The sequence below is a fragment of the Stegodyphus dumicola genome, chromosome 1 (assembly GCF_044657685.1).
Source record: "Stegodyphus dumicola isolate Sdum_Otavi_A_Nest chromosome 1, ASM4465768v1".
Taxonomy (NCBI): domain Eukaryota; kingdom Metazoa; phylum Arthropoda; class Arachnida; order Araneae; family Eresidae; genus Stegodyphus; species Stegodyphus dumicola.
The window spans coordinates 213,711,507-213,954,299 of NC_140768.1; the positions used below are offsets into that span (position 1 = coordinate 213,711,507).

Consider the following 242,793-nt stretch of genomic DNA (forward strand, 5'->3'; position numbering starts at 1 on the left):
TAGATCATTTTTCAAAATGGACAGAAATTGTTCCACTTAAACGCGCGTCAGCCAAAACAGTCGCAGATGCATTCTTACACAGATACATTTTAAAATACGGTGCACCGATAAAAGTCATTAGCGATAACGGTAAACAATTCGTTAGCCAAATATTTGAAAATATTTGCACTGGACTTGGCATACGCCATATCAATATGGTTCCGTATAGACCACAAGCAAACATCGCAGAAAGAGTTAATAAAAATATTGTAAAAATAATTCGAAGTTATGTTAGCATACATCACAAGCGCTGGGATGGCTACATAATGAGTTAGCTTATGCTTTAAGAACAGCAAATCACGATACTACGGGAAAATCTCCAGCAGAATTATTTTTAGGACGGAAGTTAATTACGCCATTAGATAAATTATTCTTTGTGCAACAAAGAGAGCAAGAATTTAAACAAAAAGATGTGCAAAAACTTATTGACCAGGCGGTTAAAAGCTCGGATACGGCAAGAAATAGACAAAAATTATACTATGATAGAAAACGCCGTGAAGCAGATTTTAAAGTTGGGGATAAAGTGTTGAAGCGGAAATTTTCTTTATCAAGTGCCCCAGACAATTTTACTGCAAAGTTAGCTCCAAAATTTGAAGGCCCCTATGTAATTCAGGAAAGAAAGGGAGTCGTATTGTACCTTAAGAACGAGGGAGAGGAAATTTGTAAAGCAACAACCGACCAAGTGAAAAAATATTATAATCAAAATGATTTTGAATTCCTTAAAAGTTTCTTTCAGGACTCAAGCGTAAAAGAAGTAGAAGGTCCAGAAGTAAGGTCACCCGTTCCACTACCCAAGAAGCAGAGAACTGAAGAGAAACCTAGCCCTTCTACAAGCCATGCGACGGTACCGAAGAGAAGAAACGAAAACGTTCAGACTCCAGCATTTAAGAAATACAAGAAAGCAAAGCCACCGCGTAAAGAAACCTTGGTAAAGAGGAAAACACCACCTACAACTTATCGCAGTAGAAATTATACATCAAGGAGAACGCTCCCAGGGCCAGAGAGTCAGGTGCAAACAAGGCCGCCGTTCTGGAAAATAAAAAGACAGCAGGAGGAACGAAAAGACCAGCAACAACAGAAGAAATTCAAGGACTCCAGACCGGAGGACGTCAAGACCAGCCGTCCAGGGAGAAAACGAAAAAGACAGCAACCCGATGACTACTACTCCAAGAGGCCAGCATGCAGAGGACAAAAAAGAAAAACTAATGTGGACGACACTCGGAGGTCATTAAGGAGAAGATTGACGTCCATGAAACCTATAACGTGGGAACAGTTCTGCCAGAAAAGAATTACGGAGTTCCAATCATCGAAAACTCAAAGATAAGTTAAAATCTTCTATAAATTTTTTTTTCTTTTGTTCCGAAATGTTATGCGTAAATACGAAGTTCTATGTTTTGACGGAAGTCAATGTGTCTCGGTTGAGACTTAGGTTTTGTTTTACTTTATTTAGCTAAGGCAAAAGTATTAATTCCTTTAAGTACAAAATCTAAGAACAAGCAGTTTCTGTTGGTCAAAAGACTAATTCTGTTATGTTAAAGCCAAAATTTGGCCGAAGATAAAAATAACTTCGTATTCTTGTATTAATAAGAATTTTAGTTTCAGTGCCGCCAGCTTGGAGAAGAATGAGTAAAGTAAAAATTTATTTTTCTCTTATTCATTTTATGGTAAATTGTAAAAATCATATGTATTAGAATTTTGTAAATATACGTAAATACTTGAAAGTTATGTAAAAGTAGAATTTAGTCTAGAAGCATAAAATTTTAGATGCTAAAAGTAAATGCTCAAAAGAAATGAATTCAAATTTAAGTATTAAACTGTAGATAAAATCATGCTTTAGAGCGAAAGCCTGCATGTCTAAAGATGAATGAGGGGGAAGTTAGAATGAATGTGTTTGTAGGATTCTCCACCTACACTTGAATTTTAAGAATGTTAATCCTAGCTCATCGAGTTTTAGAATGTCAAGTAAGGTGTCTCTATTTGGTCGTTGAATTCTAACAAATCATTGTGGTTAGGGGAAGTGTTGCAATACTAAAACACGAATATTCCTGTTTGACACCACACGTGGTGGAGAGCGAGGGTAAAGTTAAATTCATGTTTGAATACCTGAATGAATGTGAATTAAGCAGTAACTAAGGAAAATAAATCGTTCAAAAACAAAAACTTATTCAGTGTCAAGAAAGTGTAAATTATAATGTATTTAGAAAGATACTGATACTTATTCCTTCCGGATGCTGGAAGGAAGAGAACAGATTGATTGCTGAAGTCCAGGTAAGGTTGCTGTAAGAAGAGAGAGTTAAATAAGTATCTACAGAAATTTATTCTACCTTTTGTGAGGAAACAGTTTTTTTATGTAAACGAGGCTCTTAAATTTTACTTCAGAATTGTGGAAACTTTTCAACAGGTCGTTTCTAGGACCTGCTTCCAAGTTTACCAAATTCTGGCAGCGGCAAATGTAGGGTTTATATTTATTTTAACTAACATTTAACATTTAAGTTTAAACTATCTTTCCTGTCAAGCCTTACTTTCCCCTGGAATTGCCAATGCCAGAGTATGTAAATTTTAGTAGAACGCGCAAGGATTCAAATTGTCAGCGGAAGTAATCTGAGTTAAATAGAAGGGAAACGAGTTCGAAAGTGTGCTTTCTTGCTTCACGAGCGTGAAGGTGGCTAGTTAGAAATTGAAGAACCACGCGTTTCGGCCTGTGTGCTTGCCTCGGCAGACTGTTAAATCTTGCAACGTAATATTCAGAAGTTTGCTGAATTGTCAGTGGTATCTTAGAACGCGGTTAGGTTAGTTACGTTTAGAGAGCCTCGTTGTTAGTCACTTGTTGTTATTCTTTTTTTTAGTTTCTTATTTTTATTTTACCGCCGGTTCGGCGTAGTTTGTGAGCGTCAAGAGCACGCATCTGTAATTTCTAAAGTTGAATAAAAAGGGATTTAAACCCTTTTCAAGACTTTGTGTATTTTCCAGTATTTAGCAGTTACCACTTTTGTTGGGGGCAGGTTGGCAGCGCGCAACATTACAATGTAAATGATACATTTGTTAAATATAAAACATATTTATCATAAATTTCATAAAGAAAACTATTTGAACATACAATTTTTGTAGAAAATATGTATGGTAAAGTTTCCTTTTAGAAAACTTTTTGGTACACTAAACTACTCGAATACATGATTTTTGTACGTGTTTTAAGTTTAAATATGTAAATGTAGTTCAGCAGGACATTCATGGGCCCCCTAAGCTTTCGGTCCCCTATGCGACTGCATTCCTTGCATACCCTAATTTACGCCATTGCTTGTGATTGGACATACATTCATATGACATCATTTTATCTTTGGCATAATGACTTTTATGTGGGATTCTTAAGGTTTCCTTTTCTTTGAATGACGCGCATGAGTGACACGGAAGAGTGAAAATTACAGTTTGTTTTTTTGAAACGGAAAAGTTTGCCTGCGGCGTTTTGCAGATAGCTTCCTGTTTCATGGAATAATAAAATTATAAAATCTTTCAAAGATGCTGTTAATATTAGAAGAATCTTAAGCGCTTAGACTATATAAATAGTTGAGTTCGTGAATTTAGTATAAAAACCAAAACACGACGATCTTGACCCAACTCTAAAGGCATTGTCTCCTAGATGTATATTATTAATAATATTGTAATTTTTTGCATTCTGTTTATTTCACATTGCAGAAAATATTTCCTTTGCAAATATTATGTTATTTACATGTTAATGTCCATGCCATTCTAATATTCTAAATGAAAGAAAAAAGTGCATTTAGTACTGTCACTAAATTTAATACACATGTATAAGAAAAGACACTTCCTTCTCTGACAAACACTATTTTTATGCAAAGGTACGAAAGACGTTTCACATTAAAAAATGGGCAATATTCATAAAGTAATATTATTCAATTTAAAATACATATCTCTGTTTCTCTGTCCCAAATCTATATTAGTCAAACTTCAAAAATAAATGTCACTTTTTCAAACTGATTATAAATATTGTGAATTTATTGTGTACTATGTTAGCTCCCAACATCGTCTTTGCTCTTTTCGGAAATTGATCTGTCTCATGCTTTCGCAGATTGCATCAGCAGAGAACGGATATATATAATGAATTAATAATCCCAGCACCTTTAATATGAACCGTTTTCAATTAAAAACACATTTATTAAAAATTCCTGAGCACCTTTACGAAGTTAACCCAAGAAGAAATGATACCTTTTCTCTCAAGGAAAAAAATCACTACCTTTTTTAGTGTTGGTGAAGTGTAATCCCATAGCAAAAAAACATACAACGCACGTAATAATCTTTAAGTCAAGGCGTTCTAAGGCGTAGAAGAAAGATGTCATCGGAACCCATATCCAATCAGGAAAAAGGATTTTTTCCCTATGTGTGTGGCGCGGTACAGAATGCTTATATGCCATCCGGCGGGTGACCACACAAAAGATCACAAGGCAGACGAAGGTCACGACCGAAGACCATTTGTGACGGGGAATAGCCGGTAGTCTCGTGGACAGCACTGCGGTAATCCAGTAAAAGCAGCGGTAATTTCGTGTCCCAGTCTTCTTGGTTTCTGAAAACCACTAATGAAATGTTATTAAGAATGGTTCGATTGAACCTCTCTACCATGCCATTCGACTGGGTTTTGCGTCGTTTGGGTTTTGTCAATGCCGAGTAGTTTGCAGATTTCTTTGATTACTGCTGAGGTAGTGCTGTATCATCACCTCAGCTATTGTGACAGCCTCTTGATCAGGAATACGATACACTTCAGGCTACTTGGTGAAGTAATCAATGACAAAGAGTATGTATTTGTTGCCATCAGCAGTTCGTGGCAGAGGTCCCTCGATGTCAAAGGCGATACGTTCAAAAGACGCTCCTACGTTGTAAAGTTGCAGCTCGCCTCGGCTGCGTCTCTTCGGTCCTTTCCGCCCTGCACAAGCATCGCAAGATCGGCACCAATTTTGCACGTCATCCTTTGCATTATTCCAGTAAAAGCGCTCACAAACTCTTTGCAAAGTCTTCATTATTCCAAAATGAGTAGGGCTGCTATGTAGTTCTTTAAGAACATCAGAAATCCGAGATCTTGGAAGTATCAGTTGCCATCGGAAAGTCTTCACATCATCCAAATCGAATTTCCTGTATAAGACGCCGTTTCGAATATGAAGTGAATCCCAAAGAGCCCAGTACTTTTTCGTCGTCCAACTACAAATCGAAATGTCCTGCCAGGTAGGTCTTCTGCTTGAGGACTCCATTAAATTAATTATGGGTTTTATATCGACATCTCCCAGCTGGTCTTTCCTGACATCTTTGTCACTCCACGGATTTTGATCAGCCGATGTTGATGTAATTTGTTTTCGACCGGGCTCAGCAGCTCGTATTTTGCTTCGACTCTGGAACAATATCGGCAGCTTTCTGGGCAAGGTCTTCTAGACAGGGCGTCGGCGTTTCCGTGTGATGATCCCTTCCGATGACAGATAGTGATGTCCTATTCCAGCAGTCTCTGTATCCACCTGGCTATTTGACCCTCAGGATTCTTGAAATTTAAAAGCCAGGCCAATGATGCATGATCTGTGCGGAGCAGGAATTTTCTGCCGTATAGATAATGATAGAAATGTTCTACGACTCTGACTATGGCAAGCAACTCTTTCCTGGTGACACAGTAATTCCTCTCCGGTTTAGACAGGCACTTGCTCCAGTAACACGTTCTTGGCCGTCTATTTCTTGGGACAAAATAGAACCGACACTTTTATTGCTCGCGTCCGTGCTGAGAATAAATGGTCTGTCGAGCTGAGGATACATCAGGATTGGAGCAAATGTTAAAGTTTACTTTAAGTTGTTAAATGCATCCCCGCATTTTTTTGTCCACAGGAACTTTTGCTTGCTCTCTGTCAGCTTGTGAAGGGGTATTGCGGTGGAAGAAAAGTCCTTCACGAATCTCCTATAGTAGGTGCAAAGCCCTAGAAAGCTTCTCAGATGGACATTTTCGTGGCGTTTCCAGGATTTGACTGCTAACACCTTTTCAGGATCCGTGCACACACGTTCTGCAGAGATTACATGTCCGAGGAAAGTCACTTCCTGTCTGAATAATTTGCATTTAGCGGGACTTAACTTTAAATCGGCTTCTTTCAGTTTCTGAAGCACCTTTCTATGGATTTTCTAGATGTCCTTCAAAGGTCTTTTCGACGATGTTGATAACATTCAGGTATATCAGACAGGTCTCGTAGGAAAGACCTTTCAAAACAGTCTCCATTAGGTGTTCGAATGTAGCCGGCGCATTGACGAATCCAAACGGCATCACCTTGAACTGCCAAAGTCCTTGTCCCGTAGTAAATGCAGTCTTTTCGCGGTCATCAGGATGTATTTCTACTTGCCAATACCCACTCTTTAAATCAAGTGTTAAGAACCACTTTCTTCCAGGAAGTCTTCAATTCTAGGAAGAGGGATTCTAACTGTTTTTCTTCATAACCTCATTCAACCGGCGATAGTCAACGCAAAATCTTGTTGAGCCGTCTTTCTTTCTGACTAAAACGATGGGAGACTTGCTGAAGGCTTGATGACATCGCCTTCTTCCATATCCTTTAAAAGTGTTTGTATATGTCTTCCTGTTTAGCAATCGGTAAACGTCTTGGATGTTGCTTGATTGGTGGATGATCACCGGTATCGATTCTATGCCACGTCAAATTGGTTCGATCCACGTCAGAAGACGAGCGGGAGAAAACATCTTGAAGATTTTTAATGACACGATCGGCAGCATTCCTCTATTCATCGTTTAATTGCGCATTTTGCAATAACTCCGATGTAATGCTCTCTAAAGACACGGATTCTGGGATGTTACTCTTTCTTGCAACGGTGGTTACTGGAGTACATGCTGCAATTACTTCATCTTTCTTAATAACTCTCGCCTTCTCAGTTACATTGGCAACTCTCACCGGGATAACGATACTCGAAAGGTCTATGAGTGCTGATGCTACTAGTACTCTTTTCGGGTTATTACAATTCTTGGAATATTCTATGATGCCGCAGCGGAAATTTGTTTTCGGCTATGGATCCAGGAAGTAAAATTTCTGTTCTTGCCGGTATTGTGATATTGTCTTGTGCTATGTTCCAGCACTTGGGTTTCTTGTCACTCCTTTTTCGTCTCATGGCATTTAACTGTCTGTTTAAATAGTCTGCCTTTTTCTCCGTGCTCTGCAATGCCGTCGTATGTGGCCTTCAGTACCCCATTTCAAACACTTTAGAGCCCATTTGTTCTCAATCCTATTCCTTATCAAAGCACTAACTTGTCTGAATAAATCATCTAAACGAGCCATCAATTGATCCACTGCCTCGTGAGCTCTGACAGAGCGGAATTCTCTATGCACTTCTTGCTGGGCTGCCTCGAATTTCATAGCGTACACTAGAGCGCTTTTTACGTCCTTGACATTCGCCATTTGCTGTGCTTTCTGTATTTCAGGATCTCGGATGCCGTCAATAAAATATTGCAGCGACAGGATTTCTCTTATTTCTGTCGGGCACTCCGAAAAGGCGAGATAGGACGGCCTTTTAACATCTGTGGCGAGCTCCTGGAGTATTTCCTCGGTCTTCTGTTAACGGTATTTTAAACGAAGCCTGAATTTAGTCTTTCAAACGTTGTTCTCCAAAGCGCAGCTCCAATGCGCCAGATAGAGATTCGAAATTTAGTCTTTAGTTTTCTGAAAGAGTTTGAAGGATATTCGCTGCGTCTGCTCTCAAAGAAGCGGCGAGATGACAGGCCTTAGCTTGGGAATCCCATCCATTCGCATCCGACACTATAGAAAACTGTGTCTTATACACTTGACAGGATATCTTCCCATCATATATGGATAGCTTCAGAGGGGGACGAGCAGGCATCGGAAAAAATTTAAAACCGTCAGAATTGCTTCCTACTGTCGCTATGTATTTATTTAGCGTGTCAACTTTGGCAATGGCAGCAGAAACTCTGTCTTCAACTTCAACTCAACTGCTCTCAAAGAAGCGGCGAGATGACAGGCCTTAGCTTGGGAATCCCATCCATTCGCATCCGACACTATAGAAAACTGTGTCTTATACACTTGACAGGATATCTTCCCATCATATATGGATAGCTTCAGAGGGGGACGAGCAGGCATCGGAAAAAATTTAAAACCGTCAGAATTGCTTCCTACTGTCGCTATGTATTTATTTAGCGTGTCAACTTTGGCAATGGCAGCAGAAACTCTGTCTTCAACTTGTCGTTCAATATGTCCTTAGACAGCAGAAACTCTTTCTTCAATTTGTTATTAGACGGCCAATACTCTTCCTTCGATTCATTGCTCCACAGTCGACACATTCTCTTCTATTTGATCTTTGACAGAGAAACGTTTTCTCCAATTTGTCCGACTTTATTTTCGACAGCGTCTGTTCCATCTTCCATAGCCTCGACTTTATTTTCTATTACGCAGGTAATTTCTCTCAACCTGCTTCAATCTTTTTTTAACGGATTCTTCCATCTTTTCCTGACGGGATTTCATCTCTGCTTTAAGAACCTTTCATGTCTTCTTTAAATGATGCTTGGCCAGCTTCCATCGCTCTAGTAATCGGCCTTCAAATCCCACTTCTGACACCAAAAAGTGTTGCGTGCGTACGGGCTTCTAATAAATTGAATGCACAAGTCCGATGAAAAGTAAATAAAATTTATTATTATCACAACAAATAAAACAAAATGCTTAAATTTTCTCAGATATTCGTTCAATATTGCAATATCTCTTAGTAGTTATCTTTTAAACTACCAAAACGTTCAATAGAACTAATTGAAAACAGTTCACCGCGAATTCGCTACAGTAAACAACAGCTGTTTTCTAAACAAAACTCCGAATTGAGAGGTTTTGATCCCGCTTTTATAAGCTTTTTAATCAGCACGAGCATAGTCTGGTATTTTCTCGATTTTTACCGAAAAGCAAAAGCGTACGTTACGAGATATCTATTTATTAAATGTGCGTGCTCTTGTATTTTTAATTTTTTCTGCATAGCTTTCTCTTCAAATAAGTCGCGTGCAGCATTGCACGGGGAAAAGAATTTCTAATTTAATTATTACAATTCTATTAAAAACAGCAAACTAAATAAATGAATACAAAAACCGTAACAATACAATATATTTGCAGCTCTAATAGATGGACAAAATCCTTGTGTGTTATTTACTTCGTATTTTTCCCTTCAGAGACTTTTAAAGATCATTTACAAATCTTAACAACTTTGATATTGAGATTCAATAATTATTCAACAGTTATTAATGGAGAAATGAATTGTAAACATTCATTATAAACTAAACTCAGTGGGGCAACAGCCCTAGTGGGCAATGGCCTACAGTGCCCTTTTTCTGCTTTCTTGACCTTAGGACCCCAGAGTGCATCAGTATATGTCCTGGGCAAGTGGTCAGCTTGTCACAGGACCCCCGGGTGTTTAGTCCCAAAGAGAACTTGGTACTCATTTTATCAACCCACTGAAGGGCTGATTCAACTTTTCCCAGCACAGGAATCGAACCCCGGACCAAACATTCCCTATGGGGGACAAGAAAGAAGGACAGCAAAGGAGAAATATTAACAGTTTTTCTCTTTACGATAGACTTTTGATGAATAAGTATGATCTTCTGATATTTAGCTCCACTTTGGGGAGTTCTTGGACTGATATAACAGCCTCGAGGGCTATAGGAAACTTAAAAATTTCAAATTGGAAAGTTCTTGAAGATATAAATTGTAGAAATCATAAATAAGATAATTTGGGAAACTTATATTGACAGAAAAGAAAAATTATTCCCCATAACGGAACATAGACTTGAGTATCAAAAGAAAGCAAGTTCGGGCACTTAGGAACAAAATTTCAAAGTTCTCAGGAATGTTACAGGGTAGAGAATACAGTTAATTATAAAAACTTCCCTACAATGGGAAAAATAAACACCAAGCTAAAGAAAATTATTAGAAAAGTATATGGGACAATATAACGATTCATAGTCCCTTTGACACTCATTTTAAAACTGCAAATGACAAACATATCAATATTGCACTTTTTTTAGAAATAAAAAAGAATGATAGTATAATGTCCGATAGCATCAGAGAAGCAATGAAACCAATCAAGGACTTTCATTTAAGATAGATGAAAAAGAAAATGAAATTCATAACAAAACTCAAAAATTGGCAAGTGAAATTCTAAAATGGGAAAAAGATATTCCTTTGGAGTTCCAGGAAATTCTCCACGTTTTTGAGAATATGAGAAGAAATAAGGCTCTAAGACTCAATGGAATTCCTTTGGAATTGTTTCAAAAACTTTGGTTTGTGAAGGAAAATTTGACTACTAACCTGCTTAATAGATGTTTAGGAGAGGATTTTTTTTTTCGAATGCTTGGAAAAACGCTCGTTTAATTCTATTTTCAAAACCAGCCAAAAATCCAACTAATATTTCGGCATTATAGACCTATATGTTTATTGTGCACTTTTGGGAAAGTTCTGAACAAGTTGATTAATGATAGATTATGCTTTCATTTGAAAAATAATAAATTATTGAATGAAACCAATATGGATTTACTTCCGGAAAAGATGAAAATGTAAAAATAATTGTGGGAAAAAATAAAAAGAATAATTTACATATCACATTGATATTAACAGATATTATAAATGCATTTAACAAACTTTGGTGGTCTAGTGAAAAGGGGAATCTACTTAGATTAGTTCTGGATCCTACTCTATGGAATCTGATTGCAGATACAGCCTTGAAACTAAAATTTGGTGAGAGAAATAAAGTTACAATCTTATGCTAATGACTTTGTGTTATTTATTTCAGGAGGAAGCAGATTAGTAACAGAAGACAGGGCGAGAAAGGCTTTGAATATTTTCTCTTAAATGGAGTGATGAAAATAAGTTGGAAACCAGTGATAAAATATCTATATCTTTTCCTAAAACGTTGACTTTAGCCTGTCCACTTATAGTACCAGGGAAAAATAGGATTATTATTAGTAGAGAGATGATTAAATATTTGAGAATACTATGGATACAAACCTTAGTTGGATTCTACACCTGACAAATGACAAATTAAACATATATAAAATCAATACATTAAATAGATTGATAAATGAAGACAATTATAGAAATAAATGTGTACTTAAAGAATTGTATAAAAGAGGAATAAAAAGAATCATTCTACATGGTGCTCCCATGTGGTGGAATGGGAAAGAAAAGACAAGTGTTAAACTGTTACAAATTCGAAAAGTGGCCTTACTATCTATTACTGAATGCTACAAGACAGTATCAACAATAAGTGGGAGTTAATCCCCTTGACTTAAAGGCAGACTTAGAAGTTCAAGCTTACTTGGCACAATGTATGGAAAGAGATATAATTTATGGTGGTTTAATTGTAAATCAAGCAAATATTGATATAAAAGAAGATAAATATAATTGTCATCCCACAAAAATAAAGAAAAATAGGAAAGAAATATTCCACAATGATGTTGCTTAAATTTTTATTGATGGATTGGTGTTAGATGAGAAAGCAGGAGCTACTTTCGTAGCTTACTATAATGAATAGAAATGTGAGGACAAAGGTTTTTAGATTAAATAGAAAAAGTAAAGTTTTGGAGGCTGAATTATCAGCCTTCAAAGACACTTTAGAATAGACCTGGATAGAAAAAAGGGATTTGGCAAACTGTGTTTCAACCTATACTGATCCCCAGAGTGTGCTGAAAACATTAAACTTCACATAATGTCTGACTAGAAAGATAATTGAAGTAAGAAACAAAACTGGAGATATTTTAGAAAAATATAACTTGAGAGTAAACTGGGTAAAAGGTCGCACAGGTACATTGGGAAATGAGGCAGCCAACAATACTGCAAAAGAAGCAACAAAGAAGGACATTACAGATATTTTCTCCACAATCTCAACAGATTACATAAAAATGTTATCAAAGTATTCGTCGTGTGATTCGTCAAAGTGATTCGTCGGACTCTGGGTTTCAAATTCTAAATGATGGTGAATTTATTAAAAGTGTGAGAGAAGAAAGTGTTGAAGAAGATGACCTTAATGTCGAAGTTGAAGCAGACACGGGACCATCAGCTAGTGAAGCATTTGCCTGCCTTGAAACAGCATTAAAGTGGATGGAGCTTCAGCCCGAGTGTGACCACATGGCACTTCTCATTGTCAAACAGATGGGGATCCTGGCTGCCTGAAAATGGATGAGAGAGTCAAAAAGCTTAATTTCCCTGAGACGTCCAGCAAGCAATGACTTTCAGCACTTGTAAGTACTGTATAGTATGCAATATAACTAAAAAAAATTAAATGTACAGGTGATTTGAAATATTATATAATGTTTTGAAATATATATATATATATATATATATAAAGTGATACTTAAATATGTAAAATTTCCATTTGTGAAAATTGTCAAAGAAAATTATTTTGCTGTTATTACTATATATTATAATATAATTATGTTGTATTTATTCAGAATAAAGGTCGAGATGATCCTGCTGGCGACACCAGGGAAACTTCCTTGGAGGACGAGTTTACAGGAAGTTGCTCAGTATTTTAATTTAGTTAGGTTTCTTTTTTGTTTCATAGGTATGATTTGTTTGTTGATTAGGTTATTTTAGGTTCCCCTTTGGATCATATTCCTTTCATTAGGAAGGGGAATACTATTCTACCTCTTCATTCTTTTTAATTAATCTTTTGTCAATATTTTTTTTCAATAAAATAAACTGCAGCTTTTATCATTAGTTTATTACAGCATTACATAATTTTATAAAAATTTTAAGTTATCTAGTAAAGTTTTGTACATAAGTACACAAATATAGATTTTAAAGATACGCATGGCAAATTTGAAAGAAGCATCACATGCCTACTTTAGCCATTTACTTCATAAAATTTTAAAATTATAAATCTCTAACAATATACTTAAATCAGTGAAGAGTTAAGTATATATTTGAAAAGTAGCACCTGTGTTTTCAAATTACACTGGCAATAAGGTATGATGTATTTTTAAACAGAAATTTAGTAGTGCAAAATTGACTTATATGAAATTAAAACTTCAGAAAATATGAAAAGAGATTATGACATAATATTAAAAAAATTGCAGAAAAATATAAAGTGAGATTACAGCATAATATACAAGGGGGGGGACCTGAAAGGTTTCAGATTTTAAATTACGTCCAAAGGGGCACTTTAAAAAAAAAATGTTTTTTAAACATTTGTGTTGCCTTTACTTATTAAATATCATGCTCTTCACACTTAAACCATAAAATTCAGTTCAAAAGAGCAATATTGCCAAATAATTTAAAATTGAGCATATCTTTAGAATTTCCGATACAGTCTCCCGCGCTGGAGATAAAAATGTTTTTTCGGTACTACATTGCCATTTCTCGCTTTGAAATCCTTAAGTTTGTTAATAAAAAATTCGTTAAGTTTTACAAAATATGAAATCGATAATAAAACAAATTCCAAATTTGAGCTATCATATATGCCCACATTTGCAGTAGGATTATGTTATTCAAAATTTGATGGATCTAAGTATTGTTTTATCACAATGCGAGAAACATACATACATTTATGCAGATTCTTCATTATTCAATTTCTTCAAATATGATACAGGGTGATAATATTTGGTGGCAATAGTTTGAAAAGTGATACAGCCATTTATGGTGTTTAATCGCAAAATGAAAACAACAGTCCCTCGGGAACAAAGCCCCTTTGGACTTAAAATTGTGCCCAAATATAAAAGAAAATTATTTTATTAAAAACATAAAATATCACAGTAATGACTAAAATATTTATAAGAGTAAAAATATTTCTCTCAATGTCTTAGTTCACGCATTTCAGTCGTGTGATTTCTGTTTCTAGTTCTTTCACTTTTGCCTTCAATTGTTCAATCTCTTTATCTTTCTTTGCGAATTCTTCCACTTTTACTTTCAGTTGTTCTAGTTCTTTCACTTTTGCCTTCAACTGTTCAATCTCTTCATCTTTCTTTGCCAATTCTTCCACTTTTACCTTCAGTTGTTCTATCTCTTCATCCTTCTTAATTAGTGTATCTTTCAACTGTAAATCCTTCTTCTGAAATACAAATAATCCATAAACTGGACATAAGTAAAATACAACAAAATTCTGATTATCCACAAATGACTAATCTGCATTCAATTTTGAATATAGGTAAATAAAATTTCACAAAATTGAGCTTGGCAAATTTAATGCCAATTTTTTACAAGTATATGAAAATACAAAATAAACTATATTTATAAATAATATCACTATATTTATAAATAAACTATATTATTTACATAGAAGAAGCAAATTAATTTTATTATTGAAGTTACTTTGCATTTCCTGCACCTTTGGAAGCAAGTTCTACTGTCTCATAACATTTTAAGTTTGAAATTATTAGACTAATTTAAAAATTCTATGGCATATGTCAAGGACCAACTTTTCAAACATTGCATTCAAATGGAACAATTTCAGATATTTCAGCACTAGCTTGTTTGTTCACATTCCACACAAACATTGATGGCAAGTTATGTTACCATTGCTGAAAACAGTACTTTTCTTGTCATACAATGAATTGAGGAATTTTGTCATATAATGCCAAATTTTTTGTAACCATTAATAAAAATATACATGCATGGAAAGCAGAGGTTGAATTCAACTAGGAATTAAATTTAGGGATACTATTCCTGATAATAGTATAATTTCCCCCATCGTTTAAAAGCATAAAAATTACTTTGAAAGTAATCTGTTTGGTAGACATATAATGTTTTTACATAAAATTCTTCAATCCACTTTTACCTCCTCCAAAATGTGTTCTTACCACTCCATTACATTTACTCCATTTTTATTTAATGTGTAATTAATTATATCAAAATCCATATTAATTTTGTCTTCAATGAATCCTGTTTAAATAATTTATCAGTATGTTTTGGTTAATTTATATGCAAATAATACAGGTATAATCTAAAAATTAGGAAGGGGAAAATGCAAATGAAAATCATAATCCAAAAAACTTATTGGTCACAGCTTCTGGATCCAAGGCATGCGGATTATCTGAATTCCACTGTATTTAGAAACTACTGCGTTAATATACAATACTGCGTTAGCATACTGCAGTCATGAAATATGTAAGAAAAATACTGCTGTTTGAATTTAACTATTGTAGATCAAAGTTAGAATGACTATTACTAAGTTTATAACTATTCCAAGATTATAACAATTAGCAGCTCTATTAAGATACAAATGCATTGCTATTGTTAAAGAGATTACAGAGCTCAGATTGTAAAACTGAGTTTTGGGTGTAATTGCTGTTGTATGAACTTAAATTACATAAAAAAATTGAACAGAATATCTTTGTTAGTGACAGGCTGGTTCCTAGAATTCCTTAAAAATTTTAAAACCCATTATGAAAATTAGGTAACATCATTAACTAATATATAATTTCAATTGCACACTTTACTTAGAATACTATAAAATTTCATTACAAATTAATACCTTTTCCAATGATTTTCACGAAATTTAAAGCAGATGTTTAAGATGGTTAATGCAGTACATTATGACCAAATAAAATTTTCCAGTTTTTTTAGTCTAATGTTTCCTCAAAATTTTGAACTTTAAATCAAAATTATTTACAATATTAAGCAGAAAGATTTGAAGAGAAAAATATGAATTGTAGTTATATTTCCAAAAAAAATCATTAACTTATTACTCGAATTAAACCAAGAGAATGAAAACTAGTATAAAAACCTTAAATGTATGAAAACAGTACTGAAAACTTCAATTTTTTAATTTTGAGAACAAAGTTTTATTTTTAAAATATCCATATTTTGGAAATTTACTTTTTTTAAAATGCTAGAAAATAAGTTTAGCAGTGTCTTTCCAATTTAAAAAAACTTTTTTTTTTTTTTTACTTTTACTTTATAGTATTATGCCATTTATCATTCAAGAGACCTGGCAAGTATTGTCACGGCCAAAAATTTCAGATCTTTCACTTTCCATGTGGTATTTCTGAAGTGTTACCAAATGATATATTTATTTTTTCAATTTGAAAATATTTATAAATTGAGAAATTTAATGGAAGTAAATATAGTTCTTAATAATTTAGATTTTTTTAAATACACTATTCAATATAATTTAAAATTCATTTAGTTTATAATTTATTCAAATGATAATTATGAAGATTTGAAGCATTGTTGCAATTACTATTAACAAGTTACTTATCAGGATTCCCACTGAAATTCACCTTTTGATTTCACACGGTTTCCAAATGTAATAAAAACTCATTAAATTAAGTATGAGTTATTAAATAATTTTACATTTTTAATGCAAAATACAATGCAGCAAGTTAAGAAGAGTATGAAAATTTATCTTACATATTACTGCAAAGGTAATAAAAGGAATTTATAAAGAAAATACCCATATTAACCATTGGAGGGGGGAAGGAAAAAAGAGACATGCTTATTGAAAGAAATGACAAATTTGTTCATTTTGAAAAGAAACTTATAACAGCACACTTTTCATATACAAACAGATACTCTTTCGGAGTTTATGGAATTAATTTGACTGAAGTGAAAAATGTGGTTAATGTAGTTAATAATTGTAATGTATAATAATTCAGTGCAATGCCACCCAGATGTTATAGTGGTTAAGAGAGCATAACCACTAACCTACTACAGTACTGAAGGGACCTGTTTCAAATCATGAAGAATGTATGCATATTTGTAAATGTACAGTGTCTTTGCATCTTGCACGTGCACTCTAAATATACAACAACACAATGTAATGTCTTCTAAACTACTATTTACTTTTTATGAGTAATACTTCTGAAGACAGTGAATAATTATGTTTAGAGAGAGAAGAGATGAACAATTCACAGAATTACATAATAATAAAATTATATAATATAGGTGGTTAAATAGTTTCTGAAATCAAACAGAGGTTATATAATCATTCTTCATTCACTTTTTTTTTGTGAGAAGCAATTTTTTTATTGCATATTATTTAAAATGTGATTAGTTGAAGGAACCAAAATGCACATGTTTTAATTTCCATGCCTTTAAATAAAATGTCCTGATTTTCCACAACTTCCTAAGCGAATGAATAGGAATGCTGTTAATATCCATATTATATATTTGGTAATAAAACCATCAGCTTTATTCTCTCACCAATAGTTATTTCAGGCTTATTTACATACCGATTAATAAAATTTTGTCTCATTATTTATCATAATTTTAAATTTATAAATAAATATCTAACATACCCCTTTATGTTCAAGAAACACAGAATGCTCCAAAATTTCTGTAGCAGACATACGATTCTCTGGTTTTCTTTGTACCATATTCTGTACCAATTGAGACTGCAATAAATTTTAACCAAAATTACAAGAATGTAAAGTTAAAAAAATCAAGATCATAAAACTATCAAATAAAGATTTTAATTATTATACTATAAATCAATATATACATATAATATTCCAGCCAAAGCTGATGCCAACTGCTTTGGAGCATGTTTATTAGATAGCATCTCAAGTCACTTTCCGAACATCAATTATACAGTGGATTTACTTAGAAAAACAGTCAAATGTTGAAATGCATAGTGTGATAGGATTTTCAAATCTAGCTATCACCAGGTAAAATTTATTAACGATCCTTGCTAATGTTATGACATGAAAGAAGGCATTTTGGTGCATCTCAATAGATACTAGTAGGGCAGCCATGCTAGGATAGTAATGATCTAAATTGGATTGAAAATGATTAAAAGAATCTATGCCTTTGACTTTGAGGTACTGCAAATTACTAATTGAATGGAAACAGTTCATAAGCAGCTTGTATATGAAAGCATGTAAAACAGAACTCATACATGATTACAAAGCTATTAATTTGATGCAGTACCATGAAGAAGATGTGCAATTTCTGCAGTATAACTATTTGAGAAATAATTTAATTTCAAGATCCGGAAACACGGATGCATTGGTGGAACATTATAGATCCATGACATAGAAATAAATGTGTTTTCTTAGACCTTCCCAAAATAACTCCATCAGGAAAGAAGAGCTTTTTTTATTATTATTATTTTATTTTATTATAAGGACATGCTTTTTATAACTTTTCTAACCAAGAGACAGACAATGAATTCTGGCCTTTACTGGGACATACTGCTATATATATATATATATCGCATTATATTACTACATAACACTAGGCCATATTTGACCAATAGCTTGTATGTATTGTTATGGTGAGAGAGAATGTCTTTTTATACAGCCTTTGAACTGGTCCCCAGAGATTTTCATGTATTTGGACATCTACTGCAGCAACAAAAACATTTCAGAATAGATTATTTACAATTATCACATCAAACAAAACCTAGCAACAAAAACTAGATATTTACTAATCATGAATAATACATGGTCACTCATCATTTTTACTTCATAGCTGACTATGATATTTAGCTTTGAAATTTTCATAGTTCTTCTTCAAATGTAAAAGACATAAATATGTAGCAAAAAAAGGTAAACAAGCTTTTATATCATTAGAAACATAATATTTCTTTTGATATAAATTTGATTCATATAAATGCCTCATTTTCCATGGTTAAACAAAAAAGAAATTTTCAAGGCACTTTGGCAATTAAAGTTCATCCCATTTAAATTTAGAATAAACTTTATGTTAAATTATCTTCTATATATCACTAATTAAATAATTTCATATTTAAAAAAAAGGCAATTAAATGTATCTTACAAGTCCTGGCCATTTTTCTGACATTTCTGATGGTAATTCCCCTTTAAGAACTTTTTCAATGACTCTTTGATGTTCCATTTTAGTTTTAAGCACAAGAAGTAATTCAATTAAGATGATTCCCAAGCTATATATGTCAACCTGAGAATGAATTTAAAATAAGCAACTTTGTACATTAGAAAATAGATAATATGTACTGTAAAAATTCTTTTCTACATTTATCTTTAAGTAAACTTATGCACTACATAAAATATTTCTTAAAATAACAATCAGATATATATATATATATATATATAGACAGAAACTTAATATTCATTCCATTAAATTAAGATACATGCAGTTTCTATAAATATCAGTCCTGTAATTAACAAGTTCCTATTTCAATCTAGTTTCTATTATATGATACTTTATTTTAAACAGAAAATACATAACATTGTTATCACAAATGAATTACATTAAAACTTTTTTGGAAGTTCCAAGAAAGATTCTCAGGAAGATATTCTCAGAAAGAAATAATTCACAATTTATATAACTATCAAGTATTTCAAAGGATTAAAAGTCACAGAATCTGCACATTGTAATAAGACAACAAAGCTTCCAGAGGCAAAAATAACTAACTAAATAAAAAGTTTTGTTCACATCAAAATGTTAATAATGAAATGTTTGAAGAAGCGAAGCTATACTGGAAAAAAGAGGTTATATGAGGCATGTCCGTTTAACAGAGATATTCCAATTCAATTTTGTTACTGAATTTGGCAAGAAATCACCAAAAGTCACCAAACTTGGTGATTATTTTGCAACATTTGGGTTAGGTCCCTACATAACTGTAACTGATACTGAAGTTGAATAGCTATAATCCATTCCTAAAAGTAGCTGTAGCTATACCTGAGCCATATATGTAATTTTAATTATATATGCCTCTATACACTACCTGACATCGAAAATGCAACACTAAGAACGAGTGGCCTAAAAATTTTGCAAATTTCAGGGTAGATGCAAGTCACTCAGTTATGTGAATGATGTGCAGCTCTCCAGCACATGTTTAAAAAGATATAAGGGAAGGAACATGCAGAATGTTCAATTTTCATGCCGTTATTTCTGCTAGGGAAATCCTCATAGAAAATTTGTTCTTGTCTCAGAGGTCGCATGTGATAGCAGAGAAAGCCAGGCCATTGTCAATGGCGGCAGTTCAAGTAGGCAGACGATTTTACAAGGGGTATGGTGATAGAACTGAGAAGGACAGGTTAGTCCATACGGCAAATCTCAGCTGGCACACACCTGAACACGTGCCCACTGCATCAGTTACAGAATCGATGCATCCTCCGACAAGCGTTATGCGCACCCACAATCTACTTCTACTTCCATTCTGCAGCATGTTCAAGACACCCTGGATGTTCCCACATTGACTAGAACCATTTTACGTCAATTGCTGGCTAATGGTCTTCACTTGTAGCATCCATTAAGAAGACTGCCACTGACTCTACATCATAGACGGCAATGCCTGCAATGGTATCGGCCTTCAGCGACATGGACAACGGAATGCCACAGGATCGTGTTCTCAGATGAGTCATGTTTCTGTTTCTCCAATGATAGCTGCTGCGTTAGAACGTGGTGTCGATGTGGAGACAGGTTCAATCCAGCAATCGTGGAATGTCCCACCGCATGACAATGTGGCATCCTGGTTTGGAGCATGATTGCGTATGATTCCAGGTCACCTGTATTTCGTATTCAAAGCACTATGATGGCCCAATGATGTGTGGATGATGTGCTATGGCTGGTGGCACTCCCCTACCTTCAGGGGGTGCCCAATACCCTTTATCAGCAGGATAATGCCCGACCACACACTCCTTGCATCAGCCAATATGCTCTGCAAGGTTAACAGATGCTTCTCTGGCCACTGTTCTTTCCCTGTCTTTCACACCTCAAACACATTTGGAAGGCGATTGGATGGCATTTGCAGACCGTGCCATTGTTACATTCATAAGATGAACTGAGGCAAATGGTTGAGAGGAAATGGTGAGTCACACCTCAGGACACCACCTGTAGCCTCACTGACTCTGTACCTAGACATGCTGCTTTATATATCGCCGTCCAGTATGGTCCTATGCTTGTTTACCTCTGTTAAACATCAGGCACCCCTGTTCTCTATCACCAACCAACCAACTTACTGAACTGATGCTGTTCTTGCATATCAAGCTCTTGTATATCTATGCATATCATTTCAAAATAAAGATCACTTACTGTTCATTGCTCTCTCTCTCTCTCTGTTTGTCAAGTTTCATCACTTTCTGGACACTCCTGCTTGGTGTTGCATTTTCAATGTCAGGTAGTGTAAGACTGGAAACAGCATCACTTCTCAGGTTTTAGTTCAGAAAGTACCGAGATCTCCATGACAGCCTGTGATTTCATAGTTTCTTTCTTTCTTTTTCTCTTCCTTCTTAGGGCAAATTTTGTGCTTCAAAAAACTGAAAAACTGCATGCAATACTTTAGAGAACAGTCATACTGCTGAAAATAAAGTTTGCTATTTATTTTGACAAAATGTGCTTTTTTTTCTTCCCCCCTTTGGGTTATTTATTCAGTTAACTGCTCAAAGCAAATAAAGCTAGCTTTGAGACAGGACAGAGGGGAAAACTTTTAAGATGAAATAAATGCCATTACAATAATTAAAAAATTAAAATCTCATTATGTTACTGACTTTAGAATTATATCTGCTTTGTTTCTGTTGTTCGGGTGCTGCATATGGAGCAGTACCAAGGTTTGCACTATATTTGGTAGAAGAAACACCACTTGTTTCATCTGATGAGCATTCAGCAAGAGTTGCTAGTCCAAAATCGCCAATTTTCATACTATTACTTTTTTTTGAGAAGAATATATTTTGAGGCTGGAAAAGAAAATTACATATAAGTGAAAATATGATTCATTTCTTAGAATGGATACAGATTATTTAACAATAGCTAATCCATATATTATTTCTCAATATATCATTAGAAATATAATTACTAAAATTTTTTAATTCTGTACTACCTGAAATGAGTAAATTAAATTAATACTTTCAGACTTGAAAGGCGGGGGAAACATAATTTTCATTCTTTCTTGGTCGGATTTCAAATTTAAGTTACAGCTTTCATTATCAGTATAGGTATGTATTATTTACATATTTTATCAAAATCACAAAAATGAACAATTAAGAATATTAAACCCATCTAAAGGAAATAATCTGTAAACAAAGGGAAGTTACACTAAACACAGACTGGAAGGGGGGGATTTAAATTATAAATTTGATTGAGACAAAGAACTTTCAATTACAAAACATTTAATTCCTCAGTTATGTAAAAATCAGATATCTTTTAAACTGCTTAGATTATGAATTATTGATTGTAATATGCAATATAGTAAAAAAATACAGCAATTACAAACTAACACTAAAGTATTAAAAAAGCATACTTTTAAGTCTCTGTGAATAATAGATTTGGAATGAATATGGGCAACTCCATTTAAAATATCTTTAAAAATATCTATAACATCTTTCTGGAAGGGTAGTTCTTGACCTATAAAGTATAGAGATTTGAAATATAAGAACTGACTGAGAAAAACAAAGTAAAAAACATGCATTTCAACTGTATTATTAAGGTAGTACAGGCAAAACATATGAGATGACAAAAATTATATGAAAAAACTGTTAACAGAGGAAAATATTTAGGATTCATGCCAAAAATTAGACAATCTTTAGGAATTTAGGATATCTGCAACTTTTCATGCAGCAGATATTCTTAGCTCAAAACAGTTGAGGCGAGAGTCATGAAGAGAAATAAAATATCTTTCAAGCATGTTCAACATGGGCTCGATCAAGTCAGATGATCATACTCTGCACTTCATTTGTAATTCTAAGTACTGGCACCAGAGTAAGTGTGCGTCATTGGGGGGGGGGGGAATCAAGAACTATGGTTGTAAAAAAAAAAGGCAAAACACACTGAGCAAAAATGTGACCATACAAGAATGTGAATACTGAGCAAGAATGTGAGAGCGTTCTGGGTGTGGATATTACTACCAGAGTTCCGGATGTTTTGCATACCCAAAACCATTGATGATCAGTCTGCAGACTGCACTATGAATCCCTGGTAAAGAACAAAACACTCCATTGTTGTTGAATCCAGCTGAGGGAATCTTGAGACTAATTTAAATATGTCACTTGTGTGAATCAATAGAATGAAAAACACTAATTACCTTGCATATAGCCACTGCCACTTATAAAGAGTTAACATAGGTATAGCTCTCCTTGCCAATGTTAGAAGGTTAGAAACAAGTTAATATGCCGTGACTGACCTGTGATACCATGATTGCAGATGCCAAAAGCAGTCATCCTGAGAAGGTGCGATTCTTGGACATTTAGTCTTCATGATATATCTGCTTTACTTTGTTACTGATTCTACAGGTGCACACGATAGAATAAGTGACATATAAAGCTTGGATTAGACTTCACTTTTTCACTAATCCTTGTAAGATATCTTGTTATCTTTCATATTCTCACACCACTCAGGTGACATAATCTACCCATTTTTCAAAATTTGGGTATTTAAAATATCCAATTGAAGTCTAAAAGGCAAGGCTTTGCACAAGACAATTCTCCCGCTCCCCTTTCCTCTGCAAGCTAGTTTTCATACGTATGCAAATTTTATGACTACATGCTATTTCGTTCATAGAATATGCAAGTTTTCTATTTGTTGCTTAAACTCTGGACATCAGGGAACCTTGGAGGATAATAGATTGTTTCTCTGAGCAACACTTGTTATAACTTAATTTGAAATTTCAAGAATTCGTTTTTTGGATTAATAGAACAAATGCAGGAAAATGTAGTAACCTCAAACAAAAGTTCAGGCAGCATAATAATCTGACTTGGGAAAGGGCTTATAATTAAAAGAATAGTTCCTAAATTCGAAATCCTCCTAAAAAAATTGTATGTGGGTGGGGGTGGAAGAGAAATCTTAAATAAATGTGGACAATAATTTAGGTTTCTAAATAGTAATTTAATAAATTAAATGAGTTTCTGAATACTCTACTGTTACATTTAACACATAAAATAAATTTCTAAATATTCTACTGCCACATAAGTACATAAATGACAAGATTAAACAAAACTCATTTGTGCCACACCATGCTGAAATTTTTATACATCATATTTTTTACACAGACTAATAAATATGTGAACACCAAGTTCATTCTTTTCACATGCCTGATTCTAGCTATATTTCATTGATAAAACCATCAGGGATATTTAGAACCAATCTAAGAAGGACCAGAGCATGGTTACTGAATTCCTAGCAGTACAAGGACATAGACCAATTGTCCTTCATACAGTATGCAGGTAAACTTTGATGACACATTTACAGGAAAGTCAACAGTGGGAGTGAATATTTCAGAAAGCATGGAAGAATTTCTGCAGCTGGGCCAGAACTAAGTGGCTGTGACAGGCAACTGTTTACTGCGATCACAGTAAGAATATGCATTAGATTATCCTGAAGTTTTAGCCAGTCAATAGAGGAATATGTTATGTCTTCTGGAAAATTTCAGCTGACTGTTACATGGAAACTGAAAAGCAAGTTCATAAAGGAGTCTCACAAATGCTTATAATGACCAATCAATATATAGAAGAATATATGGCTGATTCATTACTGTGTGATGAAGCAGAGGGCACAATAATTCTGTTATACATGGTGGCAGGCAACAAAACAGTTTTATTTTCAGCCATTTGTAAAACAAGAAAGAAATTAAAATATTTTAATTCAACAAAATCCCCAAAATTCAAGTCATAAGTTGGAGCTGATAAAATTATGCTCATTGCATTTTTTTACCATTAAGAGCTTTTGTTGGCCGAATTTAAAAAGGCTAAACTGAATACCAGTACTAAGTGTTACAACACCACACAGAAAAGCAACATTTTGCCAACCAGAATAACTGACCTATCATGCATTCATGTAACATAATAATGGTTATTTATATGTTATGAATACTATGCAGAATGTGTTAACACAGAAAAATGGGAGGTTCAGTTTAATTCAGCCTATATCCTCAATTTGTCAGCATGGGAGTTTCATTTGTTAAATGATTCAAGAAGCTATTAAAATTCTTCATGGATGATATCTGCCATCTCCCTAATCTGTGAAACTCAAAACTGAATGCTTAAGGCAATTTCTAGTGATTCATGCACATTCTTGCCTCCTCCTACAGGGTAATACAAAGCTTCCTGACATATTTCAAACAATTATAGGTAATATATAAAAATTGAAAAAAAGAAAAAAGAAAAAAAAAAAAAAAAAAAGAAAAAAAAGGGGGGGGAAGAAAAAAAAGGGGGTCCATTAATGTACTGTTAAAGAATTTCTGGAAACACTGTACATGAACCTCTGCAGTCTTCATCAACAGTCTTAACCCTTTCCACTCCTTAACGTTTTTTTTTCTTACTAATCAACAACTCTTTAATTCATTTAAAAAATAGATAAAAAAAGAGGGTCTTAATAAAAGGTTGTATTGCAACAGCACAGAGTGTGTAACATACACTTTTTTAATTATATTAAATAGTAGGATAGTAAATAAATATAAATTTATATATTTAACCAATTTATTTACCTTAATTATTTATGATTTTTCAAAGTATGACATTTTTTAAAACATTCTTCTGGATAAAGACTGGGTTTTCTATCACAAGTATCACAATAGAATGTTTTCTTTTCTCCCTCCTTTGACCTTTTGGTTGGAACACACCATACAGTCATTGTGTTTTTTATGAGAAAAAATGAAATGTGTCTTCCCATCTGAACATTAGATAGTATCTATCATCTGTGGATAATCGGTCGGGTTTTTTTTTTTTTTTTTTTTTTTTTTTGTGTGTGTGTAGGAGCACAAAAGTCTTTGATTAGACTCATCAATAAATTTTCTCTATAATCTGATAGCCGGTTTGTTTACTTCTTTTTCACTAGCATTTTCAGTCGTCTTTAATCTTTTTCTTGCAGGTTGTGAAACAGAAGATTGTTTTGTACTAAACACTGTGACCACTCTTTTGTCATGCCATGTTACTAACGTTTTCCCTTTTCTATGAGCGATTTTATGTCCAACAGCTAATTTTTTTTTTTTTTTTTTTTTTTTTTGTTTTGTTCTGGCAATCCTTTCATAATTGTTCCAGTAAGAATGCAATTGGGGTTTAGAAGTTCTGCACCTAAAGAGGGGTTTGTACAGTCAAAACTCTTTAATCCGGACGTCCATAATCCAGAATGATCTATAATCCAGACCTCAAAGCTACAAACTTCCTGCGCATGCGTAAACGCATAATACCTTTACGCATGCGCATATGTGTTTATGCATGCGCGTTTACTGTATAACGGACGGTATAAGCTAAGCTAAAATTATCTATTTCAGTTAATGTTGCAGATTGTGTTGTTCCTTAATCTTCTAATTGGATGCGGCTTATTATTTTTTGCAGACTGTTAGAGCAGTTTTATAAAAGTAAGCTGGAACTTTCGATTATGTCAAAAAAAATTTCCGATTCTGAAGCTGCCGAAGGATATACAAAGCGAAAGCATATTTCCATGTCCATCAAATAAAAAGTGGAATTGCAGCAAAAAATGGATAAAGGCATGAAGAAAGTGACAGAGGTGATTTGTTTCTCTAACAATTCCAAAATCTGTTTATCAATTTCACGCTGCTGTGCGGAGGGGGGGGGGACGTCGCCGCACGCAATGAACTGGAAGTTGATCTGTCAGCACTATCCTTATCTTCAGGGCAGATAATTTTATTTTATTCGGCTTATAATTCCTTACTGAATGTAGTATTTCATCTCATTGTACTCCGTCTTTGATATGATTTAAATCAAATTCCTTGTCATTATAAATATCACGAATACACATCAAATAATTTTCTGGTTGCAATTTTTTAATTTTGACTATGCGTAATGTATGCTTTATGCATGCACGCATTAAAAGAAATGTTTAATAAAGTAAACAAATAAATATTAAGCTTTTTTTTTTTTTTTTTTTTTGTAAATTTTGATACCTTTTAGATCATAATTGCTCTTTTACTTCATAAATTACGGTTTCATATTTTTAATTTTATAATTTCTGCACGCCATCTTACCAGATTTAAACTGATGATCTATAATCCGAAAAAACCGATAACCCAAAATCACCGAAGTCCCGACGAGTCCGGATTAAAGACTTTTGACTGTATAAAATCTGTCAATATAAATATGATAGCCTTTACCTTCAGGAATCGAATTTTGTAAATTTTGATAGAGTTGCACAATTCTGCTAGTGAAATTAAGATCTGGTCTAATTAACCCATCTGTTGTAATTTTACCATAATGTATATAAATAACTTGTCTTAGAATCTGCTAAAACATAAACTCAAAGTTCTCATTTTGTTGGTTTTTTAGGGTTAGAGATCAGAAAGATTATTTTCCCCTTGAACTAGATTGTAGAATCGTTAACTGCCAAATTTTCATGAGGTATATAATTTTCCATAATTTTTTTGTTTAGGCAATCCAGAAAATTGCTCACTCTTTCTATCCTTGTCCTCGTCTTTTGAGTGTTTGGTGAAATTGTTTCCAAATGTAGTGACCAAAATATTAGGAAACAACGTTTGTGGGAAAAAATGTTTCTAAAAAATGACATCTTCAAACGAAATGTTTGAGAACAGTATGATTATAAAGCTGGCGAACAACAAGGCCCATATTTAAGACGACACTAATAAAGACTCTCATTTCACTCAGTTACATCTTTCCAATTTTACCAAATGGAATATTTGCTCGGTGTTTCTGACATTATTTTTGCTGCGCATGCATTAGTTTTACTAACTATTTCATAGTAGAGTAGGAGCCAAAAACAACTAAAACAATTCTAGAGCTGATGTGCAGCCGGATGGAACTTCTGACCCAACAACATTTTCACCAACTTAGAAATTTATGTTAGGATGATAATTGTCTTTTTCAGTGACATGACCATAATGTTTCATCATTTCCAACAAACTGACTATTATATGTAGAAATAGATGGTTGCTCATTGCTATCCTCATTTACCGCTTATAAGTCGTCATCTTCTTACAATAATTTCTTCGTCAGAATCGGTTTTGGTTTGAAAAGGAACCGAAAACAATAGCTCAGACACTTTTCATATCTGCCAACCTCTAAAGATAAAAATTCAGAAGATTTCTCCCCCAAATTCAGAAGATTTCTCCAAAATTCAGAAGAACACGAAGAATTAATATCATGCTTTGATATTAAAAACATAACAACTTATACAAATAGAAAAAAGAAAATTGTACTTACATTAGTAAATCTCAATTAAGTAGTAACTAAAAAATTTATTAGGAAACATAAAACAAGAACTTAATGTTACACAAAAACATTATTGCAATGAATTTAGAGTGCATTTTTTGGCTTTAGCCAAAAATTCTTTGGAAAATTTCCTGTCATAAAAATTAATTTCCTCATAACATTTAGCAATTAAAATGTTTTCTAGAGTTTTTGGTGAAATTGAAGAACGAAACAGTTTTGTTTTTCTTCACAACACTGAAGACTCTCTCGCACTCAGCATTACTGTGTGGAATTACGAGAATAGCAGATAAAACTCTTGCTAGTCTATCATATTTTGGTATTCCATCAGCTCTTTTTATTCTTTTTAAGGTACCAACGAGGACACCAAGTCTATCTTCTCCAGAACTGGCAAAGTCTTCAAACTGTGCAGCAGAAAATTGGTTCTGTAGTTCATCTAAAGCATCATTATGGCATTCATTTTCTTTAATTGTTAACAAAAATGGAAATTTATCAATAAAAAACGAATCTTTTCAAAAGATGAATTTTCAATTTGTTTCAAATTTGCCACTTCAGCATTTAAAAGAACTTCATTTTGCAAAGGAAACTTCCTTACAATGTAATCACAGGCTGAGGAAAAGTACTTTCTAACACATTGAAAAAATTCTTTTTTCTCACGATCTTTCAAAGAATTTACAAGTTCCCACAAACTTGTAAATTCTTGCGCCCACAAAGAAAAGAGTGGGAGAAACAAGTTTAGCGCATTGGATTGGCTGGTTGAGCGGCGAGTTGGGAGAAACCGCAGGTTACTGGATTCGAAGTAGTCAGCAGTTGGCGGTAAAACACAATGCAATTGGCAAAAATCGCTGAATTGGCAAAAAATTCTAAAATTTTGACAAAAATCACTAAAAACACTTGAAAAAGAAAAAAAATCATAAAAAATGGATTACGATCGTAAAATCGTAAAGACAAACGCATTTTCGTAAAAATTATGAAAAATTCGTAAAAGTTGGCAGGTATGACTTTTGTAAAATTTATATCATCTTATAATAATTTAAGTTCATTATCTATTTGAATCATACATTCGTCATCACTACTTTCATATTCATTGGTGAATGCTTGTTTTCTCTTGATTCGAGGCATTTATATTTTTATACTTATATGCACATAAAATAAATATAACAGTTCAATTATTATTATTTTAATTAAAACATATGTTTTTATGTAAACAAAATATCAAAGATGACAAAAATATGATTTTTCTGTAAAGCGTCAGGAACTTGCTTTCCTGAAGACAGCACTACTGTGACAAGGTCACGCAGATGTTTGTTATCTTGCCCTCCAAGGATATAGTTCTCAGACAAAGGGACTCTTACACGGGGCTTGGAATGTGATTTGGAGACTGCAACTATACCTGTTTCTTACCCAAGGGGATATTCTCCCTATGATTCAGTATATGACAAGCGATGGGAAGTTGAGGTTTGGACATTGTGAAGGGAGGTTGTTTCAAGACAGCGTAGCCGAATACCCGAGTGAGTGTGTATGGGAGTTTAAAATTATCGTCTGTACGTTCAACGAGCTGACATTTCCAAGGTAGAAGACTGTATGTTCACCGCGAATATTGGAAGTAGCATTGTTCTGCTTGGAGTATTTTGTCGTGCTAGGAAATTTAGCATGGACTAATCTTTCCGAATATGTTGTTGTTTTAGCACAGAACATTTGTAACTGTTTAGAAGTACTATTGGATTAAGTGCTATTCACATACCAGATTGATGTAATCTTAACTTCTTACATTTATATTTTTATTAAAATTCTCGCTATTTTTTATAACTTGAGTTTGGACTTATTTCAACCCTGAAATACAACAGAGGCTTTGGGTAACATGTTCAACCACTACCCCACACTAAAAATGACTCTTTTGATCCTAATGTTAAAATAATACTAAAAAGAATAAAAAATAATATAAATTGGTCAAATATGATAAATTTAGTCTTTATTTACATAGTACAAAAAATTTTAAGGAGGGGGGGGGAGGAATCAGTTTTAAACATTTTCAATATTTTTAGAAATTACCATGTATAAGGTCGAGTCTAGCTCAACAAAGGAGTTGGTGTAAGAAACATGATGTCAAGCCACATTCGACATAGGAGTTCTAAGGGTTAACTTTTATCAGTAATAGATTAAGTGTTTGAATAGTCACAATTTACCTCTACAGTACATGGTCTTTCAGGAACCCCTCCCCCCACATACAAAAGAAAAATCTGTACACTAAGGCTGTACTGCACTTCTGCCTCAGATTTAGTTTTTGCAGTAATTAGAAGCACCAGGATGTAAGTGCTATACACTCCAGTGCCAAGTTGTTCGGATAAATGAAATAGCATCCTCTCCTCTACTGTTCCACATTTTATCAGCCATGATAAAATGTGCAATATTTAAATTTGAAATATACCAATTGCCTCTGTCACTTAGTATAATTTTTTGCTCAATTGTGTCACATTTGCTGATGTACCTTCTAATGCACTTTGAACCTTGATGAAGACAGTCAACTGGGTTTCATTTGGCCAAATTTTAAAATTCTTTTACATATTACCTACTTTCCTGAGATCTTCATACTGATGTAAGTATATAACCGTATTTTTAGAGTATACTTGCAAGGCTATTTTAATTAATAAAATTTAGTTATTTTTGTCTTTGAAATAGCAATTAAAATGTATTTTCTTGTTTTAATTCTTCATAGTGCTTATGAGAGATTCTTCTCCCCCCCCCCAGAAAAATAGTCTTACCTTAAAAATCTCATCATTTAATAATAATGCTTTTTTTTTGTTATTTTTGTAAAACTGAAATAACAAATACTGTATTAGACTTTGATAAAGTCTAGCATACACATTTAAACTTTTAACTACATCTAAGATCATAAACAAAGTGGCCTGTTTTAACATTCACATTTAAATTCCATATAAACTTACCTTCTGCCCTGTATTCTAACCAAAGCCTAAGATCACAATCACAATATTCCATCTGTATACACAACATCACTTTTACTTTCTATGTAAAAGAAAAATTGGAGAAAAACGAAGATTTGAAAAATTATATAAAATATTGTATAGTAAAAATCATCTAATATAAATGGGACTGAATGGGGATTGGATACCACAGAACTACCAAAGTTTGCTTTTTAAAATAAATCATCTGACCAAACACATATTATTACAAATATGAATAAAACAAAAAGATACAGTACGAAGTCTGTAATCCGGACGTCCATTATACGGAATGATCTATAATCCGGACGTCCATTACCCGGAATGATCTATAATCCGGACGTCCATTACCCGGAATGATCTATAATCCGGACCTCACAGCCACAAACTTTATGCATGCGTGGAGAAAATGTGCATACATTACGGATGCGCGCAATGTATGCTTTATGCATGGGCGCGTTGAAAGGTTTAATAAAGTAAACAAATAAATATTAAGCTTATTGTTGGTCCGAAAATCACACTTTCAATTTTTCTGCTGCCAAAATTATTCAAAAAACATCTTCCATTGGAGAACTGGATTTTCTAGAGGCATTTCACATTCATAAAAATCTTTCTGTTTTAGTTAACGATCCTAATTCCAATCCAAATTTGCCTTCGGCTTTTAGAGAAATTATGTTTTAGTTCTGGTTTCGCCAACAGATGGCGCCACTTGCTTATTCTTGTCCAGGCTTTCTTATCTTATCTAAACATTATTTCCTATCTTGTTCATTTGCGGTTTTGCAGCTGAAGATGATGGTTCGGTAAAACCATCGAAACTAGTCCTGTGAAAATTTTGTGAATTAACGCTGATTTTTGTTGTTTGACTTCTGAATCAAATTCAGGTATTTCAATTTCGTGATGGTATGTCATCATACTGCTAGAATTAATGTCAGGATTATACAGAGAAACTTTCCTGAAATTTGAAGGTTTTATTTACTAATAAATAATCAATAAATTTAGAGAGAAGAAGCAACATTAAATGACATAAATAAGATTAAAATAAAGATAATTATTTAAAAATTGAATTGGAATAATCAACGATATTTTGGCAAATATAGTTACATTAAATGGTTAGCCTAGGTGACTTATTTTTTATTTTACTGCAAAATGACAAATAAGGCATTTATTAAAAAAAAAAGGGGAGGGTTAAAAAGATTTTGCGGTAAAATCCTAGTATACGCTGCGGCCTTGGCATGATTTTGAAAATTGTCGCCAACACCAATATGACCCGTTTACTGCTCATCATAATATCCCCAAATCCCGTGTATACGGTACATGGAGGCTATTCTAACCTCCATGTTGCCCTATACTAGGATTAAACCAGTTTTATTTTATACGAGAATACGTATTTTCCTCAATTCAACATGCACTGCATATGCGCATGGGAGTCTCTCGATACTAGAGGTTACTGGAAACCAAAAGTTGCTGGCCTTTCTTTCAAGACAATCTGATTGGAGCAGCGAAAATTTGGCTCTATGCCAGCTGACTGAATGATGCTTATGCGATACACAATTCGCCTAGAAAGTGATCTGTTCCAACATCGGCGCAAAACTCACTTTTTTCCGGGGAATATCCGTATGAAATTCCCTGACTTTTTTGGTCAATTTTCAAATTCCCTGACTTTTTATGGTTTTCCAGGTAGCATGGCAATCCTGCCTTTAAATCATAATTGCTCTATTTCATTAATTACGGTTTCATATTTTTAATTGTATAATTTCTGCATGCCATCTTACCAGATTTAAATTGATGATCTAGAATCCGGAAAAATCCCTAATCCGGAATTGCCGAAGTCCAGACGAGTCCGGATTACAGACTTTTTACTCTATACAATTACAATAAAATTATTTTATTAGAAAACAAAGTTTACTGTAATATAAAGTAGAAGACCAAAAACTTATGCAAAATGAGATCTGAAGTTAAGCAGATTTTAGTCATAAAAGAAAATATTATTAGATTTAGACTAAAGAAAGAACAAAATTAAAAGAAGCATATAAAAGTTATCACTTTTTCATCTTTTTTACAGCATATATAAATTATGATTTAATAAATACTTATTATATTTTTATACATAAAATGAAAATGGGTAAAAAGCTTATGAAATTAATTTAGCATTTTTCAAACATCTTTAACATTAGTTTAATTTAAAACAGTATGTTTTAGTCTGAGTCCTCTTTTCATCAAATTACACTTACCTGTTGCTTTCTGATTTTGTTGATCTAATTTTTATTCTTCACTCATTCTCACAGGAAAACAAAAGGCAATAATCTAGCCATTATAAAATTAAAAATTTCTAATAATTTTGACCCAAGCATTGTAAATATTGGTAAGCATAAATGTAGCCTGAAATAGAAACTCCAACTACTCAAAAATTTCATCACGGTATCTGAATACTTTTAATATGTATAATTCCTTTTCCGGAAAGAATTTAATGACTGTTCATTTTTCATAGCCAAACTCTAAAATCTCTCTTGATTTCTTCATCAGTAAAATGCATCTAGATCAAAACATGTGGTGTCACAACCTTTAACAATTCATGGTCTAGCATGCAGTTGTCACATTTTGCTACTGTTGCATTAATCGAATATTATCAAAACTGAATACTGCAATCTTTCTTGAATGAAAGACTGAATCCTCAGTTATAAGCAAAATCTATAAAATTGATTACTGATAGAATACAGTAGCTTGCTTTAATACTGTAAGCATGATTGACACTAATAATACACAAATGTCTCCTAAAATCTTGCCTTCAAACTAAAAAGAGCTAAAAAGCAACAGTGAAATCCATCTGCCTTTCATTGTTGATATTTGAAAAGCTGTGTGGATTTCAGGTATTTGCAAACTGTAGGTCTTCTATGGGTCTTAAAGAAAGAGATATTTAGTATTCTGTAAAAACAAATTTACTGAATTTAATTTATTCTCCTTAAAAATATGCTTTGCTTTCTAGCAATATTCCACTTCGGTTTGGCTAGATCTCACCAATAATGAAGCAAGAAGACACCATTGATTGTTACAGTCTTTTTCTGAAAATAAGACATCCTCTGAAAATAAGCCCTATCATGATTTTCGGAACTTTTTGTAAAATAAGACATCCTCCGAAAATAAGCCCTATCGTGATTTTCGGAACTTTTTGTAAAACAAGACATCCCCAGAAAATAATGTCTAGTTAAAATAATGCAACAAAAAGAATTCGTTAAAAAATGCTGTTGATTTATTTAGTTTTCCTAATACCCGTATTTCAGAGAAATGTTTAAAACAAAATATTCCGAGAAATTAATTGTTTACCTCTACAGTTCGTTTCAAATTAATTCTTGGAATTTATCTTAACCAGTTCAGCGTTTGCCCCCGAGAGATACGTTCACAGGAAAGGCATCATCATCCGTTAGCATCGGCAGACTCTCGTCGGGGTGAAATTTGCGCTGAACCGTAACCCCCTAGACACATATTTTCTTGCTGAGAGGAAGATTGATCAAATAATGGTTCCGGCAGGAATGACTGGTTACCTCCAGACACTTGACATTGCAATAAACAAGCCATTCAAGGATCATTGGCGAATGGAAATCAATGAATATATTGAAAACAGAATGGTGAGAAATCATCGAGGTAATTTTGTAAAACTAGGCTTACATGAAGTTGTGAATTGGGTAAAAAATTCATTTGACAAAATAACGGATAGTGATGTTTCCAATGCACTACGAACAGGCTACTTATACAGGAAGTATTCATTTAAAGATAGCTATATTGCAAGACATGAGAGATTCGGACCAATGATTCAACAGGAAATGTATTTGGAAGAAAATCAGAATATAATTGAGAATTTTATTTATCATGATGTTCCAGAAGAAGATGACATGATTGTAATTGAATAAATTTAAATTTCTGTATTCTGTGTAAAATAAATATTAAATATACTTTTATTTTTGCCCTCCGAAAATAAGCCCTAGCGCGTATTTTGGATAAAAAAAGAAAGTAAGACAGTGTCTTATTTTCGGAAAAAGACGGGACTTTGATTTGCTGTTTCATGTATGTTATTTTGCTGTGGTTTAACTATAATGTGTAAGAACTGCTGTTTTAAGAATTATGGCTTACTTACAAGGGAGATCTATCATCCTTGAACTGTATGACCAAATATTAGTGTCTAAATGCTATAGATTAGCCAAAGAATTACGTAAATTATAATATTAAGTAATCTTAAAGAATTCTAAAATGCTATTTTATAATAGTAAGTAATCTTAAAGAATTCTAAAATGCTATTTTATAATAGTAAGTAATCTTAAAGAATTCTAAAATGCTATTTTCTAAGTTCTAAAATAATAAATTATTGGAGTGAAAATACATAATACATGAATAGATATGATCAGAATTTTGATTTGCATGCATTTATTTCTTCGTGTATGTGTTTTATTCATTTATATTTTACTTATACAGTACAAAGTCCGAAATCCGGACATCCAATATCCAGAATGATCTAAAATCCGGACCTCAAAATCACCAACAATGTTTTTCTCGTAGGCTTTACACATGCACATTTGATTCCCCCCTCTGTGTATAATAAAACATCTGGAGAGTCTCTAGTCCCTATTCTTAATTTCACTTTGACACTAAATAAAATACCTTGTTATTGAAGAAACAATCATTTTAGCATAAATTTGTACGATGAGTAATTTGGCTCCATTACTGCGTATCTGCTTGGCACACATCTCAAACCCAAACATTCCACATATATACATCATTGATCTGATGCCAACCTGGCAAATCATTATTTATTATACTTTCCTTTCATCACCGCATGCTTATCAACACATGACAACTTGAGTAATGACTCATGTAGCGATGCCTAAACGATTTTTTTATGTTAGTAATTGAATAATAAATGAATATGGTAACCTTTTATGTTGACATTATGCTTGGCAATGCTTACAGATTTAAGTTAAATGCACTAAAAAATGTTGACGAGCAAAAATTTAACAAAAATTTGTTTCCATATGCTAAAAATAAATTTTGTTGATGATACTCATAGATCCAAAGATTACATTTAGGGCTATTTGGATTAAGAATAACTCATTTATTATTCACATAAATCCAGAACCAGCATCAAGGCTCATATGGCCGCACCACAGAGACTGCATCAGGCGGTAAGATATCTAGTGCGGGCCCTCAGTGAGGCTAAAGTATATGTGGGAATTTACTTATTCAGAACTCTGATAAGCCTTAAGCATGTGCAAGAAGTATAATGAATAACTAAACTGATACAATTCAGGCTTAATTGTCTCAGTGCACGATAGAAGAAAGATAAAATTTAACAGAACAACTTGTCGTTAGTCGCCAAGCACATGATGTATTGCCAAATATGTATAGTGAATGATAGCTAAATTTGATGATGATAGCCGCGAATTTTAAAGGTTTGGATATTGTAAAATAAAGGTGAAATTTTCCAATTAACGGATTTTCTAAAGCGGTAATAAATGAAGATGATATAAAAGAAGTTTTTCATTGTGAAGACAATGCTTCTCAATCATGAATCAATTAATGAATGGCAAAATCTGTAGTATGGTTCTTGATCCAGAAAACACCAGTACTGATAGTGAAGAAAGTGACAGAGAAGTTACTGAAATAAAAAAATTTCGATTGACAATAGTCGGAATTTTCGACACGCCAATTACAGGACTTGAACAGTAGAACTTTGAACAAGAGATTATGTTTGTCTACAGAATTAAAGAGAAAGTATTAGCACAAAAAACGAAGCAACTTAAACAACTTACATTGAAAGAAATGTTTAATACGGTAAACAAATAAATATTAAGCTCTTTTTTTGTAAATTTTGATACTCTTTAGATCATAAATACTTCATCATTTCATAAATCACGATTTCATATTTTTAGTTTTATAATTTCTACATGCCATCTTACTAGATTTAAACTGATGATCTAATATCCGGAAAAATCCCAAATCCAGAGTCGGCGACGTCCCGACGAGTCTGGGTTTTGGACTTTGTACTGTATTAGTTATGGGTGGAAATAGAATGCTGCATGCCTATGGGATCATAATGGATTCTAAATCCACACAGAACCGATGGCAGCTTGAATACAATTTACTTCTACAAAAGAAACACTTTACAGTTCTAGACCTTTTCACATAAGTATTCGTACACCTCTTCTCAGTAAGGCAAGGCACAATCAGTTACCACTTTAAATTACTAAGAACATTAAACAAAAAGCAAAGCTCATGTAAAGAGCACACATGGAGATTCAACTCAGAACTAAAAACTACTAACTGATTCTCTCTCTGGGCTTATATAGTTTTCTCCCAGCTGCCAAAAATTTTCTAGTACTTTCCATTCCTTAAAATTACTGGAAGGCATATACCGTTAATGTTTTTTTTTAATAAAATGTACAAGTTACATATAAGGGATGGACACAGTTAAATTATATACAAGGATCAATTATAGTTATTCCAGTAAAGCTTTGCTCTTTTCAGACTTTTCATGTTTCATTATGAAGACACTACAATTTCATATATAATTTCACTAAAATCATTTACATTATGTACAAAATTCATAACAATATTTATTTTCAGACAGCACTTTTTCCCATTTTTGCAACAGTTCACACAAAAAAGATTCATGTCCCAGTCATCAATGTGAACTAAATTAATAAGATTAAAAAGCAATGAAGTTTAAAATTTAAAAATGTGACCAGAATTCAGCATTCTTTAAAGTTCTGAAAAATCATTGTTTTATACAAAGATGTTTTTTAGCTGCAGGTTTGTGCAATGCTCACAATTTGTTTCACATGATAATCACCAGGCAGATTACAAATTAAATGGACAGTACGAGAACTGTGAAGAAAAGGTCAAACCTATACAGTCAAAAGTCGTTAATTCGGACACCCATAATCTGGAATGATCTATAATCCGGACCTCAAAGCTACAAACTTTCTGCGCATGCATCTCGCGTAGGACCTTTACGGCTGCGAATTTGCGTGTGCACGTGCGCATACGTTTATGAATGCGCGTTTAATATATAACGGACGGGATAAGCTAAGCTAAAATTATCTAATTATCTATTTCAGTTAATGTTGCAGATTGCGTTGTTCCTTAATCTTCGAATTGGATCCGGCTTATTATTTTTTGCGGACTGTTAGAGCAATTTTATAAAAGTAAGCTTGAACTTTCGATTATGTCAAAAAGAATTTCTGATATACTATCAAAAGTCGTTAATTCGGACACCCATAATCCGGAATGATCTATAATCCAGACCTCAAAGCTACAAACTTTCTGCGCAAGCGTCGCGCAAGACCTTTACAGCTGCGAATATGCTTGTGCGCGTGCGCAAAATACGTTTACGAGTGCGCGTTTCATGTATAACGGACGGCATAAGCTAAGCTAAAATTACCTAATTATCTATTTCAGTTAATGTTGCAGAATGCGTTGTTCCTTAATCTTCGAATTGGATCCGGCTTATTATTTTTTGCAGACTGTTAGAGCAATTTTATAAAAGTAAGCTTGAACTTTCAATTATGTCAAATAGAATTTCTGATATATATTTATTAATATGTAAAGGATCTACAAAGCGAAAGTATGTTTCAAAGTTCATTAAACAAAAACTGGAATTGCTGCAAAAAATGGATAAAGGCATATACTTTGTTTATCTAAACTTTAGCGTTTGTTTACCTAAACTTTGTTTATCTTTAACCCCACGGCGCGCAATGAATTGGAAGTTGATCTGTCAGCACTATCCTTATCATCAGGGCAGATGTTTTTATTTTATTTCACTTATAATTCCTTACTAAATGTAGTATTTCATCTCGATGTACTCCATCTTTGATATGATTTAAATCAAATTCCTCGCCATTATAATTCGCTTCCGATAGCGAAGAAATTGACAGAGGTTATTGAAAACGAAAAAATTTTGATTGACAAATTAGTCGGTAGACACAGCATTTATAGGACTTGAACAGCGGAACTTTGTAACTGAACAAGAAATTATGTCTTTTTATAGAATTAAAGAGAATGTATTATCACATTAAAAACGAAGCAACTTTTAAACAACTTACATTGAAAGAAATGTTTAATAAAGTAAACAAATAAATATTAAACTTTTTTTTTGTAAATTTTGATACCCTTTAGATCATAATTGTTCTTTATTTCATAAATTACGGTTTCATATTTTTAATTTTATTATTTCTGCATGCCATCTTACCAGATTTAAACTGATGATCTATAATCCGGAAAAATCGATAATCTGGAATCGCCGAAGTCCCGACGAGTCCGGATTAATGACTTTTGACTGTATATTTACTATTATGTAAATGATCTATAAAGCGAAAGTATGTTTTGAAATCCGAAATCTGTTTATCAATTTCACGCTGCTCTGCGGCAGTGGGGGGGGGGAGAAATGCCAACGCTGGAAGTTGATCTGTCAGCACTATCTTTATCTTCAGGGCAGATGTTTTTATTTTATTTGGCTTATTCTCGACACAACAATTATAGGACTTGAACAGTGGAACTTTGTAACTAAACAAGAAATTATGTCTGTTTAATAGAATTAAAGAGAAAGTATTATCACATGAAACAAAGCAACTTAAACAACTTACATTGAAAGAAATGTTTAATAAAGTAAACAAATAAATATTAAGCTTTTTCTTTTTGTAAATTTTGATACCCTTTAGATCATAATTGTTCTTTATTTCATAAATTACGGTTTCATATTTTTAATTTTGTAATTTCTGCATGCGATCTTAGCAGATTTAAACTGATGATCTATAATCCGGAAAAATCGATAATCCGGAATCGCCGAAGTCCCGACGAATCTGGATTAATGACTTTTGACTGTAATATATTTTACAAGTTACACATACAAAAATGTATTTGACTGAGATTTGTAAAGAAAACAATAATTTGGTAGCAAAGGCAAATTAATACCAGCTACTGTTTGTTTTCATCTAAACATATATAACTAATTTTGGCTTGGTTAAGTTTATTCATTTATGGCACAGCACCTCAAGGGCTATCTGTCTAAGGGTAGGGATTCTTTTGTGAAGAGCGTTTTAGGGAAAACTGGCTCGTATACACATTACATATGAGGAAAACCACAAAAATGCCCATGTGGCCAGCCTGTTTGCTGCGATTCAAAGCCCGGATCAAAATAGCAGTGAATTTTTCGCTCAGCTGTGTAATTAATAAGAAATCATCAACATTTTTCTCTAACTATTAGTATTTAAGCAAATCTAAGTAAAGCATAAATAATGTGATGATTTTAAAGTGAAAATTAGAAATTTGGTAAAACATTTGAGAAAAGGATTTTGAAAAAGCAATGAAATTATTTATACCACATACAATAGTATATGTTGAATTAAAAGATAAGCAATATATAAAAAAATGAAAATGCTTTTGTTCATATAAAGTGTTTAAAAATAGTGTTAAAAATAGCAACTGTAATTTGCTACATTTATACATTTATACATTTGACTATTGAAAATATGACCATGTAACTGTATTTGATAATGCAGAGCAGCTTTGGTGATTCAAAATTCAATATTGCTGACAAATCTTGTCAGAAAGTTTGCCTTTGCAGATCAGAAATTTCCTTCATATTCAATAATTTTTTTGGTTTATCTACACTCATTTAGCAGCTAATTTTAACATAATACTTTTGTTTATATATTATATTACATATGCTATTTAGCAACTAATTTTAACATATGTTGTATGATCTTAAAATTCACTTAGTTCGAAAACAAGTTATTCTAATTCACTCTTTTTAGATACTTCTATTAAAATTAATATTAGGAGATAATATAATCAATATTTCTTCAATATATATATTATTTGACAGAAAATTATTAATAAAAAATTAATATTGATAATAATTATTGCAGATCAAAGGAAATTGGTTAATTGCCTCTTAAGGGAGGCATTAACTCACTCACTTTCATTTTCTGATACAATAATTAAGTAGCTCTGATTAAGCATTTCTGTTTTTCCTTGCCTACTCAACAGTAATTAAACTACAATCATTCATTAAGATTTAAAAATTAAACTACCTCCCAAATAAACTAGAATAATAATTAACTGGCACTCAAAACATTTCTAAGATAATAATTGATAATCAATAAGAATAAAAAGTGTTTGTACTGATGTTATTTATTTACAGGAAAATAGTGTTAAAGAAAGTTACAGGAAGAAATTATTTTACTTACTAATTAATACTTTAACTGAAAATAAAGTTCCCCCAAAATTTATTAATTCTTTCTTAAAAAAGCTGGCATTAACTACGAAACTTAATCTTTGTTCCAAGTATAAAATGATCACATTATTCCAAATTGCAAGATGAGTAGAGCAGGAAGAATTAATTAAGAGTGGAGATTTTCAAATGCGATTATGTCTAATAAATTAATGTAAAGAATTTTCTGGCATGCATTCTTTGGCTTACAGACCAATTTAACTTTCTGCAGTCACTATAGAAGCCAATATAATGTGAAGATTACTGCTATCTTTCACTTTTCTGTTTCTTAGTCTTTTACTAGACATTATATGAAGTTGAAGCCATTTTGTACCACTTTCTTCTAAGACAGCCCTCTTACAAGAATTTTCTTAGAGCAATACTTGGCAGTTTGTAGAAACCACCATGTTAGACAACAGCGTTACTGAAGCACGTAACATTGAATTCTTTGTTTCAAAAACCAATCAGCAGTATTCTTCAGGAAAATAATTTTTGTGATAAAAATAGCCAATAAGTACTTTCTTAACCAACCTTAGTCTTTAAACAAGCAGAAAAATATTCTTATTTGATTGCCAATTTCACCTAAAATTAAACTAGTAGACATTTAGTTGAGGTTTTTTAGCCATGGATGGCAGCTCAGCTTTATAACACAACTAAACAGCACAGTAAGGATACATTTTTACCTTAAATTTACTACACTTTTTTCTTTGAAAAAGTAATTTTTAACAAAAAAGATGACATTTAACCCTTTAAAAGGGCACCAGTATATAAAGTGCTAATTTTTCTACACCAAAAGCTGTAATCGTAAGTTTCTAGTGTTTCCTTTCCTTTTGATTCTAAATGACAGTACTCAATATTTTACAGTTATGAAATTAATATACTTCGTTCCAAGGTATCATGTTTCAGGATTCATAAATTCTATTGGAGGGAAAGAAAAAATTCAAAATCTGCGAATATATGACGCACACATGCTCAATCTTAATACATTTACTGCATTTCAGTCAGAACTGATAATTGAAAGAAGATTATTTATATGAATTTAAGACTGGTATATAAAACATACCGACAACCATACTGAGGGTACCAAGCCAATAGATGGCAGCACCAGGCTTCTCCTTCTCTACTCTGTGAAATGATAGAATTTCTTTGTATTATAATTGTTTATGATGTAATAATTTGTTTATGATTAATTTACATGTTGTAATAATTTGTTTATGATTAATTTACAAGTTGTTTAGGATTAAATATTATGTTCATGGGAGGGATGAGTTTACTGACCCTGTACTGAGAATGAATAAAATAATTTTAGTTTCTTTTTATTCTTTGCTTCCTCTACACTTCACCCTTTCCCCGCATGAAGACCCACCGATTTCAAAATTGTTGTCTAGCATCAAACATTACACAACTGTAGGGGTAAAATGTGGCCCGTCAGCCCCGAAAAACACCCGTCGTTTCGTATTTTCCAAAATCCTAGAATGCAGCGAAAACGATAAGAGGTGATTGACAGCTAATTTTTAATGTGATCTTTACCAAGAGGCTGTGATAAGATCAGACAAAAGGAAAGCTTTACAAACACGGGAAACAGAAATGCAATTTAGGTCCATCTCTTACTGGGATGATAAAACTGCTGATTTGAAAGCATACTTTTATGCTTTACAGCAAGGATGTCAAACTCGCGGCCCACAACAAATATTTTTGCAGCCCGGCCAATATATCGGCAAATAATAATATATAATAATAAAATAACATATCGACGAAGAAAAAAATGAAATGTTTACTGCTAAGTAATTAACGATAATTTATTCAGTGTTGTTAGATTACTCACAGCGAGCTGACACACACACTACTTAAATTACAAATGCGTGTGAGTAGCTTGGGTTCAGCTACCTTCAGCTTTTGGTTGACACGTTCACTCAGAACTTGTACGCATCCCCCGATAGCCGAATGTGGCCGAACTCATGGTCTCAGTTTTCCAATCATAGTTTTGTACGATATATTGGAGCATGAACTTTGCTTTATTATTAATTATTACTTAATTCATACTGTTACAAATTTCATAGTTATTTATTTATTTAGTTTTTTTTATTTAGAATTGTAATTAGATTTGCTTCATGTTGCCTTAGCAACGCAGACGATTTTTGAAAAGACAGCTGCGTTGAAAGGTTAAAAATAGAACAGCGCGTGCATTTAAAACCTAATAAATAAATATCTTGTAATTGCTGTTGCCATCCACAAAAATCCAGATATTTATAGATGTTTCCAGTATATTCGAGAAATTAATTATAAAGCTTATAAAAGCCGAGAACAAACAACTCATCTCAGTAATAGCTGTAATTCTAGCGAACTGTTTGTTTACTTAATGCTATGATTGATTTGTAGCGATTTCGCTGTGAGATAGAATTAGTTTCTCTGTTTTGAATTGGTTTTTGCTAAATGTTTGACATTTCGTGACATTGTTAGAATATTTTTGAAGAAATATTTCAGCATTTTGATTTATCTCTTGTGGAAAGAATAAATTTTTGTTAACTTTTTAATGTTAACCGTGTTTTTTCCAGCCCTTTCTTTGTATTCAGTATGTCTATATCAAAACCAAGTGGTAGTAAAATTAAACGAAAAATCGCTGACGAACATAGAATATTCCAAGTAAAATTGGAATTAAAATATTTTTGCTGTGAAATAAAAGATAAAATAATCTGCTTGACATGTAATAATACTATTAATGTACCAAAGTTATATAATATTAAACGTCACTACGAACAACACAAATCGAAATATAACAATTACGAAGGATTAATGAGAGAAGAAAAGTTGAAAGAGCTCAAGTTAGGAGTGAAAAAGCAACAGTCCATGTTTAGTAAAGTATTACAAAAAAGTGAAGCGGCGGTACATGCAAGCTACGTCTTGTCCGAGTTGATAGCTACACATTCGAAGCCTTTTACTGACGGTGATTTCATCAAGGAATGCCTAATGAAAGCTGGAGAAATTGTCCTGGAAATGTAAAGGCTTTTCAATCAATTTCATTGCCTCGAAATACAGTTGCGGAAAGAGTTACTGATTTAGCTGCAAATTTAAGTGATCAGATCAAAGCAAAATCATCTATTTTCAAAAGTTTCTCCATTGCCTGTGACGAAAGCACGGACATTAGTGGCAAAGCTCAATTAGCAGTGTTTCTTCGTTCTTGTGACAAGAATTTTAACATTTTTGAGGAATTACTGAAACTAATACCGATGCCTGGTACTACCACAGGAGAAGATATATTTACTTGTGTTTTTTGGACTTCTGCAGAAATACAATCTACCTTTGGCAAAATTAAATTCTGTAGCTACAGATGACGCTCCATCAATGACCAGGAAAAACAAGAGCTTCATAGCATTACTAAGAAAAAAACTTGGTGAAATTCACGGTTCAAACATTCATCATATGCATTGTATTATACATCAAGAAGTCCTATGCGGCCCCCTAAATTTAAACCTTGTTTGTTTGGCCCAAGTGTACCTATGAGTTTGACATCCCTGCTTTAGAGTATCATCTTTGTTAATTTCAGATGAGAAACTAGGAAGCATAAGAGACATTTTATCCCTGGGACATGATACAAATATGTGATTTTCGAAATAAGTCTTCACAGTTGGTGAGAGCAGAGAAAATATTTAAAAGGCCAGTTTTAGATGCAAAACATTTATCTTCGGAAGAAGGGGGGAAAAAAAGGAGGCAAATATTTTAGTTTTTTTTAAAGTTTTGATCGAAATAAGGGCTTTGCAGTATCAAATAATAAGATCGTTTAACAGCTTTTTTTCCAGAACAAAATGATACATTTCAAACTATATTTACAAAAAATTAAGGGCCCAATAATCGAAAGTGTTTGGGGGACAATTCTTGCTATCATAACATGAAGTATGCTCTTTTTATATATTATCTAAAGCATATAATATAATAACTTCAAAAATACAAAATAATTTTTCAGCTGAGTTGTAGTGTTTCATTTTTAAATTTTTTATTTTTTGCCCGAGTTATGTCTCCTTATAACATTATACTAGTTCAATTACAGCATGGCATGGTTTACACAAGGAATGTTATATTTGATAAATTTTTTAATAAAATAATAATATTGAATTTAAATCACTTTCAAAAGCACTTTTTACCCATATTTTACATAAGTATGTTCAGCTGGGTGGCATCATTAAACTGCATAACGATATAAATTTATTTTTAAAATTTTAAATTTCTAATGAAATTTAAAAAGGTTTTGATCATAACTATATTGAAGCCCCTATCTCTATAAATGCACATCAAAAGTATGCAAAAATTGATGAAAAAAATAAAAATTAACAATTGGCAGATACCTGGAGAAACACTGTCTTAGAGGAGCACTGGTATCATACCAGCCCTCAAAATTCAGGATTTCACTCTAGATTTTTTTTAAAATCTAAATTTTGTGTTCTTAGGTTCCATAAGTTACAATTCATGCAAAATTTTACCACAATTTAAATTATTTTATATACTACCCCTCATAGGGTTACACTACATTATTAAGAGCAGAAGATATTGTTCTAGTAAGTAAAAAATAAATAAATAAAAATCCGTCTTAGATTTGTAATTATTTTTTTGGATAAGACATAATTTTTTTCCATCTTTATTTTTAATCCTACTCATTAAAAACTGATTAGTAATTTACATTATTTTTTTGTAAACATGTTTCAACTCTTATAGGGAGCACAGGGGTGTTACTCTTGTTTACTCAAGAGATAGTTTATTTTTTTATTTACGTCTCAATTAATGACTGCAGTTTAATTACTCTCAAGTAGCCTGAAAGGACAGAAACACTTAATCAGAGTTCCCTAATTAATGTATGAGGAAATGAAAGTTAATACCCCAGAAGAACCAATTTTATTTATCATTAATATTTATTATCTTATAAAATTATTAATTTTTTGTTAGTAATTTTCTAGTTAAATTTAAAAACGTTTTAGGTTTGTCCCTTGCCTTACTACAGGTTTTTCACACTGATCTTTAGATTTTATTTTTATAAATTAAATTAAAATAGCTGTGCTAGTGCTAGAGTTTAGCTTTAAAAAACCAATTTTACACATTATTTGCATATTATAGTTCTTAAATGTGTGTACATAATTGACTGTAGCCTTCCCAAACCAATCTGAAGTTCAAGGCTAGCAGACCGCACCTGACCGCATTACACACGTCTTAAGTAAAATGTACAGTACAATAAACGAAAATAGTAATTTGTAGCATAAATTAAGTTTTACGTCATCCCAGATAAAACAGAATGTTATAATTAGGATTAATGTACTTGAATAATCCAATTTTTTCAGTTTTTATATTTATGATTTATTAAATGCGATTCCATTTAGTAAAAATGTGACATTGATTTTGATCACACAACACAACCATATAACACAGTAACGAGTAACTACACATAAACTACTATATACATAAAGGATGACATTAAAATGATAAGTACATAAAACTGCATATTACATTACAAAGTTAGAAAACCAATATGTAAGTATATATTTACCATCTCAAAAGAGGATTGGGATTGTAACTGGTGAACTGTCTTCTCGTTAAAATTATACGAATTATCTTTGCTCTCACTGATAGATTGTATGAAACTATCTTCATGGGAAGAACATGCTTTGTCAATGATTAGCTGAGGATTATTTACATGAAATTCAGAGTCTGTTGAACTTAAACCATTCCTAATGTAAGCTTTATTTACATTATTCTTGAAATTTGAACTGCAAAGAACGAAAGCAATTTTAATTGTTAACTTTAAAGTTTAATTCAAAATAAATATTTCTATTATCAACCATATGTTGAGAGAAATATGTAATTTAAATAGCCTTGTCAGGGTTCTTACCAAAATTCCATTTTTAATTTTTCATGACTAAATGGCGCAATTTCTCTGACCAAACATAATGAACTAGTTATCATATTACACATAAATAACAATATTTTCATGCATTTACTTCAACAGAATACAACAAAATAACTAAAAATATTGTTAAAATTTTAATTTACCTTATTTGTGAAATAAATGAAAGAAAATTAGAAGATGTGCACCTAAACCATTCAAAAATATTTTTGGAAAGAAATAGCAAGCTTTAGGGAGAAAAATATTTTACACAAGACATTTATAGGAGTAATTTTATTCAGTAAATATGACTCCTGTGATATTTTAAAACAACACCGAGAAGCTAAGAATTAGGCTGGATTGAAAAAATACTATTATAAAGTATAACAGTACGTCTAAGTTGTACTACTCATTTTTGAAGAGCAATTACATCTCAAAAGAAAAGAGGGATAGAATATGTATATTTTTAAAGCAAAGAATGAACAACAGCTTACTAAGAGGCAAATAAAAGAACTATGGATGATAAAACTGCTTCAAATAGGGACTGGGGAAAATATTATGTGCAAGAAAAACAAAGATTGCATATGCTTTTTTTTAATTTATGCAATTTTCATTATTATTTAAAACAGAGCTTCTAAAATTGTAAGTCGGAAAGCAAAATGTTGAGGGTCACAAAAATTTGATTTAAATACACAAATTTAAAGAAATATAAGTCACAGTCTCTCCAGTATCTTTAATATATTACATTATGTATAGCACAATTATAAAATCCAAATTAGGCTGTAAATTATATTCACATACTGAAAAGTATCACTACATGGTTCATAATATCGAAGTTGCACTGAAATTTTGACACATATGTTATTTCAGAATCAAAATATGCCGCAAACGCTTAGTACATAAAGCCCTGCAGCATACTTAAATGCCCAGAATAAGACTGTCACTAAAACCTTCTCCAGTATAGCCAATTCTTTCTGTTTCAATGCAGTAAGTTTTTATATTGCAATAATAACACAATATTACTGTTCATTTGATATTTATTTAAAAGATTATTAAGATAGATGTTGTTTTACTTATATTTTAGGTTAGAAATACTTTTTACTCATTTATAAATGGTTAAATGTGGATAATGATGGTAATGACACAGAATGGCAGTGCTGCAAACTCTCTTCAGAACTATTAATCAAAAAGAAGTACCTTAAATGTGAAAAAAAATATGATGAGACATTTCTCCAATCTGGCTTTACTTTCAACAACTATGATAGTAATGAACAACTTCTTTGTTTAATTTGTAATAATATTCTGACTATGAGTATGAAACCACTAAAATTAAAGAAGCATCTTGAATTCAAACATCTCTCGTGCATTAATAAACCAAGAGAACATTTTGAATATTAAAAATCTTCATATAAAGAAACTCGATATTTTGAGAAATTTATGACTGAGCAAAAAAATATTTACTCGCATTATATGAAGTTTTACATTCCAGTTGCTAAAACTTAAACCATTGAAGATCTTTTATTACTTGCAGCTATTAAAATGATATCAGGAGTACAAATAAGTCTCCACAATTTTTTTAATCGAAAATTGGCCATTTATTGTGAATGAATGATACACTATGTTTTTTTCAATGAACTGTCCATCGTTAGCCACTACTTTTCCCCATCGTTCTGGCAGCATATGAATACTGCATTGGAAGAACACTTAACTTTTCGAGGTTATCCAGAAATCAATCCAATTTTTGTTATCTTCATATGATGTGAAAAACTGCTCAGACACACCATGCATTATCAATCAAATCAAGTAATAATCAGAAGGAGCAATGTCTGGTGAATACAGCTGAAGAGAAGGAAAATTCTCATATGAATGTTTCCGAGTAGGTTTTGACCAGCGCCACAACATGTGGATTAATATTTTCATGCAGGTGAATAATTTTGTCATTCCTGAAGTAGTAACAGGGGCTTTGAATGCTTCGTCAATTGTGTTTGGTAGAGAATCCCAGTAATGGTTTTCATTTATCATGTTTTGATCCCACCATACATGCAACAGGATTTTTCTCCATGAATATTCAGCTTGGCTGTCAATGTTGAATTATGTCCAGGTGGTCTCCATGATTTCTTCTCCTTTGAGGTATTGTAGTAGATCCATTTTTTCATCACCAATGACTATACGATGCAAAATCCCTTTCGTTTATGCCGGGCAAGCAGTATTTCCCATGTAAAAAATTGCCGTTCAATGTTTCTCAGCTTCAGTTCACATGGGACCCAATTTCTTTGCTTTAAATCATTCCCAATGATTTTAAACAATGTGATTTTGCTTGTTGAGGCACTTGTAATATAACTGAATGTTCTACTTGCATTTGGCATGAATCTTCATTCAATAATGCTTCCAATTCTGCATCTTTGTACACTTTCATTTGTCCACTCTGTTCTTTGTTTTCAATGTCAAAGTCACTGTTCATAAACTTTTGAAACCACTTAAGACAACTTCTCTCCCTTAAGGCAGCCTCACTATATGCTTCTACAAGCAATCGATGGGCCTCAGCTGCAGATTTCTTCAAATTAAAATTAATCAAATGTTCCCATAAATAACGCTCATTTGGCTCAAAACTTGAGATTTTTGTACCAAAAAATATATGATACTGATATAAAATTGGTAAAATTTCAATGGTATGTTGTTAGCAGATGTCCAACCTTACACAATATGATACTTTACATTAGACAATGGTAACCATAGCTTACTGGTGGTGCCATTTCTTTCAAACGGTAGAGATTTATTTGTACTCTCAATACATATACTGATAAAATTCTGAAAATTTCTTTGTCAAATGACTCCATCGCCAACAGAATTTGAGATTAGACCTCTTTAAGAAAAAAAAAAAAAAAACCACTTACACATACTAGCATAGAAAACATCAATTAATAATTGTTCTTTAACTTCCTTCAGAAGGACATTCATAGAACATTCGGACGGACATATATAGTAAAGCACAAATTTTTTACAATTGAAGATTTAGTATGGGAAAACTGCACTGGAGTATGCACAGAAAGTGCAAAAGTCATGACAAACAGAAACACTAATTTCAAATCATTTGTTAAAGCCACTGGCTATGATCATCTATTTTTTACAAACTGCCTAATCTATTATGAGACCCTTACAGAAGAGAAGGGGGCCATCAGAATTGAGCAATTTATGCTTCAGGATGTTGCCAAAATTATGAACTTTATTAAAAGCCATACCCTTAACAGCTGTTTATTTTGAATTTTTTTTAAAAAAACTGGATTTTGAATACAAAAACTTATCATTGCATGCCTAAGTGAGAAGGATGTCAAGAAGGTGAAGTTTAAGGTTATTGTTATTAAACAAAATCACCATTTTTTAGACTTAACAAAAATCAGATCCTGCTGCTCTTTTACAAAATGGTTTACGCCTATCAATGCTGTCCTATTTGTCAGATATTTTTGAGAAACTGTATGATCTAAACTTGTCTCTTCAATATATTTGCTTCGAATGATAAAATGAAAATTTACGGGTGCCATCCAAATAGGCTGGAATTATTCATTCAAAATGTTTGATCAGCAAATTTATAATAAATAATTGCAAAATTACAGATCACTTAAAAATCCTAGAAACAGTTTCACAAATATTTTAGATTGAATTCTGATATAAAAAAGCTATCTAGGAGTAAAACTATTTTTGACTGATGTTAACAAGATTAATCGCCTACCATATACAGCCCAAGAGAAATTTGTTGAGTGACTTAAATTTCCACAAGAAACCTTAACTGAATTCTGTATCAGAGTGATAAATTTCATACAATTTATGAACTAGTATTATTCTTCAGCCACATATTTAAGCACCACATATTAAGTGAAATGACTTTTTCAGCTTTAATGCTCATTAAATCCAAATACCACTGGAATAACACTGGAAATAACACTGGAAAGCACTGAAGATGCTTTATATTTAGCAATGATAAATAGTGCACCAAGACTTGTTGGTCTGCTCTGCAGGAGAAGGGGAGAAAAAAAGATCATCCATCTCATCACAATGCGACTTTTTCTCCATTAATTTCTTCAAACTTGATACAAAGTCTAAAACTACTACTTTTCATGTGTATATTGCCTAAGGAAGAAATGAACTATTTATGAGAGAACATTTATTTTTTTATATCTTATTTACATTTAATATCTGAGGTTGTAAAAAGTTTTCGATGTTGAAAAAGAGTCATGAATGAAAAAACTTTAAGAAGCATTCATTTAAAACATAAGATTTTCTAGTACCTGAAGAAAACCAATCCTCACCTTTAAAAAATAAATAAATAAATAAATAAATTTAAAAAAAAACACACCTCAACTGTTCTATACAAAGTTTATATTTCCACAGACAATCCTCGATTTTTTTTACACTATTCTTACTTAAACAGTAAGTAGAAAACCTGTTTATATTGAATTATTTTATGCTGAAAGGGTATTAACTGACCCATGAGCCATTACAAGGAATTTATTAAAGAAAAATTGAAATTCCATACTTGAAATTACCACACTCTAAAACAGAATTCAGAGCATCCAAGTTGGAGATTCCTTCTGAAGCTGAATCAGATCCTTCAGATGAATCAGAACTGTTGCTTTCTGAACTTGATTCCGGTTCTTGGGCAGAGTCTAAAATCAAAATGACTAGTTTATTAGTGTATCCTCTGAGACATCTGAAGAATACCAAGTAAAAAAATATATACCACTTATGTAACAATCATAAAAAAAGTAAATATATAAATGCAGTTAATCTTGATTATCCTCTGGCATCTTATAATGTTGTGTGGGTGATGAAACAAATGGAAAATGAGTTTATGAGATCATAACAAACTAACAGTTACGACCTATAGTTGTACACGCTAGTATTTACTAGACCAGAAGTAGGCAATTGTTTTGGCTCTGTGAAAGCAGAGGGCTGCAGCTTTTAAAATGACTGCATTCATTAGTTAACTTTGCATTTCAGAAAAGGTGTAAACTGTACCATAAAATCAGTAAATATAAATTAAATAAAATAGTGGCAATTTTATTCAATCTATTTACTGTGCTAATTTCATATTATCTATAGCTGCATGCACATTTAATTTTAGAATCAGTTTAAAATGAGACAAATATACCCTCTCACACTTTTCTACAATTTTTTTGAAATCAGGAGTGAGACTGCTTGCTCAGATTCTCAGCACTGCAAGTTAATGTCTGTCAGAGAGCATCTATATTTACTCCTGTTAATTTTCAAGCAAGAAAAACATAGCTCACAAATATATGTAGACCCATATATATAGAATATATTCTTAGTAAATTTCTTCATACATGGAAATGTTTCAGCAGACAAAGATTTATAAAAGTCAACTAATGTCACAGCATTAAACGTCTCTTTTACTGTGTTATCTAACTGAATGCTAATAAATTCAAGCGGCAGCTACTCAGGTGCTGTATCAATATCAGCAGTGATAGGATAAGACAGCAAATTGAATTTAGACTCAACATTCTGCAGATGATGCTTAATCGTATCAGAAACACTTTCAGACATTTTCTGTTTTCATAATAAAGAGAAATGATAAAAACTGCCTTCATTTGCTTGCACTGTAAATACACTTAGTTTTGGTTTGAATGATTTTACATGCTTCCACATGAAATGAATTGCTTTGAAATTTGCTTTGTCGTGAAGATGTGTGACCAAGGTCACATATTGAAGGATTGTTATTAATGCATCAAAAACTTGGGCAGTTGCCCCTGTTTATGCTGAAATGTTTGCTAATATAAAGGAATACATTGATTTATTATTACTTTTTAAAACTATACCATTCACTTATAAACACACTGCACATTCAAATATGTTTCTCACATCAGGACACAATATGCTGGCACATTCTACTATACAGTGCTTTATAAACCTGTCATCTGAAAAAGGTTTGTAGTGTTTAGCAAGTTGTATGCTACCATGAAACTTGCATCTGTAGTGCTATTTTGAAGGATTGATTGTTTTGTAAATAATGTTTGTTGCTTCTTCAGCTTTTTCACATACTGCACAGCTTTTATTCTGTGTTCTTCCTTGGAAAGCTTGCAAAAAAATTCACTATGTTTTGTTTTGTGGTGTTTCAGACTGCAGGCATATCGTTTCATGACCAAATGAATACACAAGTTTATTCCCCGTATTACCAAGGAAATTGAATGAAAAATATTGAACAAAAAATTGAACTGATTGATAAATATTGAAAATCATTCAATCAAAAGAAACCACAATTGAGTGCAATGAAGAAATATCTTTAAATTTATTGACTACACGTTTTAGAATTTCTTACAGTGTAAATATAGTTAGAAAGTAAACGAGAAAATCCAGACATAAACTATTTGTCTAAAGGATATGATGCTGTCCTTAACTTAGAAACCACAGGTCGAAAAGGAATTCCAATTTTTTGGACACTTGGGACAGCATAAAACCTACCACAGTTAGTAACAGGTGGAATGAGTAAATTTCTAAATTGAGTTGAGAGTATATGAGACGATTTAACACCTGTTTTAACTTTCGTGAGGTTTGAAATTGAGGGTTCCTTTGTGGAAGAGCAGTATGGCCCTTCATTCATCAGTTTAGTGAATGTGCATGTATGTTTGTCCACTCTGTTTCATAAAATAAATATTATTAATAAAGCTGTCACACCAGATCAACTTTGGCAATGTGTGGAAGCTGCTTGGTCTGCTGTACCCCAAGAACACATCCAAAGTCTCTTAGAATCAATGCTGAGGCATGTGGCAGCAGTGATCTCCAACAATGGCGGCTACTCTGGCTACTGATTCTGGAAGAAACCACACTTCACAGAAATCTATAAATTTAATCATTTGATACTTGGTCAACATGTTATCTACTAAATAAATGTTGTTGTGATATCTCTTATCTTTCTTGGTGTTGCAATTTGGGTGGACAGCAGTGCATTTTTCTTATTTCATTGAAATAGGGTTTCTCTATTTTAAATTTTTGAAATCAAAATTGTTAAATACCAGGGTCAAAAACTTAGCTGTTGGCAATACCCACTGAACAGATGCCCAATGAAGACTACATCCCTTTTTCTGGTCTGGAATACATTAATGTTACAGTGATTTTCTCTGGAAGCATGAAAGAGGATCTAGGGTTACATAATTTTCTGGTTTCCCTAAATATGCTGAAAATGGAATACTTTCCAATTGGTTACCAAATGACTATTACATATACTAACAGATTTTTAAACATAAATTCAGATATCAAATTCTGTTCTTAAGCTTCCTTTTCTGTTCATTTTCTTTTTATAATCAATATTCAGATTTCATTATATAAATTCCAGAATACCACTATTAAAAAATAGAGGTGGGGAAATTTGTTCTTTATGGAAATAGATCAAAGTTGTTTATTTACAGAACTGAGAAAGTTCTTTTTTTTTAAAACAACTCACCACTCACTAACTGTAACTTTGATGAATATGATAAGGAAAAAGGGATGAAGTAAGAGCGGTGTGCAAGAATGGAGCAATAAGTGAAAAGAAATGAACGGGAAGTGGGACTGGAAGTACTAACTAAATCAAAAAAACTAATTCTCTGGATTGGTTTCTTTCAATTGTAGTTTCAAGATTCATAAAACTTCCTTTCTACACAGAGCTAATAATAAAATTCTGGAATAAAAAATGCTCAAAATTAGAAAATTATAAAAATTAAAATCTAAAATTTCCATTTTGGAGGATAAACATTCCTTTCTTCAGAAAATAAGAATTAAACTCTCCTGGTATGTTTCCAACAAGAGAACATGCAAGAGATATAATTCCTTTATGTGAGATTACCACTCACTTACTCTTAAGAAACTAAATCTATTCTCTTTCAGTTCACAAGCAGATCATACATCCCTACTAAAAACAATGGAATTATATTTGTTCACAGATGATACACTACAGTTTTTTTTCAGCCACTAGAAATAGCATTTTTGTGTTGAAATAACAAAATATTAAGCCAAACTAGTAAAAATAAATAAATAAAAAATTAAAATAATAGAAAATTCGGAGAAATATATTGTAAATCAGGTTGGTAAGAGTGTTATCAAAGATTGGTAGTCTCCTGCTTAAATCAGAACAATTGGAAAGTCTGACAATGTGAATAAAGAAGATTAGAGACCTCTTCTTCATCACTCTGGATTTCTAAATACATACATGCATAACATATCTTCTTTCACCCAGCCATTTAGTAATTATAATTAAGGATTTCACTCACAGATGAAGCATGACTAAATATATCTTTCAAATTATAGCCACTGTTCTATTTCCTTCTACAATGTTTTCAGTTTCAAAAACCATATGGTTCACTGGCTGTCCCTCAATCGTCGTCATTAAGAATTTGTTGCATGATCACTAATTCTTATAATTTACATTTTTAAAGGTAATGATGATCACAATTTCAATAAATATAATATATATAAACGATTACTAGAACAGTAAATGCACATTAAGCGATCTTAATCATAAATGATTTTTGGGGATGAAGTTATGTGGAATGTTAATGAATTCAATGTCTTAGGTGCCAAACCCTGAAATATGAAAAACTAGGTTTTTTTTGCAACACAGCGAATCAACTATCAACAAAATAATTCTGGGATCTGATAAATTTGGCCTATATATTTATAATACACAAGTTATTAAACTAATAATATTAATTTAATATTTATGATTTATAATTTAAGTTACTTTTATGGCTAATCACATTTCCTTATGTAATTTTCTTAAAAATTTTTTACTGTGAAAATTCTGTACGGAGAAAAAACACATTTATCAAAAAGCATGATGAAAAATGTGAGAATAAAAGCAATTAATGTGCATATATTACATATCAAGAAATTTGGTAATGTATTACTTAAAAAATTTAAATTAAATACAAATATGTACCTAGCAGTAAATGCTAACAGAAAAGCTAATTATAAATATTCTACAAGTCTCTACATTGGATTACGACAGTTCATGTCAATTAATCAGAAAAATTATGCTGAAAATTAAACAAAATATGAAAAAATTGAGTTTCATTAAAATATTACAACGTGATTATTAATAATTTTTTCAATATTTTGACATTAAAATATTTTCCTGGCATTCCCCCCCCTCTTCAAAACTTAGAAATGAACAATTCTTCCAGAACTAAATTTTGAAAGAGATAATCTAAATATAGATAACTTTTTTTATCCATTTTATTTAGCCATTTAATTTAGAAATTTGCTAGAAGACCAGAAGATATAATGAAAATTTTAGGAGTCTCATGGTTTTATCAGGTGACTGGCAGCTCTGAAATATGAATAGAATAGTCTAACAATTACAACACATGTTTATATAATTTTTGTCATATACACATTCAATAATTAAGGCAATGATTTAATCATGCAGAAATTGAAAAACACTATATCAAAGATATATGACCCCCCTAAAAAAAAAAAGAATACTTACCAGATGGTGGTAAACATTCTACCCAAGCATTATTATAACTCACTACATTTGGATGACTAAGAGTGGCTATACTTTTAGCTTCTCTAATCATCTATAAAACAGATGAGAAATAATTTGATAGTTTAAAAAATATTATGAAATATAAAAGTTACCTAACATATCTAATTGATAATAATAACTGTATTTGTGATAAAATATTCAATTAAAATTTAATTTCAGAGAATTCCTTGATTTTTCAAATGAAAATAAAGATTTATAAGATTAACAGGTCTCAATCTTTTTATAACTGAAAACATATGTACACTGCATGAAAAAAAGGGGGTGGACAGTTCTATACCTCCCGTTCTACTCGCCAATTGACAAAATTCAAATTGACCTTTTTATGTCTCGAAAGCGCAACTCAGGAGATATATTAGATTTATACATAGCATTGTTCTAATATAGGTATTTCTACACAAAATCGGACTTCTGAAACAACATGTGAATTCTTTTTCCACATTTCGATTCTACGAATCAAATTATGCCAGACTGCAAACTGCAAAAATTAGGTTTTACACTGAAATTGCCATGAACTATCATGGATCCAACAAGCTACACTATGAAGTTCAGAAAGTGCATTTTTTGATGCTTCAGTTCAAAGAAATCAATCCCTGAGTTTGCTGCTACATTCATAAACAAACAAAAATTTCATCTTTCTATAACTTGGTGAACTTATCTATTTCATAGACTCATTCCATCTGATCTGCCTATCATCTCCTCCTCCCACGATTTTGGTATAAAACTCCATTACTTCAAAAACTCATATTTGATTTTTTTTTGTAATATTCACGTTTTCCATTTAATGATAATTAGAACACATAGCCAACCACTTTAAGAGTCAAGCCACTAAAGCACAAATCATTTCTTTTTTTCATACAAAAATATTTCGCTAACAACTTTTGCGAGTTGGTAAACTAGGTGATTGTTTGCATAAAACAAGTAGACTTGTAAAGTGACAATCATATACATGCACCATACTTTTATCTTGAATTAATGCTATCGAATTTCCACACGACTCTTTCACCAAGAATTTCTCCAACTTTTCCTTTTTCTTTCCCGAAGTGATTGTTTATGTCATACATGTATCCTATTTCTCAGTCGCTTGAATTTGGTCACCGACAGATTAAAAAATATTTTCTCTTATACAACCTTTGAAGGTCTCTTTGAAACATAAAACAGCTTTACCAACAATGTAGTATGTCAAGCTTATGTTTTTGATTTTATGGGTAAGCAAAACATTGCTTCGACATTATTTTTTTGCTTCTATCTTGTAAAATTGAATTTTTTGTTGTCAGACGAAGGGCTTAACAGCTAGCATACCATAAATTTTAACACCTTAATGTAGAACATGGCAAGTGAGCATGAAAAAAAAAAAGCATGATCTCCACAGAATCTGTTAAATGAACTACCACTGGCATTCTTTTGAAGTTGCTTATTCATACATCGAAATATCCAGATCAAAGGACTTCTAAGAAATGTTTTGGAAAATATGTCAAACTCATTTTTGGAACATTTGAGATCAAATTATAAAACAGACAGTATATCAGCTGGACTGTCCATGTGAGGCTGAAGAGTTGCATTTGCACAGAACTGCAAAATAGTATTTAAAACTACATTCTCTGATGAATTTCCACCTGATGATTGCATTTCTCAAATTATAGGCAATCCCTAGTTTTCGGCAAAAGCATCAATCTCAGTGTATCTCTGTCTCATCTGAATCTGACAAAGGCCACACTAAATGTTCATAGCCAGGATTAGCCATCATCATTGCTGCAGGAGCTCTGCTTTTCTTCTGCAAGTGCATGACAAGCTGTTTCCAAAGCCTGTAGAAGCATTCTAAAACCAAAAAAAATAGTAGATAAGGGCAAAAAATCATATGCATGCTCATTGAAAACTAAATACACTGATGTAACCATGCTGACAATACTGTTGTGTGCGTATGGGTTCGCAATAGATACAGGTAATGCACACAGAACTGATCATACCTTGATATAGTTTACTTTACCAAAAGAAACACCTCACAGTTCTGGAAATTTTCACAAAAATATTATCAAGAGTTTGGGAGCAGCTTTTTAAACACTGGATCAGTTCACAGAAAACCTGGTCGAAGGTGACCAAGAGCAACAACTGCATCAGAAGACCGTTTTCTAGCTCTGTTGACTTGAAGAAACTGTGAAGCGACTACAAGGTATTTGTTTTTAGACCTTCAAGACTTTAATTAGCCATTCTACTGCTGCACGAAGACTTAATGAGGTTGGACTGTATGCGAGAAAACCAATGGTTTGTGTCCCACTCACTCCAGCTTCCAGAGGGGCTCATTTAAAGCAGGCCCTGTGATTCTAGACATGTTTCGACCTGGAGAGAGGAAGATACAAGCACATTACCTTCCCTTGTCTGTGAAATATCAGTTTTTGCAAGCATGGTTTAATGGTCTGAGGAGGAATTATGGGAACTGGCCTCACTGAGCTGGATATCTTTCAAGAAGGTTCTGTGACCGCTCACGCTCAAAGATATGCGGACGAGGTATTGGAATCTCAAGATAGACTGTTTAGGGGTTCTACTGACCCACAGTTTTTTCTATTAGATTACAATGATTGGCCTAATCAAGTATATGTGGTATCAGAATACTTGCAAACAGAAGATATCATTTGAATGGATTGGCCATATTACTCACTCAAGTTGAACCCAATTCAGCATGTTTAGGATGCCTTTGGGTGCCAAATTTCAGCATGCCAAATTCCTGCTCAGACCCCCCAGGAGCTGAAAAGTGCACTTTTAGAAAGTGGCATACAATTCTACAAGACTTGATTAAAATTTTGGTAAAGTCTGTGAAATCAAGATGTGAGGTATGCATATCTGTCCAAGGTGACCGTAAACCACATCAAAAAAAATTTTTTTTACATAAGAGGTGACTTAATTTTTCCATCATTTTGGCTTTAATCCAAATATTTAATAATGTGCGAATATTCAGGTGCCAAACATTGTAATTTATGTTAACTAAGGCTTTTGTAGAAATTTCTATTAATAATTTTAGGTACCAGTTACATTTTATTTCATCATTATCCTTTAATTTTGATGAGCAGTGTATTATAGGTTACAAATGACTTTAATAATAACGAACATAAAAAGTAATTACGAAAATCAGTAATGAGATAAAATGGCTTAGAAAGACAAAAATTGAATTTTATTTACCCTATTGTACTCGGGATCACTTTTGTACTTGAATATAATTTTTTTAACAGCATAAATATTTCCATCAACTTTGTGCTGGGCCTGAAACACATTGAAATTCATCTTTAATAAATTTTAAAAAGGAACAAAATGCTAATAAATTTAACAGAAAATATTCAGTCTCCAAAATTTGATAGGTTTTTTTAAAAAAAAAAAAAATAGAAGAAGAAGAAAATACATCAAAAGAATTTTTTTATGCTACTGAAATACACTGCCCTCCAAAAGTTAAGGAACAGCATATTTTTCAAAGCTCACTATAATAAAAATGTCAGTAACGTTTAAATTCACAGTTCACATGCATGACAGTAACAAAGTTAAAAAAAATATATGCAAAAACAATAGCTAGCACTTTTATTTTATAGAAATGAATACTTATAAAGAGAGAAAGAAATGGAGTTGGAGAAAAAATGCAAAAATTATAATTTTTGTTCATGAGTTTTGATCTTCAGTTGTTATTACAGTTTCATGAACAACATTCAGGAGAGTCTATCAATGTCCATGAGAAGTCGTGTCCATGAGAAGTCGTTTGACCGATTCATTGAGGTGGTGGGTGATCGGATGGATGGACATGAGGATGTCACAAGCTGATGCTGCTAGATGTCTCAGTGTCTCTCATGGTGTGGTCCACCAACTATGGAATCAGTTTGAATCCAAGGATTCTGTGTCTAGAAGACATGTTCCAAGCAGACCTAGAGTTACAAAACCTGTGGGAGACCATTATTTAGCTCTTTCGACCCTAAGAAGGAGTAACATGACTGTGCCTCAGCCTCATTAAACGATCTGAAATCATTTAATGGCAACAGGAACAAAAATCTCAGCTCAGTGCACAGATGCCTGCACAATACAGGTCTGTATGCAAGACATAACAACTGTATGCAAGACATGCAGTTGTTTGTGTCCTCTTGAACCAAGGACACAGAGGTGCCCGTTTTTGTTGGGCAAGAGAATACATCATCATGGGCCAGTCAACAAGGACACATAAACAACAGAAACATAAACAACACTCTGTTCTCTTCACAGATGAATCCAGGTTCACACTAGAGAGTGATTCAGTCATCAGCTGATCTAGAAGGAACAATGCACCAGATACAACCAATTCCACATTGTTGAAAGACACAGTTACAGAGGTGGTGGAATAATGGTTTGGGCTGGAATCTCTCTATGTGACACTAACTGACCTGCATGTGTTCCATGGAGGAACTTTGATTGGTTTGAGATACCGAGATGAGATTCCTGATCAATATGTCCACTCATATGCCACTGCTATTGGTCCTGGATTTCTTCTGATGGACAACAATGTGCGATCGCACCGAGCTTGGGTTGCCGAAGAATATCTTGAAGATCATGGTATGGAGTGGATGGAATGACCAGCTCAATCCCATGACCTGAGTCTTATAGTGTATCATTGGGACTACCTTGGGAGACAAGTTGCTGCTTTAAGTCCACCTTCAAGATCGTTAGATGAGCTTGAACAAGGATAAATCTGCGCCTGATCATTGTTTCCCATTTCACTGACTGACAACTTAATTGACAGCAAGGAACATCGCTGCCGCCACTGTAGGGGCAGACACATTCCTTATTAGATCTCATTTTTGTAATGTTACCACCCCATTTTTCTTCAAAAAACTGTGTGTATACTGCTTCTCCAAGACTGGATTTCTGTGCCAAGAGTGCAATTTTTTGTTGTAATTTGTGCCTGTTTTGAAATTTAGAAACATTTCATGTCATATTCATTAAAGAACTGTTTAGTGAACATGTCATATAAATTTCTTGTTTCTATGTTACTTCATGCTAGAATTAGACAAAAAAAAAAAAAAAAAAAAATTATGCTTTTCCTTAACTTTGGAGGGCAGTGTATTTCAGTTTGTTACATGCATATTACTTTGAGTATAATTAAGTATTTTTCCTCTTTAATAGTTTAAGAAATATTTAATAACTGCTACTTAAACACAGTCTAATTCCATTAACTGCTATTTCAATACTAACCATCAAGAAATTACCGGAAAACTTATTCCAAAATCTAGAATTAATAAAAATTACGATTCAAATTACATTAAAAAATTCCTTCTCTTAAGCTCTAGGTGAATTTCAGAAAAACTCCAAAACTAAATGCAAATGTCTTTCTTTCAAGCATTGTATCATTAAAAATTCCTCAAAATATAAATTTTCCTTCAAAAAATCAAAGTAATTAGTTTCTAAGATAAATTCAAGTATGTTCCCATATCCATTGATTCATTATTAAAACATATGATATATGAAATACAGATGTAGTGTTTTATTTTATTTTTAAATTAATTACTTTTCATTTATTTTTAAATTAATTACTTTTTATTTATTTTTTCAGATTAGGATAAAATGAATAAATTTGGATAAAACTTATTTTAATGCATACAAAAAAATTACACACAATGCACAGTATGCTTTTATAATTTAATTTCAATAATAGTTTACAGACATAATTTATCAATTAAATATTGTTATATTTATAGAGGATGTACGAGTATTGTGTTGCATACATTACTCAATTATTTACAGCTTCACAAAATTAAGGTAGGTCTCAGACCAGAACATTATCTGACATAATGCAGGCATTACCGTGCTTAATTTCAGAGCAGAAGGTCTTGTTATATTTCTTTTAAATACTGCTATATAAATTCTTCACATATTTTTCCTTTATAAATATATATCAAAGTAAGAGGTATTTATTAAAAAAATTCCATACTTTGCACACAGTTCCAAATCCACCTTTAGCTATCACCTCAAGCTCATCAAAATTTTTCTCATATTTATTATCCAACTGAAGATTTGTTGAGAAATCACCACCATTTAAAACTGAACTGAAATGGATGTAAAAGAAACAATCCTTTATTACATTTAAAAAAAATTAAATATCAAAAGTACAAATGGAAATAATATTCAAAATGTAAAATCAATATAAGAAGCTCTTTGAACAAATATATATTAAAAATTTTTGACCAATTATAACAATATGCTTGCAGATTTTGATATTTCTAAAACAATCATATATCATGCATTTAGTCTTTTAAATATACAGTCAACTTTAATAATAAAAATATTATTTATCAAACAACCAATTACATATGTTGTATTGATTGGGCACAAATGATTTTGAATTTTTCAAGGAAAGGATTCAGTTATGGTGCAAAACACATTAGTTCTCAACCTATCATATATTCTTCATTATTATTTACAAACTGCTACTTTTTATTAGATAATTTTTTCATTTTTCTCTTCTCTTGTGGAAGAAACTTTGCAGCCCACGATGAAGATTCTCCATATTTCCATATTACTGTTCTTGGAGAAAAGTGTAGAATGAAATAAAAGAGATAAAATTCTGTTGGGGGAAAAAAACCAATGAATATAGGAGATATGGTATGAACTGCCAACCAAACACCTACAGCTACCTTAGAGTCTGAACAGATGTATGGAATCTTGTGTTGTGATAAAATCTACTGTCAGAGAATTTACCAGCGATAAATGCTTTTCTGTGAAGGTAATCTAAATACTAAATGGAAAGGCAATATACTTCTAAATATTTAATGGAAAATAGTTTATAAATGTTAATATAAATAGAATGTTAATAGAAATGCAGAACTCATTTAGTCTTTAGTTCATTTTCAGAAACTTCTAACAGATCACTCCTGTGAAATCTTGCTAGACACTCAGAACGTTTTCTGGATGTCCTTATTTTGCAACTGATCCTGGAGATTTGTCTGGTCTACAAACAGCATGATGTCATTTAACTTTCTTACACAGAACCCATTCTTCATAACCAGTTACCCTTTGACAAAAATCTGAATGCATTTAACTGGACAAAGTTTGAAATAACTCACTCACCTCTGTCTGTCTGATAAATCAAAAAGTATCCAATTTTATCATATCTAGCCAGTAAGGCACTCATTTAAGGTAATCCTATGAAATCCTACACTTCTCCACCAATTCTTCAACACTACAATGTCTAAAACTGTAATTATCCAGACTGCTTATCCTTTCTAGGCCAACTAAAATTAAGCTTGAAGTTAATTTATGCATTTCCATTTTTCTTTCTTTAAATTATAACAACAAATAACAGAACACATTTTCTAAAATTGACTTTTTTTTTCTTTTTTAATTTAATTATGGCAAAGCACTTGAAGGCTATCTGACTAAGGGAAGGGATACCTTAGTGACAGATTTTCTAAGGGAAACTGGCTTGTCTACATGTTACAGATGAGGAAAACCATGAAAATAGTCATGCTGCTAGCCCATTTGCTGGAATTCAAACCCCAGACTGAACTACTAGTGTCTGGCGACATTAATGCTCTGCTGCTGGTGAGCCTATTATTGTCTAAAAGGTTATTCATCTAATTCATATATATATATATACAAAAAGCAGCTTAGTCTACAAAATTTGATAAATATATAACTTGTTAAACAATATTAGTGTAAAAGCAATTATACCTTTTATAAGTTTACTGTCTTTTATTTACTGTGCAAGTCACTGCTTACATATAACAAATGCTTTGTCAGTATTTCTTTTAATTAAACAATTTTTGTATTATGTGACTCATTTTCATTAGCTTCTAAACAGGAGCTTGTCTTTCAATTTCTAAGCTCTTCCTGCCCTAATTACCACAGCATTACTGAAAAATTAAAATGTTCAGCACCACATCAACCATTTGTGGCTGACACTAGACTTTCCGTTCAGGCTGCCATTCTCCAACAATCTCCTCCTCCTCGTCAGAAGATGATAAAAATACATCCACTCAGGGCCGTTTTCTAGCAAGAATAATTTCACTGCTGCTATTGCTTTCACACTCTTGGACTGACATTTTGATGCTCAGGGCTAAAGAAAGTTTTTGTCTGCATGGGGCCAAGAACTGCAATGCACTTGGTTTGTTGTAAAGGGAACACCGACCATGAATCCATTTCAATAAAATCTTATCTAGTTAGCCAAACAGTAAAGAAAGCAAAACAGACTTGGCGCGTGACATGTTGAATGAATGCCTATAGGAATTATGTCCCAAATGTAAACTATCTTATACTGTGATAAGAATCACTGGTCCTACAATAGCAGCGCTTTTAAGTGGCGCGCATGACCTGAACGGGATTGCCTAAAAAATACGTGTGCCGCTCAACATGTTAAAACCAATACTAGCATGTGCAATTTCATGCAGCATTGTTATTGTGCATAACAGATAACATTCAGTGTACTTCTGTCAAACTGTGGCTTACATAATGCTCTTACAAAATACCTGATATGCATTGTGTAGCATAATTTTTTTGTTCTCTCTAGCTTATTTAGAAGCAGTGTGCAATGCTCAAACCAGTGCCTTTTTCCTAGACAGAATGCCAGAGAATCTTATGCTGATCTGTCAGCAGCTAATGAGCACAGGAATTTTTTTTTTCAAAATAAAAAGGCTACCAAAAAAAAAAAAAAAAAAAAAAAGAGAGAGAGAGAGAGAGAGGTAAAAATTTTGCACATAACTCAATATTCTCATTGATCACTGATTGAATATTCTCATATCTCTCTGGATTTCTCAAAATTGGTCCTTAAGAACAATTAAAAAGTTTTAGCTTGCATAACTAAAATAATACGTTAATATTAAAATCAGATATTTACAGCAAATAAGCTAATTAGAATTATTTTAAAAACTGACAAATGTTTTAGCCTCATAATTTAAAATACTCTCTTTAGATATAATTACTCATTGAAAAACACAGCAACTAACTTTGTTGGATGCATATTTAATATTTGCATTCCTTTTTTTTCTTTGTATATTTTATTTCCTCACTGCTTAATTTTATGTTATGATTTTTTGCAATAATCTTGTTACTGGCAACGTGCTTTATTTACTATTAAGTTTGTGTGAGTGGCAACAGTTGTTCATGTTTATGTTTCAGTAGAATAGCGTTCTTAGCCGCACTGCGCTGCAGGCAATTTTTCTCTTAAATATTTCATCTTTTAGAATAGCAATAAAGTTATTATACAAAGCTGATGCTTTTTAGTTCAAGGCAACTATTTGGTTCCCCAGGTGAGGCATTTAATGCTATTTAATGTGTTATTATTATATGCTTTAGAACTGTGTTTAACGAACTTTTAAGTACTGGTACTGCGAATCGTCCGCGTGACGTCAGAAAGATAAGCGGAAATATTTTTGCTGCTTAAGTATCTTGTTGAAGTTATTTGTGATTATTAATCATTATTCATGGTAATAACGACAGAATTAAGTGAATCTGATCTTAAAAGATTAAGAGGACGAATGAAATCTACCCTAACGCGGCTTCACAATAGTTTCAGTAATCAGTTAAGTTTAACGGAATTAAAAGCACGATTAGAAAGAATTGAACAAATATTTAAAGAATTTGATCACTATGATGCTGCTTTACCCGAAGAAGCTTCTGAAATTGCTGAATTCGAAGCTAAATATTTTGAAATGAAAGTAATGTATCAATCCGCCATTGAATCCGTAACGGCCAGAAATGTTTTGATTTCAAATCCCACTGCAGTTGAGGCTAGCTTTAAACTTCCGCATTTAAACATTCCGAGTTTCAATGGTAAATATACTGATTGGCTTAATTTTAAAGATCTGTACATGGCGACAGTTCATACCAATCAGTCATTAGCGAAAATTCAGAAATTCCAATATTTGATAGGACTTTTAAAAGACGAACCAGCTGCTATTATTAAGCACATTCCGATTTCCGAAACTACATACGATGAGGCTTGGGACAAATTGATGAATCGTTATGATAGAAAAAATCAAATTGTAATGTCGCTTGTCAGAACATTTCTTGAGCAACCCAAAATTACTAGCGCTGATTCTGTTAATCTAAGAAAACTATCTGATACATCTGATGAAGTTATCCGTGGATTAAAATCTCTTGGTGAAAAGGCTTCGTCTAGAGATGTTTGGCTAATTTATTTTTTGTTAGAAAAAGTCAATCCGGAAACGCGCCATTTATGGTCACAAAAAAATGGTGAAGAAGAATTTCCTACCTTAGAATGTTTTTTGGAATTCTTAAACTCAAGATGTGTTTCACTTGAAATGTTAAACACTCATAATAACGAAAAGCGAGTATCGCATAAAAATCAGTGCTCTGTTTCGAAGAATGTTTCACATAATAATAAAAATTCTGTTCTAAAATGTCAGCATTGCAATGGTTCTCATTTTTTATCAAAGTGTTATAAATTTAAAGGTGCAGATATTACGACTAGGAAAAATATAATTCTCAAGAATTTATTATGCTTCAATTGTTTCGGAAATCATCAATTAAAATTTTGTTCATCGCAGAATGTGTGTTCTATTTGCAAAGCAAAACACCATACTTTACTGCATGAAGATATTAAAAGTAATAACGTAGTTGTGTCAAATTCATCTCCATCTGATGAACAAATTTCTAATTCAGACGAACAAAATAATATTTCGAGTTTTTCTATTCAGGGTCAGAGTACTTCATTTTTACCAACGGTGGCAGTAATAATTTACGACTCTGCTGGTCAAGGTCATGAATGTATCATTCTTTTTGACAGTGGAAGTGAAGCTTCTTTCATCAGTGAATCATTTATTCGACAATTAAATATACGCAGACAAAATGCCCGTATTTGCGTAAAGGGACTTGGTAATTCTGAAGCAGCTTTGACTTGTGGTTATGTAAATGTAAAATTGTTTCCGAAATCTGAGTTGAAAAAAAATGGTGTTTTAATACAAGCATATATTCTTAAAAAATTAACTTCGCATTTGCCTTCAGTAAAGATTGATAGCAAGGACCTTGATTATTTGAATTCAATTAATCTTGCAGATCCGAATTTCAAATAGACATGATAATTGGAGCTGACTATTTCTTTTCTCTGCTTCAGCCAGGGCAGACTGTTGGCTATAAAAATGTAATTGCGCAAAATACTATTTTTGGTTGGGTTGTATCAGGCAGAATTAAAACAGAAGGCAATACTCCGCATCCCATTAGTGTTAATCGCATTAGTTTATATATTGAGGATAACGTCGATGCAACACTTAAGCGTTTTTGGGAGTTGGAAGAATTAACGTTCCAAAATCAGAAGTCAACGATTGAAGAAGAGTTTTGTGAGAATCATTTTAAAGAAAATTATCGAGTAGACGGAAATGGCAGATTTGTTGTCCGACTGCCCATTTTCAGTAATGCTGAAGAGTTAGGCGACTCCAAACCTTTGGCTATTTCTCGTCTTCTATCCATGGAAAGAAAATTTGATTTAGATAAAGAACTTTGTAGGCAATACAAGGAGTTCATGCAAGAATACGAAACTTTAAATCATATGGTTCCAGTTGTTAAGAATGAAGAAAATAAGCAAGTATATTATCTACCGCATCATGCTGTTGTTAAACCGACTAGCTCTACCACTAAACTTCGTGTAGTATTTGACGGTTCATGTAAACCTAAAAATTCAGTTTCTTTGAACTCTGTTTTAGGGGTAGGTGCAACACTACAACGAGATATATTTTCAATATTGCTCAACTTTCGTATACATAAAATAGCTTTTTCTGCTGACATAGAAAAAATGTACCGCCAGATTTTAGTAGATACTGAGGATCAACATTTACAAAGACTTGTTTGGAGAGAATCTGTTAATTCAAAAATGCAGACATATAAATTATGTACAGTTACATATGGCACTGCATCTGCACCATTTTTAGCAACACGCTGTTTGTGGCAAATTGCTTTGGATGCAGAACAGGATCATCCTCATGTATCCTCCGTTCTCAAAAATTATTTCTATGTAGATGATTGTTTATCTGGAGCAAACAGTTTAGAGGAAGCAGTTGACCTATATTCTAAGCTTTCACAGCTATTACAGAAACGTGGATTTAATTTAAGGAAATGGAGATCAAACTGCTCAAAGCTTCTCGAAAATTTATCCATTGATAATCATGAAGAAGGTGACCTGGAAGTTCACTCAGATGAATGTGCCAAGACTTTAGGGCTGTTTTGGAACTCTACAGAAGACGTATTTTTATTTAACATTTCTATGGATTTGGGGACTGAAATTACTAAAAGAAGGTTCATTTCTCAATTTTCTAAAATCTTTGATCCTCTTGGCTTGCTATCACCATGTACAGTCAAGTTGAAAATGTTTTATCAGCAATTGTGGTTTTTAAAACTTGACTGGGATGCCCCACTGCCTAAAGAATGGGAAGAGAAGTTACAGCGACTTCAAAAAGATCTTAAGGCTCTAAAAAATGTTAAAATTTCGAGGTGGCTTCAAACTACGTCTAACCACATCTATCTGCATGGTTTTTGTGACGCGTCAGAATCTGCTTACGCTGCTGTTATCTACTGTGTTCAACCAACATCTCACGACAGAAATGAAGTCAATTTGGTGGTTGCTAAAACCAAAGTTGCTCCCATTAAACAAGTGTCCATACCTAGACTGGAACTCCTAGGTGCATTGCTCCTTGCCAGATTAATCAAAGCTGTCCGTAAAGCCTTCTCTAGTACTGAAATTTCCTTTCACGCTTGGACTGACTCTAAGGTTGTTCTCTGTTGGTTAGCAGCTCATCCTCGAAAATGGAAGCCTTTTGTGGCAAACAGGACTTCAGAAATATTAGATGCTATTCCCTATCAACAGTGGAGCTATATTTCGTCGAAACAGAATCCTGCCGATCTTCCTTCTAGAGTAATCGATCCTAAAGTTCTACCGAACATATCCCTATGGTGGCATGGGCCATCATTCTTAGCGTTCGACAGTTCAAAGTGGCCTCTACAATGTTCTGTCAGTAATGAGACTAACAGTGATGCAACTGTCTTAACTGAACAAAGGACAAAATCAATTTTTTGTACAACGGCTTATTTGACTAATGACACTCTGGACAATTTATTTCAGAACTGTTCTTCTTTATCTAAAATAGTTAATGTAATTTCTTTTTGTTTAAGATTTATTTCTAGGTGCAAAGAACGGGTCTTTGGTTCGGAAGATAATAGGTTAAAAAGTCCTGCAGCCTTCATCTAATGAAAGGCAAGCAGCTATGAAGTTGATCATTAAATGGATCCAGTTTGTGCACTTCCATAAAGATATAAAGGATCTCAAAAATAATTCATCTTTAAGTCCTAAAAGTGTTTTAAGCTCACTTTTTCCTTTTCTAGATGATGATGGTGTTTTACGGGTGAGAGGTAGGCTGCAAAATTCTGACTTGTCATTCAATGCTAAGCATCCCATAATTATACCAGGTCAACACAGGATTGCTTTGTTGCTTGTTAAACAATATCATGTAACTTATATGCATGCAGGGCCCAGTTTACTAGCTAACATTTTAAAGCAAAGCTATTGGATTGTAAATGGTAAGAAACTTATTCAGTCTTTTATCCATAAATGTATTGTTTGTCACAGATATAAATTGTCATCTAATAATCAGTTAATGGGAAACTTGCCAAAACAAAGAGTAACACTTGAGAGACCATTTTTTAGCACAGGTATTGATTATGCCGGTCCTGTAATTTTGAAATGTTACAAAGGTCGTTGCTTTAAGACCACTAAAGGTTATATAGCTTTGTATGTCTAGCTACCAAAGCTTACCATATTGAGGTAGTTAGCGACTTAACTGCAGATTCTTTCATTGCTGCTCTTAGGCGATTTGTATCGAGGCGTGGTACACCTCGATACTTATTTTCGGATAATGGTACGAACTTTGTTGGCGCAAAAAGAAAATTGTCCGAATTGCAAACTCTGCTACTTTCACTTAACAGCAATGAATTGATTTTAAATTATTTGGCTGAAATAACTATGGAATGGAAAATGATTCCACCTGCTTCTCCCCACTTTGGTGGTTTGTGGGAATCAGGGATCAAGTCCATAAAATTTCATTTGAAAAGAATGATAGGAGAGACAAAGTTAACATTTGAAGAATTAACTACTTTACTAACTCAAATTGAAGCTGTGTTAAATTCACGCCCCTTATCTAAAACTAATCACAATGATGTAGGTAATTTAGATGCTTTGACTCCATCACATTTTTTAACTGGGGATGTTATTACTAGCATCCCAGAACAGGATTTTTCTAATATTCCCAAACCCACTTTATTAAAACGATGGGAATTATTACAACAAATGAAACAAGGCTTTTGGAAGAGATATTATAAGGAGTATTTAAATTCCTTACAACAAAGATACAAATGGAAGCAACAACTTCCAAATTTGTCTGTAGGTGATATTGTATTAATTAAGGAGGACAACATGCCTCCTGGTGTTTGGCCTTTAGGTCGCATTGTTGAAATCCATCCAGGAAAGGACGGCAATGTTAGAGGTGTTACAGTAAAAACTGTTAATGGTTATTTTAAAAGACCTATAGTAAAACTTTTACCATTGCCATTGCATCGGGAATGATCTATTGTTAATGCAATGGCAAGGGTGGGAGTTAATGTTGGATGCATATTTAATATTTGCATTCCTTTTTTTTTCTTTGTATATTTTATTTCCTCACTGCTTAATTTTATGTTATGATTTTTGCAATAATCTTGTTACTGGCAACGTGCTTTATTTACTATTAAGTTTGTGTGAGTGGCAACAGTTGTTCATGTTTATGTTTCAGTAGAATAGCGATCTTAGCCGCACTTCGCTGCAGGCAATTTTTCTCTTAAATATTTCATCTTTTAGAATAGCAATAAAGTTATTATACAAAGCTGATGCTTTTTAGTTCAAGGCAACTAAACTTATTTTCAAAACGGATATCTTTCTACATAGTTTACAAAACTATATGTTAAATACTTCTTTTAAATGAAATGGGGTTGGAGAGAAACATATAACAAAAATCTGCTCTCAAAAAAGTTAAAAGCTGAAGGAAGTTTATTGCCTTGAAACAAATCTGTTGACATGAACCTGGATTGCAGAACATGATATGTCAGCCGCCACATAAGCGTACCATCTCTGTAGGCTACCTAGCTATTGCCTACAAAGATTGTTACTCTGACATTGACCTCAATAAAGAAGGCACTAGCATGTATTTTATGTATGCAAATGGCAAACATGAATCCCATAGAATTTCTGATGCAGAAATTGCCTTAAATTACACCTGCAAACTGCAAACTGGTAGCTACCAAGGGTGCTTTGGATATTTTTCACTCCAAAGCAATTCAGAATTCCAGTGGCATCATAATTTATCAGATTCTAAATCTGTGCTCCAGGCGATCCCGAGGGGAAATTCTCAACTTGCTCAGAACATCGTTGTACTCATATGCTTATGAATACAATAAAGCTATCCAAAAGCCTGCACTCTACAGTGAATTCCAGCACACATCAATATTTCTGGTATTGAGCAGGCCGACTACCTCGCCAAAGAAGCCTGAAATGGCACTCAACATTACAGCAGTTTAACCTGGTACACAATTTTCTCTAATACACATCTTTAACTGTTCTACTATACAAGCCAGGCTCTTCAGAATTGTTTCCCCTCCCTCAAGTGTCTGCTCCTATATTCTTAGAGGATAGTCGACGTTGCTTGGGCTGTTTTAGATACTTTTAGCCCTATTTAATCTTTCTGAATTAACTTCTGGACAACAACAGAAGAAGATTTTAAAAATTATGCATGTCAAAATAAAATTGCAGTTTAGTACCTTAACTGCACTTAACTTTTTAATGAATGGTCTTTCCTTCTAACAATGGCTTAATGCGAAATCAATTAGAATCATTCCATTACAAAATTTCCTCATAAAAGTCACACCTTATACTGAGATTACTGCATTTCTTACGTTCAGACCCCCTAATAATCTGCACTGTTTGTTCTTTCAAAGCGAAGCAAAATTAAGCTTGACATGAATTTATTCATAATTTTAAATATTTTTCTTTGTTAAAATCAGAAGGACATATACTGTAGTTCATAACTATTAAATAAATTTAAATGATTGAATATAACATGCAGATTGGTCCACAAAGTTTTACAAATACACTCATGGACAAAAAAATTAGAGCACCAAGAAGGAGTCGTCAAAATGAAACAAAATTTTGCATTTGTAATGACTACTTTGATATAAGTAAATGATAAGAAAATCAAGGGAAAAGGATAATTTACTTCAGAGAAAAAGGCAAAAGAATACTCCGTTGGACCCCCTCTAGCGCGAATGCACAATGCGATACGATCGGGAATTTAGTCATAAAAGTTCTGTATGATGTCTTGAGACATTTCATTCCATATTTGCTGTAAACTTGCCTCTAGTTCGTTCAAACTCGTGGGATGCCCAACTCGTCGTCCCAAATGATTCCAGATATGCTCGATTAGAGACATATCTGGGGATCGGGCAGGCCAAGGAAGGGTAGTAACAGTGTGGAGACAGTCTTTTGACAACCTTGCCGTATGAGGCCGAGCATTATCTTGTTGAAAAATGGCTCCTGGGAGCCATTGCTTGAGTGGCAATACATGTGGTTGCAGGATTTCATGAACATACCGCTGGGCTGTCATGGTGCCACGGAACAATACTAGGGTGACCGTGTATTGTAGGCAATGGCACCCCATACCATCACACCAGCTGTGGGAGCGATGTGTCGCTGTACAGCAAAGGCAGAATTGAGGCGTTCACCGCGGACTCTCCACACACGAACACGATTGTCATCACTGCCGAGATTGAATCTGGATTCGTCGCTAAAGACGACATGGTTCCATTCCGCTGCAGTCCAGTTTCCTCGTGCTCGACACCACTCCAAACGGAGGCAACGAAGGGTGGGCATCAAAGACAGCACACATAATGAGCGCCACGATGCCAACTGTCCTTCAGCCAGGTGCCTTTGTATGGTTCGAGAAGACACAGGGGCCCCAGTGAAGGTGCTACCTGTGCCTGGATGGCGGCTGATGAAGCAGTTGGCTGTACGCGTGCATTTCTTAAGATTTGGTGGTGGTCTTAACGACTGGTCTGTCGAAGGCATCCTGAGTCTGGTCTTCGTGTACATGAATGACATCTCTCGGGTCCACTAATCCCAACACCTCTTTACAACACATTTAGAGCGGCCTAATTGACGAGCTACTTGCCTAGATGACCACCCAGCTTCCATCATCCCGATGATTCTCCCCCTCTCAAACTTCAACAACTGCTCATATTGTCTTCGAACACGGCGTAATGGCATGTCTACCTCAGCTCTTCCTTTGTAAATAATTCAGCACACTCAAACAAGCTTTGGTTATCTGTTTTATACTCCACAGAGTACGATGTTCAACGCCCTCTATCGGCTATATGTAATGCACAATCATGCTGCATTTCTAATCATTTGCATATCTGCCCAACATGTACCTTCACTGCAAGTTTCGTTACGATCCCGCATTTATTTCTTGGTGTTCTAATTTTTTTGTCCATGAGTGTATTTTGTTTAGAAACATTAATGCAAAAGATATTACACCTTTTACATGTTTACTGTCCTTATTTACTACATACTCCACTGCTCAGAGATAACAAATATTGTGAATATTTCTTCGATTCAAAGAGTTTCCACCTTACATTGCATGACATAATTACAGTAGGTTTTTCTATTAGTCCTTCCATATACATAATTTTTTTGGTTTGTTTGTTTCAGTATTTTTACTTTTTATTGTTGAGAATAAAATGTCAATCTTAATTGAAATATAAAGTAATATATTTTAAAAATGAAATCTTTTTTGAAAAATAAAATACAATAATATACAAAACAAGCACACACACACACACACACAAAAAAAAAAAAAAAAAAAAAAAAACTACATGAATTCCAGTTAGTCCAGATATTTGAACTGTTAGGCTCATATCACATATGCACTTGTTTCATACGAACAACTGTTACAGATAATTTTTCTGCCTGGTTCACTATTGAAAGAAAAACGCGCAATTTTTTCCTTCCTTTCAAAAAAAATTGCAAATTGTTCGTTTTTAACAAATCAGCTTGTTTGTAATGGAGAATGGTGATTGGCTGTTGTGACAGAGCAGAAAAATTGCTCCAAACAGTTGTTTTTCCGAAATAAACGGATGTGTGATAGCAGTCTTATAATCATCACAAGCTCTACTGAAAAACTAACTTAATAAAAATTTAACACTATATACTTATTTACAGGCTGTTTTGTCATTACACAAAGTTAAAAATGAGACTGAACCCCAATATAAATAAGCAAGATAATGAATGCTACTTACTCAACTGAAACTGTATTTTTAGAAGCATTTGGCACAACTTCTGAATGAATCTGGAAAAATATATATATAACTAATTTATTTCCAAAAATGAATTTTAGAAATCCAAATAAAGTCCTAAACTAGTAAGAATTACAGTAACAGATGTAAAAGAAGGATACCAACTTTAAGCGATCTATATAATAAAAAAGAGCTATATATTTCTAGAACATATGCTGTCAATCTTTTTCCATGAAGGTAAATTTGGCAGCTATTCTGCCAGCTCCTCAATGAGTTTAGAATAAAAAGAGGCACTGTACAGCAAAGTGAACTCAAAGCTACAATACTACTCTTATCATTGCTTGTCGAGAGTAGTTATCTTTATTACATTAATACAAAAATTTAATACTATTTTGCATTGTAACTTAAGTTATTACTTAAAAATCCACTAAAACTATATAACTGTAATAAGTAAATTTCAGCTGTTGTCTAGCAATAACATGTTACCCATGCAGTTTAACTCTTTCGTTGGTGTGAGATTACGGAAGTCTGTCTCCCCAAATATACATGAGAGCTGTCAGTCATAAATTTGTAATGCAAGCTGGTTCATTTGCGCTCCCCGTATGTAACTGGAATGTGAGTTGAGCTTCTATTAAAAGGTTAATAATAAGCAAATAGAGTTCAACTTAATAACTGGCATATATAAGAGAGAATTTATTGCTGACTGCAGTTTCAATGGACCACAGTCCAGTTTTACTAAAACATTGCTGTTACAGCAATGAACACAGTAAAAACTATAGTGCTTGATAGCAGAAACTGAAGTGTTTGGGCAAAAGAAAGATGAGGCTTAGAACAGCAGGATCTCAACAAAAATTGCATTATTCAAGAGACTATCCAGCAGGAAAATTTTGGAAGCTGGTAAAAAAATTCAACCTGGGATATGAATTAATGCAAGCAATAATTCAACATTCACTTACATATACATCTTCTTATATTTTCCTTACCTTAAAGTAGAAAATATAATCTCACACCATTTATTGAAGAAAATGGAAATAATAATAATTACACAAAATAAGAACTGGAAATGAAATCATTGATGACCTACAAAAAATTAATTCATCATTTAAACTTTCTAAATAATTTTAGCTGAAGGTCACTACAACTATTAATAGCAATTTATTTTCTTCTGATACAAGATTCATAGGCTTTAATAAGCAAAATTTTAAACCATCTGACTTAAGTATGTTAAATCACTCAGATAATGGATGCTGTTAATTTCTTAATAACTCAGATTTTAGACATGATTTTATGCAAATGAATCATTACATATAAAATAAGAATAAAAACTAATTATTAATAAATAACACTCAATCAAAGTAATCACTTACATACTGAGTGCAAATAATTTTAACAAAAGATATTTTATACATAATTAAATGTTTCTGATAAAAAACTTACTTCTCTAACAAAGTTAAAAAATCTTTCAGCTGTATTTCTTCTAAGTGGAATAAAATTTTCGCTATCAAGGACAGACTCATTTAAAACCTATGAAAACAAATAATAACTTTAAAAATAACAAATTAATTTTCTTATTTCTAACTTCCAACATATTAACATTATACATGCTTAAATTCAAATTTATGGATAGCCTATTTCACAAAATATTCAACTGTAAAATGAAAAAAAAAAAAAAAAAAAATTGAATAATATATAAAAAAAGTATGATAAAAATAACACAGTAATAAAAAAATACCAAATACCACATTATTACAAAATTTCAGACAGTTTACTATTACTAAATTAACCTGCTATAAAATAAAAGGTGGTTTTTTTTTTTTTTTTTTCTTTTCTTTTCTTTTGGGGTAATCTTTGAAATGCTACTTTCATTTAAATATCAAACAGCAAAACACTATTTGTAAGATAACAAATGAATGTTTAAAAAAAAAAAATTATAAAACAATCTATAAAAATTTTAAAATATTTAATTATCAATTGCATTAACATTTACAAACTATATGATAAAAATTTTTTAGGGTTTGTTTAACCTTTTCGCTGCATATCCCACAATTTCCACGGGCAACAGAGAAATAGCAAAATTTGCGCAACCGACGATTCCCGCAGGCATTTTTTATGTCTTTTTAACTGTGCAACACTCTTTTCCCGTTCATGGTTTTATTTCGGTTTTTCTGTGGTGTTTAATTGTTTATTCAGATCTGGGTTAACAGTGTTAGTTGTCCATATTTTTGTGAAATATACAAGAATATTTTACACCATTTTATATGCTCTTTTCAAAGTTCAAGGATGTCTACCAGAAAGTGTTTCGCGAATGACATAACCTACATTCCTGACAATATTTTTGACACTAATAGCAGTTTTGATTCTTATTTCAAGTATATTGAAGATAGTTATAGTGAAACTGATGAGAATTTCTCGGATTCCTCTGTGGATAGTGATAAAACTGAAGCTCCATTTTCTATTCAAAATGTTTGACAGTGATGCAAAAATGATATGCAAAGTATTTTACCAGCTTTTCTGTGAAATGCTTACATCATTTATGAAAAGGATAACCCATTGCAAAATATAATTTTCACCTTTTATTACAGTTCCATTTGCAAATTATTCAGCTAAGCATTCAAAAGGAAATTCCAGTGTTTACCCTGGCAGTTGAAGTTCAATTCTCAATCCCATGAGAACAATTTGCAAAGAAATGCGAATTTGGTGAAAGATTGCAAAGTAGGACTCTGCCTCGAACCTCATTTAGAAATTTATCATACTAAACTTCATTTCTAATAAATATTTTGCATATTTTCATTAGTATATATGTTTTACCACTGTATTTCAAAAATAAATCATAATTTAACCAAGATTAATTTTCAAAATTTTGCTTTTATATGACTATTCTTCAATTTCAATCATAATAAGCTTTTTTGCCATTCCAAATCAAAAGAAAAGGGAAGATGTTAAGCCTGATGCTATATGAAAAATAAAACTTTAATACTCTGAAACCTGAAACTAGTGTGCTTTCACATACACGTTCCATTGCTGCTGGAAATAAAAAAATAAATTGAGAATCATATGATTGTTAATTGACTTGGGCAGCAAAAGAAATTTCATCACCGACAAATTAGCGCAAAATTTAAAATTGCAAGTCATTAGAAAAGAATGTTTAACAAAATATGTTTGAAAATCAATATGATGACTCAGAAGAATTTGACGTATACAGTCTAAAAGTAAAAACAAAGATCACTGCCTTGTTGAGGAAGTGATTGCAACAGAATTGATTTTACCTATTGCCGTTTGAGGACTCATCCGGTATCAAAAAGAATTTATGACTAGAAGGGGTTTGGAAGTTTCAGATTCTCCAGTTAATGAGACGAACATTTCTGGCATCTGCATAATATTTCAATGATAGTTTATTTATAGTACCAATGATATTTGGATACACTGTGATGGGTAAAGTAGAAAATAATTATACCCGAATTAATACATTGTTTTTATCTACTGGCAAAGGAAGCACATTTGACTTGCAGTCATTTTGGAAAATAAAAATACAACATTTTCAGAAAATGATTTAAATACTATTAATCATTTCAATGACAGTTTGAAATTTTATAATGGTCTATACAACCAAAACTTTCTCAGAAGGAAAAAAAATTACAACTCATTGATAATTTTTTTGTTGCTAAACAAAAATTTCTCAGACTAAAAAAAAAAAGGAAGGGAAATGATTACTTGTATAATGAATATGATAATATAATTAAAGAACAAACAGAAAAAGGAATTATTGAATGATATAAGTTTGTTGAAAATGAACGTAACTTATTATATGTCTCACAGGCTCGTCATACAAGAAGGAAAGGTGACGTCAAGGGTGAGAATAGTTTATGATAACCTCCTAAAGGTCAGAAGGCAATAAATCGTTAAATGAGTGTTTAATATCGGGCCCAAATTTAAATCCTAATCTGTTGGATATAATTTTAAAATTTCACATAAACAAAGTTGCATTTTGCAGACATACAGAAGGCTTTTCACCAAATTAAAATTGAAGACAGGAATTTTTTAAGGTTCTTGTGCTTTGATAATTCTTCTGACAATAGTTTAGGCTTTAAGGTATTTGGGTATTATGAAAAGAAAGATAGTAAAGTTGTTGACATGCTAAGTAAGTCTTTTTATGTTGACGATCTCATCCATGCAGCAGACTCCGTAGACAAAACTTTCTCATTAACAACTGATGAAGTTAAAATTTTTCAAGATGCTTGTATGAACTTAACAAAATTTAAATCAAATTCTGTATATCTTTAAAAAAATAATTGGCATAATTAGTAAGAAAAATAGCTTGAAAAAGAAAATATTAAATGTGCTGGGAATAATTTGGGATTCTGGTGAGGATACATTTAAATTAGATGTACAACTGCTTTTAAAACCAACTGATTGGAAACACGCTACAAAACAAGTTATTTACAGATTGCGGGTAAAATTTATGACCTAGTTGGATTCATTGCACACTTTGTTAGAATAAAATTCCTATTGCAAGAGTTATGGGAATCGCGTATTGATTGGGACACAATGTTTAATTGTGTTGCCATCTACATATCAAGGTTGGAAACTTTTCAGACAGCTCTTGTATAATAAGTCCCAATACTTGATTGGCTTTCATATGTTGCTAGTAATAAAATAAATTAAAGATTTAAAATATCAAAAATATAATTCTTTTTTCCCCACAAATTCTGGCTATTTTCACTCCAACATATATATATATATACTCCAACATATTTAAAACTTAATAAATATTTTCTTTCAATATTAAAATACCAAACAAGTTTATTATGCAATTCTAGTATACTTTTCATCAACTTCATTTGCTACAATTTAAAATGTTCAAACAAATTATGTAAGGTCACTAATTTTTAATTTCTAAATGAAATCAAGAATGGTTACAGGTTAAAAATAATAAAGTGTTAAAAACAAGTATACTTACATTGGACTGACTTAAACGGTTACAAACCTCTAAGAAAAAGAATAAAAAAGTTACAATTATTCTTCAGCCATTTTAAATCAAAATTCAGCTCATATAAGAAGATACTACAGAACTGTTTATTTACAATACACAACAAGTAAAATTTAAATTATATCATAAGCAGAAGTAATGCAAATGTTCAAAAGAAAAAAAAAAAAAAATATGGATAGCAAAGCTTTAAATGGGGCAGAATTTTCATATAAAATAAATAACTTAAAAAATTTGTAGACTGCCATATTAAAATAACATACTTTTATCTTTGTTAGCAAAGTACAGTTCTGCTTAACATAACCAATGCAATCCATAAAAAGACAGCATTTTGTGATATAAATTATTCATTATACAGGTCTCTTTTCTCATGCAATTATTTAATCCACTCCCAAGGCAATCCAAAATTATGAAACAATGCATAAAAAAATCCATAGATTATTAAAAATGCTATAAAGGAAATACTAAGAAATTTACTTAATTATAGAAAATATTCAGGTACACCATATGCAATATCTTACAGCTTTCCATTCCAGCTTATAGTGATATAATCCAAGTTTTTCGATTGAAAGTTAAAGACTAAGCTGTCTTCAACGTTCTTGCATCCCGACATTTAATTTTTAGATATACTATTTCCTTTTACAGTTCTTCTATCATTCTTTTTTTAGATGAAATATATGCATGTGTATCATATTATTAATAAGTTCACACTACTTCAGTTACACATAATCTTATATACTTGTCATTGATTTGAAATCATTAACTCCACCACTGGTAAAGATGCTATATTATATGATCTTCTCAATACTTCATTTTACTCATATTCCTTTTCCAGTTTTCCCTATTTCCTTTCCAATTCTTCATACTCAATATTCCTTTTAATTTAAGCACTCCTTTATACTAGATAAATATTTAGACCTCAACATTTCTCACTTTTAGTCAACTATCATATCTCGACACATATAATTGAAAAATTTATTTCTGATATATTTATCGTTTTTTGTAATAAAATCTTCAATGCCTGAAAGAGGGACTGATTTCTTTTTACATTTATGATTCAATTACAGCTAAGCAACATTAACCACAGTTATATATCCAATGCATCATTTACATATGAAATATATCATGCAATGATTATTTGCTATTTTTATACTATAAACATACATCCAGAATCATAAGATTATTCTGAGCATTATATCATTTCGATATTTAATTTTAAGATTAAAGAAAAAGAACAGCTCACCTTTAAATAAGAGTTGTCTGTATCTGGTGTCATGTTCAAAAACACCACAAATAGTTTCCAATAAAACAGGAACAAGAAAAGGATGAGGTTTACTTTTTTTAATTGAATCAGTTACATCTTCAACTGAAAAATCAAAATTTGTTTAAACCATAATTTTAATTTAAATACTAAATAATGAATGGATTTTCCATATATTTACCATTTGATTCAATAATGAAATAAATATAGTTTCTGAGAAATTTAAATATGTACTTATCAAACAGGAAATTTATATTAATTCGATGTTATTAATATTAACAAATGACTACATGATAACCTTTTACACCAAAGGAATAATAAATGATCCACTGATTAAAGTAATAACTTACATTTTTAAAACCTAAAATGCAAAAAATTACCAAATGCTTTATACTTAATAATAACGTCTTGTCTCAATTATATTTCATTTCAAATTAAAAAGTTCAAAACATGACTATACTTACCATATTATCCACATCAAAGACATTTACTTGCTATAATTAATAATTCACAAATTATATAAGGAAATGGTAAGCAACTGGAGAGCTAAGGCCATATTAACAATATTTATTATTATGGAATGAATTTCTATGAATTTGAACACCTTTTTATATTTCTAACCTTTTCAGAAGCAGCTTCAAATATTACCTAATATTAATACTGCTAGAAATTTAAACTCAAGTTTTTTTTTTTTTTTTTTATATATATAATTCTAAACATTCAACACATATATACAAAATAACATAAAGAGTAAAATAACATCAATGGTTCTGAAACATAGGTTTTCAAGGTACAAATTTTGGTTTTTCACTCTATTTGCATAAAGCAGCTTTTTATTTTAAGACGTCTTGAAGATTTCTGTTTTATACTGGAATTTTACAAAAATAAATACAAACATATTACAAATTGAGAAAACAACAGCTATCTTCACAATTTTATAGAAAAACTTACCAAGAAAATCCTTAAGCAAACTTTCACGGTTATTTCTCAAAAAGTAAAGTTGTTACAAATGCAAGATTCTAATAAATGAAAATTTATTAGAACATTCCCATTACCCAATCACTTCATACACATAAAAACTTATAACAATCCCAATTTCAAGAGATTTGGTTATAAACTTGCCATTACCCTAGTCTAAACCATCTACAAATTGTTACCATCAGACAAATTGGTTATTGCCAACACAGATACTTCAGGTATATATATTGTCCCAATCAGCAATAAAGATACAAACACAAATACTCAAAGATTATATATTATCATTCATTCTAAAAAAACTGACAACATACTTCTTCAAAAATTCTAATAGATATGAATAAGTTTTGAACTCAAAGGTTTGTTCATTCATACACTCAAAGGTTTATGAATGAACAAACCTTTGAGTTATATATATATATATATATTCCCAAATTCCATAAAACACCATTAAAATTTAGATTTATAGCTAATGGAACTAATAATTACAAGAAAAATATAGACTATTATTTTTCAATTCAACTTAATAAAATCTGTAAATTTATTTTCAATGATTGTAACACTAATCATAACTATTGCTGGATCATTCATAATAACACTCCTGTCATTAATACCATTCATACCATTAACATCCAAAACATTAACTGCTATGATTTTGAAAACTTATATACCTCACTTCCTCTAGAAGAAATCTATACCAGTCTACTTGATCTACCAAAACTTTTCCCTAATATACTCAATATCATGACTCTTAACAAATGGAAAACCTACCTAAAATTCACACTTTTTCATAACTACATCAAGTTTCAAAATCAACTTTTTAAACAAGTCAGAGGATTGCCAATGGGCTTACATTCCAGCACCTCGATCTGTAATATCTTTTTATTTGTCAAAGAATTTAACTTCCAAAAAAATCTACAACCACAAGAGTTAAATTACTACAAACACACCTACAGATTTATTGATGACCTTATTACAATTAATAATTTTGGTAAAATTGAAAACTCCGACATTTATCCGAATTGTCTTAAACTTAATAAAACTAATAATTCACAAAATAGCATAGACTTTCTAGATCTTCAAATCATTAACTACAAAAAAATTTTACTTTTTGACAAAAGAAGAAACTTCAATTTCAATACTAACAAATTAATAAATTGGAACTCCAACATATCCAAAAAAGTAATTAACAATACTATAATTAATCAAATACAACGAATTAAAACTATATGCACAGATACAATAGATTTACAACGCGAAATTTTGATCCTTATCAAAATTCTCAAAAATAATCTAATTCCCTTTCAATTTATCAACCATTGCCTTAAAAGAGCAGGCGTTAAATACTCACTCTAAATCATTTAACTGATAGGGATATGATAATTTATTCCTAAACCTGAGAAGGCGGTATAAGTTGGATGACTGTCAGTTGAAAGATTTGTATATAGTGTAATTACTCAATTGTATATATTGTAAAAAGCTAATTGTCTTCAGACATATACTGTTACTAAAAAAATGGGCCTATTTCCTGCCTTTAGACTGTCTACTAGCTCTTGGATAGCGAAAATGCCTTTTTCCTTTCTTAAATTCTTAATCATTGCGACACGACAATTAGCCAGAAATTAATTAATTTCCATTCACTAGTATTTTTAAAAAAATCTTAACAGACGGTCTCTCTCAGATAAGAACTCCACAAAATACATCCCTCAAGAATTCAAAGTCCCACCCACTACCATAAATTTCTTCAACCAAGTCTTACCGACTGATATAATTCAAAGCCCCTACTGCCGCTAAGAATTTTCGGACACCCTACACTTCTGACTCAGACACGAAGAGAACACACTGCCAACTCCCCCACTAGAAAGAATGTAAGTTACTTAATACCTTTCTGGCCTTTATATCTTCATGTACATTCACTGATCTTATTTATATTATTTTCTATTTTATTTTTATATTATTTTTATGTTCTCTTTGATTTGTTTTTGCAAAGTTTGCATTATTTATCTTTTTTATAATCTTCTATGTTTATTTCAACTTTACTTTGATTTCGATTTCATAATGACAATTTCCAATGTTTAATTTCTACAAATAATATAGTACTCAAATACATAAAGATGATAGTGTCGGGGACGATTACTCGAGTTTTACAAGATTTCTCTACAGTAATTGATTTTTACTCCAAATTGAATTGACTAAAATGCTTCATGAGAATCAGTTCTTTGAGTAACAACTATTCGCGGAAATATTTGGCCTGACTAGAATTGCCGGTTTGGCTTTAACTTATAACTCGAGTAAAGACGAAACACTTTCATATTTACGTATTTTTATCAATTATTGATCATTAAACGGGAGTTGGTTTGTTCCCCTTGAAAAGTCAACTAATTTCCGATCAATGACAATAATTACATGTTTTAATTTTTACTTTTACAATTGTAATATTATTCCTCGTGATGATTTAACTCCAGTCCCCGTTAAAACATTATTAACATTTTGCTTTCAAATTACTTCAAAACATCTTTCAAAATATAACTTACCAGTATGGATGCACACTTTTAAAATAATTCTACTTTAATTAAACTTAGGAGATAATATAATCAATTAATCAATACTGTTTAGGAAATAAATTATTATTAACTAACTTTGCAGCAATTGCGCAAGTAATAATAACTTGTATTCGCACTAAATGGATTTAAGTTCATACAACATTTTATATATATATATATATATATAAACTTTTGAATAAGTGAAATGAATATGATATATATGAATTGCATGTGGAATCGGAACCCCTAAGTTGTTCGAGTCATGTTTCTTATGACTTTACTTTACTTACATAACATAACTACGATGCTTTTGCTCATGGCGTAGTTTTAGATCATATTTACCTTTATTTTCCTAGACCTCGAAACTGATTATGCATATATAAAAGCACACAAATAGATATACGGATATCAAACCCGCATATATATTGCTATAAAACTTGAACATCTGAGTATTTACATAATCAGGAAACCATGCATCATATCTTCATTCCTTTACCTTCCGCGAACATAATGACTCTCAAAATTAACTCCTGTGACGGTAAATTAAATAAGGAAAAGTAAAGCTTTGATTTAAATTAACTTGGACATGAAGATAGCGACACATTTATGCATGAAAGAAAACTAGTAATATGTAGAGAGTAGAAAACAATAATTTATTTATTGTGACGTAAATTACCTTATGGCGTCACATTTGGCCATTAGTCAATTAATGTTTAAGGCTAAAAACAAGCAAAAACTAAATTAATGAGATATTTTAAGGTTTCGAGATTGATGACCTTCCATTGATTCAACATCTAGAAAACTATGAGTATGAATTGTCAAGCACAAAAGATACCTCTACACCCTCTGCCAAACAGTTCATAAACAAATTGCACATCTTTGGTTAAATAATCCTCCGAATATCCACACTAAATAACTGAATGGAGCAAGGACAAATCATCATCAAACTCTAACACAAATTACTAAAACACCATGTTGCAACACACTTCCCTTCCACACATCTGGACACTGAGTTTAAATATGGAAAAACCTGCAAAAAGCAACGAAAGATGATAAACTTGATCAAACCATCCATTTCATCTGCAGTTGATGAAGCAGACAGCTCACCTGTGAAAGCTTTTACTATGTCTAAACGTAGTTTCAGTGAGTAAACCTAGAATATTTTCTTGTTTTTAACCTCAGTTTTTGATAATACAAAAAGCAAATTGATTTTTATCAGCTAATCAGATACATAAATATGCATAAGCATACTTTATTTTACATTCTTAACTTTCTGCATGGCAAAATTCCTCCCTGTTTTTATTATACTAGTGCAAAGGCCAAAATACAGATATCCGAGCCTCCCAAAAATCTTCCTTTTCGAGAACTTTCTTTTTGCTCACACAGTATAGAAACAAAAAATATAATGCTTAAAAAAAGAAAAAAAGACACTCCCCTCCCCCCCCAAAAAACAGTATCAAATTAGATTTCTTTGGCTGAGAAACATAATTTTCCATGTTAATAATAAATCATCCCACATGTTGTTTCACCTTTAAATATCTGTCAGCAAGTAAGCATTTTCATATTTGGTCCTTAAGTAACTGTGGGAAAGGGCAGAATTTTTTATCTTATCTGCCTTTGTATATTAGAGAAGCCTAATGACCACTGTTTGTAGTTTATGCTGTAGACTGTAGACATTTTTTTTTTTTTTTTTTTTTTTTTGTCAACATAGAAAAGAATCTGATTATGGTAAAGAACACTAGGGCAATCAGTTTAAAAAAAGGGATGCCTTCGTGGAAGACTTTCTAAGAGAGTAGAAGAAGAGAAAATATGCTTGTACAGTAGAAGTCCAGAAATCTGCAAAGCTTGGGACCAGAGGTTGTACAGATTTTAGGATTTTAGGACAGAAAAGATAAAGCAATTATTAAAGATAAAGCATAAATTATTATATACATTATTGTAATAATTTATTATATGCATTAAATTATTATTACATATATCAATTTATTATATTATATGTACACAGCATCGAGATTTGCCGATTTTGCCTCATGCAAAGATTTCCGGTTTCGGATTCCAGTGTTAGAATCACTGTTGCTGTAAAATTTCAACAGCTTTTCTTTATTTTTCCGTACATCATACACAATCATGTCACAATTCCATACGATCCTGCTATAAACCAAGGAGTAGCACCTGCCTTAATCTTTTGCAGAATTTGACTTTTTGCATTACCATCAATGTTAGGTCAGTGTTTACATTTTTCAACATTGCAAGCAGTAAAATCATGAGTGCGTTTCTTATCCGTCATATTAAAAAGGGCTGAAATTTAAAATATTCTTAATTTATCCACAAAATGTCCCAATAATAAAAAAATTTAAAAAAAAAAAATCTGAAATGTTTCAGATTTTAAATTACGTCCAAAGGGGCGTTTTTTAACATTTTGTGTGTTACCTTTCTTTATTAAATATCATGTTCCTCGCACTTAAACCACAAGATCCAGTGCAACAGCAATATCGCAAAATAGTTTTAAAACAAGCATATCTTTAGAATTTCCGATACAGAGACTCAAGCGCTGGAGATAAAAATGTTTTTTCTGCACAACGTTGCCATTGCTCGCTTTGAAATCCTCGAGTTTGTTAATCAAAAATTCGTCAAAGTTTTAAAAAATAGGAAATCGATCATAAAACAAATTTCAAATTTGGTCTTCCACATGCTCATATTCGTTGGAGGATTACGTTATTCAAAATTCGATGACTCTATGTACCATTGTTTTATCACAATACGAGAAATATACATACGTTTATGCAGATTTTTCATTATTTAATTTCTTCAAATATAATGCAGGACTCTAACATTTTGTGGCAACAGTTTGAAAAGTGAACCGACATTTATGAGTCCGACGCAAAATGCCAAAACGAAACTAATAGTCCTTCGGGATTCAAATCCCTTTGGACTAAAAAGGCAGCACTAAACAATCTCATGAAATAACAAAGCTCAGAAAATACAACAACGTGAATAGTGAACTTGAAAGAAGAGTTGAGTAAATAGTCTGCTTTTTCACCTTGATGCAGATTAGAGAGAAAAAAACTTTTATCATGATGTCAATAATTAGGTATTTCCATTACGGCACATAACTATTCGGTAATTATGATGTCATTTTTTCTTCGATATTTCGTACTCAATGTTGCGGTTTCCGGAATCTATAAACTGAATGTTTATATTTTGAGAGGCAATGCAAATTTCAGAAGTTGGCGGATTTTCGGAATTTGACTGTATTTACATTACAAATGGGGAAAAACAACCATGCAACCCCTCTGTCCACCAGGAGTTGAACAACTAGTGTTCAGTGACTTTACCACTCAGCTACTGGTAGGCCCACAGCATAGCAGGGAAGAAGGCAAAAAGAACGTTAATGTGAATTGTGATAACTGTGAATTGCACCCTTGCTTAACTTTATGACTTGATCCAACTTATTATTGTGGTCACCCTATAATTATTATTGTTAACTTATCCAAATTAAAGTTTAGTAAAAGATAACATCTCTGTTTTACTCTGTTCTCAAAACTGTACATTCATCAATAAGCCAACGGATATAAGAATAGACTAGAAGAAGACTAGAGAATTTTGAGCACAATGAAATACAAATATAAAGTTGTTTTTAAAATCAATGCAACAGCAAAAGCATCCCAGAATTCTTGAATTTTTGCACACTGCAAGGTTATGGCAGGTTAAATCTGCAGATTTTGGCAAAATCTAAACTGAATAATCATATAAAAGAAAAATTTTGAAAATTAATCTTGGTTAAATTATGATTTATTTTAAAAAATATAATGGTATATGTATATACTAATGAAAATATGAAAAATATTTACAAAACATTTACAGTCAAAAGTCGTTAATTCGGACACCCATAATCCGGAATGATCTATAATCCCGACCTCAAAGCTACAAACTTTCTGTGCATGCGCCGCATTGACGCATGCGCGTAAGACCTTTACGGCTGCGAATTTGCGTGTGCGCCTGCGCAAAATACGTTTACGAATGCGTGTTTAATGTATGACGGACGGGATAAGCTAAGCTAAAATTATCTAATTATCTATTTCAGTTAATGTTGCAGATTGCGTTGTTCCTTAATCTTCGAATTGGATCCGGCTTATCATCTTTTGAAGACTGTTAGAGCAATTTTATAAAAGTAAGCTTGAAATTTCGATTATTTCAAATAGAATTTCTGATATATATTTACTAATATGTAAAGGATATACAAAGCAAAAGTATCTTTCGGAGTCCATTAAACAAAAAGTAGAATTGCTGCAAAAAATGGATAAAGGCATATCCTTTGTTTATCTAAACTTTAACGTTTGTTTATCTTTAACGCCCGGGAGCGCGTAATGAATTGGAAGTTGATCTGTCAACACTATCCTTATCTTAAGGGCAGATGTTTTTATTTTATTTGGCTTATAATTGCTTACTAAATGTGGTATTTCCTCTCGATGTACTCTGATATGATTTAAATCAAATGCCTCCTCATTATAATTCGCTTCTGATAGCAAAGAAAGTGACAGAGGTTATTGAAAACGAAAAAATTTCGATTGACAAATTAGTCAGTATTCTCGACACAGCAATTATAGGACTCGAACAGTGGAACTTTGTAACTGAACAAGAAATTATGTCTGTTTATGGAATTAAAGAGAATGTATTATCACATAAAAAATGAAGCAACTTAAACAACTTACATTGAAAGAAATGTTTAATAAAGTAAACAAATAAATATTAAGCTGCTTTTTTTTTTTTTTTTTTTTTTTGTAAATTTTGATACCTTATAGATCATAATTGTTCTTTATTTCGTAAATTACGGTTTCATATTTTTAATTTTATAATTTCTGCATGCCATTTTACCAGATTTAAATTGATGATCTATAATCCGGAATCGCCCAAGTCCCGACGAGTCCGGATTAACGACTTTTGACTGTATTAGAAATGAAGTGTAACATGAAAAACTTTGAAACAAGGCTCGAGGTATTATCCTACCATGCCATCTTTTCGAATTTTTTTTGTCAGTTTCAATTTTTTTTTTTTTTTTTTTTTTAGAAAAAACAGCACAATGTTTCAGAGTTACTTTGATAAGAGCGCACAAAATGGTGCAAAACCTGTTTGTATATTTCAAAGAAATATGGACAACTAATGCCATCTCTTAACCCAGGTCTGAATAAATATTTAAACATTACAGAAAAGTCGAAATGAAACCCTGAATGCGAAAAGAGCGGGTTACACAGGTAAATAAACATAAAAATGCATCCCCACAAATTTTGCTACTTCTACCTTGGCCGTGGAAATCGTGGGATATGGAGCGAGAAGGTTAACAGCATCCAGAAACTTTCCTCAAACCATATTCCCTTTCTAATGAAACACTTTATGTGGTGAGCATTTGAACCTTTCTTGCGACAAACCCACTCAAAGCCATCTGAACGATCTTTACATTAGACCCATAACCATTTCCTTTGTACAAAAAGGACACTTATAATTCCATTGAATTACATCCAACAAAGTTCCTTTCCTCAACCACTTCAAAAAAAAAAAAAAAAAAAAAAAAAAAGAAAAGAAAAGAAAAAAAGGAACACCTTTCACTCTCTCATTCTATACCATCAAACACCCCCTTTTTACCACCAGCAGACATTTTACGATGCACAGCACACAATACGCGACGTACTTATCCAACAAATATTTTCCCATCAGTCAAATTCTCTGCAATCATGCAACCAATCATGTCATAATAGGGTTTAGTTGATCTTTACATTATGGTAACTTGGCGTTTTTTTGGCGAAAATTTGGCAACCAACTCTCCTACAGCAAACCTCTATTTTTTTTTTCCCGCCGCCATTTTGTCTTCACGAAGTAAAGACATGTTTCTTTTCTTTTTATCTTCTGAACACTTCTTCCAACAATCTACTAGCCGAATTACACTTATGCTAGAAATTTTATCTAACAAAACTGCTTAATCATGACAAATATTCACTGCAAAATTGGGAAAAAGTGCACAATACCATACTCCTTACGCGTTTTTCAAAATAACACATACACATAAACCATGTACACGCTGACTTATTTTTACTTAAAAAAACATCCCAGAATTGCACAAAAATGGCATTGCGCACACTCTTCACTATATCCATGTACACTGCTTTTTTCTCATAAATTAGAAAAATGTCACGAAAATACATGACAATTTTCTCAATCTTTAAACCCGGTAAAAAGAACATATATGAAATTACCTGATCACGAAAAAGTATTTACCCTTTCCAAATATGAACATTTCCACATATAAAATAAATAAAATATCCAAAAACTTTTACCTCTAAATCATCTATTACATTATACACGTCACCAACGAATTCATACCACAAGCATTACAAATACTTAGTATCAAATATTTAAATTATTTCCATGCACGTTTACTTCAACTTAAACGTATACCAAATTCCTACAAACATAAAATTCACAAAATAACTATCATTTAATTAAAATATCACTAAACCATGTACACGCCGTCTTATTTTTACTTAAAAAAACATCCCAGAATTGCACAAAAATGGCATTGCGCACACTCTTCACTATATCCATGTACACTGCTTTTTTAAATTAGAAAAATTTCACGAAAATACATGACAATTTTCTCAATCTTTAAACCCGGTAAAAAGAACATATATGAAATTACCTGATCGCGAAAAAGTAATGAACATTTCCACATATAAAATAAATAAAATATCCAAAAACTTTTACCTCTAAATCATCTATTACATTATACACGTCACCAACGAATTCATACCGCAACCATTACAAATACTTAGTTTCAGATATTTAAATTATTTCCATGCACGTTTACTTCAACTAAAACGTATACCAAATTCCTACAAACATAAAATTCACAAAATAACTATCATTTAATTAAAATATAATTAAATTCAAAAACACTACTTAAAATATAAATGAGTACATACATAAATACCCATTTCGAATTCACTTTAGTTACGGCCATGGGATCCAAAAATTCACGAACACTGTTTCACACAACACAGAATAAAGCCAAATACAAAATTTCCAGATTTTTTCCAGATTTCCCCCCTTTTCCGATTAAAGAACCGTAATTCATCCATTAATATCACATGACATATCCCATGATGTCTCATTTCCCTCACACAAAATAATGCGTAATCGGAACTGAGTACTGCTCACATTATTACCAAAGTCCCAGGTAGTAACCTTTATCGCCTCCAAAATGTCGCCAAACTACCAGTTACCATATTCTAAAGATCAACCTAGGGTTTTCATAACATTTTACGGCTAATCTTAAATGTACAGTACCTCTTGGTTTTTGTCTGAAAACAATCGCCAAGCAGTATTGGTTGTTTGCGAAATCTGGAAGCGTACTATGCTTTTTTGTAATAGTAACTCTTTCATATGAACCAGGGTTTTTGGTTCTTACTATTCTTTTCAATTGCTGTGTTTGCTTGCACGTGCATGATATGGTCTTGGATTCTGAACTTGCTATTATGTTGCTGTGGGTATCACCATTTCAGTATGTCCGAGGTGAGTAAGGGGATGAATGTTGATTAACAGCGGATGAGCCGAAAATCCGAAAAATTTAATTGAATTGCTCACGTGAAGGATGGAGGAGATAGTGGTGGGAAGCCTGAATGTATGCACTTGAAAACAAGGTATGTTAAAAAATTGACGTTTCATTTATTTATTATTCTCTGTGTGTTAATTTTTATTAAAAGATTTGTTGCTTAATGTTTTTATGTTAGGAAACATGTATATTTTGGTTATTTGTTAGTGTCCATGTGTTAAGACAGCAGCGAACTTTTTCTGGTTAACATGATAGTTTTAACTTTGTTTTAGCTTCCTGATTTTGTTCAAGTGAAAATAGATCGATGCGTACACGGACAAATTTAAGGCAGTGCGCAATGCCTAGTTTGTGCAATTCTCTGATGGTGAAAATAGGTCTATGTGTAACATGGACACCAAGTTTGTGTAAATCTTTGACTTCTTATTTTGGTTTGATGTAGCGGCCATCTTGAAATTGCCACCAATCTTGGCATCAAAAGAGAAACGATTCACCAAGGGGTATGTACTGTAGAATAAATTTTTGCCACATTTTACTACTCAGGTTACCATTAATAAGACAACTTGGCGATAATCCAAGTTGGCATCCTTAAATATACGTTAACCAAAAATAAAATAAATTTTATATTTTAAACTAAGAAATCAAAATGCCATTTTTTCCAATGAAAGAACCTAAATATTCTGCAGCATATTTAAATTTCCTACCAAAATACAAAAACGAGGTATTTTCAAAGTCAGTTTCTACAATATGAACTTTGAAAAACTAGGAGGTTCTTGCATGAAATCAGGACTTTCTGTGATTCAGCAGTGTGCAATGATGTCAATTCAAAAGAACTTTAAACTAACTTAAATTCACCTTAAAATGCATGATTCACTTAACTAAACTATTTACGACATTGTTCTGAGGTAAAATTTATCAATATTTAATTAGACATTCTAAACTTCACATTCTTTGAATAATTTCATTATGAAATTTTCATATACAGTCAAAAGTCGTTAATCCGGACTTGTCGGGACTTCAGCGATTCCGGATTATAGATCATCAGTTTAAATCTGATAAAATGGCATGCAGAAATTATAAAATTAAAAATATGAAACCATAATTTAGGAAATAAAGAAAAATAATGATCTAAAGTGTATCAAAATTTACAAAAAAAAAAAAAAAAAAAAAAAGCTTAATATTTATTTGTTTATTTTATTAAACATTTCTTTCAATGTAAGTTGTTTAAGTTGCTTCATTTTTTATGTGATAATACATTCTCTTTAATTCTATAACCAGACATAATTTCTTGTTCAGTTACAAAGTTCCGCTGTTCAAGTCCTACAATTGCTGTGTCGAGAATACCGACTAATTTGTCAATCAAAACTTTTACGTTTTCAATAACCTCTGTGTCACTTTCTTTGCTATTGGAAGCGAATTATAATGAGGAGGAATTTGATTTAAATCATATCAAAGACGGAGTATCTCGAGATGAAATACTACATTTAGTAAGTAATTATAAGCCATAAAAACATCTGCCCTGAAGATAAGGATAGTGCTGACAGATCAACTTCCAATTCATTGCGTGCCGTGGCGTTAAAGATAAACAAAGTTTAGATAAACAATGGATATTCCTTTATCCATTTTTTGCAGTAATTCCACTTTTTGTTTAATAGACTCCAAAACATACTTTCGCTTTGTAGATCCTTTACATATTAGTAAATATATATCGGAAATTCTGTTTGACATAATCGAAAGTTCAAGCTTACTTTTATTAAATTGCTCTAACAGTCTTAAAAAAATAATAAGTCGGATCCAACTCAAACATTAAAGAACAACACAATCTATAACATTAACTGAAATAGATAATTAGATAATTTTAGCTTAGCTTATACCGTCCGTTATACATTAAACGTGCATTCGTAAACGTATTTTGCGCACACGCATACGCAAATTTGCAGCCGTAAAGGTCTTATGCGCATGCGTCGATGTGAGGCATGCGCAGAAAGTTTGTAGCTTTTAGGTCCGGATTATATTGCACCTCGCAGAGTTCCCCACATGCCGCAGAGCAGCATGAAATTGATAAACAGATTTCGGAATGGTTAGAGAAATGAAGGATATGCCTTTATCCATTTTTTGCAGCAATTCCACTTTTTGTTTAATGGACTTCGAAACTTACTTTTATAAAATTGCTCTAACAGTCTGCAAAAAATAATAAGCCGGATCCAATTCGAAGATTAAGGAACAATGCAATCTGCAACATTAACTGAATTAGATAATTTTAGCTTAGCTTATACCATCCGTTATCCATTAAACGCGCATGCGTATATGTATTATGCGCACACGCATATTTGCAGCCATAAAGGTCTTACGCGCATGTGTCAACGCGACGCATGTAGGTTTGAGGTCCGGATTATAGGTATCCGAATAACCGACTTTTGACTGTATATAAAACAAAATTAAATTCATATATCAACTCATTAAATATTACTTAAATCTAATTAAAACAATTTATACAAAATAAAATTTAATAAAAAATTATGCTGAAATTCACTTGAGGTGGAGAAGAAGGATTTGGAAAATTTAATTTGCATTAAGAAATTTAAATTATTGTTGGGAAGCATTTAACTAGGAGATTCTGTGATCTACTGCGAAATGTGATAAAAACTGAAAATCTCCAACCCTTTATTTGGAAATTTTAATATTTTTTTTTTTTTTTTACAATCTATGATACATAGTTAGAATCCATGTATTACATATTTAAAAAATACAACTTTAAATTTAACAAATAACAATAACCTGTGACACTGTTATCAAATCGAGTCAAAGTGCTAACTAAACGTTCTTTGTCTGCTTGAAATGGGTACTTAGCCATATCTCTGGAAAAAAAAAGAAAATAATCATTATTAGTTTATATAAATATTCAGATTAAATATATTTCAGCAAAAAAATGGTAGCATGCATATTTTTTTATACATGCAAGGATAAAATTTATTCTACAATTTTCCACAAATTGATTTAATTTATACATGCTATTTAATAACTTATAATTAAACTCTTATACATATAGAGATTACATTGATTAGGTTTACATACTACTTGTTACTGTGCTCATAAATTTATTTAACTCATTAACTTATAAATAATGCTTATATAACACTAATTGCTTTCACACGTATCTTTTCTTTAGTGAGAAGCGCAAATAAGTATACATATTTCTGCCATGCAGAAATTTATTTAGCTTACCCCAGGGATGTGCAAACTTTTTCGGTCGCGGGCCAAAATAAATTTTTCTGAAATCTTAAAAACAATATACAAGTAATTTTAATATGTTAATGAGATGAATGAATTTATGATTTCATTTTTGAAATATCCTTATATTGAGGTTCAAAATGAGATGTACTGCTTCTAAGAAATGAGGCTAAATGCTCATCTGTCAGTCTACTTCTGAAATAATTCTTTCTAAGGTTAGTTGAAAACACTTATTCACATATATAAGATGAAGCAAATATAGCACTGATTTTCTGGGCGTGAGATATTAAATTTGGGAAACTTGCTTTCGATAACGATTAGTAAAGCTTTCAATTTGGCATATTTAGAAACAACTGCTTGAAATGATTGATAGATTGTAACTCAGTTAAATCAGGCTGATAATCTGACCTCACTGCCTCACAATTTACATTGAAAGGCATGGTAAAAATATCCAATTCATTTTGAAATTTGCTCTGAAATCTTGAAATCTGCGTTCGAACTCAAAATGCAGTTTTTTCAATCTATCTTCATAATTCTTAAGCTTCTCTTCATTTACTGAAGGTATTGAATTTAACCTCAGGAAATGAGACAAGTCACTTTTAATCTAGCTGCCCAGCAAACAGATTAAGTCTTAGTTTCAAAGATTTGAGATGGGCCCACATATCTTCAATAAATTGATTTTTCCATTGCATCTTGGTATTCAAGTTGCTCATATGACAAAAGATTTGTGAAAAATGCAAAGTTCGAAAGCCATTCTGTATCTTTTAACATTTTGCACTCTGCAGCACACTATTGAATCTCATGGAAGAACAACACAATATTGTCTTTCAACTGCCAGACTTGCTTGAAAACACATCCTGCACCAAACCACCTTTCATGTAATACAGTACATTAGAGTATTCAGATTGCAAGGAGTGAAGAAAATCTTGAAATTATCTGTGAGTAAGCCCACGAGATCGAATAAATAAATCACAAGCTTCACAACCGCATCAAGCACGGGTTTCATATTCAATTGCAGATTTACACAGAGCATCTTTATGTTTAACACAGTGTAGAAAAACAACATTGTTCCCGGGAACGTTTTGATTAAAGAGTCCAAGAAATCCAGATTTTTTGCTGTCATATTTTGTGCTCCGTCAGCCATAATATTACATATATTTGTTACAGGCGCTTTCAAAGTTAAAAACGCTTCCTGAAATTCACGAAAAATATCACATCCCATTCTAGTCGTAGAACGCATGCACGTCAGCTCCTCGGTAATTTCAAAGTTCTCATACTACTAATTGAGTAGTATCATTGGTACAACTCTGATAAACGCCCTACTTTCACCAAATGTGGCGATATGTGTTTTGCGCTGGTTTTGGCGCGATTGCGTGTTGTATGGCAACCATGTCGATGTTGAAAAGTCTTTTGGTGGAGTAGTTTAAATTGCTAGTTGGTTCGTGTCGCGTGTGTTTTTGAAATGGCCTATGTTGCGATGAAAGATGTGGTGGGAAGGTTTCAGCCGCATATTTTAGATTGTGTGCAAAGTAAATTTAGTATGGAAAGGTACAATGTTGGAGCTGTTAACGAGTGTTTTGTTCACGGATGTATTTATGGGGATCGTAGTGTATTTTTGAAATTTCTGTGGGAGTCGGGACTTTTAAAACAGAGTTTGACGTGTCCGAAATGCGGAGCTGATATGAGAACTCGAACGAAAAAGGTGTTTCTGATAGACTTGTGTGGGTTTGCAGTAAAATTGTTGCTAATAAAATATGTGAGTGTCAGCGGAGTTTAAGGTTTGGATCTTGGTTTTCGTGTAGCAAGTTAACGTTGGAGGAAGTTTTTATTGTTACTTTCGAAATTTTGAATCATAGGAAGGCATGCGATATAGCAAAATCGTGGAAGTTTTCTTCACAGACGTTGTGTGACTGGCGAAATTTTATTAACGAATGTATTTTGGACTTTGTATGCTCTGTATCTGAGAAGATAGGGGAGAAAGATATTTCTGCTTTTAAAAGAAGCTTTCGTTATGGTAAGTGCATTTTATTTTATTGTTTTTATTTTGTAGAATGTTATATTCATTGTTTTCTGTATGAATTTCCGTTTTTATTGTTGTTTTTTGAATTGTCTGAAATTTTAGTTTATTTTCTTGATTTGTTTTTAGTGTAGATTGTGCAATTTGTAGATATTTTTTAAAGTTGAAACAGAACGCTGTGTACATGGTATTCTTTGAAATTTATTGTTGTTAATTTATTAAAGTGAGGTGTGCGTAGTTCGTAGATTCGTTCATTGCCCACAGTGTGCCATTCGTAGATGTTTTTTTAAGTTAAAACATGTCACTGTGTACATGGATTCTTGTCAAATATTTTTGGTTAGAAACTTTACGTTTTTGCTATCTAAATTTTTTGTTTTTGTTTCGAATTTTTAGCTTAAATCGTGTGTTCAAAACGTAGTTTTTGCATATGCAAAAACCGTGTTTTTGGAGACATTTTAGGCTTAAAGTTCAAAATGTAGACAAAAAATTTAGATAGTAATATGGTAGCGTGAAGTTTCTCGCCAAAAATATTTGGCAAGAAATTTGGCGACTTGAGGGCGCATATCAGAGTAGTTCCGTATCATTTATTATAAGTGCCTTCATCCATAGCTATACAGAAAAATTTAAATCGGCCAATCTTTCACTCTAATTGTGATGTCAAATTTTTATCGATGTCTTCGATTCTAGAAGTCACTGTTTTTCCAGATAAGCTTACAGTCTCAAAGTTATTTTTCTTGCATGAACATAAAACATCACAAACTTGGAGAATACATTGTTTAAAGAACTTCATATCACTGAGAGCTTTATTATTTTTAGCAATACTGTACGCAACAATGCATAGACTCCAACCTTCAGCAAACCTTGTCAGTAGTCAACGCGCGAACGACATTTTTACAACTTTGAAAATGTGCGCGTAGCGTATGTTGTAATTAACCATTCATTAATTTTAAATTAATAATTAATTGTAATCAATTTTATTACATTTAAAATCCATATACATATAAAACTGAATAATTAAAAATATACCTTGTAAATTATATGCACATTTAATTAGAAATTTTCTTTTAACTCCTCAAGCATTCACTAATAAAAAGTACTTCAAATCACTACTAATCATAGAAAAAATCAGAAGCTATAAATCATATCTTTATTCTGGATATGATTTCTACAGGGAAATAAAATTTAAATAACCAAGAATGATACATATAAGTATTAAACAAAATACGCATAATTTATGAATGCAAAGATTTATATGTAGCATGCTTAGGAAGCTTAAGTTCTGATTTTGAGAATGTTTTTTTATAACACAGTTCTTCATTTGCCTGCATATTTATTTTTTCAATCAAAACTGCTTCAAGAGTTTTAAGACCTAAATTTGGTTGAAATTCCATCTGATTTTTTTTAACAATAGAAAAAATTCTTTCGCAAGCTGCATTTGAATGAGGTATTATTAAGACAGCAAGCATTACAGAAGGCAATACTTTGTATTTAATACACCCATTCATATTTTTTAATTTGGCAATTTCTCCCCATGCTATATCAATACGCAAATCTACAATTTCTTTCAAATCATCTACTTGATACATGGAAAATTCAATTTCTACTTGATTAGGACATTTTTCATCAATAATGGATGGAAAAGTATTCATCAAGTAAAGAACAGATGAAAATGAGACTTCAGTTCTCAAGTTGATGTCAGCAACTTCAGCATGTTTCAGAAATGGATCACTCAGTGGAAATTTATCAATTATATATGAACATGCAGTTACAAAAAAAGCTCGCACAGAATTGAAAAATGATTTCACTTCACTTTCATTCAACTTGGCATTTTTTAAATATAGTCTTGTTTCCGCACCAATCACTAAATTTTTATTTTCTTTTTGTTTACTATACTTCTGAAATGGAATAGACGTTAGAGTAACATCTTCATTTTCTTTAGAAATTACTGATGGTTTTACGAATCTAACAAATAAATTCATTAAAAGTGCAAAAAGTTCTCTTCTCAATTTATGTATATAAGGAGCTTGTTGTTGCAAATTAATATTTACTGTTATAAACAAAGGCAAAGTATTTTTCAAAAATAACAAGTACAATTTGGTGGTCTGTGACTGTAAAATTTTTTTAATGTTTTGCAATCTCTTTCCTTCATTCTCACTGTTATCTGGTTTATCTCCAAAAAAATTTATCACAGCATCCCACTGTTCCAAAATCCTTGTTATAGATTCTAAAAGAGACAACCATCTCGTACTGCAATATTTCAAAATTTTATGAGATTTTGCATTCTGTCCCAAAATTTGTTGAGCAACTTTGAAGCTATGCTTCTGTTTCGAACTTTTCTCCAAGTAAAAATCAACATTTCTATATCTATTATCAACATTTCAATTTCTGAGCCAATTAATTTTTCAGTAGCTTTTTTTGCAGCTATATGCAAGAGGTGGCACGGACAACCTCGGGTGATTATACTTGGTTGATGCATTTTGATAAATGATGCTACACCTTTAAACTTTCCAATCATATTACTAGCATTATCTGAAGAAAATGATAAGCAATTTTTCCATTCTAAACCTTTGTTTTTAAAGTTTTCATTTATACAATTAAAAATACCTTCTCCTGTATTATTCGTGCATTCTAAAATAGAAATCTATGAAGTAATTATCACTCCCTTTTCTTTACTGTAGTATGTTATAACCAATGGGTACAGTTTGTTATCATTGTTATCATTACTTCCATCAGTACTTAGAGAAAATGATGTACTGCACACTGATTTTATAATATCAGCAATAGTATTTTCTGCAAGTGTTTTCACAATAGCAGCAGTTTTGGTATGACCGCAGCTAAATTTTTTTGCTATGGCAGAAACCGGAAACATTGCTTTGAAAAGCTCTTTGGAATGATCCGAAACAGAAAGCGGTAGATTATGTTCAATTAAAAAATGAACAAAATAGCATTCGGCTTTTATAGGATCTGTTTCATCATCTTTTATTAAGAAATTTGTTATTTCTTTAAATTTTACGGTGCCAAGTTCTATATGCTTTTGAGAAAACACATGCCGTTTACAGTCATCTTTTCCGCCATGAGCAACTGAGAAGTCTTTGTTGCATACACTGCAGTGTGCGTGATTCACAGAAATTTCGGACGCTTTAATGCATGGAAATTCTGAAGAATATGAATCTTTAAACTTCTGCTTTGATAATTTTGGCTTCTTCGTTCGAGGCAGCATTATGATTAAAAATCTTTCACCTGATTCACAGTTCACAAGACACACGCTAAGCTCTCGCCGTAAACTACACAATGCAGCCGAATGCAGCCTAAACACGCATCAGCGAGGAACCTGGGAGACGGACAATTGGGTGGAACTATTGATAAATCGTTAACGGTTGGAGTTACTGATCTACGATTGGCTAATTCTTCAAAACTAGGAACGCACTCAACACGTGATATATGATAACACGAGTATTCAGCCAATCATCGGATGAATTAGTTGGTTCCGTTTTGCGTACTGGTTCTCCTGCTCTTGTTTCTGTAAAATCTGTAGTTTTTTCCATACTTTTTGTAGCTCGTAGTTTTTCATGAATTTCCCTAGAAACTACGGAGAATCCGTAGTAGTTGGAGTCTATGAACAATGTAACTTGCATGTGTAGCTGCCTCTTGGATACTGTTTACCCTCTTGCAAAAATTTTGTTGGCCTGATAGTTTATTACAAAGACCTTCTGCATTTTCTTTTCTTTCATATTCGGACATTGCTTCTTAATTGGAATTCTTATGCTTAGATTTCAAATGATGGGAAATGTTATATTCTTTGAAGTTTGGTACAGCTTCATTGAAGATGAGACACACTGGTTTATTTTTTACAACGGTAAAAAAATATTTCCAGGTCCATTCATGAGTAAAAGCACGGCACTCTGAATCAACTTTATGTTTTTTAATAGCCATTTTGGTGTTGAAATATTTTACAAATAACCCAAACAAACGCTAGCTGCGCTATATGTTTAATAATTCCATCACTATTCACAATGATGCTATATGTCCACAATGTTTCCATACGCAATCAATAATATTAGAACTCGTGCCAAAAGATAAAGTCGCTAGCTGGAGCTTAAAATGCTCAGTCTGCCATTTCCAAATGTCTGCTCCCCGAGAAAGAGATAATCCTTGTTGGCGCCAATCTACAGCTATAATTAAAAAAAGAGCTTCCGCTTTTAACACTTTACCGATTGAAAGCTGTCTCTGCTTGCTATTTCCATCGATTTAAGTTTTGTAGAACAAAAATAGAGAAAGTAAAAAAAAATCAGCAGTCCTTTGAGAAAAAAGGAAAAAAAAAACAATAATATTTAAACAAACTAGAAATGGAGATGGATGTATAATATACAAATATATATTTCTTTTAATTTGCTTCAGACTGACAAATTTAAATTCTATCCGCGGGTCGGATAGGACTTCCCGGTGAGCCGTAGTTTGCCCATCCCTGGATTAATCTTACTAAATGCATTAACTGAAAAGCCATGCAGTAATTTGCTAAAGTACAGTTAGATTTATACAAATTTTTTAAACATTTTGAAGCTAAAAAAAAAAAAAAAAAGAAATAAAACCACACCATCTTCCATTAGTTGTTTCTAGCACATATTTTTACCGATATATTATTGACATACTTAACACTGAATTGTAGGATCAGAAGATAAACTGTTCATGCATTATGATGAAACATCTCTTCAGTATTTTTTCTTACAGTTTAGCTAACTAAATTTAAATTACTTTCATGTCAAAAGGAAATGTACATTTTGAGCAGACAAAAAGTATTATCACTACAGAAAGAATTTTTAAAAAATATAAATTTTATACTTTAAACTGAGAAAACATCATTTTTTCCCAAGATAGAACCTAAATTTTATGCAACATACTTAGATTTTCTACCAAAATACAAAAGCGAAGTATTTCCAAGGAAAATTTCTATAGTATGGTTCAAGTTCGCTAGATATATTTTTGGGCTGCTTCAAAAACATAGAAAATGTAATTAACAGCTAGCCTTAATTTTTGAAAAAGCTCAATCGAGAAATTCATTACTATAGTTATCGTACATTAAACAATCGCAATACCTTGACGAATCAAATTTAAAAGAAAAAATAAAACACATTTGGAATTTTTCATTTGAGTAAGCATTCATATTTTCAAGGGAATTCACAACTGAAATTTTAATCAGTAAAATAATTAAGATAGATAAAAATAGTAATCTTAGGTTACGATATGAAAGCTTAAATGATAAAAATTAAAGAAACTGAAACAAGGCAACGGCATAAGCTGGCGGTTTTTTTTTTTTTTTTTACAAGGATGCTTGTTACTAGGTCTTAACCTTATCAGATATTAAAATTCCTCTACTTTAGTTATTACAATGTAAATAAACCAACTACTCGTATATTACGGAGCAAAAAAAATTAGAAACTTAAAGAACTCAATATCCTTAACACTGATTCATACCGTTTACACTTACAAACAAACTTCACGACATTAAAAAACAAAAGCACATGCTCGCCAGAAAACTTATAGTTTCAGTTTAAATCAATGTTGAGCAAAGTAGAGCTGTATAAGGCCTTCTTAATGCTTTGGAAAAAAATATATTTTCACACCAAAAGAAGGATTCGTTTAGTTTATTTAATTAAGGCAAAGCACTCAAAGGCTCTCTTCCTAAAGAAAAAGACATCTTTGTAGAGAACGTTTTAAAGAAACACATTACAAATGAGGGAAACCATGTAGCTTTGTCTTTTTTTCAGTTCAAATATTTCAACTGACTGTGGTTAGTGTGTAATGTACCTTCCCTTTAGATCAGGGTTTTCCAAACTGTGGTACACGTACCACTTATGGTACATTACATTATTTTTATTGGTACAATATGTTACAAAAAGGATTTAAATGAATGTAGAATGACTTCTCTTTTGATTTATTTTTCCTCTCTTTATTTGTTTTTGATTCTTATTTATGCAGGATAAAAATGAAACAGTTTGAGAACTTCTGCTTTACATAATTTATCTACTTTGCTCTACTACTTCTTAACTAGGGAAAGAACAAACGAAGATATTGATAAAGTCTTTAGGACACTGTCCAACAAATATCCTTGTTCCGCTTTCAAGGACTGTGAAAAGTCTAACTGTAACTGGGAGTCTTTTAAATTTGTATAAAGCGGGAAAGATAGAGTATAATTTTAATTTTGTTCATATTTCGAACGGTTAATAAAATATCATGTATTTATTAAACATTTATGTTATATAAATAATCTTTGCTCCTTTAAAAGTGCTTAACAGTTTTATGCATACAATAATATCCAAATTTTGTTATTCTAGTTGGAACATGAATCGCCCACTGGAAAGTGCTCAAAAGATGAATAAGGTGAGATATTGTTCTGAAGTGCTTTTTATTTGAAGCCATCCTTATTACTATAACCAAGTTATTTTATTCTTATGAATGCCAGGCCGCGCACAAAAGTACGAAGCGCTGTTGTACAAGGTTGTATTTCAGCATCCTCACAAGGTCATAAGTTATATAATTTGCAAATTAAAGTGAAATTAATTCTAAGAAACTTATGTTTATTTACCTTATTAAATACAAGCTATACCTCTCTGTATGTAAAAATAAATCAATTTTGTCAGTCATGGCAAAAAAATTGCAAAATATTTTAGATGAGTTTATCTCGTGTCCGTCATTACATTTTCGTGACTTTAACTGCTACAAAATTCTTAATCATATTTTGATAAATTCTTGTGTGTCTGAAATCTCCATTATAGTTTTCTATTGGCATTATTGACAAGTTACTAAGACTTTCTTCAACCATTGTTATCTCAAATTATTTTTATTAAGAAAATAATGAAATATCAATATTATCGTTATCGTTCTAAAATTTTGTTTTGGATAAAATATATCATTCAGATATTACATAAAATGAAAACCCTTTGTTGTAAACCCTATGTAAACATTAAGTGCAGATATCTTTAAACATTAGTGCAGAAACAGGAAAAACTGGTATTGTAAATTTAGGCAGAGAGAAGATGGAAAATAAGAATATCCATTGTTTACAAAATTGATTATTTCTGTTTCAACTTTCTTCCGTAGACCTTTTGTTAAAAGTTCATTCGATCATGTAGGTGATATGCCAGAATGTAGAGCACCCTTTGACACTGATAGCTTGGCTGCATTTATTGTGAAAGAATGGCATGTTATGTTTTATTCAAAGTGTTGTCCACCTCTAGTCACTACATTTTCCCATCTTTCTGGGAGCATACGGATACTGCATCAGAAGAATGCTTAATCTTTTGAGGCTATCCACAAATCAACTCAATTTTTGGCACATAAAAATGAGCATAATTCAATACCTGTAATAAATTTGACTGCTGATTTTAGCTTATATAATCAATTCGAATATAAAATCATTTCTCAATATTATGATTGTTTTTTGGCACATTATGGCAGAAAAAAAACTTCTTAATATACCGTATTTATGCGAATCTAATGCGCATCGTTTTTGGCCAAATGTAGTATTCAAAATTGGGGTGCGCATTAGATTCGAGTGCAAAGTTCGCCGATGACGTCAACCAAATTTCTCGACTACATTTATCGTTGACACATTATTGCATAGAGGATACAAACTGCAGAGTACGTAGTCACGAAATGGAGGGCAAACAGAGAAGAATGTCATGTGACGCTACTTTCAAACATAAAGTAATTCTTTATGCTGAAAAAAATTGCAATAGAAAGGCAGGGAGAGAGTTCAACGTAACTGAGAGCAATGTTCGCTTGTGGCGTCAACAGAAATTGGCACTGTTTGCAACTAAAGCTAGTAGAAAGAAATTCACTGGCCCTCGCAAAGGAAGACACCCTAAAATTGAAGAAAATGTTTTGGAATTTGTACGTGAAAGGAGGAAGAATGGACAACCTGTGACTAGTGACACCATAAGAAATAAAGCAAAAGAGGAGGCTGAAGTTCTTGGAATACCGAAACAAGAGTTTAAGGCTAGCCGTGGATGGGTGGATCGGTTTATGAAGCGGATGGGTTTATCTCTAAGACACTGTACAACAATATGCCAAAAGCTTCCTGCAGATTTTGAGGGAAAACTACTAACATTTCAGCGGTATGTCATCACACTTCGGAAGGAAAAGAATTTTTCAATGGGGCAAATTGGCAACGCTGACGAGATGGCAATTTGGTTTGATATGCCTCGTAACTACACCATTACGGAGAAGGGGACCAAGGAAGGTATCGTAAAACTTCGGGATGTGAAAAACAACGCGTAACAGTGATGCTGGCAATAACAGCAGACGAGTGCAAACTTCCCCCTTTCTTAATCCTCAAACAGAAAACATGCCCTAAAACCCCTAAGAATGAAAATTTACTATTAATCACTGATTGTAGAAACTGTTAGCTAGATAGAAATGTTACGATTTATTTCATGTTCATATTTTACGATAGGTACCGTATATACGGTAGTGCTAATTAACAATGATTGTTTCACATGACAATAGACCACTAATAGGTTAATTCTATGTTCTGCTGCTTTATGTATAAATCCATTGTTGTATAAAATATGGTATCTAAATTTAAATAAAATTATCATACCATTAATTGATAGTTTATATACAAATCCATTGTTGTATAAAATAAGATTCAATAAATTCCTCATATCATTGATGCGCATTACATTCGCCGACAAACAATTTTTTTATTATTTAAAGTTTTAAAATGGGGATGCGCATTAGATTCGCATAAATATGGTAACTCTAGAGTAGGGATGCACAACCTATGGCCCACGAGTGGTCACGTTGTGTCCTGCCGAGACCTCAAAATTTTTTTTCGATATGACATATCGGTTGTCTCTAAAAGGAGTTGTGAGCAGAAAACAATTCACCGTTTCCCCCTTCGTTACTCAATTCTACTGTGTTCTCTGGAAGTGATATTTGTCATTGAGCAAAGTTCCCGCCTTCAATTAAAGCAAGTTTCACCACCAGAGCGTGAAAACTGTTCCTAGCCTGTATGGCGCACAGAAAGGGTCTGTGGTTTGATGTAGCAGGGGTGCGCTAGTAAAAAGGGAGAGAAAAATAATTATATGTATGTAATGTTGTACATACGTAATAGTCTGCAATTCATATTAAATTTGATATGGTACATGTTTAAATTGCAAATTATTGCATTGCCCCCCCCCACTTTTTTATTTTTTTCATACACTCTTGGCCCTTGAGAAGCAAGTCGGTTTTGTGAGTGGCCCTTATGTTAAAAAGGTTGTGCACCACTACTCTAGAGTGTGTATATACTAAAGCCCTACTGAGTCACATATTTAAATAATGCTACATCATATATTTACTTTGCCAAATATTTTACTGTGATAATAAAAAGCCAAATTTTCCTACTTGGAATAGACTAAATAATTTCTGGTGATTTTTCCCCCTCCTCCATTTTATGGCATTCAGTAATAATATGACTTAGAAAATTTCCAATCCGGTTCATCTTTAGGAAAATTCATACTAATTATTTGATGAACATCGTTTTAGCCAATTTCTTACTTTTATAGTTATAAGTTTTCGCTGGGTACTGGAACATTAAAATTGGAAGTTTCATGTTACCTTAGTCGGTATCCAAGATTTCTTTAAGTACAGGTTCTGGTGACATTATGGTAAGCTAGTTTCATCTTAATAAAGTACTGTATTGGTCTTAGGACGTATCTTGTTTAGTGTACTCTTTTGTAGAGATGTTCAAACTACATACTTAATCAAAATTTTCTGTAATTTGTTATTTAGTAGCTGATGATGATTATAGTTAATTTAAAAACTTGTTGGGTGATCCTGCCAGTTTACAATTAACCTTTTCTTATAATCATCATTTTTTGATTTGAACTCCAGATAACTTCTTTAATGTTTTTGCTGAGATCTGAAGTTTGAAATGTATGTTAAGAAACTGCATATATTTGTACAAAAAATATTTATTTTTCTACAGAATACATTTTTATACATTACAAAATGGGGTTGATCTTTACAATATGGTAACTGGTAGTTTGGCGACATTTTGGAGGCGATAAAGGCGACCTGGGACTTTGGTAATAATGTGAGCAGTACTCAGTTCCGATTATGCATTATTTTGCGTGAGGGAAATGAGAGATCATGGGATATGTCATGTGATATTAATGGACGAATTACGGTTCTTTACTCGGAAAAGGGGGGAAATCAGGAAAAAATGTGGAAATTTTGTATTTAGCTTTATTCTGTGTTGTGTGAAACAGTGTTGTGTAATTTTTGGATCCCATGGCCCTAACTAAAGTGATTCGAAATGGGTATTTAGGCATTGTGATAAAGAGAAGTTTGCTTTTTATTTAGCGGAGGAAGTATGGAGGAAAAATTCGCAGAAAAAATCTTTGAATAATTTTATTGAATGAATTAGAAAAGTGTATCCGCCACGTAATCAAGATTCTGAAGAAGATTAGGTAAGTTAGTATTTTTAATTATTTGAGGATATTATTTTTATGCATTGTTCTAAATGTAAGATGGAAAGGAATTTGGTATTATTGGGAAAATTGTTATTAGCAGTGATTTAGTTTAAAGTAATTAGGATTGTAAGGTAATTTTTATTAATTTAATGTATGTGCCCATTTATATTTTAAGTAGTGTTTTTGAATTTAATTATATTTTAATGAAATGATAGTTATTTTGTGAATTTTATGTTTGTAGGAATTTGGTATATGTTTAAGTTGAAATAAACGTGCATGCAAATAATTTAAATATTTGATACTAAGTATTTGTAATGGTTGCGGTATGAATTCGTTGGTGACGTGTATAATGTAATAGATGATTTAGAGGTAAAAGTTTTTGGATATTTTATTTATTTTATATGTGGAAATGTTCATATTTGTAAAGTGTAAATACTTTTTCGCGATCAGGTAATTTCAAATATGTTCTTTTTACTGGGTTTAAAGATTGAGAAAATTGTCGTGTATTTTTGTGAAATTTTTCTAATTTATGAGAAAAAAGCAGTGTACATGGATATAGTGAAGAGTGTGCGCAATGCCATTTTTGTGCAATTCTGGGATGTTTTTTTAAGTAAAAATAAGTCGACGTGTACATGGTTTAGTGATATTTTAATTAAATGATAGTTATTTTGTGAATTTTATGTTTGTAGGAATTTGGTATACGTTTAAGTTGAAATAAACGTGCATGGAAATAATTTAAATATTTGATACTAAGTATTTGTAATGCTTGCGGTATGAATTCGTTGGTGACGTGTATAGTGTAATAGATGATTTAGAGGTAAAAGTTTTTGGATATTTTATTTATTTTATATGTGGAAATGTTCATATTTGGAAAGGGTAAATACTTTTTCGCGATCAGGTAATTTCATATATGTTCTTTTTACCGGGTTTAAAGATTGAGAAAATTGTCGTGTATTTTCGGGAAATTTTTCTAATTTATGAAAAAAAAGCAGTGTACATGGATATAGTGAAGAGTGTGCGCAATGCCATTTTTGTGCAATTCTGGGATGTTTTTTTAAGTAAAAATAAGTCGGCGTGTACATGGTTTATGTGTATGTGTTATTTTGAAAAACGCGTAAGGTGTATGGTATTGTGCACTTTTTCCCAATTTTGCAGTGAATATTTGTCATGATTAAGCAGTTTTGTTTGATAAAATTTCTAGCATAAGTGTAATTCGGCTAGTAGATTGTTGGAAGAAGTGTTCAGCAGATAAGAAGAAAAGAAACATGTCTTTACTTCGTGAAGACAAAATGGCGGCAGGGAAAAAAAATAGAGGGTTGCTGTAGGAGAGTTTGTTGCCAAATTTTTGCCAAAAAATCGCCAAGTTACCATAATGTAAAGATCAACCCAAAATGGTACTTATGTATTATTGCAACGACCTTAGTGTAATTTGCCAACTTTTTACGGATGAAAAGGTAAAAAGATGCATATTATGCCTTGAAAGCTGGCAGAAATCCTATCAGAGTAGGCCAGTCATTCTTGCAGATTTCTTATGGAACTGAAGCCTTCTTTTTTTAATAAACAATCGGTATTTGGTCTACTTCGTTTTTGCTTATTGTAAGAAATTTTTCATTAGTTTCTACTGTTTTGTTAGATTTTCCATTCTCAATGGGAGTTCTGCTTAGAACATTTCAAGTACAAATTTGTCACTAATAATTAATTGCTTCAGTCTTACTGTTTCAGTTATATTCAGCTGACCCTATCTTGTACTTTAATACCCACACTTATTTGATAGCAAGATTTCACAACTTTGAAAATAATCCACTGCTTGTTGTTCCGTGGAAAGCAGGTCACACCTCTTTTTTATTGTTGTTCTTTTTTCAAATTGTGAGAGGGGAACTTCAACAATTACAGTTATTTTATATCCTTATTCATAAAAGCAAAACATGACATAATTGTGAATGATTCGAGATTACATCTAATGACAGTGAAATGGTATAAGTATATTGTGCTTATTCATGATTGGCTGTAAATCATGCTACTTGGCGAAAGTTTTACTGTTGACAGGCTGATACTTTCCTGCCAGCTCTCAGTGAACTGTTAAAGAACTGCCGTTCCGTTTTCACCAGAGTGCTGATCATTGTTTCAGTAAAGTGAATAGGTTCCCAGAGCAGATTGTCCATCTCTAACTTACACAGTCACCGCCCACTTGTAGTGAGGAGCTAAACAGATATTGTAACAATTAAATTCAAAGCTAATTGGTAGTGTAAGACAACACAAATCAATTTAATCTAGCAGGTTGAATCAGAAACCTACACCAGCAGGATAATAATTTTGGCGGCAAAAATGTGAAGCCGATATTCAAGGTTAACAGCTGGTAGAATTATTAAGGTGTGCTCACTATAGTGAAATCATGTTCTAACTAAATTTTTTGCCACTTCAATTTAAATACACTCACGTTCATCTTACTGATTTACATGCTGGCAAAGATAATGCGAGTAGAATAAGAAATTAAAATAACTATTAGTATAAGCACTAGAACCCTACATAAGACATTTTACTGTATATAAGATGTTTTATTTAGGCTACTGAATAAATACAAACAAGACATAATTTATGGTACAGATGAAACTGGATTGCATTACCAGAACACATAATAATATTTAAAAGTAAAATAGCAGTTGCTTAAGAATCTGAAGAAATAAGTTACTAGGTTATTAACATGCTATACAGACCGAACAGTTAAGAAGACAGGACTGGTTGTTTACAAAAGCAAAAAATCTCAGTGTCTGAAAGAAGTCAAGAATTTACCATAGCAACAAGAACTCGTGTATGACAAATAGTATTTTTACTAATGTTCTTTTGAAATGTGACAGTGAATTGAAAAATGAAAAAATAGCTTTATTAATTAGATAACTGTGTAGCGCACAAATCTCTGATCTCTTTCTGAAGAACATTACTGTCTCTTCCTGTAAATACAATTTCTAACATTCAGCCTTTAATTTAAAGGTATTATAAATGTTTTCAAATGTCTTTACAGATAGATGTTAAATTAATGATGAATAGAACTGAATTTTGTGAAAATGCAAGCATTTTGAAGGAGATAAGTAAATTAATATCTTTGTTAGACATGCTGTTTTCGAAAATGTGCCTTTTATACAGAAGAAACTTCAAAGGAATTGCGAACTATAACTACTGTTTACGATATCAGTGAGAGAATTTATGAAGATTAATTTTTAGAATATATTAATTTACAACAATATTGAGACAACATGTATGAAAATTGACTGTAAAAGCATTAAAATAACTGCAGAAACTGACAGTGAAAATTATACAGAAAAAACTGATGACATGCTATCATAAATCAAAACACTGCAAATTCTAAGAAAAATTCTTAAACTGAATTCCTGAACTCGAAAAAAAATTCTTGATTCTTGAACTGAAAGAGAGCTGGTCAAAAATATTATCAACACTTTTATGAAATTGAAACTGTAATTGAAGAACTGTTGTTGAACAATATGAATCAAACACAGATAGAATAGTTACTTCTATGAGTTAAAATTTCATCAAGAAAGTAATTATAAAAATATTTTTATAAAAAATTTAAAAATTGTATAAGTAGTTTAATTTTAGTATTAATTTTTAACTATTATTTTTGGATTAATTAATGAATTGGTTGTTAGTTATTTTCCTTGAAAAGTTTAAAATTGATATCTCGGTATGTAATACACAAATCTCTGTCTTTTCAACTCAGATACTTTGGAAACAGTGATTTTAATAAGCAGTGGCTATTGTGTAATAGTCTGGTGAAATTTGTGCCTATATTAAAGCAACTTTTGGAAAATTTACACATACTGATGTTTGAAGTATGTGATAAGTTTTCCAATTTGTGACTTAATTAGTATTTAGAAACATATTCATTTATTTACAAGTTAAAAATATCTATGCACAGAAATAAAATGTATTATGAAAATGCAATCTTGAAAGTAAAAATATAAAACAATTTCTTCTAAGCTTATTGTTACTATGGCAACTTTAGATAAAGTTTATCCATTGATACAGTGATCCCCTTCCAGTCGGAGGACAATCTAAGAAGTTTGGTATGGTTGTACTGCTTTTACACCTCTTCCAGCTTAGTGAAAGTTCACAATATCCTAGATTCAGTTTCAGACTCTTTGTTGTTATTTATGTGATTTTCCTCTCAAGGGTCTGCTAGTATGTATGTAGGTTTTAATTGATCCGCAGATACTGTAATTTATGGCCATTTATATCAACAAGTTGGATGAAAGGCAGTAGTTCTTGTTCTGTGAGTGAAAGAATTAACTTTTGAAGTTTGTTCCACGATTGGTTGTTATGATACCAGGTACTTCAAATATAGCAATCCATCAAGATTAAAAAGACTCTGCTATAGTTTCAGAAGTTTGGTTAGTCATTGGAAAGCTTCAAAATAGCAATGGAATTCAAATAATTTAATATAAATATAGCCAGAAACGTATAAATAAGCACTTTCACAGAATTTTAATCAGGAAAAGACAAAAAATGGTTTGAACATTTCACAGTGTTTTTAATGGAAAAAAAAAAGTTTTTTATGAACTGCTCATAACATTTCTGGAAATTATTTGACCGATGATATAGCCTTAATCTTAATATACTTAGAGACATTTCTTGTTTAAGGAGAACATGATAAGGTAAAATAAAAAAATAGGCAAAAAAAGCAATCTTAGTAGATGTTTTCATAATTTTTTTTTCAGGGGGGAGGAGTTCTGAAACTCTGCAGAACTCTTCCCCCCCCCCTTGCTTCCTTAAGAAAAGGGACCTGTGTCTGACTGTTTTCAAAATCTATCCCAAACTATATTTTTTGGGGGGGCTTAATTTTAGTATTTAATTAAAATTGCAACCAAAGTGTTCAGTGACTTAAGCCTCCAAAGGTTATGAGTGTAAAATTCCATATAGAAGGATGGCTTTCTATGAAAATATCTGCCAGCTGTGGATCTATCTGATCTCAGGTTGGATGTATATTAAAAGAAAGGAGTCTGAGTACATTCAGAGGGTTAATTCCTTATTTGGCAACATTCCTCTGTCACTTGGCTATTTTTATAATCTATTTTGATTTTTATCTGGCAACTTCATTTCAATTAAAAAATTATTCTATATTTTAGTACGTATTAACCAAACTGTTGATCACAATGAGCAAAGTAGCTTTCATATTTCCGTATACGAAAGGATGAGACTGATAACAATATCTGAATATCTTGCATTAAGTGGCATCTACTGTAAGAATTTGCAAGATAAAAGTATTCAATCAAATCAGAATATCGGCAGTTTGTTACCCAAAACAAATAGTCCACATCAATATTTATATAAATATTGTGAAGCCAATTCAATGACAAGCAGATTGACTTGAATGTATGTGGCAGCAGTGTACTGAAAATGGAGGCATGTATTTGCATAGAAATGCTGTTAATTTTTTAGACATTGAAATGCTGCTAATTTGTCTATCAGTTAACGCAAAGATTTAAATTTCTCTATAAATAAATCTGGGCCTTGAATATTTATAATTATTTTCAAGAATTGAAGAGTGCAGGGCAATATTCAAAAGACATGGAGTCTGTGGGAATGTGAGTCAGCAACCGATTTGCTATTTCGCCATCAGATTCATCTAATGCTGGTCTAAGGAAATAGCATCAGTAAAATTTTGTATGAAAGAATTCAACATAGCTGATACTACTGTTATAATTAGGAACAATTATTTCGGGAAAATATGCATCTTTAAAATTTGAGTCAGGAAAATAGAAAAATAAATGGTGAAGCCTTGGTTGTTAGAGACTGATGAAAGCCTGTTCTTGAAAAGAAAAAGTAATGTTCAACGCATTCTGCTGCCTCAGTGTATTTTCGGCAGTATTTGCTGGAAAATTAAATAAACCTTTCTTGTTACAGTGCCTGGTCAAAAAACTACAACTTTGTTAAATGCAGTCAATGAAAATATCAAAATAGAAACAAACATTTATTCCAATTCCTAGGCTGCCTGTGAAATAGAATTCCAAAAAGCTGGTTTCGAGCTTTCCAAAGTGAATCACAAATTCAATATTGTGATTCCAAATTCTGGGGTATATATGCAAAATCTCGAGCAGGTATGAAGTTCTTCAAAATGATGGAGCAAGAAATATTGGAGTACAGCAGAAGAAAAAAAAAAGAAAAAAAAAAAAAAAAAAAAAAACATTTGAAGTCATACTTAGCAGAGCTCATGTGATGGCAGAAAGTTGTTGCTGGGGGTAAAAAAAAACCCTTCAAAACTGTTTTAGAAGTGATTGCCAAGCATTTTTCACCTGAAATGAAGAAAAACTAAGACTAATAAAACATGCTTTTTAATCAGCCAGTGATAATGCAGTTTATATTGTAAAGTTTTGATTTTCAATTAACAGCCAAGTGTAAAAATTTATTATCATATACTTGCCAGCTCTTGTGGTCAGATGTATCTATGCAAAGCATAACCTTAAACACCTGCATAGGGTTGCCCTGATGAATGTTATTATGTTGAATTAATTACTTTATTAACGAACAATAGTTTGAATTAACATATATGTTTTATCTGTGTTTAAAAAATTTGCTGATGATAATTCAAATACACATTTTCTTTGTTTTAGGTGCAGCAATCTTTACATAAAACAGAACAATCATGTAATACTCCATGCAAACGTAGTAAGAAAGTCATACCAATGTAAGATTTCTTTTAATTTTATTTCTTTTCCCCTTTTTTGTTTATACCATGTAAACGTGGTCATAGTAAAACATGATCAGGTTCAGTAAAATTAAGAAACAGCACACAAACTTTTTTCTACTTACTACTACTGTTGGATTAATTATATATCTATTATTATTATATTACCAGACTATTATGTTATTACTATATTACCAGACTATTATATTACTACTATATTACCAGACTATTCTTATTAACCAGGGACATTGCCCTTGGTTAATGTCCCTGGTTAATAAGAATACACAGAATCTTGAAAACAGTCTACTGTAATGTCATGTGCTAAGTAATTAATCTTTGCCTTTTATTCTGAATTGCTTGACTCAAATTTTTAAAAGTCTTAAAATAGACTTTTGAGTTTACTGTTTATGTCTTGAGATAAAATTTCTTATTCATTTTAAAATTGGTGCACATGAATAGTCCTGGTTGAAATCATTTTAGATTTTAGCTTATCTAATGTATACTGACTCTGAAAAAGGGGGGGGATAGTTCTGTATTTTCTGTTCTATCCGTCTGGTTGGTGAAATTCGGCTTGCATTTTTCATGTCACGAAAGCACAACTGGATATATATTACATGTATATATACTGTTCTGACATTCATATTTTGACATAACACTGGACTTTTTTCTAAAATGACATGCCAATTTTTTTTCCATATTTTGATTCTATGCCTCAAATTCCACCAAAGTACCAAGTTTTGTAAAAATCTCAGCAGCAATTTTTTTAATTAAATTTATTTAATTTCTTCTTTCGTAATTCAAAATTTAGGTGTAACCGAAGTAAAATTCATTTTTTTCATATTTATTTTAAGAATGTGTAATTTTAAATAATTTTTATAAATTTTTTTAGTAATAGCCTGTAAAATGTTTACCATCATCTTCTCTAATAATGATGCAAAAAGTACGATACATACATTTTTCAGCCTGATGCAATATTGAGCCCACATAAAAAATTTCCATAGAAAAATAAGCAAATTCTTTTCCATTATATCAGCTACAATGGCAGGCAGTTTTTAATATTTTTTCGTCTTTCTAATCAAATGGTCGTAAAAGCTCAAGTTCCATCCAATATTTCACTTATATTCAATTTTAGTCGATTAAATATGACAAAAAGTATCATATTTGAGCAGATATCAATAATGTGAACAAGCAAACAAACACAGAGACATTCTTCTTTATATGTATAGATTTTGTAAAACTTAAAATTTTTTAATTAACTAACTACGATTTGAAAGTGAGCAGTAGCAACACTTTTCGAAATAAAGCATCTTTTTTTTTTTTTTTTTTAATTTCCAATGCGCGAGACTGTTGCCCCTCAGGGAAGGTTAGCGCTTTCAGAGTTTTTAATTAATATTTTGGCTGATTAAAGTCATACGAAGATGGGAATAGTCTAAATGGCTTCCCACAAATTTTTGGAATCGGAATAATGTATTTAATGTTTGGCAATGCTATTTTTATTTCATCGTAAACTTTAGAAATTTTTTACTAACAAACTCTAGAATTTGAAAGCGAGAAGTGGCAACAACTTTCAAAATAAAGCAGATTTTCATCTCCAGCTTGCAAGACTGTTGCCACTCTAAAAAATGAGGGTGATGTAAAGCAAGAATTTGATGGTAAATGGGATGATGTTTCTTAATTACATTATAGCCTCATTCACATGCAACACTTTTTCGCACAGTCACAGTTTGTATTAGGGAGAAACGGGAATATGAAGCAGTTTCGCCTTCAGTACTGGTTCAGATGCACATCGTCTTCCATCCCTTAAACCCATAAGCCACTACGAGCAATTAATGATGTCATAAACGGGAATCAGACTGGTGGATTTCTAACGTTTACTTACATCTTTTTTGATATTGTTTACTATTCCTATAGAACACCATCGGAGTTTAACTATAATTAATTAAAATACACCTAAATTAATTTAAAATTCAATTTATATGCCAGACCAAATGATTAAAAGAAGAAAAGATACCCATATGCTGCTGAGCGGTTTTAAATAAAATGTTTTGTTGCTGCTAAAATTTTAAACTTTGCTTTTTGAAAAAATGAGTAAAACGTCAAATTAATAGCATTAATATTAATTATAAATGTTTTAATATTGATTTTAAACGTTTTAGAAAATATATTATAATTAATTCATCTTTTAAAATTGTTTTGAACGTGTTTTACGAAGATTTTAAATAAAAGCTTTTAATTTATGTTTATATTAACCAATTGAATAGCACTAGATTTTATTTTATATATATGTAATGAAATTCAGTAATAAAATTTTTAAGGAATTTGAAATGATTTAAAGACCATATAGACAGCTTATATTATTTAAACTGTGGTTTCTCAGTTTGCATTTTTTTTTTTTTTTTTTTTTTTTTTTTTTTTTTTTTGATAAATCCTTTTATTTAAAGTCCTAAAACTTATATAGATATGGCTTAAATTATTTAATATTTTTACCACTTAATTAAAATTACATACTTTAGAGAAACAAGAATGAGTTTTGGAAAATACTGAAAAAAATTATTTGAAGTGGAAATGGGATTAAGATCATATTTGTTTCAAAGTTTTTTTGCATAAAAATTTGTTTTTATTTTTTCTCAGAAACTAATTCATTAATTGCAAAATCAATCCTTAAAGTTATTAAGATAAGAACTTTCTAATAAAAACAATAAGATAATATGGGGGGAATCATTGAAAATTTTAGGAGAAGAATGACATTTTAATTGTTAAACTTTTCTTCCAAAAATTTTAATAAAAAAAAAATACTGGCAAAAAATTTTTTCTCAGCTTAAAATTATTTTGTCTTACAGAACCATTTATTAACATTCATAAAAGTAGATGAAAGTTCTTAAATAAAAAAAAAAAATCATTCAAAAGGTACCAAGTCCCCTTGTCGAGTTGAAGCTGATATGCGCATCATTAGTTTTAATTTGAACGTTATTTCTGAAATACCCAGCATCAGGTAACATTGTCCATAGGGTTTTATGTAATTTTTTGGATGATATTGTATCCTCAGATATCTACCAAATGGCTGGCAGTCGTAACCATGGTCTCGGCACCTGAAGAATTCTGAGTAGGCCACATGTTATTGTTATATTTCTACCGTATTTTCTTTTTTCTAAACAGTGTTACCAGTTTTTGATATACTAAGAAAAAAGGGAAGATGTCTTTGATATAGCAATATAACAGAGTTGACGAAAACTAAGATAAAAATATAATTAAAAAAAAAAAAAAGATTGTGATTTTTTGAAAATGTGTGTTATGTAAAGCAAGAATTTGATGGTAAGGGAAGATGTTTCTTATTTATACTATGAAGTTGATTTATTATTAGTATCAATGCTAAAATGTTTTGCAAACCATCAGCAAATGGCTGGCAGTTGTAACCATGGTCTCAGCACCTGAAAAGTTCCGAGTAGGCCACATGTTGTTATTATATTTTTACCGTATTTTCTTTTTCCCAAAAAGTGTTACTAGTTTTTGATTTACTAAAAAAAAAGGGAAATGCTAAGGACTGCTGGCCATTTGGCAACATATACTGGTGATTTATCAATAATATTAATGCTCTTTAAATATTGGTCCTTTAATAATATGGAAAATAAAACATAGAATATTTATGGTTAATAAATGTTACTGTGGCCTTAAAAAACAACTTAAATTCAAAATAATCAACATAAAAATTAAATGTATATAAAACTTTAATAACACCTATTGTTCTTTACGGAAGTGAATTTTGGATACTTAGCAGAGCAAAAAAAGTCCTGATATCAACTTTTGAAAGAAAAATGTTGAGAAAGATCTTTGGTACAACAAAATGGCATGTGGAGGATTCTCTATAACCATGAACTATATGGAAAATATAGGAAATATGGTAAAACTGATATTGCGAGAATTGTAAGGGCATCTCGTATCAGATGGCTAGGCCATGTGTTTAGATATGATGATGCATTTCCAAACAAAAAGATAACCTTTTCGAGAATCGAAGGAGTAAGACTAAAAGGAAGACCACCCACTAGATGGATAGATGATGTCGAGGAAGATTTAAGGTTAATTGGAGTTAACTGATGGAGGGCTATTGTGCCAATTGAGGTCAGGTAGAGGAAGCTTGGAGAGACAGCCTTGGCCTGTAACAGGCTGTAGAGCTTATGAAGAAGAGTATGCGAGAACCATTATATCCTCAAGATACATATTTTTAAAAAGAAATTAAAGATGGATCTAAATTATTAGTGTTATTATTATATATAAGGTTAATGAAAATATTTTGGTGCTTTTGTAATTTTATATTAAATTTTCAATGAATGAGCCTTTTAAAATCAGGCTTCATATGGTAACAATTTTTTGGTTGTTAAAAGTCCTTAATTTTAATCAACTTACATTTCTGTTTGTTGTTTTACGACTGCCATTTTGAGTGTGAATTAACATCTTGAAGGCGATGCTTTGACTTAATAATGGGTTTGAAAGGTTAATGTTTGAATTCTTTCCTATTTCTTAATAGAAATATATATATACGTAGGCTATTTTTTTCAACCTCTGATGGGCTATAAAGAAAAGACTGGTGAATATACAAGAAAGATTTTATTATCAAAAGTAATGTACAATACAGGTTATTTCTCTACATAATCATCTTCACGATTGAGGTATTTGTCATATCTGTGAACAAGCTTTGCAATACCCTCTCCATAAAATGTTCCTGCCCATGATTGGAAGTGAGTTGTGACAGTTTCTTTGAGCTCCATGTCATTATTGAATTGCTGCTCCCTAAGCCACTGCTTCAGTTCAGGGAAAAGATAAGTCACTTGGTGCTAGGTCGGGACTATAGTATGGTGGGTGTTCGAAAATGGTCCCATTGAAATTGCTGAAAGAGCCGTTGGGTTATGCTGTGAGAATGGGCATTGTTATGGATCAGAACAATACCAGAAGTCAGCATGCGTCTTTGTTTGTTTCAAATAGCTCTCCATAAGCATCGCAAAGTTTCGCAATATGTATCTGCATTAATTGCTGTTCCAGGCTGCATAAACTCCAAAAGCAATGCACCTTTTTGGTCCCCAAAAACAGTTGCCATAACCTTACGGTTGTTGAAGGTTCGTTTGAATTTTGTGGGTCTCTTTGGAGAATTTGTGTGTATCCATTGTTGTTTCGTTTCGTGCGTGTCATATTGAACCTGTGTCTCAACACCTGTTATAATGGATTTCAAAAAAAGTTTTTCATCAGTATTGTAATGGTCAAGAAACTCCAACGCTGCAGCCATTTGGCGATTTTTATGGTCGTCAGTCAACATCTGTGGGACTCAGCGAGTGCAAACTTTTCTGTAGCGTAACTGTTCAGTAACTATACAGGGAAGATCTTGAAACTTCCGGAAATTTCATCAATAAGCCACTTATGGTGAAACTTCGATTTCCTTAACCGCTTGGTCAACTCATTAAGCAATGTTCTCTTTAGCGACAGACTTGCGTTCTTGGCCCCCTTCATCATGCACATCAATTCAGCCATCTTTAAACTTTCAACACCATTCACGAACAATGCCATCACTCATAAAGCTGTCTCCATACACTCATTCTTCAATGAATTTCCTCTGGACTGTTCCCTTCTGCCTACAAGAAACGAATAACAGCTCACAATTCACACTTGGTGGGAGAATCAATAGCGACAGCCATATTTATGTGACTGCAACTCAACAGGAAATGGTATGTTGAACTTGCCAGTGACAAAGCATGTGGAGGGGGAGATGTGCTGTTCCCTTATGCACACCAACCACCTGCCGCAAGCCTGGCCATCATTTTTTTTTTTTTTTTTTTTTTTTTTTTTAATTTTAAATAAAGAGCTCTTAAACAATTTTCGCTTTTGGGGATATGAATTCTTTTATTAAACGGTTCTAAATTTAGCGAATTGTCAACATTTTGCCGATTTTAAGATCAGTTTCTATAGCAAATTTTTAATTCCGAGATCTGAGAATTTTTCAACGATTTTTTTAAACATCATAACATTGATAAATTTCATTAAAATAATGCTATTATATTAAAATTATATTAAAAAATTACATTAAAGTAAAAAAAAACATTTTTATTTCTCGCAGTCATATTATAAAGTTTCATTTTGGCAACGTGTTATACAATATTTTGAATCTGAAAAGTAAACAAGGTATAATGCTATAAAGCATAATTTACGAAACAACTCTTTTATAAGAGTTGTTTCGTAAATTTTATAAGCAAAATTATCTATGTAATTAATAAAAAAAATTCTTTTTTTTAATTTTTTCATAGTAAGAGTTTTACCGTTTTTTTGCATGTAATTGTCTCAGAATATTCAAAATTCTCAGAATATGCATCAGTTTTCTCTAAAAAATTAATTTTACACTTCCCTTTTTTTTCAACAATATTTCTGAGTTTTTGCTGTTACACAATTGGTACGGATAATTTTTCTTTAGTATTTTAGACATTGCAGCTTGCAAAGTTGAGAAGGATTTTTAGGCAAGATTTATATATCCACGATTCTAGAAGATTCGAGAAATATGTGACAAAATCAAAAATGTTCAACACGTAATGAATGTATTTTACAGAAAGTTTGCGATGAATTTCTTACTTTTTGGAGAACGTCTGGAAGAACAATGAAAACATAATATTTGAATGTTTTACTCCTGATACTAGAATCTTTTTCTTAACGTGTTTATCTTCCTTTTATTTTCTCTACTTTTCACTAGACACAAACATGGAAAATATCAAAATGTAATCTTATCACTTGGGCAGGCATTATAGAAAGGGATTTTTTTAGTAATAAAGAAACTGAAAACTTACAATTTAAAAGATTCTTATAATATGTCTTAATGCATCATACACAGAGCTGGTACTAGACATTTTCACACCTGATGCTATCTCTGTGGATCCTAAATTCTGCTTCCTAGTCCCTTTCTAAATTCTGCTTCCAGTGCCTATTCTGAATTCTAAAAGATTTGCTATTTCTAGATTTTGTTGTTCGGTGTGTGTCTAAATTCTAAAAATTCTACCACATCAGCTTTGTAACCGGATTTTACCATATATATTTCATATTTCTTCTGAATGCTCATATTACCAAAGAAATAAAATTAGCCACTTTTTCTATACATTCTAAATGCATATAGTGTTTTTTAGAATAACAGAAATCCTCAATTAAATCCAAAAATTCTACAATGAAAAGGAAACGTGTTAAAGAAAGAAACTGAATACATAAAGAAAATTATTCTTCAAAGATATGTGCTGCCATTATTATGTAAATTATCTAATTGTTTATGACTTCAGCTTTTAGTATAACTTCCCATTTCTATCTCCTCGTATGATAGAGTTATTGAGCCAGATTAAATTAAAATTAAATTGTATAATCTTTGACCACTAGTCCGCATTTCTAGTTTGAATTTGACTGTTCTTGTTTAATTACGTCACCGTGAGCTGTAATTGATTTTGTTAGCATCAGAACGTGCCTTTATGTTCTAAGTTCTTTTTAAATAAGAGGTTTATTTAAACCTTTGTCTGATATTGTAATTACTTTCAGACACAGTGATAATTTGATTCATGTCTGTCGGGGGTTTTGGGACTGTTTTTCTTTTACCAGATCAAGTAAACCCTTGTAAGTACATTGTGGAGAGGTTGACAAGTTAGGAGATAAAACACGCAGAAACTAGCGAGAGCACTGGTTTGCATATTGAGACAAATCTGTTATTGTTAGAAAAGATGCTTAAAGAGAAGGAAATCGATATAAACTCGCCAAAATGTTTGGGAAGGCTTCAGATTAAAATGACGGATAAATATTTTGTTGAGTGTTGTTACAAAACATAAATGTTTTGTAGCTTTTAATCTGTAATTATTCTAATATTGTTTAAGAATCATTGTCATAAATTACATTTATTTTAAACTGTGAAATTTTATTAGATTTTGATTTTAATAGGGCTTTTTTAACAGATATTGTTAAACTTCTTTAACAAATATTGTTAAAAAATAAAATTTAATAGCGGCCATGTAAATCCATAATGACTAAGGTTACCTATTTACCTACTTTAATTATTTATAACTAACTGCTTACCCTTAAAAATTATCTTTACATATTAAAGCGAGTTATTGCCTTTCATTAATATTCACTGTGGTCACAAGATAAAACACAAAAATGTAGAAATTCAAGTAAAACTTATTCTTTGCATCTATTGAAACTTAAAATAATACAAAACAACTTATTACCTCTGGTGCTTTAATGGCTTATTGGAAACTGAAAGTATATTAACTGGGTTACAACCCCTGGAACTCTACACAACGCTACGACACTAACTGCATCAAACAGAGCCTGACTAACTTTCAACACTTGCCAACCGTCCCTACATTGGGCCTTTCAGGTTTGTTCTAATTGGAAGGTCTCTCTTTAGACAAGCAGCAGCGGTAATAATATTGTCTTTTGTATGAATAATGCTGATTATGATCTTGCTTCTCATTTTAACCAATGCCGTTTGATATAAAATCTACCTGCTATTTACTAAAACTCTAAACCAGCGGTTCTCAACCTTTTGACTAACGTGTACCATCTAAAAAAAAAAAAAAAATTGAAAACCTTTAGTACCACCAGTACAAAGTACTACTACCACCACCACTCTTGAACAAAGCTCAGATCGCATAAATTTACGAGTGTCAGAGAACAAACTCGATCAGGATGTTGGGGTTTTAATTTTTGAAATAAATAGTTAAAAATACTTTGCATACCACCTATTTTTTCTTGCGTACCACTGGTTGAGCACCTCTGCTCTAGACTGACCAAGTATGTGACAAAATGAGACATTAAAAAATCAACATAAAGCTAACTGTTAGTAAAACGCTAATGTCCCTTATCTTCTTTAAAATATGTCCAACCTAAGTGTAAAATATTTAATGCTACTTGATAAACTGCATGAAGTTTATTTTATTCTCAAACTTATTAATAATTATGTTAATTAATTCATGCTTAGTAATAATGCATACTACTTAGGGATTTTTTTTATTTTTAGGATGATATTACAAAAGTGAAATTCATTCATAGAATAATATTTTTAATTGAATTTATTCAATTTCCATTTGATCATAGGTCCTTAATTTTTTTCATTAATGGTCCTTAAAAGTACTTAATTTCCGTGTGCAGAAATGTGTACGAACCCTGTAAATGTTATATTTAAAGAAAGAAATTTTATTGTAATATTCTAATTTTATTAAAACTGGATTTCAGCTGGTTTAATCAAAACTTTACTAAATACTGGCCAAAAGTAAGGAAAATTAGAAAAAGATAAAAATCTTCACTCAATTCGGGCTATAATCGAGACTTTTGAAAAGAGTTGGCCCTTCATTAGTAAAAGGAAAGAATCCAGTATTGATTAAATATACATATTTACAAATTTTTACAATAAATATAATCCTTTAACTCTACATTACCCTTCAGTTAAGGTTTAAGGTAATGTTATTATACCATAAAGAGTCAAAAAAATTTAAAGAAAAGTTAATGACTGCCTTTTTAATATGTAAATAAGTTGGGATTTGGTTATTAATTTGCACATTAATTAGCTTTATTATTTCTTCCTTTAAATCTTCTATTTCAGTACATATATTTTTTATTCTGATTATTTGGCTATAAAAAGTGTTTTTTATTACTTTTCTAGAGATATTAAAGTTCTAATTAATTAGCTTAATAGTATTAAATTGGAAATTCCTCCTTTTATCATATAATTTAATTTTGCTGTGTTTAATTATGAGCAGGTCTAGGTATTCAATATTATATTGATTCGTATTAGTTTTATTAAGTGTTAAACTATTTGGGTAAATTTTGTATTGCTCAAAAGCAGAATTATTATAATATCATCTATGTATCTAAATGTATTTGCAAATAACTTTAATTCATTCTTTTTCAAACTTAGTTGGAATTTATATTCATAAGCAAAAAGAAATAGGTTACGTATCTGTGTAGAACTGTTTGCTCCCATTGGAATTCCTCTCACCTGCTGAAAGATCGTATTATTGAATTTAATGTAGTTATTAAATAATGCACAATTCAGTACAGTTTTCCATCTTTCAATTAAAAGCATGTTAAGCATGTCAGGAAAAAGTTGTGGGAGTTGCATTAAACTAGTAAAAATTTCTTCTAATAGTAGAGAAGTATAAAGGTTTTCAAAGTCATAGCAGTTAATGTTGTTGATTTTGAAACTTTTAAATTTATTGAGAACTGGAGCATTATTATATATAATCTAACTATATTTGTGGTGCTTGTTAACTAGTTGATGAACTAAAATACAGATTTTTTCTTAATTTTAATTGCAAATATGTAATCTATATTCTTTTTATAATTATTTGTACCATTAGCTATAAATCTAAATTTGAGTGGTGATTTATGGAATTTAGGAAGAGCACATAGATTTGCTAATCGATTGTAGTTAGATGGTTGGGAAAGTTGTAGTTTCTTATGAATTGCTTTTAGCTTTTATGCAATGACATTTTCTTGTGTATTGGTAAATTTGGAGTTTGGAATTAATAATTAATTGGAATAATTAATTAATCATTTTTTGTTTGCTTTTTACGAATAGAGAATGTTTGTTAAATATATATATATATTTATATTAAGAAGTAGGAAATACATAATATAATATTCTTTACTACTTCTCAGTGTACCATACATACTTCAGTGGCCTGCCTTAAATTCTAAAAATTTCATTGCTTCATGCTTCACTATCAGTACTCGTATAATTAAAGAAATAGAATTAGCAGTTTCTATGCATGCTAAATACGAGCAGTTTTTTTTAGAATAACAAAAATCTTTAATTAAATCTGAAAATTTATTGAAAAAGAAATTAGTGTTATGAAGAGAGAGAAACTTATTCTTCAATGATACATTGTTGAAACATTAACAGATTAGGAGATGTGTTAGAAAACAGTGGAAATATTGATTTGTTTATTGAAACAAATAAACTTAGAAAAGACGCTAAAGAGAAAGAAATCAATGTAAATTAGCTAAAATATCAGGAAAATTTTCAAGTTAAAAAGATGAGTAAACATTTTGTTGTTGGTTGCTGTTTACAAAACATACGTTTTGTGTAGCTTTTAATGTATAGTTATACTAATATCATTTTAGAATCAGCGTCATAAATTATAACTGCTGTAAAATGTTCTTGGTGCTTTTTTGATGGATATTTTTTAGAAATAGAAAAAATTTTAACTGTAACCATATATGACTAAATCTAACTATATAATTTAATTATTTGTAACTGACTGCTTACCCCTAGAACTTATCACTACATGCTAAAATGAGGTACCTCCATTTCTTAATCCTTATTGTATATGCAAGATACATCACAAAAATGTAAAAATTAACATAAAAATTTATTCCTTACAGCTAATGAGAATAATCCAAAACAATCTATCATCTCTAATACTTGAGTGACGTATTGGAACTTTATTTTAAATACTGTATGTTAAATGGGCTATAACTTTAACATATCTACCTGAAGCTATGACACTAGCTAGGTGAAGCAAAGTGCACCTAAATTTCAACACTAAAGGCCAGTTTACACCTGTCAGAGCAGCTCGTAGCGAGCCACTCGTTACAATTACTTTGACAATGTAAACGCTCACTTCGACCAAGTAGAAACGTAGGGGAGATGACTCGGCGCTTCCGTTTCTACTTTGAACCTGTTAAAAAATCTGTCAGGGCAGTTACTCCGAGCAACATTTGCAGAGTCGTCGTGACAGCGAGTTTCATAATGTCGGAAATGCCGAGATGGAGCGATAGCCAAACCATGGCATTTTTTAATGCATGCGTATCTTATGAAGTGTTAAGGAACACTTCACCACTTCATTAATAAGCTGCATACTTGTATAATTATGTGAGCTTATATTCATTTTTCTACAAGCATCCCTACATGAGGATGTAATAAATATATATTATAAAATGTAAAAATAAAAATGGAATTATGAAAAAATATGTAGATACGTTTTATCAGGGATATTTACATTTGCTGCTTTGTATAAAAACATTCTGGGCTATAATTTGTTACAATTCAGCTTGGATGTAAAAAACTGAGAACAAGTGCTTAAGGTTTATCAAGGCTTATACAAATTATGCTAGATGAATCCTAATTTTCTTAAACTATTCGTTTAAGCATTTTAAAAGTAAAGTATAATCACTATATTTAATCAATATTAATATTTGTTGATATCACTTTATTTGTGTGTTGTCCGTAAACACAATTTCAGTAGGATCCAAAAGTAACAATTTGCGATAAATATCTTCCTGCTGGAACTATGTCATAATATATATATTCTTTTACCTGTAATAATATATGTAATGCTCCCAAGTTTTTTGCTACTTCTTATTTATTTAAGATTTTCTGAATAACTAGGTAGATATTATACAGTCTATTTCTGTTGTGTCAATGGTAACTTTGAATAAATATTACATGTGTTAATTTTGCAATTTGCTCTAAAAATAATACATTTCCCGTCAAAACTGTGCATAATTAATTACATGCACAGAAAGCTATTCATTCTGCGGATTCTTCATGAATAAATACATTCTTAATATTAATAAATAATAAAACACATTATTACTTTTACATTATTTTGTAAATAAACAGTTATATATAGTAGAAAAACTTTGTTAATTTGATTTTCAATACCCACAGTTGACTAAATAACTTCCCTCAATAAACTGAGTTTAAATCAATTGACTTTTAACTTCCCTCAATAAACTGAATTTCTTTTGTATCGATTAATGAATATATGTTGAAAGTGAATAAATTTCAATTATGTTTACAAGTCTTTTTGTATCTGAAATACAATAAAGTTTTTCTAACTTTGTACATCCTCATCCTGAAATGCATTTAATAGTTGATTTGATACTCCTAATTCATTGCGGCGAGCTACCCAGTCACGTACCCATTTCCTTTTCTTTTTTTTTCCAAGAACAGAAATTAATGTATTTGAAACTGCTTCATAGACTTCAAGCACTGCAGCTGCCACGGCTGTATCCATTTTGCAAACAAACAGAGTTGAATTGTCAGTCCACTCACAGAGTACAGATCCGTTCCCTCGGTTCGAGATGCCTGGACAAGCGGCTCATTACAAGCTGCTCGAACAGATGTAAACTGGCCTTTACCAAGGTCAGCCATTCACGTCTGTTCTGGTCAGCAGCTCTCTGTCTCTGAGCAACCAACTGCAGTTGCAACAGCCTACCATCTGTTATGAGCTTCACAGTTTAACTTATGCCACTTGACATTAAAGTTGTATATGCCTCTGAACTGAATGAGTACATTACAAAATTAGGCATAAAAGAAACAATAAATACAATCAAAAGTCGTTAATCTGGACTCGTTGGGACTTCGGTGATTCCGGATTATAGATCATCAGTTTAAATCTGGTAAGATGGCATGAGGAAATTATAAAATTAAAAATATGAAACCGTAATTTATGAAATAAAGAACAGTTATGATCTAAAGGGCATCAAAATTTACACAAAAAAAACTTAATATTTATTTGTTTACTTTATTAAACATTTCTTTCAATGTAAGTTGTTTAGGTTGCTTCGTTTTTTATGTGCTAATACTTTGTCTTTAATTCTATAAACAGACATAATTTCTTGTTCAGTTACAAAGTTCTGCTGTTCAAGTCCTATAATTGCTGTGTCGAGAATACCGATTAATTTGTCAATCAAAACTTTTTCGTTTTCAATAAACTCTGTGTCACTTTCTTCGCTATCGGAAGCGAATTAATGACGAGGAATTTAATTTAAATCATATCAAACACGGAGTACATCACGATGAAATACTACACATTTAGTAAGGAATTATAAGCCAAATAAAATAAAAACATCTGCCCTGAAGATAAGGATAGTGCTGACAGATCAACTTCCAATTCAATGTGCGCAGCGTTGCCCCCCCCCTTGCAGAGCAGCGTGAAATTGATAAACAGATTTTGGAATGGTTTGATAAACAAAGGATATGCCCTTATCCATTTTTTGCAGAAATTCCACTTTTTGTTTAATGGACTTCAAAAATACTTTCTCTTTGTAGATCCTTTACATATTAGTAAATATATATCAGAAATTCTATTTGACATAATCGAAAGTTGAAGCTTACTTTTATAAAATTGCTATAACAGTCTGCAAAAAATAATAAACCAGATCCAATTCGAAGATTAAGGAACAACGCAATCTGCAACATTAACTGAACTAGATAATTTTAGCTTAGCTTATACCGTCCATTATACATTAAACGTATTTTGCGCATGCGCACACACATCTTCGCAGCCGTAAAGGTCTTGGGCGCATGCGTCAACGCGAGGCATGCGCAGAAAGTTTGTAGCTTTGAGGTCCGAATTAACGACTTTTGACTGTATAACAGGGTCCGTACAGTCCTTAAGAGTCCTTAAAAGTCCTTAAATTTTTTGGAATCGATTTTTGGTCCTAACAAGTCCTTAATTTTGGCCAAAATCAGCAGAAGGTGCTTAATTTTAATCATCTGAAATTGCTGTCTGTTTTTATGACTGCCATTTTGAGTGTGAATTAGCATTTTGGAGGAATATTTTTAGCGATTCACTGACACATATGGTTATCTTTTAAATGGGTTATAATTTGTTTCCATTTCTAATATAATGATAAATGATGGGATACTCGAGTTTCTAAGCAAGAAGTTAAACATAAGCATTTTGAAATTCATTTATTCTAATAAAGAAATCTTAAACAACTTTTCGCTTTTGAGGATGTGAATTCTTTTATTAAACGATTCTAAATTTGGCGACTTGTCAACATTTTGGTGATTTTAAGATCAGTTTCTTTGAAAATTAATTCTGAGATCTGAGAATTTGTAGATAATTTTTTTTAAAACATCACAACATTGATAAATTTCATTAAAATAATGGTAATATATTGAAATTATATTTAAAAAATAACATTAAAATAAAACATCTTTATTTTTTGATGTCATATTATAAAGTTTCATTTTGGCAACTTATTATACAATATTATGAATCTGAAAAATAAGGCATAATGCTATAAAGCATAATTTATGAAACAGCTCTTAACAAGAGCAAAATTAGCTATGTAATTAAATAAAAATGTCTTCTTTTTAATTTTTTTTATAGTAAGCGTTTTCCCTGTTTGCTGTTACAGAATTGGTAGGGATAATTTTTCTCTAGTATTTTAGACATTGCAGCTTGGAAAGTTTAGAAGGATTTGAAGGCAAGATTTATAGACCCATGATTCTAGAAGATTCGAGAAATATGTGACAAAATGTAAAATGTCTCCATGGTATCAACATGTAATGGATGTATTTTACAGAAAGTTTACGATGAATTTCTTACCTTTTGGAGAACGTCTGGAAGAACAATGAAAACATAATATTTGAATGTTTTACTTCTGATACTAGAATCTTTTTCCTAATATGTTTATCTTCCCTTTATTTTCTTTACTTCTCACTAGACACAAATTTGGAAAATATCAAAACTGCTTTTAATCTTATCACATGGCCAGACATTATAGAAAGGAATTTTTTTATTAATAAAGAAATTGAAAATTTACAATTTAAAAGATTCATCTAATATGTCTTAATGCATCAACACATAGCTGGCACTAGGCATTTCCCACCTGATGCAATCTTTATGGATCCTAAATTCTGCTTCCTAGTGCCTTTCTAAATTCTGCTTCCAATGCCGGCTCTAAATTCAAAAAGTTTTGCTATTTCTAGATTTTGTTGTTCACTGTGTCACTAAGTTCTAAAAATTCTGCCACATCAGCTTTGTAACCGGGCTTTACCATATATACTTCATATTTCTTCTGAATGTTCATATTACTAAATAAAATTAGCTACTTTTTCTATACATTCTAAATGCATTAGTGTTTTTTAGAATAACAGAAATCCTTAGTTATATTCCAAAATTCTAAAATGAAAAGGAAGCATGTTGAAGAAAGAAACAGTAAATAAAGAAAATTACTCTTCAAATTTATGTGCAGCTGTTCTTATGTAACTTACCTGTTGTTTATGATTTCAGCCTTTCAGTTTATGATTCAGTTGAGGGTTTGGGGCTATTTAACTTTTACCAGATCAAGTAAACCCTCCTAGGTACCTTGTGGAGAGGTTGACAAGTTAGAAGATAAGCAAGCAGAAACTAGCAAGAGCATTCGTTTCCTTATTGCTAATTGTTAGAAAAGGTGCTTAAAGAGAAGGAAACCGATATAAACTAGCCAAAATGTTTGGGAAGGCTTCAAATTGAAATGAAGGATAAATATTTTGTTGAGTGTTGTTGTTATAAAACATAAATGTTTTGTAGTTTTAACGTGTATCCTAATATCATTTAAGAATCAATGTCATAAATTGTATATATCTTAAACTGTGAAAATTTATTAGCTTTTGATTTTAATAAGCTTTTTTAACAAATATTGTTACAAAATAAAATTTAATAGTGGCCATGTAAATCCATTATGACTAAGATTATCTAATTACCTAATTTAATTATTTATAACTAACTGCTTACCCTTAAAAATTATGTCTACATATTAAAGCGAGTTATTGCCTTTCATTAACACTCACTGTGATCACAAGATAAAACACAAAATGTAAAAATTCAAGTAAAACTTATTCTTTGCATCTAGTGAAACTTAAAAATAATACAAAACAACCTATCATCTCTGGTACTTAATCGCTTATTGGAACATTAAAGTATATTAACTGGGCTACAACCCCTTGGAACTCTACACAAAGCTATGACACTAACTGCATCAAACAGAGCCTGACTAACTTTCAACACTTCCCAACTGTGTCTACATCAGGCCTTTCAGGTTTGTTCTAATGAGCATGTCTCCATTTAGACAAACAACAGCGGTGACAACCTTCAGTCTTTTGTTATGAGTCATGCTGATTATGATCTTACTTCTCATTTTAACCTATGCCTTTTGACATAAAATCTGCCTGCTATTTACTAAACTTCTAGACTGACTAAGTATGTGACAAAATGAGACAAAAAAAAATCGACATAAAGCTAACTATTACAGAGTTCGTACGGTCCTTAAAAGTCCTTAATTTTTTCAAAAATGATTTTTGGTCCTTAAAAGTCATTAGCCAAAATGTATAAAAGGTCCTTAATTTTGCTCATTTGACATTTCTTATCATTGCTAATGATTGCCATTCTAAGTGTGAATTACGATTTCTCATGAATATGGAATTAAAATTACACAGCTCTTAACCAATCTGTTGGCAGATTTGTGTTGCAAACGATTAAAAAAAAAAAACAATTAGCTACCCGAACGAAAGTATCGGTGTCTGATTGGCTATTCACCCAGTCTTTCGAAACAGGTGTTATCCATAAATTTAGGCAGATTGTGACGAAAGCGTGAAGCCGGAAGTTCTTTAAGAGGCGAAAGTGATGATGAAGGTGCTCGAGAAAAAAAAAAGAGGGGATTCTGAAAATATTTGCCAAAATTAGAGCAATCCCAACCTGGAAGCCCACAACCCTTCCGACGCCAATAGGAACGAGATGCCTGGAAAGTGCATTTTCAATAAACTGTGGCTTCATCAAGCTGACTACAAAGACTGGATATTGATGGATGGCAATTCTTAAATGTGGTCTTTGTCTGAAACAAATTGAAATTTCTAGATTGGGAGAGTCAGCGCTGAAAATTCCCATGAAAATTAAGTTTCGTTTTATTATTTTAATTTGTTTTTACATGGTTTTGCTTAGCTTAATTTCTGTGTTTGTTTCAATTAAGCCATAAATTAATTTTTTATCACCTTCCACAGAGTTTATTCTCTTTTGCACATATAGTAATACGTATGGGATATCGGGATAATGAGTTTATTTCTGAAGAGGGTCTGTTATCGATTTCGCGGGAAATCTGTTGGCTCCATTTCGATTTTAGGTCGCCAAGGGCAAATTCGGTAACGCTAGCCTAGAAAAAGTGAAGTTCGGAAATACGTTTTGAAGCTTCAATAGACAGTTAAGTATTTGGTTTAAACCTATGTTGTTGATAGTAACGCATAATTTTTGCTAATGGCGATACAATTATTAGTTGAAAATAAATAAAATAAATTATTAGTTGAAAATAAATAAATAAGTTTTAAAAATTTTTTAATATTTTTAAAGCTGAAAACAACTAATTGAAACTAATTTTCCTGAATTAACTAGACGCAAAATTAACTTTCATGAATTACTAAAGTTATTGGGTAGAAGTTTAACTGAAAATATACATTCCGTATTATATATATATTTACACAGTACAAAGTCCGACGTCTGGACTCGTCGGGACTTCGGTGATCCCAGATTTGAGATTTTTCCGGATATTAGATCATTTTAAATCTACTAAGATGGCACGTAGAAATTATAAAATTGAAAATATGAAATTGTGATTTATGAAATAATGAAGCATTTATGATTTAAAGGTCATCAAAATTTACAAAAGAAAAGAGCTTAATATTTATATGTTTACTTTATTAAACATTTCTTTCAATGTGAGTTGTTTAATTTGTTTTCTCTGCTAATACTTCAGACTAATACTATAGACATATAATTTCTTGTTCAGTTATTAAGTTCCATTGTTCAAGTCCTGTAATTGCTGTGTCGAGAATTCCGAATAACTTGTCAATCAAAATTTTTTCTCTTTAGTAACCTCTCTGTTACTTTCTTCACTATCGGTAGCTGTATTTTCTGGATTTAGAACTATACTACAGATTTCGCCCTCCGTTGATTGATTGATGATTGGGCATTGTCATCGCAATGAAAAACTTCTGTTTAACTTCACTAAATTCTGCTGCCTGGTGCGGCCATGCGAGCTCTTGCGCTGGTTCTAGCTTTATGTGAATAACAAATCAGTTATTCTTAATTCAAATAGCACTAAATATAATCGTTTGTGCTATGAGTATCATTAACAAAATCTATTTTTAGCATAAGGAAAGAAATTTCTGCTAAATCTCTCCTTGTCAACATTTTAGCGCATTAAACTTAAATCTGTAATCAGATATTACTCTGTTATTTGGCGTCGCTGCATGATTCATCACTCAAGTTATCATCCGTTGATAAACATGCGGTGATGAAAGCAAAATACAATAAACAATGATTCATGATTTCGGCATCAAGGATATAAAATATTAGTTGGTGTAAAATAAACAAATGTTTGGGTTTGAGATTATGCCAAGGAGATATGCAGCTATGGAGTCAAGTTACTAATCACACAAATTTATGCTAAAATAATTATTTCTTCAATAATGAGATATTTTATTTAGCGCCAAACTGGGATTAAGAATCGGGATTTCCGGCATGTTTTTTTATGATGAGGGAAAAAAATTCTAATAAGCGTGTGTAAAGCATACCCCTTCCCTTCAAAAAAGCCCTAAAAAATTGGTTGGTGGTGGCTTTGAGGTCCGGATTTTAGATCATTCCAGATATTGGACGTCCGGATCTCGGACTTTGTACTGTATATATATATATATATCAAATTTCTTATTGTCTATGTAGTACTATGTTACAACATTTCGTGGAACTACAGCTCCTGGTAACTTTTTAGCAAGGTTGCTGCAATGTTGCTACCTACTACTATTCTTTCAAATCTTTTTGCAGCATTGTGCGCAAAAGTTTTTGAGACCAGATAGGTCTTTCGTCTAATTACCAGTTCGCTTTACATTTTCTTTTTCAATTATATATATATATATTCAAAATATAACTTACCAGTATGGATTCACTCTTTTAAAATAATTCTACTTTAATTAAACTTAGGAGATAATATAACCAATTAATCAATATTGTTTAGGAAATAAATTATATATATATATATATATATATATAGTAAAAAATGTATATTTTCACTATTCAAGTATTCACTGTGACAAGTATTCTTATCTCGTCACATGAACAGGCCTCTGTGGAAAGGGGCTTCTCTGTAAATAAAGCAATTGAAATTGAAAATTTAAGTGACTCATCATACATTTTTCAACGCACAGTATTTGATTACATAAAATTTTCTGGAGGTGTTCTTAATATCGAAATTAATAAAGAAATGAGATCAGCAGCAGCTTCTGCAAGAAATGGAGTTCGTTATTTAGAAGTTCAGTATTTAGAAGAACAAAAATCTTTAACTAAATCTGAAACTTCAAAAAGGAAAAGAAATATTATTGAGGAAGAAATTGATTATATGAAGCAGAAGAAAAAATTTCTTCAAAGGGACATTAAAGATATTAACGAAGAAGTAGATGCTTTAGCAGATGAAGCCGAGACCAGCAGGAACATTGATTTGTTTATCAAAGCAAATGAACTTAGAAGAATAGTTAAAGAAAAGGAAATAGACATAAATAAATTAGATGTTAAAATAGCTGAAAAGATTTCAGATTTAAAAAAAGCACAAATGTTTTGTATCTTTTATTGTACTGTTTATTATTCTAGTATCTTTCAAAAAACCAAGGAAATAAATTTTATGTTTACAAATCAGTTATTTTAATCTGCAAAATATTCTTACAATTGTGATTATAATAGTAGTTGACTGTGTTTAAATAAATATCAAATAAGTTAAATAATAATCATGTAAATCTCTAAAATAGTGACTGTTATTAGTGTAAAATACACTTATACATGTTTTTCAAGAAATTATGTTCCTAATTTAATGTTATCTACTTCATAACTTATAGTCATAGGGAGTTAGTTTAATTTTCAAAATTGTTTTATGGTAAGCATTAAATTGAATTTAATAATTGTGCATAATACACACTTCTGTTAGTTTCTTAAAGTGAAATTACAAGCATGAAGTCGGTTGTATGGATAATTGCTTTATTCCATTCATTTTTTTGTTTGCTGATAGGTCCTTAATTTTTTCTTTGATGGTCCTTAAAAGTCCTTAATTTTCATGTAAGGAAATGTGTACGAACCCTGTATTAGTAAAACGTAAATGTTGTTTATCTTCTTTCAAATATGTCCAACTATTATAAGTGTAAAATAGATAATGCTACTTGATAAATTTCATACAGTTTATTTTATTTTCAAACTTATTAATAATTATGTTAATTAATTCATATTTAGTAATAATACATGCTACTCAGGGTTCTATTTTATTTTTAGAATGGTATTACAAAAATGAAAATCAGGCATAGAATAATATTTTTAGTTGAAGTTATTCAGTTTCCATTTGCTCATAGGTCCTTAATTTTTTTTTTTTTTATTAATGGTCTTTAAAAGTCCTTAAAAGTAGTTAAATTCCGTGTGCAGAAATGTGTACAAACCCTGTATAAAGCTGTTAGTAAAATTTAAATAAAATCCAGTAATCTTCTTTAAAATCTGTGGGACTTTTATAAGTGTAAATGTTTCAAGAAATTTTATAATTTATGCTAATTACTTGAAAAAACTTGTGAAGTTAATTTCATTCTTGAATTTGTTTTATAATTAATTTAAATATTAGATTATGTTTAAAAATAATGCATCCTATTTACAGATTAATTTATTCTTATAAATTACAAAAGGGAAGTTCAAGTGTAGGTAATTGCTTTAGCTTATTCAGTTCCTATTTGCTTAATATAGGTCCTTAATTTTTTTCATTGATGATTCTTAGAAGTACTTAATTTCTATGTGCAGAAGTCTGTATGAACCCTGAAAATTCATATTTACTAATCATGGCTAGGAAACATCTCGTAATTCCTTCCATCAAAAATTAGTTAATAAATTATTTCTTTATTTTAATTATTTGTGTTTAAATTGTTCCTGGTTTGCTAAATTTCTCAATGATTAAATCTGAATCACAAGAGTTTATTTTAAAGCTGCCTTTATGATTTATTATTTTGAACCATTCGTAGTCAATATCCATTGCTATAACATTGTATCTGTTTTCAATGAGTTATTTCATTTTTTCATGTCAGTTCCTTTCTTAATGAGAAAATTGTCATGTATTAATTTAAAAGATTACTTGTTAAAATTATTTGAGTTGTTTGTTAATTTTATTTAAATATCTGTGTTATAGGAAAGAATTTACTATTGATGATTTTGATATTGGACGACCACTTGGAAGAGGAAAATTTGGACGAGTATATTTAGCTCGAGAAAAAAACTCGCAGTTCATTGTTGCTTTAAAGGTGAGTTTTTTGTTGTTTAAAAAAATAGAGACATATTTTTAAAAAATAAATTTTTCGTATGTCATAGCTTCATTGATTAACCATGTGACTGCTTAGAAATCAAAACCATAGAAATTTTATGTGGTCAAAAATCAATGAATGATGCATATGTAATTTGTTGGTTACTTTTTAGTTTTAAATTAAAATTTTATTTTGTTAACATGTGTATAAGAAATACATAGGAATTTAAAACAAATTTAAGATTTTTTTTTGGTGTTTATCTATTATTCCATCTCCAGTGAAATTGTCATCAAGCAGCACAATTTAGCACAAGTGTGACATTACAACACACTCATAACAACTTTGGTTTGATGCAACCTCTCCTGAATTTTGATATTCTACCTTTTGATTTTATGACCAGGGATATAAATTAATTCTTATTGCAATACTTTTTTCTTGCATAATGAAAAAAAAAAGTCGAGTTTGAGAGCTATAGAATCATATTTGTGATTGCACTTCAATTCCTTTACAGCTGATCGAGAGAGTTCATATTTGTTGAATGAGGGAGGAGAACAGTAATAGATTAGAACAATCACCTATAGAAAGTTTATACTCTTAGCATTTTAAGCAAAGCTTCTGATAAAATGAAAGGGTCTGATAAAATAGTAGAAATCAAAGTAGTTTAGTGTACTTGGGCATCTTATTTTTTATATTAGGTAACTAATAGTATAATGCTGTAAAAATTAAATAAATATAGTAATTCCTTTGTATAAAATTATTCATACATAACATTAAATTGGCTGTTATGCTTCTTGCATTTCTCAAAGGCTCATACATTCTTGGCATGATGCACGAACAGGAGTTGACTTTGAAATACCTGGTTGCATAATACACAGATGTGTATTATGCAAACAGGTATTTCAAAGTCAACCCCTGCTCGTGCATCATTCTAAGAATGTATGAGCCTTGTGAGATGGTCTTTCATATAACAGTCATTGTAACAACATATTCCATTCTATTCTGTTGTGACACGGGTTTTTAGCATTTTTTTCCCAAAACAGCTTTATTTATTGCAGTTAAGAATTTGCTATGGCAGGTAGCATTACAGTTAGTACACTAAACTACTTTGATTTCTACTATTTTATCAGACCCTTTCATTTTATCAGAAGCTTTGCTTAAAATGCTAAGAGTATAAACTTTCTATAGGTGATTGTTCTAATCTATTACTGTTCTCCTCCCTCATTCAACAAATATGAACTCTCTCGATCAGCTGTAAAGGAATTGAAGTGCAATCACAAATATGATTCTATAGCTCTCAAACTCGACTTTTTTTTTTCATTATGCAAGAAAAAAGTATTGCAATAAGAATTAATTTATATCCCTGGTCATAAAATCAAAAGGTAGAATATCAAAATTCAGTAGAGGTTGCATCAAACCAAAGCGAAGTTGATTTCCGGAACTTCGGAATACAAAGACCAACCACTTGTGGTCTGAACGTAAGAATATAAAAATATTAACTAAAACTCTAACTAAACTAACTTTGGATTAATAAACAAGTGCCTAACTCCAAGATTGGCTGTTAATTAACAAAAAGCCATATGTAGTACAGAGAGCTGCTAAAACTACAATACGTTTAAAATTATCACGAGGATTAAACCTCTGGCCTTGAAGGCAACCAGTAACCGAGTAAAACTACTATGGCAAGTGGCCTGCTTCTAATGACTCCTTCCTCCCTCTTGCTTGGCAAAAAGCCACAACTTAAGTACTTGGCGTTAGCAAGACAAATTTGCATAAATAAGTTAAAAGCTTTTAATTCTGGCCGGAAGTAGAAAATAAGAAGTGATAGTAAAGATTTAAAATAAAATAAACGTTAGTAAAACTTAAGATCCTTACATACTTCCCGCCAGAGTTAATTAGTTTGAAACTGAGGTCTAAAACGACCTTGTTGAAAACTTGTAGCTCTAGAATCTAACATGAGGCCAATCTTTTACAAACATTCCTCACTAGAAACTAGAAATTTAAAAAAGTCGTTTTTACATTATCAACTCCATAGACAAGATTTTTCATCTGTACTGCATCTAAACAGGAGTTTCTAGTTGAAATCTGGTTCCTTCCAGAGATCTGGAAGGAAAACTAGTTTAATGAAATGTTACACAATCAAATGGCAAGTAACATCAATACTTATATTTCTCTTTTAACATTCTTATTTCATTCATGACGTTATTTAATTATCTCCCCGTGTTCTCTGACATGTGTTGTAAAGGAAAACACCAAACACGAGAATGTCTATGTACAAGTGTTCAACACTACCGCCTGCAATCAAAACACTAACGTGTTAAAATTCAACATAACAAGACCTCAGAACACACCTTATATTCATCTCTAAACCCTGAGGTACTATTCTGAAAAGTGGCTAACTCTGAAGTGTAGCATCAGAGAGCCTAACTACATTCATTCAACCTTTAACACATATTCACAATAATTTGCTCTTTTTACAGTCACACGAATAAGTTAAAATTTTTGGCATTACTCTAATATTTTCACTTTTAACATATCATAGTATTTCTTAACTATTAAGATAACAGTTCACATTGTATATAAGGACATATTAACATGCCGTTAATTTTACGCATTTTGAAACATACATTAGTAGTACATTGTTAACTTCTATTCTTTTCCAAGCAAGTGCCAATTCTTCTACATTTTAATACTACATTTCAAAAGTCTTTCAGACTAAAACTTCTTTCTTGCCAGAATCTTTTAAATAAAATTTTATACAATAACTTTTACAATTTTCTGAAGGTACCTTTCTCAAAGATTATCAATGATTTTACAATATTCAAGTATTTACACATTCCTATTATACATTAATTTTAGTTTTACTCGCGAGTAATTGAAAAACAATATCAAAGTAGGTAACAACTCATTTCTCGCCTTTTTGGCGATAAAGGTAGGCCTTCACATGAGGTAAAACTTCTTGAATTCTGCCACTTGCAGTAAGAATGAAAAATTAACTTAAGGTTTCAAAGTAACATAAAGTTTTACTTATCTTTGTGATATTCAGACATCCTTTTTTCTGCCCAGGCTTGGAAAGTGGCGAATACTACAGTCTGGTTGATCTTCCGTCTTGTACGGGTTCGCCCTTCTGTTCTTTCCTCCATGAACTTTCTTTTCCTTCCAGTTCGGTCACCCTTGAAGACCTTCTTTTTAGCCTCTGCCTGTGGTCTCAGCCGTTTGTTGGCAGCAGGTCTTGGCGGAACCGGAACAACTGTCTCTCGTTCCTGCTTGGATCTCGTTGCTGGCTGTTCAAATTTTTCTTGCTTCTTTGCATCTGCAGCTGGTGTTCCTTCATCAGTTCGTCGACATTTGCTGTGTAGACTCCTATCCGATGGGTAGATCTTCCGTTTTGGAGCCGTGTTATAGTTGCTGTCATTTCTCCTGGCTCTCTTTGCATTCGTCGTACTTCTCCCTTCTTCATTCTGGGGGTGGTCGTGCCCTCTCTTTTCTGGTAGGTGGAACAGCTTCTTTTTCTTGTTACCTTCAATTTTCCAACGGAACTTTCTTTTCACTTGCTCCTGTCTAGTAATGGCTTGCCCTTGTGTTCCTTGTCGTTGTTCCACCTCTGGAACTTGTTCCTGCCGTGCCGGATCCTGCAAAAGATCTTTAAATATTGGCATTTTATTACGATTATAGAATGGTTTTATCTGGTCAATGTTTGTGGTGCAGGTTTCACCATTTCTGGCTTTTAGCACCACTACAGTGGTGAATCAGGCACTACAGCCTGATTTACTTTTTCTATGATATATGGTCCTTCAAATCGTGGATAAAATTTGGCAGTTCTATCTTCTGGTACTGAAGAAAGTGAATGCTTAATTTTTAACACTTCATCTCCTACTTTATAAGTTACTCCCCGTCGTTTCATATCATAATAAAGCTTCTGTTTTCTCTGTGCTACTTCAGTGTTCTTTTTTGCTTCTTTAATTAATTTTTCTATATCGCCCATTTTAGATTCTGGGGCTGTTTGTTGAACATAAAATAATTTATCTAACGGCGTTATAATCTTTCTGCCTAAAAATAACTCAGCAGGAGTTTTGCCCGTCGTATCATGTTTTGCGGTCCTAAGGGCGAAAGCAAATTCATTGACATAGTTATCCCAGCTTTTATGAAAATTTTTAACATAACTACGGATAATTTTCACTATATTTCTATTGACCCGTTCCGCTATATTTGATTGCGGCCGATACGGGACCATTTTTAAATGACTTATGCCCAGTTTTTGGCACATGTCTTCAAATATATTACTTACAAATTGAGGACCATTATCCGATATCACTTTTAGGGGCGCCCCGTATTTTAAAATATATTTATTTAAAATAGAATCAGTAACTAATTTCGCGGAGGCTCGTTTTAAGGGAACAATTTCGGTCCACTTACTAAAATGATCAACCATAACAAGGAGATACCGACTTTTATTTAACTGACTTTTTGGGAAAGGGCCCAATAAATCGATGCCAATTATTTCATTTGGAAATTCGGATTTAATGCTATTTAGAAACCTGGCCGGGCGGAAATTAATATAATTAACTGCTTGACATGTTGGGCAGGACTGGACATATGCCCTTGTTAACTTTTGCAGCTCAGGAAAATAAACTGCTTCGCGTACGCGTTGGATGGTTTTTCGAATACCAGCATGAGAAGCTAATGTGGAGTTGCGTAACTCCTGCAGTATATTTAATCTAAGACTAGCTGGGATAACAGGTCGAAATTCGTTGTTGGAATTCGTAGTTTTTGTATAAAATAATAGACCATCTATTAGTTCGTAATGGGCCGCCCTATTTCTTATCGCCACAATATCTTGGTGGCTAAAATTTTCAGGATCCTTACCCAGTTCGGTTATTACAGTTTCTCGGGAATGTATCGTACATGCTGTGAGCATTGCCACCTTTACAGTAATACCTTCTTCATCTATTTTTATTCTGGATAGGGCATCTGCTACGATATTTTCCTTTCCGGGGGTGTCTTGATTACCAGATTATACTCTTGTAACTTGAGTGCCCATCTTATTAACCTTGGGGATAAATTTTTCCCTGAGTATAATCTAGTTACCGCTGCATGATCAGAATACACTGTTATTGGCGCCCTTAAAAATTAAACTCGGAACTTTTGCACTGCTAACAGAACTGCAAGTGCCTCTCTCTCAGTCGCGGAATAATTTCTTTGTGTTTGATTTAAAGTTCTACTAAAAAAATGCCACGGTCTGCTGATTTTGTGAAAGTACCGCTTCCACCGCATAATCCGAAGCATCCGCTGAAATTTCTAAATTCTCATCGTTCTCAGGAAATTTCAAAACTGGGGCTTGCGTTAATGCTTGCTTTAATTTTTCGAAAGCACTATTGGCTTCAGCCGTCCACGAGAATCTTGCCTTTTTCCTTTTTAGTTTTAACAATGGTTCAGCAATAGCTGCAAAATCTTTTATAAAGGACCTATAATATGAACAAAGTCCTAGAATAGAAGAGAGTTTCTTCGCCGTATTTAGTGGCGGATACTTTTGCACAGCGATTATTTTTGATTCGCCCGTCTCGATTCCTTTCTGAGATATTTTGTAACCTAAGTATTTTAATTCAGGGGCTGCAAATTTGCACTTTTCGACATTAACTTTTAGACCGGCCTCATTTAATAATGAAAACACTTGTCTTAAATCCTGTACATGTTGGTCCAGCTTATCACTAGTAATAATGATATCGTCTAAATAGATAAATGTGGTCTTTCCAAGAACAGGCCTTAGCACAATGTCCATACATCCCTGAAATGTTGCCGGTGCCCCTGAAAGGCCAAACGGCATACGCAAGAATGCATAAGTGCCAGACTTGGTTATAAAAGCAGTCTTAGACACATCTTCCGGTTTAACCCCTATTTGAAAATAACCAGTCGTTAAGTCTAACGTAGTCATATATTTGGTAGAAGTTATGTTCCTTAGAATTTCTTCAATAATAGGTAACAGATATACCGGATATTTAGTCACAGAGTTTAATTTACGATAGTCAATTGCAAAACGCCACCTTTTCGGATGTGTTACCGGATAATCATTATTTTTCTTACATAACACAACCGGGCTAGCATAACTACTTGAGATGGGCGTTATGATCTTTTTACGTAACATATCTCGAATGTGCCACTCTATAATTTTTTCTTTATTCTTATCTTATCGATATGGTTTGTGGCGAACTGGCAGTGAATCTCCGGTGTCGATACTATGGTTAGTAACCTGAGTAAATGCGGGAATATCACTAAATAACGAAGCAAATTCACTTACCACTTGTCGAATTTTTTGTTGCTCTTCCTTAGGCAGGTGGTCAAGGTTTAATGTCGGTGGTTCTGTTTTTTCTTCTCGAACTGGTTTCATCGTCAGCTTAAGGGATGCTTTGTTAAAATCCAGCGTTGCTTCCGCCTCTGAAAGAAAATGTATCCCTAAAATGACATGTGCTTGTAAATTTTTTACGATAAAAAACATGATCTTTACTTGTTCATCCTTGATACGAATATATAAGGGTAATTTACCTATGCACTTGCATCTTTCTCCCTGCGCAGCTAACACTGTCGTATTATCCGAATTATATATGATGTATTTACGGAAATACTTCCTAAGAAAATCTTCTGCCACACAGGAACACTGTGCGCCTGTATCCAGGACTGCGGTGGCTAGGATGTTATTCACCAAAACTTCAATCTTTGGAAGAGTCAAATTTTTCACCATAACTGTATTTAACTTGAAGGAAGAGGGGTTTTCTTGGCCTTCGGATTTCCGCACCCTCCCGTCAGCAGAAATCCATATCTTACTATTGAACTGTCGACGTTCGCCGGTTGTTTTTGGATACTCTGGTTTCCTTGCCCACTGATTCGCTTTGCTTCCGTAGCCGTGTTCTTGACTTTGCTGTGGTCTTGGTGCACCAAATTGGCTTCGTTGCTCATACTGGCGTCTTCTTTCAATGTCCGCCGTTCTTCTACTTTCAAACTGGATTGCTAGCTCAAATAACTTTTCCAGTGTAGTCGGATTCCTTAATTCAATAAAGTCTTGTACTTGGGGAAGTAATCTCGGCAAAATCACTTGAATTATCTCAGGATCCGGACGCTTTCCATACAAGAGTTTGAAGACGTGAATTTTTCTTAAAATAAAGGTGGAAAGATTTTTGATTCGTTGCTGATATATGCTGAAGAGTTCCGTTTCTAATCTTGCATGATCTCTTACGACAGGGAAGGCTTTTACTAAGGCAGTCTTAAAATTTTCGTAAGTATAGGTGGGACTTCTCGCTTGACCCAAGAGGCTTCTGCCTATACATTTGAACCAATTAAGTGCTTGGCCCCTCAAAGCGCTGGTAGCTAAGGTGACTTTCTGGAACTCATGTACTGGATACAGCATGAAGTGGTCCTCCAATTTTTCCAAAAAACTGGTTACCGGTGAGTTTGCATTAAATTCTGGTTTCATCGATGCGCGTATGGTCTGTACGATGTAACCAAATCCTTCCAGGGTGGCAGTTGGCATTTCTGGATTCTGAGCCGCTTCTGCAGGCAGCACAGGTTCTTCTTGAAACTCGGCCATGGTTATTCTTCTTCGTTGTGCGCCACTATCAGGACTGGTATTCCTCCTTTACTTGCTTTGGAAACATTAACTGTCCTGATTCGGAACAGGGAGCTAACTGAAGCTATGTTCAATAAATTGTGAAGTAGACAATACACACAGGAAGGGTATACGAAACCCTTTATTTTTCTCTCTTTACAATGATTTCCGGAACTTCGGAATACAAAGACCAACCACTTGTGGTCTGAACGTAAGAATATAAAAATATTAACTAAAACTCTAACTAAACTAACTTAATTAATAACTTAACTGGATTAATAAACAAGTGCCTAACTCCAAGATTGGCCGTTAATTAATAAAAAGCCGTATGTAGTACAGAGAGCTGCTAAAACTACGATACGTTTAAAATTATCACGAGGCCTCTGGCCTTGAAGGGAACCAGCAACCGAGTAAAACTACTATGGCAAGCGGCCTGCTTCTAATAACTCCTTCCTCTCTCTTGCTTGGCAAAAAGCCACTACTTAAGTACTTGGCGTTAGCAAGACAAATTTTCATAAATAAGTTAAAAGCCGGAAGTAGAAAATAAGAAGTGATAGTAAAGATTTAAAATAAAATAAACGTTAGTAAAACTTAAGATCCTTACAACACTAATAATTCATAGTAAAGATGTTAAAAGTTTCAGGATTTTGTTTTATAAAAAATTAACCAAAATTACTTTTCTCTGCATAAAAATCTGATTCAGATATCTTAAAACTTTTTAAGGTGATTAGCAAAACCAAGCTGATTAAACATCGTGTTGAAAAGCAGTTACTACGAGAAATAGAAATCCAGTCTCATTTGAGGTAAGTGAAAGTTTAAAATTATAAAATTTCTAATTTAGAAAAGAGTAACAATTTCTTTGTTTTATTTTATAGTAGTATATATGTATATATGACTATATTCAGTCATTAATGATGTATTCCAAGCTATGGGTTTATGGAGTTCTCTTCAAATAAATAAGAGATTGATAATTTATTGCAATTAATAGCAAACTTATCAAAAAAATATGGAGAATACAGAGATAAGCAAATTTTCCTTAATGCATGAGAAATATGACTCACAGAGTAACTTCTAAAACACAGTTCACTGACTTTTTGAACCACATTCTCTGAATTAACTCGGAAATTAATTGGTTACTGACTGTCTGAGCCATGTTTATATAGAGTAGTCTAGCCTTCTGGATTCTTTTAAAAATGCATTGCCCATAAAGTCAACAAGTTGGCAAACAACAATTAAATGTCACCAAGACCCGTCAGGAGGGTTTTCCCATTTAAATCAGCTTATAACTGAGCTAGTTTCACAATTTTAATGTTAGTTGATTTACGGTCACAAGATATACAATCCTGTACAAGAAATAAACACCTAAAGATATAAAATGGTTCCTGAAATTCAAATACACAAAAATACAACCTAAAATTATTATATGAAATCCAACAATTAATCACATAAATAAAAACAATATTTAAAAATATCTGAACGCTTTCATGTTTAATATTACATTAAAAAAGTCTTTTCTTTTCTTTTTACATTTTGCATGTTACCTTTGTTTGGTAAATATCATGTTCTTCGCACTTAAGCCACATAAAATTCAATTCAACAGCAATATCACAAAATATTTAAAAGCAGTATATATTTAAAATTTCCGATACTCAGTCTTGTGCACTGGAGATCAAAATGTTTTGTCCCATACAGTGTTGCCATTGCTCACTTTGCAATTGTTGAATTTGTTAATAAAAAATTTGTTTAAGTTTTGCAAAATTTGAAATAGATAATAAAACAAGTTCAAAATTCAGGCTTTTAAGTGCCCATGTTCAGTTGGAGGACTGCATTATTCAAAATTTGATGGTTCTTGGTACCGTTGTCAGGGTTCGTACAGTCCTTAAAAGTCCTTAATTTTGGCCAAAAGCGGCATAAGGTCCTTAATTTAATCATCTGGAATTTCTGTCTGTTTTTACGACTGCCATTTTGGGTGTGAATTAGCATTTTGCAGGAATATTTTTGGCGATTCACTGACAAATATGGCTATTTTTTGAATGGGTTCATGAGTTATAATTTGTTCTTATTTGTAATATAAATAATAGGGGGATACTCGAGTTTCTGAACAAGAAGTGAAACATAAGCATTTCAAAATTATTTCATTTTTTGTAATGAAGTGCTCTCAAAGAATTTTCCGCTTTTGGGGATGTGAATTCTTTTATTAAACAGTTCTAAATTTGGCAATTATCAACATTTTGGCGATTTTAAGATCGGTTTCTATAGAAAATTTTTAATTCCGAGATCTGGGAATTTTTTGACGATATTTTAGAACATTCCAACATTGTTAAATTTCATTAAAATAATGGTAATATATTGGAATTATATTTAAGAAATAACATTAAAATAAAGCATTATTATTTTTCTTTGTCATATTATAAAGTTCCATTTTGGCCACATATTGTACAATTTTTTTAATCTGAAAAATAAGCAAGGAATAATGCTATAAAGCACAGTTTACAAAACAGTTTTTAGCAAAAGCAAAATAGCTGTGTAATTAATTAAAAATGTCTTTTTAATTTTTTCATGGTAAGAATTTTTCCTACATCTAAGAATGATCAGAATTCTCAGAAAATGCATCAGTTTTCTCTATAAAATTAATTTCACACTTTTTTCCTCCAATTTTTTTAAAAAACATTTCTGGCTTTTTGCTGTTACAGAATTGGTAGGGGTAATTTTTCTTTAGGATTTTAGACATTGAAGCTTGGAAAGTTTAGAAAGATTTTAAGGCAAATTTATAGACCTGCGATTCTGAAAGATTCCAGAAAAATGTGATAAAATGAAGGTTTTGGAGTATAAGACAAGTGTGTTTCTGAACTCCACTAGCTCCCTGCATTAGTTGTGTCAGCTCTGATAATTTGTAATTATTAGTCTTTCCATTACTGCTGCTGACATTTGAGTTTATTATGACAATAGAGTTACTGAATCAGATAAAATTGAAATTAATTTGTATAGTCTTTGACCACTAGTCCATATTTTTAGTTTGAATTTGACTCTTATATCACTACAAACTGTAAATGATTTTGTTAGCATAAGAACAGTTCCAAGTTCTTTTTGAATAAGAAGCTATTTAAACCTTTATTTAAATTTATTATCTGAATAGTTACTTTCAGACATAGTGATAATTTGTTTCACGTCTGTTGGGGGGGGGTGTTGGACTATTTAACTTTTAACAGATCAAGTAAGCCCTCATACATTGTGGAGAGGTTGGCAGTTGGGAGATAAAACATGCAGAAACTAATGAGAACATTGGTTTGCATAGTGAGACAAATTTCTAATTGTTAGAAAAGATGTTTAAGGAGAAGGAAATCTATATAAATTAGCCAAAATGTCTGGGCAGGCCTTCAAATTAAAAAGACTCATAATTATTTTGTTGAGTTTTATGTTTTGTAGCTCTTAATGTGTAATTATCCTAATATTGTTTAAAAATCAAAGTCATAAATACCATGTATTTTAAACTGTGAAATTTTATGAGATTGTGATATTAATAGGTTTTTAACAAATATTATTAAAAAAATAATTTAATTTAATAGTGGCCATGTAAATCCATAATGACTAAGGTTATCTAATACCTAATTTAATTATGACTTAAATGCATTCTCTTAAAAGTTATCTCTCTATGTTAAAGCAAGTTATTGCCTTTCGTTCACACGCTGAGCCCGGCGTCGGTCCGCGGGACCGAAAGTATTGAAGTTAAAAAATAAGTATAGTCTCAATGAAATGTGATCAAATGTAGTTTTAATGAAATTTATTGAAACATTGTAAACAAAAATACGGCTTAGCTTTACACATATTACAATATGAAACAACTATTTTGGTAACATTTTTGGCTATCTTGCATCCAAATAGTTTTGAATTGTCATCATAACATTTCGAACAATACTTTCGGACTTTATGTGCGTCTTCTTCCTTTTTTTAATTTATGAATAATTTAAGTCTGCAATATTGCCACCGGCTGATCGCTGCTGGCTGAACAGGAAGGACAACAAATTCGGCACCGGGCTCAACGTGTTAAATCTTTACCATGGTCACAAGGTAAAACACAAAAATATAAAAATTTATGTGAAACTTATTCTTTGCATCTAGTGAGACTTAATGTAAAGATAACTTATCACCGCTAAACCTTTAGTGACTTAATAGAACCTTAAATTATATTAACTGGGTTACAACCCCTGGAACTCTACACGAAGCTATGACACTAACAGCGTCAGACAGAGGTCAGCTAACTTTCAAAACTTGCTGACTGTGCCAACATCAGGCATTTCAGGTTTGTTCTGATCAGTTGGTCTCTCTATAGGCAAGCAGGAGCGATGACAACAGCCAGTCTTTTCTTATGAATCATGCTAATTATGATTTTACTGCTCATTTTAACCTATGCTGCTTGACATAAAATCTACTTACTATTTACTATACCTCTAGACTGAGCAAGTATGTGACAAAATGAGACATTAAAAAAAAAAAAAAAAAAAAAAACTAACTGTTAGTAAAATGTAACTAAAATGTCACTTATCTTCTTTCAGATATGTCCAGTTATTATGAGTGTAAAGTATTTAATGCTACTTGATAAATTTCATATAATTAATTTTATTCTCAAAATATTAATAATTATGTTAAGTTATGTTTAATAATAATAATGCAAGCTGCTTACATTCAGGCATAGATATAATATATTTAATTGAATTTATTCAGTTCCCATTTGCTCATAGGTGCTTAATTTTTTTCATTAATGATCCTTAAAAGTCCTTAAAAGTACTTAATTTCCTTGTGCAGAAATGTGTATGAACCCTGGTTGTTTTTCACAATGCGAGAAACATTCATGCAGATTCTTCGTTACTTAGTGTCTTTAAATATAATACATGGTGATAATATTTGATGGCAGCAGTTTGAAAAGTGAATCAATACAGATAGTGAAGAGATGCAAAATGGCATTTTGAGTCTAATGCCCCTTTGGACCATTATAACAACACAAAAACAATGCTACTGAATGGTTTCAAATGTTTACAGAAATTTACAATATGCAAAATATACATACAGTATCATTGTTCAAATTTTGTTTATAATATTCTTTGCCATAGTGCTAATTGCTATTGTCAGAAGAGTTTCAAAATTGGAAATGTAAGTTATTTCAGCATTTGTGTGTGGATTTCAGCAGTTATTTTAGTATGCATGAAGGTATTATGCTATTTATAATTTTCAGACATTTTATAACATAGCTTTTTTTATTTTAATTTGCATCAGGAAATGTCCCCTCCCGCTGCACATTCCTAAATTATGAAATAAATGTACCATTTTTTATTATAATAAAAAAAATCAAATCTTTTTTCATTTTATTTATTTTAATAAATCCATCCTTTAAGTAGTTTTTTAGTGGCTTGGGTTCTGAATTTTTTGCTGTGATATGTACCAGTAATCTCATCCCCTCTTACACATGTACACTGCACAAAAAAGGGGGGACAGTTCTGTATCTCCTATTCGACTGGGCTGATTGACGAAATTCAAATTGCATATCTCATGTCTTGAAATCTCGACTTAGGATATATATTAGATTTGTATACAGGGTGGTTCTAAATCGCTTTTACAAATTAAGAGGGGTGATTGTACCCATCCAGATGAGCAATAATTACCATAGAACATAGGGTCGCATTCCACTCTGAAAAACAGAGAAGAGAAAAGTAGAGTTGCATCGAGGAAGGACAAGGAGACTATCTATCTCTTAAGAATATCAAGAATTAACCGCATGCAAATTTGCGCTGAGAAGAAGCAGCATTTTGCTCCAGAGAAAGCCATAGCAAACAGTGACCTTGTAAAAGACACATCATTGCTTCAACTATTAGGGCAAGTATCCTAGGGGATTACCTGGTAGGCCCTTACATCATGCCAAACCGTTTGACCAGCATAACATACCGTATCTTCTTCGAACAAGTACTTCCCAGTTTATTGCAGGCTGTTACGCTCGCCATTCAGAAAGTCATGTGGTGTATGCGCGAGAGTCCCAGCGCATTTTTCCGTCACGGTCCGTAACCTTTTGAATGCCACATATCCCGCACAATGGATCGGACATGGCGGACCTATAGCTTGGTCTTCTAGCTCACCAGACCTCAATCCATTGGACTTTTTCTTCTGGGGGCAGAATGAAATCTTTAGAGTACGATACGCCTGTGGACTCAGCTGAAGATCTCATAGCGAGAATCGTTGTTGCTGCGGACAAAATTAACACCACACTAGGAATCTTCGGTATAGTGCGTCAGTTGTTCCTTTTGATATCGACTGTGCAACGACATGCATGATCAGCATTTTGAGCACTTTCTGTAAGTTTTTTGCTAAAAAAAAAATAAACCTGATTGCGCAGCTTTTAGTCTCATTCATTTGCTTTCCCAATATTGTAAGTTCATGCTAGAATTCTGATATTCCTCTTTTCTTCTTTTCTGCCTCTCAGTGTGGAAAGCAACCCTATGTTCTATGGTAATTATTGCTTGTCTGGATGGGTAACATCACCCCTCTTAATTTGTAAAAGCAAACCCTGTATAGCATTTTTCTAACATAAGTATTTTGATGCAAAATTGGACTTTTTTTTGAAATAGCATATCACTTTCTTTCCATATTTCGATTCTATGACTCAAATTATGCCTAGATATTAATTTTTTCTAATTTATGGAGAAGTTTAAAAATCTATCTTGTCAATTTTTTTTTTCAGTTTGTGCCAAGAATAATTCATTTGGCTGAATTCTTAATTTATAATAATCTACTTACTTTTCTTTTTTTTTTTTTTTTTTCTCATTGATGCACAAGAGGAAAAAAGGTCCATCGTTCATTCTTTCAAATAATTTTAACAAAGTGCTTAAACCACATTTTTGTTTTTATTGCTTATATTAAATATACCAAATTTCAGAACGTGCCAAAATATAAATTCACATATATCTTAGAAATTTTGAATAAAATAACACTAATTTTTTGCAGATATGCTTAGAAATACATCTACTTTAAAATCATGCTAAAAATTTTAGAAGTTATAATACAAAAACTTTTTAAAAAAATTTATAAAAATTATTTAAAAATACCAATTTTTAAAATAAATAATAAAAATATGCGAATTATATTTGGATTAAGCCTAAATTTCAAATTCTGGAAGAAGGAATCAAGTAAGTTTAATAAAAAAAAAGAATATTAATAACTATATATCAAATTTAATCAACATTGAGGAGCTAATTTTTAAAAAAGTACTCATGCGACTTTTACAAAACTTGGCAGTTTGGCATAATTTGAGTTGTAGAATGGAAAAATGGGGGGGGGAAATGGCTTGCCATTTCAGAAAAAGTCTGGTGTTGTGTGAAAATAACTATATTAAAACAATGCTATATATAAATCTAATACATATCCTAAGTCGTACTTTCGAGACATGAAAATGCAAGTTGAATTTCGTCAATTGACCCAATAGAATGGAAGATATAGAACTGTCCCTCTTTTTTTGGTTAGAGTGGAGAGAAGGGTACCCCTTGTATTATTGCAAAGTTGTTTCATTTATCGCCAGGTTGTTGTTCCATTTATGGTAGCCTGAGTAGTTAAATGGTATGGAAGCACCATTATGACGTAATCGGTTGCATGATTGTGATAAATTCGTTAGGGCTTATGGTGTGTGTTGGCTAGGAAGTATATTGCTTGTTTTGTTGTTTAGACAGCAAAATGGCCAAATGTGGTAAGATTAATTTGAAGTTTCTGTACGATTTAGAAAGAAAGGGAAAAAGAGCATTACTTGACTGGTGTATAAAGGAAGATTTACTTAGTAGCCATTATTAGGTGTCCTGTTTGTAGGAAGGAAATGCGTATGCTCGAATGTCGTTATGGAGGATATTTTTTACTCTTCTTTTGTGAATTTATGTGGCGACGTCAATATCCAGATTCTAGTTCAGATAATTTTAGGAAGTTTTTGGATGCTGTTAAGGAAATTTGTTTAACTGAAGATGTTTTAATTTGTCAATAAGTAAGTGGATATTTCCTTTGTGTAGTGCAAAGATGAATTTCCTTTTTTATGTTTATTTCATTGTTTGATATAAAATGTAGTTTATTGAGATTATATATTTTATTGTTGGCTGCTCCTTTGTTTTTTTTTTTTTTTTTTTTTTTTTTTTAAGTGAATATAGTTCGATATGTACATGGACAAAGTCAAGGAAGTGCACAAAGCCTAGTTTGGGCAATTCTTTCATGTTTTTTTAAGTGAAAATAGGTCGATGTGCACATGGCTAAAGTCGAGAGAGTGTGCGATGCTATTTTTATGCAATTCTGGGATTTTTTTTTAAAGTGAAAATAGGTCAATGTGTTCATGAATACAGAGTTTGTGCAATTCTTTGTCTTGTTATTTTGGTTTTGTGTAGCGGCGATTTTTGACGCAAAAATCGCTGCTACACAAGCGAGAATAACAAGTCAAAGACTTGCACAAACTCAGTATCCATGTGCCGCCAAGTTTCGCCGAGGGGTAAATATACTTTTGTCCTTCCACCCCCTTCCATGTACAAAGGAAAAAGCAAGTATTGTAATTGCAAAAAATTTCGAGTATCATATTTCAACGAAAATATCCATTTTGACGGCTATTGAATGCAATTTAACGCTGTTTTTATGTGACATCTGTAGGTAAGGACAGAATAAAGGACATTTCACCCCCCCCAAAAAAAATAAGTTATAAAAGTGACTTAAAATTAATTCTGAAGAGAATTTTTCGTGGCATCTGTACGTATGTATCTCGCATAACTCAAAAACTAGTAGCCTCAGAGCATTGAAATTTTGTACGTAGGACTGCTAGAACATGTAGATGTGCACCTCATATTTTGGTTGCAATTGGCCGCACCAAAAGTATATAAATACATATATATCCACTCTGTTAACCACCTCAGTGAGCTGTTTCTTTATTCTTATATGTTTGTAAATTGTTCATTTTTTGCTTTAAAAATGGTTGAATTATGTTGTTCTTATCTTCCAGTTAAGTTTTTTATGCCTTTAGTAAATCTGCATGCAATATTTGTAGAATTATCAGCAATTTAAAAGTTCTTTTAGTGCGGCTAAGCCTAAGTATTTTCATCGTGGCAGCCATGTTTATTTACATTTGAAACTTAGCAGAATAGTGGATTTGTTGCCAGTCTAGAGGAACTAAGCTTCACAACACACAAAGCAAATTCCTTCATCTATTATTGCGAATTAAATCATGCTTAATCCATTCTGGAATTTATTCGAGGAAATAAGTGCTTAAGATTTACTTTGTAATTTTTAATATAGATATTTTTGAGTTTTTATGTATTTTTACCTTGTTGCAAAGTGAGAACTGAATTAATTGAATGAGAAATACTAAATCGTCCGTAAAAAACTTTTTTTTTTTTTTTTTTTTTGTTTGTTTGTTTGTTTAATTTTTTTATGCATTGCTTTAGATTTATTATAGTATTGGAATTGAACATGTGGCAACAATTAGATAATTCTTCAGATGATTTAAATTTTGTGCATTCTGAATTATAAAACGAATGAAATGCAATACTGTTAAGTGAACCTAGCACCAGAGTGTCACTATGGTAAACAAATATAGTCAATGTTAAAGACTGCATTTATTCTGTTGTGATTTATGTGCTATCGACAAAGTAGATTTAATTCAATCCAATAAGTTTAAATTAAATGCAAGAAAAATGTGTATATAATTTAATATTCCGTACAAGGAAGTCATGTGGTGTACACATCAGTTTTTTTTTTTTTTTTTCCATTTGTGCAGTGTACATTATTTAATATCAAAAGGCATATTTAGGAATGTCTGTATCATATTATTCCATGACTAGTGTAACATTTCTCTGTTACAACATTTCTGTAATGAATAATTGTCAATATATTGCAAAATATCAGTTTATTTATTATAGAGCAATTTGCTTAATATCAGTTTACTTATTATAAACTGAAAGTATTTCTAATTTTGTGATATGCATTTGCCTTCCAGACATCCAAATGTTCTGCGTATGTATGGTTATTTTCATGATAAGAAAAGAATTTATTTGATACTGGAATTTGCAGCAAAAGGAGAATTATATAAAAGTTTGCAAAAGGCTCATCATTTTGATGAAACAAAATCTGCTACGGTAAGTATAATATTATGTTATCAAAGGTAATAGAATTTCCCCCCTCCACCATATATTCTTAGATGTAACAGCAATTAGAAAATTTATACCAAAGCTTAGCTCTACATTTCAGTTTGTGGTACAGATAGTTTGTATTATTTTCTTTAAATTCTTCTTTAAACTTTGAATTATCACTGTTTGAAATGTTTAATTATTGGTCGAATAACGCCCAAATGGTGATTTGATGTTGTGTGTCTAGTGTGTCTGAATCCCACTAACACTATTTGGCATTTGAAGAGAACCATTTGGCAGTTCAATTTAGGCAAAATTCAACCTTAGATTGACACTGGCTTCACAAAAAAATAAAAATAAATAAATAAACAAATAAAAACTCTGCATTTCTAAGCAGGTTAATATAGGGTCCTTCTTCTTGATGGAATAATAAGCATATTTTTCTGTATATGTAATATGAGGAAGAAGTTTTGTTTTAAGTTCTAATCTATAAACTGCTTTCCACAAGCTAGCATTCACCATATGGTTTTGTTTTGTTTTCTATTGACATGTATCCAAATAGTACTGAAAGCTAAGTATTACACTAGACGAGACAAAACAAATTTCATCACAGCATTTGGTCCTAAAATTTTTGTGGCCCTGTAAAATTACCTATGATTAAGGTGGAATCATATTTTATTTCATTTTTTTAAATTTAAAATATAATTCTTATTTGAATTAAATCATCTGAACATTTGTAAAAAATTTAGCTAGTTATGAAAGTTTGATTTATTGCTATCATATTCTTGGCTGGTGCATTTTGCATCTCATTCAATTTTTGAAATAACGGAATAAATTGTGGAATTCCCTATAATAAATATTTTTTATCAATTTTAATATTGTGGTGATTATGTGAACAAGAGTAATTATATGATTAAATGAAAATCTTTACTTTGTTTTATGGATTTTGTGTGATATCAAACCTTATTTGCAAACATTTTTAAAAATAAAACTCTCATGAATAGGAATGTTTATTCTGGTGTCATGGCCGTGAAGACTGGAATAGATCATATTAGGGTTGTATTATGTTCAGTAGCGAATCACAGTCTTCATATAATATAAATCAAGGCTCACCAAATGCCAGTACCTACCCGTACATGGGGGAAATAAAAAAAAAGTCATCTGAGTCAATGAAAAATAAATCAGTCTTTAGTAGGATTTTAGAAATTTAAAAATTTTGTCTTACCTCTTATCTGTTTCATTCACTATATGTGTGAAATTCTTGATATAATCTTTATTCATAACATTTAGGGGATCACTTTTAGTTATATTAATTAGTAATGTGTTAAAATATTTAAACCAGCTAATCTAATTTTTAAGAAAATCATCCTTTTATTTGCACACTGAAAGCTTTCTTATACATAGCATAAAACACAGCAAAAGAAAAAAATACTTTGAAAAATATAAAAAATTATTAATATTAAATAATAAATCTCATCATGCAAATTTGAATAAAATGGGAGACAAAAATGTGCAAAACCAACAATTTTAATAGCACTGCCTATTAATCTGTCACTACACAGTTAAGTAAGGTAGATTGGCTACTGGGAGAATACCAAAATCTTTATGTGAATTTTTTTTCTGTGTGTATGTGTAGCATAAAAATTTAAAGAAGTGAAGCTTTGCTGGAAAAGTAAGAATATAGAAAGTCTATTTAACACTGAGTAAATGGCTGACTTGCTAAATTGGTGAGACTAATTTTTGTTGCCAAACTTCGCAACATTTTGACCTGGTCTTTGTAATGGATTTTGTTACTGAATAACTGTAACTAATTGATTCTATGTGTAGCTAGCTGTAACTGTATCCTGCCCTCTTATGCACTCCAGGAATTGTGAGAAGAGGAAGGTACTAGAAATCTCTCAGCAGCAAGTTTAATTGATTATGGCAAAGCATACTAGGGCTATCTGCCTATGGGAAGGGATGTCTTTGTGGAGGCCTTTCCAAGGGAAACTGACTCATATACACATTATACATTGGAAAAACCTTGCCAACCCATTCGCCTGGAATCGAACCCAGTTTGAAACTACCAGCGTTCACCGCTCGGCAGCTGGGAGAAAACTGTATTAGACCAGGCAGAGCATCGGTTTCTGAGTAGAAATTGTCTAGTTCAGCATGATTTCTGAGATTGAGATATCTCTGTTAACTTCGTTTGTTTAGACTTCGCTGTTTAGACACACTTTGCAGTGTATTGTGTTTAACATTCTCAGTAGTTTAAAGATAACTTTTTATTGTACTCTACAATACTGTGAAAAGCTGTGTCAGTATTTTTTGTAGAAATTTCCAGAACTGTGAAGTGTTTCTTTTGGTAAAATAAAATTTATCAAGCTATCATCGATTCCGTATGCCATCTGTTACGAACCCATACAACAATAGCTCAAATGTTGTCATTTTATATACTGTCTCTTGAAATTGCATGTATCATGGGCATAAAGTAAAATATCACTTTTTTGTTCTTTTTTATGCCTACTATGTATGTGGATATGTTGTATTAAATTTTTTCTGTTTTAATTTTTGCTTTTTCACAGTACATGGCCCAACTCGCAAATGCTTTCAAGTATTGCCATGCAAAAAATGTCATCCATCGAGATATAAAGCCAGAAAATTTACTGTTGAGTTTGGCAGGACAATTAAAAATTGCTGATTTTGGATGGTCTGTCCATGCACCTTCTTCAAAACGCAAGACTATGTGTGGAACATTGGATTATCTACCTCCTGAGATGTTGGAAAATAAAGTTTATGATTCTACAGTAGATTTATGGTGCTTAGGTGTTTTATGCTATGAATTTCTTGTTGGATCACCACCATTTGAATCACAAAGTCAACAAGACACATACAAGCGGATTCGTAAAGTTGATATTCATTTCCCAAGCCATGTGTCTGACTTAGCCAAAGATTTTATTATGAAGGTAAGCTATGTTAATGTCAGTTTTATCTCAGTGGGTAAATTTGGGAGGAATATCTTTTATACAAATTTTGTACATATATTTTTTCTTCTTCACTTATGAATTTTACAATTATAAACAATTGTTGGTTTTGAAAGTTTGCATTGCCACTGTATGGCGGAGAATATTTTCTGGCATAAAGTGTCTGCAGCTGACGGAAATTCAGAAAATAACTAAAAATTTATTGTAATGTAGGAAAATGTATTTAGGAAAGAAACATTAGTAATAGTGTACAATATTTATTTGAACATTACATAACAACAAATTTTAGCATTCATGTTCAGTTTGAAATTTCTCACAAAACATTTTGTAACAGAAGACCAATTTAACTCCTATTTCAAAACCTAAAGAATTTAGTATGAATAAATTTAAGTGTTGGGGAATATTCTTTAAGACCCAGCAGTTCTTGCAAGCAGGATCATCATTATGCAAATAAGAATTGCAAAATCTTTATATTCTGCTGTTTTCTTTAGACTGCCCTGTGTAAATTGAAATGTTTTGCAAGACTTTATAGAAAAATAAATGTAAAGGAAAGGAACTGATTTCAGGTGAAAAGCTATCATGTCAGACATAAAATGTGGGCTTATTTTATGAAGTTAAATCATATTCTTTTCTTTTTTTTTCCCCATTTATTTAATAATTTAGATACCATGTTCTTTAAAAGAAGCAAGCATGTAATATCTAATTATTGTTAGACTGAAATTACTTTAAATTTATGTTTTGGAAGTATCATTAAGATTATCACCAGGTATCAGTGTGAACCATGTTTCATTAATTCAACAGAACTGTCAATTTTTAGATTATATTCAGTGCAACAGTAATACTTTAAACAGCTTTATTTTGCTTCTTTAATAACAGTGATAGTTGTTACTTCAACTATTTCTTTGTAGTCAATATCATCTTTGTGTTTTCAGATTTTTTTAATCTGTAACTCTTGTAAAGACATTAGGTGTTAATTGGAAGCAGAAGAGATGAAAAATGAGCAATGCTCTCCCTGGGAATCGAACCAGGGACTTCTTGAATACGCTCCGAGCGTGCAGATCATTACATCACGAAGGCATGCTAAGAAGACTGGAGAAATATCTTATGTACTCCCCCTTTTAAAGGGCGACTGGGGTTTCAGGGGACTCAGTCGCCAAATCCTGGTGATGAAGGGTCATCATTCACCACCTTTTAGTTCGGGCGCCACTGTAGAGACATTAGGTTAATTGGAAGCAGGAGAGATGAAAAAATGAGCAATGCTCTCGCCGGGAATTGAACCACGGTCCTCTCGAATATGTGCCGAGCGTGCAGACCACTACACCACGAAGGCACGCTAAGAAGGCGTGAGAAATATCTATTCTTACCTCAAGCAACTTCTTATGTCAATATTCATAATTACTATGATTTTTTTTAATTAGTTCTTGATTCATAACTGTTAGTTCATTTTCCTCAGCTTTTTTAATGAATAAAGTGTCCTGTATTTTGGGCATTATTGGACTAATCCTTAGTAAATAAACTGAACTAAATTACAAGATCAATACTAAATCATAAGCATTAAGGCATACAGGCTGTCAAAGAATGATGTTTTATAAATATATGACATGACAAAAGAATCATTTGAAGCAAATAATTGCAAAAATTCAGACTTGTAATATTTTTCTGGTGGATACAAATTATTATGATATAATATTAAAGTGATCAATCAAACACAAAATTGTGGTTTCTCTGCTTCTTTGAGTTCTCTAATTATGAAAAATTCTTTGAAGTTGCAATTTTTTAAAGTTATTTTAAAAGGGTAAATACAGGGTAGTCATACAAAACTTTTGTGAAAATCTCCACATGTTTTATTATCGAAGGGAAAATCAAGTGCGCATGCATAAAGCATACCAAAAAAAAAGTTCTTGGCTTTGAGGTCCGGATTTTAGATCATTCCAGATAATGGACATCTGGATTTCGGACTTTGTACTGTATAAGTCATATGATTATAATTTATGTAGTTAATTTATATGGTGGGAAAAGTGATTAATACTGAGAATTTATTATCAGCTGGGAAAGATGATATATGGGATTTAGTTCTGGGTTTGTGCAGGCCATGTTATGCACTCGATAACTTTCCCTGCTAGTGTGTTAGACACTTCAGCTGTCCTATGTAAGTAGGCATTGCCATACATAAATAGAAAGTCTGGGCCAACTGCGCCGACGTAAAAGATTAGTTCTGCATGATACCCACCCATACATTTCTTCCTCAGCCATAGCAATTAGTTTCCTGGACATTTCTATGATATGTATTCATGTTAATGAGTTGCCTTCAGAATCGCTGTTGGTGGAAAGCGGGGTTTGTCAAAGAGTTTGACTCTGGACTGTTATTACTGACCACAAGAAAAATACTTTTTATACTAGTATAGCTTTTCTAGACAATGATGTGATTATAACAGAATGCATGTAACATACTTCTGGTTATACAAGCCAAAATTATTTAATCATCAAGAAACAATCCTTGCATATCTACGAGTGATGGTAACATTGGCAAAATCAGTGACTGTCTGGCCTGGAGTAGAATTTCTGTTTCTTTTTGCCTAGGGCAACATATCTATCAAACATATCTGTAAACTTTGTGCAATTAGTTAGTTCACAAATCAAGCTTCTTCAGGTTTTTTTTTAAGGGCCTTTGGAATAACTGTTTCCCAGTAACTTGCATCAGCTGTTGCATCTCTGTCCGTAGTTCTGTTAATCAGTAGATGGAATGGTACAACCACTGCTGATATTTTTTGGGAATGACAAGTTAATTCGTTTCCAAACAAGCTCTCATAAATTTATTGCAATTTCTGGAGAATGAGGTTTCAACCTGTGGGTAGGGGTGGGTGTTGTTTTTTACTTTAAGGGTCTCAATACAAGATTTGTTTCCTATAGAAAGGCAGGCAAGTATGCATTCAGAAGTTAATATTGAAATAAAATGTTATGAGCTTTAAAAAAAGTTTCTGCTGAAATTGTGTTTAGTTTCATAAAAAATAACAGAGCTCATCTTATTTATGGCTCTAATACGCTCAGGCCAAATCATTTCAAAAATTGACAAGTGATGACGTAATTTAAACTGTTACGTGAATGATTCAGGATATCCTGATGAATAAATATATATTCCCATTTAAGTTGTTTTGTGTTGAAAACTTACTACTTCCAGGATAATTAAGGATTATTTATTGCACACAAAATGCAATCCTTTTGTTAGGAGTATACATAGCACAAAAAAGTGTTGCCTAACTTAACAGCATGAGCATGTCTTCAAGTAACTTCTATTCACAGGCCTCCATATGTAATGATCATGCAGTAAAAGGCATTTCCAATTACTTCTCTATTATTATTTTTTATTTTACTGCCAGAAAATTATGAGCATTAATTTAGGAAACTTTGCAAGAGTCCTTTTTAATGCACTGCTATATGAAATATTAATGGGATATAAGGTTTTTAATTTTTGAAATGTGCAAAATATTAATTTTAGCAGGAAGTTCTGTAAACATGTTGACATATTAAGAAGTATGATAATGTGTATTAATAAGTTAACATGTAAGTATACCATCTGGCTATCTTGGGGAAAGTATCTCATTGATGAACTATCTTGTTTTCTCTATATTACAGCTTCTGAGAAAAATTCCTAGTGAACGAATAACTTTGGATGAAATGCTTAAACATCCTTGGATTTTAAAGAATGCTAAATTTGAAGATAAAGAAAATTAGCCAAGGCGAAGATTTAAGTTTTCATCCCAGATATTAGAAAGTCGGAAAGCAATTAAAACTTTTTTCAGTTCATGCAACTCGTGAATTTTTATCTTTCTTTTTTATTAAACCTCTGGAAATATTTAATACATGTATTTTTTTAATTGCTGATAAATTATTAAAAAATTAATTGAAATTTATATGAGTATTGCACTTTTAATGTTTGATAAAATATTTGTATTTTTCTCTCATGTAAATAACAACATTCTGATTGATTTTGTTTATATAATCAGTTATGTATTACAAAGTGTATATTTTTGTGGGAATTTAGATTTAAATAAATAAGTATGATTTTGTCGATATAATCAGTTATGTATTGTAGAGTGTATATTTTTGTCGGAATTTAGATTTAAATAAATAAGTATTTTATTACAAAATATATTGTTCAGCTTTAATTAATTTAATGTTTGTAAATCATTATTAAAAAAATTTAGTTTTCTTTTCTGTGTAATATATAATTAAATTGCTTTTATGTTGCATTGTTGAAAAGCATAATAAAAAATGTCATTTAATCAAAATATACTTAATTCGGATTCTTTTACAGTGTTGCTAGATATTCATGAGGGGGGGAAGCTTAAAATAATTTTTTTGTAAAATATTCATTATATTTTAAATCTTAAAACATTTTTAAATATGTTTTAACATATTTCAGTTGCAGGGGAAAAATATTTTAGTTGTTAAAATTGTTAAAAATAAATCTGCATATTTTATTTGCTAGTTATGACACTGTTCTTAAATATGTATTTTCCAACTAATTTTATATCATTCATATGTGTCAGATATAAATGCTTTATTTGTAAACTTATTTATTAATATAATACAAAATTGTAAAGTTAACTTAAGTCTTTTTTTGTTGTTTACATTTATTAAATCTTAAATCAGTTGAAACTTTCTTTAAAGTATGTCAAAACAATAGACCTCTCTTCTATGTGCTTAGGAAAAAGAAGAAAAATAAGACCGTGTTAACTGATTAATAATGACTCGCTCAATGTGGAAAATATCATATGTGCATATTGAATTACCTTGTGTGAGCGATAAATTATTAGCGAAATGATTCATTAGCCAATATGACTGATTCATCAGTTATTGATCAGTTAGAGTGAGGGAGTCATGATTAGTGAGTGTCTAATCAGTTAATTGAGATAATTAATTTTGTATATGTATTTCTTATTCTTCAACCTGCGAACAAATACACACGTAATAAATGTAAGTAGTTTCCATTTTGACAGTTGTACCTAGCAGTACAGTTATCAAATTATAATACAGAGTAAACCACCAATCAGAATAAATTTTACTAAACAGCCTCCTAAGGCACACGTTATAAAAATTTATATCTGGCTACATCAAAAGCACAAGGGACCAAATGGTTTTTCCCCTATGATTTTTCACAATAAAATTGAGCAGTTTTCAACAGATTAAAGTAACTGAATTTTTAACTGGACATTGCGAATTTAAGAGCTATTTTAAAAGTGATTTGAACTTTCTTCAAAAGCTTTGTGCAGCTGTGGTACATTTATTTACTTATTTTGATAAGGCTATAACTTACTTGTGTAAGCCTCATGGTTTACTTTATGGAACATGAGGAGTTGAAATTTGAATCAACAAAAAAAAAAAAATTATAAGAACTATTATAGTGATTATAGTTTACACCATGAAACTTAAAATAAGAAAGTGTTTGTGTAATTGAGTAATTAAGCTTAAATTATGGCTATTAATGTCAATAATAGTTACCTATCACAGAAATTATATAAGGCGCCTCTGCTCAATTTAATGGGTATGTGAATATTTTCATTAAATTTAAAAGTCAATAAGAATTTCAAATTTAGTAAACATCGTCTAAGCATGTCACATTTACGATAGATCAATTGAATAATACTTATTGATGAAGTCCAAAGACATCAATAAATGAAAAGCATAAAAAAATGCACAGCAGACTAACAATGCAGTATGGAAAAAACTGTCAGAAACAAATAATTGTTTAGGATAATCTTTTATCCACTAGATAAAGAGGAGTGTATTTGTAATCCTGTCCACAAGAATTGTAGATTGAGCATTACTACTTGGCACCTACCAATGCCTGGCTTCAGTTAACAGTTCTCAAGGGAGTGTGTAGTGAAGCTGAGAATTAATCACATGCTTGCACAAAAAAAAAAAAACTGTTAAAATATCAGAGACTGCCCCACAAGAATTCATTTGCGATAGCTGTACGTTATGTACTAGATCCACTATCAAGTCTTAAGGCTTTTATGATCACCAAGGATATCGTAAACTCTCCCATTGCTGCACTTCTTATTGGTGCTAATAGATGATGACTCAAGCAAGCAGCTACATGCCGAACAGCACCAAGTGACCATAACACCTTGAAATGGGTCCATGACACTTAATGAACAAACACTTAGTTGACAAGACATTTAGCTGACAACACAGCCTACAGCAAATTTAGCCGAAAGCACATTTAACCAAGCAAAGCGAAGACAAATGTTACGTGATCCGTTGAGGGGAAAGAGAAATAAAACGGGAAAAAAACTAAGATCTAAGAAATTTGAAAGCATTGAAAAATTAATGTCATTAGCTAAAGAAATATTTTTTGTTAATGTGAAAAGATTCAAAGAAATCCAGTTTACTATCTAAAGAAACTCTAAAGATAATTTTTATAAATCGCAATTCAAAATTAGGATTAAGTGTCCTCTTGTGATTAGCGATAAAAATTTCTTTATTTCTCCTTTCGGACATGCAATTTATGTTCCCTGCCGAGGAATTTCAGAGCTCTTTTAGTTTGGCCGATATATCTCAAACCACACTGAGATGATAGGGTAATATTTCACAAGAATTAAAATCAAGGCAGGAGTCTGAGAATTGCACAACGAATTTTACAGATAAGTGAAAAATGATTTATGGAAAATACGAGTAACTTTTTAACTGAAAGAAAGATTAAACTGTATTTTGGCAGCTGTGCTACAATTCTTTTTAAATATCGGGACCTCAAAGCCACCAACTTTGGAGGGGGGTATGCTTTATACTTGTGCCTATTTGATTCCTGCTCCCATAATAAATCATTTGGAGACTCACGATTCTTAATTTCACTTCAGCAGTAAGTAAAATATCTCATTAATGAAGAAACAATCATTTTAGTATAAATTTGTGTGATCAATAATAATCAATTGTAGCTGCTTGGCATAAATCTCAAACCTAAACATAATATATATAAACAATTGTAGATTTTACACTCTACTAATATTTTATATCCCTTACGCCAACCTGCCGAATCGTTATTTATTATAGTTTGCTTTCATCACTTCATGTTTATCCAACGCATGACAACTTGAGTTATAGCTCTTGCAGCGATGCCTAAACAATTTTTTTATATTAGTAATTGAATAACAAAGAGAAATATAACCTTTTCTTTTGACATTAGGCTTGGTGATGATTACAGGTTTCAGTTTAATGTGCTAAGAAAAGTTGATAAGGAACCATATGCTAGAAGTAGATTTTGTTAATGATATTTATATGCCAAAAGATTACATTTAGTGCTATTTGAATTAAGAATAGTTGATTTGTCATTCACATAAACCCAGAACCAGCGCCAGAGCTCGTATGGCCGCACTGGGTGGCAAAATTTAGGGAAGACAAATCTTTTGGAATTTAGAGAAGCACCGAGTAACAAAATTAAGGAATGACAACATTTTTAGAATTTAGGGAAAGCACTGGTACACAGAACTTAAAGGCAGTGAAAATTGAGAACTTAGTGACGTGCCTGATAGCAGAATTTAGGACTCACAGAGACTGCATCAGGCGGTACGACTTCTAGCGCTGGTTCTTGATAAGCCTTTCACATATGTGGGAATTTATTTACTCAGGACTCAGATATGCCTTAAGCATGTGAAATAAATGGACATAAATATAATAAATTACTAAACTAATACCATTCAGTATTAATTGTCTCAGTGCAAGACAAGATTTATCAGAAGAACTTGTCTTTCGTCACCAATCTCATGATACATAGCCAATAATGTATAATGAATGCCATAAAGCTAGGCTAAAATTATACTTTACTGATTCCAAGGAATTTTAGCTGTTATAGGAGATTGCACTGTTTCTTAACTTTCTAATTTGATCCAGCTTATTATTTTTTGCAGGCTGTTATTATTACATCAGTTTTATGAAAATTAAAGTTTGAATTTTCGATTCTTCCGAAAAGAGTTTCTAATTCTGGAGCTGCAACAGGATCTACAAAGCAACAGCATCGCAGCGAAGGCATACCATTGACGGGTCCAGTGCTAATGGCTCAAGCCAAAATATTTCATGAAGAAATGAATTTAAAAACTGAGTGCACATATCCAACAGGTTGGTTAACCAAATTTAAAAGTTGACATGGTATAAAGCAATTAATTTCAGGTGAAAAAGCCGCTGATGCTGAAGCTGCTGAACGATTTGCAGATGAATCTGTTGAATTCGGTAATAGTAAAAAGTTATCCCCAAAAAAATTTACAGTGCTGATGAAACTGGTCTTTTCTGGCAGTATGTACCACGAAATACAGTATTAATTGGCAGCTGGTATCAAGATTCCAAAGTGAGACTAACAATTTTAGCATACTCAAATGCTGCAGGAATGCACAAGTGTAAACTTTTCGTAATTGGAAAAAAATGCACAACCTCTAGCATTTAAAGGAATAAAGATTTTCCCCATTATATATCATGTAAATAAAAGAGCATGGACGTCGCAAGCATTAAATGATTGATTTGAAAATCATTTCATACCCAATGCTTGGTAACTTTTGAATTCAGTTTGTTTACTTGATGACACAAAAATTGCTCTGATTGTACACAAATAAATCCCTCATACTTCACTTTAACTTTTAGTGAAAGATAATGTATTCGTATTATTCTTTGTCCCAAATTGTAGGTCTATCATTCAGCCTATGGATATCGGAATACTGTGTGCACTGAAACACAAATATAAAGTAGCCAAATCCAGATCCAATAAGTGCAGGGCCCAATTGGATTTTTTTTTTGGCACGGTCCTCTATTTATTACTATCTAATATTGAGCCATGCTGCCTCTATAGACGTCCATAATTGTGAAAGTGTTGACGGTGCAGGGTTTTGGGCACGAACTGACCTCCCGATGATGTCCCATAAATGTTCGATGGGATTCATGTCGAGTGATCTAGGTGGCCAGATCATTCGCTGGAATTGTCCAGAATGTTCTTCTAACCAATCGTGAACAATTGTGGCCCTGTGACATGGCGCATTGTCATCCATAAAAATCCCATCGTTGTTTGAGTACGTGAAGTCTATGAATGGCTGTAAGTGATCTCCATGTAGCTGAAGGTATCCATTTCCAGTCAATAATCAGTTCAGTTGCACCAGAGAACAGAGTCCATACATTGTAAAAACAGCCCAGACCATTATGGAACCACCACCAGCTTGAACAGTGCCTTGTTGACAACTTGGGTTCATGGGTTCTGTGCCATACTCAAACCCTACCATCAGCTCTTTCCAACTGAAATCGTGACTCATCTGACCAAGCCACGGTTTTCCATTCGTTTAGGGACCAACCGATATGCTCACGAGCCCACGAGAGTTGCTGCAGGCGATGTCGTGCTGTCAGTAAAGGCACTCGAGTCGGTCTTCTGCTGGCATAGCCCAAGGAAGACAAATTTCGCCACACTATCCTATCGGACACGTCCCTCGTACGCCCTACATTGATTTCTGCGGTTATTTGACGCAGTGTTGCTTGTCTGTGAACATTGACAACTCTAAGCAGACGTCGCTAGTCTCGGTCGTTAAGTGCAGGTGGTCGGCCACTGCGCTGTCCATGGTGGGATGTTATGCCTGAAATTAGATACTCTCGGCACACTCTTGACACTGTGGATCTCGGAATGTTGAATTCCCTAACGACATCCGAAATGGAATGACTCATGCGTCTAGCTCCAACTACCATTCCGCGTTCAGTCTGTTAATTCTCGTCGTTCTGCCATAATCACGTCAAAGCCTCTTCACGTGAATAACTTGAACACAAATGAAAGCCCTGCCAAAGCACTTCGCATTTATACATTTTCTACGCGATACTACTGACATCTGTATATTTGCATATTGCTATCCCATAACTTTTGTCACTTCAGTGTAAATCAAATGTCATGGATCATAAGATAGGTAAACTTCTATATACATTAGAATTAAGCACTAGAAGACCCCTGAGGGCAACCCTTGCTACAATCAATAATTATAGATTGAAAATCTTCATTCTCATACACAATATTCCTTTTATTAAAATAATCTATAATAATGTTTAAAATATTCCTTATTATTTTCACACACAGATCGTATTTTATTCTCGAGTATCAAGATGTAGAAACATCTTTTTACTCGACTTCTGATAAAGATCGGGAGGGGGGGAGAAAGAGAAGGGTGAAAGGAGTGTGGGAGTCGGATGAAAGAGAGTGAGGTCCGCACTAGCGGCGGCGAAAAAAAGAGGGGTGTCAAGTTCAGTGTCGTTATAAGATGAAGCCGCGGGTGGTAAAACCGCAGGGTCAGTTTTGCGTGAATGAGTCAATTAAGGTTGTGAATCTTATGTGCGGAGGATATCACAAGGGTAGCGATGTTTTTCTCTGGGACGCGTAGAGTGTCTGAGAGTGCTAATAAGGCTATTACTGTGGGTTTGTGCTGAATAAAAGAAGTTGACCGCTAATCGTTTAATATACTCTTGAATAAGTTCCATTCGAAGGTCTCTGTGGATATAGATGTTGGGAATATACCAAGGAGCATTGATAATTTCTCGTAAAATTTTATTTTGTAGAATTTGTAATTGTTTAATATTGGTTTTAGCTGCATGTCCCCAGAACGGTGCTGCATAAAGAAGAGCTGGGCGCAGTATGGAGCGATATAAAATTAATTTGTTTGTAGTAGATAAGTTGCTTTTTCTACCAAGAAGAGGTTGCATAGTAGCTGTGGTGATTTTAAATTTTTGTACTACGGACCGGAAACGGGTTCTGAAGGTAAGTTTTTGGTCAAGGGTGACTCCAAGGTATTTGGTTTCATTAATCCAGTCTATTTCTTCGTTAAATATTTCAGGGTTGGACGATAGTATTTCATGTTTCCTTTACGGAAAATTATTGCCTTAGTTTTATCAGTGTTAATTTTAATCCTCCGAAGGGTAAGCCATTTTTCCAGTTTTATGAGATAGCTTTGGAGTTGGTTTCTTACGGCGATAACAGTGCAGGCTTTAGTAAGTATGGCGGTGTCATCGGCAAAAAGTGCAAGATGAACAGAAGGGTCTTTAGGGATATCTTGTGTATAAATATTAAAAAGGTACGGCGAAAGTCCCGACCCCTGTGGGACACCAGCATTGATTACTCTGGTGGTAGAGTAAGCAGTACCGATTTTGATTCTGAATGTTCTGTTGCTGAGAAAAGAGGCTATTAAGCGGATAAAATGATCTGGAAAATTGAGAGTGATTAGTTTGTAAATAAGTCCTCGATGCCATACCCTGTCAAAAGCTTTCTTATTATTTTCAATTCAAGTAACTTGACAAGAAGTGACGGCCAACGAATAGAGTCGAATGCTCCAGTAACATCAAAAGAGACGGCCACCATATGATCTATCTTTTTATTATCTCTTATAAAATTAATAACATAATATAATACATCATCTGTGCTCCGCCCGGAACAAAAAACAAAAACCCTATTGATTAGGAGACATAAATTTTTTCGTTTTTTTATATAATATTGTAACCGATTTGCAATCAATTTGTCCAGCACCTTTAACAGACATATTGTCCTTATTATATCATTGCTTTAAGGTATGAGAATTAGTTTTGCAATTTTCCAAACCTCAGGAAAGAGACCATGTAACAAACATTTATTGTATAAATGCCGGAAAAAGCTAGGATAAAACTCAAACAACGTCTTCACAATGCCCGCATGTATACCGTCCAAACCAGAGGAGCTTTTTGTACGAATCTGTGTAATAATCGTCCATAGAAAAAATAGGAAATCATCTTTAATTCTAATAAATTCAAGAATAGGTGCAACATAAAAATCTTCTCTTGGAACGCAAACGGTGTTTACCATAAAAAAGATGAATTATCCAACCTCATTATTGAAATTGAACTTGAGGTAATACTCATACTAGAGACTCACCTTAAACCAGCACTCAAAGTACTTTATGCTAATTATAACACCTACCGTACGGATCGTGAGACAGGAAGAGGAGGTGGCATCATCACATTTGTTAAAAGGAGCATAAAACACTCTCAAATTCTTAATCCCAGCACCACTTTCGAAAGTAACACAATAGAAATTGTAATAGAACATAAGAAATTCAAAATTTCGAATATATACATCCCACCAAATAATAATCCCAGGGCACAAGAATTGATTCACCTCCTTAATTCTAATACTTCTACCATTGTCGGAGGGGACTTCAACGCCAAACACCCCTGCTGGAACTGAGAACCTGCTAACAAAAAAGGAAATGACATATTTAAACTCATTCAATCAAATAATTATAACATTCATGCTCCAGACGAGCCCACCCATTACGGGTACAATAGCGCCACCACAATTGACTTCTTCATCTCAAATAACATTACTAACAGATGCAATATCTGTGTAATTTCAGCCCTGTCTTCCGACCACAACCCAATTGTATTTAAAATCCCCATTAATAAATAACTCCCCTCACTTGACAGAAGTATAGGAGTTACAAAGTGGATCAAATACTCTGAAATTCTGAATAACTCCATTTAAGGTAACCCATGCATCAACAACAAAGAAGATTTAGAACACGAAGTCTCAAAATTTACCGACAGCATCAATTCTGCTTTAAAGGAAGCCACCAATACTTTTTATGTGAACAAGCCTTTCCCCCCCCTGCCTGCCGATATAAGAAATAGTATTAAACATAAAAACCGGATCCGCAAAAGATGGCAAAATACCAGGGATCCACAACTTAAACACGAACTAAACTCTATGCAAAAAGAAATCAACAGAAGAATCAAGAACTTCAAAAACCAAAAATGGACCAATTTCCTAAATAACCTAGCTATAGAGGACAATTCCCTATTTGACATTTCCCGCAAATTCAAGAAACCTTATAAACCTATTCCACCTATGGAATCCATGGACTTAGGTCCACTAGGTCCTTCCATGGACCTAGTGGAATTTCATATACAGAAGAAGATAAAGCTAAATCTTTTGCGGACTATATAGAAGATACATTCACTCTTGATTCCACTCCGTACGACAATAACCATATTGAACGGGTCAACCAGGTGGTCAATAACTTTCTTAATACCCCTGCTCCGTACAACTTCACTTTCCTGACTATCCCAACGACCGTTGCCAACACCACCAGCGCCTTACAAACGAAGAAAACCCTGGGGCACGATGGCATCTCGACCAAAGCATCTTACCTGCCTAACTAAGATTATCAACAACATTATCAAATTCGCTCATTTTCCTAACTCATGGAAGCAAGCTATAATAATTGTTTTTGCTAAACCGCAACAAAATCTAACTCTCCCACAGAACTATCGCCCTATCAGTTTACTTAGCCATCTCTCTAAAGTTACTGAGAAAATCCTAGTTTTCCACATCAAAAAAATTCACCCTTCCATGAATTTTCTCCCAGAAGAACAATTCGGTTTTCGTAATCATCATAGCACTTGCCACCAACTTCTTAGAGTTTTCAACATTATCACTGAAGGAGTGAATTCTGGGAAAAAATTCATCCTTCCATGAATTTTCTCCCAGAAGAACAATTCGGTTTTCGTAATCATCATAGTACTTGCCACCAACTTCTTAGAGTTATCAACATTATCACTGAAAGCTAGAACTGCAAGCTTCCGACCGGTGCTATATTCCTCGATATCGCGAAAGCTTTTGACAGGGTATGGCATCGAGGACTTATTTACAAACTAATCACTCTCAATTTTCCAGATTATTTTATTCGCTTAATGGCCTTTTTTCTCAGCAACAGAACGTTCAGAATCAAAATCGGTACTGCTTACTCTACCACCAGAGTAATCAATGCTGGTGTCCCACAGGGGTCGGCACTTTCGCCGTACCTTTTAATATTTATACACAAGACATCCCTAAAGACCCTTCTGTTCATCTTGCACTCTTTGCCGATGACACCGCCATACTTACTAAAGCCTGCACTGTTATCGCCGTAAGAAACCAACTCCAAAGCTATCTCATAAAACTGAAAAAATGGCTTACCCTTCGGAGGATTAAAATTAACACTGATAAAACTAAGGCAATATTTTCCCGTAAAAGAAACATAAATACTATCCTCCACCCCCTGAAATATTTGACGAAGAAATAGACTGGATTAATGAAACCAAATATCTTGGAGTCACCCTTGACCAAAAACTTACCTTCAGAACCCATTTCCGGTCCGTAGTACAAAAATTTAAAATCACCACAGCTACTATGCAACCTCTTCTTGGTAGAAAAAGCAACTTATCTACTACAAACAAATTAATTTTATATCGCTCCATACTGCACCCAGCCCTCCTTTATGCAGCACCGATCTGGGGAGATGCAATTAAAACCAATATTAAACAATTACAAATTCTACAAAATAAAATTTTACGAGAAATTAACAATGCTCCTTGGTATATTCCAAACATCTATATTCACAGAGACCTTCGAATCGAACTTTTTCAAGAGTATATTAAACGATTAGCGGTCCACTTCTTTTATTCAGTACAAACCCACAGTAATAGACTTGTTAGCACTCTCAGACACTCCCCGCATCCCAGAGAAAAACATCGTTACCCAAGTGACATCCTTCCCACATAAGAATCACAACCTTAATTGACTCATTCACGCTAAACTGACTCGCGGTTGACCACCCGCGGCTACATCTTATAACGATACTGAACTTGCCAGCCCCCTTTTTTCGCCGCCGCTAGTGCGGACCCAACACCTTCTTCTGTTTAAGAAGGTGTTGTCTTGACACTCGAGAATAAAATACGATCTGTGTGTGTGATAACTCGTAATCTTACTTTTCATTTTTACCCGAAATCTCTTGATACGAATTGGATTCTTCGAAATAGAACAGGAACTAGTTTCTCTGTATACAATTCCATCCGCATCTAAAATCAAATATTTATGGTCAAATATAAAATTATCTTTCTTTTCCACCTAAGCTTAACTGTTTGCCCAACGGTGCAGAAAGACTTAGCGGATGCAAAAGACATCTGTCTACTTGGTCCGTCTGTCTGTATTTGTTTACGTTGGAGGAAGTTTCATGTGTGTGTGCTCATATTAGAGATTTAAAGTAAATTTACACTAAGAAAAGTCTTCCCCCATGTATTGAAAACTAGTATGTAAATGCAAGTTATGAATTTTTTAGTAATCTTTTAAAATATGCGGTATTAATTCTCAGAGCTAATCAGTATTTTATTGTCAGTACCTGGCATTAAAAATTAAGAAATATTTAAAGATTGGCAGCCAGTATTTTAGTAGTTATTTGTTATACCGATTGCGTTACAATTAAAAAATTTCAGACTGAAAGAGTTTCATCAATGTATACCATACTAATAATTTTATTTTTATGTCCTGTGAATTATTTTTTTTTTAACAGCCACGAAATATATCTCATTTTAATGCATTTTCTAAAAAAAGTAGGTTTAGCTGTATTATTAATGTTAATTACTTGTTGTGGCACCTTTTCTTCTTTATATTACCAATTAGTTAACCCTCTGCGGCACGTTCATTCTGTACGCACAGAAAAATTGAATGAAAAAAGATTTGAAGATTACTATAGGTTACTCTGAACCTTCTTTATTTATAGTAGATGGCAGCTCAACACAAACCAGTCCACATATTTTAGCCATGTTTAGTTTTTTTAAGACCTCATTTTTTAAAGAAATCTAGGTAAATTAGGGTATAAAAGGAATTGTTGGAAAGGAAATTTTTATGTTATTTTTTTTGGCTGTATGCTAATCTCCCTATTCTAGTTTAAAATTTTTATTTTGAAATCTTGTCTAAAATCGAACGGCGAACCGAGGTATTCCCAGACTGGACTCACTGCGAGTCTAGGTCACTGAGAGGCTGCTGTATCTTTGTTTCTCTGAAGCTCATCGGTCAGCTCATTAACATAGAAAGGTGAGTTCATATCTGTGTTTCATTTCCTGTTTTTCTCTTCTCCCCCCCTTTTTGAGGGGAGGTTTAGTTATCAACTAAGAAATTGTTGGAGTGATTTTCTGAAGGTCAGTTTAACAGTTTTGTTTATCAGTTTTTCACTAGAGCAGTTCTCTTTTTCACATTGGTTCAAAGAAGTTTTCATAGCACTGCATTTAATAGGTTTGAGTTGTAGACATTTATATTTTTATTTTATAGTTTACAATTTCAAATTGTAGATATAATATTATTTTATTTATTAATTTTTATTTTTAATTATTTTCCAAATGGATCGGAGAGGGCTAAAGCACTGAAAATGTACACAAATTGCTTTCAGATAGTGAATTTGATACGGATGCCAGCATATGTGCAAAACATGCAATATTGGGTTGTGCTTTTTCAAAGGTGGTGTCACTTTCCTTGAAAAGTATCATGATGAAAAAATAGACTAAAGTGTAAATATGAAACACAAATAATGTAAATATCATATGCCTAAGTTACTTTTTTTCCCATTTATAAGCATGTAATCATCATTTAACCAAAAATGAGCTTTTTAGGGCGGGTGTAGAGTAGCAGATCAACCCGTGGCACACCCTGGGTAATGCTAAATCTCCTATGGTATTCAGAATCTATTGTTTTTTAATCGTAGGCAAAATCTCTTACTCCTTTACGTGCTTCCCAGCAATGCTCGTTTCAGCACACTTTTCGAAGCTCTATTCGGTACTATTTGGTTTTGAGAGCCGTAAAAAATCGCCAAACTATTGTTGATGCCAATGCTGCCAAAAATAATTCCAGCAACCTTAATGCAAGAAAGGAAGTATAATAGTAAATAACTATCTAAGATTGTTTTAATTTAGATGAAAGGTTAATTTCATATAATACTTTTTATAATTTATATAAAAAAGGCTAAACATGACTGAATATAAGCATAAGAGTAAATAACTATTTCAGATCATTATTATAATTTATATAAAAATTGCTACAACTTTGATAATATTCTTTGAAAATATTCTCGGTAAAATGCAGAATCGCTCACTTATTTATTTGCCGCTTCTTACAAGAATAAAAACAATTGGATTTTTGTCAAATTTCTTTTACTTTTTAAGTGAAAATAGGTCGATGTGCACATGGATACCGAATATGTGCAATTCTTAAAAATGCATCAAGTAGAGGGAGATTCTGCATTTTACACAAAATTCTATTGCTGACTTTTCGTAATGGGCAATTCCCAAATTGTTAAATCCATAGGATATCAAAAAAGGATTTAAAAATTAAACTAGTATTTCAATGGCGTCTTAAGAAATATAAAATGATATAAACTTACGCAATCTGAAATCAGCGCGTACGCTAGATTTGGCGCACTGTTTTAAATGGGCGCGTTTGCTAGATTTGCCGCTTTTGCTCATACATTTTCACTGCAATTTTTTTACGGCCCTCAAAACAGAATTGTACCCTCTATTCAATCAGTTATCGTTTTTCATTTATTGTTTTGAACTTATCGTTTTTCATTAAAACAATAAGTGCTATCTTTACAAAATTTTACTTGTTTACTCCTCTAGGCCTAATTAAACTGCGTGCCTAACTAAAATGCTGTGCAACGTGTTGCAACTAAAATGCTGTTTTAAAAATATATTTATATCGCCAATATAAGTATATTCTAAATATAGTGTACAGTCAAAAGTCAGTAATCCGGACTCGTCGGGACTGCGGCGATTCCGGATTATCGATTTTTCCGGATTATAGATCATCAGTTTAAATCTGGTAAGATGGCATGCAGAAATTATAAAATTAAAAATATGAAACCGTACTTTATGAAATGAAGAACAATTATGATCTAAAGAGTATCAAAATTTACAAAAAAAAAAAAAAAAAAAAAAAAGCTTAATATTTATTTGTTTACTTTATTAAACATTTCTTTCAATGTAAGTTGTTTAAGTGTCTTCGTCTTATGTGATAATATTTTATCTATAATTCTATAAACAGACATAATTTCTTCTTCAGTTACAAAGTTCCGCTGTTCAAGTCCTTTAATTGCTGTGTCGAGAATACCGACTAATTCGTCAATCGAAATTTTTTTCGTTTTAAATAACCTCTGTGTCACTTTCTTCACTATCGGAAGCAAATTATAATGAGGAGGAATTTGATTTAAATCATATCAAAGACGGAGTACATCGAGATGAAATACTACATTTAGTATGGAATTAAAAGCCAAATAAAATAAAAACATCTTCCCTGAAGATAAGGATAGTGCTGACAGATCAACTTTCAATTCATTGCGGGCCGCGGCGTTTCCCCCCCCCCCAGAGCAGCGTGAAATTGATAAACAGATTTCGGAATGGTTAGATAAACAAAGGATTATGCCTCTATCCATTTTTTGCAGCAATTCCACTTTTTATTTAATAGACTTTGAAACATACTTTCGCTTTGTAGATCCTTTACATATTAGTAAATATGTATCGGAAATTCTATTTGACATAATTGAAAGTTCAAGCTTACTTTTATAAAATTGCTCTAACAGTCTGCAAAAAATAATAAGCCGGATCCAATTCGAAGATTAAGGAACAACACAATCTGCAACATTAACTGAATTAGATAATTTTAGCTTAGCTTATACAGTCTGTTATACATTAAACGCGCATGCGCACACACATATTCGCAGCCATAAAGGTTTTATGCGTCAACGCGACGCATGCACAGAAATTTGTAGCTTTGAGTTCCGGATTATAGATCATTCCGGATTATGGGTGTCTGAATTAATGACATTTGACTGTATTACTTTTACATATTAATCCATATAGTAACAAATTAAATCCATCCCATGAGCATAAAAATCTTCAAATAATTCAGTACTCAAAGGGTTAATAATGACTAATAAGCAAACCTTCATTTACACACCAGTCAATTAATACTGTCTTCCCTGTCGTTCCAAATCGTACAGAAACTTTAAATTTATCTTACCACATTCAGCCATTTTTACCATGTAAACCACAAAATAACAATGTACTCCCTAACCAACATCCAACACAAACAAGCATCTACAAATCTCTTCCCATCATTCAAATTCACTGCAATCAAGCAACCAATTTTGTCATAATAGGGTTTCCATAACATTCAACTACTCAAGTTACCATAATTGAAACAACAATTTGGCAATAAATGAAACAACTTAGTGATAATCCAAGGGGCACCCTTAGAAAAAAGAAAATGGAGATAAAATGTTTTTCAGATAAATCTTCTTGAAAACTTTCTATGTGTATGTAGCGTAATTAGGGAAGTGAGAGAGAAGAAATTGGACACTTAACCAAATAAATGGAGTGGGAACTTTGAAACTTAGTTGAGGTTTTGTGGAGAGTGGAGCATTATTTTTAGACTGCATAGAATAACTTCCTTTACAGATTTTCAGGTTTTTTTTTTTTTTTTTTTTTTTTGGAGGGGGGTCATTCTGTTAAACGAAACTTACGACCACTGACTGCATGCCTTTGACTCATTTTTTTGTGAGCCATCGGTAGGGAAAATGACTGACTCTGACTCCCGGAATTTTAAAGACTCCGACTTCCTCGTATATATGTAAGATAAAAAAATATGTGAATCAAAATTAAAATTTAAACTAACGAAAAAACTTTAATTTTTCCTCTCTGTTTTAAAAATTGCAATACCTTCTCTGGGTTGCGTCATTTCTAGATCATTCTATGGCCTGTGCAGCTCTGATAACGTAATAATTGGGAACTAAAATGACCATCGTAAACCAAAACTTTTTCTCTTTGTGTGTTTCCATCTTGTATAACTACGCACTTCAGCTTTGCTCTGTACTGTGCTAAGATGTAATTCCTCTGGCTTGCTTTCTATCTCAACAATATAAAAAATGTAAATCTTCTGTGGAAAAGCACGATTAGGGTGCTAAGTGATCTGTGGCCACATAATGTCAATTGGAAATAAAATTGGAATTAAAATCGCCTCGACTGACAAGTTTTATTTACAAAGTCAACACATTAGTGCAATCAGAATACTTCCTCTTCAATATAGGATAGGATAACTACGCATCAACAGTGCTCCGCCTTTTCCTGTGCTTTTATTATGTCATATATATATAAATATATGTAAACATATACACATGGGTTACAGCTTATTTTTTTAATATAAAAGAAGTAATAGATGGTACAGAAAAAAAATTGATAGCATATTATTTATATTAATTACCATTTATTATGAAATGGAAACCTAGCATTAGTTATTTTAAGAAACAGTATAGCTTTGGCAAGATCTTCTTTGTTGGAGGGCCATAAATCCGATTTGATAAACTTCAGAGCTGAGAAGAGTCTTTCCACACTAACTTAAGTAGGAGGAAGAGCTATTACTGTTAGGGCTACTTCTTTTAACTTTTCAGGATATATTTTTATAAGTTTTATAAGTTCTAAAAGAGGTGTCTTGCAAGCGCAATCATATTTCTCTATTTCTTCAAGGGCCATGCAGAAATCTTGTTTGTATTTTTTCATTTTTATATCTAAAGGCTTTTGGTTCTTTATTTTCATTCGCCTTGCCTTAGCCTTTTTAATATTATCCAAAATATTTCTCAAAATCTAATTCATCTTTGGAGGAGGATGATAGAGACTCAATGTCTGCAGTTTGACTGTCCTGATTCGAATTCTCCAATTGTTGTTCTGAAAATAATTTCATTCTTAATGAAAGTTCATAGATGGCTTTCTTTGTAGTTTTAATTTGTTCATCATCTAAGAAAATTCAATGTTTCTGATTTACATATATTGAACCCAGCAAGATCTATTGTCTAGCAAACTAGTTTCTCATTTCTTCATTGAAGAAATGATTCCTTCTGCGATAAGCCCTCCATTTCAGAAAGAACAAACATCGCATTCTTCCATTCTCGCCTCCTGTCAGTTCTTCAGATTGTAGCTTTTTTTTGGCTATATACGGTGTAGAAAGAAGAGTTTCCAGTTCTACAAGATCATTCCACAGTCTTTCTGTTAGTGAAACATTAGGGTTATCTACATCTCCTAAAAAAGTTCTTAATTCTAAAAAAAAACCCTCTTTATCATCAAATATGTACTTCCGTATTGCGTTGCTTGATCCATAATTGCTCCTTTTCCTGTGCACTTCCTAAGAATGGCATCAATTTTGGGAGTTCTTGCTGCTATTGCTGCATACCTTAGTTTACCAGTGAGATTTGTAACTAAATGAATCAGTTTAATCACTAATGGCAAATATCGCATTCCTCCTCTTTTATATTTATTAATATGTCAATAAAATAGGAAATAATTATTTATTAATGTATATAGTCCATAAATAAAAATAATAACTCAGCTTGTCATTAACTTTTTTCAATTTATTTTAATTTCATTTCAAATTCAAACTTTTCAACAAAAACTGGAGTCGAAGTCTACCTGTTTTTAGCGACTTCAGCTCCGACTACTTTTATCCCAAAATCTGCCTGATTTTGATTCCGACTCCACAGCCCTGGTAAAAATAATAAAAAATATAGTATTTTTTTATAAAATTTGCAATTCCGCTGAATAGTGACGTATCCATCAACTTCAGGTGCTTAAAAAGATTCTTGATATAGCCTTCTTATAAAAATACTTTCTCAGTTGGTGATGAGAATGTGCTAGTCCGTTATAGATGGAATAGAAATTCAGTGAAGAATCCTTGAATTTTACAAATACTTGCATTCATAATTCCCAGAATGTTGAAAATTTGCATTGTGTGTGATTTTCATGTTTGGAATAGTATATTGTTGTTGTTGTTATATATGGCTTTATTGGAAAGATCAATCAAAAAATATAAAACAGCTCAAGTATCACACAAGAACAAAGTACCAGAACAATTGAATATGGGAACAAAAGTAAAAAGATAAAAATCTGTAAATGTAGTCTTTACAAGGAGTTCAGGAAAGTTCTGGTATTGTAGTATAGTTTGCTTCTGCGTCAGCAGAATTTTCTCTTTTTGCTTATCTCACCATGTTTCTCAGACTCTTTATCTAGTTCTAAGCATATAAGAAGATGCTCTGCATTTATGAAGCCGAATTACAAATTTGGCATATGCTAGATGGAAGGATGCCAATTTTATTAAGATGATGTGCCTTGCAATCGTGGCCTGTTTGCCACAGCGTCTTTATGGGGTTTTTGACAAAACTCTATGTTAGCCCAGGATTTTCCTGTTGATTTTGCTGCCTAGTTAGATGTAAGAGTATTCATTAATTTCTCAAAAATAGGCTTTTTAAGGGGGAATTGCATACTAGTATATATGAGTGGCTTTTCTCACGAATGGAAGGAACTAGTGCCAGTGAGATACAGGTTAATAGACATTCCACTGACCTCTGAGCTGAAAATTGCTAGTGTGAGCAAGCAGCATGTCTTCAGGTATCTGAAATATAGTTATAGGAAAAAGATGCTAGGTGCCAGTTGTGAAATAAATAGTTTCCATCAAACCTTCATGATATATATATAAAAAAAAAAAAAAAAAAAAAAAAAAAAAAAAAGACTACAATGTTAGATAAGATTTTATGTGTTTATGTGCTTTTTCTGTTAGTAGATCATTATAAAATGGTTTTTTGTCTCTTGCAGCTTGTAGCATTGTTTAGTGATGATTAATTTATCCCACTTTTAATGCTGCGTTTGGTATGCCTGAATGTGCCTTTTTTCTGCTAAATTTAATATTTAAAGGCAGTTTTTTTTTTTACCATTGTTCTACCAATGAACACACAATTTCTAATTTCACTTGCATCTTATATTGTAATACTGCCTCACAATGTTTACAGACACATTTATGTTCGCAAAATTAATAATTATTTATTCCTAAGTGAAAAAGGTGATTATCAGATTCAAACAATAAACTTTTGACTTCTGAAAATAGCAGAATTCCAAAAGTCTTATGATGTTTTTCTGTGCATTCTTTTGTGTACTCAGAATGTTTCTGCATTTATGTTTGTGACAGGCAACTCTGTTTTATTATGTGGAATATAAGCTTTGTATTTCTTTGAATGCAGAAATTTCTTATAAACTGTAAATGTGCACTAACAGTGTATTCTTCATTAACTCTTTTGGGATTGTTACTGCAGAAATTTGAGAAAATCTTTTGTTAGAAATAGAGCAGTCGTTCTTTAGTTGGTGTTTGAGAAAATTCTTTTAAACGTATCACTTTCACTAGGTATTCGTAAAAGTCTTTATTTTTTTCCCATGCATTTTTAATGTTAGCTATGATTTTTTTCAATGTTTTGACAATTTTTTAGACTTTTCCTGTTTTTTTCCCAATCCCGTTAATTTTTTTTTATGTTAATCTTTCATCAAAGTATAAATTCTTTGTTTTATTTTTTACTAGCTTATCATATTGCCAAACTGTTTCAAACTCTTTTGAAATCGAAGTTTTTCTGCTGGATCATCCTAGCATTGCAATTGTTTCAAAATCCATTTATATTTTTTTAGGGGAAGGGAGAAAAGATTATTGAACAATTTACATCTTTTCTGTTTTTGCTAAACATTTCATTGCTGTGCAATAAAAATCTTTCTTTGGTTGTTTGAGGAATTTTCTTTCTTTCCTTTTTTTTTTTTTTTTTTTTTCATTTTGTCCATCATAAAAGGCTGCAAAAGTGTTAAACAATGAAATTAATTCAAGTTAGTACCTATTTTCTTTTTCACTCATTGTATATAGTTTGTTTTCTTCTAATAAATGTAAAATGAAATAATTGAAATTACATAAATAAGTAGTTTTGTGAAAAGATCATGTTTATAAATTTTTTAAACTGTTTTTTAAAAATGGTATTTTTATATAATAGTGGCTGCTATGAAAAAATGATAGTGCAACTCAAAAAAGCTGGCAAGCGAAAAAAATACATGGAAATAACAAAAGCATTATGAAAAAACCACATTGTAAAAAAAAATTACATTTATATACATATATTTTGCATATAATTTTTCTCCAGAATACTTTTCCAGTTTGTAACACTGTATATTTAGATGCTTTCATTGATATACCAGATTTTTAGATGCTTTCCAAGTTGGGTTTGCTGGTGCCATGTCAGATGCAATCGTCAAGTTTAATAGACACATGCAACTTTCAGCAATGAATCCTGCTTCTGTCTTGATACAGGGGGTAAATAATTAGCTTTAAGATACACATCTCACTAAATGTAAAATAGAACCTTCATCTGGTGTTTTGGTATGGGATGCCATTTCTTATGATTGTTTGTTGATTTGTTAAAATTTTTGCTGTGAGGCTGAGTGGCAACTATATCATAATTTCCTTTACAGCTGAATTCAAGGTAGTTATATCACGATAATGCTGTGATGTGGCTGTAGTTGTGGTTGTGGATGTCTTCCCTTGGTTGCCCGGATCACATATATATTTTAAATACTAAATCTGAGAAATTCTAGATTATCTCATTATATATTTTTTCACAAAAGTCTGTTACAAGCTTCAAGTAAAGTATCATTTCTGGTTTATTAATTTAAGCCAAATCTAATATGCTTTTATCATATAATAATTTATCATATAAAAGTTTTAATTACTAAAATTAGAAAGTTTTAGTTATTTTCATGTAGTTTTTCATTAAAAACTACTACGAGTTTTCTGTAAAATAATCCAGTTGCCCAATTTTATTCAAAATATAATCAGTTCTTCATATGACTATAGAAAGCTTAAATACTGAAAATGGAAATTTCTGAAGTTTCAATTTGAGAGTTATCGTGGGCGAAACAATTGTCATACACATATACAGATGCTTGTAGAAACATCAGTTAAAAAATGATAAAAACATATTGTGAGGACTCTAATTCATACTTATTCACTGAAAACTCACTATTGAATCTTTGGATTGAAACATTAGCTCATTTATCTATGTATATAGGTTGCTAGGAGGTAGAAAATACTACTTTCTCATGGTGGTTTTGGAAAATTTAGGTTTTTCAAAATGAAACCCTTAGCTGAAGAGTGGAACCATGTGGAAAAATATATCCATTGCCTTCTTCAGAGATCTCATCCTACGTCATTAGGTAAGAAGCATGGGAGGCTGTATCATGAAACCTCCTTTGCACAGTCTAGACAATATGCAACATAGTCAGTGCAAGATTTACATATAAACTACACAAGCTATAGCTTAAGGCTCCCATTTTCTTGGGGCCCCCCAAAAAATTACCTGTCTGAGCAATTGTGATATATACACTCATGTCCATAAATTAAGGATATTTCGGAGTCGCGCGGAAATCAAACTCTAAAATAAATATATCACCTTTAAAATCACTACACACATCTTCAAGAATCATATGCAAATTTGAGGAAGTAACCAGATGACACCGATGGTACGTCACAGTGACGAGAGTGTAAGAGAGTGATATATAAGGAATACAGGCAAAGAAGTAAAATTGTTCGTAGGCGCTTATTAAGCATTTCAGTGCAATAACCGAATAGTTATGACACAAAGGACGCATTTGGATGATTTTTTACGTGGTAGAATTATCGGCTGTCTGGAATGTGGGTGTACCCAACTGGAAGTATCAGACAAACTTGGAATAGCCCAGAGTGTCATCTCCAGGCTTTGGCAACGATTCCAAGATGATGGTAATGTGAGTAGACGTTACACCACAGGTCGCCCCAGAGTTACAATGCCTATAGAGGACCGGTATTTTGCAGTTACTGCCAAAAGAAACAGGCGGAGCACAGCCTCAGACGTGTCTCGTCATCTCTCTTCAGCCACTGGTACGACAATTTCAAGGCAGACCATGTACAGATGCTTAGGGCAGATTGGTCTGTATGCTCGTAGACCTGTCAGATGCGTTCCACTTACTGCAACTCACTGTCGCCTGCGGTTAGCCTGGAGTAGAGAGCATGCATTGTGGACACCGCAACAGTGGGCTTGTGTGATGCTTTCCGACGAGGCCAGGTTTAGCTTGCAGTCTGATTCTCGCTGGACTTTCATATGGCGAGCTCCAGGTACCCGCTACCACCAAGAAAACGTCATTGAATGACACCGTTACGGTGGTGCAGGAGTGCTCGTTTGGGGTGGAATTATTCTGGGTTCCAGATCTGACCTGCATGTTCAAATTGGAACCATGACAAGCCAAATCTACTGGGACGTCATTCTGGAACAACATGTATGTTTGTTTCGGGGCGCCATGGGCGCACAATTTGTGTTTATGGATGACAACGCCGGTCCTCACCGTGCAAACATCGTAAGCAAATGCCTTCAATCGGAGGATATCACCCGTATGGACTGCCCAGCATTCTCACCGGACTTGAATCTAGTAGAGCACGTGTGGGACATGCTTGGCCGACGAGTTGCAGCCCGTCAACCTCCTCCTACATGTGTACCGGAACTTCGGAGAGCATTGCTTTTTGAGTGGTGTAATATCCCCAAGATCAGATCGATAATTTGATACTCAGCATGCCTAGGCATTGTACGGACTGTATTGCATCGTCTGGGAGACATACAATGCATTAACAATCATACCAGCCATGTAATATTGGTTTTTTGTAAATATATATATATATATATATTTTTGTAATTTGCTGCAGGGAGAAAAAATCACTATTTTTTTTAATAATATCAAACATATAACATCTTTTTTTGCTCTTTTCCTTTTGTTTAATAAATAAGCTTTACAAATAAGTCAAATTTGTTTTGCTTCTAACTCTTCCTTTGCCTGATTTTGCATTATCCTTAATTTATGGACATGAGTGTACTTAAATATACTGCAGCATTATTTGTCCTACATGATGTGGACATGAATCTTGTAGGAGAAGTTAAGCATTTTCATCAATATGTTAGACATATAGTCAAGCCTATGGTTCAGCAGAACATGATAATCTGACACATCAGGATCTGTATATGGTAATATTTAATGATCGTGTCCAACCACAATTCACTAATGTAGAAGCAATTTAGAGATTGTTTCTTAGTATGATAGTTGCAAATTGTTCGGGATGAAAGATCTTTTTCTCAGCTGAAGAGGATAAATGAATTTAGAACAACATTGACTCAAGATAAATTATGTTCCTTCAGTCTCATTTGAAGAGAAAGGGCAACTACACAGTTTATCATTTGATGATGTCATCAGTGACTTTGCTATGGCAAAGGCAGGAAAATATTTTAGTAGCAAGTCTAAATCCGACCTTGAACATAGTTATTTTAATATGTGTGGGGACTACAGAGCATTAACATTAAATGCATTGATTGTCATGTAATATGTATTTGTATTTTACAGGTATGCAAATAAAATTAATTAAGACTGACTGACTATGTATGCACTTTTTTTTTGGTTTAGAACATTTTAAAAAAAATTTGAAGTAGTATATTAAATGAAAATTTGTTACTTAAAATATAACTTCATTTTCTATTTCTAAAATCTAAGTTTTTTCTGTCAAACATGTATTAAACATGTATTAAAATCTAAGTTTATTCTGTCAAACATTAGCTTTATGAAAAGAAGGAAACAAAATGTTAGTTTTGAAGAATAAACATGAAATTTATTCTTTAATTTTAAGCTAGGTTTTTAAAAATATTTTTTTTTAAATTATTTTTATTTATTATGGTGTAAAAGACATTATAAGTATGTAAATCTTTTTTAGGGTCCCTCATATGTAAAATGGCATCAAGACCAACTGCATCTATCATAATTATTGGAGATGAAATTCTGAAAGGTCAGACAAAGGATACTAATTCCCACTTTCTTTGTCGAGAACTGTATAAGTGTGGTGTCAAAGTACCTTGTATTTCTGTTATTCCTGATGAAATTGATGTTATAGCTGAAGAAGTATTATTGCATTCTAAGAAATATTCTTTTGTTTTAACATCTGGGGGTATTGGGCCCACTCATGATGATGTTACATACGAGGGTGTAGCTAAAGCATTCAAAGAAAAACTTGTACTCAATAAAGATTTACAAAAAATACTTAAAAAGCTATGTCGTAGAATTGGTTTAGATAGCAGGGCTGCTTTTAAAATGTCTCATGTTCCTGAATCTTCAGAAATTCATCATACTAGTAATGAAATGAACCAAGCTTTTCTACCTATTGTATCTGTAAAAAATGTCTTTATTTTTCCAGGTATACCATCCTATCTAGAATATGCATTTATTCATTTAAAACCAATATTTTGTACTACAGCTACTAATTTCTTTACTCAAAATTTATTTGTAACTTTAGATGAATTTTCTATTACTGATATCTTAAATGCTGCTGTTAAGGAATATGAGAATAGAGTTAAGTTTGGATCATATCCAGAAATTGGCAATGAATACTATCAGGTGAAATTAACTTTAGAAGCTGATTCCAAAGAAGCTGTTGCTGAAGCAGAAGCATTCTTAAGAAGTCATCTTCCACATAATACAGTTGTGGGACAGTATTCCCCAAATTCAGATGAAGCATTGCAGAAATTTTTAAATATATGTGATAAGGAACCTGACATAGATTTTATAAAAGCCATTGAAGCAAGCAATGCTGTTCTACAAGAATGTGTAAATTTATATAAAGTTGAGGGAATCTGTTTGAGTTTTAATGGTGGTAAAGATTGCACTGCACTTTTACATCTAACACACCTTTTTCTTGCTAAAACATTTCCTACAAAATCAGTAAGATTAAGAGTTCTGTATGTCCAAAGCAAACAATCTTTTCCAGAAATTGAAGAATTCATTCAACTTTGTGTCCAAAGGTAAAACATGTTCTTACTCTCTCTCTCTCTCTTTTTTTGTTCATTTTTATTAGCTATTTTTCGTTTGTAAATTCATATTAGACTATCATAAATGAATGATATTTAAGAAACTTCAAGCTAGAAGTGTTTCTAGAAGTTTGTTGTTCATTTTCTAGGGCATTTAGAATCTAGGATGGTTAATTTTAAATGATGGGTAATGATGTAAAATTATGTAGATATTAAAAGTATTTTTTTTGATAATTATATTTTATAAAAATTCTATATAGTAGTTTATATTTGTTTTTGGACACTTGTACTTTTGAAATTTATTTGGATAGATCTTGTATTAAATGTTAAAACATAGATTTCAGTTTTTTTTCCCTGATATATGATCTTTTTTTTCCTATTTTAAATTTTTTCTTGTTGTACAGTAAATATCATCAAAATATTTCACATAATAAAATAATTTGTTCAGAAGGTATTGCTCGGTTCCTCACATAATAATTCGAACACTCCAAATTTATATTGAGATGTGTTGATATACAGTCAAAAGTCGTTAATCCGGACTCGTCGGGACTTCGGCGAATGCTACTTTGGTAGATGGTTGCACGGATTTTGGTGATTTTTTGGCGATTTTTTTGGCGAGTAATGCGACTTATGGTAAACCCATTGCTGGATAAATTATTTATGGTAACCGATACTTTGTCATTTTATTTAAAAAATAATGCATGTTATTATGCATAAATTCCGTGTTTTAAATATTATTTATAGCTTCTAAATATTAAAAATTAATTTAATTTTGCATTTTTATTTGAAATAAAAATTTTATTGTTTATGATATTTTATGAAATTTTATGCTGTGGATGATGTAATCAGTGATGTCACCTTACTTTAAAACACAGCCAACTCTATAAGTCGGCTGTGACTTTAAAAGTAATTGGTTTTAATATCTATAAATTTAATCTAATGTTTTAAACATTATTTATGGTTGTTAAATATTAAAATACAATTTAATTTTGCATTTCTTTTTTAAAATGATTTTATTATGTATGATTATTTAAATAATTTTAATTCTAGGCGTGATGTAATCAGCTCTCTGATTGGTTATAGAATATTTGTGCATTAATGAGCTGTAATCAGCTCCCTGATAGGTTGCTGAAAATTTGTGCATTACCGCGCCATTTTAAAATTTAATTCATATATTCGAATTCCTTCAAAAATGTCTCCTTCAAAGATTAATGTTGTTTTTGATAAGTACCAAGAGTTTTTGGTTTCGGAATCAAAAAATTGTCCTTTGAGACCTTATTTTCGCCAGCCTGGCTTTCCTAAACAAAGATTCTTACAAGGGTCAGAGGAAATTTATTTAAAATTTTTAAAGGAATCTTCGCTAATTGCTTCTTCAATGAAGTGCGAAAATGTATCTCACAGATGAAGATCGTTAAAAGAGCCAATTCTGAGATTGTGGTCATGTCGGAAGAAATAACCGTTTATGATATTGTGGTCATGTTGGAAGAAATAACCGCTGTAATGGTAAGAAAATTATTAGACATTCCTTCATTTTTTACCGAAAATAAACTAATTGCTGTCATTTTAGCTCTAGTTTACGAAGCGTTCTTATTTACTTATTTTAAAGTATTTAATTTATGTAATATTTTAATTCTTTTAAACGTTGGTATGATGGTTTTTAATTCGATATTCAATTTACGTAATATTTTAATCCAATTAAACATTGCCACAATGTTTTTATAGTGGTATTTTTATTCTATTTCTGTGCTATATGAAAGTAATAATTTAACCTTTCTTTAGTATTTTATATTCGTAGTAAATGTATTTATTTACATTTGCTTGCCATCTTAAAAAACAACGTTTTTAACAAAAAAAAAAAAAAAATGAATCCATTATTTTTAACGATATTTATTTTTTTAAAGTTTCAAATACTTTACTATATGGAAAATAACGTAAAAATGGCGTTTTTCAAGATGACTGATGATTATAAAAACTGCGCCTACAATTGCGGCAAAGTAAATCGCCAAAAATCCGTGCAACCGTCTACCAAAGTAGCAACCTTCGGCGATTCCGGATTATAGATCATCAATTTAAATCTCGTAAGATGGCATGCAGAAATTCTAAAATTAAAAATATGAAACCGTGATTTATGAAATAAAGAACAATTATGATTTAAAGGGTGTCAAAATTTACAAAAAAAAGCTTAATATTTATTTGTTTACTTTATTAAACATTTCTTTCAATGTAAGTTGTTTAAGTTGCTTCGTTTCATGTGATAATACTTTCTCTTTAATTCTATAAACAGACATAATTTCTTGTTCATTTACAAAGTTCCGCTGTTCAAGTCCCGTAATTGCTGTGCCGAGAATACCTACTAACTTGCCAATCGACATTTTTTCGTTTTCACTAACCTCTCTGTCACCTTCTTCGTGTCTTTATCCATTTTTTGCAGCAATTCCACTTTTTGTTTGATGGACATCGAAACATACTTTCGTTTTGTATATCCTTTGGGAACTCCAGCATCGGAAATTCTATTTGACATAATCGAAAGTTCAAGTTTACTTTTATAAAATTGCTCTTACAGTCTGCAAAAAATAATAAGCCGGACCCAACTCAAAGATTAAAGAACAATGCAATCATCAACATTAACTGAAATAGATAATTAGATAATTTTAGCTTATACCGTCCGTTATACATAAAACGTGCATGCGAAAACGTATTCTGCGCTTGCGCACATGCATATGCACAGTTGTAAAGGTCTTGCGCGCAGGCGTGAACGCCTATGCGCATGTGTCAACGCGGCACATGCGCAGGAAGTTTTTAGCTTTGAGGTCCGGATTATAGATCATTCCGAATTACGGGTGTCCGAATTAACGACTTTTGACTATAATGTTTTTTGTTATAATTTTTTTCATTTAAATGAAAATAAATCACAAGAATTATGTCTGCATTTGGAAATTTTTATTTGTTTAGCAAAATATATTAATAGTTTTATATCAGAAATGAACATAGCAAGACATTGCAAATTAATGTCCAATTCTGTGAGAAATTTAATTCATCTCTTTTTAATAGGTAATAAAAGTATTCAAAATATCAAAAATGTCTTTGATGTAAAGTGTTTACTTTTGATATAAGAAAATGATACAAATTGTGTGGAATTGTTGAAAATGCACTGGATGCACATTTGAAGGCCGACACCAAGGAATCGCGTATTTATTCTATGGAAGTCAAACACCACCTAAAAATTAGCACTTCCAGTAGAACGGTGCTTCGGTACACCAGGTTACCTGGGGCAGAGGCCCTGCCCCTTGTAGAACATTTTAGCAGTTTCGAATGTTGTTAAAAAGTAGCCTATTTTTACATAGAATTCAGTTGATAAAAATTTGGATAAACTGGGAAAATTACCTAACGATTAAGTTGTAGAATTTAAAGATGAAAAACACTAATACGGAGAAAGCTGGTGATCAAGAGCTGGTTGCAGATAAATAAAGTTACTCTCTATTAGTGGATTCCATTAAAGTCTGAACTGTTTGTAGAACTGCTTGGAGTTTCTCCGCGATATTCACGTTCTGCAGAAAGCTAAGTATCTCGAGTAAGATCTTGCCAAGTTCCTTGATGTTTGGGTTTGAAAAGCATGATAAAAGTCCTTTAAAAATACTGGGCACAGAGCTTCTGTTATTTTTGACTTTCTCGCTGTAGGAGGTTTTGTTGGTTACCTGAGCAGGACGATTGTCACATTGGGATGTTGCGGAAAGTTCTCCGATGTCACCTTCGGTGCAGATTGTCGCTGAATTTTTTGTGGTGCCTTCTGAAATTTCCTCTTGTAAGCCTCACATCTACGAAAACTGCTCACATGGTCCTTTCCACAGTACATACAGCACAACTTCTCTTCAGGTTTTTTGGAGCATGTATTGCTCCGATGAGCTCCACCGCATTTTACACAGCATTCTGGGTTGTTACACATGTGCTAAGTGTGACCAAAGGCATGGCAGCGGAAACACTGTGCAGGCTGTTTCCTTGGCTTGTATTTTTCCACACGAATATCGAAGCTGAACATATTATTCAGCCGATGGATCTGCTCTTCATCAATGTTACGCTTCGGCTCGATAAAGAAAATCGGGAGCTTAACTTTCCGTCCTTCTTTCTGCTCAGAAACTGTTTCACTTAGACGACCGGTAACTTTCTTCTTATCAGGTCATTCTGGATAGCCTCCTCCTTAATAGAGGCAGGGAGGTCCTTAATGATCACTCTGATGTTCCTCTCGCTTAGCAGTTGAAACGTATGAAAAGCAGTTCCTTTATCAGTTAAGATTTTCATCATTTTCTTAAAATCACCTTCGCTTTTAACATACACATGAATTGTTCGCATCTTAGTGCTTGATTCATATCCGGCATCACAGTTTTGCTCGAAAAGTTTGTTGATTTCCAACCAATCAGGAGTGTCGCTAGGGAGCACAATCTGCGGGGGTGTGTCAGCTGCTGGCGCTCCTCCTTCCTCCTTCTCTGTGCTGATTTGATGTAATGCCTGGAAATGGTTACTTTGTGAAACTTCAATCTTTTCCACATTTTTCTGCACCTTCACTGTTTTTTTGAGTGATTGCCATTTCATTTCTGTCTCTCCTTTATTTTCCGCATGGTTATCAGTCTTCTCAGAAGTTTCTCATGTTGAAATCTTCTTGCCATTCCATCCATTCATTAACTCCTCAGTGGTTGGCATTCTGCAAAATTCTTCCCAAGAAGAGGCTCCACGCATTCTGGCCATTTGCGTCAGTAGATCCATCCCTTTTGCATTCGGCAGGTTATCCATAGACTGACTACTAGAGGGTTCTTCACCTTTCACAGCCATTACTTTTGCCTTCTTGCTTTTATTTTTCTTTAACTAGAAATAGAAATTCTAATAGAAAATTCTCTTTCCTCAGCGGGAAGGTCTTGTTTGACTGGAACAAGACTTCAGACTCTAGTTTGCTAACTTCCACATCCGAACCGTTGTTTCTCCAAAAAAGACATCTTAATTTACCCAAAGGTAAATACTTAAGCAAAAATTCAATCACTGACCACCTACGGTTACTGGGTCAGATACATAGTAAAAACTATGAGAGATCCGCTCTGCGAACTACACACCTGCAGTCCTCGACTCACTCACAAAAATTAGCACTGTAAACATTAAACTTTCCAGATTTAGAAGAGCAGTTTGTAATAAAAGTTATCCCTGAGGTTTTTAGAAGAATAATTTAAGACACATGGATACAATGAACAATCAACAAGCAGGACATTGTTTGTCAACAAGAAAACTAGGAAAATACACCTGGCATTCTCAAAACCCATGATAAGTAAAGTGTCATCATATTGGAATGATGCTATATTTGCAAAAATGTTGAAATTTAGTATATAATTGGGGCCTACAGATGGATTAATAGGTGGCAAAATCTGGATTAAGAATTGAATTTGAAAAACCTGTTGCCTACTGTTAAGCAAGGGAGTGGAGGCGTAATGTTTTGGGGGATATCTTACTGCCTTTGGAATAAGAAAATTAATGTTTCTTGAAAATAATATGGATTGTGATAAATATATACATATTCTTAATGGAAACCTAAAAGCATTTGTGTGAAATCTTCAAATGCAAAATACATTCAAGTTTTATTAGAACAACAAAATTTCTTGATATTCTTTAAATCCTATGGAATATTTATGGAGTGAGATGGAGAAAGAATGTGGATGGAAACATATTTCTTTGAAAGTTCTAGAAGCAATTCCTATGGAGGAACCTTACAACATTCTTACACACTTACACACACACACACACACACACACAGAAAAAAAAAAAAAAAAAATTGGATCATGAATAGTGTAATTTTAATTGAACGATATCCAATAAAGTATTGAATATCCCATTATTTTTATGTTTTTATTCAATATGAGCCATTTATTCAGAGTGCATAAATAGTTATGCGAGTTAATTTTGAGAACTTTTTGAATAAATTTTGTTTTAACTAAAACACTTCAAATAACTTTTTTCAAAACCAGTAGGTTATGTGAAAGAAAAATAATGTGGTTTTGCTAATATTTAGTAACTAATATTTGAAAATAAAACTAAAAAATTCAAATGTACAAAAAACAAATGTGAACCACTTTATATTGTATTGTATTTTAAATTTGATATCAGCAATGTTTATCATGGCTAGAATGTTCTGTTTAATAGTTTGATTAGCTTGGAGAAGAAACTATTAGTGACATATTGCAAAAACATCCTTTTAAAGATGCCTGGACATTTTTGACACTTTATTTCACAACTAATCTTTTATGATCTAAAGATAAATTGCAGTTGAAAAAAAAAAAGTATGTGTTATTTAATCATGGTGCATTAAGAAAATGTATGATACATTTAATTAGTATAAAAGCGATCTGCCGATGAATATGAAATGGTTCATGAGTTTTCAAGAGAAAATAATTAGAAAATTATTCTGATGATGTAGTTTAGAACACAGTAAATAGTGTCAAAGTATATTTTATTATCAATACGTTATTTTTTAAACATTTTTTGACTTCATTTCTCCTCTTGATATTGTCCTAAAATTTCAAGACATTTATGAATATTCAGTATTAATTATGATGCATATTTGATAATAGGCTATGTTAATATTTCTGCCAAAAACTGATAATTTTTCTTACTTTATGAGTGAATTATTATGTGCATAAATATAATTATTTTATAATATGTCCTTAATATAATGACTAACAAAATTACTGAATTTTGAGTTATTCACTTAACTGATATACTTTTTGATGGTCATCAATGAGCTTAGTTCGCATTTCAGTTCACCACAGTGAGCACAATTGAACACAGCTCACATTACAAATATGACTGACAGATATCGTATGTATTTGGGGAGAGAGAATTTCATAATCTCACAACAGCTGAAGGGTTAAAATTAATTCACTGTATTTTATTACATGAAATTTATCTTGTTTAGAGAGGGGAAAATATTGTCATGGTTACATTTTATAAGCACTGTGAAGGCATTCTCCATTGGGTCATCGGAATATTTTCATATTTTTCACTTTACAAAATCTTAAATGAGTGGGTAAAGTAAGGATTTTCTAGCAGTTTTTAAAGATGCTCCTTGATGGGAATTATATATTAAAAAGTTATTAAAATTGCGATGCTATTTATCATTTGTCTTTAAACATAATCATTTATTAAAAATAATTTTTTGAATTTCCTTTTAAATAGTATCACTATTTTTTATGGATTTGTACTTATTCTGTGCTTTGACATTTGGATTTTTATACTCTAAGGTATAACTTGGATTTGCTGACTTATAATCAACCAATTAAAGAAGCTCTTCATAAACTGCAAATTGAGCATCCTTATATTAAAGCTGTTCTTATGGGCTCTCGCCGAACTGATCCTCATTGTTCTGATCTCAAATCTTTTCACATGACAGATGATGACTGGCCACAGTTCATGAGAGTTAGCCCCCTTATCAATTGGAGTTATCCGCAGGTGTGGACATTTTTGCGTTCTTTGGAAGTGCCATACTGCAGTTTGTATGATAGAGGGTAATTTGTAAATTTTTTTCTATCATATATTTTAAAATAATGCCAGAAAATAAAATCTATAATTTGTTTCAACAGAATCTGTTTTTTTTTTTTAGTTTGCTTTTGTGCAGTAAATTGTTTCATATTTATTTATTAGTAAATTTTGTTAGATATATCGGTGCTTCTTTGTTATAGTGACAATCAATCGAGATATCTCGGCAAAATCTTGCGTGTTTTTATACCTTACTACATAGTCATATCTTGGCACAATGTTGCATTTTTGCTGTTGCCGCATTTCTTATATTATTCATTTTTAATGAGGTTTTTCAAATTCATATTATTTATTTAAATGTTTGTTCATTGCTTTTTTTTTTTCTGAATATGATGCTAACAATCCTTAATTTACCAAGTAATGAAGTGGATGCTATATTATTTTTTCAAGAAAGAGGTTTTTACCTGACCAACGAGTATGTGAAAATAGCCACAACATGAAACCATTTGGAAGCGCAATGTTAAAAACTGCAAAAAGAAGAAGGGCCTCCATGTTGGAAATTGGTTCAGCAGTTCCAGAATATCATTTATCACTGCTATTAGATTTATGTATTGTTGGGCAGAGGAGTTGACATCCATTAAATGGTGTAACTAACAGCGTACGAGTATTACGTGTGAAAGTGGTGCAGTTGAGTGGAATAATTACATGTGATAAAATAACATTAATAAGGATAAGGATTCTTAAAACTATTCTTAGGAAACTACATGCGAATATAATTGTTATTATTATATATTGTGTTATTTATTTTTACATTCGAGCTTGGCGAAATTATAACAGATCTTGGTGCAAATATATAATTGTCAAATATGGTTTGGGGCAGCTGTAACAAAGAAGTACTGATACAGTGCTGAAAATAAGAAAATTATTTTTGCTAGTGTGATTCATTTAAAATGAGTCTTTTTATTTCTACTTATACCACTGCAGTACACAGTTCTGTATTTATCTGTAGAAGTTCTTCCCCACCAGTGCTTACATAAAATATTGCCCGATCTGTTCATAATATAATGTAGAAAAATATTAAAATTATTACTACTTATAAGTTTAATGTTGTCGTTTTCATTGAATCTTAAAATTTTGAATTAAATATGCATTCTGTAATTTTTATAATCAGGTATATTATGACCTAAATTTAAAGTGTACCTAGTTCAAATAGATTAAAAATTATTTAATGTTTATAGGTTATAATTTTGAATTTAGAATACGTTTACTGTAGTGCATTTAAAATGGCAATTGATGATTTTGGATGTTACTATGTTTTGGAAGTTAATATTTTTATTTGATGTATTTTAGTTAATGTTGATTTTGTATATTTATGTGCTCCTTTGTTCAAAAAGTTCATGTAAAATATTTGTAAGGCAGTTCTGTCTGAAATGTAAAAATTATTACCTGCTCAGGTTTGATACAACATCCTTTCAAATATTACTTTAATTAATACATTGCATGAAATATTACTTTAATTAATACATTAATATATTAAATTATACTCATTTTGTACACTTGCTCCTTTGTTCAAAAGGTTCATGTAAAATATTTATAAGGCAGTTCTGTCTGAAATGTAAAAATTATTACCTGCTCAGCTTTGATGCATCCTTTCAAACATGTACCTTTGCTGTAATGTTTTTGATATTCTTGAAGGCATCAAGAGTGTGTGTGTATCTGTCATAGTCTGTCTGAAACTGTTGATCACATAGAAATATAGTGATAAGTGGAGTTAGAAGCGGATAAATCTAGAAATTAAAGAGACAGTTATGACATGTTATAGGGATCTGTTTCTGATCAAAGAAACCCAAGCTTCTTTGCTTAAATGTTCTCTACTGACAATAAAGCATCATGCTGAATAGTTGAAAGATGCTATAACTCTGTTTGTACTGCAACATGAAATATATTATTCCAGATGATGTTCTTTCATATATTTCTTTTATAGGTAGTATGCTAATGCCATCTTGCAACCTAATTCAAATATTGATAGCTTTATGAACTTGGCATGGCTTTTCTACAAAGAGTTTGAACAGAGAAATATTGAAATTGATTAATCTGTTAAAAGTTTAATTTTATTACTGTTATAGGTATACATCTTTGGGTTGCAAACACAATACCCTTCCTAATGACAACCTTATGCATTCAACAAAAGATGGTAAAACTTATTACCTGCCAGCATATCTCTTAAAAAATCCTGAGGAAGAAAGAGAAGGTCGATCTGGCTGCAGACCATAAGAATTTAGGTAGCTCTTAATTTTTTAATTGAAGTTAATTGAAGTAGATACCATTAAAAAGAGATTATTTTTAGTTTAATTGTTTTGCTTTTATTTTTATTCATAAGTATAACACACATGCTTAAGTACAAGTTTGTATCAAATTTGCAATTTGAGATTTGATTTGAAGTTGTGTGGGAAGTTCATGATTTCAAATTTTATTAATAAGTATTCATTTTTTTTCCTGTTAATATTTTAAATTGCTTTAAAATTAGTTCCATTAGTTAATCACAATTTCTCCATTTCTGTTTCTTAGGTTTAGTAATTTTTTTTCATTTTAATATTTTTAAAGATTAGTTACATCTCTAATTTAATCACTATTTCACCATTTCTTATATTTAGCTCCTTAAAATTTTAAATCCCAGCACTGTTGTAACATGTTAAAAAGTGTTTGTATGTTTGACCAAATTAGATACACTGGTGGACAATTGCTATGGACAGATCACAGACAGCTACATGGTGAGTTGTAAGTGTATTTGGATGCCAACTGAAATAATTCCAGAATACTAGGACATAACAATGAAGATAATTTATTGTACTCTGGATTCTAGAAGGCTTTAAAAAGTGTACAAGAAACAAAATGGTTATATTGTGCTGAATACATAAAAGTGAAAAAAATGCTATTACTATCTGCAGGCATACTGGCGTAAGATATCAGTTCAGGATATGATGATCATCATTGAGGGCGATGCAATATTCCACATTTCATGTCATACTTTGCACATTATGCATGGATGAGGGTGCCCTTGTGTATTGGCGGGCATTGTTGACCAGCAAGACTTCTCCCCAAAGTATCTCACAATTTCAGTGAGATTCGGATCTGGAGAACGTGCTGGCCATACTAATACATAATACCATACTAGGTATTGAATATCCTCGCTGTCTAGACCAGTATTTCCCAACCTTTTTTTGTGCTATACCCCACCTACTCCTCTCGAAAATTCTTATGCTCCCACTAGCTTATACATAATTTTTAATATTCAAAAAATGAAATGTTCATGAAAGAAATTTGAATGATAAGTTTTAGGGAGAAATCACTAGGAAATTTTATGAGCAAACACAGTAATTAATCTTTCAAAACATATAATGGAGAACTGAAATTTAAGTACAAAATAATTTTAATGAAAGTTTTTTCAATACTTAAAGCTGTTCACATATTTTTTAGATGATTTTCATTATATTTGCAGAAATATTTTAACTAAAATTTTTGTGTTTTAAAATACCCCATTTGAGAACCCTTATTCTTCACTATCTTTCTACACCATAATTTTCAGCACAATGAAACGTTTTTTAGTAGCGGAAGAGGTATTTTATCATATTCCTTTTGAACAGCTTTCCAAAGTCGAAGGAGAGTTCCAGGTTGATGTTTTGACAATCCGTTTTTTAAAAGTCCAAAAATTTATGGATGATACATCAGGAGTATGGCTTTGATACATGTTTCTGTTCCATTTTTTGATACATCAGGAGTATGGTTTTGATACATGTTTCTGTTCCAATTTTCCCAGAAAATTAGTGGACTTTGAGATGTGGCTGCTCACTTTGTCTTGATGCAGTTCTACTGATTGATGGCACAGTGAGTAAAGAGAATTTATTTCATATTTGAAAATTGGGTATGAAATACGTTCCTGATAATACGTGGAGTTGAACTTAACAGTTTTCTGCATTTTTTTAAATTGTTTGTCGTTATATCAAAAATCAGAAGCAGTCATAATCAATAAATCATAAATTATTTAGATTCGTTGTACCATGTTCTAAGATTTTTTCTCTTTCATGATAATAAATAGATCTCTTTTTATTTTTCTTCTCTCAGTCATTTAAATATATGCAAGATTCATCTGTTGTGGCAACATTTATCCATTTTTATATGTATAATTGTTTCATATAGAAAAATCTGCAGCACGTCCTGTTTTCGATTATATGTCGTGGAGAAAGATGATGCACATTACGTTTTTTCACCTTTTTAAGATTCAAATCAGCATTAATCACTTTATCTACAGTTGATACTGAGTATTTTAATAATAACTGTCCTTTGACTTTGATGCTTTTCTTTTAACATTACAGTTCTTACCTTTGCAACATTTGAAACATTGTGTTTTTTCCTTGGATATGTATTATGAACAATTTTTCTCTTTGATGGTTTTTTTCTTTCTTATTGACAGTATCATCTATCATTGCTTTAGATACCAAAAAAACCAAGGCTTTCACAGCATTTTTTAATAACTAGATATGAATACTTTTCTTCGGAAAGAGCACAAACATAGCCTTTAGTCTATTGCTTCTTTAAGAAGGCCATTTTGCATGAAAACCAAATTGTCAAACAGCAGACGATAATTTACACTTTCAAAAATATAGTTGCATTTAAAAAATTTTTTTCCATGCAGGCGATTTTGTTTTTATAGCAAAGCAAAGTCATCTAAAATGTGTGTGAACAGCCTCTGTATTATTTTTAGTAATTATTTATTATGTAAATTTAGTGAGATCCTTGTTGGAAAGAGATTTTGTGCCAGATTCCAATTTGGTTAACTTCAGTTTCAAGGTCTCCCTGTTTTATTATATCCAATCGATATCACCCTTTTTTTAATAGCAGCAAATCATTTATGGCCCTAAATCCACATTCAGTTAAATATGAGATTAAAATGGTTACAATAGTTCTCTTACACATTTTGTTGCATTTTTATATTTGATTTTGGCTTCATCATAAAGCCATGCCATTGCTCCTTTTAAATTGAATAATGTTTTATTTGATTCATCATTTTGCATTTCTTCAAGTTCTTCTTGATACTACAAATTTGAAATATCAGCCAAATCCATTAACATTGGCTACATCATCCAAGCGGTTTCAGATCAGAAAGTATTTCTTTCAAATTAGCGGATAAAGTTTTCAGATGATCGACAATAACATGTTTAGCGGTTTCAATCACATCACATATAAATGGAACTTTTCAGCCAATGAAACTTTTCAAAATTTTTGTTGTAAATATATGCCTGACATAATTCAATAAAGATAATGAAACTAAGTATCTTTGCTTTTGCATCGACAAAAGTTTTATTTGCTCCTTGATGTTGTTTATTTAATATATAAGTTTAGTTTCTTAAAGATAGTTTTTTAGTTTCTCAAAGATATTGGCTAAATAACTCACAGATGCCTTACCATCAATCATTAACAGATTTTTCATTTCAGGTTTGTCACTTAAAAAATAACTAATAGTATCAAATAGTTCCAAAAATCTTTTCAAGCAGTTCCCTTTCGAGAGCCACCTTACTTCAGTGTGAAGTATAAGTCTCATATAGTCTTCTTTCTGTTCTTCACAAAATAATGTGAAGAGATGTTCTTATTTGGCACTAGCCTTAATAACATTGATTTATTTTATAACTGAATTTAGTACTTCATTTAGAACAGGCAAAATGTTTTTAGTTACCAGGTTTTCCCTATGAATAACACAATGCACCAGAAGCATTTCTGGATTCTCATCTTTCATCAATTTTAAGCAACCCATTTTGTTCTCCATCAAATTAGGATCACCATCTGCAGCAAGATGTTATATTTTTCATTAGCGTATTTTTTACATCTGAATTATTTTTTAGCTTACTATGAATATCTTTGGAGGTTGTGGTGCTTTCTAATGATTTGCAGAACGTTTCTTTGGCAAAATCACCTTTATATCTTGCGTGAGTTATATGTACGGCCTCACTGTCTCTCAAAATTGATTTATCCATTTGCATAAAAAACTTTCTTGTTTTCACCTTTTCAACAAGTTGTATTTCAATATCCTCACTCATTTCATCTATTCTTCTGCTAACAATATTGTTACTTAGTGGCATAGCTTTAACATTTTTGTCATCTTTCTCTAGAACCATTTTAAGAAATGCCGATATTGATGGTTTGATTAAATTTCCCCTGTATGACTTTTTCCAGATTTAGAGATGAGTAATGAAATTTGATAACTAGCCTTAAGTAAGCCTTAAGTGAAGCTTAAGAGTATGATTAACAGTTGCATTATGAGCAGTAAATAGACTTTAATGTTACTTTTTTTGAAAATTTTTCTTTAAAATTTGAAAATAATTCAAATCTGAATTAATATGAGCATTATGTTTTGCCTTCAAATGCACCTCAAGATGACCTCGTTTTATTGATCCGTTGATTAGGCATTGTTGGCGTAGATGACCACTCATTGTGTACAGTGGGTATGAATCTGAATTTTAAATATTCCACCGAATACTGATGAACTTATTTCTTGTTTGCACCACTCATTTCACTAAGGGCTGAAAGAAATAAATATAAGCTCAATTAAAAACTTCACACCACTAAATATAAACAAAGCTAAAAGCAGCTGCTGTTGTCATTCAAGGGAAGAATAATATACCTGCTGTCAATCCTACAGTAAAAAATAAAATGAATTTATTGGCTGACATGTGCTAAAAATATCTAGAAAGCGTAATATGTCAGCTATTTAAATGCCCTTGAAAGCATTTAAATGTCCATGTCTACAGCAGAAATTCTTTATAAAGTATTTAAAATGCACTGCAATTCAAAAACTTTTTTACGTATACATCACTTACATTATTCTTTATTTTTGGCATAAAAAATGAAATTTTGAAAAATTTCGACATCTCAAAGAAAATTTGGAAATCTTAAAGTACTTTGTCCCCTTAAACTCTGGATGTGACTATTTTCAAATTGCTCCCTTAACAATCAAATTACCTCCTCTGTGGGATGTGGGCTTCACGTTGGGAAACACTGTTCTAGAAAACCCTGGAGAGTGACTGTTCAGTTACATGTTATATTGTAATCCATGAAAACAAATTTATCACCAACAGCACCACAGAACATCATTAGTGTATTGTAGGCCAATCCTAGTCCTGCAACCGCTTGTAGGGGTGTGTGACCATTGATCATAATGCCAGCCCATACAATGATACTGCATCTTGGACATCGGTCCTTTCCTGGATATTTTCTTGGTGATAAGTACTACTCTCATGTCAGATCAGTTGGTGTTATAATCTGGTAACAGACTGAACCTACTCACATCTAAGAATAGTACACAAGCACACTTCTATTAAGTCCAATTACGATGCTTGCCTTACCATTGCAAATGGGTGGTGTGTTGCTGTCTGGACAATGGAATGAATACAACAGGATGGCTGGTGCATAGTCCTCCTTGATGCAAATGTCTGACTGCATTTTTTGGGAGATTTGCTTGCCAGTAGCAGCAAGTAACTGAATTGCTACCTCAATAGCTATGCTATACTTTTTTTTTTTTTTTTTGTCGATAGCACCATGTACCTATCTTCTGAAAATGTCATACTACGAGCATGACCTCCCACATGACATTTGCTACACATTCCATTCTTCTGAAATGATTTCTAAAGTCTTGAAACAACACTGTGGCTGACATTGAATTCCCTAGCAACATCTGTAATTTTTGCCCTTCTTCAATCTTGTCAATAATACTGCCATGGGTAAAATCATCTAAGTGATGTTGGGAAGACTACCAAGGAAGACTATAAGTTTGTCAATTGATTCTTTCATGTTAATGAAAGAATTAATGTTCTTCATATAAATTTTACTTTTGAACGACAAAGGTCACATCAAATCCTTTATGTCTGTTATCAACACATCATGTGATGAACAATTTCGGCAATCGAAAATTTGCATATGCACAACACGTCTTACTGTATTAAGCTAATTTCCACATTTTCCTGCCTTCCATTTTGTTATTGCTATAGCTACTGTCATCTGTCCTTAGCAGTTGCCCACCAGTGTATATGATCAGTAGACCACCATCTTAAGAAAATCTGAAGTGGTTAATGTCACAATGTCAGATGTTTCAATTCCAAATATGAAATTACCTTTAATTCAGGTTCTCTAATTGGTAGTTTACCTGTGGGTTAAAATACCAGTAGTATTCCTGTGGGCTGTAAGTTTGTTAATGTTTTCACTGCAGTTGTAGCATTTTCAGTGCATTTTAAATACTATACAGTTAATGTTTTGTTTTAGCATCATTATTAACTGCTTTATGCCTTCAGTTTTATGCACATTATTTTCTTTATGTATCAGTTTGGCTTTCTTCCTTTATTTTCATCTTGCATATAATTAATTTTATCCTTTTGTATTTATTTTATTTTGCTTTTGTGCTATGATATTTTCACCTTTTGTAGCCTGCATATTTAAATAATGGTTACTGAAATTGTGAAGTTAAAAATATTGATTTTTACCACTTAATTCTCTATAATTAATGTATTATAATAAGTTCAGATGAGCACTAGAAGCAACAAATCATAGGTCGTGTAGTATGTAGTATCATATAGTCAAATGGTAGGCACCATGCACATCTGATGTTTTTTGGTATAGTGGTTCATAGTCAGTTTGAAAAATGTCATCATGTTCTAAGTAAGCCTTGTGCAGATATGGACAAATAGCTTCTTAGACAAAAATACTCCTATCTAAATGCAAACTGTTATACATGTAAATCACAGATTTTTTTTTTTAATGTAAGTTATATGATAAAAATATAATTTCTAATTTATTTTCTCTTTGCCTGTTGACAATGGTTTTCTTAGTAAAACTGTGTAGCAGGAGCAAATTTTCTAAATGCAAGTGCTTGATGCAGTCGAAAACAGAATTTTGCAAAGTATTACTAGTACCAAGTTCAGACAATATCTGTTTCCTGTTCTTGGGAAAGTAAATGAATATTTTGTTTTAAGGATATTCTATAATCTGTTAAAAAGTTTCATTAATGAATATTTATTAGAATTTGTGATTATTATATTACTTTTAAGAATAGTTTAAAAGGTTTCTAATTTAGTGACTCATATGAGGAAAGGATTTGTTTTGAATATTTTCAAATATGACAAATATTATGTTTTATAATTAAGCAGTATTATCTTTTTGTATTTTAGTGGAATATTAATTCAACCATTTGGCAGTAAAATTTAAAGATAGAGTTTGGTTGGATTCAGTTATAAAATAAATGTGTATTTAAATCATAACACAGATTGCTAACTATTAGAATGATCTTTTATATAAAATATTCAAATGTTTCTGTTAGCTTTTATGTTATTTATTCTAGTCCTTTCTTTTGCTATGCTTTCCAATATTTATATTGAGATTTTAATTTTCTCTAACAATTTCAAGTACATTGATAAAGGAAAATATGTGCTTGAATTTCTGTATGAGAAATTCATTGCATCTACAGAAGAGAAATAATAATGAATAAAAAAATGTGCTAATATCATATGATGTGACCACTTAGGTTTACTTTCCTCAAATATACAGGATTATTCATTAGTTATTTGGACATTCCTGATATCTCTTTGAAGAATTTGAGTATAAGTTTAGCTGTTGAAAGAAGAGTTTTGAAAGATAATTCTGGTTATTTATTGGATCAGATATGATCAGTTATGGTTTAAAAAAGGTAGCTGGATGAACCTCAATGCTGGTGTGCTGTTACCTAACTTGCAGCAGGACAATATATTAAAGGTGCCATTATTTTGTTTTTCTGTAATTTCATGCTTTTTTAAATGATTTCATATCTATGAATCAGCTGTGCAGAGACCTGGTTGTTGAAAGATTATTGAATTTTATAATGACAAGTGCATGGCTTTATTATGTAAGCAGAGTTGACAAGCAATTGCATTAACTGTAAGAGCAGTGGTTGCTATAACAGTTGAAAACTCTAGATTTGCAAAGACTGCATTGGATTTGTGGAAAGCATTGTATGTGTGGCGGTCATAAATTTGTGTTCCTTTAACCTTTCGGGGATGGCTACTAGGTATGTATGGCAGACAGGAACTCATTTAGAAGATGTGTTATCACAGTACATCACAAAGAAGTCACCATAGAAGATTAGTGTCACATAAACACAGTTGTCTGAGAAATGTGTGTTGGTAGTATTTGACATTCCTCTTCTTCACTATCTGACATTATATATTTTGATTTTTGGAATGCAAACTATTTATTTTTGATTGTTTATTTTATTATAATTTTGCCCCCTTTTCCTTAAGAGCATATGTTTCTGATATATAGACAAAAGCTCACATCTCTCCTTCAAAATATTCTAGTGCAGACTTCTGTTCAGGGGCAGGTATAATTTTTCTTAGATCATTTTATTATTTTATGTATTTATTTATTTATTTATTTTTGTATAAAATGTTAGATACCAAAACAGAAACATTAGAATGAAGGCGAGTATTAAAATCCACTATGTTGTCTGTTATAAGATGATTTTTTACTTTTGCTGAAATAATTAGCTAGAAATGAAAGGGCAATACATAACAAAAATTCTAGACTTAGCTCTGAATTAAATGATGAAATTGGCTTCACTGTTCAGAAACAGAATCAATAAATGAGATATGTACTTATGAAGGCTGGTTGTGTGTAATAAAGGATCTCTTTCATCATCACATTCTAGGATTAAATTCTGACATTACATTATGAGTTAGTTTTTTTATGTATTATGCAGCAAAATACATTAAATGTATTTCAGTTTTGTAAAGCAATATTTTTATCTAAAATGCCTCAACTTTAGCAGTGGCAGTAAAGAAATATTTGTTGTTACATTAATAGATATAACAGTTAATGTCTTAAAAAGAAAATAAATAAAAAATAATTATTTAACATTTTAAAAGGATGCTTTTATATGGTTTAATGTAAATTAGGCTTAGTAGCAAAATTCTGCCCTTAAGGGGGAAATCATTTGTATTTTCTGTCTTAGATAAGCAAAACAATTTTCCCATCTTAAATATCAAAGCTAGAAGAAAAGAACTGAAATGGAGTCATCAGCACATGAATTGAGAAAGAGCTGAATAGTCTGACATGTTGCTTATAAATGAGTCCAGATTTGTGCTGTAGTCCAAGCATGTGAGGACTTGGGTAGAAGAAGAAATACAGAACAAAACCAGTAGTGTTATTTAACACCGTGTGTTCAGTCCCACTTTAATGATGTGGACTGAATTTTTCCTTGAGCTATTGCATCAACCTGCACATCTTAATTACAGCTACTGCAACAACTTAAAGCCATACAGAACAAATTATTGACTCCATTGTAAGACTGTGCAGTTGTTGATCTTGCAGCATTTACATAGAGAAAAATATATGAAATAATATTTTGAGAGTGAAGAGATTAATGATATGTAGTTCCTCTCCCACCCCAAACCAATATGTGCTCTGCATACTCGCAAACTACTTTCAAAGAGCTGGAACTGCCTAATTTGAGAAATGGCAGTTATTGTCCTCTGTTGTACTTAATCCGTTAATTGAAGGTACAGGAATCTCTGAAAATCCGGTACTTTTGAATCCGGTACTTTTAAACTCTGGCTGTAGGCATGGCTGAGAAAACAGTAATGGCTGAGGGTGAAGGGCTTGATGAAGCAGATAACAAAACTGAACTGAAGCTTCACCATCTTTATTTTTACACATCTTAAATCATCTCTTTGGTAGAAAAATTTACTTTTCAACCATATTTCAATACAATAACTTTTTATATACACAGATAGAGAGATACTACACCATTTCAGGTAGGAAAGCATAAGTGGTGCAGAGTTGTTGGCGCATAGCAGAAGTTGAGAAGGAAAAAAGGGACGTAATTCCTCGCATATACTACGCAAGTGCAGAAAGTATTCTAAGCTATTATTGGTCAATATTAGTTTTAGTTACCTTTTTCAAGCAGTGTTATGTAATTTGGAATGATCTTGCATTTGGGAGAATAGATGAATTTAGGGGAGAGCACCGAATCTAGAATCGTTAATTTTGAGGTTGTCAATTATGTTTTAAAGCAGCTGTCATATTTTGTTATGTCTTACATACACATATGCCTAAATATATTTTATTTACAATCAAATTATTTACTTTCTTTTGAAATTTTGATTGATCAAAGCATCCTTTTTTTAAATGAACTTTTGTGTGCTGAACCTTTCTGAAAGCTGTGTATTTGCCATATGTATTATGTATGGATTGATTGAATGGGCAGGTGATTAGGGCAGAGTGCACAAGAATTATTTTCTTAAGAAAGGTACAGGGAAATTGGCTTATATTAATATTATGTATGGAATATTTTTATTTCTTGTATTTGTCATTAAAAATTGCCGTATTTTTTTCTAATTTTGGATAATCACTTCCAAATAAATATGAAAAAATGTCTGAAACTGCATCCATGTTGTTTTGCTCTTAGAACTTTTATAATAATTAAATTTGATGTAGTGTGATTTGAGTTTACATTTTCTGCTAAAATAATTTCAGAAATGTGAATTTCATTATTAAATTTTAATGTGTTGCACATTTGTGCATTCTCATTGATGTTTTGTTATATATTTTTTTGCAGTAATGGCTTTAAAAACTGGAGGAATTCAATCCATATCCCTTAAGGAAGTTTGTGATGCTTGTTGCTTTCTAGCAAATATTATCGAAAAAGTTATAGATAAAAATTCTCTGGCTTTAACAATTTCATCAACTGGTCATTGTATGTTTACAAAATCTAGTTGGAAAGTTTTATCTGAATCTTGCTTTTCTGATCCTTTATTAAAAGTTATTGTTAATGCTGTAAATAAGTATCATGAAAAAACTGGCGAAGATAGTAAGATTTTTATATTGCTCTTGAAAGAAATTATGTGTAATTTTGAAAGCATTGTAAATGTTAATGATGATAACTATTTGAGGAAAATAATATCACTAGAAATTAGTGATCTGATGTCTTATTTACCATGCATTTTTTCAAATATGTATATATCATCTGCTGTTAGTTCTGCTCCTCATTTAGATTTTAAAAAATTTACCTGTGATTTGAAAGGAATTGTGCTTACGTTTTTGCAGTCTAAATTTTCTCCTTCTGTTGCTAAAGCACTATGCAGTTTAATTTCTGAATTTATCTTGAAATGTGTTGGTGACTGGCATTTGTCAAAAAAAGTTTTAGAATATTTAATAATAAATTTTGATGCATTATGTTTTAAAGCATCATTACCACTATCAGCATCACACATTTTAAATGGTTTCATATTGAATCAGAAATTAAGATTTCTTGATATGGGCAATGCTAATTTTATTATTGTATATGACTTAATACAACAAGTATCTCCAAATGAAGCAACTTGGGAAGCTGAATGTGAATCGCTTCCTTTAAAATTAAGTACTTTATATTTGAATTATGAGGAAATGCTAAATTTTGTAAAAATACAAAACATTGCTGTAATTTTTACGCCATGTACTGTTAATGCATATTTAAAATCATTGTTTTTGAAAAACAATATAGTTGTGCTTGACAGCATAGTGAAAGAAGATATTGAGATAATTTTGTTTTACACCGGTATCTCTCCTTTGAAGTTCTTAAATGAGACTCTGGAACCAAGGAACATCGGCCATCTTAAGAGTCTTAGAACTGTACATAGCGTAAAACAACCATGCATGCTCTTGGAGTTTTCATCATCATTAAAATGGTTTAATCTTAATCATATTATGCTTTGTGCACCATTTGATGCTGTATGGAAAGAGTATTATTCTGAATGTTATAATTGCTTAAAAATTGTCCATTTGTGGTTATTTCCTGAGAAGGTTAATTATTGTTGTAGGAAAAAAAGATCTGTATTTGTAAATAATGAATTTCACTTAGAAAATAAAATTTGTTCAAATTTATTAAAAGTTGATCATAATATTGTAGAATATCTTTGCACTGCATGTTCTGTATTAAATGAAAATTCTTGTAAGAATGATGGAAGATTAAATTCTGAGTATTTACATGACAATGAATCAACTTCTCAATACTGTCCGATTGGTATGTCATATCCATTTGGATTTTGGGAAATTTCACTTAAAATGACTCTTGCAAAATTATTAAGAAGTGAAAAATTGCCCTTTAAAAATTTCCTTGAAATTATGAATTATGCATTATTAAACGTTATTAGTATAACATTAAATATTTCATGTACTTGCAATGATGATATCAGTGAAAGCTATTGTACATTCTATGAGAGATTTAAGTCTAAGGTTTTAAATCCTTTGGAACCAGTTGTTATTAAAGAAGAGCTCATATTTCATGTTTTGGGATTAGTGCAACAATTATTAAAAATTGATGGTCTCATTTGTCAAAAATGAGTTTGATTCATAATTAGGAAATTCATTTCAGTTATTAGGCTAAAGGTGTGTTAGATCTGAAGGGCTATTAGTCTCAAAATAGCATTTTGTGTCATTTCATTTTCTGCATTGGTTTACTTTTCAAACTGTTGCCACTAAATATTAAAAAACTAAATTATGAAGAATATTCATGAATGTTTCTCGCACTGTGAAAAAACAACAGTACTTAGACCCATCAAATTTTGAATAACGTAGTCCTTCAACCAAACATGAGCACTTGGAAGCCCGAATTTTCAGTTTCAAATGTTTTATTACTTATTTCAAATTTTGTAAAATTTTAAACCAATTTTTGATTAACAAACTCAACAATTTCAAAGTGAGCAATGTACTCGCTGTACAGAAAAAAACACTTATATAGCCAATGCACAAGACTGTGTATTAAAAATTCCAAAGCTCTGCCGTTTTGCTGTTTTAAAATATTTTGTGATATTGCTGTTGAATTGAATTTTATGTTGTTTAAATATGAAGGCCATGATATTTAATAAATAAAGGTAACACACAAAACATTAAAAAAAGTCCTTTTGGGTGTAATATAAAATCTGAAAGCTTTTCAGATTTTCTTTTTACTTCCTTGTACGAAGTAAAAAGGAAGTATTGTAATCGCGAAAAGTTTCAGGCAGCATATTTCAATGAAAATATCCATTTTGACCGCTATCGAATGCAATTTAACGATGTTTTTGCGTGATATCTGTCATAAGGACAGAATAAAATACTCTTTTCCTCCAAAAAAAAAATTATAAAACTGCTTTAAAATTAATTCTGAAGAGAATTTTTCGTGGCGTCTGTATGAACGTATGTACGTACGTGCGTATCTCGCATAAGTAAAAAATGAGTAGCCTCAGAACATTGAAATTTTGTATATAGGACTGCTATAACATGTAGATGTGCACCTCGTAGTTTGGTTGCAATCGGCCTCAACAAACGTATATAAATATATTTATATATATATCCACTCTATTACCCGGCTCAGTGATCTCAGTTTCTTTACACTTATATGTTTGTAAATTGTACATTTTTTGCTTTAAAAATGATTGAATTATGTTGTTTTTATCTTCCGGTTAAAGATTTTATGTCTTTAGTAAATCTGTGTGCAATATTTTTAGAATTATCAGCAATTTTAAAGTTGTTGAATTGCCGCTAAGCCTGTTTTTAATGGCGGTCATTGATGTTTACATTTGAAACATTAGAGTAGTGGATTTGTTGCCAATCTTCGCAACAACAAAGATAACGCATTCATTTATTATTGCCAATTAAATCATGCTTAACTCTTTCTGGAATTTTTTTCGAGGAAATGAGCGTTTGAGATTTACTTCATAATTTTTCATATAGATATTTTGAGTTTTTATGTATTTTTGCCTTCTTGTGAAGTGAGAACTGAATTAATTAAATGAGAAATACTCACTCGTCTGTGAAAAACTGTTTCTTTTTTGTTTTGTTTGCTTAATTTATTTTATACATAGTTCTAGCTTTATTTAGTATTTGAATAGAGCATATGGCAACGATTAGATAATTCTTTAAATGATATACATTTTGTGCATTCTGAGTTGTAATATGAGTGAAATATAGTACTGTTAAGTGAACCTAGTGCCAGGATGTCGCTATGGTAAACAAAGTGAATTTTAAAGAATGCATTTATTCTATTGTGGTTTATGCCCTGTTGGGGAAGTAGGTTTAATTCAATCTAATAACTTTAAATAAAATGCAAGAAAAAATGCGTATAATTTAATATTCCGTACAAGGAAGTCATGTGGTGTACACATCAGATTTTTTTTTAATAGTAGAAGTAAAATTTATTTTGTTGAGAACTAGTGTGCCTTTGAGAACTAGTGTGATTTCTTCAAACTCTAGCATTGTTCCCAACATGCTATGTGATAAAATTGTGGTTTTTGAAACTGTATAAAATGTTAAATTTTTCAGAAAAAGATTTATTTATAAAATGTAATAGAGGTAATTCTTTTTGTGTGATATTTCATTAAATCGTTTTCTTTATGTAACAGGATCTTCAATAATTCATAAATTTTATTTTTGTGCTGAATGCAATTTATACTGTACTTCTAAATGGAATTTTGTTTATCATAATGTCATTATTTTGTTTATCAATGGCATCTTCTAAATGAAATTTTGTTAAGCTTAATGGCATAGTTTAAGCTACACAAGTGTCAAAGCCCGTTATTAGTTTCTCAAAAGTAAATGACTGATAAATAACTAAATGAACAACTATCTAAAGTGAATCACAGTTTGCAGTATTACTTAAAATAATGCTATAAAAATTGTAATATCTAAGATAATTATGAAACTGGCTAACTAATAATGATTTGATAGCTTGTAAACAAGCTTTTTGATAGCTGATTTGATAGCTTGCATGTCACTGTGCTTAAGGATAGTCCGAAAGTTTGAAAATGCAATATTTGTCTGAATCTATTTTTGACATTTGTGGAAGAGTCTGTGAAGATTCAGCCGATCGAGCAAATTTCCCTTAGAACGTCCTCTTATCTGTCCTTCCCCATAGGCAGTAATCTTTGTGTGCTTTGCATTAATAAATAAAATAATCCCTACTCAGTTTTTGCCAATATAAAAGTGTTTGGAAATTACAAAATAAAATTACTCAAACTTAATATCTAATTAAATATTAATAAATTTAACACCAGTATCACATAAATAGTTCAGTAACCTGAGTCATACATTATACAGTGAATTTAAATCAGTTTAGAATTCTTTTGAAATTGCATTGCTGCAGAGTGTGAAAAGTTTTCAGAAACTCCCAGTTTTTACAGCAGAACCTGTTGGTTTTACATATTTCAAGATTGGTAGCTGTAATGTTTAGTCCTCTTGCTATTATGAATACTCACAAACAAATAAGAATAATATAAACTGCAGGAAAGTGTAAATTAAAAGCATGTTTCAGTAACTATTACTTTTAAGTTCTGCATTAACAATAGATTCCAGCCCTCATTTTGAGATGATCAAATGCTGTACATCAGTTTAGATTATAAGCTTCCTAGTGAATAGGCTAGCTGCATGGGAGTGTTGTGGGTTTCCCCCCCCCCAAGTTATAATGTTAATATGAGCTGGTTTCTTACAAAATCCTATAAAATGATCCTTTTCCTTTACAAAGACATTTGCGAAGGCTTTACAAAGGATTCAAGTGCTCTACGAATGCTGGCTACAAAAACATAGAGTTTATTATTTCCTGTCACGAAAATGATAAAATTGTTTCTTTCTGAGAATGCCATAATAAATATTCATGTTTTATAGCCATGTGTTTTTTATAAAAGAATTTTATGTGAGTATGAGATATTTGATGTGCATTAATTTTTAACAATCTTCTGTAATTTTATTGTTTCTAAAATTTAATTATTATCTGCTGTTACGAATGAAAGAATTGTATTAATACAAAGCACTGCATATGATTTCTACTTAATAATTATGTGACGTGACAGATATGATATTGCCATGCTACAGCTGAAAAATACTCAATTTGGATATTTTAAAAAACATTGAATTATGTTTAAAGCATGTCAAATAATATCTTGAAAAATACTTTTTTTTAAAAGTGCAATTTTTTAAAAAAAAGTAGTTACTTGTGAATCAGAATGTGGTTACATGAAAATTTTAGAAAGCAATTTTTGTAATGCTTTATGTTTTATAAGAGCTATAAAATTAATTTATTTATATGTATAATTCTGTAATCATATATTGAAAAGTTTTATTAAATGATGCAATTTTTTAAATGTCTTTTTGGTTTAAGAACTTGCAAACATGCTGCATAAGATAGGTAAGTATGTGAAATTATTTTTAGGCTCTTTTTGTTATATTATTAAACAGTGTATTTTATAGCTGTCAAATTATTAAGCAGTCAAATTTTGTAGCTGGCAATATATATGCATTTAAGTATGTCATAAACAAAAGGGTAATGTTTCTGCTGAAGCATTTGCGTATCTCTTTTTTCCTAATTATGAATTGCAATTTAGTATCAGAATTATTTAAATCTCATATTCGATTGACTAAATTTTCACAACTTTTTTTATTGAATAAATTGGCATGATGGAAAACTAGAAAAAGAAGAACTAAAACTAAAAACTACCATTAGCAAATTAACATAATTATCGTTGTTTACTTATACAGAGTACACACTATCTAGGAAACAGATCATACTGGCTCATTGAAGATAATATATAATAAAGAAAATAAATTTCAATCTTCTCAAGAGCTGCATTTCTAGACTTTCATAAACACAAAGTCCCAAATTAAATCTAATTCCATAATCTTAAAATTAATGATACAGTTTTTATCAGAAAAATTTTTTAATATATACATATGTACAAAAGAAAATTAAAATAAATTGACATTTCTATTTTAAACCACTACAGATGCACTCAGGTGATCAATGTTTATGTTTACAAACAATGTTTCCGAAAATGAGAGAAATCAGACCATTTAGTGAAAAAAATTTAGTTCTCTCCGTGCACTGGAAGAGTTAATATCAATGTTAACACATAAAAAAAAATATTTGAGACACATTTTTGAGAACTGAAACTAAAGGCTGAATGTTAGGCAGGGTACAATTACATTGGTTGGTCATTTTAAATTTACAACCAATGTAATTGTATCCTGTCTAACATTCAGCCTTTAGTTTCAGTTCTCAAAAATGTGTCTCAAATAATTTTTTTTATGTGTTAACATTGATATTAACTCTTCCAGTGCACGGAGAGAACTAAATTTTTTTCACTAAATGGTCTTTCTCAAATTGTGTTTGATTTCTCTCATTTTCGGAAACATTGTTTGTAAACATAAACATTGATCACCTGAGTGCATCTGTAGTGGTTTAAAATAGAGATGTCAATTTATTTTAATTTTCTTTTGTACATATGTATATATTAAAAATTTTTTCTGGAGTGTTTCCTTTTACTAAATAAGAAAGTGCATAATTATTGTTTTTGGAATACTACAGCTACCCATCCACACCATACGCATTTCTTTTCTCTGTGACCTTCCTTTTTCTTTATTTTTCTCTTTGCCTTTCTGAATCATATTAATCAAGATGTTAAAATCACTGCTAATAATAGAAATAATAACAAAAGTAATAATAAATGATATTTAAAGTAAGCAATAACTAAAATAGGCAACTCATGCCTTAAAACTAAAACAATTACAGAAAAGAGCAAATAATTTAAGCAAGAATTTATAACCTTTTTTTAATTTGGAACTTGGAGTAGTAAAACTTTTTATACGCGAAGACATCCGAAGCAAATCATTCAAATACTTTCATTAGGTTACATTCCAAATATAAATAGTATAGTGACTATAAAAAAATGTGCTTGGAAACAACACTTAACACAATGTAAACGGGAGCATTTATCAGCTGACTGCGTCCATGGCACACGTTAATATAAGATTGCCCAGAAGGACTCACTGTAATGAAGACAGGAGGAGCAATTGAATTTTCTTGATGCTTGAAGATGCTGATGATAATGCTATTTATCACACAGCATTTTCCATTACTGAATTTTTGACTCAAAAGTGCATTTCACAGTTTTGCAGCGCCGTATTCTTCAAAATTAAATCAGTGTTTCCCCCCCTTCTTGAGATTGAAAATTCACTTAAAAATCGTCAATTTGATGTTATAGGAAGCCCTGTGATATTATAGGATGTCCCTACAGGCCTTTTTTTCAGCTTCGAAATCTCATTTTCAAATAATTTTGACTGGTTTATACTATTTCCTGACTTAGGATTCCTCCTCCCTGGGGCCCCCTCCAAGCTGGCCTTCTGGATCAGCGTCGTCAGATCTTGCGATTTTTCCCAAATTTGCTACTTCTGACAAACCTGTGCTACTAAAATTTATGCCTATGCCACTTTGCAAAATTTTTGCAACTTCATTATTTCCTCGTGCTACTTTTTGATGCCTAAAAAGTTTTAATGCATTATAAAATTCATATTTGTTAATATAATGTATCTATTGAAATTATTTTATTATAATAATAATTTATTTATGCTTGAATAAAAATTGGCCACTGGGAATCCTGCAATCTTAATCTACAAACACGTGTGCTTCAGTTTTCAACAGAAGTTGCTGGTGTTTTCCCTTGTTTGATTGATTTCTTTGTTTAATAACTTGGTACTAGGTGACTTGATAATGTGAATAAGTTTTCAAATTCATGTTATAGCTGCTGTGTTAATTAAAGTATAAATTACATATAACGTGAAAAAATTTAATATCACCTTTCAAAATACTCTCTCTGAATCTCCCAAGTTTAAGATCTAGTTCATTACAAAGAGTGAAACTAGATAAAAAAAGCATATTACAAGCTATGTGAATGTGAAATGAGGACAGGTAATAGATAAACAGCAAATCTGCATAATTATAGCGGGAACAATCCAAACCTGAGAAAGCACCTATTAATGGATATGAATAAATTAATTAAAAATAACAACCTAAATGTAACCGAAGAATAAATAAAGGAAGAAATGCAGAATGGGAAATCAGCAATATAATTTTAAGATATAAGTATATTTGCGGGTACTCCTTTGCGAAAATTGGCGGTACATGGATACTGAGTTTGTGCAATTCTTTGACTTGCACAAACTTGGTATCCTTCTACACGTCCACCTATTTTCACTTAAAAAAACATCAGATCCCTTAACTTGGCGAAAAATGAAACAACTTCGCGATAATACAAATACCTTTCACTCTACTCTAACCTAGAAATGTTAAATTTTTTTATGAAATTACACTAGGTGGACTCATTTAAGTTATTATATATATACACACATACGTGCTTCTTTGGTAGATGGTTGCACGGATTTTGGCGAGTAATACGACTTATGGTAAACCCATTGCTGGATAAGTTATTTATGGTAACCGATACTTTGTTGTCATTTTATTTAAAAAATAATGCTTTTTATTATGCATAAATTCTGTGTTTAAAATATTATTTATGGCTTCTAAATATTAAAAATCAATTTAATTTTGCATTTTTATTTGAAATAAAATTTTATTGTTTATGATATTTTATGAAATTTTATGTTGTGGATGATGTAATCAATGACATCACCTTAATTTAAAATAATTAGTTTTAATATCTATAAATTTAATCTAATGTTTTAAACATTATTTATGGCTATTAAATATTAAAAGGCAATTTAATTTTGCATTTTTTTGAAAAATTATTTTATTATGTATTATTATTTAAATAATTTTAATTCTAGGCGTGATGTAATCAGCTCTCTGATTGGTTATAGAATATTTGTGCATTAACGAGCTGTAATCAGCTCTGTTATTGGTTACTGAAAATTTGTGCATTGCCGCGCTATTTTTAACTGAAGTTGCTTAAAAGAGATGATTCAATTATGATTCCGATTTTTTATGTAGCACTTATCAATAAACAACAGGTTAAATGACTTAAAAAATGTAAATACACATGTTAAAATTTAAGGTGCTACTTTGGTAGACGGTTGCACGGATTTTGGCGATTTTTCTTTTGGCGAGTAATACAACTTATGGTAAACCCATTGCTGGATAAGTTATTTATGGTAACCGATACTTTGTTGTCATTTTATTAAAAAAATATTGCATTTTATTATGCATAAATTCCGTGTTTTAAATATTATTTATGGCTTCTAAGTATTAAAAATCAGTTTAATTTTGCATTTTTATTTGAAATAATATTTGATATAATTTTATGTTGTGGATGATGTAATCAATGACGTCACCTTACTTAAAAAGTAATTGGTTTTATTAATATCTATAAATTTAATCTAATGTTTTAAACATTATTTTTGGCTGTTAAATATTAAAATACAATTTAATTTTGCATTTGTTTTAAAAATGATTCTATTATGAATGATTATTTAAATAATTTTAATTCTATGCGTGATGCAATCAGCTCCCTGATTGGTTACTGAATATTTGTGCATTACCGCGCCATTTTAAAATTTTATTATTCATCTCTTCGAATTTCTCAGATTTCAAATGGAATGGATATCTCCGTTTTGAAGATGAATGTTGTTATTGGGAATTACCAAGAATTATTGGTATTGGAATAAAAAAATTGCCCTTTGTGTCCTTATTTTGGCCAACCTGTCTTTCCTAATCATAGATTTATTTATAAATTGTTAATACCGTCAGAGGAAATTTATTTTAAATTTTTGAAGGAAACCTCAGTAATTGCTTCTTCAATGAAGTGCCAGAAATGTAGATCACAGATGAAGTTGCTTAAAAGAGATGATTTAATTATGATTCCGATTTTTTATGTGGCACTTATCAATAAACAACAGGTAAAATGACTTAAAAAAATGTAAGTACATATTTTTCTTTTATTCTATATAATTGTATACTTCAATTTTGTTTTAAAAAAATCGCAGAGATAATTATTGTCACATATGTTTTAATGTTGATTATATTCTATATAACGTATTTTAATGTATTTGAATTTAATAATATTCTAATTCTTTTAAATGTTGGTATGATGGTTTTTAATTCGATATTCAATTTCAGTAAGATTTTAATCTAATTAACGTTGGCACAATGTTTCTGTAGTGGTTTTTTTTTTATTCTCTTCTTTGCTATATGAAAGTAATAATAACCTTACTTTAGTATTTTATACTCATAGTAAATGTATTTATTTACACTTGCTTGCTATCTTAAAAAACGACATTTTCAACAAAAAATTAATCCATTACTTTTAACGATATTTACTTTTTTTAAAGTTTTGAATACTTTACTATGCATAAAAACAGCGTTTTTCAAGATGGTTGACGATTATAAAATCCGCGCCAACAATTGCGCCAACGTAAATTGCCAAAAATCCGTGCAACCGTCTAGCATCAAAACCTACTGACCATTTCTCTAAGGTCTACTCTCATTGGATGAAACATCTGCTGGGCGGTCATATTTGGAATGGCGAGTTATCGCCCTGTAGGCATGGTAATTTATGCTAAACAAACGGAAACAGCGTTTATTTCATTCGATATTTTTTTAGTTTATGAATGAAAGCTTGGAGGACTTGTGTGGAATATATTTTATATAACTTACTGATCTGATTAATAGTTTATTTGTATTTGAATTTAAACTTTTAAAAGTACGTAATTGTTTTTACATGGAGATAGCATATGCACTTTTTCGTCATTTCTGTTAGAAAGAGCCTGTTGTGTAAATTTCCATAGCGCATTAATTTATACAAATAAAGGAATATTAAAAAACAAACCAAATGAAAACATTCAGTAAATATTTAAGGGCGTCGGATACCTATTCTTTTTTACCTAAATTATGAAAAGTAAGTATAACTAAAATTATATTTTATTCCATTATGAGCTATTTCTATTGAAACGCTTTTCGGGATCTTGGATCGTAATCTTGCTACTGGTTCTTACTACAAAGAGTACAAACCAGTAAATAAAAATAAGAAAAAAAAAAAAAATAGAGAAAATAAAAGCGTTTAATTTTTAACACCGCACCCAAACAAATAATGACGAAGTCATTCAATAAAGTTAAAATAAAAATAAATTCGTGTAGAGCAGAGTTTATGAAATTCGTGTAGAGTAGAGTTATGAGAGCAGAGTTTATGAGTATACGAGCAGGGATAGAACTGGCGATCTAGAAGTCTGAGAACTTTTTTCGCGCTCGTTACCGCTGAGCTGCGGTTTCTCCGACGAATTATGTACAATTTTTGGTACACCACGCTCAAATACAAATTCTAAAGGCGATGAACCAAAAGTCGCCAAGCACTAGGTTCTGTAACCCTACGTTTCCTGTTTTAACCAATTGGAGCAAACAGCAGTAGTAGTCTGTAGGCTTGTGAATAAGCAACCGTCTACCAAAGTAGCACCCACACAGACATATGTAAGTTTTTTCCGCGAACAATTTATTGCTTTAATTTGTTTTAGTTGATTTAACTTTGGGTAGGGTTGCACGGAACTATTTTGGTAGACGGTTGCACGGATTTTTGGCGATTTACTTTGGCGCAATTGTTGGCGCGGTTTTTACAAGCGTCAGCCATCTTGAAAAACCCCGTTTTTACATTATTTTGCGCATATTCGAAAGTATTCGAAAGTTTAAAAAAATAAATATCTTTAAAAATAATGGATTAATTTTTTGTTGAAAATGTTGTTTTTTAAGATGGCAGGCAAATGTAAATAAATACATTTACTACGAGTATAAAATACTAAAGAAAGGTTAAATTATTACTCTCATATAGCATAGAAATAGAATAAAATTACCGCTATAAAAACATTGCGCCAACGTTTAATTGGATTAAAATATTACGTAAATTGAATATCGAATTAAAAACCATCATACCAATGTTTAAAAGAAAGTATTACTTAAATTAAATACTTGAAAATAAGAACGCTTCGTGCACTAGAGCTAAAATGACAGCAATTAGTTTATAGTCGGTAAAAAAGGAGGACGGTCTAATGCTTTTCTTATTGTTACAGCGGTTATTTCTTCCAACATGACCACAATACCATATACGGCCGTCCTCAGAATCGGCTCTTCTAACGATCTTCATCTGTGATCTACATTTTCGCACTTCATTGAAGAAGCAATTAGCGAGGTTTTCTCCAAAAATTTAAAATAAATTTCCTCTGACCCTTGTAAAAATTTATAAATAAATCTTTGATTAGGAAAGCCAGGCTGGCCAAATAAGGTCTCAAAGGACAATTTTTTGATTACGATACCAATAATTCTTGGTACTTACCAATAACAACATTAATCTTTGAAAGGGACATATCCGTTTCCTATGAAATCTAAGGAATTCAAAGATATAAATAATAAAATTTTAAAATGGTGCGGTAATGCACAAATTTTCAGTAACCAATCAGGGAGAAGATTACAGCTCGTTAATGCACAAATATTCTATAACCAATCAGAGAGCTGATTACATCACGCCTAGAATTAAAATTACTTAAATAATCATACATAATAAAATTATTTTAAAAAATGCAACATTAAATTGTAGCTTAATATTTAACAGCCATAAATAATGTTTAAAACATTAGATTAAATTTATAGATATTAAAACCAATTACTTTTAAAGTAAGCTGACGTCATTGATTACATCATCCACAACATAAAATATAATAAACATTAAAACTTTTATTTCAAATAAAAATGCAAAATTAAATTGATTTTTAATATTTAGAAGCCATAAATAATATTTAAAACACGGAATTTATGCATAATAACACGCATTATTTTTTAAATAAAATGACAACAAAGTATCGGTTACCATAAATAACTTATCCAGCAATGGGTTTACCATAAGTCGTATTACTCGCCAAAAAAATCGTCAAAATCCGTGCAACCGTCTACCAAAGTTGAACCTAACTTTGTGTAACATATAATCTTTGGAATAGGATTATTCAAATGTTTTTTACAGCTTTAGCTAATTTTTCCTTCTCCTTTTATTATCATTCTTTTTTAAATTTGCAGCTCATGCTCAATTTTTGACCAACTAGGTCTCAAAAAATCTTTTCTAATTTACTACTTATATACAGGGTGATCTTTTTTAAAGTGACAGTGTTTGGAGCGCCCTGTAGCGCTATCTAATAGCCGAAATGGCTCCAAACTTGGTATTTAGACTAATCAAGGCATGGGAAAAAGGATTCCTTGAAAAAAAAATGTAGTTAAAAAAATCTCCGCTAGGGCATTTTTTGGCACTGCTGTAGCTTACATTAACGAGAATTGGCATAAAACATGAGTGTAAAAGAAAAATGCAAACGTTGTGCGAGGACAGCGCTAGTGAGGGGGCTATAAAAGCAAGTAGTAGACAGCTCCGACAAATAATCTCAGCTGAAGTAAACGAGCTCCAATGGACATGCCTTTCACGTTACCGGAACGTGCTTTACTGGTGAAGCTGTATTACATGAATCAATGTAATGCATCCTCGGCTCTTCGGGAATTTCGAACCAGAGAAAAATTATGAAAGGGGCCTTTATCGTTGAATGGTCTTAAGAAAATGATTAAGAAGTTCGAGGAAACAGGGTCACTGACCATTCGCGCTGGGAGAGGACGTCAACCAGTATCAGAAGATGTAATAACTGATGTGGCAACTGCAATTATCGAAGGATCGCAGGGAACGTTTGTTGGTACTAGTAGCGCCCGGGGTGTAGCTCGACAATTGGACATGAATTATTCCACGGTATGGAGAGTTTTGCGGCGCGTTATTGGATTTTACCCCTATAAAATCAGCCGCTTGCACGAACTGAAACCAAGTGATTACGATAAGCGAGTGACATTCTCTCTATCGTTTCTTGCCAGGGTAGAAATTGATGATGCTTTCCCATGAAATATTCTGTGGGAAGATGAGTGCCATTTTTATCTCAATGGGTCCGTAAACACACAAAATAGCCGAATTTGGGCTTCTGAGCAGCCCCACACCGTGCACGAAATCCCATTAAATTCCCCAAAAGTCACTTTTTGGTGTGGTTTCACAGCCGAATTCGTAATTGAGCCATTCTTTTTTGAGACCATCACTCCGACAGGACCCCAAACGTGCACCATAAATGCAGAAAGGTACCACGAAATGCTGCAAACGTTTGTTATTCCACAACTTCAGCAAAAAAACCGTCTCCAACAGACAATCTTTATGCAGGATGGTGCTCCGCCACACATTAGTAATAAGGTAAAGCAGCTGTTGCGTCAAAACTTCACTGGTGATAGAGTTATAAGTCGCAGTTTTCCAGTTGCATGGCCGCCTCGTTACCCTGACCTCACGCCATGCGATTTTTGGCTCTGGTTTTATTTGAAATCTCAAGTTTTTGTTGGTGGAGTATCAAATTTGTCTATTCTAAAGGACAACATAACAAAGACAGTGTGGAATATTCCTCGTGATATGTTACATACGGCTGTGGAGAACGTTGTGCACAGAATGCACGGTGTTATTTCTGTGAACGGTGCTCACATTGAATGTGGTCTAATTCCTCACTGGGGAAGTTAATGTAATAAATGAACATTAATAATTTAACTGTAAGGTTGTATGTCTTGATGTCCCATTTCTTGATTAGTTTAAATACCAAATTTGGTGCCATTTCGGCTATTAGATCGCGCTACAGGGCGCTCCAAATACTGCCACTTTAAAAAAGATCACCCTGTATATATATGTTAAAATTATTGTTTTAGTGGCTAGACAAGAAAGTGGCTAGTGTAAAAAATCACATGAAAATGTATAGAATATGGAATACTAAATTTTTAACCTTTTAAAATAATAATAAAAAAAATATTCTTTAGTTTTTTCTTAACTAGAATAATTTTTTTTCAAAGTCACTACATAAAAATAGACTTTTTGATATGATTTTAATCTCATATTTCAATTACATTAAATTTATTTTTCAAAAAATTTTCAGCCTCACTTTCATGATTCAAATAAATATTTTTTAAAAAAGGGTAAAAATATATTTACGGATGTCCCTTGGCGGAAACTGGCGATTTTTGGCGGTACATGGATACCGAGTTTGTGCAATTCTTTGACTTGTTATATATGTGGCGGCAATTTTTGCGCCGAAATTCGCCGCTACATAAAGACAAAATAACAAGCCAAAGAATTGCACAAACTCGGTATCCATGTACACATCGACCTATTTTCACTTAAAAAAAATCAGAGAATTGCATGAACTTGGCATTGCGCACTCTCTCGACTTTGTCCATGTACATATCGATCTTTTTTACAATCTTTATTTAAAAAAAAAAATTATATTATATAATTCACTTCCTAAAACCAAACACTTCCTAAAATTATCTCAACTAGAATCCGTATATTGGCGTCGCCATACATTCACAAAAATAAGAATCAAAAATATCATCTGCAGTGCCGGTATCCTCCGACGTTCAACCATACGCATATCCTACCCGTCATTCAAAATTTTGGCAATCACGCATTCGATTACGTCATAATAGGGTTTCCGTAACATTCAAATACTGGGATTACTATGAATGAAACAACTTCGCGATAATACAAGGGGCACCCTTCAATCTACTCTAACCAATTTTAATACTTTAGCTAACGTACGTAATATAACGACAAAGAATTGAATTACAATCCATAATCGTCGGAACTTTCAGAACTCATCTAAGCTTATGAACATAACGCCACGAAAATCGCGTATCTCTGAATGCACATATTGTACAAAACGTGCAAGAAAAATTAATAATTCGTAACTTAACGGAGAACAACTTTCTGATGACATCAGAGGTTATGTGAGCTCATGTATATATGACGTCATAAAAATATCACATGATCTCTGACGTCACTTGCTGTTCCTTTTTGGTTTTTCTCTTGCCATTTTTTTCCGATCTTCAAAGCCAGGTCTACCTTGGTGACAGAAGTTTGTCGCCAAATCAAAAAATCGCAAAAGGATCAATACTAAAGCTGTTCCGATTTTATATTTGTAAAATCATTTCAGCGTCAATAAGTGACAGCTAAATGAAAGTACACATTTTGAAAAAATAATAAGGGAATTTTTCTAATATTCTATGGAAAAATACGAAGCTGCACTTACCTCACAAAAACACACTCCTGCGACCGAAATCCGTTATCTCGACCAGAAAGAATTACCCATTCTCTTCGTCTTTTTTCATTTTTTGCGAAACAAAACATCTTAAAGTTATTTCTAGAATGATTTGAACAATTTGGTGCAGCACACCTATCCATATTTCTCAAAATCAGGTCGAAACGATCAACAAATATGTCAACAAAGCAATGCTGAACTAATAGCGAGTAGCAACAAAGTCAGAATAATAGAAATACTAAAATAACCTGTTTATGGCATTTACTTATTTATGGCATTAACCTGTTTATGGCATTTTTGAAATAAGCTGCTACGCAGCGGGAGTGATTGTTACATCCTTTACTTCATTCACCTATTTTATCTGGCTGAGCAGTTTCAATACAATTATAAACAAACCTTTCGTCTTATCCGTACGCCACACGGCAGCCATGATCATCAGTCGTGATGTCACGCTGTCGATCCTTCCTTGGCTTCAATTTTGTGACGTCATGCTTTCTCCATCTATTTTAACCTCCTTGGAAGCTGCCATTATCAGTCGTGACGTATCATGGCTTCATTTTCACTGCATGGAACATACGGGGAAGGCTCACTCCATCTATTCTAACCTCCTTGTTTCAGCCTGTTTACCAAGTGAAGATGGTAACCCTCTTTCGCGAAAGAGTGATTCTCAGAACTGTTCTACCAAATGTTTTGTTCCGGCAACAAATATCGTATGTGATAGGGCTGTAACACACCGCACGTTGAATTAGAAATAGAGATGAATTCCATTTAAGTGCAAACACAACCAGGTACCTTTTGGTAGGAAGGATGAAAAATTACCAACAACTTCTCAAAAACAATTTCCATTTTATAGTTCATTCCTTACCTTCTCCAAACTTTCGTTGTTAAAAGTCGTCGATGAATTATTTACGTTATTCTTTCTGTTTCTTTCCTCCTCTTCTTTTTTTTCCTTGTTTAAATAAATCACGATGTTTTAAAAGGGCTTTTGCATGATGGATATGGAGAATTTCTGAGTATCTGTGCAAAACTGAAAGTGGCTGTATTTGTAACTTTTTTTTCGGGGGGGGGGATGTAAGTCTTCGTTAAGTTGGCAGAAAATCGTCGCTTTTTTGTGAGTTAAATCATTATGTTTAAAAAGGTATTGAAATTGTAATGATAAAAATTTCGGGCGATGCACCTTTCTCAATAAGAAATGTGCTGTCGGTTAGAAAACTTTGCTTTCTCTTGGTAACTGTAAAGTGAACCAATTCAATAAATTCGTCCAAGTATACCTCTACAAATTTTCCATTATGGTAGGTATGGAGCCATTTGTATCTTATTTAATATAACACAATGAATGTTTCACTTATCAGAATATTTGCTATACAAGAACCATTAGGATTAACATTCACTTAACTCCTTCCACTTGTAATGTTGAAACGTTTTCAAAAATTTTCCTAGGGAGTACTGATAAATTTTGCAAGGAAATAGATAATTAAGATCAACATTTAAAAATAAAGCCTATAAACTTTTATATCGAATACTACGTATAGTTGGAACTCACCATGTTAGCTTTTAAAGAATCGGGAGAAAAGCACGCCGTATTGTAATCGTAAGAAAACGTTCCTTGGTTTAAACCTACTTTTTAAGTTAGTTTATTAATTTACACAGAAGAAGAATTTGTTTGATAAAATGGTAGATCGCAGAGACAATGTTAATTTAGAAAAATAGTTATCATCCAAATATATAAAGAAGAATGTCTGTTTGGTGTGTTTGTTTGTTTGTTCGCGATACACTCAGTCACTAGCAAACTTTTTCATGCAGAAAGGAAATTTTCATTCTAAATGACTGTTGAAAGCCAAATTTTCACCTTCTTTTTCTTCTTCTTCTTCTTTTTTTTATTTATTTATTTATTTATTTTTTTTTTTTTTATTATTACCTTTCTTTCATTTTTGGCAGACATTCCGTTTTCTGTTTCCTTTAAAGCAGTGTTTCTTAACCTGTGGTTCGGGGTCCATGGGTCATATTTTGGGGGTCCGCCGACTGCTCCTAATTTTTAAAATGTTTGCATCAGTATTTAAAAAAAAACTTTTTTTGTCACGGGCAACTTCTGTAAGCCGTCTGTTTGCCATTTCCGAATAATAGAGACCTCCACAATACGAGGAAAAGAACATTCGCAAACCATATAAAATTTGAAATTTTTAGAAACACAAAGTAGCCTTTGAATTTTACTTCACTTGGAAATAAAGTGGCGTTAAAATCAGTTCCGCAAAGTTCTTGCAAATTTTTAAAACAAAATATTTGTTTTACTTTTTCATAAGTTGTAATTAAAGTTTTTTTTTCAAGTGTTTTTTTGTGTCTTAATGTGTGTTCTTAATGTTTCATTTGATTATTTGATTTTTTTTGTAGCCCAAAATGTTAAAAAAAAGGAAGTATGATGAAAATTATATAAAATATGGATTCTGCTGCATGAAGGAATCGGACGGTGTTGAAAAGCCACAATGCTTTCTGCGTGGAAAAGTTTTGGCAAACGCCAGTATGAAACCGGCAAAATTGATAAAGCATCTAAAATCTCTTCATCCTGAAAATGCATCTAAAGATCTAGAATTTTTTACAAAGAAGAAAGCCCAGTTTTCGAAATCTGGAACATTAACCGAACTTGGATTTGGTATTTCACAAAAACCTTTGGTTGAGGCATCTTTCAGAGTTGCACATCGTATTGCCAAAAGTAAGAAACCGCTTAGTATTGGAGAGACTTTAACAGGGGCGTAGCTAGAGGGGGCATCTGTCCCCGGGCACAGAATCCAAGGGGCGCCAAAGTGATGTTACGACATTTTAGAATTAAATGTTTTCCATCCTTGGCAAGCAGTAGGGGGCGCGAAATCTTCAGTTGTCCCTGGGCGCTGAAAACCCTAGCTACGACTCTGGACTTTAATTAAGCCATGTGCACTGGAAATGGTTCAATTAGTTTGTGGACTGGAACAGAGAAAAAAACTTGAGGCTATTCCATTGTCCAAGGATGTGATACATTTAAAAATAGCTGAAATTTCTTGCAATATCTTGAAACAGATCATCAATGAATTGAAAGCATCGCCATTTCCCTTTAGTATGCAACTGGATGAAACTACAGACATCCCGAATTATAGTCAACTTCTTTTGTTCGTTACGTGTCTGCTGATACTATCAAAGAAGAATTCTTATTTTGTGAGCCTCTTTTGCAAACTACAAAGGCAGTTGATGTTTTAGCGATTTTAAATGTTTTCTTTTCCAAACGCGACTTCGACTGGAAACAAAAACTTCATTCAGTTTGTACGGATGGAGCACCTGCGATGCTTGGCAATAAATCTGGTTTTGCCCATTTGGTAAAAAAAGAGGCTTCTAATGTTATTGTTACACATTGTTTTTTACATAGACGTGCACTGGCTACAAAACCTCTTCCAACCAGCTTAAAAGAAGTATTGTCAATAGTTATTAAAACTATGAATTTTATTAGAAATAAAGCTCTTAATCATCGTCTTTTTAAAACACTGTGTCAAGAAATAAACGCAGAACATGAGGTACTTTTGTACCACACGGAAGTGCGTTGGCTGTCACGAGGGCAGGTTTTGAAACGAATTTTCATGTTAAAGACAGAAGTATAACTTTTTTTAGAAGAAAACGATAACTCACTCTTCGAATATTTCAAGAAAAAAGATTTTATATGTAAATTGGCTTACCTGGCAGACACTTTTAACCACATGAACGATATATGTCTTTCAATTCAAGGCCTGATAAAACAATTATGGATGAAACTGAGAAACTATAGGCATTTTTATTGAAAATGTCACTTTGGAAAATTAGAATTCAAAATGGGATATATGCAAACTTTGAAATGTTGGACGAAGTTCTTTTTGAAAATGGATCTCGAAAAGATAGTTTGTTATTGAATAACTTCAAAAATGAAATCTTTGAACACCTGGAAGTACTTCAAGTTTCATTTGAAAAATATTTTAATTCGGATGGAATAAATATAAAAGATGAGTTGTGGATTCGTAATCCTTTTCTTTGTGATATTGACTGTATCGATGTCATGAACCTTGCCAAAGATGAGCTAATTGATTTGAAAACAAAGTCCTTGTTAAAAATGGATTTCGATTCAAAAACTCTTGGAGAGTTTTGGTCTTCTTTAAGAGAAGCCTATCCATTGCTTGTAAAACGAGCTATGGCAGCCATTATTCCGTTTGCTACAGTATAGCAGCCATTATTCCGTTTGCGAAGCGGGATTTTCCACACTTGTCACAATAAAAACAAAACATCGAAATAGACTGAATGTTGAACATGATATGCGCGTTAATTTGTCGAAAACCATCCCTCAATTCAATCTGTTAATCAAGGAAAAGCAGCAACAGCCTTCACATTAAAAATTTTAATTTCTTCAAATTTTTTATACTATTGAAATAAAAATATTAAAATAATTAAATAATAAAACAGAATATATTTTGTAATAAATGATGTTTAAGCAATTTCTTTTTCACAGAGGTGTCCGTGACATATTTAAAATTTTTAAAGTGGTTCATTGTACCAAAAAGGTTAAGAAACGCTGCTTTAAAGTAATGAAAAATGAAAAAAGAAAGTTAAAATTTCCTCACCACGTAAAGTTTTAAGATCCTAGTTGTGCAAGAAAAGTTCTGTCGCAGACAATTATTTTGCGTATAGCAGTAAATATGTAAAATGCATTTAGAAAATTCAAGAAAATTATATTTTGTCTTTACAATTCCGACACTAAATGCATGAATAATATAATTAAGTAAAGATAACGACAGTTATATCTTAATCTGCCTGGATCTACCCCACATCGGATAAGTTCAAATAATTTTAAAGAAAATATTAAATTTAATCTACATCATCACCGTTCTATTTCAAATTGAATACAATAACAGCATTTGCGTATTCATACCTCTTTAAAAAATGACATTCTTTTAATAAAAATTCAGGGATCAGTGGAAAACCATGGATTTTTTGTTTTGTTTTGAAAAATACATTCTTTTAGCTATAGGCGATTCAGAAATTCTGCTTCGAATATTAATTAAATTGGATCACAATTAGCCACCAAAATACATCATTTTATATTAATTGGAAGAGAAATTCACGAATTCAAAATATAAAACTAGACAGAAAAGGATTTCAGATTGGAATAAAATTCTTTCGTTTTCGAAAGCGATTTTCTATAAAGTTATATATGTCAGACCGTTCTTGAAACCGACATTTTATTCAAAATCAAAACCAGCATAAGGTTTCATTTTGGCGTAATTTAAAATTATTTTTTTCATATTCTATCATTAACAGTTAAAGTGCTCCACCAGTGGCCGAATGACTAAGACCGCTGAATAGTATACAGCGCAAAGATGATATCCATCCTAGGTCGTACCGTATGCATATAAGCATTCTGTACCGCGCCACGCGCATGGGGAAAAATCCCCCCCCCTCCTGATTGGATATGGCTCCGATGGCACCATTTCCTCTACGCTTAGGAATTCCTTTACTTTGCTTGGACTCGAGGGTATACCTCCATATATTTCGATAACAGCACCAAAAAGATTATTAACGTGCGTTGTATTTTTGTTGCTGTGAGATTACACTTCTTACAACACCTTACTGTGGCGAATTTTAAGATACATATAATTATTAATATAAAAATTTAGAATTAATATAAAATTTTTAGTAATTCTTTTTTCCTAGAAAGAAAAAGTGTTATTTCTTCTTGTGCTAACTCGGTAAATGTGTGTTAAGTACATAGATTTTTAGTAAATGTATTCTTAATTTAAAACACTTCATATTAAAGGTGTTGTTAGCATTACTTCATGTTCATTATATATCCATTTTCTGCAGTTGCAATCTCCGAAAACATGATTCATGTCAGTTTTCGGAAGTAGCAAAAACGACGCTGGGAGCTAACATAGTACACAGTAAATTCACAATATTTATAATCAGTCTGAAAAAGTAAAATTGATTTTTGAAGTTAAACTAATATACTAGATTTAGAACAGAGAAATATATATACGCATTCAAAACTTTAAAATCTTACTTTATGAATATTGCCCATTTTTTAATGTGTAACATCTTTTGTACCTTTGCATAAAATTAGTGTTTATCAGAGAAGGAATTTTCTTTTCTTATACACATACATCGAATTCAGCGACAATACTGAATGTGCTTTCTTCTTTCATTTAAGGCAACAGAATTTTACAAATGACATGGACGTTAATATGGAAATAAAATAACATTTCCAGAGGAAATATTTTAAGAAACAGAATGCAATAATGACAATGTACTTACTGGTATACAATGCCTTCATAACTGGACCGAGATAGTCGCGTTTTGGTTTTTGCACTAAATTCAGGAACTCAGCTATATACATAATCTAAGCGTTTAAGATTGCTACTGAAATTAACAGCGTCATTGAAAGATTTTATAATTTTATGAAACAGGAAGCCATCTGCAGAACACTACAGTTAACTTTTTTAGTTTCAAAGAAAATAAACGATAATTTTCAGACTTCCGTGTCACTCTTGCGCGTCATTCAACTAAAGCAAAATCGTATGAATCCCACCTAAACATCATTACGCCAAGAGAAAATGATGTTACCGGAAAATATGTCCAATCACAAGTACGTACTTTTCCCTATGCGCATATTTTAATTTTGTTACAAATTATTTTGAATAGCACAATGTTACATATGAGCATTCATATTGCATAACAACTAAATACTTATGTAGAAAGAGAATTATATGGTATATATACATATATGTGCACACGACAGTGCATTAAATGAATAATGCATTTGATGTATAAATAAGTCAAATGTGCTACATTTAAGCGATGATAATAAATGTGGAAAAAAGATTTTTAAGCTAAAGATAAATGACATTACGAAAAATGTTTTTGATATTTCGTGTCTTAAGTTGGCATATTTACAATAATGGAATGAACACTTATATTACGAGAATTAGATAACTATATGTAAAAATGTATTACATCGGATGAATACAAATACTATAACTATATGCATGTCAGGAAGTTGATTCAATAGAACAAAGATTTTAATATCATAAGAGTTAGATAACTATATAAAAAAATTAAATACCTATATTACAGGAGCTAAAATTGAAATTTAGCTACTTAGGCAATGACTGTGATGACAGCTGTTCCATATTAAGGCGTTTTTGCAGCACAATATGTAGTGATAGCATGTAGTTTCGATAGGGCAGCACTGTTATTTTGACCGTTTTTACACCACGATGAACGAAAACATGGGTGCTGGTTTTTTTTAGATGAAATTTCGCCGTCAAGCAGCATTCAAAATAATAGTGGTCTGGGCTGCCCACTTTCTCACAGTCGCAGGTGTCTGTGTTGGAAAGAACAAACCTATACAGATAATAAATGATCTTTACTTAATATGTTTCACAAACAATAATCACTTAACACATGGACGGTATTCCTTCACTTTTTTTTCATTACACTAATTATAAATAAGATGTCAGCGATGCGAAATAATTCATACAAAATAAGCCAGCCATTCTACATGGTTGTCACAAACACAATTCTATCAATCAATTATGTTGTTGCCACACATAAAGTTAAAAACTAAAGGAGGAAAAACAAAAAGAAATTTACGCCGTTTGCAACAGTAAAATGAAGCAAACGATACTCACATAAACATCCTGGCCCTCGTTGAAATCCCAGGGGATTTCAACAGTTGGAGCATTTTGAAACTTCTTAGTCTGTAATAAAAGCTAAACATAAGAAAAATAATACAAAATATTATTTAGTAGCTCATAGTTTTTAGTATATATAAAATATACTAAAAACTATGAACTACTAAATATTTAGTAGTTCATAGTTTTTAGTCTGAATAGGAAGAGGACACAATTTCACGACTGGTCGTTTTATGACACCATGACCAGTTTTAATACTAACAACTCTGACTCTATGATCTGAGCCCGGATGAACAGCAATTATTCTCCCTAACCTCCATTTAAGAAGCGGAAAATTTTCTTCTTTGATGAGGACTTAAGTCATTGACTTCTAAATCGTTTCGACTTTTTTGCCATTTAGTTCTTTGCTGAAGCTGAGATAGGTATTCTCGACTCCATCTTTTCCAGAAGTGCTGAAAAGTAAACTGTCTCACATGCCATCTGTCAAGGTGATTGAAGGAACTATAATTTAGGTCTGGTTCAGGTATGGCAGTTAAAGACGTTCCTATTAGGAAATGACCAGGTGTTAATGCAGTTAAACCATTTAAATCAGCCGATGTTGGACACAATGGTCTAGAGTTGAGACAAGTCTCAACCTGCGCTGTCAAGGTCTGAAATTCCGGATAGGTCAGCACAGTATCACCAACAGTCCTTTTTAGATGTAATTTCATTGACTTTACTGGCGATTCCCATAGTCCACCAAAATGGGGAGATGGTGGCGGGTTGAATATCCATTTTATTTCCTCTAAAGACAAAAATTTGTGAAGTTCTTGATTTTGCTTACATTGCAAAAAACATTTTCTGATTTCTTTGTCTGCACCTTTAAAGTTAGTACAGCAGTCACTATAAATCTCAAATGTTTTCCCTCTTCTTGCAATAAATCGTTTCAATGCACTTAAAAATGCCTTTGTTGACAAATCTTCTACCCCTTCAAGATGTACTGCCTTGATTACAAAACACACAAATAAGCATACGTAACATTTAAATGATTTTTGTCCACGTCCTGCACGATGTTTAATCATGAACGGTCCAGAAAAATCTATTCCAGTTCGATTTAATGGTTGCGATTGTGTTACTCTAGATCCCGGTAGATCAGCCATTATTTGACTTGCAGTTTTAGCTCTAAGTTTGCAACACGTGATACAAGATCTTACTACTTTTCGGATAGCAGATCTAGCAGCTATGATTCAAAATTGCTGTCTAATTAAAGATAGAAGAAGTTCTGGTGCTGCATGCAGATATTTGACATGAAAGTGTCTAATTATGATTTCTGTCAGATTGTGTTTTGATGGTAATAAGATTGGATGTTTTTCATTTTCTGATAGTTGCGCATTTCTCAGTCTTTCTCCTACACGTAACACTTTGTTGTCATCTAAAACTGGACACAAGCTAAGGAGGTTGCTGTTTGTAGGTAAGTCTTTTACCAACTTCAAACATTGAATTTCTTTAAAAAAGCTAAATCGCTGTAGTATTCGGACAATACAGAAAGTTGCAGCTCGAATTTCATTACTAGATAAAAAAGACGTATTTCTTTCTAGATATGCTACTTTAGAATTCGATATGAATTTTAATATCCAAGCAAATATGCGTTGTAACTTTGAAAATGAATATATATTTGATATAATAGCAAGTTCCTGTACAGGTTCAGAAACTACAAATGAGACTTTTTACGTGTATCTGGGAATGCCTCTTCATCTATAAGAATATTTTTAGATAAGGCAATCTCACTGCACTTTAACCAAGAAGGACCATTCCACCACAATTGATGAGATAATAGTTCTGAAGGAAATAACCCACGTGAAGCACAATCAGCTGGATTTTCTTTTCCATCAACATGATTTCAGTTCTCAGGTGATAAGATGGATTGCATTTCAGAAACTCTTTTGGATACGAATACTTGCCATTTTTTAAGATCTGATCTTAGCCATGACAATGTTGTGTAGCAAATTTAGTATAATTAAGTGAATCATAAAAATCAAAATTTTAATTTGTAAATATTCAAAATTTTAGCTACAAAACAAGTTTGGATATATCCTTTTATTTGGCTTATTAATTCTAGTGTAATCTATTTCGGCTATTCGAGTTTACGCGAACAGCGTCTTTAATCTTGTACACTCAGACAATGGATATAGGTGAATTTTCATGTAATAAACTCATTTTTTTATGATAAAAATTAAGTCGATTTCTTAGTATTTAATATCATTAGTTGCAGAAAAATTAGCTCTTTAATTTGACTTAACTTTCGTTTTCGTAACTTTAATTGCATTTTAGTTATGAGCTTTAATTAATAGTTTTTTTTCCGTTGTCACTGTGATTTCTACTCTTGGGGAAGAAGTGCCCTCTTTCCGGTAAAATAGTCGTTTTTTCAAGTTTTCAGCGTTCCTTCGTTGGGATTGCTTACAGGGTTGTTGAAATTCCAAGTTCTCCCCCTTCGCGAGGCGTGGTTGATTGGCGACTTAGAATTTCCGTTGGGGTTTCAAAGTGGTGGCTTTGGCGAGATTGTCAACATGAAGGAATGCTGAAGTTGCAACTGGTTTAATTTTTGGCGGGGAGTGAGCTATGCCAAGTTGGTATTCCGGTGCGTCAACTTTTAACGGGTTGTTTTGAGGGACGAGGTCACTTTTTGGACTTTTTCACTTGCAGCTGGATGTTGTGCTAGCCGACAGCTGCTTTTTCGGAATCATGTTCCAGCGAATTCAATTTGTGGAGGGGCTATTGTTAGGCCGTTGCTTCCTGAGGCTTACTTAATGATTTGTCCAAGTTGCGGATTCTCGTAACCTTCGGCCCGAGAAATTTTCTGCGTTAGCTCAAGTGAAATAACGGAATGAGATAATAGAATCTTTTAATACCTTAAACATCGATACTAGCTTAATTTTCCATCGTACTACTCATTTTTTTTCAATATGTCATCAAGTACTTCCAACCCTGGGTCTAACCGTCGTGAAGAAACAACCAATACACCGTACCCAGAGAGTAACGAAGATCCTCATATAGTGCCACCTATTTCTTGCTCCTCGGAGTTTTAGGAACTTTTCATCCTTTACGTTGCATCCGGATTGAACTTTCATCTTAAGCGTGAGTTAAGACCCACTTCAGATTCGAATTTAACAAAACTTTCTCTGTGAGCATCGGAGCGTCCTCTTAGCGGAAGTTTGCTTCAAATTCAACTGAATCGGCTGTGTCGTTCAACTTCTGAAGGGATGGTTTTCTGCTGTCACCGTTGCCCTGCCTACCTGTTTGGTCATACATCTTGCATAGTATTAATTGCCATTTACCAGAACTCTCGCCTGCTTCTTATTAGCAGATGATTGAGCCTTATTCAGTAACACGACGTCCATTTGTTTCAAGATGGTTGTCCTCTCTCCCATCCCATAGCTGTCCGTCTGGATGTCAAAGCTAAGTTTTTTTGTTTGCTTTAATTATCTGAGGTAATAGATTTCTGCAGTTAAAATGATTGAAATGATTTAATTTGAACTTGAATTTTTTTTTTTTTTTTTTTTTTTTGTATTTGATAAATTTAACCCAACTCTATAGAAAACATTTTTGTGTGTCGATTACGTAAAAGTATTAGATAGACTAAGGAATTATAACCTTATTTAAATTATTGTAACTAAGTTTAATTGTAAAAGAAAAATAAGTTCTTCATGAAATTATTTAATTGAACTTTTGGAGTTCCTTCAAGGTGAGGATTGATTTGTAATAGTGTCATTATTTGAGCCTCTTTTCTCCTCTCAGGGATTAACTTTGCTTGTAGGATTGTAATAGCATGAAGTAGATTAATGTTTTACGCGGTTAAACTATACTTTTAAAAAAATAGAAAATTATTATGTGCAATAACTGAAGCTATCTATTTTTAATTAATGGTATTAAGTGCAATAGTCTGCAGTATTTTTTTTTCTTGTATTGATTATTCTGTGGGAAGTGTTTCTTTTTTTTTTGGAAAGTGTAACTTGTTAAAACTATTTTTTTTTTCTTCCCGGGGAGGATTCAATAATGCATGGGGAGGATTCAATAACTGTTCATTTATTCATAGTTTATTTCTGATATGTTTACTTGATTGTAAAACTAATTATAATAGATATTCTAAAGGCTAAAGTTAAAGTAATATTACTCAGTAAGAGTATGGATTGTAAAACTGAATAGTTTACAGAACTGTTTGAATATATTTTGATTTTCTAAGTAATGGATATAGTAATTGCATAAAAATTAAATAAATAGGTTCATTTTTTAGATCAATCAATGGTTATTTTATTTTGTGTGCTCATGATTTTCACCAGTCTATTTCTCAAATTGATTTTAGGGTTAATCCGGTTTACACAACGCGATGATAAGATTTTATTGATACTAGTATTTTACTGTTGCAAGAGTATTTTAAGTGTTATGGTCAACTAGTAGGTTACCTTTCAGACAAAACGACACAACATTTTGGTGCCGTGACTTTCGAAACTTAACATTTTTGGTGCTGTGATTTTTGCACCACCTTTTGGCTTGCACTTCTAATTGAGCTTAATTTTGAATTGAGACTGGTGATTGTCATGTGTAGTATTGCATATTTATGTGAAATTTTCTTCCACATGTCTAGGCTTTTTACTGAAACCCTACTCGTTATTTGGTTACAGTGACAGGTCTATACAGTGGTCGTATTTTGTGCCTTATTTTATACTTATTACTTGAGGTAGTATTACTTATTACACATGTACTACTGACACACATTTGGACTTTGAAACTATTGTATCCAAACACAAACATTTTTACGCAGTACCTTAATTTGTTTAGTTAAGTATTTTCTTTATGTGCAAAATTTTGTATTGCATTTTTACATATTGAGTTGAGGATTACTCTTACCCATTTTTGAAACTGTATGTTTGCAACATAAGGTTAAAAGGCACACTTGTTAATCGCACATTGGGATACATCCCTACTTCTATGTGCTGGCAATTGCTGATTGCAGTTTTAAAATGCCAAAGAAAGGGTCAAAACGAGCAGCCAGAGCGGCTAGTAATAGTATGATAGACTGGGAGAAGAGTCAAGAAGTCATGGCTCTATCAGTTTTTGGTTCTGATCCTCTGGATTCTGTCCCTCTGTTCTCAGGTGCAGACAAGGGAATTAGTCTAAATGACTTCTTAGATAGGATAGATCTCATTGCCACTCATGTGGGTTGGTCAGATGAAGACAAGTTAACGGTGATCAGAGTCAAGATGGCAGGTGAGGCTGCTGAATTAATTAGGAATAATCCTAGGTTAAAGAAAGAGGCCAGTCTTGAGTATGTCGTGAAAGCGCTGAAGGAGAGGTTCAGTTCAGTGCACAACTTGCACTCTAACATCCGTGCTCTTATCCAGGCTTTTCAGAAACCACACGAGTCAGTGTGCCAATTTGCAGTACGTATAGAGGCTCTTTCGTACAAAACTGTACCAGTGGAAAGAAGCAGTGATCCTGCAGCAGAAGCACAGAGGCAGGATTTATTTCTGTCAGTGTTCATCGAAGGATTTCAGTTGCATTTGCGACGCTTGTTGCTGCCACAGAATCACAAAACTTTTGCATCTGCTAAACAGCATGCAATTATTGAAGAAGACATGTGGGCTAAGAGCCATGCTAGTAGTGATTTTACAGCAGCTGAGGTTAGAGCGGTGAATGCTGCTAAGCCAGCAGTCATTTACAACACCATCAGTAACTAACTCAGAGCTCACTACAGCTATTAAAATGCAACAAGAAAATATAGCTCAGCTTACTAAAATGATGGATTCTCTTCAAACACAGGTGCAGAGTTTAATATCACAAAGTACTCGTTCAAGACCCATACAGCCTCGTTGTTACAGATGCAACAGAATAGGGCATGTTAGCAGGGACTGCTATGCAAATATTGTGCCTAATCAGCACTCTAGACAGGGTCAACAGAGATTTAGAAATAACCAAACAGCCAGGAGACATCCTAATAACACTACACCAGCTGTTTCGGGTACTCCAAATACCACAAGTGTGGCTACTAATGCTTTGAATCCCCAAGCACCAAGTTTTAATTTAAACTAATTCAGGGTGGGGCGAAACCAGTCTCCGTTTCGTCTCCTAAAACCCTTTTGGAGGTGCCATCAGTTTTTACTGTATCCACTAGTGAGGCGTCTTTGCCTATTGTAGAGGGATCTATTTTGGGGAATAAAGTTAAGTTTTTATTGGATTCAGGGGCAACTGTAAACATCATAGAAGCTAAATACATTAATTGTTTTGGAAGTAAAATCTCATTGGACTCATGTAATATATTTAAAGGGTATAGCTGCAGAAAAAGTAAAAATAACTAAGAAGATCAATTTAATAGTAGAATTTCAACAACAATATTTTGAAACAGAATTTTTGATTACTGACACACCTCTTTCATCTCAGTATGGTGCTTTATTAGGAACTAAATTTCTTGTAGACAATAATATGCATTTAGATTTCTCCACTTCTCAACTGTTAGGATCAAATGTAATTCTTAAATGGAATCTAAGTCAGCCTAGTGCTATGAATAGTAATGTTTTCTCTACTTCAGTTTCTCAGTCATTTTGTTACTTTGTAACCTAACATAAATTACATCCTTTTTCAGAAAATATCATTAAGCTCACTACTCGTTCTGCAAATTTTACTACTAATACTGTTTTGATTGAACCTTTAATAGAACATGCTCAAAGTAAATTTTCCATAGCCAGGTCAGTTAACCAGCCTTCTCCATCTCAGGAATTTTATGTCAAAATTGCAAATTTTTCACCGAATACTCTACATCTCAATAAAGGAATGAAATTGGCCAGTGCCCAACCTGTGAATGTCATCGCACATAACTCTGAACTTGTAAACAGTACCACCGTAGAAACAGGTGAGGATTTCGAGTCTTGGGGTGGTGAATTTGATCTTACACATTTACCTGAGCAGCAACAACAACAATTATCACACCTTCTCAATCAGTATAGTAACATCTTTGCTGCCTCAGTCACTGAGTTAACAGGGTGTGACACCATCTTACACAACATCAACTTGCGTGATAATATTCCTGTTAGGCAAAAGCCTTATAAAGTACCTTACCATCTCAGGGATGAGCTAGATAGACAGTTGGCAGAGCTGCTTGAAGCTAACATCATTCAAGAAAGTGACAGCCCTTACAGTGCTCCTGTTTTATTTGTTAAGAAAGCGGATAACACCTACCGTTTAGTCACTGACTTCCGAGAGTTGAATGAGAAAACTATAGAAGACAGTTTTCCTCTGCCTTCCATGATTGAGTTGATAGAATAGTTAGGAGATTCGAATTATTTTTCCACACTTGATTTAACTTCAGGGTTTTCTAGATGAAAATTCATCCTGATGACACCCTCAAAAGTGGGTTCTCGACTCCTTCTAGGCACTATGAGTGGTTACGAACACCTTTTGGCATGCAAAATGCTCCTAGTTCCTTTCAAAGGTTGATGTCGATAGTTTTGGCTAATCTTTCACCATTAAAAATAGGGATTTACATTGATGATATTGTCATTACTTCTAAAACTTTTCAGGAACATTTGGAAAAATTGAAGTTAGTTTTTGATAGACTAAAACAGCATAATTTAAAATTTAAGCCTTCAAAATGTCATTTTCTGAAAGAACAAATTACGTATTTGGGATATAAAGTTACCAAAGGTATTATACAGCCTGACCATAAAAATTTAAATACCATTCAGAGTTTTGTTGCACCTAAAAATAGGAAGGAAGTTAGGCGATTTTTAGGCCTTATTGGCTTTTACAGAAGGCTCATTCCAAATTTTGCCCAAAAGGCACTTCCTTTAACTCAGCTAACTAAAGATAAAGTTCCATTTTATTGGTCACATGAAGCTCAGCAGGCATTTGATATTCTGAATGAACCTATTTTGTCTTTACCTAATTTTCTTAAACCTTTTTCCTTGTGTACTGATGCTTCTAATTATGCACTGGGTGCTGTCTTGTGTCAGGAAGATACTATCGGTTTCCAACATCCAATTTGTTAGGCTAGTAGAAAATTAAAAGGTCCTGAAACACGTTACAGTACTGTAGAGAGAGAAATTTTGGCAGTTGTTTGGGCAACTGCACATTTTAGACAATATCTTCTTGGTAAACCATTTACAGTTTATTCTGATCAAGCTTCATTATCTCATGTTTTAAAACTTAAAGATCCCACTTCTAGAATTGCACGTTGGATTATGGGTTTATCCCAGTTTGATTATAAGATTGTTCACAAACCTGGTAGATTAAATTTAACAGCAGATTATTTATCTAGAGCAGTAAATGTTACACAGTTAATTCAAACTTCCATTACTCCAGAATTGTTAGAATTATTCAAAAAAGAACAAGCTTCTGATCCTTCTTGCCAGCAGATTGTAAATGATCTTAAGAATAATAAGTCTCCTACACCTAATTCTCAGATATTTTTGGTAAAGGAAGATATTTTATATTGCAAATACAAGAAACCCAAGTTACGCTGGCAGAAACAAGATAGGCTAGTTGTTCCTAAAACACTAGTATTAAGAATTTTGCAGGAACATCATGATTCTCCTACTGCAGCACACTCAGGCTATCACAGAGCACTTCATAGGGTTCAAAAGTCTTTTTTCTGGAAGGGTATGCATAAACAGGTACACAATTACATCAAGTCCTGCCACTCCTGTATCCAGAGGAGGGGTCATAGACCTGCTCATAAGGCTCCCCTTATGAGAATGCCTATGGCTACCCGTCCCATTGAGCGCAATGCGATGGATATAGTGGGTCCCCTTCCAGTTACTTTGGCAACAGATATATTTTGGTCGTAACTGACTATTTTTCACGATGGCCTGAGAATAGTAAGCCACCGTACTCGGTAGGCGGAAGTGACGTCACAGAAAAGGGGCGTGGTCGCTGCCATCTTGAATCACGTGACAACCAGAAATTACGTAGATGGAAGGAATGACGTTGACGAAATGACATCATCAAAGTTTCGTTTTGATTCTGTGGCAACAATTTTATGTCTCAAAGTTTTTATTTTTTGTGGCAACGAACATATATTTTTAGGTTTTATGGCAACGAAATCTTGAACCACGTGTTTGGAATGACATCTATTTCTTGTTGCGACATGTTGCTTTACAAAATGGCGTCTGCCGTATCACATCTTTGTATGCCTCCGCTGAGGTTTATGGACACTTTTCTGTGAACCAATCAGATTCTTTGAAATATGACCTCACCGTTTCTTAACTAATTACCGTTCAGATGATATAAAGAGTTCCTGCCCGATATAAAGCAACGTTCCGCATTTCTTTCCTGCTGTCGCCTTGAGTGTACGCACATATTTTGCTTGGGCTATCATTGTTAATTTCATCAGATTTTTGTTTCTTCATCGTTTTGAACATGAATCCTGGACAGCCACGAAACCACTGCGCTGCAGAGGTAAGTTAAGTTTTTTTCTTCAAAAACATACTGTTTTTAGAGTTTCAATCTATAGGAAAGTTTATTTTTGAATTTGCAGTGCAATTAATTTGCCTTTACTTTTCAGACGGAAAACCTGCCTGAGAAAGAATCCATGCCTTTGAATGATAAAGTGGAGGACTGCAATCTTTTTCGAACGCGAGATATCCCTTGCACCAAAAGGAAGGCAGAAGAAACAAGCCATTTCGAGAAAAAAGTACGTATTTGTAAAAAAGGTTCATATGTTAAAGTTTATATTTTTATGTTACCTCATTTTTGTGTATGTTTTTTGTCTACCAAATGACTGACAATTTTTTTCTTTCAGCGCAAAGGACTTTTTACTGAAGACACTATTCCAGAGGAGCTTACTCACATGGGAAACAATGTCTTTGTGGGATCCAGCATTTACAAGGGAAAAGTTACTGTGCACATTCGAGAGTATGCTAAATATGGCAAATCGTACTATCCGACAAGACGTGGAGTGAACTTTGAGCCATGGTGTTTGAATGTTCTCGCAACCAACATGACAGTGGAGGAACCAGACCTGCTGACACTGAATCTGGAATTGCCCAAGAATTTTGTGGTCACGTATAAAGATTCTTACTTCACTTTGAAGCAACTCTTTTCGACAGGAGAGGCAAAATGTAGCCTCAGCATTACGACTGCGCAGTGGGAAGAACTGATGACACATTTTAGCCGTATCAGTGACATTGTCACCAACCTCGTTTATCAAAATATGAACTTTTGTGAAGCCTATGAAAGCGTATCTGACGAACCTATTAACGAGGAAAACCTTTCAGAATCCTTCGATCTTTCCATGGGAAGAGCACGCCTCGAAACCATTCTAAAGATGTCGCTTCAAGAGCTTCTTAACCAACAAGAAGAACTAAAATATCCCCAGCGCATAGACTGTGAAGAACTTGTTCATAAGACAGAAACTGTGAATGCCATTGCTCTGAGATTCAATGCTGTTGACATCGCCAGACAATTTTACGGAAATATTTGGGGTGAAGGATCCTATTTAATGTTACTGAAACCTGCTCACTACATTACCAAGGACTTTTTAAAATCTGTGTGTTTAAACCATGTACTCGACGAAGTAAAAAACACATTTTGTACTACGAATGGTGTCTTAGGTATTGAATACTATGAATATCTGTAAATTAATTATAATGTTCAATAAAAAAATGTTATTTTTATTTTACAATGGCCTCATTCTTTCAGACATTATTTAAAAGAATTAATCTGTAATGATTACTCACATAAATTATTTTCAAAATACCTGTTGACTTTTATAGAGTATAAATAGTGTTGTTATTCTTAAACATGTATCATTCATTATTCAGCCTTTGAGATGTTAAGTAACATTCATTTTTATCTCTTGTTTTTTAGACCTATTTCTAGAATCTTAATATACGTGAAACTCTGGCATTATTTCCCTGTTCTAGTCAAACATATATAAATGAATATCAGTGTACGCTTAGATCATAATAATTGTTGCAATGAACTCAGCTCTAGCTCAGACCTATCGGGATCCTCAGGTCCCCGCGAGTTTCGGGGGTGTTGCTGCTTTACATCGTGCTTTAAAAGGTCGCGTAAAAACAAAAGACAGCCAGAAATGGTTGCAAACCAAAGATTCTTATACTTTACACAAACCCGTGCGACACAAATTTCCCAGAAACAGAGTCATCGTCGGAGGCTTAAACGAGCAATTTCAATCTGATTTAGTGGATATGCAATCCCTGGCCTCTTTTAATGATGGATATAAATATTTACTGACTTGTATAGATATCCTTTCTAAATATGCCTGGGCTATTCCTCTCAAAGATAAAACATCGGTGTCTATCAAATCTGCTTTCGAAAAGATATTTTCGGAACGTACACCCGAATCTTTGCAAACAGATGGCGGGAAAGAGTTTATCAATAAGCAAGTTCAAAATTTTTTGAAAAAGAAAAACATTCACTTTTTTACGACACATAATGCAACCAAAGCTTCTGTCGTGGAAAGATTTAATCGCACCCTTAAAACTAAAATGTGGAAATACTTTACTGAAATGAATACACGAAAATATATTGATGTTATAGATCAATTGATATCCAGTTATAACCATACATGGAATCGAAGTATTAAGACGGAACCCTCATAGGTTACATTACAAAATCAAGAAAAAATTTGGAAAACATTGTACGATCAGAAATCAGTAAAAAAACATGTTCCTACCGATTTAAAGATTGGAGACACGGTGCGCATCAGCCGAGCAAAAATGCTGTTCGAGAAAGGATATGAACAAAACTGGACAAGAGAAATTTTTACAATCTATAAAATTATTCGACGAATTCCTGTTGTCTATAAACTGAAAGATCTTGCAGGAGAAGTTATACAAGGAACGTTTTACAAACAAGAACTTCAAAAGGTTTCCGACTCTGGTTATTACCCCGTAGAAAAAGTTTTGAAAAAGAGGAAACGTCGAGGGAAAGTGGAATATTTTGTGAAATTTCAGGGGTACCCCGAAAGCTTCAATGCTTGGGTAGAAGATGTTAGGATGCTATAAAAGGCCTGTACATTCTGCTTACCTCTCATTTGAAGAAACATGTCTTTCTTTATCACACTGATCAGCGACAGCTCCATGCGCTTTTTCCCAGACAACAAAATATCGCAATTTACCACTCAGCTTCCTACGCCGATTGATTTAAATAATCAGTGGGAATTATCTCTTGTGGACTTTATTTACCCTCACACGTGGTATAACGTCCGAAAAGACAACAATTTATTTGGATTTGATTTAGGAGATGGAAAACTGGAAGGGAGAAGAGTTCCTCCAGGATGTTATGAAACGATACCAGATTTATTAAAAGCCATGAAAATACCCTCACATAAAAATAAGATTGAATTCAGTTATTATCCTGTCACGAAAAACGTGACCATTAAGACGGACGAAAAATGCAGTGTCATTCTTCATGAAGGATTAGCTGAACTTTTAGGATTCGAGCCTGGTGTTTACGAAGGATTGGAGCAAAATCCTTTTGTAGCCGATCCAAAAGCCTCTTTTTCTGTCATGTATGTGTATTGCGATCTCGTAGAACCTCAAATTGTGGGAGATGTACAA

The 242,793-nt window shown here is 32.2% G+C and overlaps 4 protein-coding genes across 15 annotated transcripts; 3 read left to right on the plus strand and 1 right to left on the minus strand.

Moving 5' to 3' along the window:
- Window positions 1-13,683: 13,683 nt before the first annotated feature.
- Window positions 13,684-103,254, minus strand: LOC118202519 (eukaryotic translation initiation factor 2-alpha kinase 1-like). Of its 3 annotated transcripts, none has more exons than XM_085825257.1 (17): window positions 103,111-103,246; window positions 95,169-95,248; window positions 81,255-81,377; window positions 79,985-80,013; window positions 76,465-76,551; window positions 75,031-75,080; window positions 62,639-62,753; window positions 59,878-59,958; window positions 56,647-56,737; window positions 51,703-51,832; window positions 46,836-47,055; window positions 31,033-31,111; window positions 22,216-22,319; window positions 21,467-21,652; window positions 18,774-18,911; window positions 17,294-17,389; window positions 13,684-14,106 (listed from the first exon to the last, which is right to left on the minus strand). In XM_085825257.1, the coding sequence occupies exons 2-17, from the start codon at window positions 95,242-95,244 to the stop codon at window positions 13,858-13,860; spliced, it is 1,854 nt and encodes a 617-aa protein (XP_085681383.1). In that variant the 5' UTR covers window positions 95,245-95,248; window positions 103,111-103,246; the 3' UTR covers window positions 13,684-13,857. The 3 variants fall into 3 exon arrangements, 2 of the variants coding, with proteins under 2 accessions (XP_085681383.1, XP_085681388.1); XM_085825262.1 differs by having other exon boundaries at window positions 103,124-103,195; XR_015043485.1 differs by lacking the exon at window positions 18,774-18,911 and adding an exon at window positions 21,012-21,243 and having other exon boundaries at window positions 14,074-14,106; window positions 103,111-103,254.
- Window positions 103,255-103,759: 505 nt separating this feature from the next.
- Window positions 103,760-161,646, plus strand: LOC118179944 (aurora kinase C-like). Of its 4 annotated transcripts, none has more exons than XM_085825292.1 (8): window positions 103,760-103,855; window positions 103,971-104,016; window positions 114,719-114,792; window positions 136,768-136,879; window positions 145,197-145,276; window positions 154,471-154,609; window positions 157,165-157,545; window positions 161,197-161,646. In XM_085825292.1, exons 2-8 carry the CDS (start codon window positions 103,978-103,980, stop codon window positions 161,293-161,295), a joined length of 924 nt encoding a protein of 307 aa, XP_085681418.1. In that variant the 5' UTR covers window positions 103,760-103,855; window positions 103,971-103,977; the 3' UTR covers window positions 161,296-161,646. The 4 variants fall into 4 exon arrangements, with proteins under 4 accessions (XP_085681418.1, XP_085681409.1, XP_085681421.1 ...); XM_085825283.1 differs by having other exon boundaries at window positions 103,762-103,871; XM_085825295.1 differs by having other exon boundaries at window positions 103,805-103,823.
- Window positions 161,647-172,556: 10,910 nt separating this feature from the next.
- Window positions 172,557-227,015, plus strand: LOC118199718 (bifunctional FAD diphosphatase/FAD synthase-like). 7 transcript variants are annotated; one of them, XM_035371634.2, is made up of 5 exons: window positions 172,557-172,667; window positions 185,039-186,119; window positions 193,400-193,663; window positions 195,761-195,916; window positions 206,266-206,402. In XM_035371634.2, exons 2-4 carry the CDS (start codon window positions 185,056-185,058, stop codon window positions 195,906-195,908), a joined length of 1,476 nt encoding a protein of 491 aa, XP_035227525.1. In that variant the 5' UTR covers window positions 172,557-172,667; window positions 185,039-185,055; the 3' UTR covers window positions 195,909-195,916; window positions 206,266-206,402. The 7 variants fall into 7 exon arrangements, with proteins under 7 accessions (XP_035227525.1, XP_035227526.1, XP_085681468.1 ...); XM_035371635.2 differs by having other exon boundaries at window positions 172,560-173,452; XM_085825332.1 differs by lacking the exons at window positions 172,557-172,667; window positions 206,266-206,402 and adding exons at window positions 182,357-182,466; window positions 224,958-227,015 and having other exon boundaries at window positions 193,400-193,607.
- An 11,412-nt stretch (window positions 227,016-238,427) lies between these two features.
- On the plus strand, window positions 238,428-240,885 carry LOC118190752 (uncharacterized). Its single transcript, XM_035361525.2, has 2 exons — window positions 238,428-239,903; window positions 240,012-240,885. Exons 1-2 carry the CDS (start codon window positions 239,802-239,804, stop codon window positions 240,846-240,848), a joined length of 939 nt encoding a protein of 312 aa, XP_035217416.2. The 5' UTR covers window positions 238,428-239,801; the 3' UTR covers window positions 240,849-240,885.
- The last annotated feature ends 1,908 nt before the right edge of the window (window positions 240,886-242,793 follow it).

Bases quoted from the DNA above. Each gene is read 5' to 3' on its own strand.
- LOC118202519 (XM_085825257.1), bottom strand. From the start codon at position 95,244: ATGGCTAAGTACCCATTTCAAGCAGACAAAGAACGTTTAGTTAGCACT. The intron at 62,754-75,030 runs GTAAGTAGCATT...CATCCATTTCAG, and splicing joins AAAAATACAGTTTCAGTTGA to TTCAGTTTTAAATGGTGGTG. The intron at 31,112-46,835 runs GTAAATATATAC...TCTTTTACATAG, and splicing joins CCCAATCCTCTTTTGAGATG to AAAGTAAAAGTGATGTTGTG.
- LOC118179944 (XM_085825277.1), top strand. From the start codon at position 103,936: ATGCATACAATAATATCCAAATTTTGTTATTCTAGTTGGAACATGAAT. The intron at 154,610-157,164 runs GTAAGTATAATA...GCTTTTTCACAG, and splicing joins ATGAAACAAAATCTGCTACG to TACATGGCCCAACTCGCAAA. The intron at 157,546-161,196 runs GTAAGCTATGTT...TCTATATTACAG, and splicing joins CCAAAGATTTTATTATGAAG to CTTCTGAGAAAAATTCCTAG.
- LOC118199718 (XM_085825307.1), top strand. From the start codon at position 206,268: ATGGCTTTAAAAACTGGAGGAATTCAATCCATATCCCTTAAGGAAGTT.
- LOC118190752 (XM_035361525.2), top strand. From the start codon at position 239,802: ATGCCTTTGAATGATAAAGTGGAGGACTGCAATCTTTTTCGAACGCGA. The intron at 239,904-240,011 runs GTACGTATTTGT...TTTTTCTTTCAG, and splicing joins CAAGCCATTTCGAGAAAAAA to CGCAAAGGACTTTTTACTGA.